Source organism: Chiloscyllium plagiosum, unplaced genomic scaffold (assembly GCF_037043375.1).
Source record: "Chiloscyllium plagiosum isolate Xiang-an unplaced genomic scaffold, Cpla_swu_hap1 HiC_scaffold_39, whole genome shotgun sequence".
Lineage (NCBI taxonomy): Eukaryota > Metazoa > Chordata > Chondrichthyes > Orectolobiformes > Hemiscylliidae > Chiloscyllium > Chiloscyllium plagiosum.
The window spans coordinates 92026137-92314494 of NW_028270177.1; the positions used below are offsets into that span (position 1 = coordinate 92026137).

At 42.7% G+C, this 288358-nt stretch overlaps 1 protein-coding gene and 1 non-coding gene across 2 annotated transcripts; one reads left to right on the forward strand and one right to left on the reverse strand.

Annotated features, from left to right (window-relative positions):
• Positions 1-84142: 84142 nt before the first annotated feature.
• LOC148138812 (putative G protein-coupled receptor 139) lies at positions 84143-86726 on the reverse strand. Its single transcript, XM_087981374.1, has 2 exons — positions 86666-86726; positions 84143-85044 (listed from the first exon to the last, which is right to left on the reverse strand). Exons 1-2 carry the CDS (start codon positions 86718-86720, stop codon positions 84143-84145), a joined length of 957 nt encoding a protein of 318 aa, XP_087837500.1. The 5' UTR covers positions 86721-86726.
• Positions 86727-134822: 48096 nt separating this feature from the next.
• On the forward strand, positions 134823-134896 carry trnat-agu (transfer RNA threonine (anticodon AGU)). The gene has a single exon. It is a non-coding gene; the product is annotated as a tRNA-Thr (tRNA).
• The last annotated feature ends 153462 nt before the right edge of the window (positions 134897-288358 follow it).

Sequence of the window (288358 nt, forward strand, 5' to 3'; positions counted from 1 at the left end):
AGGATCGGTGCTGGGTTCTCTACTTTTTGTCATTTACATAAATGATTTGGATACGAGCATTAGAGGTACAGTTAGTAAGTTTGCAGATGACACAATAATTAGCAGTGTAGTGGACAGCGAAAAATGTTCCCTCAGATTACAACAGGATCAGGACCAGATGGGCCAATGGGCTGAAAAGTGGCAGATGGAGTTTAATTCAGATAAGTACGCGGTGCTGCATTTTGGGAAATCACATCTTAGCAGGACTTATACACTTAATGGTAAGGGACAAGGGAGTGTTGCTGTACAAAGAGACATTGGGGCGCAGGTCCATAGTTCCTTGAAAATGGAGTCGCAGGTAGATAGGATAGTGAAGAAGGCGTTTGGTATGCTTTCCTTTATTGGTCAGAGTATTGAGTACAGGAGTTGGGAGGTCATGTTGCGGCTGTACACAATATTGGTTCGGGCACTGCTGGAACATTGCGTGCAATTCTGGTCTCCTTCCTATCAGAAAGATCTTGTAAAACTTCATATATTCTAATCTAATCTAAATGAAGCGAACTGCAATACAGTTAAACGTGGTTTATCGAAATAATAACTGGACAGTGAGACTTACCAGGGACACCAACTATAGCCAGAATAGGATAATAAAAATACTGAATAATCAAAAGTGAAATTCTGATCCTTGATGTTACTGGCCATTGATGATAATATGTTGAAAGATACCACACAGCCTCATATACACCCTTGTCCAATGTTGTAACATTCCAGTCGATTGTTCTGAGATTCTGATCCATTGTTATATCTTTCCAGTCAAGTGCTGTCAGCTTCTGATCTATCCTCCACGTCTCTCTGGAGCTATTGTTCCCTGTTAGTGCTGTATGAAATGCTCCGCTCTTATCATGTGATACAACATTGAACAGAAATCATTTATAAATAAAAGTTGGAACCCTCCACTTGGATAATTAAAATCCATGGAGACTGACGGTAATCACAAGCTCCGAAAAATCAGGTTCAATTAACTCCTTCCTTACATGGCTGTTCATATCAGAATAAAAGGGAATACTTACTTCGTTTGGAGGGATTGGATGAAAATTTCTGAGAATTGAAACAGAAACCTTTCAAACTTTTTAATTTTTCATTCTCGTATGTGGGATTACAGAGACAACAATGCAAAGTTGTATATGTCCCATTCTGCAAAATGAGACTGACTACATAAAATGGCTAGAAGTAAAATTTCTAAGCAAAAAAGTTCACAATATTTGACCCTCGTTGACTTTGTGTAATGCTGTTCCTATTTTAAGTGCTGCATTATTAAATCTTTTCTCAGCTTTGAAACATCCTTCAGAGCATTGAGGCTTTTACTCCGGAACATGAGGAAACATTCTATACTTATATGCCTGCTATAGAGTGGTGCGAGGAGGCCATTCAGCCCACTACTGCCAATTGGGACTTAAAAAGGCAGAAAGTTGGCATGTTGTCACATTTTGGAAAGGGAGCCATTCAACACATAAAGAAGTGTTCCCAAAGCTCTACGAGGACTCACTGTGAGGCCACCTACAATACATTTTGCTGTTTGCGTTTTTGTATCTGGGAAGGAAGGGGTCTCCATCTGATACAATTTAATGGCGGTTCATAATACACGGGTTTCCGCTTCATTTTCTGTCTCATGACTGTTTCAGTTCGTCAGGAGCAGGGCATTCAGCATCTGTAGTCAGTTGCACAGTAAAATAAATAGACCATTCAGCGTCGCAAGACTGTTACAGAGGGACAAGAGGACACAATTCAGTGTCTCGAGTATGTCACAGTGGGATAGGATGAGACCATTCAGACTCTCGAATTTGTAAATGGGACATGAGGAGGCAAGTCAGTCTTTGCAGACTGTAACAGAGGAACAGGATGACGTCATTCAGCCTCTGAACCCCGTTACAAAGGGACAGGAAAATGTTATCCAGCTTATTAAATCTGTGAAACAAGTTTATTTACTTGTGCAATAATGAGAAAAAAACTCTAATGCATCAATCTAATTTTGATGATGTATAAAAACCAGAGAAAGGCAATAAAGGCTATAGGTAATGTGACGAGCAATACAGTCCCTCAGTACCATTCCTGATGAGAATCACGAGACGATACAGCTATTCGATGCTGTTGCTCAGGAGCAAAAGGAGGACATTCAGTTCATTAACCTGGTACACAGGAACAGGAGGGCGTCAGTTAAATGTTCCAGCGCGGTGACCACGAATATCTGGAGACCCGTGAGCCTCCAGGAACATAATACCCTCGAACTCGGAGAGAAATCATATTCCCAATGAATGTGACGCACTGGGAGACAACGAGACTTCGTTTGTTGCAAACAGAAGAAAACGAATAGGTTTAAAGAACACGTTATTCAGTCTTGTTACAGCATTGATGAAAAATCATATCTCTCCTCATTCCGTTTAACAGTGGTTTCACTCTCTGCAGCCACTGCTCCATTTGTTGGTCATATCACAGACACGGATGTTGTAACTATTATCACCTGAAACCCCAAACTCCAGGAAACCATCCCCAGTATCTCTACAAACTTTCAAATATCAGAATTAAGTCAAACACCACTCGACTACAGGATCTAATCCTCACCTAAATAAACAATCATCGAGTGATGCCTCACGTGACAGAGCACATGATCAGCAGAGCAAGTGTCGTCAACAGAATTTCTGTGGACAGGATTGGAACACGGTACAAAGATGTACCTCAAAGCTTCTGAAACCAGCTATTTAACATTCACCACCGCACACGACGCTGGGAAGCGAGAGAAAGCGTGAGCCATGCATTTAGACAACATCTGAGATTCTTAAAAGTGGAACCCGATGTTCCAGAGTGAGCCATACCTAGGTCAAGAGAAAAATACAGAATGTTAAAACTGAACAATTACTTAATGGAAAACAAGTAGCTGGAATTTGGGATAGATACTGGAATTGTACGACGTGGAGAAGGCAATGTTTGGAGTTCCAATTGTGAGAATGAGAATGTGAAAAAAAGACATTACCACATCAGCTGATGTGGTTAGATATGTCACATTCGCCAACCACCTCTCATAAACAGCAGAAGGAGATGGCTGCAGATGCTGGAGAACCAGAATTGGGAAATGGCGCTAGAAAAGCACACACGGTCAGGCAACGTCCAATGTGCAGGAAAGTCAACGTTTTGGGAATACGTCATTCATCAGAAATATCGTGGGGGCGGGGTGAGGTTGAATGGTAGGTTGGCGGGGAGGATGGACCGGATAGATAGGAAGGAGCATGGGCAGGTCAGAAAGCTCAAGAATGCAGTGCCAAGTTGGGGGACTGGATCTGTGACGAGGTGGGGAAAGGGAAGATGAAGAAAGTGGTGAACCGACGTTGATGCCGTGTTGTTGGAGTGTCACAAGATGGAAGATGAGGCGTGCTTCCTCCAGGCGTAGCGTGGTGAAGGCCCAGGAGTTGCATGCCCTTATTGAAGTGAGAGGGTGAATTGAAGTGGCTGGCCGTACAGCAATGTAATTGTTTGCTGTGTGTCTCAAAGATTGGCTCTCAGACATTCCCAGGTAGTTTCCTGTTTCCCTAAAGTACAGCAAACCGCATTGAGCACAATGGACACAGTCGAAGAGATGTGTGCAAATCAACATGCCCTCCAGTTGAGCTGCTCCAATTTCTGCACCTCTTCACTTGAACAACACCACGCCAATCAAATAATGGGCTGAAGTGTTCTCCGATTGGCAGAGAATACCCCTGCCTGGCGAATGTCTCATCTTCTCCGTTGCCATCGCGGCTCCTCGATCTTGCCTTAGAGCATCCTTGCCTTCAGTATCCTGGATAGACAAACGTTGTCCGAGTCAAATGAGTATCTGCTGGATCCATGATGGGTGGCGCCCCACGTATAATGTTCGGATCCATCTCGACACTCCTACACGTCTTTCATTGGCTGCTATGGCAGCGTTGTGTGTCCGACTTTGTCTTGAATGTTGGGGAATTACAGACAATCGTATGGTGAAAGTTTAGCTGTTGTTTAAAGGTGATGGGTGAAGGCGTAGGAAAGTGTTGACGAGGTGCTCATGCTCATGGATAATGTGTTGCAGGCTGCAAAGAACTAGAGCTGTTCACTCCCAGTTGGTGAACACTTCAACAATTATGGACATTCGGCCTCTGTTCTTCGGGAGATCATCCTCAAAGGCGGACTTCGAGACAGGCAACAATGCAGATTCACCAAGCAGAGGCTGATAGATAGGTTCAGTAGGCATGAGATCGGCTTCAATCGGGACCTTGTGTTCATGTCTCACTACAGGTGACCCCACTGCACTGTACATTCTCCTTCAAATATACACATTCACACAAGCACCCGGAAACACACTGTCTTACATGCACACACACACTCCACTCCCACATGGATGTGTGCATTGTCGCACACCAACACAAACACACATGCACACACACACACACTTTCACACAAACTCATGCGCTCACTCTTTTGCCATACTTCACACGCAAACGTACACAAGCACACGCACACAGATGCACACAGACACACACACACACACACACACACACACACACACACACACACACACACACACACACACACACACACACACACACACATACACATGTCCAGGGGTAAGTTTGCATTTGCAGAACTGCATTGCAGGTTCTTTCGATTTTGTTCATGAAACACACAATCTGTAGGCAACGAAATAATTTTGGTAATCTAAGCAACATTTTGTAAATTCCTTGCTTGTAATCAGAACCAGACTGGCTAAAGTCTGGAATACCTACAGACTCTAACATCAAACCTTTAATGCGTTGTCTGAGCTAAAATGTCACCTTTTCACGCTAAACCTTAAGTTAACTCTGGAATGTGAGTTTAATGAATATTTGGAAATTACATATTAATAAATTGAAACCTGCAAAACATTTTGAAAGGTGAAAGATGTAACAACAGTGTAGGTTGTTTCAATATGTTGCATCCGTGAATGACATTAAGATATTTTCCTATAAATTCTGTGTTTAATGATTCGACTCCACTTGAAGCAGCGCTCTGAAAGCTTGTACTTGCAATTCAATCAGTTGGACTATAACATTGTGTCATGTGATTTTTAACTTTGCCTCTTCACAGGGGAGACAGGATTCCAGCTCGCAGAACAGTTCAGGGAACATCTCTGAGACACTCGCATGAAAGAATCCAGCCACCCTGTGGCCGACCACTTCAACACCCCCTCCGCCAAGGTCATGCCATTCCTGGGCTTCCTGCACCGACAAATCCAAGCCTAAACCGGGACCTTGAGTTCATGTCGCATACAAGTGGCCAGACCACACTATATTCTCTCTCATACACACACTCACGGAAGCACACATAAACTTACTGTCTTACATACACGATCACACACAGACATACAGACGCTCTTTCCTACCCGCACTCTCTCTCATGCAAAGACACAGTCAGCCCCAAGGGTCGCACCCATGTGCACACCTCCACATAGGCCAGTACTCCATCGTGCACACAAACACTCTCTATCAAGCACGCACGCACAATCACAGACACACACACGTACCCACGTTCTCAATCTCTCTATATGCCTCACATGCATGTTGAATGAAGTAGGCCTCATCTTACACCATGGTAGCCTACAACAACGTCCAACGTCGAATTTGCTCTCCCCCGAGCTCAACCCAGATCCAATCCTACAACTCGGCAGTGTCCTCTTGAAATGTCATATCTGTCTATTTTAATACCAACTATCTGCACAATGATGCCCTCTGACCTATCACCATCTCCCTGCGCTAGCATCTACTACTGACTTCGCAGCTCCCTTTCCCCAGAACCACACCCAAACTCCTATTCATCTTTGTATTTCAAGCACAATCATTCCCCCACAACACATATTCCTGATGAAGGGATAATATTCGAAATATTGATTCGTCTCGTCCTTGGATGCTGCCTGACCCGCTGTGCTTTTCTGGCGCCACACTTTTCAAACTCACAGAAACAGCCCAGTTTTCAGAAACAAGGTGAGATAGTTGTTGAGCAACGAGCGCTGAATAGAAGCTAGTATACCGTCCAAATGATTTTCGCAATCCGTACATGATTAATAATTGTAGAGATTTGTGCAGACCACACCTTCGCGTCAATCTCTATACTCGAACTGGAACTGTTATCGCATTTGAGAATTTGTGCTGATCACTGCCATGCATGGATGTCTAAATCAGCGGTTCTAATATGTCTCCAGCATAGGAAAGGTTGCAGAACACAGCAGCATGTCCAGACAGCTCTCCCGATTCTGTAAGCACCTGCTGTCCCGATACAGATCCCCATCTCTGCAAACCCCATGTACATAATCCTTCCCAATATGCGGAAACATTTCCAGCAATCCCTAACTTTGTAATCTCTTCCAGGTATCTCGAACATTCATGTGCCCCTTCAAATCTCCCAGTCTCTGAAACCTCCAGCAGCTGCTTCAACCCTCTGTTAGATTCTGCAAGAAAAGTCACATCCTTTTCAGCAGAACCTCCTCCTATTAATTTCCTGCAGCACCATTGTAAGCTTTCCTTTCTGTTTTTTGCAAGGACTCCGTCTCAACATCCTCCACCCAGACGTGCTTTGCTAGCTCTAACCGCTTCCAAAAAAACAATCTGCCCGTACACCTGTGAGATTCTCCCACAGGATCAAGGGGTATTTGAAACGGGCGCTCTGCAGGTTTGGAGGATGCTGTAAATGCATGAATGTTTGTAGAGGTTATCGAATGTACAGAGGAAGAAAGAGTTATCGAACATAAAAACATGTTATAGAGATTGGCAATTTGAAGGCACAGAGGGAAGAATCTGAAATTCACCTTTTGGCTGTCAGTTTCAAGAAAAAAGCTAAAGAGCTGCAAATGCGAAGGCACATTGTTGAGCCTTGAATCCGTCTGTTCGGACTGTAGAACTACGTACTGGAATATGTACCAGGGGCTGATTCTGCACAGGCTGATGAGAGAGTGTTTCGTCTTCATGATCGAACTTTGGAGCTCAGTTCCAATATAGGTGAGATCAGCTGACCACATTCAGACAAGAGACGGAATTTGGCAACATTCTGATCTCATTGTGAGACACGCTTTCCAGAATGGGTGTGGGTAAGTATAAATACCCTTAAGCGCTATGGCTTGTTCAGTTCTGAATGTAGTTTCCTATTCTGTAATTAGGTTTCGATGTGATTCTGAACTGAAAAAATTACAACAGAACTTGCTCACCACAACAAAAACTCCCAAAAGTCATTACTTGACCAACGGTCAACTCAACAGAGTGGCAGATCAGAATAAGTGATCACTTCCTGAGATGTTACAACTGAAAATACAAAGAAATAGTCGTATCAGCTGCTAAGAATGGAAGGCACAACATTGACCATAAGCTGTGCAGATGAATAATTCGCTTCCCTTTTCATAGTGTCGGTTAAATTTATCGGCCTCATGTACATGATTGTCATGCCCCTTTCTAGTGGAGACAAGCAAACAGCTAAGTCATGTCATAAATTGTCCAAGTATAATTTTCGTCAGATTTCATGGAGGATTTCTCTCCACAATCCTCGTGTACGCAAAAATATTGATTTGGCTGGTCCAGTTCCGTTTTTACTTCAAACAAAAACTATAACTATCCTTGTATTTATAATCTCTGACAGCCCCTAGAACAATATATGTCCCTGGAAGACCCAGCCTTCACACACCTTCCTATCTCTGTAACGTCTTTTGTACCCTACAGCCATCCTGGTCTCCAGCTGCCATCCCTGAATTCCTTTCTAACTTTTCAAAAAGGCAAACGAAATGACAACTTTAAATATTACGAAGCAGTTTAGATGTAGCTGTTATTCTGGAGATGTCCATGCATTGTGACCAATTCTGAGAACTGGGGATTCAAGAGTTTTCAACATTTATACAGGAAAGGTAAATAAGCCAACACGCTAAAGTAGCATTGTGTATAAAAGTATGGGATAAGTGTTATTGTGTTACGAATAACTTTACAAATGGGTCCTTTATGCCTTCTCCCCTCACCCCTGCATATTGATGGCATCAGGTATTGGTAACTTTTGAAAATTTCATAAAATAACACAACGTAAATGAGATCACTGCACTTTGTCTGCATTGACAAAAAAAAGTTACTTTTTTTGCAAAGCCGTTGTTCTGAAATCCCGGAGACGATAGGACTTCAGGTACAGATCTCAGTACTCTTTTTAAAAACAAAATTTTGAGAGTTTCTGCCTCTACTCCGCTTCCATGTGTGACTTCCAAATACCTACCACACCCTGGATGAAATAACATCTTTCCTCAAAACCTCTCTCGTATTTCAACCAATTACATTTAAATATCAACTGCTGGTAACTGCTCTCTGCAAAGGACCAAGATGTTCTATGACTCTCTACACAGGTCACTGACAATATGTGCACCTGAATCAAGTCTGCTCTCAGCACTCTCCGTTCCAATCTTTCCTCAGAAATGAACTTTCACATTCACAGTGTAACGACTCTCGTCTGCACACTCTGCAGTCCAATTCTATCTTTCCATATGATGGGGTCGACAGAACTGCACACCGTACACAAGTTGTTACTGAACTCATTATTTATCCGTCCCAGCATACGTTCCATTTCTCATAATGTCATTATGTCATGGACATGAACAGCACGAAAGGGGACTCTTTAGTCGAACTCCTCCACGCCGACCACATGTCTCAGCCTAATCTCGTCCCGCATGTCAGCATTGGATCAATAACCCTCCAAAACTTTCCTATTCACATTGCGATCTGGATGTTGAAATTGTGTTATTGTACCAGTCTACACCACTTACCCTGGCAACTTAATCCACACACGCATCACCTCTGTGTGAAAAAAGATGCCCTTTGTCTCTTTACCCCATCTATGCCCCTCATGATTTTAAAAACCTCTATAACGTCACCCCTCTGTCTCCGACGATCCACGGAACACATGCGCAGCCTATTCAACCTTCCTTAAGCCACGAATATTCCAACTCTCTAAACTATCTTGCATATCTTTTCTGAACCCTTTCAATTTTAACAACATCACTTTGGTAGGAAGCAGGCCAGAATCGTATGTTTGGCTGATCGAGGAAATAATACCATTTGCTGCCTTAACGAGATTATTGATGTCTCCAACAATTTTCAGGGATCTGCCGACACTGATTGCACTCTCATTTATTGTAGATTCCTCTTTATTGTTGATGTCGTGAAATGTCTTGTCTTGCACTTCTCTGGGCTGTTGCCCCCTTGACCTGGACCCGATCATTTCTCATTTTTCACAAGCTGCCATGTGATCTTTTGCCACATCCAAGTACGACACATCGAGTGACGTGTCTACTGTGAACTGACAGAGTCAGATTAATTACGCACGATCTTCCTTGAACAAATCCAGGTCGACTATTCTGGAGTCCCTGGAACTTCCTCAGTGACAGTTTTTCCTGCGCCTCAGAGTTCCAGGCTCGAACTATTCAGTCAGTCCCATGCTCCACATTAAATAACGTCACGGTGTTAACCATTCCTCAGTCCTCGGGTACCATTCCTGTATCCAGGAAGGATTGGATAATGATAGCCAGTATAAGGCAAAGGAAATTTCTCTGGCATCTTTTAACAGCCTGGAAAATTGTGTTAGCATCTATTAAAGATGTCAATCTCCTTTGTAACTCCCTACTCCATAAGTTTGTAACTCCCAATATTTCACATCTCCCTGTGTTTTTTTCTGTAATTGAACGCTGGGTCAGTGGCGTGCCAGCCTCTTGAGTGAATGCCCAGTAGTGCCGAATGGCAGTCCATGACCTTCTCCACTCCACCAGGGTAAGTGCCACCATCTGCAATTTGTGACCTCGCCTTCAATCTATCTCCCAAACTGCAACCACCTGCCACCAAGGCTCATGTTCTTCCACTTGTCTCTAAATGAAGCAGCTCCTCAGTATCCCTCTAACCTCTTCTCTTCCCTCTCCCCAACTCCTACTGGTGTGTGTGCTGCCTATTCCCTCATTTAGGACACCTCGTCACCTTTCCTTCCACTGTACCAGCACTAATAGCTGTATCAACAACTTCCATCTCCCTAATACTCCTGGTAATTCTCACATTACTGAAGGAGCCACCCAACATTTAGCTCCTCACCCCCGAACAGGGGAAGGATCCTTACCCAAACAACTACGAAACTCCGTCTGACTGTTTCCAATCTCCTGGACTGGTATCTCTGACTCCCCCTCACTCACTGTGTACCTTGATAGACTGGAGAATGATATCAAGTACCCTGTTTTCTTTTCTGTCTGTACTAAACAACAAGAAAATATGGCAGTAGTGTCCAACTGGTTGGCAGGCTGAGGGTAAACACAGCTAAAAGTGAGCATGTGTGAACACACAGGGAGCAGCCAGAGTGCAGTCCACGTGCTGGATGTGTGACCCACAGCACAGTGTCCTTGCAGCAGCATTGCTGTGAGACTTGTCAGTGCAGCACTGATGTCCAGAAGCATGCTCTCAGTGATTTGGATATGTGCTGCGATGTCATGGTGAGATTATTATGTGACACATACTCGCTTTGTTTGGTGTGGAGTGCATGCAGCCTCTGTCTTTGTGGTGTTCCCAGAGACGTTTGTTTCCAACATAGAAGTCTGCAAGAGTGGGCAAGGAGATAGAGTCACCAGTTATCAGCTCTGGCTTCCATATCAATTGTCCAAACTGAGTAAACCCCATAGTGGGAAGGAGGAGAGATCTAAAGCAATGTGGCTGTCGATCACTTGTAATCAATCAGTCAGCAATTGGCCTTCATCATGCTGATATCTTGCCTTAAAGAACAGTACAGCGCAGGAACAGGCCCTTCAGCCCAGCAAGCCCGCACTGACACATGCTGCCTTTCGAAAGGTATAACATTTCCGATATCATTTTATTCCCTGCCTACTCATATATCTGTAAAGATATTTCTGAAACGTTGTTTTTGTTTCTTCTTCTATGATCGCATTCAAGGCACTTTCATGTTCTGGAACAGAAAATAAAATCGTGCTTCTCAAATTCCATTCAGACTTTCCTCCTTTTATGTAAAACCTATGACACCGAGTAATTAATGTATCCACCTTGGGAGAAATTCTCCAACTATCCATGCCTTTAATAATTTACTGTAATGAAAAGAAACTGCTAAATATCGCTTGATATCTCTGGTCAGTATACTTTCACAAATACTGTTGCCTTCATAATTTATTTTCGGATCTCACCCCTCCTCACACCACTGACAGCCATTCGCGCATATTTTGTGCCTGAATGATTGTAGACTTTGAGGAATGTCTGGATTTTGCAACCTGACACTTTTGCCTTGAAGGGACACGCTTTCTCAGAGCCACATTAATCTCCGATCAGAATACCTGCCACAGCTCTGATTTTGATTTATCTAATTGTTATTGTTTCCTTTTCAGCTGGATGACGTTTGTTCTCAGCTTAGTAAAATGAGACTGGGTCATACTAATACTCCAGCTCTTAGTCTGGCTTTGTCCCTTCAATATTTAGGTGAGAATCAACTGAAATATGATCTCATTTCCCAAAATGCTGCGCTTTTCTTTCCAGATGGAAGTGACAATGAATGGCAGATACTGTTGAAAGCGTACCATGGTATTCACAGCAGATTCTGAGTGTGGATGGTGGACAGAGGGAGTGATTGTGGATTGTAGCCGATCAACGGGGCTGCTAATTCTCAGACTGTGTCAAGCTGTTGGATTATTACTGGAGCTGCCCTCATTCAGGTAAATGGAAAGCCTTCTATCATATTCCTGACTTGAGACTCAGAGATAGTGGACAGGCTTTCCTAAGACAGAAGAAAAGTTACTCACTGCAGGCTTCCTAACTTCCGATCTGCTTTTCTAACCAGATCAGCTGTGTGATCTTGGATTAACCTGAGAATGTTCATGCTAATCGATTCAGCGAAGTGACTGTGGTTGGATGTCAAATGGCGATGGTGACATTATTTAGAATACTTATTATCTAATATTTGTTTTGCTCAAATGTTACTTCCAATTTGCCACACCAAGCCTGGCGTTTGGCCAAGTCTTGTTGCACCTGGAGTGATTTCGTAATCTGAGGATATAGAAATAGTTACATCATGAGCCAACTTCATCACATCTGACCCTAAGAAAGAGGGAGCATGCAGAAGGGTGATTTTCCCTTGGACCTGCTGCCTTTGTCCTTGTAGACCGAGGGTTTATATGGTGCTGTCTAATAAGCCTAAGTACAGTTCATCTTAAAGTCACTGTAGTATTTGAAGTACTGAGCATCAGTGGTGGAGGGAATGGATGTTTGTGGAAGTGAAAGCAATCGAATGGACAGGTTTTGTCCTGTGTTATTCCTGGGATGTAATCCTCATCGGCTTTGAGGACAGACTTTCGGGTATCAGCAGGTGAGTTACACATTGCAGAATTCAGAGCCTCTGACACGCTCTTGAAAGAAACGTCAGTGATATAACCCAGGATGCTAATAAGCACCAAATTGAATATCAAGGAAGGATAGTTTGATTCGTTATTTATGAATTTATCTCTTAATTGTATTCTCTGAATACTATTTGTCATCTATGAGATTAAAGGTGGATATTTTCCAGGTCTTGTGACACATGGACAATTTCAGTATCAGTGGAATGGTGTAATCAATGAACATTCCCACTTCTGACTTTTGGATGGAGAGAGGGTCATTGCAGCTGCTGAACATGTTTGAGACTCGAACAGCCTCTTTCCTGAGGATTGGCTGCAGAGCTGTCCTGGAGTTTGAATTAGAGACACTGACAACATTACTTTTTTGCTGGTAATAAATACAAACAGGGGACGACTTCCCCCATTTCCAACTAAGTGTAATTTTCCTCAGACTGATATTGTCACACACTGGCATATGATGTCACGATGTTACGGGTAGCGTTCACTGCCCCTTTGGAATTTCATCCTTTTGAACTAATGTTTAAATAGGGTCAGGGTTTGAGTGAGCCTAATGGAGCACTAACGGAATGCCACTGAACACGTTATTGCTGATTTATCACATTATTGCTGGCACCTTTCTTCACATTTACATGGTAGACCGTACACCCATGGCTCAGTGGCTGGCTGCAATGCAATTGCTCTGCTTTTTGTTTACAGGACAAACTTGGGCCATTTATCACATTGTTTGGAGATGCCAGTTTTCTGCCTGGAATGGAACAGCCTGGTTGAAGATTTTTGAATCTCTGGAGTTAAATCACGGCTTCCAGTGTCTCCAGTCCTTTTTTTTTTTGAAATTGTGTGGAGTGAATCTCATTGTCTGAAAATTGGGATATCTGCTGCTGGGGTCGACAGGAAGAGGCCGGAATGAATCATCTGCTTAGCCCTTCTGGATAAAGATTGTTACAAATGCAGCAGTTCTGTTTCTTTTTTTTCCCATGATGTGCTGCACTCTCGCATAACTTGGGACTTCATTGTTGGAGAGGAGCCTCTACCTCCAACAGTCTCTTTCATTGTCCACTATCAGTTATGTCTACATGCAGCAGAACTACAGAGTTCGATCTCAAACATTGTTTGAACGATCACTGAGCCCTGTTCATCACTTATTGCTGATGCTGTTTCGCATGCAATTTGTTTTGTTTTAAAGCTGAAGACAATAAGAGCTCCTCCAATTTGTCCACTCCCGTAAAGATCTGGATGGTGCGAGTCCCACCATGTACTTCTGCACCCTTCATTGATTCAGGGTGGATCCCTAGCTTGATGGTTACTATGGTGTGGGAGGTATGCCGCGCCGATAGCTTGTAGACTGTTTGAGTTGTTCTGAGTATGAATCTGCAGGGGGCGATGGCCCTCTGCACCATATGGTCCCCTCTTCATTTGTTAGTCGATCTGCTCACAGTCTGTCCCATTCAGCACACGGGTTTCTACATAAGATGGTGGTGGGTCTTGGACCTTCCTCCCCATAAGGACTGTGCAGTGACCACACTTGCCAATATATTAAATGGAAAGGTGTAGCTGCAGCTGGCAGATTGCTGACGATGTGGTCAATTATATATTTCCCTTCTATTTATTCCCTGATACCCTGATGCAGAGCTGTCTCGCAGCCACCAGATCCAGCATCAATGCTGAGCACTATAGTGACTATGTACTATTAGATATTAGTTGCCTCCCTCTGCTTAGCTTTGCCATGTTAGTGGGACAAAACCTAACAGCATGGATTGCGATGTTGCCAGGACAAGTACATGTTCACAGAAGTCTGATTTGTCTGTGGGAAATATACGGCACGTCACTTTTACATTTTGTACAATGAAGAGATAATATTTTACTTCTTGCATATTTTAAAACAAGCCAAGCAGCATTGTTGTTCAGTTGAAAGCAATTCAAGTGAACAATAACTCAATTACCCGAGTACACAACTAAATCTTGCATAATCCAGTGACTGCAGTAAATAGCTGATTCATATTCAGACGATCTTGCAGTCAGCAAAGCTGTTGAAACCGACTTTGAGAAAAAAGACTGAGTTCAGACTCAGTGCTACTTGGCCTCATCACTACCTCCAAAAAACCGGTCGGCCCCAAAATCTGTCCACAGACCTTCCAAACGGGAACTGACCAGTTATTCACACAATCCTTCATAACAGACCAGTTGCAGATATACATGAACAACTGGGAATGTATGGGGCAGAGTGGTCAATGCCGAGCACAGAGCTCCGTGTTTATCCAAACGCAGTTCAACATGTGGCAAAATCACCCGTCTTTAGGAACGTCATCCAAGTTTCTCTCTTCTGGTGTGTCACCTAAACTTTGTAATTCTGTACCTTGGACCCGATCCCGAATTACGGTGTTTTGAAGGTGATGGACTCCTGCAACACATGGCGCCTTACATCGGAACCCTCATCTCCCATATCCAGTTCATGTCAGCTCCACAACGTCAGTATCAAACAAAATTGTACAGCGACATTGATTTCCAGCACGATCCCGACCCAACGTCCTTGTGTGTAAATCCAGCTGGAAATTTCGACGGAAATTTCGTCTCTTTACTGAAGGTCCGACATCCTTTGATAATACCCATATTTTGATTGTCCAATAAGCATAAAATCCACCCATTTATTCAGTTCATATTTACAAAGACAATACGATGAAAGTAGGGCTCAAATCACAGTAAGGAGAATTGAAATGATAAATCTCCTTACCCCATCCAAGGACAAGTTATTATTAATTGCAAGGTCTTTGAAAATATACAATTCTTTTTACATGTAGTAATATTGCGTGTTAATAACCGATTCTTCTGCTCGTCAGATTCTGCCTGACCGGCTCTGCTTTTTCAGCACCAGCAGTTTTAACTCTGATATCCAGAATTTGCAACCCTCACTTTCTCCCTGCGAATATTCACACCTAATAATTTTCATGACATCAATATTGCTGTGTGTGTAAGCATGTCGGATTTAGTTATGAGTACAATTTCAATTGCTTTTGGCTATCTCCAGCTCAGTAAAGTGGTAGTGTGAATGTCAGTGTCGGTGTGATGCTCGGTATGTAGACCGTGACTCTGAAAGACTGTTTCCAACAGTATATTCCATCAGCTGTTGACAACGAACAAGCTACGGACAAGATCCAGCCTGCTTGCCCTCACAAAACCCAAAACTCAGCGTTTTGTGTTGGGCATGATCAGATCTTGTTGTTCATTCTAATTGATGAACGAATCTGATTGACCCAGTTCATATTCTTTATAACTTATTGCCCTTGAGAATGTTTTGTTGAGCTGCCTTATTTAACTACTCCAGTCCATGTGCTGCAGGTGGACGTAAAATGCCATTAGGGAGGGAACTTGAAAAAGTGTCATTGTAGGAATATCAATATATTTCCAAATCAGGAAGAAAGGTGGCTTGGAACGGAATGTCAACATGGTGATATTCCCATGTATTTGTGGCACTTGTCCTTCTTAAAGTCCAAGTTTTAGTAGTCCTTCGTAACGAGCCTTGGTAAATTTGACACAGCTGAGTGTCAGTGGATTTTTTTTTGTTGCAGACAGGTTCAAAATGCATCTTATAGATGGTGGACAGACATTCAGAATTCATGAGATTAGTTATTTCTGCAGGATTCCCAGTCCCTGAAATACTTTTGTCTCCAATGAATTTGTATGGGTTGAAAGATGTGGCATTCAAAAAACACCGCATGTCTGGCAGCATCCGAGGCACAGGAAAGTCGACGTTTCAGACATCAGCCATTCACAGGAATGGGTAATGAATCTGTATCGGCAGTCCAGTTCTGTTTGACTGTAATCCCTAGGTTATTGGTAGTTTGTGAGTTGGGTGGTGATCATGGCATTGAATGCTGTCGATTTTGGTCCAACTATGTATTGTTAGAGGTGATCCTTGTCAGGTATTTGCGTCATGAAAGTGTTACCTGTAACTTTGAAGCACACGTATGCATAGTGTGCATATCTCAGTAATCACGAATGGTGTTGAACATTGTCCCATCATTGGCAAAGTTCAGCAATTGTGACTTTACGGTGTAGACACCAGTTATATCTTCAACAAGTGCAGAGGATTACCTGATTTCCATTTGCTCCAGTTTTGCTATTAATCTTTGATACAGTACTTGGTCAAATGCAGTCATGATGATGTTAAGTACAGTCACTCTCGATCACCACTCGAGTTCAGTTGTGTGTTTTCTTGTTGTCCATCATTAAACCAAGGTGGCTCTGGCAGAGCCCAAACTGATCTTCACTGAGCAGGTTGGTGCTGAGGAAGTGCTGCTTTATCCCGCTGTAGATATCATTGTTCATAACTTTATTAATGATAGGAATGAGACCAATGTGGCAGCCATTGATTACCTGATGTTTTGTCTGTGTGTGTACAGGACACACCCGGACAGTTTCCCACATTGTCAAGTAGATGCTGGTGCTGTAGCCCAGTAGGAACAGCTTGAATAGAATGTTATCAAGGCCCACGCCCTCGCATTCTCCAGCTGCTTTTGGATATCATACAACATGAAGCGTAATAGCTGAAGACTGCCATATTGAGGAGACTAAAACAGAACATTGCATTGACACTTCTGTCTGAACATTGCTGTGAATGTTTCAGCCTTATATTTTCCATTGTGTTCCTGGGCTCTTCTATCATTGAGGAATGTGATATTTGAGGTCCATCCTACTCCAGTGAGTTGTTTGATAATCTACTACTACTCACTCAGACTGTATGTGACAGAATTTCAGAAAGTCAGTCGGATTCATTGGTTAGCTGTGTCAATTACTTGCAGCTTATGGTGTTCGGTGAGTAAGTGATCCTGTTTGGTAACTTCACCTCATTTTGAGGTGTACCTGGTTCTGCTCTTAACAGGTCTTCCTGCATTCCCTGTTTACCCCTGGCTTGATGGTCAGGGTAAGGTGGAGCCTTAGGCAGGCAGTGGTAATGACAATTCTGTTGGACTACAATTTTGCTGCCGTTGGAAATGCCTGGCTCAGGTCTACTGTCCAGTGCTGAGTTACCAGATCTATTCGAATTCTGTCCCATTCAACACAGTGATCGCCTCTCTCTCTCTCTCTCACACACACACACACACACACACACACACACACACACACACACACACACACACACACACACACACACACACACACATATAGAGGGTACTGACAAAGGAAAAGTGGACATTTGTCTCGAAAAATACTGTATGCGTTATTCACTGTTGACAATATAGTCACAGATCAATGTGTCTGCAGCCGGTAGATGTATGAAGATGAGATCAGTAATGTTTCTCTTTTAGTTGTTCCCTCCCCACCTGGTGCAGATCCAGTCTCGCAGCTATGTCCTTTTGTACCCGGCCATCTCGATCGGCAATGCTGCTACTGACCCCTTTTTACTGGTCGTTTTGAATTGATGCATCCAATAGAAATTCTCCAGTTTTGCCTTTCATTACTCCCTCCAAGCGTTGTTCAATGCGGAGGGTCAGTGATCTATCAGCTGAGGGGGGGAGTCAGCAGGAGGGGTCCGTGTCAATATTTCATCTGACATCATGAGGCTGAGTAAGAGGAGTTCGCAGGATGTTTCCGTTTCGGTGTTTGATCTGATGCAATGAGGTTGAGGGAGGGGAGTCTGCACGAGGTTTCTATGTTAGGGATTCATATGACAACATGAAGAAGAGGGAGGGGAACAGCAGGAGGCTCCCGTATCAGTGTTTGATCTGACGCCATGGGTCTGAAGGGGTGGAGACAGCAAGCGGTTTCTTTTTCAGTGTTTCATCTGACACGATGAGGATTCATTGTGTCACATTGTTGCTTGAGTAGGCTGTATAACTGCCAACACTGACCACAGCTCCCAGATGTTAGGGAGGAGCAGTTTTCAGGGCCCACGGAGCTGTTTAAAAAAAATGTTACTGTCAATCGAAGGGTGTCTGTTGTGCTGTATGACACTGACACGATGGTTCTTGCAATTGAACACTACACAGTGTCACGATTTTCTGTTCCTGCCAATGCTGGACTGCAGAAAAAAATGTCGAAGTCCGTATTCCAGAGAAATGGACATTTTTCTCTTCACGATGTCACCATACAATTCCGTTTTGAAGCTGTCCACCTGTCCATCTATATCTTTCCATGTCATTATCTCAAGCCGCGAGGCCCATCTATATCTAAGTGACGCTCCACATCTCCAAAAACTTCATCAACATAATGACGAATGTAATTTGCTCCAGTATCTACACTCACCATTCTCTGAAATCTCCTCCAGCTTCTACACTTCTCCCGATCGTTGCAGCCTCCTCCAGCCCCTACACCCTGCTCTATCTCCGTAACGTTCTCCAGCTGCTACACTTCTCTCCATCTCAAACCTCCTTCAGCTGCTCTACCCCTCGCTGTCTCTGTAACCACCTCCAGCTAAGTCACCCCTTCCTATCTCTGTAGGCTCCTCTAGCTGCTACACTGTTCCCTATCTTTGTATCCTGCACCAGTCTCTGTAATATAGTGCGGAAAATACTTCCTTCCAGATCTGTCTCCTCCTCAATAAGCGACACACTTTCATATCTCAGTAGCCACCTCCAGACACTGCTCCCTTCCTCATCTCTGTAATACCCTCCAGCATCTGCAATCTATACTATTCCTGAAACGCTTCCTGCGCCGACAGCCTTCACGAACTTCGTAGCATCCTCCATCCCAGGCACACTTCCCTATTTCTGTGACACTCTGAAGCCCTATCCTACTCCTTAACACTGTAACCTCCATCACCTATTACAGCTCTTCCTTTCATTGTAACCACCAACAGCATATATATCCCACATGCTCTCTGTGACCGTCAGCTCCTACACTACTACCGATCTCCATAACCTCCACGATGCTATACATAACTTCTGATCTCTGTATTCTTCTTCAGCCCCCGGCAAACATTGTCCTCTGTGCAATCTCATCAAGCAGGTACATACCTTTATGTTCATATAAGCTCATGCAGCCTCCACACAAGTCTCAATTTCTACACTTCTTCCTGTTTCTTTAACCTCGTCCAAAACTGGCATCCCTCTCTATCTCTGGAACTTGCTGGCGACCCGAAAACATTCCTTCTCACTGGAACCTCTACCAGTTATTGTATTTCTCCCTATCGCTAGAACCTTGTGCGGAATGTATCGCTCAATAACTCCGTTATCTCCTCCAGATCCTACGTTCCTCCTGATCTCTGTATGGAGGAATCACCCTCCCATTCTGTGTACACTTCTCTGAAGGTATAATCCTGTCGCTGAAGCATCCTCCAGCCCCTTTACTCCTCTTTATCTTTGCAACTCCTCTTTATCTTTGCAATAATGAGAGCCGTTCCTATTTAATAACCTGCACCAGCAATTACATAATTCCCTATCTCGCACAACCCACAAACGCCAACTCCCTTCTTTATCTCTGTAACTTCCACCATCTACTTAGTAGACTCCTCCTTATCACTGTAATCCCCTCTCGCACATACGGCCCTCCTACCTCTGTAGATTTCTCCAGCATCTTCACACATGCCTTTTGTTTTAGCCTCTGCCAGCACTTTAATTCTCCATATCTCTGTAAGCAGATCTAATACCTACACCCCTCCCTATCGTTATAAACCTCTCAAGCTACTACATCCCTCCTGATCTCGGTAAATATTTTCATTCCTAACTCTGTAATGTCTACCAGCTCTACACCGTCCCATATTTTTGTTCTGCAGTCGCTGCACAACTTCCTATTTATTTATACTTCTCCAGTTTTGACACTGCTCACTACATCAATCATCGCCTCCAGCGTATTTCCATCCCTATCACAGTTGCCTCCTCCAGCATCTGTATGACTCATATTCATGTATTCTCCTCCAGAACCTGCAATATTCGATATCCTTGTATTGTCTACCAGCACCTGCACTCTTCTCTATTGCTGAGACCTCCTCCAGCATGTATATGCCACTACCCCAAAACATTTACCTGGTGACTCAGCAGACTCTACTTCACCAGCGAGAGTGGGGCAGCGTGAGCCGCGGGGCAGCCGCAAGATAAATTAGAATATAATATACTGACCTGGTGAGTCAGCAGGGCGAACGCTGAACAGGAACGGACACAGTCACATGGACTGCTGGGAAAGTTATCTCGTATATTAGTGAAGATGAAAAATCCAAAACATGACACGTGTAATGTCTCCCACCCATCTTTTTTCCTCCTCGAACACGAAAAAAGGTGTGGTTGTTCATAAGGTAAGGATTTTCTAAATTCTGGATCAGTGGTGCTGGAAGAGCACAGCAATTCAGGCAGCATCCGAAGACAGGCAAAATCGACGTTTCGGGCAAAAGCCGTTCATCAGGAAGGGCTTTTGCCCGAAACGTCGATTTTGCCTGTCTTCGGATGCTGCCTGAATTGCTGTGCTCTTCCAGCACCACTGATCCAGAATCTGGTTTCCAGCATCTGCAGTCATTGTTTTTACCTGAGGATTTTCTAAAGTTTCCTTTGGCAATTTAGGGCAGAGCGGATGTAGACTCGGTCAGTTCCATGCTGCTCTTGCAGGATGTGGATAGTAAGGTTCACCACTAGTGTCCCTGTGGACTTCACCTGGGAGAAGTGCACTCAACTCCAGCTGCTCACAGACTGCGTTAGGGAACTGGAGCTGGATGAAGATCACATCATTCGGGAAGCTGAGGGGATGATAGACAGTGGCTATCGGGTGACAATCACTCTTACGTAACAGGATAAAGGCAAGTGGGTGACGTCATGGGAGGGAAAGGGAAAAGACAGACCGTGCAGGGATCACCCTGGCCGTTCCGTTAATAATAAGTATACTTTCGGCACTGTTAGGCTGGATTAACGACTGGGGAAAGCCACAGTGGCCAGTTCTTTGACAGTGGGCCTAGCTCTGCAGCTCAACAGAGAATGGGGCAGAATAGAAGAACGATAGTGGTCGGACTCTCAATGGTAAGAGGAACAGACAGGAGATTCTGTTGTAACAAGCGAGACACTCGGAGGATATGTTTCCCCCCGGGTGCCAGGGTCAGGGATGACTCAGATCGAGTCTTCATGGGAGGATGGGGAGCAGCCAGAGTTCCGAGCACACCTTGGTAATGACATCAGTAATAACATGATTCTCTTCTGCAGGCAGCACATTACACATGCGTAACACCATCTGTGAATAAAGAGGAAATGACTCTCTTGTTCCCTTTTAGTCTGTCCCCTCTGATCTGAAAAAGATGCCCTCGAGTCCTCGCTTACCAAACTGTGGGAAAAGGACTGAGTGGTTTCACCATATTCATTCCTCCCCTGATCTTGTACACTTCTATAAGACTCTCCCCCACCCCCAACCAGTCTCCTAAATTCTAAAGAAATATATGCTCTCGCTTGTCCAACCTCTACCGATAACTCAGACATTTGAGTGCAGGCAACATTCTTGTAAATTTCTTCTGCACTCTTTCCAGTTTAACAACATCGTTCCTAGAGAATGGATGGGAATCAGTTTAGCTCAGTTGGTTGGATCATTGTTTTACAGAATAGTGTGATGCCAACAGTGTGAGTTCTAATTCCCATCACCTGGTTGAGGTGAACATGAAGGAATTTCCTTCTCGTCCTCGTCCCTCGCCTGGCGTTTGGTGGCCCTTAGGTTGAATCGCAAAAAAATGTCGCTTCTCTCTAATGAGTGTAACCCCTATGGTCTGGTACGACTATGGCGGTGCTTTCTGTCCATTAGTTGTGCATTCATAACTTTCTTGATTTCGTCGATCATTCCAAACTGTGTCTCAGTCCAAAGGGAGAGTTTGATGTCCCAGTGAATATGGGGTTATTGCATAAAATTAGCATAAGACAAAGACATAGGAGCAAAAATATGCCCATCAGCTCACTGAGTCTGCTTTTCCTTTCAATTCAGTTATTTTTATCTGATAATCTTCCATTCCAATATCCTGCATTTTCCCCCATTACTCTTGTTTAATAATCTGTCTCGCTCAAAGTTGAAGATATGTAATGATACAGCCTTATCAGCCTTCAGAACTTTCTGCAATGTTTCCCTCCCACTAATGTGAGACTTGGTGGTCTTTAATCCTATGTGGTCTTTTTTGGAACTCTGTGTGAAGTTGAAACTATATTAGATGTTGCCCTGTCCTTGCACACCTCTCTGTGGGCAGAGGGAAAAAAAAAGAAAAAAAAAATCAGAGCCTGTCATCTCTTCCCTCATCTCCAACATCAGCCTAACATACAGTTCATCCAGATCGTGGCGATTGCCCACTCTTTATCCCACACAAAATTCCAATTCTTCCTCAGATCTGCATCACTATGCTCATGGTTCATACGGTCACTCTCCCTGAATCCAGTAACTGCTTCTCCAGACTTAAGGCCGATATGTAGTATGTGTTCAACATATTCTCTGGCTCCGTGTACAGGCTGCCTCCTTAGTCTCTCAGACTCCCCATTCTTTCCAAAGTTATCCTCTTGCCCTTAATAAACCGATAGAATATCTTTGGATTCCTGTTATCCTAATCTGTTAATGTTTGAACACGCCCCTGTTTGGTCTTCTTATCACTTTCTTCGGTGTAGCCCCGCAATTTCTACACTCTTCCAGCACCTCCACTGACCTGCTCAATTTATACCTGCAAGCTTCTCTTGCCCCTTTTATTCCGTTATGAATATTTGTAGACATCCAAGTGTCTCTGGACTTGTTTCCGAAATTTCATCTTCGGTGTAACATGTTTGGCCAACAATCTCATCACTTCCATTTTGATCATGTAATAACGCTCCATGCCGTTCTGCTGCAGCTTTACCTAGAAGTAACTGTATTTTGTTCAGATCCTGTCTTAATTTTGATTTTAAAAAAGTCTGTCTCCACAATGCAAAACCTTATAATTCTCACACTTTTATTTTGGCTGAACAAACTTAGAATGTTTAAGTCAAGGTCACTGGTCCTATAATGCTCTCATAACGTGCCTGGAACTCCTGACTGGCTTCCTTCTCCAAAACGTGGTCCCATCATTCCACTGTCCATTGTTCTGTCGTCTACATGTTAATATAAGAAACTCTCTGGTATAAATTTCAGACCCCTCCTCAAAATTCATCACTGTTCCAATAAACGTTGGTAATTGAAATGCCTGAATATAGCAATGATATTACTGTTTCTACACACCTCAGTGAATTGATTATATATGTATTCCTGTATTTTCTTCTGTCTGGGTGTTCATAATATGTCACCAGAAGTACGTCTGTCATCGTTTTGATCTTAAACAGAATCACACTGCCTCATTTGAAGATCCTTCCAAGATATCGCCCCACCTTACTGCATTAACTTACTCCATAACTAATAATGCAACACCACCTCCTCCTTTACACCCTCTCCAGCTCTGTCTATAGCTAACGTACCACAGAATACTGACTTGCCCATCCTGACCTCCCTCACCCACGTCTCTGTGATGGCAAATGTGTCATACCTGCACATGTTACCTCGTTCCCTTATTACCTCTGCCTGTCCGATAATCCGCCCAGCATTATGTTAAGCGCATCCAGCCTGGAATATAACACCTGGAATCATCTGTTCCTCGGAGTTCTTCCTTCATTCACTTTTTTTTTTATCAGGCTGCCAAAACCATGAACCAAAACTTTCACTCTGGGACTGAATATTTTTTGAATTTCAGTATCTTTTTTTTTCAAAAATGTACTTATCAAATGCACCTTCCTAGAAATGAGCAGTCACCTCCACATGCCATGAGTTTGTGGTGATTATTTCCTCGCTCAGGTTGCAGAGACGACAGCCATCAGTCATGTAAAAAGTGAGAACTGCGGATGCTGCAGAGTCAGAGTCGAAAAGTGTGGCGCTGGAAAAGCACAGCAGATCATACAGCATTCGAAGAGCAGGAGAGTCCATGTTTCAGCCATAAGCTCTTCATCAGGAATACATGGCGCCTTCCCCATGTTTTCTATTCCATGATGCTGAGGATATTGGGAATTGTACTCGTTTTGGAAGGACGCACCGTATATAGTTTCTAATTGGAAAGCAGTCAGTCAGTCAGTTGGAAAGGACATTATATTGTGGACAAATTGATTTGAAAATCACAGACTGTTTCGCTCAGCTTGTGGATTCGCATCAATTGGTGAATGTGTGAGGGAGTAGCGTTTGTGAGGTCAGGAAGTTGGGAGGGTCGTTCAGCCATGGCTTCCAGTTATGGTGTACATGGTAATATTCAGTTGTGTGTCAGTACAATGCGTGTGTGGTGGCATATACCAGGCAATATCCACCAAGTTCAGTTTTTAAGTGATTCTTCGCTTGGCATTTGCTGCTGTTTTCTTCAGACTCACTCTGTTGGATGACCCATTTATTAATCTCTGGCCATGAACACAGATATCACGTTTTATTTTGATACTGGAGAATGTGAAAGTGACATTTATTGGATATGGTTTCAGAGGATTTACTGTGGGACGCAAGATGCTACAGAAGACTGTCAAACTGTTAACGTCTTCATAGAGTTTCTGGTCGAGGCAGCAGATGGATGGAGTCCCTGAGGCAGGCCAGATGTCATTAACACAAGTAAACTATACAGTGTGATTCCCGCAGTCCATTTCCATACATCTGCTCCCTCTGACTGAAGACAGTTTCTGGGCTGTCACTGCTATCTAATTTGGACGGCATTAGCATCTACACTGAAAACAGTAATAGCCTGCTCACTATGTCCATCCACCCCGCCTGGCCAAGATTGACTCCAAATGATTTCTAGTGAAGGAATGTTTGAGTGCCAGTCCTGACCCAGTTTGGACACTCACGTTGGAAACTTGCGACTTTTTCAATGAGTGTTATTTAATGTGAAATGCGGTAAGTGAAAGAAAAGATACACTTTTTTAGTGTGCGTGAAAACTCTGTATTTAAAAAGCGTGTTGTTAAAACACTGAAATATTTGCTTTGGTCATTGGGATAAAACTTTTGAAATATTTATGATCTGTGTACAAATTAGACTTCATCATTAACCTGAACTGTAATTCTTGCATTTTACATGGTTTTACTGCGCCAAGTATGTTCAGCTGTTTGCTCGCATTTACATTGGGAAATACTTGGATACTGGCTTTTATTAGCATCTGCACAAGATAGCGTCCAGCACTTTAAATTACAGAAGGAGACTGTTTGGTCACTGTGTCTGAATCAGTTCTCGAAATGTCTCTCTAACTCCTCTCATTTGCCAGCTCTAACTCTGTCCGCCAGAATATTCGTAACTTCCAAATATTTGTCCAGATTGTTTCTCATTTTTCATCCACAACTCTTCCAGGCAGCCCATGACTCGTTTTTTTAAAGAAAGGCTTCATTCCTCCTGCCAGCAAACCGTGTTAAAGTAACGCAAATGTACTATGAATAATGAAGCCATATGGAACAATGTGGAACAGTTTACCTGTGCAGCCTCTGCTGCATTTGTGAGTGAGCATCTCTGAGACCTTCCTGCTTGTGTATTCGTGACTTGACAAGCTGCATTCGTCATCCAGTTTCTTTGTAAGTGATTCCAGGTGTGAAATGGTTTCTTTCTTAGCCCATGTAAGTGAAGCGTGGGAGTGACCAGATTCCGTGCCTCCTTGTGTAATTAGCAGGGGGTCTAAATGGGCGGTCCCCCTCCTTGTCCGACAGTTTTGTTGGGATTAATGAATTACCGATATTATTGTGAACCCAGATTAAGATCCTGAATGAGCTTCACAGTTTATGGTGGAAATGTGGTGTCTGGATGAGCTGTTACATGAGTATTACTCAAATATGAACAACATGATAGTGAATGTTGGCCAGGTCTTGTTGCACATGGACACAGACTGCTTCAGGAGCTGAGGGGCGACAAACTGCTCGGAACATTGCAGAAACTTAAATTAGTATACTCACTTCTGCTCAGTGTGGACTCAATGTGCTGAATGGCCTCCTTCCATGCACTGTCAGAATTCTATAATGATCATCGAGAGGTGTCTGGGCTCAGGAAGCAACGCTGAGGATCTCCTTCAGAGATGTCCCACGGCAGGTAGATAGGATAGTGAAGAAGGCATTTCGTATGCTTTCTTTTATTGATCAGAGTATTGAGTACAGCTTTTGGGAGGTTATGTTGCGGCTGTGTAGGACATTAATGAGGCTACTGTTGGAATATTGCGTGCAATTCTGGATTTTTTTCTATCGGAACGGTGTTGTGAAACTTGAAAGAGTTCAGAAAACATTTGCAAGAATGTTGCCAGGTTTGGAGGCTTTGAGGTACAGGGAGAGACTGAATAGGCTGCGGCTGTTTTCCCTGGAGTGTCGGAGGCTAAGGGGTGATCTTATAGAGGATTACAAAATTATGAAGGGCATGGATAGGGTAAATAGGCAAAGTCTTTTCCCTGTAGTGGGGAATTCCAGTACTAGAGGGCAAAAGTGTAGGGTGGGCAGGGAACTATATAAAGCAGACATAAGGGGCAACATTTTAACACAGAGGGTGTTACGGATATGGAGTGAGTTGCCAGCGGAAGTGGTGGAGGCTGGTACAATTGCAACATTTAAGAGGCATTTGGATGGGTATATGAATAGGAAGGGTTTGGAGGGATATGGACCGTGTGCTGGCAGGTGGGACTAGATTGGGTTGGGATATCTCGTCGGCATGGACGGGTTGAACCGAAGGGTCTGTTTCCATGCTGTCCTCTCTATATGACTCTATGGCTTAGATGATTGTTGTCCACTGATAATAAACATCTTCCCTTGAGCTGTAAATGACTGCAAATAGTCGAGGGATCACAATCGATTATCCTTCAAAGCAATGTTTATCAGAATTTCTTGATGTCATCCTCAGTCACATTTACAATAGGGCCAATGCTTCTGACCTGAAACCCTGTGTTACCTAACTTTTTCAGGTTATGAGGTAATGCTTTAGGAACAGGGAATGCTTTCTTCAAGCAGATGGTAGGGAATGACAGAAATTCTGTTTTCCAGAGAACCAGGGAGCAAGATCACTGAAAGTATTTATAGAGGAGACATACGGATTTTTGCACATTAAAGATGATTTGAGAACTAGAGAAGATCTGCCATGATCTTATTGAAAGTCAATGCATGCTTGGAGGGTGAACGAAATGTCCAGGCTCTGATGATCTCGCATTCTGTTAATGGAAATGTAGTGGATGCAATTTTCCTGGAAGTTCTGTTATTGATTGTTGCAGTCAGTGAGACAATGGACTTTGTGAGCCATCTCTGGGGGATGTATGGGAGCTGTATTCACAATGAATCTGGATCTACAGCATCAAAACAAATGAAGCACATGTTACAAAGAGGAAGACCTATAAAGAGAGATGAGGGGGTTCTTTTAACAATTATATTTTTCAAACTACACAAAGTCTATACGACTGTCTTGAGGGGCTGAATGTGTCTTCTCTTTTTCCAGTCACCAGATTATAGCGGAAAGTGGCCTCCAGCTGTTCCTGACGACGTTAGGTTTTGGGTTCCTGATGTAGGGTTTTTGCCCGAAACGTCGATTTTTCCTGCTCCTTGGATTCTGCCTGACCTACTGTGTTTTTCCAGAACCACTCTAATCCAGACTCCAGCTGCTACTGTCGAGCAGGTTTGAGGGACTGAATGGAGCCCAGGAACATGGGACTGAGGAACAGGAGTGGGGCATAAGACATTTAGCCGAGGCACTAGGATTGTGGCTGATATGGTCTTTTTCTCAGCCCCACCCTCCTGTCTGTATCAGATTAACCGTGACTGACGTCTCTGTCAAATGTTTAACTAACTCAGTTTTGAAAAACATGTAAACAGAAAGGCAGCACAAACTTCCAATGAGGATAATCACTATTCAAAAGACCATTTTAGAATGTTTCCTCATCCCTTTCACAAATTAAAACGGCATGGAAAGAGACCCTTTAGTTCCACTTATCCAGGCCGACCAGAAATCCTAATCATTTCCAGTCCCATTTGCAAGTTTCTGGCACACAAACCTCACACCCTTCCTATTCATATCCCAATCAAGATGTCTTTTCAATGGATGTAGGTTTGCTCGCAATGACGGATGGTTCATTTTCAGACGTTTTGTCACCGTACGAGGTAACAACTTCAGTGAGAGTGAGGACTAAGCACTGCTGATGTTTCATGTTTGGGTTTCTTTGGGTTGGTGATATAATTTCCTGTGGTGATATCATTTCCTATGGTGATGTCATTTCCTATGGTGATGTCATTTCTGTTTTTTTCTCAGGGGTGTCAAACGGGGTCCAAGTCAATGTGTTTGGTTGTAGTTTTCCGGTTGGAATGCCATGCTTCTAGGATTTCTCGTGCGTGTCTCTTTTTGGCTTGTCCTAGGATAGACATATTGTCCCAGATGAAGTGGTGTCCTTCCTTCTCTGTATGTCAGGATACCAGTGAGAGAGGTCATGTCGTTTTGTGACTCGTCGATGTTCATGCATTCTGGTGGCAAGTTTTCTGCCGAGTTGTCTCATGTAGTGTTTGTATTTCACGGTGTCAAATACGCTAAAACCGACTCTAAAATGGGAAACAAATGCCGTCTGGCAGAGTTCAAACCACGAACAGCTGTTCTTCGTGCATGAATGACTAAAAGAAAACAGGTACCACCGAAATGTCTTAAAAACAAACCTCCTCTTAACACCCCGCTAGCCAAAAGAATAGCAGAGCACAATGGCCGCAGAATGCTTAGAGAAATGATTAACGATGCCCACAACAGATCTACAAATAAAACCGGAAACTTTGCATCAGAAATCTTTACTCACTCATGGAACAGACCATGAATGGACAGACACAGTACAACAATCCACAGATATTAGACTGCGACAAACACAGAAAATGACTAAACTGGACCTGCAGAAAACACGAGACAAACTTATACAAAATAACAACACTGACAATACAGAAGCATGGTTAAAAAAATCGTATTTGATCGAACCTTAACTGACACTAAGAAAGCCGTCTAAGTAAAAGGATTAAATTGCAACTTCCAGGAAGTGCACAAGAAAGTTTTTTTTAGCAGCATCAGGAACAGCACTGAAACACAACCAAATAACAGAAGAAACCCCCCACACGAGCAGACAGGTAGTCACACCAACATTAAGCAGGAGAAAGGAAGGAATCACACTGAATACACAAGAAAGGAAAGCACTAGAAATACTAAGAAAAGATGAAAACATTTGCATTCTACCAGCAGACAAATGACGCTTCACAGTCATTTTAAATCAAAGAGACTACTTTGAAAAAGTGAACACACTACTTGCAGATACCATCACTTACCAACAAGTGGCGGGAGACCCGACCCCACAAATAGAGAACCGAATCACAGCTCTACACAATAAACTTCAGAAATCTGGAGAAATAAATAAGACCGACTTCAAAAAAGTGAGACCAGACAGATTCAACACACCACGCATCTATGGATTACACAAAAATCACAAATCAGCAGCGCCCCTCAGTCCCATAGTCTCGTTACCTGGCACACCTACTTACACATTGGCCAAGGAGCTACACCAAAGACTAAAACGCTTAATAGAAGACTCAATCCATTCCATCCACTGAAATTCGTTCCTGACGATGATCAAAGAAATAAAGATAGAAGAGGTTGAAATAATGATCTCTTTTGATGTATCAGCCCTGTTCACATCAATCAACATCAACATGGAGACGGAAACACTGACGACACTATTAGTAGTCCCAAAGACACATACACCAGACACCACCAACTTCTACAGGAAAGACAGTATCGTCAAGCAAGTGGACCTATTCCTTACGACCCACTTCACCTTCAGCAACAAAACTCACAGACAAGCTAATGCAACAACCATGCAATCTCCGATATCAGGGTTATTAGCAGAGATAGTAATACAGAGACTCGAACAAACAGCTCTGCCAATCATCCAACCAAAACATTTGGTCTGCTACGTGGATGACACCTTTGTCGTGACTAAACGAAAAAACGGAGGAAACCTTGAAGACAATCAAAAATATACTTACTGGCATAAACTTCACCAAAAAAAGAGGAAAACAACAACAAACTTCCATTCCTAGATATCACAGTACAGCGAATAGCCAATTTGTAACTTCAAACCAGCGTCTACAGGAAAGCAATACACATGGACCAAATATTGAACTACAGAAGCAATCACCCCAACATCCACAAACGAAGCTGCATCAGAACATAATTTTAACGAGCCACCGCCCACTGCAACACAGAGGAACTACGCAGAGCAGAGGAAAGTCATTGATACAGTGTGTTCAAAAAGAATGGGATCCCAATGAAACCAGTTCGCCAATTTCTCAGCAAAATCCTAAACAAGCTGACTGCCAGACTACTCAGACCACTTGGCATCATAGTAGCCACATAGCACCAACACACTAAAACAGCAGCTAACGAACTTGAAAGACCGTATACAGACAACAAGTAAAACTAATGTAATGAAAAAATTAATGTGCAGGAACTGTAACACACACTACATTGGACAAACAGGGAGAAACCTAGCCAGCAAGATACATGAACATCAACTAGCCACAAAACTACATGACCCTTTCTCACTGGTATCCTCATATACAGAAAAGGAAGGGCGCCGATTGGACTGGGACAACACATCTATCCTCGGACAAGCCAAACAGAGACATGCAGTAAAATTCCTCGAAGCATGACATTCCAACTGGAACTCTATCAACAAATATTGATTAGACCACGTTTACCAACCCTGAGAAAAAGAACAGGAAATGACATCACCATAGGAAATGACATCATTACAGGAAATGTCATCACGAGCCCAAAGAAACCCAAACATATAAATACAAAGCAGGGAACATTAGAATTGATTCTTCCGGAGGCTCAATGAAGATGTTATATAGTATGGTGACGAAATGTCTGAAAATGGACCTTCCACCTCAGCGAGCATACCTACATACCGAAACTCATCCTGAGCTACAAATCTTTGGAAAAAAAAACAGATAATGCCTTTTAATGCAATTGTATCATCCCCCACTACTTCCTCTGGTAGCCAGCTCCAGAAACGAACCACCCCCTGCGTGAACAAGGCGTCTGTAGCTGTAAAATCTTTCAACACTCACCATAACATATTTCCCACTGTTTGTGACTCCCCTACTCTGAGATAAGGACGTTGAATATTAATACTATCCATGCACTTATTGATTATTATCAACCTCTATAATGTTATCGCTCAGACTCCGACGGTCCAGGGTAAAAATGCCTCAGTCTGTCCAGCCTCTCCCTTTATTTCAAACCTTCCAGTCCCAGCAACAATCTTGTAAATCTTTTCTGCAGCATCTCACGTTTAACAGCATTCTTCCTATTGCAGCGTGAACCGAGTTAAACACAGTATTCTAAATGTGACCTCACCAACCTGTCCAACCGCAACACGACCCCCCAACTTCAATACTCAATGCTCTCACCAAAAAGGCGAGCACAACAAACGGCTTCTTCACCATCCTGTCTACGTGCAATTCTACCTTTAAGGAACGACGAGCCAACAGCTTTTTTTCAACAACACTTTTCAGGGCTTCACCATTAATTTTATAAGTCATGCCCTGCTTCACCTCACAAAAATTACATAACCTCATGTTTATCTAAATCAAATTTCGTCTGCAACTACTTGGCCTTTTGGCCCACCTTATCGATGTCCCATTGAACTCTGAGATAATAGAACATAGAACAGTACAGTACAGCACAGGCCATTCAGCCCTCCATAGCGTGATAGTCTTTTATCCTACTCGGAGATCAAATTATCCTATTTCCCCTCCAATTTACTATCATCCATGTGCCTATCTAAGAATCGCTTGTGTCCCTCTCATATTTATGACTCTATGACCACTGCTGGCAGCGGTTTCGACGCACTCACCACTCTCTGAGTAAAGAATCTGCCTCTGTGTTTGACATCTCGCCATGGGGTAAAAGTCTGTCTCGACACATTTCACGTATTCTTCCTAAGATCTTGTGCACCTTTATCAAGTCACATCTCATTTTTCTTCTCTCCAGTGCGAACAGTCAGAAATCCCTCAAACTTTCTTCATAAGGCGTGTTTTCCAATCGAGACAGCATCCTGGTAAATCTCCTCTTCTCCCTCTTGAAACCTTCCATATCCTTCCTATGATGAGGCAAACAGAATTGAACATAAAATTCCAAGTGTGATCTTCTTCACTGTCCACGACATTACTTATTTTGTTGATAAGCAAACATGATAATCATGGAAATATTCACATCCAAATCATTTTCGTACATGATGAAAATCAGCAGAGTCAACACTAATCATTGCTGCAAACTGCTGGTCACAGGCCTCCTGTTAAAAAGAAATCCTCGACCCACACACTCTGTCTCCTATCTATAATCCAATTTTGTGATCAATTGGCGAGCTCATCTTGGATCTATGCATGACCTAACCGTACCAACTTATCTGCCGTCCACAATCTCGTTGAATGCCTTGTTTTAGTCAATATGAATAACGTCTACCACACTGACTTGATGAAGCTTCTTCATTACATCTTGAAAATAACTGAATCAAGCTAGCAAGGCTCGATTTTCCATGTGTAATACCAGATCTATAATCAGTCATTGCATTTCGAAGTAAATGTACATCCTATCCCTCAGAATCCCCATCAACATCATGCCCACCATTGATATCAGGCACACCGGTCCATCGTTACCTGGCTTTCAGTCACGATTTCCTTTTCTCGTCCGTCTCCACAAGAGGGCACAGCAAATGCTAAATGTAAGCAAGTTCGTTGTGTGACAAATAATACAGGGCTCCCACTGAATCAGCTTCAGTGTTAGGAATAAATCAAGCAGATATTTTAATCTGCTAAAATTAAGCATATGGCCAAAACATCAATCCCCCATTCAAGATTAACTACCCATTAGGTATTCACTAGTTTGTATGTCAGTAAGAACATCTCTCGTTCTCAGTGCTAAACTTTTAACTATTCATAACATAATGCTTTCATTTCAAGTGCGATCAAAGAGAAACATTGTTTAATTGTTTTGAAAACAATTATCTTTTTCAGTTTAGGGATACATAACTACACAGTGCATCGGATCTGATCTCAACAATGTCCAGTTGAATGACATCCCTGACATCGTCCCCAATGCCCAGAGCAAGAAACAGCAGAATTCCTTTTTCCTTCCAAATGACTTGATGCATCTTCAGACCTGCTTCATGTGATTCATATAGCAGGACACATAAATCCCACTGTACCGCCATGTTCTGCTTTATTTCTTTATTTGAATAATTTACAGATGCTTTTTTTTCCCCCAAAACACAAAGTTCCCATCGCCCAGATTGCACTGTTCTTTTCTTGCCGATGGCATTGTTAGTCCCCTCCCCTGTCTGTACAACACTGCAGCTGCTCTGATTCCAATTTAAATCTTATCGAATGGTTATGCTGGTGTATGAGCAAACGGAGCTTCATTCCATTCAACTCCTTCATCAAAACGATTAATCGATATTGTAAATTGCTTCTGGCCTCACATTGATCCCTGAGGAATTCCAGTAGGTACGGCTTGCCAACATGAAAATAAGTAATTATCTCTGTTGTTTACATTCCACTAGCTAAATTGGGGTCCTCTGCTCCTGTGTAACAGCTTGGACAGGCTGCATGACCTCCTCCTATGCTGTGTAGCTGACCGTCACGATGTTTTTGAGCACAACAATACTCCATTAGGACATTTGTTGTCAGATCACCAGGTAGAAGTCGTAATATCAGTGATACGAATCCCTGATAGTTTAAAAGATAAGCACATAATGTAGCATAACATTTGATTTGAATGCTGCACGGTCAAAACGCTGTCTTTAAGCTGCAGCAATCAATCTAGTTTGCTTTCTCAGTCAGGTGTTCAATTTACCCCGGACATATATTGAGGAGCAGAGGAAATATCACATTAAAGTCAATAGAGTGGTGCTGGAAAACGACAGCAGGTCAGGGAGCATCCGAGGAGCAGGAGAATTGAAATTTCTTGCGTAAACCGTCAATCAGGAATGAGGCTTCCAGTCCGGAGGGATGAGATAAAAATGGGAGTGGTGTTGGTTCAGGGGAAGGTAATTGGGAATCCGATAGATAGGTGAAGGTGGGGCAGAAGGTGATAGTCGGATAGGAAAATGGAATGGATCGACGGGAAAGGTGTTGGACAGGTCAAGAAGGCAATGCCGATTTGGGATATGTCTGGGAGACCTGCACCAACCAGCCCCACAGTTATGTAGCTGAACACTTCAACTGCCCGCACACTCCACCAACGACATGCATATCCTGGGCCTCCTTCTTCGCCAAACCCTTCCAATCCAACGCCTGGAGCAAGAACGCCTCATGTGTACTCCTTCTGAAGAGATTTCCCGCTCGCCTGATTAACATGCGTCCCTTTAACAACGCAACCAATACAGATAATTTTCATCATTAATTCCAGTTAGGGCCGTGTCTACTGTGTGGAAAGCTTCCCGCGGTCACTGAACATTAAAATTTAAAAAAAAATGTCACTGTGGGGTTACCTTATACAGGTTTAGAAAATCATGAGTGACATTGGTAGAGTGAACGGGCAAGGTCTTTTTTTTTCCTTTTGGTAGGTTGTGCAGAACTAAAGGGCATATGTTTAGGGTGAGACGGCCAGGATTAAAAAAGTTTCTAACCAGCTACTTTTTCATTCAGAGCGTGGAGCATGTATGGAGTGAGCTGCCAGAGGAAATATTGCAGGCTAGTAAAATTACAGTATTTAAAAGGCATTTGAGTGGATAAATGAAACGGAAGGGTTTTGGATGGATATGAATCAAATGCTGGCAAGTGGGACGAGATTTGTTTAGGATGTCTGCTTGGCATGGCCGAGGTGGACTGAAGGATCAGTTTTACTGCTGTATAATTCCTTGACACTGTGACAGAATATTTAATTCCATTTCTATGTAAACCCTTACAGAGGACTAATGGTCTCCACCGTCTCATTGTCACGACCCTGACTGGCTGAATGGGATCCTCATCTCCCTCTGTAATAGCCTCGAGTGGTGCAGTGAGAGAACACCGCATGGAGTAGATGCTGCAGTTGCCGTTCGGCCCCACGAGAAACTGATCAATTTAGAAAGACCATGGCTGGTCTGTTTGTGAATGAACACCCATTTGCTGTTTATACCCAATAAATATTGACTCTCCTGTCCATAAATGGTCAGTCATGGTCAGACTTGAATATCTTCAATGACCCATTGTTGTCTGTGCCCTGGGATGAAAACACCACAGACAACACCACATGAAGGAGACGGACACAACGTTGTCTCCATCGTAAATGGGGACTCTCTTAATTTTAAAGTGGATCAACTGCACAGCAAGTCACCTCCTCTTGTGAGAAATAAGTGTACAACAATTACGAACAGACATCAACCATTTAGGTCATCAAACCTATCCCACATTCCTATTGATTGTTCAGTAAACTAGTTGTCAAACTCTATGTTCAGTGCATTCTTGGGTAGACATTTCCATTACCGTAAAATATACAGCGTACGAAAGTGGAGCAGAACTAGGCCATTTGACACATCGAGTCGAATCTAAGATCAAAGAAGAAAGAACAAAGAAAATGTATAGCCCTCGAACAGCCCCGTCCACCATAAAAGCCTGAGCCGATCATAATCCATTGTATAAAACAGTCGCCCAATTCCTAACCATCTGTATCCCTCTGCTCCCCATCTACTCATGCATCTGGCTAGATGCATATTAAATGAATCTACTATGCGTGCCTCTACTACCTCTGCTGGCGACGCTTTCCAGTCACCTCCCAACCTCAGTGTAAAGCACCGACTGCGTGTATCCCCTTTAAACATTTCACCTCTCAGCTGGAATGCGTGACCTCTCGTTATTGAAACCTTCACCATGTGCAAAAGTTTATCTCTATATACCCTTCATGATTTTGTGGACCTCAATCAGGTTCCTCCCTTAATCTCCTATAATCGAATGAAAACAATCCTCACCTACTCAAGGTGTCTTCATTGTCAGCATCTTCCATACCAGGCAACATCCTCGTAAATCTTGTCTGCACCCTCTCGAAAGCATCAACATCTTTTTGGTAATGTGGCGACCACAACATTACACAGTATTCTAAATCCGGCCGAACGAAACCTTTTCCACTTTTATCAAGACCTGCTAGCTATTTTATTAATACCCCGTCCGATGAAGGCAAGCATATTACATGACTTCTTGACTATTCTATCCACCTGTGCAGCAACCTTCAGTGCACGAGCACCCGAGCTACAAATCTTCCTCCAAACTTTGAACACCCTTATAGGCTTAATCCTTTAAAATCCAGACAGGTCCAGAAAGAGGTGGAGTCCATGCGTGACAAGGATTTCATCGAACCGAGCCAGAGCGAGTGGAGTTCACTGATCATCTTAATTCCCAAACTGGATGGTGCTCAACGATTTTGCGTGTACTATCGGAAGATCAACGCCATTATAAAATCGGACTCATATCCAATTCCGAGGACTGTATCAATACATTTCATAAACCAGTTACATCACCAAGGTTGAATTACTATGTGGTTAAAGGCAGGTATCCTTTGTGGAGACGGCGCAATGAAAATCCGTGTTTGTCACCCCAAATGGGCTATGTCACTTTAAAGTATTGCCCTTTGGAATGAAGGACGCACCCGCCATATTTCAAAATCACAGGAACACAGGTGTGGCGGGGTTAATCGACTGTACACTCTGTTTGGACGATGGCGTGATCATTACTAAACCCTGGAAACAACACATGGTATTACAGGCAGAGCTGTGTGAACTACTCTGTAGAAGAAAACACGTAATAAACTTAAACAAAACTGAAATCACAAAAAGAGAGGTGTCTTTCATCGGCCAAAGGATGGGTCTTGGAATGTTGATCCAATGGAAAGCAACGACAAAAACCGTCGAAGGATTTGCACAACTAAACTCGATGGACAAGGAGCTTCGATTCTTAGGACTAAACGGATTCGATTGGAAGATTTTCTTCCCAAAACTCATCAGTGAAGTGGCATGGTTAATAGAATTTCTGAAGAAGAACACAATGCTTGGGAGGACAGAACAATGTCAGAAGGCATTCGAACATTTGAAAGCAACATGAATAAATGGACCAGTTTGAGCGACATCAAACATTTCAAAACGTTATCAAGTTGACATCGATGTTCGTGACAAAGGAGTTGGAGCTGTACTTCCACAGGAAGACGATGATGTGTTTGTACTGGCAGTTGGTTTATTTTCGAAGAAACTTAACATCCACGAAATACTCCACGAACGAAAATGAAATATTGAGTGATGGTACTGGCCTGACGAGATTTTAATGTGTATCTTACGAACAACTCATCAGAGTTGGTTTTCTACACGGAGTACACTGCTCTTACGTTCTGGAACTCTATAAACACAAAAATATGTGACCATATTCCAGAATCTCAAGTTACAGACTATTAATTTACATATCGTTTATGTTGGGGTCTTGTGAATGTAATTGCAGATACGTTATCCAGGATTTAACTGATAAACCATAGATAATATTGATATCTATCCATTATTGTACTTAAGTAGGAAGACGATAATATGGCGTTAAATGTCATGATATTGTGTTTAAGGAATAGAGAAATAAAGAAGCCATACTTTCATTATGATGGATTACTTTCCCTTAAAGTGGGAGGTGTTATAAAGGTGTAGAAATACTACGCTATTAAGAGGATTGAAAAGCTAGCAGAACTGACACCACACGAAGTTTTAGAAGGTAACAATGAACCTTTGGTCGAAAATGTAGCAGTTGCTGAGCTGCTATGAGACAAAATCAAATTCAAATTTGGCCAATCAGTTTAAATTGTGCCCAAGGTACCAAACTACAATCAATTGAATGTAGTATTTTGATAATATTAAACCAATAAAATGATCCGACGTTCTGGAGTACAAAACTAGACAATTTTGAACAGTTGAGAAAGAACTGCGAAAACTCCAACAAGTACATGCTGCCTGCAGAACAGGTCTCCGCGCAGTATCTGTTAATAGTTTTCTGCAGCAGAATATTGAGCCCAACCTGGAGAGAAGATCTACAAAAAAATTTGGCAAACTTGACTGGTTTCCAAATGTGATCGTTTTTCTGTGAAGCGGTAATCGAGATATTTTTTATTGTACTCGTATTGTCGAGTGCGACGTAGAAGATAGTTCTAAGAGAAAGGAATTGTAAATTGTCATTGTTTAATATGCTCTGTTAGACATAAAGAATAAAGTTGTTAATTTTACTTCAAATAGTGACTTTTGGGATAGTTCTTTGCCTGTCGAATTTTAACACATTAAACCTTGAGGTGAATCGTCTTTATGATGTTTGTTGAATTAGCAGAGGAATTATATAACACAATATAACAATGAGTTCCACAGAAGCACCACCCTCTGGCTGAAGAAATTCATCTTCATCTTAGTTCACAATCATTATCCCTTTCCCCTGAGGTTGTGCCAATGTGTTCAAGTACCTCATATCAGTTGAAACATTTTCTTCAAATGAACTGTATCCAAGCTTATCAGTATTCTGTAAATTTCAATCATAGAGTCATCGAGTCAGACAACAATGAAACAGATTGTTTTTCCCAACAAGTCCGTGCTGAGCAAGTTGAAAACCTAATATAGTTCTGCCTCCATGAACTTGGCCCATATCCCTCTAAACATTTCTTATTCATGCACTTATCCAAATGTCTTATATATATTGCAACTGTATCGTCATTCATTACTTCCTGTGGACTCTCTGTGTAAAAAAAGATCGTCATCTTTTTTTTTTTAATCTTCCTCCTCTCACCTTAAGAATAGGCCCACAGGTTTTAAATTCCCCACCCGAGGGCAAGGACAGATGTCGTTAACTATATCTGTACCCCAGCGAGTTTTGAGAAGATTTGTAGTTCAGGTTGAATTTCAGCATGTAGGTTTGTTCGCTGAGCTGGAAGGTTCATTTGCAGATGATTCGTGACCATACTGTGCAACATCTTAAGCTAGTTGATGTTCATATATCGTCACAAAACAACATAAACCTTTCTCACTAATATCCTGACATACTAATGAGGAAGGACACCATTTTGACTGGGACAACTCATCCATCCTAAGACAATCAGAGACATGCACCAGAATTCCTAGAAGTATGGCATTCCAACCGGAACTCTGTCAACAAGTACATTGACTTGGTCCCGATTTACGACCCTCTGAGAAAAGTAACAGGAAATGACTTCACCGCAGGAAATGATATTGCCACAGTAAATGACATCACCAACCCAAAGAATCCCAAACACATAATGAGAAAGCAGGAATCACCAGCAATTCTTCGTCCAAAGGTCACTGAAAATGTTATAGTATAGAGACGAAACGTCTGAAAACTTATATCCAGATACCTATACCCCGCGGGATTGTATAGACATCTTTTGGGTAAACCTCAATGCCTATTGTTCTGGCATCATCAATCCTCTCTTCTGAATTCTCTCCAGCTGAATAATAGTTTTCCCATAACAGGGTAACCAGAACTGGACAGAGTACATGAGAAGATGCCTCACCAATATCCTGTACGATCTCACCATGACGTTCCAACTCCTACACATAACGGTTTGAGCAATGAAGGTAAGCGCAGTAACAGCATCATTAATCACCCTATCTACATGAAACACAACTTCAAAGAACTAAGTCACAGAACCTTTAATCTATGTATTTTGCAGCACTCTTCAAGGCAGTAATTTTAATTGTACAAGTCCTGCATCCCTTGATTTTAACAAAGTAAAATACCTTACATTTATCCAACACTATCTGCCACTCCTCAGCCCATAGACCCAACTGATCAATGTATCATTTAAACTTAGGTAACCTTCTTTCCTCTCTGCGATGCCACCATGGAGAGTCATAGACGTTTACAGCACAGGCAGAGGCCCTTTTATCGAAATTGGTTCATTTCGGTCAAAATACTTGTCATTTTTATCCGATTTCCCAGCTACTGCCCCATATCCTGCTAATCATTTTCTACCCATCCATTTCCCCAAATGCCTTTTAAATGTTGTTGATGTACACACATCAACACTTCCAGTGGCGTCTCATTCCATATACATACTGCCAGTGTTGGTGCTGTCTGCTAAATGATTGTCCCTACCTTCGCTATTCTTTAACAAATCACTTACTGCATATAAATGACAAACAAAATAGCCAGCACTGATCAGTTTGGAGCACCGCTCGTCACAGGCTTCCAGATCATAAATAACCCCATCAGCACTATACCCTTTCTCTTGTTATTAAGTGAATTTTGTGTCCAATTAGCAGAACTCATTCTGAACACGATGGGATTGAACTTTACACATTTGTCTACCATTCAGAAAGTTTTCAAAGGCTTTACTTAAGACTAGATGAGCAATGCCTATTGTTCTGGCATCATCAATCCTCTTGATTACTTGATCAAACACTCGAACAAATTTGTAAGACACAGATGCCATATCACAAAACCATGCTGACGATTCCGATTCGTTCCTTTCCTCTGTAAATTCTATCTTTCAGAATCACCTCCACCAACCTTCCCATCACGGAAGTCACACTCACAGTTCTATAGTTGCCAGTCTTCTCCCTGCATTCCTTTCTTCACCAAAGGTATAATATAGGCACTGTCCGTCATTTGGAACCTCACACATATTTATAGATTACGCAATTATTTCTGCATGGTTCCTCCCTGACTTCCCACCATATTTGGGATACAGTCGGTCAGGGTCTGTAGATTTATCCACCATTTCTGTTTTCTCTGACCGAGAGCACTTCGACTCCTGAAATTGGAACGATTTTCAAAACAAGTAATATTTATTTCCCTGAGTTCTGTCACCTCCTTCAGTCCAACTAGTCTATGCGAAACCAATTTTCGAAACTGAACTGTTCCACCTTGCATGCAACTTGTGTCTCTCTAAATCCTTCATGCGCCTGTCCAAATGGCTGACAAATCTTGTAACAGTACCTGTATGTACCACTTGCTCTGGCAGTGTATTTATTATGCAACCCATCCTCTGTGAAAAGGTTGCCCTTTATTTCCCGTTACATCTTACCAGTCTTGGACACTCCTATCCAAGTTAAAAGATCGTTGTTGTTCATTTTATCTGTAACTCTTATAATTTTATAAACCTCTGTGAAGTCATCCCTCGACCTTCTATGCTGCAATCAGAGAGGTGCCAGGCTATGCACTCTCTCCTCGTAACTTAAAATCCTCCACTACTGAGAACATGTAGACTCTTTGTTGCATGAAGCGACACAGAGTAGAAAGCAATCTAGCTGCATTAAACTTCCCCTACTCTCCATTTGTTGACCTTTGATCAAATAGTTTAGCAACAGAAACTGCCCAGCTTCATATATGGAATGTGAACATTTGGGCTAGTTTTTTTTATGTTCAGTACTTTGGAAGATCAAACAAGTTTTGCTTTTTGCAAATGTCCTCAATCCTCGCACACTGTTGAACTGTGAAGAAAGAAAAGATTCATTTCGATTTTCCACAGTTAACTTTCTGAATAAGACAGTTTTACTATTGACGATGAAATAATACCTCCAGAACCAATGGTCAACGAGTGCTTAATTATCAATTTTGAAATTATTCAGGCCTATCTGCGCATTGCCTTTCTCCTGGCAAATGAGAAAACTTGAAAAGTATTGTTCTTTGTTCTCGGATTGCTTGTGATGATAGATCTCTCGCGACATACCTCGAGGATCACAAGTTTGGACACCACTCAATAGCCAATTGAAAGGAATATTGAACGGAAGAGAAGGAACCCATTTTGCTATTAAACTCAACTCTCTCACTGCACTGGGAAGTGATGATGTCCAGGTAATGTCACAGTGCTAATCTTACAGAAACGTTTTGGAACAAAGGAAAACCGTATTCAATGAACGTAATAGAACTAATGTAGATTCAGGCCAGAAAAATAGCCCGCCAACTTCTTGCTGTACCGTGGTAGGAGAGTCAGTCGTCCTCATCTTCCCTTACGTATCAGGCATTTGATGTAGGACTCACGCAAATGTGTTTCGCCGTGAACAAACCTGTGGACAATTTCGTCTTGCTTGTGAATCTTGGCTACGTTCTAGTGCAATAATCGTTTGCCTTTTCGAAAAAGAGCATTCGAAGCCTCTTGTCAATGACTGACCACCTTAGTGCCAAAATGCATGTACAAAGGCTCTGGTTCATCAAGCCAGTTATCACTCCAGGGTAGGATTTATTCTGTGTTCATCAGAGTTCGAAAGAGAATATCAATGAGGGCCGACACCTGCACGCAAGGGCACGAACAGAGAGAGACATCATATACAACCATTTCTTTGTCGTCGAACTGTGCTTCGGAAATGTAACATCTATGGAAGACATATCTGAACTGGCCATTGTAAAGGTGATGAATATCGTGACTACTCCTCGAAATATTCACGTTCGTAGATCTTCAACAAGCATGTTTATGAAAAGGGAATATGTGACACGAACAAACATGTCTCCTCGTATACATGCATAGTTAGAGCCCCCCACACAGGCAGCAGAATAATAATTTATATTTTACCGTTGTCAGAGGCATTCAAACCTAAAAAGATAGCGCCGAGTCAATATGTTTTATGAAAGGTGTAATCGATAAAATCTTTTGGGATTTAGTTTGTTCCATCGTCTGCATTCAAGTGACAAATTCATTCAAGATGTACGATTTCCACCTACGAGCCAGAGCCTCATCATGTATGTTTAAAGGTTGGTGGTTCAGCATATCGTTTTCCAATGAAACCAGCAAAGATCATCAGACAATATTTTGAGTATACTCACCAAAAAAACTGCCCAAAATATGTCCACAGTTTCGACGCATGTCAAAGTGCTACTTGCCACTTGGTCAGCCACTCGGATAAACTCGTTCAGAACAAGGGAGTGCTTGTATTCCTCTTGCAAAGAATCTGTAGGAAATATCTAATTGCCTTCGGAGAATGTTTCTCTGTGGATGACGATCATGGTAGCAATAGGATTCATGGACCTAACGTCGAAGACAACGTGCTGCATCCAGTGACACACTTTAAAGTTCGGCCCTGGTTATTCCGAGAAATACATCACGACTTCAATATGGAAATCAGGTAGTCGTAGGCGATTAGCTTATGTCACCTCGCCCCATCTGAATGGTTGGCTAGCCAAAAGTACTTGTAACGGTATTCTCACCATCAATATTAATGCCAAGTGTCGAAGTGATATTTTATTGTTTGTGTATGGGGAGGGGGTGCAAGCATGCATACTGTCAGCGAAAATATTGAAAGTAACGCAATGATAAATTGTTGATGACAGAGATAAATTTAACATAATGGGCAAAAAAACACTGATTATCTTAAGGCGTTAAACGCCATGTTTAAAACAATGTTCAAGATCCAAACAGCGAATTCAAAACGAGTTTAGAACATATAATTAAATGAATGTGCTCTGTTAGAAATTCGCTGTTGTCTTTCGACACTCTTGTGTATTCTGGAATGTGTTGACTCCAGTAATATGAGACAAATGGAATAACCAGGAACAATAATTGCAAATGATGTTCATCACGATCAAGTACATATATTTTTGCATGGTTATTGAGAAAACCTAAAGAGTGCTTGATGTTATTTGGAGATTTCATTCTTCAACTCGAGTTAAAAGAGATGCTGTTGTCAATAAATGCCCGTGTGTTGTCTGGTCATTTATGAGGACCCATGGTATTGGATGATAGAAAGTTTATCAAGCACCACACACGAAAAAAAAATCACTCTACATTTACTTCACCAATTTCATTTAATATGTAATGTACCTCATTACATATTACTCAATGTACTTTCGCTCATTGTCCAGAACTCTCAGAACTATTGATCCAGCCTGCTCATGGTCTCCTCATAAGACAATCATTGCCTTGATAACCAATAAAGTGATCATATTTTGAATTGTCTCCAATGGAGCTGCATTATATCATTCCTCAAGAAAGGGGAAGTGAAACTCTACGCATTAATCCTGATATGGTCTCACCAATGACTTAAAGAATTGCATCAACTCTCCATGGTCTGGATTCAGTTCGGTCATTTCGCTGGATGTCTAATTTACAATGCAGACAGATGCACATAGCGTGATTTTAATTCCTGCTTCGGCTGCGGTTACTATGACCCACTATTCTTTTCAGGCTGTTTCCACACCGGAGGCGTGGTGACTCTAAGGTTAAACTACCAAACTATTTTCTTTATCATGAGAGGGCAGCTTGTGAACTGAAAGGACACGAGCAACTTTGAGTTTAGTCTTTACTTCAGCACAAAAATCTCCTCCTTATGTCCTTATCTTTACACAAAAGATGTTCGTGCTGCAACCTCTCTAAGAAATTTGCTTTTGTGCCCTGCAATAACTGACCAATATCCCAAAGTGCGTTTCTGCTTTCCAATGGAAATGCCAGTGTTATCGAAATTGGATTGCCTAAATTGGAAACGACGGGCAATTAAGGAGGAGAGAGTGAGATTGAACCCTGTGTATCCGAACGTGAACTTTTCCACAGCTGCAAACAACATAGACCTTTCTCGGAACGGATCTTGACCTGATTCCATCAGGTTAACATTTCCATTAGTTTCTTGAGTGTTCGTGATGTTCACCAAATTTGTCAATTATGTTACGTACAAATCTTAATAAGGCTCGTTGAAATTTTAACAATGCAATCACTAAGTCCTGTTAATATGGTCTTCGATGCTGCTCAGCAAGAACTTCGACACACTGAATTATGCAAAGCATAAAAGTTAAAGGGACAATCATGACAATGAGAGTGCTCTCACCAAAGTTGTTTTCAATTCTGAAACACATTACATCAAAGATCACAACCCTTTTTATTGTTGCTCACAAAGAAACGGTTAAAGATGGTTACAGAACGGGAAAACGTAGGATGGGACAGTCTGAACGAGGGAGTGGGAGAACACACGGTTGATTGACAGAGATAAATACAATGCAGAGCGAGAACAGAAAACACAACCAATCTTGATGGTCTGCCATCGGCTGAGCCATCAGTTCAGACAATAACTGACAATATTGTAGTTCCTAACAGAATATATTGAACTGTTCAGTTACACAGAGCTTTCAGTAAATACAGGAAGAGAATGTTAAATATTAAGTCCGTTTTGTGAAAAAAGTAACATTTGATTGCGATTCAAAATTTATGAACCAATTGCCATTTTATCAGTTTGACGACTTGTGAATCACAATCAAATTAAAGTTAAAGATTGAGGTGGTCAGTGAATCAACATTAAGAAGATAACTTATTAAACCTCATTGCTTCTCGTTTGTAATGTTTGGAATTTCTTATTTTTGAAACTATTTTATGATCCATGGGGGTGACATCGTAATTTAGCAATAGTAACAGAAGGTGATCTTTGTATTTTATTTATTCATTGTATTCTTACTTTCGCTGATACCACATTTGCAAACATGTAAACTGACTGCAGGTTGGTTCACAGTGAGTGGAGAGAAACGTTGGAGTAAAACACATCTGTTTACATCAGAGTGTATAAGAACAACATGTTATCAATATCCACGATGGTGGAGAAAAATGAATTTCCTCAGAAATAGTTGACATTGGTATTCAATTACAGATAAGAGTTCAGAGTTTTTATTTTTCACAGAAACTAAAACTTAAGACGTTTGTGTCCTCAACAACATACAGTCAGCTCCAGGAAATGGGCTGGAAAGCAAGTGGGAGCAAGTTGCAAAATTGTGATGTAGATATCTACAACTTTCTTAATACATTACACAACTTGCAGAGTGCTACTGTTTCCAAACAAACCACTATAGATGTTAACTTTGAGGTCATGAATGAATCCAGTAGGAGTATGAAGTAATAAGAACATAATATAGATATAATGAGTTTCTACACTGAAATCAGCGACTGCTTAATTTCCGAATCATAGGGAACCGATGCAATATTCCGCTCTTTCACAACTCTCTCAACCGACTGTGTTCCCGCATCAATGAATGTATTAACGCACGAACACCGAAACTGAAGCATGCGTTGTATTTTCTTCAAAAGTAAATGTTGAGTCACTGAAACCGGTGAAATGAGCAACATTTGCAATCTGGATGTAAACTACGGTCATAGAATATAACGTGCCTAATACTGTGAAACAAAGGATTTTCTGCGTTTGTCCATCTCTGCGTCGCACCGAATGTCTCAATTTCTCTGATTTCGGAGGCTTCTGCGAGCTCGAATACCCACTATAATATGACTGACGGTAAGTGCAGTGAGCAGTAAAATCACCACAAATGGCAGGCAAGAAGTAAAAATTACGAGAACTAAGCGATATGCAGCCCATGCTGGTGGCTTGTAAAATATTAATGTGACAAAGTAGAATCAGGAAACATCGTCAATTATGGACAGAGACTCAAATATGAAATACGAGAAGATATGCCTTGGAGAGCTCAGTGGGGAGACTATTCCGATGATCCGTGGAGCTGTTTCATCGGTGCCATAAATAAATTTCAAATTTTTGCATCCAATGGACACAAATCGATCAAAGCTGAAAGCAATTGTTAACCAGACAAAGCAGTCTATGATCCACATATTAAAGCAGCCCGCAGACTGCAGATAGGTGTGAACGCCATGCAACTGAACTCTAATGAATACCAGTGATTCGGTTGTGTATTTCATCAGTGATGATGACCAGGAGATCCGTCACTGACATGGACACCAATCAGCCAGTGATACAGCTGGAGTGACCAAATGTTCCTCGAGAAATTATTATAATAACTACAATGTTCGGTGCAAAAGAGATAATCAGATTGAAATGGGGACGCTGAGCCAGATGGTTAAAAAGTGATGTGGGAGGTGATTTGTGTGCACGGGTGTATGACAGCGACATACAATGACTGACGAAGAGAGTGAGTATATCAAAAGAAGCTTTGCTGGCTTTCAGCAAATTGACCAGGGTTGTAGGAACTGATTAAGGTTTACAGCTTTGTGACAACACATGCATGCCTGTTACCATTGCTATATTCGTGAGAAAATAGGAGTGTGAATACAGTTACTGCACCAATAACAAATGTAGAATCTATTCAAAAAGAGGTCAATTGACAAAACAACGATATCCTAATCGAGACAAACATTTAGTTTTCTTTAGAAACGCGCGTGTAAATGTCTTGCATGCAAGCGAAGTGAACTGAAACTTTTTGTTTTGCACTTTCTGGAGAGGATTTTGGCTAACGGATTATATAGCTGTCAGGTCATTTGAGTGCAAATGGAAGGATTTGGGAACATGGAAGTCGGAAAAAAGGATGGATTTTAACTCTCTGATTCTTATTCTCAGTCAGAGAAATTACCCATCGAGGTCCTGCCATATAATACCCCCTCAATGATAGTAGGCGTTGTTTCCTTCAATAAAAATAAAATGTCATAGCCATTCTCATATTCCAGATACTGAAAGTACGCTAAATAGAGTCACGATGATATCACACTGTGACTTTTAAAAACAGCGAAGACAAGAAATGGTTCTTTTGTTGGACAGAACTGGAATATTGCTGAAAAAAAACTTCCCAGTTCTAATTAATTGGCCAGGCAAGCGAATTGTCTTGTCATGCAGTAAAATACATACAACTTATGTTATTATTTCTTGCTAATTGCCCTGATAATGAAAATTCAAAACAAAGGACTTTGGTGATCTGTGTCCTTATCAGATAAAAAAAGGGTAAAGAATAAGGGGCGAGTGCAGAACATTCTCGGAGAGTAGAAGGAGGATGAACAAAATTGCACAGCAAACGTTACTGCAGAGGAACCTCAGTCAAGTGTCGTGGAGGAAGGGTACAGAGGAGACCTCCCATTCGGGGGGAAACAGAAAGTATTCAAGAACAGATCTGATTATTGTGCTTATTGCTGTGGTTCTGTTCGCCGAGGTGGAAGTTTTTGATGCAAATGTTTCGTCCCCTGTCTCGGTGACATCCTCAGTGCTTGGGAGCCTTCTGTGAAGCGCTTCTGTGGTGTTTCCTCCGGCATTTATAGTGGCCTGTCCCTGCCACTTCCGGTTGTCAGTTTCAGCTGTCTGCTGTAGTGGCTGGTATCTTGGGTCCAGGTCGATGTGTTTGTTGCTGGAGTTGGTGGATGAGTGTCATGCTTCTAGGAATTCCCTGGTTGTTCTTTGTTTGGCTTGCCCTATAATGGTAGTGTTGTCCCAGTCAAATTCATGTTGCTTGTCGTCTGCGTGTGTGGCGACTAGGGAGAGCTTTTCGTGTCGTTTCGTGGCTAGTTGATGTTCGTGGATGCGGATCGACCTGGACCCAATATACCGGCCACTACAGCGAAGAGCTTAAACTGACAACCGGAAGCGGCAGGGACAGGCCACTATAAATGCCGGAGGAAATATATAGTCTGCAAACATTAATCGGCTATGATAAAAGTGTTGAGCTTAATCTGCAGAAAAAACATAAAAAACTTAAACGCCGTTACCATGTGAGTTTAGTTCAATAATTTCTTTCGAAGGAAACGTGCAAACGACGCAGTTGACTAGGATATGTAGATTGGTGGGTGCTGATCCAGATGTATATGTTCAGCAAAATAAAAAGAATGTAAGAAAGTAAGGAATTGTTTTGAAAAGGTCAGCAGTTCTTGCAGCACAGAACAGGCAACACAGAACAGTAGAGTATAGCATAGGCCCTTCAGAACACGATGTTGTACCGAGCATTTCCCTTAATTCAATATCAAGGTAACATACACACCCCTCAATTTACTGCCGTCCATGTGCTTGCCCAGATGCTGCTTAATTGTCCCTAATCTCACTTACTCTACTGCCACCGCTTGCAGATCATTCTAGCACCCAGGACTCTCTGCTCAAAGAACCCATCTCTGACATCTCCCCACACCATCCTCCAGCCACCTTAAAATTATGACCCTCGTGAGAGCCATTTCTGCCATGGGGAAAGGTTTCTGGCTATCTACTTTATCCATGTCTCTCACTATCTTGCACACATCTATCAAATCAGTTCCTTTCTTCCTTCGCTCCAGTGTGAAAAGCCTGAGGTCACTCAACCTCGCTTCATAAGGCAGCCCCTCCATAACTGGCAGAATCCGGTTAAATGTCCTCTGCCACATCCATAAGCAACCCCCATCCATCCTTATAACAAAGCGACCAGATTGCATACTTTATCCCAATTGTTGTCGAACCAACACTTTCTAGAGTTGCAACAATACATCGTGGCTCATGATATTAATCTCCCGTTAATGAGAGCTAAAACACCGTACATATTCTTAACAATGCTATCAACTTGTGTAGCAACGTTGACGGATCAATGTACGTGGATCACAATATCCAGTTGTTCCTCCACATTGCGACGAATTCTGTCTTATATCTTTATTCAGTCTTCAAATTCCAGATTCCAAAATGAATCGCTTGTCACTTCTCCAGGGTGAACTCCATCTGTCACTTCTCATCACAGCTCTGCAGCCTATCAATGATTTGTTGTTGCTTGCAGCAGCTCTCGACACGATGTGCAACACCGCCAACCTTCGTGTTATCAGCATATTTGCTCAACCACCCTTCCACTTCTTCATCCAAGTCTTTTCTCTAATCAAACCACAGAGATCAGAGGCTTAATAACCGTTCCATGCGGCGCTCAAATGGCCACCCAACCAAAGGAGGAAGGGTTTCCATCTACGACCAAACGTTGCCTTGTTGTGGCCAGCAAATTCTTCACTCAGACAGCCAAATTTCCCTGTATCCCATACTTCATAACATTCTGAATAAGCCTACTGCAGTGAACCTTTTCAAGTGCCTTACTGATAACTATATACAGAATTCCCTCTGCTCGCCCTTCATCAACTTGACAAGTCACGTTCTCAAAAAACTCAATAGTGCTTGTGAGACTTGTCCTTCCCATGGAAAAGCCATGTTGACCAAATTATCCAATTATGTAATTCCAAAATACATCTACGATATTTCGCAGAATCCTTTCCAGTAACTTGTTTACCACAGACATGAAACTGACTGTTCTGTAATTCGCCGGGAGCTACCTATTTAATTTCTTGAACAGCGGAGCAACATTCACCTCCCTCCACTCAGCAGGAACTAGTCTCGTCGAGAGTGAGGATGCAAAGGTCATGGTTAGAGGGGTAGCAATCTCATTCCTCGCATTCTGCAGTAACCTTGGGCATATCTGTTCTCGCCCTGGCGACATATCTATTGTGACGGTTCCCAGAATGTACAGCACTTGAATTTTGGAAATATCTTTGTCCATGGTGCTTTCACTATCAATAATATCCCTCTCTCTCGTGAATACTGAAGCAAAAACCACATTTCCAGCCTTCCCTACCTCTTCAGACTCCAGCACAAGTTCACTTCACTATCCATGATCGTTCCAACCGTCTGTCTGGGTAATCTCTTATTCCTCACGTACGTGCAGAACGCCTTTGAGCTTCCCCTAATCCTTCCAGCCAATACTTTTTCATGTCATCGACAACTGTCCTCAGTTCATCTTCGAGTACTTTCTTCGCTAAAATGTTATCCTCTGAGGCAGTTCCACATCCTTGTTTTCCCAAACTTAAGTAAACTTCCCTCTTCCTTTCGATGAGAAGCTCCTCGACTCTTGTCGTCCAACGTTCAATCACCTTACCATTCCTTGCCTGCCACAGTGGGGAAAAGATATTCAGCACTGGCAGCAAGTATTCCACAAAAGCCTCCAAATTTATTTTGTACATTTCCTGTAGAACAATTGTTCTCGAGTTATAATCTACAAGTGGCTATAAGTATCAGCATCTGTCTAATAGCCGTCTAGTTTGCACTCCTCCAAGTAAGTACTTTCCAATACTCCCTGCTCCTATCCCCCTCCATGTTTTATGGTAAATGTGAGACAGTTGTTACTGTCACTGAAATATTCTTCCATCGAGATGTCTGACACCTAGCCTGACGCGTTGCCTAGCAGCAAGTCTAATATGCACCCACACACCCCTACCCCCAGTCGGCCGATTTACATACTGAGTCAGCAATCCTTCCGGGACACATGTCACACAAACGGCTCCATCCAGACAATTTGCACCAAGGAGTTTCTAATCAATATTGGGGAATTGGACTCAACCAAAACAATAACTCTGTTACAGATGCACCTTTGGAAGATCTACTGCTCAATCTATACTTTCATGTTTCTGCTGCAGTGTGGGGCGGTGGGGGAGTTGGGGGTTGGGGGGGCGTTTATAGAAAACGTCCAATAAATTGACTGCTACTTTCCTGTTACTGAGTTCTAACCTTATTGGCTCAGTAGACAAACACTCCTTTACAAACTCATTTTCTGCGTTTGTGATGCACTCTCCAATTAGCAATGTATTCCCCTATTCCTTTACAACCCTACCCTTCTTAGACCTAAACCCTGTAAACCTCAGCAACCATCGCTGCCCCCGTGAAATCCATAACTCCGTTACCGACCCAGCTTCGGAACGTCTGTGGAGTGAAAGCAGAGTTAACGCTTTGTGTCCGGTGACCATTCTTCAGAATGAAAAGAATGTTAACGGCATGAAAACGTTCGTTAACTGTGCAGAAGAAGTACATAATTCGGACAGAGTGAAGAATCAAAGATGTTGTAAAGCAGTAATGGAACTTTTAGTAGATTGAATCTGTGTCAAATTTTGTTTGTGGAAGTGAGAACAAAAATTCTTGAATTCGAAAATAAATGCTGTTCAACGAGAATAAGATTCGTCTTTCCAGCAAGACGTTCTGAAAATGGAGACAAGAAATAATACACTGCAGTGAACCACAAGATTAAATGCCGTTTACTTAAAATCCCTATGGTAACTTTTAACACTGATATATATCACAATTATTCCCTTCAGCAAAACTGAATGGTACACCTGGATTCCAGATCACCGCAATGACAGGGCAATAAATGGCAAACAGCAACAGTGACTTGCTCATTTTTCATCAGGAACTCTTTTTCCATTCTGATACGTAAATTTATGAGTCATAATTATGCATAATGGCAGTGTCCCGGAGATATTTAGCTCATTTTTTTAAATTCTAAAAATAAAATGCAGGCCTTGATGCAAACAGGATAATTGTAGCAAAATGTTGCTTTTCTTTTCAATTAATATAATTTTTTTCACGGGACCAAATTCATATCTGAACTGAAATTCGAGAAATGAGATCTACTTCTGTAATGCAAAGGAATATAAGATCAACATTTTCAATGCTGAAAGTGGCCACTGTACGAGAATTATTGTCGGGGATAATAGTCATTTTGGCACATCCTATTGTTGACGAGAAATGAGCAGTCCGGGCAGCAACTGCATTGATGACTTGTCAAGTTGTCAACATCACTCATCTTCAACCATGTGATCACAGCTCACGAGGAAGTTGGTTCCACATTGCAGTGAAAGTGTGCATTAACTTTTGTACGATTGTTTGTATTTAGTGTGGCAATTCCAGCTGAACACAAATGCTTTCTTTATCATTGAAACAACTTTACTTCTTTCTCATTGAATTCCAGCACTGATTGAAAGAGGTCATTGATATCTAAATATGTATGAAGATTTATTTAATATTGTCACTTGCACGTTGGTATACTGAAAGCTGCAAAATGTCGCCATGCTGTGGCGCTATTTTAGATTCCAGAAACAAAATAAATTTCAATTGCATAAATTGAAACATTTGGAATTAATTGATAAAAAATACTATTTTACTGGAAGAGCAATACAATGTTTATTTCAGCACTACAGTAATGATGTGTTGGTTTTGAGGAAGTACAGTTGTCGCCTGATTTATTCGTCGTGATCAGGCTGTGTACCTTCTGTTTGGATTACTATGAGCATGTCACATCATCATCATTACCTTCCAATGTCCTGTTTCAAATCCATACTTGCATAAGCTCTTATAAGTTTGCACTTTTATCATTTGTGTTGATCTTTTCTCGTTTATCACAGTGTAAATTAGTCACAGTCCTAAGATAACCCAGAGAGTGGTGGGTGCATGGAATGCACTGCCTTGGGAGTGGTAGAGTCAGAATCTTTGGTGACCTTTAAGCGGCAATTGGATAGGTACATGGATGGGTGCGAAAGCTCGGACAAATGTTCGGCACAACATCGTGGGCCGAAGGGCCTGTTCTGTGCTGTATTGTTCTATGTTCTATGTTCTATGTTTTATGTTCTATAAGTGCAGAAGATGTTGTGAAACTTCAGAGAAGATTTTCAAGCGTTTTTCCTGTGTCCAAGGATTTGAGATATCGGAAGAGGTTGAATAAGCTGGAACTGTTTTCGGAGGCTGAGGGCTGACCTTATAGTAATTCATAAAATCATGGGCGACGTGGGTAGGATAAGTTGACAAAGTCTCTTCTTTGGGGTGGGCGAGTACAAAACTAGAGGGCATAGGTTTAGATTCAGACTGGAAAGATTTAAAAGAGACATAATGGGCAAGATGTTTACACAGGCGGTGGTGCGTGTATGGAATAAACTGCCAGAGAAAGTGGTTGAAGCTAGTACAATTGTAAAATTTAGTAGCAATCTGGATGGGTATATGAATAGGAAGGGTTTGGAGAGATATGGGCCAGTGCTGGCAATGGGATTGCATTGTTTTGGGGCATCTGTTCAGCGTGGACAATTTGGACCAAACGGCCTATTTCCGTGCTGTGCGTCTCTATGATTCTACAATGCTATGGCCAGGCAATTTCCTTATGAATGTGGAATATGGGTTGCTGAACCTGCCTATAGTCCTCATAATTCGTTGTCTCATAATGATTTCATTTCCCAATTACCTCCCTTTTCATAAATGAAATTCTACATCTCAGTCAATGATACACTTTAACTTTCCAGACAAATTTCCTCTGTACACGTTTCAGTAAAATCTAAACCCTCCTATTATGTGGATTCCAGAACGGCATACAATAGTTGATTTGTGAATTGAAAAACTGTCACTCAACAAAATCAAAGAGGAAGTCTTCTCAACGGTGGTAGCCTTTCAGGTGGCTTGTTCAAGGAGCAGTGAGAAAGTAACATTGGATTTATTGAGGGCGATATTTGCGACTGACAAATGTTTGAAAAGACGTTTATCAGACATCTCATGATTTTATCCAAGTCGGGAGCAGGATCAAGACACCAATCGATCTAACCCGACTTCCAATTCCATCTCTCCGTTAGCCTGCAATATTTCCAATTCTGAAAGCAAGTTTGCCTTCTGATAGACTGCATGTGTTTTTTGAAACGGATGCTACTTTATGTCCTCGGTGTTCCTATATTCTACATTATAATTTCTAATCTGATGTGTATCATTGAGCAGTGGGAATTCTCAATAAACGAAACAGGACAGGAAATAGGGTTGATGACCGGAAAATACCATACAAGGAAATCTGCCTCCAGGAGCCCGTTCTGTCATTAAATATGATCATGATCAAACCGACATTCACCGTGTCTGCTTTCTTATCTTTCCTGGAACCCATGATTCCCCGACTGATCAAAACATTTTCTCTCTTAGTCTTAAATATTTCCAAGTAATCTGTCCCCACAGCTCTCAGTGCCCAGCAGTTGACGACTCTCTGAGAAAAAAAAAATCCTCTTGATCCATAGTCTGGAATTGGTGCCCTGTCAATCTGAGACGAACTTTTCTGATCTTAGATTCTGTACTGATGGGAGATGTCCTCATAGTGTTTACCCGAATGCTTATTCAGAATTGCATCGATTCATATGAAATCATCTGTTATTCGTTGAAACTCCACTGACTACTCTCCCAATCTGTTTAACTTTTTACAATTGGATAAGTCCTCTGTAGCTTGGATCATCCTGGTAAACCGTCTCTGAACTAGAATGAACGGATACATCTCTTTATTCCAAGGTTAACAAACGTTGTCGCGTTCTGCAAGTGATTAGATTAAGCTTTAGGCTCAACACACTTGAGTCTAACATAGTAGTTGTGAAACAAAACAAGGAAATTGGCATAATTGGAAACCTATTTCAATATTATAGAAAATAATTCATATTTGATCTACTACTACAATACAGCAGCAGGTACCTACGCAAAGCCAAATTCAGAATAACCGAATTGTTTGAAAGGAATAGCCGGAAGAATGAATTTTTCAGTGGAAAAAGACTTCGAGGTTGTTATATCTGCTGAGAGTGAGAGCAGGAGAGAGAAAGGTGGATGCACAACGCCAACTTTAATAATCGAACCACGGGAAGTAAAAATCAAAATATGCATCTACGTTAGCCTGAACCTAGTCACTCATGCTTCACTCAAGATCTTCAACCTCAACGTCAAACAACCAAAACAAAATCCATAAACCTATTTTGAACACACCACTACTATGTTGTAATCTGCACCTACATGGATCCTTCATGCATACAATTTTAGGCCCCCATCCCCTGCTTCATACAGCGAAGGCAATTCGAGATTAACATTCCAATTTACTCTCGATGCTGGATGCTCTCATTTGAGCCAACTTGATCAGTTTCCTAATCGAGACAATAGTTTGGTATAAATTTCATTTCACTTGTGGAATATTCTAAACGTAAATTGGAGGGTAAAGTCCTTTGTTCAAACAGAGGAGTTTAGAACTATAGGACCACGCTGTTCAGCCATTGCATGAGATAATGACATTATACACGTCAGAAATGTAATAACTGTTCGTAGGCTGATTCAACACAAGATGAATGTTGACACACAGTGATACATCTGTCTGGAATAAACTGTTAAGAAACAAAGGCAAGTTGTTACTTAACGACTCAAGGAGGTACCCATGCGTTTTTGAGATTATATAAACAAACCTACTCTGACTTTTGCTTGATAAACTGGATGTCTTAACGCCACAGGACAATTCATTTCACTGCAGAAGATTTTACGGAATTAACAACAGGTAATCTATGTCTTTCGACTCTATTGTAAACACGAAATCTTAACAAGATGGAGAACGTTTGATCGGAAGACAAACTGCAGACTTGCAATAATTTGGCTGAAAGGACCTTAAACAATAATCATCAACCTTGAATACCTTGGAAAATAATGACAAGTTTGGCAATCATCAACGTATCCCTTCAGAGGCTGAAGGACAATATAGTTATAATAACGTAAAAGTGAGCAGTAAACTTTCGAAGAATAATCCTGTAGAATGACCGAACACTGGAACTATCCGAAACAACACCACTGTAGGTTGAAGTCCTGGTCAGATTGTGTCCATTAATAGGGTGAAAGTAAATTGTTTCCCTTCTTTATAAATGGCGACCCGAGGGACTTAACATTTTGTTCCTTACTTGGTCATACCGTGTACATCCATCTTACCTTAAGAAAGTACTCTGATCTATTATCTTTCAATCCAAACTTCATAAACTCTCACTTGCTTTCATTAATATCTATATCAAATATCTAGATCGCTTGTGCCCATTCACTATGTTTACTCCTGTGTTAAGTGTATGAATTCTTTTAAACTGCCCATGGGGTTGTGTAACTTTCTGTCATCGATAAATTTAGATATGAACCTGTCTTCTTCATTGTACATGCCATTATTAACCGATTGGCGCAAATGAGCCCAGATTGCAGATCTGTGCCAGACATTATTGGTCACCGCCTGCTAACTTGAGGCTTGCTCATTAGCCTGAAACAATCATTTATCGATGTCTATTGGAAATGTATCTTTACTTCTGTGAGTTTCTACCTTAGTTAAAAATCTCTGTATGTTAATTTATTGAATCTGTACTGAAAGTGCTTATAAGCTACATCCATAAACATTCTACACCTCAATTTTCCCACTGGTTCCAAGGGGTCTTCCTGCAAGAAATCGATGAAATTCAGCACTTCCGCTATCTCCGTCCCTGATCATCACGTGCAACGAGTGGGAATGAATTAGAATTAGAATCCTGACGTGTGGAAACAGGCCCTTTGGCCCAACAAGTCCACACCGATCCTCCGAAGAGTATCCCACCCAGACCCATTCCCCTACATTTACCCCTGACTCATGCACCTAACCTATACATTCCTGAACATTATGGGCAATTTAGCACAGCGAATTCACCTAACCTGCACATCTTTGGATTGGGGGAGGATACCGGAGCACCCAGAGGAAACCTACGTAGACACGGGGAGAATGTGCAAACTCCACACAGATAGTTGCCAGAGGCTGGAATCGGACCCGGGTCCCTGGTGTTGTGAGGCAGCAGTGCTAACCACTGAGTCATCTTGCTGCCCCTTAGCCCTGAAAAATTTAATTGACCCAACATCTGTACCCATTTGGAGAAGGAACCTTCAGGTTTTCACTAAATTTGAATGGAAAACCTATTTCCTAATTTCACTTGTCAATAGCTTAGCTGGAACTTCAAACCTTTGAAATTGCATTCAAGCCCCGAAACAGAGAAAATTATTTGTCTTTAACTACCTACCGAAATCTCTTTATAAATTAACCCGAAACGCATTAACCCAATAGAATACAATCGAAGTTTTTGTATCTCACCCTCAACTTTAGCCCTTTAAATTCATTTACCATTCTGGCATATTTATGCATAGTCCCTCCCCAAGGTCTTTCACTAGTTTGTGCTCACAAACAAATGTTGCACTCTATATGAAAGAGTTCAAGCAAGTTTCTATGCAACTGACACAATCTCATCTCTTTCCTTTTGAGATTAAAGCCAACATTCTACTTGCCTTATTGTTACATTTTGTACCACAGCATTAACATTTGGTAAACACTGCATATGAACACTCAATCTTTTTGCCCCTTAATTGTTACTATACATGGACCAAAGAAGAAAATATTGTGGATTTATCTTGCTTCAATCCAAACTGGATGGCACCTCATGAACAAATGCCACAGAATTGGCGAAACAATGCTTTCCTCTCTAAAATTTCTCATAATTCTTAACCTCATGTCACCTGCAAATCTGATACAGGATTTCCTGTGCCCTCATCTAAGGCACAAAAATGAGGTCTCAGGGTAGATCATTATGAAACATTACATCACACCATGCCATAAATAAACCATTCTAATTTCTGTGAATCATATCAATCAGCTAATTCATAATCAATGTCACAAGGTGAATACCAATCATTGTACTCTCACTGTTAGTACTAATTTTGTAATTAACCGTACCAAATTCTTTCTGTATGCCCATGTAAGCAATATTCATGAAATGATCCTTTTCACCATATTAATGGCTTAAAAAAATCAGCAAGATTAGTTGGTCATGCCTTATTTGGCGAAAAACTCATAACCTAATTGCCCTGAAGCAGAATTGCCCCAAGATATGTCCAGAAATCACAAGGTTAAGAATGCAACATGTTTGTACAACTGTCTTAAGTGATTTCAATACAGTATTTTAAGTTGAAATATTTACTAACATTTTTTTCATTTCTATTAATCAATATCAACTGACATCTGATATATTTGTGGCAAATACAAGTGCCCTATTAAAAAAAAATCACAAACAAATAGAATCACTGACATTACTGATGTCCTTTTTTTCTGATGAATCCTGAGCAACTTCTTTGAAGAGTTAAAAATTTTGAAGATCTGTACAAGTGGTCAGATAATGTCTGGTAGCAAAGCCTTTCCACCGATGAAAAAGATCAAGGTGACATAACAGCTTACCTACAACAGTTTTTTTTTAAATTAAGTAATGCAGAGCTATTATATCCATGCACAGGATATATTGGAATCAAGAGATGTAACTTGGACCTAATTGGTAACAAAATGTCAGTGAAAGCTGCTCTTTATTTGAAAATCCACCAAATTTTCTCCTAACATACATTTTTTTCATTTAAACAAAATATATTCTGCAAAGACAATGCAGCAAAATTTTGCAAAGTTTGTGTACCGAATTGCCTTAAGCTCAAGCTATCCTTCACACCAGTAATATGAACAGAGTTCATGTTATATACAGTGAGCACCGATCAACAGTGCGTTGTGTTACATTTTATCTTGCTTTACTTTTAAAAAATTTCTACACAGAAACTATTCCCTCATATCCAACTTTGTGTAAACAAGTCTTCTCAGAACCAACCAAATGAAGACACCATGTGTGGACATTTAAACAAATATTTGAAGTGTTCTGAGATCTGCATATGATTTGGAGTCCTATGGAGGTAGAGGATCTTTGTGAACTGAAGGCAATTCTTTACATTCTAGTCAGGAAAGGCAGCATTAAACTCGGATGTAAAATAATGACATGCTGAGCATAGAAAGGCCTTCCCATTTAAGCTAATGCCAAAATACAAAAGTAGTAGTTTGCAAGTCAATAACTGTTCCATTGCAAAATCCTAGGCACAGAATTAACTACATTGATTAATACATTATTCATCCTAAATCCCATACAAATGCAAGATTGTGAATCTGCTTACAAATAATTGTACAAGGGATAAGTAAACTTGAGTTGTAGAATATTTAGTGCTCCATCTTTCAATTAACTGCATTTTCCATTCAAACCCATGTTTTCATCTAACTGATGAAGCATGCACATTCACATTAATCCTTACAGAAAGCATCTGATGCAATATTGTTACTTAATCTGACAGTCATAAATAAATACAAACATAGTACACAAGGAATGTCTACTGCAAACTTGAATAAAAAGTAAAATTCTGAATTAATAATTTTAGCATGATTATTCTGTGAAGGTGAAAGAAAAATTGATACTTGGTGTACATACAAAAGTTACATAATTTACTGCTGCTTTTCAAAGAATACCTCACCAAATCCTGATAATTTACAATCCAGCAGCTCTTAGCCACAAATCTTATTGTTTTTTTCAAGCTGTCAATTCTGAATCAATAGAAGTTTCACTCAGCATGAGAACATATTACTTGATGTACAGGGTATTGTACGGCATTATTGGTTGGAACAATTTAATATCATGATTGAATCAGTCATCAGCCAAACAAAATAAGCCTTTCCACTTGCTGCTGAAGTTGATACATCAACATTGGCTTTCCAATGAACCTTTCATCTTGGTCATTCTGCAATCTTGTTTATTATCCATATTGAGAACATCCTTATGGAAGATAGTTTCACAAACAGCGAATATTTCGCAAGAATAAAAGTTGCTGCTTAGCACTTATCTTCTTGGAATGGTTCCGTTTGATGCCATTACATAAAGTGTATCTGTGCTCCAGGTACAGAACTGAAAGGGTTTGATGGTCTCATGGCTGGTTGTGTGTACATCATTGTTTGTTGCGTCATCATAGGCATAGTTCCCATTGCAGGGGGCATGCCATATCCCATCACTGCTGTTGGTGTTGTCGCTGGGTAAGCCATTATGGGGGGAGCCATTGTAGCAGGATTCCAGGTGGTAGTAGGAGCAAGCTTTGGCTGCCAGTTGGTTCCTCCAGTCAACTTCCTTTCCCCAGGCTGGTTCCAATGAAGATCATTTTTTGTGGATCCATTTCCAATCTCCAGCCAACATTTCAACCATCCATGCAATCCATCTCGACAATGCCTCCAGCGTCTAATACATGGGGAGATTCCTTCTGTGGTCCTCCAGCCTATTCTAATGCTTCCCAGTTTAGAACTGAGCCCCCTGCTGTAGCTGGTCTATTTGCAGGGTTCAATCCCTCACCAGCTACTCAGGCACCATCATCAACCAGCCTTAATGTTGACTTTGAGTCCGTGTTTGGGACTAAATCAGCCTCCATAGCCAACAGCATCATTGATTCTGGTGGTGGACTCTTGAAACCAACAATAGCTTTGCAGAATCAGTCTCAACCACTTGCAAAGCAGCAACCAGGCAAGCTTGTAGGAGAAGATTTGGATTCATCGTTGGCTAACCTTGTAGGCAACTTGGGAATTGGAAATGGATCCACAAAACATTCATTGGAATGTTTACGAGGATTCTTGCAAAATGGTGGAAGGCCAACGGGTTTGGAGGTATGAGCTGTGATTAGGTCAGTGTTTCAACTCCTGTCATTGTCTTCTTTACCTCCCTGTGAAAGGGCAGATGCCAAGGTGAACATTCGGATATAAAATTGGAGATGCATTAAAACAATCAGTTCGAGTTTTGGTAACTTTCTGCAGTGTTGATTTATGAAGGCTATTTCTCTGAAATGTTTGGTATAATTTTGGTCAGAAATGGACAACTCATTACAATTCATTTTACAAATAGTATATTTCACTTGCATAATGAGCAAGCCTTATCGTTGTTTTCATCGTGTTCTCCAATATATTATCAAAATAGCAGAGACAGCTAATTTTTAAGTCGTTATCTGCTTTGTCTAATGGTCGAGACTGCCTTTGCAGTTGAAACAAGTGGCATGATTCTCTTCACATTTGGACACGGTTGGATGATAATCTGAAATACCGAATTGTTGAATTGGATAATGTGCTTGGATAACATTGCATCTTCAAAGACTGAACGTACTATATAACTATGTTGTTGTAGCGGAGTGGTTAAGCTCAGAGACATCAATAGCTGAAAAGCCTCCTCAGGATTATATTATACTTTGACTTTACGATTGAATATTCCATACGAAGGTTCGTTCCAAACGTGCTGAGAGGGCGGCACGGTGGCACAGTGGTTAGCACTGCTGCCTCACAGCGCCAGAGACCCGGGTTCAATTCCTGCCTCAGGCGACTGACTGTGTGGAGTTTGCACGTTCTCCCCGTGTCTGTGTGGGTTTCCTTCGGGTGCTCCGGTTTCCTCCCACAGTCCAAAGATGTGCAGGTCAGGTGAATTGGCCATGCTAAATTGTCCGTAGTGTTAGGTATGGGGTAAATGTAGGGGTATGGGTGGGTTGCGCTTCGGCGGGTCGGTGTGGACTTGTTGGGCCGAAGGGCCTGTTTCCACACAGTAATCTAATCTAATCTAAATCTAATCTAATCTAAAAACGTCGAAGTAACTAATCACAGTTGTTAATTGCCTCGCCTGGCTAAAAGGAACACATACTGGGATCCATTTGATTTTCACAGTAAACATTTATTGCATGTTGTTTCCTCCCTTGGTACGTCACTTTTATTTCTGTCTCGGTTGTACGTTTGAACACGGACTCGCATTTCACGTAGAAAACACCACCGAGTCAGTTATCATGGATGTAGCACTGCTGCCTCACAGCGCCAGAGACCCGGGTTCAATTCCTGCCTCAGGGTGTAGCATTCAATATTTGTCTTCAGCTCCAGCTACTTAATCTCTCCGCCCAGTCAACGTCAGAATTATTTTCTCCTCAAGTTTAAATCCAGCTTCCCTAATTTTCTAAAATGCCCTGGTCCTGGACCAGCATTATGAATTTCGACGAAATGCACATTGAACAAATGAGAACAGCTGTTAGCGGTGTAGGCCGTTGAGCCTGCTCTCCCATTCCCTACGATTTTGGCCGAAATGGCATACCTCAGTTTCACGTCCTTGCCTTTCACCATGATCGAACAATCCCCTCCTGATTAACAATTTACAAAGCAGCCTCCAATATACGAAATGGGACAGACCCCACAACTGTCTATAGCAAGGTGTTGCAAAAAGGCACAACACGCAATAACTCTGTTTTCTTGCCCTGATTTCCAAAGTTGTAACTTTGAATATTCGTACTTTTTCTGCGATAAAACAGTGCTACGTTTTCTTAGCAAAGATGCTTCTTCAAATCTACAGATTGCATTCGGTCGTGGCAGTTTTATGATGGCTATTTATCGGATGTATGGAATATTCAATCGTAAAGTCAAAGTATAATATAATCCTGAGGAGGCTTTTCAGCTATTGAGTCTGTACTGCGAACAATGCGATAAGGCATAACCTAATCCACAATTACGACATTTCAAGACTTATGTATGTGTGTGTGTGAGCGCACACACACACTTGTATATGTTATTTATATATGTATATATATACACACAGGAGAAAGTGAGGTCTGCAGATGCTGGAGATCAAAGTTGAAACTTTATTGCTGGAACAGCACAGCAGGTCAGGCAGCATCCAGGGAACAGGAGATTCGACGTTTCGGGCACAGGCCCTTCTTCAGGAATGAGCAGAGAGTGTTCAGCAGGAGAAGATAAAAGGTAGGGAGGAGGGACTTGGAGGAGGGGAGTTGGAAATGTGATAGGTGGAAAGAGGTCAAGGTGAGGGTGATAGGTCGGAGTAGGGTGGAGGCGGAGAGGTCAAGAAGAAGACTGCAGGTCAGGAAGGCGGTGCCGGGCTGGAAGGATCCGGCTGAGACAAGGTGGGGGGAGGGGGGATGAAGAAACTGGTGAAGTCCAAGTTCATCCCCTGCGGTTGGAGGGTTCCCAGTCGGAAGATAAGACGCTCCTCCTCCGACCGTCGGGTTGTTGTGGTTTGGCGGTGGATGAGTCCAATGACCTGCATATCCTCGGTGGAGTGGGAGGGGGAGTGCCACAGATTCACCTGCACCTCCACCCACATCATCTACTGCATCCGCTGCAGCCGGTGTGGCCTCCTCTATATTGGGGAGACAGGCCGCCTACTTGCGGAGCGATTCAGGGAGCACCTCTGGGCCACCCGGACGAACCAACCCAACCAACCTGTGGCACAGCATTTCAACTCCCCCTCCCACTCCACCGAGGATATGCAGGTCATTGGACTCATCCACCGCCAAACCACAACAACCCGACGGTCGGAGGAGGAGCGTCTTATCTTCCGACTGGGAACCCTCCAACCGCAGGGGATGAACTTGGACTTCACCAGTTTCTTCATCCCCCCTCCCCCCACCTTGTCTCAGCCGGATCCTTCCAGCCCGGCACCGCCTTCCTGACCTGCAGTCTTCTTCTTGACCTCTCCGCCTCCACCCTACTCCGACCTATCACCCTCACCTTGACCTCTTTCCACCTATCACATTTCCAACTCCCCTCCTCCAAGTCCCTCCTCCCTACCTTTTATCTTCTCCTGCTGAACACTCTCTGCTCATTCCTGAAGAAGGGCCTGTGCCCGAAACGTCGAATCTCCTGTTCCCTGGATGCTGCCTGACCTGCTGTGCTGTTCCAGCAATAAAGTTTCAACTATATATACACACACACACACATAAAGACACAGTTCTTCCAATCCAATCCAATGCATTTTAAAATTAGATATATACATATATATATATATATATTGATTATTCGACTAAATGCAGGAGGATTGTAAATTGCTTTCTATAAATTTTGCACACTCCTGTCAAGATCTAATGCAACCGAATAAGATATTCCCTCAACATTCTCTGCTCCAAATAAATAGCCAAACTTCCTTTCAGTGCTGAACATGCTCTAACTTCGGCAACGTCATGGTGAGTGTCCTTGGCAACCCATGAAGTGCAATCACATCTGTCCCGAAGGCCTTAAGATATAGGGACAGGAACTATATTGTTTGGTCCATCGAGTGTTCTCCACCATTAAATCCAGGCTGAAAGATATTTCAAACCCATTTTCTGGCTACTCCCTAGAACCATTGATCCATTTGGCAATCACGAAATCTGTTTTTGCTTTCATTTTTCTTAATGACCTGGACTCCACAGACTTCTGTCGCTTTGAACTCGATTGATTCACGAGTTTATGGCGACAGATGTTTCTTCTTATCACTGTTCAAAAGGGCATTCCTTTACTCTTAGCCTGTGCTCTCGTGTCCTTATTTCTGTGTCAATGGGAACATCTTCCCAATGTCAACTCTGACCACATCGTTCAGTATTCTGTAAGTTTCAATCAGGTTCCCCCTCATCCTTCTAAGACCACCAACATCAATAGCAGAGTCCTCAAATGTTCCTCATATATTAAGCCTTTAACTCCTGACATCATTCTAGTGAAGCTCGTCTGGATCAGATCGGGAACAAATCCATCTATCCTGAGTGTAGGGCTCAAGGTTATTCACAATATCTAAATGTGGATCGTCCATTGCCTTGGAGAAAGTGAGGACTGCAGATGCTTGAGGTCAGAGCTGAAAAATGTGTTGCTGGAAAAGCGCAGCAGGTCAGGCAGCATTAAAAGAGCAGGAGAATCGACGTTTCGAACATAAGCCCTTCTTCAGGAATGAAGAGGGTGTGCCAAGTAGGCTAAGATAAAAGGTAGGGAGGAGGGACTTGGGGAGGGGCGTTGGGAATGGGATAGGTGGAAGGAGGTTAAGGTGAGAGTGATAGGCCGGAGAGGGGGTGGGGGCGGAGAGGTCAGGAAGAAGATTGCAGGTCAAGAAGGCAGTGCTGAGTCCGAGGGTTGGAACTGAGACTAGGTGGGGGGAGGGGAAATGAGAAAGCTTGAGAAATCTGCATTGCCTTGTAAAGTCTGAGCAACATATCTTTTTTTTCCATCTTTTCGAGACAAATGGCAACATGGTATTTGCCCTCCTAACTATCGACTCCAACTTCAAGTTCAATTTAAGAGCAACCTGGACAAGGTTCCAATCCCATTTGCACGCCAGATTTCTGAATTATTTTCCCCATTTAGAAATAGTATATGTCTCTATTCTTCCCACCAAAGTGCATAACATCACATTTCGAAACATTGCATTTCATCTGTGAATGACTTGCATACTCTCCTAACCTATCTATATCTTTCTGCAGTCTTTCTCCAAATCAACACAATCTTTCCCTCCACCTCCCTTTGCTTCAGCTGCTAACATGGCTAGGATACTCTCAGTTTCTTCATCTAGATCATGACTGGATGAAGCGACAAATTTTGGATACAAAACTGTTTCTTCTTTAACACTACTAATCACCACTTCCATCCTGAGAAGGACACTTTTTAACCCCCTTCTGCCTTCTGCAGATAGCCAATCTTCTATCCATATCAGTACGTTGTTCCTTTCACCATGGGCCTTGATCCATCTCCGCAGCCTCTCGCACCACCCCTTATCAAAGGCCTACTGGAAGTCGAGACTGATAACGTCCGTTGACTATCCTTGCTCTAAGCTGCTCGTTAACGTCTCAAAGAACTCTAACAGTTTTGTCAGGCATGATTTCCATTTGATTAAACGATGATAACTTTGTCTCATTGTACCACATATTTCCAAATATTCGGATATCTAATCTTTCCAAATAGAATGCAAAATTCGACCACCAATTTAGGTCAGGATAATCGGCATGTAAATTTCCATTCCCCCCTCCCTTGTTTCCTACTTAAACCTGGGGATACCTTCGCGATTCTACAGTCTTCTGCGACGCTGCCTCACTCTAGTGATACCTGAAAAATCACAAGCCGCATCATTACTAGAATGGCAAACTCAAATTGGCTCTATAATACTTTCTATGTTGAAGATAATTCCTATGCGTGCAATGTGTTCAAATCAGCCCGACGACGGGAAACCAATGTCATATGACTGAGCTCTACCTGCTAAAACATTACTTCCCACACGAATGCCTCAGGAAAAAGGAATAACCACGATGTTTCAAAAACACACCAGCTGTCAACACCAAACCAGCCAGAAACACAGCAGAACAGAATTGCCGCAGGATGCTCGGAGAAATAATGAATAATGCCAACAACCCACTCTAAAACTATGAAGAAGAACGGTCTGGGCAAGAAAGTGTTCGTGACAGAACACCAGCGCTTCATCACAGGCTAACTGGTAATTTAACTTCGCATGGTGCTGATACGTCTGAGAATAGATCTACCAGGTCAGCTAAGAAACTTACAGCCGGACTCTACATATACCCCTGGTAAAATCAATGACTGCAGATGCTGGAAACCACATTCTGGATTCATGGTGCTGGAAAAGCACAGCAGTTCAGGCAGCATCCGAGGAGCAGGAAAATCGACGTTTCGGGCAAAAACCCTTCATCAGGAATGCAGGCAGAGTGTCTGAAGCCTGGACAGATAAGTGAGAGGAGCGTGGGGGTGGGGAGAAAGTAGCATAGAGTACGAAGGGTGAGTGGGGAGGGGATGAAGGTGATAGGTCGGGGAGGGAGGGTGGAGTGGATAGGTGGAAAAGAAGATATGCAGGTAGGGCCAGTCAGGACATGTCATGGGGACAGTGCTGAGCTGGAAGTTTGGAACAAGGGTGAGGTGGGGGAAGGGGAAATGAGGAAACTGTAGAAATCCACATTCATGCCCTAGGGTTCGAGTTTGTTTCAGGACATGGTTGAAGAGCTTCAGGGGCAGAGGAAATGACCTGGCAGTTGCAGTGGGAGAGGGACTCCCTGAGATTCTAGTAGAGAGAGGAGGAAAACTTCTTCAAGGCAGGCATCTTTGCAAGAGTATTCGCAGTAGGGTTAACATCAACTGGGTAAAAACAATGACTGCAGACCCTGGAAACCAGATTCTTGATTAGTGGTGCTGGAAAAGCACAGCAGTTCAGGCAGCATCCCAGGAGCAGGAAAATCGACGTTTCGGACAAAAGCCCTTCATCAGGAATACAGGCAGAGATCCTGAAGGTGGAGAGATAAGTGAGAGGAGGGTGGGGGTGGGGTGACAGTGAAAAGATTGAAACGGAACCAGCAGACAATGCTGGGATCCCCTGTGTCCGTTCCCTCATTAACAAGCATATGATCTTGGACAGTGTTGAGGGTTTCGACCGAGCGGAGGCAAGTTAGAGTGGTGTGTTCACTGGCACTGAGCCTTACTGTGCGTTTCAGGAAGAAGGGATGAAGTAGGGTAGGACAGCGATCGTGACTGGAAATTCTGTGGTCCTGAAGGAAACTCTCAATGGTATGTTGCCTCCTCGGTGCTCGGGTCAGGAATGTCTCAGATCAAGTCTACAGGAATCTCAAAGCGTAGGGTGAGCAGGCAGAAGTCGTGGTACAATGATGTAGGTAGAAAAAAAGCATGAGGATCTGAAGTGAAAATTGTGGCAGTCAGGTTGTAAGGTCGGAATTAGAACGAGCAGAAAAGCGATCCCAGGATTGCGACCGGTGCCAAGAGCTACTGACACAAGGAACAGAGAGTGGGTGCAGCTGAACACGTGGCTACAGAGATGGTGTAGGAGGGACAACTTTTGATATGTTTCGATATCATTGGGATATATAGGGGGAAGGTGGGATCTGTAAAAGGAAGACACATTTCAACTCAACTGGAACGGTAACAATATCCTTGGCGGGGGATTTGCCAGCGGCCTTGCCAAGGGGTCAAATACTTTGGCAGGGGCATGGGAGCCGGAGCAATCACGCAGATGATGAGTTAGCTGGTGGACAGGCAGATACAGAGTGCAGCGAGTCCGACAGAAAAGACAGATAGTTGAGACGTTAAAGTTGCAGTCAGTGTGATAGGTTGAATTGTGCAAAAAAACTGCCAGAAATAAGGGTGAAGAACTTCGAGTACGGATCAGTAGTGAGAACTGTAACGTTGTGGCCATTCCAGAGATTTGGATATCACAAGGGCAGGATGGTTGTTGGATATGCTGGGGTTTAGCTATTTCAAAAGGAATAGAGAGAAAGATGAAAGAGGTGAGAGAGTGGCTTTGCTAAATCAGTATAACATCACAGCAACATAAAGAGAGTTCATCGAGGAGGGTTTGTCGACTGAGTCAGTATGTTTGGAAGTCAGACACGGGAAAGGAGCAGTCATGAGATTCAGGGTTTTCTATAGAACAGCACGCCCACCCCCGCCCGCTCTCAATAACAACAGAGACTCGGAGGAGCAGATTGGGAGGCAGAGCTTGAAAAGGTGCTGAAATGTAAAGATTGTTGTCGTGGGTGACGTCAACTTCCCTCATAATCATTACAACCTCCTTCGTGCAACTATTTTGAATTTAAATGACTTTGTTCAGTGCATCAGGAAAGATACTTGACTCCTAATGTAGTTATGCCATCGGGAGGGATGTCTTATTTGAATTGGTGCTTGGAAACGAGCAGGTCAGGGGTTAGATCTCTGATTGAGTCGTATTTCAGCGATAATGAACAAACTCTCTGATCTTTACTATAGTCATGGAGACTGATTGGTGCAGACAATGAGAGAATTACTTTTAATTTGGGGAGGGTGGTTACAATGCTATGAGATAGGAACTGTCAAGCACAAAATGAGAACAGACATTTTAATAGAAAGGCACGATCGAAATGTAGAGGTTGTTTATGGACTGTTGGCTACGAGTGTTGGATAGGTTTGTTAAGTGAGTTAAGGAAGAAATGGTAGTGTTAAGGAACCATGAATGACAAGAGATCTGCAACATGCAGTGAAGAGGAAAAAGGAAGTTTACTTAAGATTTTGGAAGCAACGACCAGGGAGGTCTCGAGAGGGTTACAAGATATCCAGGAAGGAACTGAAGAATGGACTGAAGAAAGCAAGATGGAGACATGAAAAATAAACCTTGCATGGTAAGATTAAGGAATACTGCAAGGAGTTCCAGGTTTGTCAGAAAAAGAGAAGTATGTTCTGAGGGGGAATCGTGTCTATCAGTGACAGTGCACAACAAAGATTAACGAAAAATGAACAAAGAAAATTGCAGCACAGGAACGAGTCATTTGGCCCTCCATGCTTGTGGCGATCCAAATTATTGATAAATTATTACTTATCGAAGTATGTTGCCTATTCTGCAAGACAATGTGTCCCTTCGCTTTGCCCACTCATATATCTGTCTTGTTACGTCTTAAATGACGATATCTTGGCCGCCTGTACCATCTCTGCTGCTAAAACATTCCAGACACCCACCGTTCTCTGCTTAAAAAAAGTTTCCCGGCATATTTCCCTCAAATATTTTCCCCTCGCCTTGAACTCTTGACCTATAGTAATTGATTCCCCAAGTCTTGGAAAGAAAGCTTCATACTTTCCACCCTGTCTATACGACTCATGTTTATGGCAACTCAAACCAATTCTCCTCCACCTCCGCCTTCCTAATTGAAAACAGTTCTAATCTACTCAATCTCTTTCATGGCTAGCGCCCTCCATATCAGGCAACATCCTGGTGAACCTCCTCTGCACCCTTGCCAAAGCATTGACATCTTTACTGTAATGGAAATGTGTTGCTGGAAAAGCGCAGCAGGTCAGGCAGCATCTAGGGAACAGGAGAATCGACGTTTCGGGCATGAGCCCTTCTTCAGGAATGAGGGAAGTTGGTCCAGCAGGCTAAGATAAAAGATAGGGAGGAGGGACTTGCGGGAGGGGCGTCGGAAATGTGATAGGTGGAAAGAGGTCAAGGTGAGGGTGATAGGTCAGACTGGGGTGGGGGCGGAGAGGTCGGGAAGAAGATTGCAGGTTAGGAAGGCGGTGCTGAATTTGATGGATTTGACTGAGACAGGCTGGGCGGAGGGGAAATGAGGAAACTCGTGAAATCCGAGTTCATCCCTTGTGGTTGGAGGGTTCCTAGCCGGAAGATGAGGCGTTCTTCCTCCAACCGTCGTTTCGCTGTGGTCTGACGATGGAGGAGTCCAAAGACCTGCATATCCTTGGTGGAGTGGGAGGGGGAATTGAAATGTTGAGCTACAGGGTGGTTGGGTTGGTTGGTCCGGGTGTCCCAGAGGTGTTCTCTGAAACGCCCCGCAAGTAGGCGGCCTGTCTCCCCAATATAGAGGAGGCTACATCGGGTGCAAAGGATGCAATAGATGATATGTGTGGAGGTACAGGTGAATCTGTGGCGGATATGGAAGTTTCCTTTGGGGCCTTGGAGGGAGGTGAGGGGGGAGGTGTGGGTGCAAGTCTTGCACCTCCTGCGGTTGCAGGGGAAGGTGCCGGGAGTGGAGGTTGGGTTGGTGGGGGGTGTGGATCTGACGAGGGAGTCACGGAGGGAGTGGTCTTTACGGAATGCTGATAGGGGAGGGGAGGGAAATATATCCTTGGTAGTGGGGTCCGTTTGGAGGTGGCGGAAATGGCGGCGGATGATGCGTTGTACATGGAGGTTAGTGGGGTGGTAGGTGAGGACCAGTGGGGTTCTGTCCTGGTGGCGGTTGGAGGGGCGGGGTTCAAGGGCGGAGGATCGGGAAGTGGAAGAGATGCGGTGGAGGGCATCGTCGACCACGTCGGGGGGGAAAATCCTTACTGTAATGTCGTGTCCAGAACTGTGAACTGTATTCTAAGTTTGGCCAATTTGGAATACGCAGTATTTCAAAGTTCTCTAGAACTGTAACATGACCGGTCATATCGTGTACGCAATACCCCGTCTGATGAAGGAACGCACGCTGTCTGCCTCTTTGAATACTCTTAAACCTGCGTAGCAACCTTTAGGGTACAATGCACTTAAACAACCAAATCTCGATGTGTTCATCAATTTAATCTAGGAATTTCCCATTTACTCTATTGTTAGCGCTAAAATTTGGTCTTCTAAAATGCATCACCCCCTATTTGGTCGGATTGAACTCCATCTGCCTGTTCTCTGCCCAACTCTCCAATATATCTATGATCTGCTGCATTCTCTGGCTGTCCACTTCACGATCTGCTCATATACCAATCTTACTGTCATCTACACACTTGCTAATCAGACTACCTACTCCTCCCTCTAGATAATCTATGCATATCACAAACAACAGTGGTCCCAGAACTGATCCCTGTCGAATACCACTAGTCACCATCCTCCATTTTGCAAAACTCCGTTCCACAACTATTCTCTGTTTACTGTTGCATTGCCTGTCCTCTATTCATCTAGCTAGTCCACACTGAACCCGACGCAAGGTGACTCTCTCCACGAGCCTACCACGGGAAACATTTTCAAAGACCTTCCCAATATCCATGTATATGACAACTACAGCACGTCCCTTGCCAATCAACCTTTTCACTTCCTCAAAGAATCCAATAAAGTTATTAAGAAGTAACCTTCCCTGCACAAAACCTGCTGCCTAACACTGATAAGCCGACTTTCTTGGCAAACGCATATAGATTCTACCCCGAGTTCCTTCTTCACCAGCTTCGTTTTCATTCACATTAGATTCTCGTCTTTATAATTAACTGAATCAATTATTATTCATTTTACCATTATTGAAGAAGGATGCAACATTAACAAAACTTCTGTCTGCCGGAAACTCACCCGTCTTCAAGGATTCTGCAAAGGCATTAGTTGAAGGCCCAAGTATTTCCTCACTGGTTTCCCTCGGCATCCCATGCTGACTTGGAGACTTTTGAAAATAGGCAACACTTCCTCCCTACTTATATCATCTTGAATATGAGTAATCAACCATCAATTCCGAACTCAACAGATGTCATGTCCCTCTCGTTTGTGAAGAGCGACTCAAAGTATTTATTAAGTGTCGCACCCTTTTTCTCTCACTCCACACTTATCTTCCCTCCTTTGTCGTTGAGAGGTCAACCCCTTTCTCTATTATTTTCCATTACTCTCTATTACTCTCTTCATTCCCATATACGAATAAAAAACTTCATGATTTCCCTTAATTCTGTTTACTAAAGAAATTTCATAACTCATTACTGATCCTTCAACTGATCTTTTCTGATTGGTCCTATTTTCCCAATATTCTTCCAAATCTGCATGTGTCGCCTTAACCATATGAATGCTTCCTTTTTCCTGTTAGATGGTCTCACAATTTCAACTGTTATTCATCGTTCGCTAATGTCGCCTTTTGTATCCCTAATTTTCGCTGGGGCATGTCTTTCCCGCGCTCTAATCAACATCTCTTTAAAAGCCACCCCACATATGAAATGCGGATTTAACTTCAAAGAGCTGCTTCAAATCCAAATGCTCAAGCTCCTGCTGAATCATTTGGATATTTGGCCTTCCCCCAATTTAGCATTCTTCATTTCTGACCATTGCTGTCTGTTTCGATGAGAATTATGATACTTAGGGAATTGTGATTACTATTGCCAAAGTATTCGGCTACTGAATCTTCAACAGCCTGCCGGGTTCATTCCACAAAATCGGGTGCATAATGTCCCCTTCACGACTATGACGTCGTATACATGGCTCTATCAAACCCTCCTGGATGCTCCTTACAAATTCTGCTTCATTGAGATCTCGACCACTATATGAATCCCAGTCAATGTTGGGAAAAGTATGAAAGTCCCATCACCATCACCCTATTGCCCCTACATCTTTCCATTATCTGTCAACATTTGTGTTCCCACATTTCATGCTCGCTGTTACGAGGCATATGCAACCCTAACATTCTGTCTTCACCATTCCTATTTCGCGGCTCTACCCATATTCCCTCACTGCTCTAGTCATCCACAATGCTGTCCTTCAGCACAGCTGTGATATTTTCTCGAACCAGTAATGCAACTCGCCAAATCCTTTTTCCCACCTCTGTCTCTCTGCATGGAAATCTGTGCCTTTAGTTGCAGGAGATAGGCGAAGATCTCAATCCATATTTTCCGTCTGTATTCACTAGTGAGGTGCTTCTTGTCGTTTGTGAGGATAGTGGAAAATAGACCGATAAGCTACAACAGGTTCAGACCGACGAGAATCGAGAGTGCAGTGCTGGAAAAGCACAGCAGGTCAGTCGGTATCAGAGGAGCAGGAGAATCGACACTTAGGGTATGATCCCTTCATCATGAATGATGCTCGTGCACTGAGTGGAGCTGCGAGATAAATGGATGGGGTAACACTGGAAGGATGGTAGCTCAATAGATGAGTGAAGGTGGGGAGAATGCGATGGACAGGCGAGGATCGTGCAGTGGATAGATGGGAAGGACAAGGACAGGCCGCGTGGGTGTGACCCAATTGTAGGCTTGAGACCGGGATAAGTTGGGGGAGGGGAACTGAGCAAACTGGTGAGATTCTTAATTCCGTGTGGTTGCAGGGTCCCAAAGTTGAAGATGATGTGTTCTCCTCCTGGCGCTGAGAGTGAAGGATTAGGCGATGGAGGTGCTCCCAGGCCTCCTTGTCCTGGGTCGAGTGGGAGGGAGAGTTGAAGTGTTCACCCTGGAAGTCAGGGGACCAAAGTGGCACGTCCCACTGTTGCTGACCGCTCTGAAGTGCTGTGTTTAAATTCTATGCTTTTTGAGAAGTAGTTTTGAGTCCAAACACTACAACACTAGTAGATGTAATATGTTACTTAACTTTCTTGACTCTAATCTCAAGCATTTACAGTCCTCATTTTCGCTACCCTGATGTCCAACATCGGCAGTCTCATTTTCTAGACTCTGATCTCCAGCAATTTGCAATCATGACTTTCTCCTACACAATTCTTTTACGTTTGCTTTAGCACCGGAAAGGGGTTAGTAGATACGCAGGACAAGAGTTACAGCGAGAGGAAAGGTAATTATGGGTGTGACTTCGAATGCACAGACTGGATAAGGCAACTTCTAGGGATGGGCATAATTGAAATGTGTGGGTTGTTCATGGAACAGCTTCTGCGTGCCCTTGATAATTATGTACATGTCAGGCAGGGAGGAGGTGATCGCCTGATGGAGACGTGTTTTATGAAATAAGTTGAATCTCTTGTCAAAAGGATGAATGGAGCTTACGTAAAGAGGACATGTGAAGGCTCACTGAGTGCAGTTGAGAATTACATGTTCGCCAACAAAGACGTAAAGAGAGAGCTAGGAAGGGCCAGAAGGGTCCATGGAAAGTCTTTGATAAGTAGGAGCAAAGAAAAAACCTAAAGTATGTCAGAACTAAGAGAATGACAAGATAAAATTTAGGGTTAGTCAAGGACAGTAGTGGGAAGTTGTGTGTGGAGTCTGCGGAAGTAGAAAAGACACTGACTGAATGTGCATCGTCAGTTTTGCCACTGGAAAAATCTTATGTTGTGGAGGAGAATATTGAGATTTAGGCTATTACACAAGACGGGATTGAGCTTGACAAGGAGGTGATGTCAGCAATTGTGGAACGTGTAAGGATAGATACATCCGCTGAGCTGGATGGGATTTAACCTGCTACTCTATGGGCAGCTAGGGTGGAGATTACGGAAAGTTTGGTGTTGCTTTTTATTCCGTCATTGTCTAGAGGAGTAATACCAGATGACTGGAGAGAGGAAATGCTGTCACCTTGTTCAATAAGGTGAAATGAGACAACCCAGTTAACTTTTGACCAGCGACCCTTACTTCAGTTGTGGCTGAAGTGTTGAAAAGGATCGTAAGAAACAAGACTTATAATAATCTCTGAACAGGTAATTGGATTGGGGACAGTCAACAATGTTTTGTGAAAGTTAGGTCGTTTCACCAAATCTTCTTCAGTTCTTTCAGAAGGTGATTAAAGCGGTTGTTGTGGTGCATTTGGATTTTCGTAAACACTTCGCTAAGGTTCCCATGGAACTCTATTGCAGAAAGTACGGTGGCGTGGGACTGAGGGTAATGTAGCGGTTTGGATCAGTGATTGGTTGAAAGAAGACAGAGGGTGGTGGTTGATGGGAAATGTTCATCGTGGAGATCAGTTTCTGGTGGCGTACCACAAGGCTCTGTTTTGCGGCCTCTGACGTTTGACATCCTTATAAAAGATCTGGATGAGGGCATGAAAGGATGGACGAGTAAATTTGTGGATGACATTAAGGTCCGTTGAGTTGTGGATAGTGCTGAAGGATATAATAGAGTTACAGAAACACATAGATAAGCTGCAGATTTGGGCAAAGAATGCAGATGCAGTTTAATGCGGAAAATTGCGAGGTGATTCACTTCAGAAGGAGTTACAGGAAGACAGGGACCTCTGCTTATAGTAAGTTTCAGGGTCGTGTGGTTGAGCAGTGAGGTTTAGGTGTCCATGTACGTAGATACCTGAAAGTTGCCATGCAGCGTGATAGGTATATTACGAAGGCATAAGATTTGTAACTTTAATTGGTCGATAGATTGAGTATTGAACCATAAGGTCATGTTTCAGCTATACAAAGCTCTGACGCTGTCGTACGTAAATGTTGCGTCCAGTTCTGCTCACTGCATTATAGGATGGACGTGGAAACATTGAAAAGTGTGCCGAGGAAATTTACCAGGTAACGTCTTATGAGCAAAGTCTACGGGATTAAAGGCTGTTTTCGTTACAGAGAAGAAGTTTAAAGGTGACTTAATAGAGACATACCAGATGATCAGAACATTAGATAAGGTAGACAGTAGACAGCCATTTTTCCTCGGTTGGTGATGTCTAGCACGAAGGGACAAAGCTTAAAAATGAGAGGGACAGAGGCATGATAGATGTCAGAGGTATTTCCTTTACGCAGAGATTTAACTGAATGCAACACTCTGCCTGTAACAGCAAGAGAATCATTAAATTTACAAGCATTTAAATGATGATTGGATAAACACAGGATGACAAGAAAATAGTGTCGATTCGATGAGCTTCGCATTTGTATCTCAGGTCGGCGGAACATCGAGTGCCGAAGGGCGTTATGACGTTATATGTTTTGCCTTTTATGATTCATTTGTGAACGACCACTTTTGTTCCCAAAACCACAGCAGTTTGACTTCACTGAGTTTGATGCGAATCCCTCTGAAAATTTCCCTTTCCTTTACTTATCCAATGTGAGTAAACGTTATAAATGTACCTGGACTCACTCCTTCCTCTAGTAGGTCAGTCCACGTCCATGTGTTTGTGAAATAAAATTGCCTCTGTTTTCATTAAAAATTACTCCTTGGAATTTTTAGGTCATCCACACGTAGGAAAATGTTCTTGTTATTCACCTGGTCTTTGCCAAGAATCCTATCACAATTCTCCACGGGTGGTCTCCCTCGCACTTTGCATTCTAATTATCCAACCAGTTTCGTATAAGAATCAATATTCGTTTCGCCTTACTGATTGCTTGCTTAACACGTGTTAGTTTTCATTGTTTCATGCGCGAGTGACCCGACGTCCAGATGTGTTGCAAATTCCTGCAGTATTTCCACAATTAAATCATTATGATTTTGCACCTTTTATTTTTCCACCATGGACAACATTTTTTCAAAGTATAGTCCCTTTGTCAACTTTATGCAATTTACATAACCAATCGAAATCACTGTGCAAACTTTATTACCTTGCAACTTAATTTTACAACTATTTTTTTCAATCTGAAAATTTGACTACGGTGCATTTACTTAATTATTCCAATTGAATTAATACATATTGCAAATAGTTTAGATCACGGAACTGTGTGGAATTCCACTGACTAAACGTTGACAATCCGAAAAAGAATGCCTCTTGTTCAGTTCCGGTTTCCCGCATGTCAATGAATTGTCCAACCAGACTGAGATACTTCCTTCAACATTTCCAAACCTGATCTTAAGAATTCACCATGTGGGAACATGCTTTTAATCTGCTGTCACCCGTAATACTGCACGTCATTGCTTTCAAAGATTTGTTCAATTGCTTCTTCAGAGTTTCTGTTGACTCGTACATTATTTCAGATCCAAGATTTCCCTGTGCAAAACACTGACAACGTGAAATTCCGCCTTATTCAAATGTCATCACGTATCAATATTTATTTACATCTTTGCCCCATGAATTTTCTTCCTAAAACTGTCACAAGATGCATTATGTGGAGCGTAGGAACTTGACAGGTGATGTTATTAACGCTTATAAAATAATGATATGCATAGATAATGTGATTATCAATAGTTTTTATATTCCCTCAGGCGGGGCAACTCGAAAGTATTCCGATTTTTTTAATGGAGAGGAGAAAGAATTAAAACTGAAACAAAGCCTTTTTTGCAGAGAGTAGTTAGTATGTGGATTGAACTTTCAGATGAAGTGATGGATATGGTAGAGTTACAATGTTTAAAGTATGTTAGATAAAGACACCAATAAGAAACGTGTGGAGGTGTGAGGGCCAACCACAGTCAGTGGCATCTAACTGAGATTGGAATTATGGTTGGGCATGGAAGGGCTGGATCAAACACTATGTATCTGTGCAGTATGACTCGATGATTCGATAATCATTTCAGGTTTCGTGAACAATCTCTACATTTTTTGCACTCCTCTCACAGTTCTGAATATTTCAGTTCGATCTCTCCTGTGACCCTTCTATTTTTCAAGGAGACAACTTGAGATTTCCCCATCTATTGCAGAAGTTCGAATTGTATAAACCTTGCTTCATTTTCTGTAAACGCTTCTTAACCATGTCCAATACTTACTAATTCTTAATTCTGGATACCAGGAAGTGATACAGTAATGAAGTATTGAGGAAATTTTGATGTAGGTACAGAATGATATGGATTACATTGGCACGTGTGATTCTGATCAAATAACTGGGGAAAGTAGGAAGTAATGTTTCTCTTCAATGCTCATGTCCTGAAATTCCTGCCAAGTTGATCTGATAATCATGATAATCTGGCCATGGAGTGCTCAGTTATATTTCTTTCTTCAAATGCAAAACAATCATGGAAGGCAATCTCATCTGCATCACTGATTATTTCCATTTAATGAGCAACTGCATGAGAGAAACTGAGGAGTAGGTGATTGAATTCAAGTTACTTCATTTGATTGATCCAAGATTTCACATTCTCGAAGTTGAATTCCATGATCCTCCTGTAGAACTGTCTATTGTTTAAAGTCACAAACTGTTTATGCAATTTTAGAGATGCTTGTGTGGGACTGGATTGTACAAAGTTAAAGATCACATGACATCAGGTTTTTTGTTCAACGTGTCTTTTTGGAAGTACAAAGGAAGCGCTGCTCCTTCGTCATGTAGCTATTGCAGTCGGATTATAGGATACAGAATTTTCGCAAAATATCAATAGTATCATACACTGATGCAATATCTTGAACTAACCTGGATTGCTCTTCAGTCTTTCATATTTTCGAATGGACTGCAGGTTTCAATTAATCCATATATGAATCCCAGAACCTCTTTCAAGCCATATGCCTGAGATTACTTAAAGGTTCATAAAAGGAAGACCATATCTTCGATCAGAAAATTTAGTTAAGGTGTGTGGCCAGAGTGTGCATATATTCCAATCCTGACCAGTTAAATGGAATTTAAAAGAAGCAAACAACGCAATGCCTTTATAAAGGCATTGAAAATCGACCAAGTATTTGTCGCTTTTAGGCACTTATTTTGAAGCAGTTAAAAAAATCAGTTTTTGAAGCAATTAAAACTCTTGTGAAGAGCAGACAATTAAGGCTATAAGATTTGCAGTTGAACTGGAATATGATAAGGAGCTGTATAATAAATAGATTTGGTGTTCCAGCACCAATTTTGGGGAATATAAATTGGTGAAAAGAGAAATCCTCAGGTCTTAAAGGAAAAGCCGATCTCATTGCAGACAAGCTGAAAATTGGGTAAAAGAAAACTATGAGACCCAATGGGTGGTAAGATATCTCGACTGTTTTCACTGTAATAACGTAGCCACATGAAATTGAAGCACTGATTATTTCGAAGAAAACCAGGTGAGAGTCCGACAGGTTTATGCGAAAACATTACCTTTCGGTGTTGTGTGGTTTCTAACCTTGTCCGACACAGCCCAACACCGGTTCTTCCGCATCATAGAAAAATACACTGGGAAGACAAATGCTGGAAAACAGGATTAATTGCAGAGTTTTATTGAATTCGCAAAGAACAGTACATTGAAAGTTAAAAAGCCGCTGGATAATATGCGAACTTATCAGGAAACTGGTGAGAAGAAAGTGACAGATCTCTTTCAAGATTTCACTTCCGTACGAAATGCTTACTCACGGGCATCAAATAAACAAGCATTTTTTAAAAAGTGCTATTACAATCAATCTTTGAAAGTGTGAGATAAGGAGACATGTAATTCGGAGGATATTTTGCTAAAATAATGTTGAACTTTATGGAATTCATGGCATGGAATGGAGTTCAAAGATATTCGTTTTAAAGTAAAAATGCGTCAGCTACATTTCAAACATGACCAATATTGTCATTTCAGGATTAAACAGTTGTGTGTTGTGGTGTGCATTAACGATCTGGCAATTTTCAGTCACACGTGTAATAAGTAACTGGATTAGATTAGATTAGATTATTTTACTTACAGTGTGGAAACAGGCCCTTCGGCCCAACAAGTCCACACCGACCCGCCGAAGCGTAACCCACCCATTCCCGTATATTTACCCCTTTACCTAGCACTACAGGCAATTTAGCATGGCCAAATCACCTGCCCTGCACATCTTTGGACTGTGGGAGGAAACCGGAGCACCCGGAGGAAACCCACGCAGACACGGGGAGAATGTGCAAACTCCACACAGTCAGTCGCCTGAGTCGGGAATTGAACCCGGGTCTCAGGCGCTGTGAGGCAGCAGTGCTAACCACAATAAGATTTGGTACATTGATTTTGGGAGGTGTGTCTGGTTATAAAGATGCTGAGGAATGAGTCAGAACAAGTCCAGGTTACCTCCCTGGACGATATAGTTGGACATCGATATTTGACACCACGGGATGTGAGAAGAGACATAACTGGAGAGTTTCCAGGATCATTGATGAAGCGGAAAACACCACGATTTCTGGGAATGACTGATTTAATATCCGAAGTTTGGACTGAAGGTTAGATGTCTGGTTGTTCTACCGACCGACGGTTTGAAGAAGTGAGGAATATGATAATGCATTCAAAGCTGTGAAAGCTACAGTTAACATTGACCCAATGTTGGCCATACTTAATTGAGCAAATCCATTCAAATTTGCTATTCACATGAGTGATATTGGTGTCATGGCGATACCTCGAATGAGGATGATGAGAAGCTAGACCTACTGGATATTTTTTGAGGAAAAATAAATCATCATTAAGAGAAATATTCTACAATTGAGAGGGACATCTTGACTTTTGTGTAGATGTTTCAACATTTCAAAATTTACTTCGCCAGTATTGTGTGGGAGACAATTACTGATTTATGACTGATTCTATCCCTTAACGTTTTGGTGAAAGAAAAGGTAAACATACAAGGATATAAACTCGGAGCTTACAATTGTAAACATACAATTTGAAAATTATACAAACGGCAGGTTTAGAGAACAAAATTGACAACGCATTGTCGTAATGTTGATGAACATCGACGATGATATTCAGGGGTGTTCAATACAATGGATTGACATGGACTGTAGTAGGTAAAATTCGCATGTCTACCGTCAATATAATGTGCATGTATTGTCAGGTTCTAAAAATGGCAGACCGATTTTGCTTAGAAAGTGAAGCAATCTTTGTTTTCAACGAAGGAAGCATGAATGTACTATGGCTTTAAGCGCTGTATGTTTCTTAATAAAGCGTAGTTGAAAACATCGAGCACTCTGCTTCAAGTCAATTAATTCAGCAACTTGTGAGTGTTTGGTTCTTTATCCTTTTCAAAACTGGAACAACTAAAGTAAGCTGAATGCATTCGACCATGCTTCGCGATCTTCAGGATTTTTAGGTTAGCTTCCAGTCGCAGCACTGGGCACTTGACGCTGGAAGTGGAAGCTCTGTTTCGACCAGCTAAAAGCTGGGGTTCTCATAATGTTGCTAGAGATATATTTGATGCGATCTCTTTTACTGACTGTGCCATTGCAGAGGAATGTTAGTATACTGGAGCAGATATTTAACAGCTGTTTAGTATTTTGCAAAATATTTCAGTAGATAATCCAATCCTTTTTGTTTCCTTTGGTTTTGTCTTTGCGTTAAAGGTAGGACATGAATAGCGCGTATTTTCCTTCATGCTTGATTGTTTTGCACAATCAAATTTCATGTCAACGCAACGCCTGGTACTTGACTTCAAGATTAGAAAACTAACTGTCTAAGGTATTCATTTGACATATTTTGAGTGGGGCTGTTCTCGTCTATTACATTGTAATTACATTGTTGATTCCAGTACCTCCTGTAAGGTGTGCAAAGATATCAATGCCATTTTCGGTTTAATGTCATTTACAGTTTTTATTATTTAGTTTGGTAATGTGCACTGATGCTCTGAAACGAGAGTCAGGCGACATCTCTTGCAGTGTCAGTTAAATTCCATCAAATCGAAATACCTTCATCCATAAAGGTCCGTCTTTCCTCAGCATCACTGGTCAGTCAGCATGAAGAATCTCTTTCAATGTTGGATGGTGTGCTTGGGCAGGACTAAATGACCAGGGAATACATCCTGACCGATCGGACCATGGCTCGCACGAAAGAGCCGACAGACTCTGATATGAATGCATATAATTTTCTTAATGTATCAGGTAAGAAGACATATGGAGGCCTATCCTTTAATAGATAGTTTAAGAGCCGAGAGGCAATTCCGCGAATGTAGAAAATGTTAGTTAGGCCATAATTAGAATATTATGTGCAGTCCCAGAATCTATGTTGCAGGATGTATGTGAGTGCACTGGAGACGACGTAGAGGATATTTTGAAACATTATACTCGGGATGGATAGTTCCAGTTGTGAAGTGAAAATGGAAACACTGTTTTTGGTTCACACCAGAACAGGCAACAATGAAAGGGGGCACTATTGTGGTGAGAACATTTGGAGATGTAAAGATAGCGTGGAGATGACGAAATATGTCCACCAGAGGATTAATGACAGAGGTGCATAAATTTAACGAAAACTGTTGCAAGTTCATAGAAGATTTGAGGAAATAAAATTTCATTTGAAGGGTGGTGGGCAACTAAAATAATGCTAGTATGGCTGCTGGGGGCAGAAAACCTCGCAACTTTGAAGAAGTATTTAGAGCGTTATTTGCAGTACCAAGGGGCTGAGAATTGCATTCGAGTCGTGTCATAATTGCATTCCATCAATGCAGACCTAATTGTCCATTTTTTTTTACAGTGTTGAAGGTCTTTGGCCTCGACATCCAGATAAAGAAATATATTCGTTCATGATGCGTTGCTTTCTGCAGATTCTTAAGAAGTTGACAGCTGTAAGTGATTTGAAGGTTATTCCCTGCTTCATTTTTCTCTATCTCCCCCACCATGTGGTCAGGATGAGAAGCATTCAAAGTGCTGTTTCTGTGTTTTGTGGATTCGTGATTCGCTGATACTTTTCGGAAGGAACTTCTTCGGTACCTGAGCTCACATGTCCACCAATTGTGAATATATTAAGCATTAAAGGACTCAAAAAATAACGGTGTCGAGTTAACTCAGGAACATTAAGGATCCGGCAAAGTTGAAAGAAATGTGATGTTGAAGGGATGAGTTATATCAAAGATAGAAGGTGGGTTGCATTGTCGGCGGAGATTAAAAAGAGGAGGAAGGTTGGAGAAACTTAGGAGACGATTATATTGAATGGGAACATTGTTGTGTCCATGTAAGGTTTCATATGGAATGAGGATGGGCACTGTTTTAGAAGATGAAAAAAAGGAAGGTTGGTTGATTGCAATGTATGACACAGAGAGACTCAGGGTTGCAGAGCCGTAAAATATGACAGTCAGCAAACTGAGTGTAGCGACTGGAGCATGCAACAAACAAACAGCGAGTGTTTTCGAGGCACAATGAGCTTTCAGAAATGTAGAGAGATACAGAGAAATCTATCGTGGTTTTACAGAAATGGAGGCGAAAGTGAGCTGGAAGAGATGAGATTGATTGGAAAGGATACAGGTTCTGAAAGAGTAAGACAGATAGTGAAGGATATTGACAGTCGATGAGACGACAGAATTTGTGGGCCACCACAAGGTCTAGAGATGATAACGAAGCCTGGAGAATCTGCAGATAGTGGCAATATTTTATCTGGTGTTAGAGTCTGTGTGTGTCCTTTGATGTTGCAATGTCCCTGAAAGCCATTTTTTGCAGGAATTTCTCATTGTTACTGCGACATATATTGTTAAGAGATGGACACGGCTAAGAAACTGAAATATTTGCATTACTTGAAGATGTTAAATGAAACAGGAAACTGTCGGGGATATTGGAGGGGAGATTGTCAGTGCTGGAGGACATAAATGTGGATTCCATTTTCGAAATGTCAGCTATACAGAGATGGAGAGTTTTGCAAGATCTGAAATGTCGGATGATGGCTGGCAATATTTCACTTTTTAAAAATATTGCAAGACTTTGAGCGTTGCAAAGATTTGGTGTAGTAACAAAAGCTTTCAAGTCGACGATATCAGAGCACAGGGAGGAGAAAGTGTGAAACAGACTGAAGGTAAAAGAATTATATTCTTCAGTCCCCTGAGGCTGTTGCAAGTGCAAAGGAAGGGCAACATATACGAAAAACCTCGACGGCGTTGCTGAGTGTTGAGGATAGACATATTGTTCACACTCAAGTGTATAAGTTTAGGATGTAGAAATCTCGTCACTCATACCTTTCCACCATTCAACTTTCTACGGTATTGCTGTACTACGAAGCACGTCGTAATTATGAACCACGTTTCCACTAATTTCAATTGTGCTGTTTAGTGAGAAATTGAATTATTATTGTATACAGATACTTCACTGCAATCTTGAGCTGTTCCCTGAACTTAGCCTGGGTCACTCCATAAATTACTGTATTTGTGCAGCAACTTAAATTTCTCAGCATCAATCCAATTTCTCCAAAGACATACGATGACCTGTTGTAATTCAAGGGATCAGTTCCTGTAATTCTGTAGCATATGAAATATATAACACGGTTTAGCCATAGAAGTATAAAGCTTCCCGATATAGTAAACAGTAAAATTGCAGATTTCTTTCGGCTTTCCATTTCGATGTCTCTTCCCTTGCTGTGATCCTTCAAACACTTGCGCACTCGACTAGACATTAAAATGTATCGGACTGTCAGAGGGTTAAGCAGGAGAATTAAATTGAACGGGAGCAATGGCGTTAAAACTGTATCGAGCCAGTCAAATCCCAACCATGCAGGATCAGAGTAATAGCTTGGTTTCGTGTGACAATACCATGGTACGTTGTCAATGATCATTCCAGGTTCATATGCAAAGTAGAATGAAACGTTTTTGGAACAAAGCAGAAGGCTGGTTGTAGCTAAAACCAAGCCAGCAGTTTTGCTGGTGCAATATTTTGTTTTCAGATTCTGGCAACAAATGAGAACAAATCGATCAAACGTAAAAGTCACAGTATACCAGACGGAACAATCGGCAGTTGCACGAGCCAAGAAATAGGTCACGCTGCACACTGGAGTGATGTCGAGAAAACATAATGGGAAATAATAATACCTGAATTGCCTCAGCACTACTTCTGCAATGATGACCATTAGATCAGCTGCTGCTATGGCTACCAAGTAGCGAGTGGTGCAGGCTGAGAGGCCGCACCTTCCCCGGGATAGGTTAGCAATTGCCACCAGGTTTACTGCAAAAAAAAAAATGAATTGGTATTGAAATGGTCTGTTTCTAAACTGTATGCATTCAATTCATACATTGCATGGAGATTTTGCCGAAAGAGGCAGTGAAGAAATGTGAGGGGATTTCTATGATAGGCGAAAAGGAGATAGATACTCTGTGCATGCAGGTCTGAATTCATATTCTTAAATTGTAAAACCGAATATTGAGTACTCAAGGCTGTAATATAGATAGATGGAAGATGAGGGAGGAGGTTGATAGGCAAGCACTGCAACTTATGTGGGAAAAATCCACTTTGGGGCGCTGGATTGGTTTGAGGGTGTGAAGTCATGCTAGGTTAGGAGAAGTAGCACACACTCTCCTTCGATTAGTTCTGAGACAGTGTTACTGAATAAGAAACATTAACTGTGATTTGTCTGTACAGATTCTGCAAGACGAGCCGTATTTTTCTGACGTTTTATGTTTTGCGTGGTTTTGTTGCATCTACTTCATGTTGATTTCCCATGTCCACAACATTATGTCTGCTTTTCAATGGCTTTTTTCTTTTGGCAGCACAGTGGGCTATTTTCAAATGTTTACATATATTTGCTCGTGGTCTCTTGGCTAATGGCAAGAAAATGGAATTAGAGGAGTGAGAAAGTTGTTGCTGGGTGGCACTGATATGATGGGACAAATAACCTTTTTATATGCGCTAGGTCTCTGTGACTGTACGTCTGATTCTCGGCTCACGAATAAACCATTTTATTCCCGCTCCTCTTATCAGTAATGCTTCTCTTTCTCTCTTTTTTCACTTTTCTATTTAATTCTTTCAAATTCCCAAACCTGCACCAAGTAATCAGCATAAATCCAATTTCCACTTTGATTTAGTTGCTTAAACATGATTAACCTTAATACAGATGCAGCCAGACCTGTTCAGTGTGTCCATGAGATTATTTTATGTTGGTGTTGCTGGTGTCCTTTTGTTTTGACATCAAATTTCCATTGGGCATCGCCCCTGTTTGTGCTCTAGGTTATTGCACGTTGATTTATGAAGGGATAAGCTTAGCTGAGCAGAAGTCTAAACGGACGAACAGAGAGTAGACCATTCTGCAAAATGATCCACCATTCATAACATGAAACAGAATTAACCAATTGGTGAGATTATAAATACCCGAAATCGGAAAGTGTAGACATTTTCTACGAATTACTCGACGGCCTGATCTGCAAATACATGTCTAACTATTGATCACCCAATGGAATGAATACTCAGAAGCCAATCAAGTCTTCTGAATTACAGAAATTGCATTTGAAATTAAAGTTTTAAATAATAATTCATAACCGGAGAAACATGTCAAATACCGTGGTGAAAGAGTGAAATCTGCATGGAGATCCCTCACACGTAAGTAATGAACATCACCAAAATCTCAAAAGACCTTACGCCATTGCATTCAAAGATCACAAGTGGTTGCTTCAGCCGAATAGTACCAAACTTCAGTCAAGGGGAGAACTTGAGAATAAGGACCAACATGGCAAGTTTCATGGAACTGAACATTCGCTGTTGGCATGAATGTGTACTGTAAACCAATTGTACAACTAACTGGGAGAAAAGAACCCTCAGATCTATAACATTGGAAAAGTTTACAGTCACTTACTTGGAACACCAATGATAGCCAATATGGTGTAGTATATTTTTCTTATGTTGTCCATTGACTGATGCACTTTCTGAGTGAAGTCGCCTGCACCCTCGTGACAATCTCTCTGTATTGAACTGACGGAAAAATATGCTGGAGTCCGCAAATCATTACTATCAAGTTTAGGAAGAGGAAGCATATCCAAAGCAAAACAGTAATTCCCTTTCCCACCCAAATGCAATTTCAGAACTGCTCGGTATTTCCAATGCTTTCTGGTTTGAATTGCGTCCTCCAACACTCTGAAGAATGACAGTCACGAGCATTTAATTAGCAGACAAACATGACCGCTGGGACACTTGGTGTCTCAAAAGATTCCAAATGCTATTTTTATAACTATTATTGTTATACTGAACAATGTAAGCAAACATATGACGAAAGTACAGTGAAATCCCTTTTTCTATAACGTTTGCAAAGTTTGAGAAATTCAATTGAGAAGCATATATTTAGATGGACACTTGGAATGCAAAGATGTGCAAGGTTGCAGAGTTGGTTTGGTGTATGTTTTCCCATCCTGACATTGTGGATCATGAGGCCTTTTTGGCTGTTGTATGGATTGTTTCGATTTTTTCATCTATATGTTTCCCATCAACTCTATTTTAGCTCTCTGGTGTTGAATGCAAGCAATCTTATTGAACATGGCCACACCCACTTCATGGTGTACATTTCTGCACCCCCACGCAATGCCCATTTTCTACAGGGTAATTTCTGAGATAGGCACTTTACTTTTCATTCTACATTTATTGCATATATATTCACAACCCTGGCTTGTTTGATTTGTTATTATAAACAAAATGTTAACTCGTTGAACCTTCAACCTTCACATGAAAATATATAAAGCACTGAGCATTGGCGAATAAAAGTTCTGATTGTTTCGTTTTAATAATGCATTTTCTGAGATGTCTCCTCCCAACTGTAATGATTCACTGAACATGTCCATCAAGTCAATCTCTAGATGGCACACAGAGTCGCTAATGTCTGTGGTCGAACTTAAAAGGGTAGACAATAGTAATGGTCTTTAGCCCCACAATGTTGTGGCCAGCTTTAATCCTCGTCTGAGTTTAGACTAAATTAGTATGTTTCATTGTACTATCTTCTATGTACCTATCCAAGAGTTGCTTAAATGCCCTAAATGTATCTAATCCTACTACCACTGCTGACAGTGCATTCCACGCAGCCACCACTCTCTGTGAAACAAAAAGTTGACCTCCGACATCTCCCATAAATCTTCCTCCAATCACCTTAAATTTATATCCCCTTTCAGTAGATATTTCCACCATAGTCAGGTCTCTGTCTATCCCCTCTGTCAATGTGTCTCATCATCTTGTATACCTCTATGAAGACATTACATATCCTTCTTCATTCCAATGAAAACAGCCCTAGATCCTTTAACTTTCTCCAGAAGACCTGTCCTCCAGTCCCAGAACAAACTCTCTGACTTTCTGACTCAAGTTTCCACATTTTACCTGTATTAAGGCGGACAGAATTGAAAACAATAGTCCAAGCATAGTCTCACCGGGGCACCATAGATCTGCAGCATTAACTCGCAGCTCTTCAACACAAGCCCACCGCTCATAAAAGCCAAAACATCATATGCCTTCTCAACAATAATGTTGACTTGAGTGGTAATTTAAGGCATGTGTGGGCTCAGGCCCTAAGATCCCTCTGCCCCTCCTCACCGCAAGCATTCTGTTTTTAATCCTGTCTTTGCATTCAAATTGGAACATCCAAAGTGAAACACTTCGCAATTTTTCAGGTTGAAAATCTTCTGCCTGTTATCAGCATTCTGCTAATGACCCGCTGCAACCGAGAGTAAAACTTCACACTGTACACAACTTCACACAACTCCACAAAACTTCGTGTCAACAGGAAATTTACTAACCCACCCTTCAACTTCCTTATCCAAATGTTTCCTAAAAATCACAAAGAGCAGAAGTTCCAGAATTTCTCTCTGCGGAACACCGCTGGTCACCGAGTCTTAGTCTGAACGTATTCCATCCACACCAACCTCTGCCGTCTTTGGGTGAGCCAATCTGTATCCATGCTGCCTGACTTCAGTGAAGCTCATGCCTCATTACTGTCTAAATAAGCATACCATGTGGAAACTTCTCAAATGACTTGCTAAAATTCATGTTCGCCACATCCACAGTTCCACCATAATCGATTTTTTTTACATTATCAAAGTATCAGTCAGGCTTTTGAGGCATGACGTGCACCTCCCAAATTCAAATTGGCGATCTCGAACCAAATATGGTTTTCCAAGTAATCATAAATCCTCTCAAAATCGTCTCCAATACTTTGCCGAGCAGAGAGGTTATTAACCATAATGAATTATTTACCTTCATACACCCAGCTCGTGTATTCCTTCATTTGTTTGCTTTGTCTTACCTCCAAATTGCTTTGCAAATCGGTAAAAAGAAGTATGATAATGATTCTTAAAAGTTGCAGCTGTGAACGTAATGCAGACACAGAATGGAATAGGGACTCATCCCATGGCAGGTGCTGGAATTTTATAGTTTGTGAAAAATATTGCGAGTCTTTTAAAACTAATACGTGTTCAGAAAGTAGTAGAGACGCAGAAAATGATTAAACCCATGAAATTAAGACAGATCCAGAACAAATATATGCCAAGATCCAATGCAAAATCATGAACCTAACACAGACCCTGTAACTCGCACAGGTCTGGGACTCATGAAAGCCCTGAAACGAATAATAAACGTTAAAGTGATGCTTGCATTGATTCTGATAAAGGCCCTGATTCTAACAGAATATTGAAGACCAACAGACCCAACTTGCCTGTGTCAACCATGCCGCCATTGTAATAAAATCTAGTCTTTAATCATATGATCAACATTCCCCTATTTCCTGCCTCTTCAGGTTTGTATCCAGTTCTCACTTAACTGTTGTTACCTCATTTGATTCTCTCAAGCACTCTGGTCGTGCATTTGAGGCAGCTAACATCTGCGTGAAAAATACACTACCTCACGCATCTCCTTTGGCATCTTCACCCTGGGCCTTTACCTCAAATCTATGACCCTTACCGTTTGATACTTCCATCCTGGGGAACGGTTTGGACTACCCATTCGATCAATGTCTTGCATAATATTACGTACTTCTCTCAGATTGGCCCTCAACTTCCAATGCTCTAGCGAAAACAATCTCGGATTGTCCCAAATCTCCTGAAATGTGATAGAGTTCAATCCAACAGAATCCCTGAAACCACCTTAGTAAACTTTCCATATCCTTCCTCGTACCCGGACTAGAAGCCCGCAAGACAAATGTAGCCGAACGGAAGTTTCATCCGGCTGCCAGCTTTCCAATATTTATACTCTATACAACTACCAATGAAGGCAAACATGTTTCCTTTACCACCTTACCAGTTGCGTTACCACTCTGAAGTGGTAACTTCTGGACCCCAACATCCTTCTGTATTTCAATACTTCTAATGGTTCTGTGCTTAATTTATACACACTTCTTCTAGTCCACTTCAAGATCCATCATTTAATATATTAACAGATTAACCACCATTTGACAGAGTTCCATCCAATATATATATATTTCGCTAGAGCATTTGGTAGGGTTCGCCATTATGCAAAAATCCACCAATATTCTTATCTTTCTTCGACGATTAAGTTAATTTTGTTTTAATCATACAAACGTTCCATGGATCCCGTGTGGCTTAACATTCTCGACCGCCCAATCATGACAAACAGCGTTGCAAATTTTAGGAAAGTTTATATGGATAACATCTGTAGCTGTATACTTACCAAACACTTGTGTCTCTTCCGCATAAGCTGAACCAAATGTTTAAGACACCAGATTCCCTGCACAAAGCCATACTGACATAAGTTCCTTCTTTTCGAAGTGTAATTAAATGCAATCACTGAATCTAATTCAGAATGTAATTCTCAAACGGACCGTTAAACGAATAAAGCCCGGGGAAATCTGATGCAGAGTCCAAAAATAATTGAAATCAATAAAACACTGACGCTAAGACAGACCCTGAAACTGATAGAAATTTTGTTACTTGCATAAACCTTTACAGTGATCCAGATTCTGAAACCAGGGTCCAACACTAATTTAATAGAAAAACTGAAAATGATACAGATCCTAACAAAAACACTGACCCTTGAAATGATACAGAATTCACACACACCCTGAAGCAAATTCAGATTTGACTGTTATAAGCATCATGATTTCAATCTAGATTCTGAATTTCTGAGAATTGACAGTCAATTTTGGAAAATCTGGACACGAAATTCTGATTCAAATTTTACAACGTGTGTAACTGGAGTTAGAGTTGAAAAGTATATATTTTGTAGCACTCTAGAATCACATTTGGGCTCATTGCTATGTCACAAATTACATCTATGACTATGTTTCCGCTCGCCCTGGAAGTAATTTCACACAAAGAAATGATCATACACTTAATTCATGGACACTCTGACTTCGGAAACTTCGGACGTCAACACCAAAATTTTTCACAAAAGATATGGTCTCACAAGTTTGTTAAAATGGCAGTACCGAGGCCACCATGCGGAATTCCAAACACTCCAGCTCGCCTCATGGCTAAAATTTTATTTCTAAGAGCATACCTGTGGAATATATTAAATGGAGCTTTTCCTCCAATTGGAAGTCGTTTCATGCCTGCTGTTCTGCTAACACTTTCAATGATATCAACAAATACAGAACAGAGGGATCTCTGAGGTTGGCAGGACAACCTTTTTGTTCAAAAAGGGGAGTAGGGATAGCCCTAATAACTATAGGCCGGTGAGTCTCACTTCTGTTGTGGGCAAAGTCTTAGAGAGAATTGTAAGGGATAGGATTTATGCACATCTGGATAGGAATAATGTGATCAAGGATAGTCAGCATGGTTTTGTGAAGGGCAGGTCGTGCCTCACAAACCTTATTGAATTCTTTGAAAAGGTGACGAAGGAGGTTGATGAGGGGAAAGCGGTAGATGTGGTATATATGGATTTTAGTAAGGCGTTTGATAAGGTTCCCCATGGTAGGCTACTGCAGAAAATACGGAGATATGGCATTGAGGGTGAGTTGGAGGTTTGGATTAGGAATTGGCTGGATGGAAGAAGACAGAGGGTAGTAGTTGATGGCAAAGTTTCTTCATGGAGTGCCGTCACTAGCGGTGTTCCGCAAGGATCTGTTTTGGGACCATTGCTGTTTGTCATTTTTATAAATGACCTGGAAGAGGGGTTAGAAGGTTGGGTGAGCAAGTTTGCGGATGATACGAAAGTCGGAGGAGTTGTTGACAGTGAGGAAGCATGTGGCAGGTTACAGCAGGATATAGAGAAGCTGCAGAGCTGGGCAGAAAGGTGGCAGATGGAATTCAATGTAGCTAAGTGCGAGGTGATTCACTTTGGGAAGAATAACAAAAAGATGGGGTACTGGGCTAATGGTCGGATACTTGGTAGTGTGGATGAGCAGAGGGATCTTGGTGTCCATGTACACAGATCTCTGAAAGTTGCCACCCAGGTAAATAGTGCGGTGAGGAAGGCATATGGCGTACTGGCTTTTATTGGTAGAGGAATTGAGTTCCGGAGTCCTGAGGTCATGATGCAGTTGTATAAGACTCTGGTACGGCCGCATCTGGAATATTGTGTGCAGTTTTGGTCGCCATACTATAGGAAGGATGTGGAGGCATTGGAACGGGTGCAGAGGAGGTTTACCAGGATGTTGCCTGGTATGGAAGGAAAATCGTATGAGGAAAGACTGAGGCACTTGGGGCTGTTTTCACTAGAGAAAAGAAGGTTTAGGGGTGACTTGATTGAGGTGTACAAGATGATTAGGGGGTTAGATAGGGTCGACAGTATGAACCTTTTCCCGCGTATTGAGTCGGGTATTACAAGGGGGCATAGCTTTAAATTAAGGGGGGGTAGATATAGGACAGATGTTAGGGGTAGGTTCTTCACTCAGCGAGTCGTTAGTTCATGGAATGCCCTGCCAGTAACAGTGGTGGACTCTCCCTCTTTATGGGCATTTAAGAGGGCATTGGATAGGTATATGGAGGATAGTGGGTTAGTGTAGTTTAGGTGGGCTTGGATCGGCGCAACATCGAGGGCCCAAGGGCCTGTACTGCGCTGTATTCTTCTATGTTCTATGTTCTATGTTCTATGACAAATCAACAAGTTATTTTATAAGGTAACCAGGATGCGGGCCTTCATCAGTTGTGAAATAGGTTGGCAGAACATGACAGAGCTTCATAGAACATGACGTGGTTGTACTAGTAAGGGTGTAATGCAGATTCAACAGGCTGTTACCGGGATGGGATGCTTTAGCCATGAAGAGAGGCTGCGTAATCATACGTGGTTCTCTTTAATTCTGAACATTTGAGGGGCTTCGTGACGGAAGTCCAAACGATTCCGAGGGAGATAGTCTTGATGGATAGAAAGTAAATGTTGCCGTTTGTTGAAGGATCAAGTCAGGTTTAATAACCCAGGAGATTATTAGAAGATTTGAACAAAAAAAAGATCCTACCACCCGAGTGCTGGACGTCTGGGATGCACTGTCTGGAAGGACAGCTATGGCGTTATTGAATCACAGAGTCATACAGCTTGGAAACAGACAGTTTTGTGCAACTAGTGCTTGCCGAAAATAATTGTAAACTAAACTCGTCCGACTTGCCTGTCCCAAACCGGATTCCCACAAAACATTCCTATTCATGCACATATCTAAGTGTTTTTGTAAACGTAATGTCGTAGAGAATTGTTGAGAACTACCAGGGGATGAACAAGGTTCTTCAAGAAGATAATATTTTATTTGCAAACAAAAGCTGTGACAACCAACAAGCGAACGCTATATTGTCCACGAACCTCGGGGTCTGTTGATCTTTATACATTTTTGTTATCTTGTTTCCTTCCAGCTTATCAGCGTGTCCAACGGTGTTAGTTAGGGTTATCTCAGTAGACATATACAGGCTTAGTTCCTGTTATTTCTTTTTAGAGTATAAAATTAGATTAGATTATTTACAGTGTGGAAACAGGCCCTTCAGCCCAACAAGTCCACACCGACCCGCAACACATCCAGACCCATTCCCCTAACCCGTCACGCAACACTACGGACAATTTAGCATGGCCAATTCACCTCACCCACATATTTTTGAAATGTGAGAGGAAACAGGAGCACCCGGAAGAAAACCAAGCAGACAGGGGGAGAATGTGCAAACGCCACTCAGTCGTTTGTGGTGAGAAGTGAACCCGGGTTTCTAGCACTATGGGACAGCAGTGCTAACCACTGTGACACCATGCCGCCCACTTCTCTACGTCTGCCACTATAAACTTTACTACATTAAACTTAATCTTATTCTAATCTGTCATGATAGATATTTGCTCTCACATTTACCAAAATTGTCTTTAATCTCAGGCTAACCCTGCTAGCTACGAATTCAGTAACTGCTGTCACATTTTGCCATAATGGTCTCCAGCAACCTGACATGCTGACCCTGCTAACTGCTGATTAAATATTTGCAATTACGTCCGTCCAACGTTAATCTTCAGCAGGCGAGTCTCCCTTCACTGATTGTTGCTATCTGATCCTGTCTCAATTATCTTTTAGATTCAGCCTGACTCCGCTAATTGGTGTCATTCCACAGTCCCTTTGATACATCATCATGATTAGTGTAACATTTCACCGACCCCTTGCAATAGTTCACTAATGGTCTTTATGGTTTAGCCATTCCGATGCTTTTATACTCGTTATTTCCCATAGGACTGGTATAGCCGCAAATATCTCATCTCTCGGATGTTCCTTTAACATTGAAACCACCCTCTGTTGAAACTATTGCCTCACATTTTCTTATATCATCAGCCTTTCACGACAAAACGTGTCCCGAGTCTTGAAAGTCAATGCAAACAACACAACATTAATTCTATCCACACATCTCTTGATTTTATAAGTCTCTATAAGCTCATATGTCCAGTTCTTATATTTCAGTGAGAAATATCCCATTCTATCAAGCTTTTAAATGTAACTCAAACCTTCCATAGAGCAGCATCTTTGTCAATCTCATCTGAACTTTCTCGACTTCAATAACAGGGCGAGCAGAACTGAAGACAGTATTGCAGAAGATGTCTCAGCGATACTCTGTTCAATATTAACGTGACATCCTAACTCCTACTCTCAAAGAATTGTGAGGTGGGAAACCTCAGAGAATTTCCAGAGTACTACATTGGCTATGGAAAGTGTTGTATCATTCTGAGCTGCAGGGCTCCTACAGAAGAGGTGGGCTTCCTTTTGGTTGCCTTATATATGCGGCAGAGAAGATAAAAATAGACTTCTTATGCTGGAATCAAAAACAGACAATCAGCCATGCAGCATCACAATGTGGAGAAGTCGATTTTCCAGGCCTAACGCATCTTCAGGACTACGAGTAGGTACAGGGGAGCTGCAGACAATGGGATTGCAGGGATACCGTAGTGAAGTGGGGATAGGTAAAGCCATGTGGAGGGTACGAACTGTTTTGTCAAGGGGAGGAGTGAATCTGGTTGGTGGCAGGGAGGAGTGGATGGGAGGCGGCGCTGGGAAGGGAGTCCACATATGGGAAAGGTGGTTATTTGAGATTGGATAATTCGATGTTGTCTGCTCCGAGAAGTTGGCTGCCCAATCGGAAGATGAGGATTGGTTCCTTCAATTTGCGGTGTGGTTCATTGGCAGGCCAAGAATGAAGATGTCAGAATTCTACGAATTCCTCCACCTCCACTGCATTTGCTTTGACGAGGATGCATTACATTCGCGAGCATCCCAGATGTCCACCTATTTCGACCTGTAATGGAAAATTAACAAAATTAACATTTACTCTGATATCCAGTTACTGTAACATTTGAAAAACAATGCTTTACTAAATTTAAAACATTCTGACACTTCGCAGAAGTCTGCAGTCGAGGGATACCTTGTCTCTGCGGAACTTTGTAAACATTCAACAAGGGAAAAATATAATAAAGGTATGTCCACATCAAGGGAATGAAAAGAATAACAACTAAAATCTTCACAGTCTTTGTCCTTGAGAGGGTGATAAGAAACAGTGTAAGACGAGTATATGAATTATGCTCAGGGCCATTTAACAAGGCATTTTTGTCAAGTGCATGTGGTCCCTCTGCAATGCAGAGGTTAAAATTATTAAAGCTCATTTTGGTTGCTCTTGTGAAGAGTTGAGTCGAGTCAATTTAACTTCAACAACAGTAAACTTGGGGTTCGCCCAGCGCCCCATCACGGGTTAAGATTCTGAAGATTCCCAGGATGTGCAGGCGGCAGCGCCTTGAAGGTCTATTACTTCATCTCGAACGCTAAATTGGCCCCACTGCGTGAGAGGTCAGGGAATCTGTGGATCGCCCCGGCGCCGGGGTCTGGACTGAATCGGGTCGGGGTAAGAGTCGTGGCTTTAGTAATCCTATATAGAGACACATTCTAAGCGAATAAATGAATCAGGAAAACGGTTCAGTAAACTCTCACGCGGTATTCGAGCAAAACTAAAGAGAAAGGATTGCCGTCTCTAGAGTGTTTGAGAGACAGCAAGTTTAAGGGTGGTTTTCGAACTGGAACTAACACTGACTGAGTTGGAGTCTCCAAAAACGTACCAGGTACGTGGTTTCGTTGTTTATGAATACCAAGGAGTTGAGGCGGACCCGCCCAATGCGAGAGGAGACCATCGGATGTAAAAAGCAAGTCAAAGGGAAAAAGATAACGGTACCGTAAGTGAAATAGAGAGAGCTGAACGCTTTTTCAGGAACACTAAAAATGGGCTCCGGCAAGAGCAAACAAAAAGAGGGTTCACAGAGGAATTTGAATGGCCAACCAAACGTTTATTACGTGATAAATAATTATGGCCCAGAGTCTCTAAAGCAGTTAGAATTAATGATCAAGGAATGTGGTTTTCCGGATGGGGGATATTTTAGTAAAAGGCAGTTGGAAATTGAGTTCGAGGTTGGAGGAGAGAGAATTGGGCGGCACGGTGGCACAGTGGTTAGCACTGCTGCCTCACAGCGCCTGAGACCCGGGTTCAATTCCCGCCTCAGGCGACTGACTGTGTGGAGTTTGCACGTTCTCCCCGTGTCTGCGTGGGTTTCCTCCGGGTGCTCAGGTTTCCTCCCATAGTCCAAAGATGTGCAGGGTCAGGTGAATTGGCCATGGTAAATTGCCCGTAGTGTTAGGTAAGGGGTAAATGTAGGGGTATGGGTGGGTTTCGCTTCGGCGGGTCGGTGTGGACTTGTTGGGCCGAAGGGCCTGTTTCCACACTGTAATGTAATCTAATCTAATCTAATCTAAGGAGAAAGGGAAGGGAAAAATAGCATCTGTGATTTTGAGTGCTTATAACATGTAGAAGGCTGTGGCTAATATCAGGGAAAGGAAGCCTCAAGTAAAAGATAGATCAAATACGTGTACAGACACTCCTGTACACGCAGATATGCCCAGGAATAACCTAAAGATGCTGTACAGTCTCTTAGGTCTGTTCAAGATCCTGACCTTGATGACTGCCCTCCAAGACCTGCAGCCCCCTACGAGAACCACCTGGCGATGATTCCAGCCAGCAGACTCCACCTCAGGGTCTGCGAAACCATTGATAGCAAATCGTACCTGCAACCAACTGAAGCAAGAAGCCTCAAATGACAACGGCCACTCTAAGAGAGAAAGTCATTCAGGGCCTGCTCGCAATGTCCCCAGGATGGATGATGAGTCAGACGATGAGCGGTTTCGCGTATGATCATCTTACCAGGTCGTTCTGCAAGCCCAAACGGTTGAAGTTGCAGCCCAGAAGGGTGCACAGTTCTTTTCCACTGACCATGGACCATGAAGGATTTGGAAAGTGCCAATGGGCAGTTGCCTGACCCACGCGAGGTTGGAGGTAATAAGTTCGCTGAAGAAGTGACAAAGGTCTGTACCGAGTTCTGTCTCACGTCACGTGAGACGAGACGACTCCTGGGACGAAAACTGGGCGTTGATGTCACCAAAGTCAAGGATACATGGCCAGCCGTAAACGTCCATACCAGATCAACGGACCCACAAGCGGGAGAGAATGGACACTTTAATGCTTTTGCTGCAGCGCTGGCAACCGCCTGTAGGGAGGCATTCCCAGTGCAAATGGAAATGACCGAAATAAAAATGTGTAAACAACGAGTAAGTGAGACAGTGTCCCAGTACCTTATTGGCCTCACTGAAGTCCATAACGCCATCGTGGACTGAGACCACTGAAGACATAACGGCTGCAGAAGTCACGCTGTATGAAGCACACCTGCGGAACAGCTTCTTCAAAGGAATAAAGGGCGAAAGAGCGAAAAAGGATTAAGACACATGTACTACCTGGGAAACGGGAAAGCTGAATTTGATAGCACAACACGTGTTACATGCTGAACAATTGCTCTTCCAAGAGAAGGATAAGTGGAAACTAAAGATTGAACAGCAAACACATAAAGCTCCGCTTATTATGATGCCGATGGTCGCCCAGCCGTTGGAGGGAGGTGCTGCAGAAAAAGAGTGCAGATGAGGCGCTGGCAGAGGTAGATCTGGCGGGTGCTTTGTTTCTGGAGCAATGGCCACTGGGCGTGACAGTGCCCACGCAGACAGCCTCAATTGGCCCTGGAGGCTGGATAGCAGGGTGTCTGACGTGGAAGGCTGATGTGGAGGTGGGCAGTCCACAAGGTAAAAGTAAGCCTCTTTCGCTTATGCTTGGAAATGAAGACTCGCTAATGTTAATCTCTTCTACTAACCTTACAAGCACTAAGACATACCCCAGCCCCATATTGAGCAGTGAGATTTGAGAGCGTGGACCATATGTTCGGTACAATAATGATACGTATACGTCAATGCCTACCTCTATATTATATGTGGAAGGTACCCCAGTTATCGTTTTTGGTAGATACAGGGGCATCCCTCAAAGGCTTAGTAGTGACATTGGGACACCAATTGTCAATAATACTTTACATCAAGATCAGTGATTATTTGGGAATAAACATGAGACAACACTGTGTCTAACACCCAGCGAGCGGTGGGGCAGTGGAAAAAGAAAATGCTACCTTAAAAAATAAATTGACAAAATGTGAGGAACTCGGGGTGGCATGGACAAAAACACTTCCAATTGTGCTGATGGATGTGAGATCTAGGAGGAGAGGAAGAGCTAATCTTACGCCTTTTGAAATTTTGATCGGTAGGACGCTTAACACAGGAATTGGCCCAAGACCAAAGGTAAGACAGATAACAGGCCACTGTGAGGATGAGATGTTGTTTTACTGTATGAACCTCTCTACACTTTTGTTCGAAATGCAGAATCAAGTGAAAGCAGCACTAACCGAACCAACAGAAGGGAAGCTGCACGTTCTAGAACCTGGAGACTGTATAGTGGTGAAAGACTTCAGGAGGAAAAACTAGAAAGCGAAGAGTTTCATGTGGCGTCTAAAATGCTCCTTACAATACAGACAGCTGTTAAGATTGCTGACTTTTAGCTATCTGGCTTTGTAGATTTTTTTTAATCTGGCTCTATGTTTTGTTGTCCTGGTTGCAATAAAATGACAAGAAGGGGGAAAATGTCATAGAAAATTAACCAAATGAACAATTACTCTGAAATCCAGTTCTGCTCAAATTTGAAAGACAATGCTTTACGAAATTTAAAACTTTCAGACACTTTGCTGAAGTCTCAGTCGAAGGATAGCTTGTCTCTGCAGAAGTTTGTAAACATTAAACAAGAGAAGAATATAAGAACAGTATGTCCACAACAAGGGAATGAAAAGAACACCAACTAAAGTCTTCACGGTCTTTGTCTTTGAGAGCGTGTTAAGAAACAGTATAAGACGAGTACATGAATTATGCTCAGGGCTCTTGCGCAAGGCATTTTTGTCAAGTGCATGTGGTCCCTCTGCAATGCAGAGGTTAAAATTATTAAAGCTCATTTTTGTTGCTCTTGTTAATAGCTGAGCCGACTCAATTTAATTTCCCTGACAGACCAATGTAATTCAGATAGCGCTCCACCGCTTCATTTGTTTTCCCGTTCCACTGCTCTAACGCCCCCTTCCAAATGCAATAAATCAGTTCCCCCCTTGCCCTCATATCCCATTCTATCAGTCTCCGCATCGAACGCATCATCATGGAACACTCCCGCCAACCCCAGCTAGACCTCATCACGAAGAACATCTTTACCTCCACACGCCTCTTTTGCCTTCTGCGTGGACTGTTCCCTTCAACAGTTCTTGGTTTGCACCATTCTTCAAACCAACCCTCGTGAACCCCAACAAACCTTTCCCTGCAACCGGAAAAGATGCAAAATCTGTTCGTACACCACTCCTCTCACCTCCGTCCAGGACCCGCAAAAAGTATTTCCAGGTGAGACAGAGATTCCCCTGCCTTTCTTCCAACCTCGTTTACTGCGTCAGGTGCATTTCTACATCGGGGAAACTTAAGGTAACATAGGGATCGTTTGAGTGAGAATTGTATCCAGGACCACAAATGTCTACAGAACCTCCTAGACACCGTCCATTTTAATTCCCCTTACTGTTCCGTTTCCCACATGACCATCCTTGGCCTGCTCCATTGCCTCAACGTGACCACCTTAAGTTGGAGGAACGACATCTTCCGCCTGGGTAGCTTACACCCTGGAGGGTCCAAAATTAAGATATCCAATTTAAGATAGCCTTTTTCCCATCCCCCGATTCCCTCCACCTTCGCCATCCCTTCCATTTTTTTTCCTGACACCAAACGGATTCATTCCTCCCATTGACCAACAAGGTTGTACCCTCTACTTGTCTTCACATGTCCCCATTTCAAAACGCTGGCCCCTCCACCTCCATGATCTGCAGCTTCCCCACACTCGCAGACTTGAAGGTTCACACCCGAAACGTCGAATTCTGCACGCCCTGATCCTACCTGGCTTGTTGTGTTCTTCCAGCCTCCTGACTGTGTATTATATATTTGGCTGAACAGACTTGATGGGCAGGAGTTCTTCTCTCCTGTGCGATTTTACTATTCTATTTAATCACATTTTATCATAATGCTAAAATACATTATAACCAACATGCCATTATGAGCTGGGATGGTTCTGTAAGAAAGAATGCTCCCTTCACTTATTGAGAATTTCCCAAGATGATTTAATTCGTGATTTTCTTGCTTCAGTTGTAAGGGCAAAATGCAAGTTTTGTGTTCGAGCATCAGTGTAAGAACAGTAGTTGCCTCATTTTCAGCTCAGACGCAACTCATGACAATGTAATATTAGGAGCACAAAATTCCAGTACAATTAAAATTCTAATCTATGGTATCTTTTCAGATGGAAATGACCTTGGGACTTTCAACTTTAACGGTTGATCGCATGAAAGCCAATAATTCTATCACATAAAACGCAACACAAAATTGAGGTGTTTTACAAGGCTGACATTTCAAAGTGATATTAAGATTGTACAACATCGTCAATTGAACTGTCCAATGAAAGCAAAATTGAGACAGCGTCTTGTGAGAGTCGCTCTGCAAGCAGCTGTTTTTCCAAGGTACAATAATTACAAGACAACTAACAGCCCTTAGAACTCAATATCGAGTTCACCAAAGTCTGAGTGTGAATACATTTTTGCCAGCCTATTACTTAGCATTACATAGCCAGAACATTTCCGCAGGTAGCTTGCCTTCAGTAAATAAACCACATTTTCAATTCTTCATTTCTTTTTCACATTACCGCATATCGAGCTGTTTTTGTTTTATGGCTCACTCGAAATAGGCCCTTTGGCTGCCTGCCATTTTCTCTCCCTCCTTCTGGGCTCCATCCCCACGCAGTAGATTAATCATTCCAACCAAACCACTCAAAAAGGTCTTCAGAACAACTGTCACGTTTGCTTAGCAATTGCCAGTTATGGAAACCTTACCTCGCCTCAAAGTATTCTCTTTATTTGTGTACACAGATACTGTTATACCTGCTGATTTTCTCCAGCAATTTTGCATTTTTTGCTTCAGTTAGTTATTCTTGAAGATTCTTTGTTTTAGAGCCCCCGACTAAACATGTGAGTGCATTTGCATCAAAAGAGGTGCTTTTAAGAAGACAGCTCAGTGGATCTCCTCAGATCACATTTAAGAACAACCACGATATTCTGCAGTAGTACATGACTTTGGTTAGGTTGCAGCTGGAGTACTAGAACACATCCCTCTCTGCATCAAATATGCTGAAGTGGAGATGGTCGACAGCGTCAGGTTTGAGGCAGGGATAATGAACAGCAAACTGTCCTAGTCCATCCACTTTAACGTTACAGTCAATAAAGAAAAGCAACACTTCTCCTTCTTCAGTAGCCAAAGGAAATTCGGCATGTCCATACAGCTTCCATTCAATGTTTTATAAAGATAGCACAGAAAACATCCGATTGGGATGCATCACAGTGTGGCAACGCAACTGCTTTTCCCAAGATAAAAGAAACTCCAGAGAATTGTGAATCTACACCATTTCATACTGCAAATCAACCTTCCATTCATTGACTCCATCTACGCTTCTCACTGCCTCCAGAAAGCAACCGATATTATCAACGACACTGCCCACCTCTTTTCGTCCTCTCTACCATCCTCTTCCATCGGACAGAATATGAATACGTTTGCATACATGGAAGAACAGATTCAAGAACAATTTCTTCTCTGCTGTTACTAGACTTTTGAACTGACCTCTTTATCGTTCATGCTGATCGCTCTCTGCAACGTATCGCCAGCTGTAACATGTATGGTGAACTCTGTTCGAAGATGTTGGTGCACTTATATAGTATGAACAGCCTGAAGAGCTCATAAGACAATATATTTTCAAAGTATCTCAGTGTAAGAGATAATAGACATAAAAGTAACAATATCACACCATTTAAGTTAGTCATTTTAAGCAATGCACATGACGATGTGTGATTACCTCTGCTTTCTGTCCACTGATGCAGCTAAACCTACTTTCGCCATATAATTTCTGAAACACCTCCATTGTACATATGTATATTTCAAGGCAATCTTTTGATCTTCTGCCATAGAATATACACACATAGAGGTCTACAGCTCAGAAACAAAAAAAAATACTTCCGTAGATGCTGTCTGCACTACTAATTATAGAAGAAAACCCGACCCGTTCTGATTCTATTTTACGGGAATTCACGCATCGCCATGCATATCTTGGCATTATGGTTACACATATAATTCAATTTTACGTCTTCTGAGGGTCTCTGATTAAAAACCGCAACAAGCAGTGAATTTCAGAATTGTCTCATTCGTTGCTCGTTTGTTTTTATTCTGATTCCCTCTGAACCTCTACATCCTCATTTACCTAACTAATATATGTACCTCTCCGTCTCCACAGCGTTGTACATCCCATATTTCCCTCAGGTTCAACTAAATCATTCAATTCTCTCTCATGACAGAAACGCACTGTTGTCTAGTTGAACGATGATGACTTCATATTTTTCCTGTTCACAGTATACACCCCAACGGCAAATCTTCTAATCTCTTGTTCAAATCAAAGGTTACATTCACATATGCACGAGAGAGACACCCTGTTCCATTTGCAATTTAGTTACTGAATATTTACATATAGGTGATGGACACTGAAAAAAAAAACAAGTTGAGCAAGAAAATGTTTGTTTCCCAAACAAAGTTATTAAAAGTTAGTTATAAAGACAGTTATGCGTATTTATTCCCAAAGTTAACAGTGGGTTGGCTGAGTGGTTCGCGGTGCTGCCTTTCACTGTCAGGGATTTGAGCCCTCTTTGAACTTTGGAAGTTTCTGTGGAGTTTGCAATTACTCTGGTCTGTGTCGTTCTACTTGGCACTCTGGGTTCTTCCCAGAGGCAAAAGAGTTACTGTATAGTCATCATAAATAGAAAGTTTTGGGAATTGAATGAGAGGAATGGATATGGGTGAAATGCTCTTCGGAGAGTCATTACAGACTGAATTACTCAAATGGCCTCGATCTGCACTGTCAGGATTCTATGAGTTCATTTAAATACCGGAAAGGACTCGAGAGGAAGAAAACCATACTCCTGTTCACATATTGCTAATGGCACATTTTATGCTTGTGTGGGCATGATTATTCCTTGCAAAACGCACCTTCTCATTTTTTTTCCATAATAATTATTATGGTAACTGAACCGTTAATCTCAGTGGCGAATATGATTTATCAGTTTCGTGATTTTACCTCTTGAAGTTACTTGCATCTTCATTATCAAATATTAAGATTGAGTTTTTGTATCCCCAAGGAGATTTCACAGGATGTCAATGAAATATTTCCAACTTTGATGCAGACACATTCAATAAATGAGGGGTCAGAAGATAGTAATAGTGAAAATGCATCTTCGAATTCAACATGTTTTGAAGATATATTACATGAATCTTGCTTCTAGTAGACTTGCTGCTAAGTGATTGCAACCATTAATTAGATATGGAATTGTTAAGGAACCGCCCTCTTGGTTGAGACTGTGATGTTTCACAAATACTTGTCCAACGTAGAATTCATCATTTCACTTATTTTTAGTATTTTCTGCAGTCACTCGATTGACACTGAACGTCAAAACGCCCCTGAATTATCAAGATTATAGATTTAGAAGACTATTATGTGAACAGGCCACAGAGAAGAGGACAGTAACTCACAGAATGGACTCATGAAAGGTAGCTCGAGGTAATCCACGTTAACAATTTGCTACTTCGCAGAGTCAAATTCTCCCGTTCATCTGTCAGTGAAGTGTGAGGATTCAGAATTTAACTTATTCGGTCATTGCCTTTTATTAATGGTCTTCCAAAAAACACAACTATCATTAATAATCAAAATGGACATTTTCTGCTCGTCATCCGTCATTTCCTAACAATCATTACCACCGTTCTGTGCTGTTGGTGTACCCCATATTTTGGTTACTCCTACACCTGGCCTGATGTAAACAACAGGAATAGTTGGAATTTAACTTTTTTTTTGAGCAGCACCAAATGTTTGTTTTTAAGGAAAATTTGTCTGCAATGAGCTCAATGTGTTTTATCTTACCACGTTTAATTTTGTTTCGTTTGATTTTCAGTGCAATAGATTGAAAATGCATTTCCTTTCTGAATTGAAATGTTCAACCGTGACTTTGTGAAGTGAAATATATTGGTGTTTCTCTAATTTTGCTCAATACAAATAGACATGCACTAATTCATAGAATCTTTACTTTGTGGAAACAGGCCAATTGGCCCAAAATGATCATACTGACCTTCCATCAAATAATACACCCAGATCCATTCTCCTACTCTGTGGGAGGAAAGCAGAGAAGCCAAAGGAAACCAACGCAGACATGGGGAGAATCTGCAATCTCCACATAGATAGTCAACCGAGGCTGGAAGCGAACTCGGTGTGATGCAGAGCCGTTAACTACTAAGCGAACATGCTCAGCGCTGACAATGCATATAGCGCAGTAGGCCAGGTGCTGGCAAATGAAATTGAGATAGTTAATCAGTAGTTGTTCACCCACAGACAAAGTGGGCCAAGGACCGTTAATAGTAGGCAGTTCATTTACTTGGCTGGATCGGTTGCTTTGCAATGTAAGACACATTGACTGATTTTTCCATGAAATTATTTACTCGCGAAATTTGCCCTTCATCTGACATATATTGATCATCTGGATAAAGTCAGCAGTCTTCATCTGTTTCTCGCTGTGGAAAGAGCCGTTATCGTTCTGTTGTTAATTTAACAACTTCAATTTAGTGTTAATTACTCAAACTGAGTTCACTATTTCATGGCTTATTTCCTTCCTTCGGGGGTAAGTTTCAGTGACAAAGAGAGATTGAATCGACTGAGCTGGTTTTCCTCAAAAGAGATAGATTGAGGGAAATACTGCATTTTATCATCCATTATTGGAGGGATCAATGATCAGCCAGATTAAACTCAACGTAAGGGACAGCATGTTTAGAGCAGATGTGAGCAAAACATATTTTCTCCAATTGGGTGGCAACAAAATAACGTAATCACCTGTAAGGGTGACAAGGCGAGAAGTGTCGTAACATTTTAAAAGTACTTAACAGTGCACTGAGAATACTGAGATACGGGCTATTAGACGAGAGAGCGTCGAGGTTAGTAAGTATGAGGCATTATCGATTGTAGAAGCTGTGAAAGGACATAGGTCCCCTGGCCAGATGGGATTTATGCAAGGATTGCTGTGGTTCTGTTCGCCGAGCTGGAAGTTTTTGTTGCAAACGTTTCGTGCCCTGTCTAGGTGACATCCTCAGTGGTTGGGAGCCTCCTGTGAAGCGCTTCTGTGGTGTTTCCTCCGGCATTTATAGTGGCCTGTCCCTACCGCTTCCGGTTGTCAGTTTCAGCTGTGCACAGAAGCGCTTCACAGGAGGCTCCCAAGCACTGAGGATGTCACGTAGACAGGGGACGAAACGTTTGCAACAAAATCTTCCAGCTCGGCGAACAGAACAGCAACGAGCACCCGAGCTACAAATCTTCTCACAAACTTTATACAAGGATCATCCGGCAAACGAGGGAGAAGATGGTGGAAACGTTGGCTTTGAGTTTTGAGTCGTAATTGTCTGAAGGTTTAGTAACAGAGGACTGGAGGTTTGCAAAAGCTGTGCCCTTGTGTAAGAAGGGCATTCCAGGTTACCCAGGTAATTATAGACCAATGAGCTTTACGTCGGTTGGAAGAAAAGGTTTGAAAAGGATTATAAGTGATAGGATTTATAATCATCGAGCAAGTAACAATTTGATTGGAGATCGTCAACATGATTTTGTCACGGGCAGACAGCACTGAATGTTTTGAGGAAGTGACCAAGCATGTGGATGAGGGTAGGGAACTTGGCGTGGTGGACATGGACATCAGTAAAGCCTTTGAAAAGGTTCCACAACCTAAGCTTTTGAAGAACACGCAGAGGTATGGTTTTGAGAGTGATTTAGCAATTTAGATTCGAAATTCGCTTTCTATAACAAGAAATAAAGTGGTGGTTAATGGAAAATATTCAACCTGAAGTCCAGTTACTTGTGGTGTGTCACAACCAAGTGTTTTGGGACAATACCGTTTGTCATTTGTACAAATGACTTGGACGCCAGCGTATGTGAATGGCTTAGTAAGTTTGTAGATGATGCTAAAGTCGAATGAGTAATGGACAGTGTGGAAGAATTTTGTAGGTTGCAGGGAAATTTGGATAAATAGCAGAACTGGGCGAGAGTTGGCAAGTGGAGTTCAATGCAGATAAATGTGAGGTGATATACTTTGGGAAGAATAACAGGAAGGCCGAATACGTGGTGTATGAAAAGGCTCTTGGTAGTGTGGACGTGCAGGGGGAACTTGGTATCCATGTGCATCGATCCCTGAAAGTTGCCACACAGATCGATAGTGCTGTTAAGAGGGCATATGGTTTGTTAGTTTGTATTGGAAGTGGAATTGAATTCCGTAGCCATGATGTCATGCTGCAAATGTGCAAAACACTAGTCCGACCTCACATGGGATATTTCGTGTAGTTCTGGTCGCCCAATTACAGGAAGGATGTGGAAGCACTGGAAATGGTGAAGAGGAGATTTACGACTATTTTGCCTGGTCTGGAGCGAAGGTCTTATGAGGAAAAGCTGAGGGACATTGGTTTGTTCTCGTTGGAGAGCACGTGCCTAAGAGGAGACGTACAAGAAGATCAGAGGATTAGATAAGGTGGACAATGAGAGTCTTTTTCATGGGATGATGACGTCGTCTTGTAAGAGCGGTCCCAGCTGCAATTTGATTGGTGACAGATTTAAGATAGATGTCAGAGGCAGGTTCCTTATTCAGAGAGTGGTAAAGGCGTGGAATTCCCTGCCTGCCAATGTAGTTAACTCAGCCACATTGGGAGCAGTTAAGCAGTCCTTGGATGAGAATAAACATTATGATGAGATAGTATAGGAGAGGGGTTTACATTAGTTCGCATTAGAATTATTCTCTTATGCCTTTTCTTTCTGATGTCCCGATTCACTCATTTTTTTAATTGTTTTTTTGTTCAGTTCACATTCACTTATGTTCTTATTCATAATATTCTTATTCTCGTATGTTCTTATTACCTTGTGTCCATTTTTGTCTCATGTTGTGACCTCTTATGCATTTTTGTCTTGTGTTCTTATTCTATTTTTTCTTAAGTTCTTCACCTCACATGTTGTTGGTCTCCATTGTTCTTATGTACTTATTCTCCTATGTTCTTACTCTGTTCTGTTATTTTACTCTTATGTTTTTATTCTCTTATCGATCACTGGTGTCATGATGGTCTTAATATCTTCTGTTCTTAAACTGTGATAGTATAATTTTGTTGTGCTCCTATTCTCGTGTCGAATGTTCGTATTTTATTATTTTCTCATAATCTTACAATTTTATTTTCTCATGCTCTGATTAATCTCCCTTCACATTCTCTTTGGTTGTTATCTTTGGTTGGTTATCTTTGACGTACTCATTCGTTTATTCTAATCTGTTGTTATCTTATGTTCTTATTCTCTTTAAATGGTCATTCTTTTCTGCTCTTATTTTCTTATATCCACAAACTCCTGTTCATTTCCATTCTCTTATTTTCTTAGTCTCTTATGATCTCATTTTCTTATACGGTTGCGTTGTTGTACTCTTACGTTCTTGTTCTCTTATTCTCTTCTCGTTTAATTAATAGTTTATTAGTTTCATAGATTCATAGTAATAGACCAAGAGTGAGCCTTTTAGTCCGTCAAGCCTGCTCCGACATTCGTTAAGATCATGGCTGATTTATCCATCGTCTGTGCTCCTCATACCTATAATTACCCAACCATGAATATTTTTAGTGAAGGTGCCTCTGCCACCTCATGGAAGCAGACGATTCCTTAGGTTCGTACCTCTCTGAGGAAAGCGGTTCCTCCTCATCTCTGTCCTAAAACTGCTCCTGCTAATCTTGAGGACATCTTAGTCGGAGTCTCATCCATTGACGGAAATAAATTGACTTCCTTTACGTTATCTATGTATTTCATATGTTTATGTGAAATTGTGAAGGGCTTATGACCGAAACGTCGACTGTCCTACTTCTCAGATGCAGCCTGACATGCCGCACCACACTCTCGACATGATTGACGGCCTTCTGGAAATCCAAGTACATATCATCCACCTGTTCCCCTCCATCCATCGTGCTTGCTTCATCCTCAATGAATTCCAGAAAATATAACAAACACAAGGCTCTCTTCCTGAATCTATACTGCGTCTGTCTGAATGGAACCCTTTACACTAGATGTCTCACTCTTTCTTCATTCATGATTTCCTCCAGCATTTCCCCGACTACAGATATTAAGCTAACTGGCCTGTAGTTACTTCTTTTTCGCCTTCACCCTTTTTACAGACATTGGCGTGAAATTCGCCGTCTTCCAGTATGACATGTCCTGCCCGCAGTCCAGTGAATTCTGGTAAATTATCATTAACGCATCGAATGTAACTTTTACCATTTCTTTGAGCACCCTGGGATGTATTCCATCAGAATCAGGCGACGTAACTACATTTAGAATCTCTAGCTTGTTCAAGAATAAAACCTTTAATGAGAAAAATTGAATTAAGGTCCTCACGGTCTATCGTGTCCTCAAAGTTATTCCTTGGCAAGTTAGGCATATCTTCCACTGTGAAGACGGACATAAAGTAGTTATTCAGCGCCTCAGCCGTTTCATCATGAACCAGTATTATTTCACCTTTCTCATCCTGCAAGGCATTTACATTCACTTCAGTAACTATTTTCCGGTTCAAATATTTATAAAAATCACAGTTTTCCTGCATCTGTTTGTATTCTGTGTTTGGTTTACATTTAAAATCTAGCTTTCCTTTCTTTGTTGCTTGCTTAATGTTATTTTTTTTTTAAATTCGCAATCTTCCTGTTTCCCAGAAATATTGGCTTCTTTGTAAACCTGGGCATTTCATTGGATCCCTTCCATTATTTCCTTGATTGGCCAAGGCTGGCTCTTCGTACCGCTGTTATCTTTCTTTTAGACCAGAATGTGCTATCGATGAACATTGTAAAATATCCCTTTTAAAGTCCTCCAGTGTTCCTCAGATATTTCGCCATACAACTTGTTTTCGTCGTCTAATTTCGCCAGCTCCTTCTTCATTCCATAGCTTCCCGTGATTTAGCATAATACACTGATTTTACATGACATCACTTCACCCTCCATTGCTGTCTGAAAATCGATGTTGCTGCTATCTCTCTTTCCGAGAGGCTCTTCAACGATGGTAATTTCGATTATGTTTGACTTCTGTTATATTATTATTCTCTTAGAGTCTTATGTTCTTCTCTTGCTATTATTCTGTATTGTTTAGATTAGATTACTTTCAGTGTGGAAACAGGCCCTTTGGCCCAACAAGTCCACACCGACCCGCCGAAGCGCAACCCACCCATACCCCTACATTTACCCTTTTAACCTAACATTACGGGCAATTTAGCATTGCCAATTCACCTGGCCCGCACATCTCTGTGACTGTGGGAGGAAACCGGAGCACCCGGAGGAAACCCACGCAGACACGGGGAGAATGTGCAAACTCCACACAGTCAGTCGCCTTAGTCGGGAATTGAACCCGGGTCTCTGGCGCTGTGAGGCAGCAGTGCTAACCACTGCACCACCGTGCCATTCTTCTTATTCTCTTACTCTCCTTTTCCTAATTACTTATCTTCTTCAGTTCTTATTCCCTCCAATTATTTTCCCTTATCTTCTTATTCTACAATGCATTTCTCTTCTTATCCTTTTTTTTATTATGCTCTTATCCTTTGACATTCTTTTTCGCTTATTCATTACTGTTCATTCATGAATGTTCTTATTACTTTATTACATGTTAGTGTTCGTTTCGGATTCCCTTATATTCTTACTTTCTTATGCTGTTATTTTATTGTGGTCCTATTTTCTAATTCTGTTATGTACTTACATAATTATTCTGTTTGTTGGGTATAGGTTTGCTCGCTGATCTGGAAGGTTCGTTATCAGACTTTTCATCATCATACCAGGTTACGACTTCAGTGAATCTTCAAAATAATTACTGGTGGCGTAGCCCATTTTCTTTTTCGATGTTTGAGTTTCCTCGAATTGGTAATGGAATTTTCTGAAGTGACGTCAGTTCCTACGGTGAAATCATTTCTTGTTTTTTTTCACTGGGCGTGGTAAATGGGATCCAAGTCTATGTGATTGTTGACAGAGTTCCGGTTGGAAAGGCATGCTTCCAGTAATTCCCATGCATGCCTATGTTTGGCTTGTACTGGACGTATGTGTTGTCCCAGACGAAGTGGTGTCCTTCCTCATCCGTGTGTAAGAATGTTTGTGAGAGTGGATAATTTAGTTTTGTGGTGAGTTGATGTTCATGTTTCCTGGTGGCTAGATTTCTGCCTGCTTGTCCAATGTAGCTTGGGGCAACACAGTAGCTCAGTGGTTAGTATTGCTGCCTCATATTACCAGAGTCCCAGGTTCGATTCTCACTCCGGGCGACTGTCTTGTGGAGTTTGCATCTTCTCTCCATTTCTGCCTGCGTTTCCTTCCGGTCCTCCCGTTTCCTCCCACAGTCCGAAGATGTGCAGGTCAGGTGAATTGGCAATGCTAAAATTGTGCATAGGTTAGATGCGTTAGTCAGAGGGAAATGAGTGGGTAAGTTAATCTTCAGAGGATCGGTGTGGACTTGTTGGGCCGAAGGGCCTGTTTCCACAATGTATGGCATCTAATCTAATGTTAATTACAGTTCTTGCAAGGCATTTTGTAAAATATATTGGTTTTACTTGTTGTCTGTATCTCGTCTCTCAATTTCATGCTCCCATGTCCTTGTTCAGTTCTGTCCTTACAACCTTATGCTCATATAATCTGCCACAGTTACGTTCTTATTCACCTCAGTTGATTTCCCTTACGTATTATGATTTCATTCTCTTACGTTCATCTTTCAAATCATGAATGTCCTTAGTTACCTATTCACTTAAGTTCTTATTCTTTCATTCTCTAATTCTCATATTTAAACCTTTTATTCTAAGTTGCTCTTAAGTTGTTTTTCTCGCATGTTCTTTCTCTCTTATAATCCTGTGGCCATGCTCTCTTTATGGTCGTTTTCACTTGCATTGGAAACTATTCATTTCTTATGACCTTATTTTATGTGTTTATTTCCTTATTCGTAAATGTGCTTATTATTTAACATCTTGATCCTTTGTGTTTTTATTCGCATATTCACTTTGTTCTGCTTCTCATTCGCTCTTGTTTTCGTATTCTGTTATGTACTTATGACCTGACTATCTTATGTTTTTATTCTGTGCTCTTTTTATTTTCTTATATTCGCATGTTCTTATTCTCTGTTGTTCCTATTGTCTCATTCCTTTATGTTATTTCGCACTCATATTCTTATTGTAACATTATCTAATGTATTTATTCTCTGAGGTTCTCATTATCTTATTCTCTTTTTCTCTCATGATATGATCATATTAATGTCTTACATTCTTATTATCGTATTCTCTTCTGTACTTAACATTGGCTGGTCTTACTTCGAGTAATCTTATGTTCTTACTCCCGAATTTTCTTTTTGTCTTATTCTATTATAAGACAATCAACATTGGATCATGTTGTATTCTCATTTACTCTTATTCATGTTGTATTCTCAGTAACTGATTTCTTATTTTTTAGATTATCAGTGCCTTATGTTCTTATGATACATATTTCTCATGTTCTTATTCTCTCGTTCTCTTTGGCTTGCACTCTTATTCTCTTCATTTTTATTTACTTATGTTTTTATTATTTTGTTCTTTAATTTTATTATTCGTGTTCTCATTCTTTAGTGCTCTTATCTTCCTGATCCAATATGTTCTTATTCTCTTGTGTTCTTAGTCACTTACGTTCCTATGTTCTTACCCGTTCTGTTCTTATTAACTTGTGCTGTTTTTCTCTTTGAATCTTATGTTTCACTCTGCTGTGTTCTTTTTTTCAGATCCATAAATGCTTCTATCTTCTTATTCCCCTATTCTCATATGTTCGTATGCTTTTATGATGTTATTATTTCAGGTTCGTATTATCTTACCAACCTATTCTCGTACCTTCTTGTTCACCTGATCACTTGTGCTCAAATTCTCTTACCTTTTTATGAACCTTGCCTTCCAATTCTATTATAGTCTCATTCACAACGTTCTGAATCTCCTAAGTTTCTATTAACATATATTTGCATTTTCTAATTTTCTCATTCGCACATTCATATATACGTTCTGATTCACTTGTGTTGTGATGTTCTCATTCGCATTTGTTTCCTGTCCTCACGCTCTTGTGTTCTTAATCAATGATGTTTTATGACCGTATTTTCTTTGTACTTGTTCTGTCACCTTGTCGGTATCGTTTGTTTTTATTCTGTTCTGTCCTTACATTCGTATGTTCTCCTTTTCTTCCTTTCTTATATTCTCAAATTCTCTTCGTCCATTATGGCCTTGTTCCTTTATGCTATTGCTCACTTGTGTTCTAATTATTTTGTTCTTGAATTCTTTTATTCATGTTTATTTTTACTCTCTGAAGCTCTTATTTTCTTGTTCTATGTTCTTATTCTCTTTTGTTCCTGTTCTATTATATTAATTTGTTCCGACGATCTTTCAGTCATATCCACTTAAGTTGTTTTTTACTTATTCTTTTATTTTCTAATCTTGTGTTCTGATGTTAATATTCATCAAACATCTTATATCTTAACTATCTTATTCTCATCTGTTATTACGGTTTTATTGTGTTAGTCTCTTATGTCCTTATTATATCATCTTTGCTTTCACTATGTCCTCAATCGCATATTCACTTTTATGTTTTTGTTGTCTTACCGTCGTGTTCTGTAATGGTCTGAATCACTTCTGTGCCTACGCTCTTATGTTTCCATGATGTTACATTCTTAATCTGTTCTGTTCATATTCTTTGACTGTTATTACAATCCTAACTCCTTTGTCATCATGTTCCCAATCCCTTATGTTCTTACTCAGTTATCCTATTCACTTATGTACACATTCCCTAATATTGCCATTGTCTTATTCTGTTACTGTCTTCGAGCCTTGTTCTCTTAATCTCGCACATTCGTAGACTATAATGATTGTATTTTCTTATCTTAGATTCTTAGTTGTGTCTTGTTCTATTATGTTTTTATGATCTTCATTTCTCATGGTCTAATTCTCTTATTCTCCAATGTTCTTATTTTCGTCTATTCTTGTTCTCTTATATTCTCTGTGTTTTATTCATTTCTTCCACTGTTCATGTACTCGCACTCTCTTCTGTTCTGATCCTCTTCCGTTCTTAGGTTTTTAGTCTAAAAGATAAATTGTGGTTTTCAAGCTCTTATTATCTTATGTTCTTACTACCTTCTGTTTCTATAATCCGCTTCACATATATTCTTTATCACCTTTGTTCATGTATCTGCAGTGTTTTGATTCTGTTTCCTTATTATTGTGATTCTGTTCGCCGAGCTGGGGATTTGTGTTGCAGATGTTTCGTCCCCTGTCTAGGTGACATCCTCAGTGCTTGGGAGCCTCCTTTGAAGCGCTTCTGTGATGTTTCGTCCGGCATGTATAGCGATGACAACACAGAAGCGCTTCACAGGAGGCTCCCAAGCACTGAGGATGTCACCTAGACGGGGGACGAAACGTCTGCAACACAAATCCCCAGCTCGGCGAACAGAACCACAACAACGAGCACCCGAGCTACAAATCATCTCCCAAACTCTGTTTCCTTATATTCTTCTTTTCATGATCATAAATCGTCTTATGGTCTTCTCAACTTATGTTCTTATTATCTTGTTCGCTCGAACTCATATTTAAAGCTTTGTTCTCTTATGATATTATGTTGTTTTTGTCTTATTATTTTTCTTTGTATTCTTTATGAGGATGTGAGCATCGCTGGTGAGGCAGCATTTATTGCCCATCCCTAATAGCCCAGCAAGTAGCTGAATGTCAGCCACTTTGTTACTGAGCTGGAGTCACATGTAGGCCAGACCAGTTAAGTATTGACAGGTTCCCTCACTAAAGGGCATTAGTGTGACAGATGGAGCTTTTATTTCGAGCAGAGGCAATGTATATAGATCAAGCATTAGATTTTTAATTCCAAATATTTGTTGAAATCAACTTCCAAATTTTGTCATGTTTCGCTGGATTTGCAGACACTGATTATACAATTAAGCCATCACATCCCCATCACATTTTATGAGCATGCTCTCTTATGTTATTCTGTTTCTCCTCACATACGTCGTTCTTCATTAATGTTGATTTCCCTTTAATTCTTATGATTTTAATTTCTGCATTTATTTTGTTATTCATAAATGCTCTGACGTCTCAAGTATCTGAAGGTTTAATCCTATTACTCTCCTATGCTATTCTCCTCCTACATTTTAAACTCGAATGTGTTTCTAATTTTAAATTCATGTACCCTTGTGTTATTATTCGCATCTTCACTTACGTTCTACTTCCTTTATGTTCTTATTTTCTCATTCACCTATGTGCTTTTTCTCTGGAGTGCGCATTATCTTAAGAGTTTATCCTTTTCTATTTTTATTCTCGTATTTTACTTAATCTCTTTTGCATTTATGTTCTCACTTTCTTCCGCTCTTATATTCTTATTAAATTATTACCAGATGCCCTTATTATCTGATGTTCTCAATCTCTTATTTGGTCATTGTGCATTCTGTTCTTACGCTTTCTTACGCTTTAATATTCTCTTGTTCATAATCTCGAACATTCTTTTCTCTTATTCGCTTGCTTCTGTATGTGCGTGTTCTATTATTTTCACAATTGGTCAAGTTAAAATTAGACAACACCAGTTTGGAGGTGAACATATTTCCCTGGAAGCATTATCTTTCGAAGCGCTGCTTCGTCATCAGGTGGTTGTGGACCAGAATCATAGGACACAGAATTTAAAGCAACAAGATTGAATTGTCATGGAATTAAATGTTAAACAAAGTTAGCTTTAGTCTTTTATCATTAGGAATAATCATGTTATTTTCAGTTCCTTCATATGTAAATCCCAGATTTTTAAAAAAGTTATATGATCAACATAGTTTTAAAAATAGGAGCCGTTTCAGATCAGATAATGCATTGAAGGTGTAAGGTTAAAGTCTGTGTCCCAATGTTCGTTCAGACTGATTGCATTTCTAAAATGGAATTTTCAGAATCTTTAATGAATTATGCAGTTTTAGCGCAAAATAACATGTTGTGCAGCAAGTACAAATTCATACAAAAAACTTTATATATGTGTGAGTGCAGGGTAGACCAAGTGAGTGTGTGCATGTGGGTGTGTATGTGGGCACGTGAGTGTCCATGAGAGCGTGTGTGTATGTGTGTGCAATGGGGTATATGTTATTGAAAGGGTGCGTGCGTGGGTTTGAGTGTGGGGATATATGTATGCGCGCATGAGGGAGAGCTTTTGTGTGAGAGCAAGTTTGTGTGAGTGTCCAGGTCTATGGCTGTATTTGTGTGTGTGCGAACGTGCTTATGTGTTTACGTGCACGCGTGTGCTCGTGCTTGCACTTGTGTGCATGTTTGTGAGAGAAATCTCAGTGCAGTGAGGTCACCTGTAGTGTGACATGAACTTAAGTTTACGCTTGACGCCATCCCCATGGGTACCAAACTTGGCTGGCAGTCTCTCCACGGCCACTTTGCATTTTTGTCTAGCTCACAGTCAGCCTTGGAGATGGAAAACCGAAGATTCAAGGCCGAATGTCCTGGACCACTGAAGAGCTCCCCGACTGCGAGAGAACACTCCTGGTTGGTGATTGTTTCCGGTTTCGACTCAGCCTTTGTTGTTGCCTCTGCTCTTTATCACCAAAAACACGTATATCAGTGCACCACGGTTTATGTTGCATTCTCATGGACTCCTGTTCTATTATTGTCTTTTTCATTTTTCATTCTGTTAGTTTATTATGTCTTATATTGTTATGATATTCAGTTCTCATGTTTTTATTGTCTCGTTCTCTTACTGCTAACCTTTCCTCTGTTTTGGTTTTATTCTCTCATGTTCTCATGCATTTAATCTTATGCTCTGATTGCATTATTTGCTTATGTCCTAACTGTCATGATCTTATTCATTCATGTGTCTATGTTCTGATTCTGTTATTCACGGTCTTCTTCTCCAATGTTCTTATTCTCTTATGTTCCTATGTTTCTACTCGGTTATATTCTTATTCACTTATAGATTTTTCACTTCAGTTCTAAAATGTTTATATCTTATGCGTTTAAGTTTATGATCATAAATGTTATTATGTTTTTATTCCCTTATTCTCGTATGTTTTTAACCCGTCATTCACTTTGGTTATTATTTAGTCACAATGCTATTCTCTTATGTTCTAATTCACATATTGATGTTTGTTCGAATTCACCTATATTCTTATTATCTAACTTTCACATTCCCTTATGTCTGTATTTGGATTTTCACTTATGTTGTTCCTATTCAACTATTTTCTTGTTTTCTGTTTAACTTATGTTCACATTATATTATATTCTTATTCAGTCCTATTCTTATTCTCTTATGTTTTTATGTTGTTTATCTCTTATTTTCCCCTTCATTCTTCCCCATGATTTTACGGACGTATTTTACCAATCACTTATGTTCTTATTCCTTTGCTCTTGAAATATTTTAGAGATGTTCTTGTTCTTTTATGCTCGTCTGTTCTTGTCTTTGCGTGTTTTTATTCTCTTGTGTTTTATTCTATTCTGTTCATATGTTCCTACTGTCCTATGTCCGCTCTAACGTCTCTATTTTTTCTATTCTTGTCTTGTTCTCATTTTAGTGTTCGCAAATGCTATGTAGGTGTTATTTTCTTATTTCCGTATGATCTTATGCTCTGACCTTGCTAATCACTAATGTTTGCACTGTCTTATCTTCATGTTCTCTTTTTGTTCTTATTCACCGAGACACTTATTTTCTAAGTCGCTATTGTACGTATTCCATTATATTCTCATTATATTATGTTCTTATTCTGTTATGTTCTTCCTCTCTGATATTCTGTTTTCTGTTCTACCCTTATATCCTTATTGTATTATTTTATCATTCAGTGTTATTCTTATTGTTTTGGTCTTGAATTTGAGTATTCATGTTCTAAATGGCTTGTGCTGTGATGTTCTTGTTCTCCTGTGCGCTTATCCTCTTGTGTTCCTTTTTCTAAAATGTTCATGTATTCCTGATATGTTATGTTGGTCTTTAGATATGCTGTTTTTCTCTTTTTTGTGAATTTTCATTCTCTTACGTTCTTACCTGAATATTTATACATGTTCTTATGGTCTTATTCTCTTGTGTTATAGTTCACCTATGATATTATTATTGTACCTTCCATTTCCCTTATGTTTTATTTGCATATTTACTTATGTTCTGATTTGCTTCTGTACTTATTCTCTTTCTTTATTAACTTACGTTTTTATTTTTTTGTATTCTTATTCTCCAATGTTAATGTACTTATTCTCTTTTGTTGTCGTTTTTCCATTCCCTTATTTTCTTCCTAATTTATTGTCTTATTAATTTACTCTCATGTACTGTCATTCTCTTTTGTCCTCATTCTCTTCTTCTGTTATTCATTTGGAGTGTTATCGTCTTCATCTCTAAATTTCTTATTCACTTACGTTTTTATGCTGTTATTTATTATTGCCTTATGTTGTATTCTCACGTATTCCTATTCTCGTCAATTCGTTTTCTCCTACGTTAAAATTCTTTTATTCTCTTTTTCTAATATTCATATTCTATACGAATCTTTTGTTTTCATTCTTTTATGTTCATATGCCACTAAACATATTCTTAATTTGTCTGTTTCAAATTCTTACATTCTTATGACTATCCGTGTTATTCTCTCTTATGTTCTTACTGCTTGACGTTCCTATGTTCTGCTTACTTATGTTCTTAGTCAATTACTTTGAACTCAATTTTAATCTCCCAATTTTAGTCTCTCATGTTCTTCTTTTCCTAATCAGAAATAATCTTATTTACTTTTTCACTTACATTCTTATTCTACTTTTCTTTAATTCTGATATTCTTTATTTATTCTCAAATGATCTTGTGTGTTATTCTTATGTTCTTTTTCTTTTATTTTCGCATGTTGCTGCTCTCTTATGTTCTTGTTCACATCGATTGATTTCTTTTTCGTTCTTATTATTTTATCTTATGTACTCCTTTTCTTGTTCATAAAAGCACTTTGCTTTTGTTTTCTGAAGGTCTTATTCTCGTACCATCGTACGTTCTTATACTCTTACATTTTAAACTCTACTGTACTTTGTATGTCCTAGTATATTTATGTTCCTATTCACTTAGTTTCGTATTTTCCATTTATGTAATTCTCTGGTTCATGTGCTTATTCTCTAATGCTCTTCTGTTTCTGTTCTCCTGTTTAATTATTCCACTTTGATCCTATACTGTTATGGTCCTATTTTTATACTCACTTATGTTCTTACTCACTTAGATTGTTTTTTTTCGATTTAGATCTCATGTTTTTTATTCTATGTTCATATTTGCATATTCATAAATGTTCTTATTTTCTTATTCTCTTATACTCGTATATTGTCATTCTTTTATCTTTTATTCGCATAGGTTCTTCTTATTTTATCACCTTCTTCCCTTTTGTTCTTATTCGCATATATAACTGCTCAAATTTTCTAACATTATCATTGTCTTGCCTTCCCATTCTCTTATGTTCTTATTCATATATGGATTTATAGTCTGATGCTTTTGTTCCCTCATGTTTTTGTTCACTGTTGTTCTCACAGTCCCACGCTCTTATTTGCTTACTCACTTGTGTTTTGTTTTGGTATTTGCATCTGTACATATTCCCTTTTGCTGTTCGTATCTTATGTTTTCATTTCGTTCTGGTATTATTTCCTTATGTTCTCCATCTCTTACATTCTCATATTCTCTTCTTCTGTTATATCCCTCTTCACATATTTATTACTCACTTATGTTCTTATTCTTTTGATCTCGAATTCTGTCACTCCTTTTTTATATGTACGTCTTTTCTTGTTCTCTCGTGTTCATGAGCCCGTGTGTTCTTGTTCTGTTAAATTCATATATTTCTCCTCTTATTTTCGTATTCACTTATGTTGGTTTTCTCGTTTGTTTTGTGTTTATATTCTCTTCTGTTCTGAGTTTAATATTCATAAAATGTCTTGCGTACTTATTCTACTCCTTCTGTGTGTCATATGCTCTTATCATGTTGTCTCTGACACTCTTATTATCTTAGTTTCCTGTTCTGTAATGTTCTTATTTTCATGTTCACTTATGTTCTGATGCGCATAATACTTAATGTTGTCATTATCTTACTACGTTAATCTGTCCTGTTCTAATTCACTTTTGTTCTTCTATTCTTTATCATAGTTTTATTCAGTTCTCATTCCCTAATGTCTTATTCGTTCATATGTCATTATCTCATTGTCTTTTGGGCTCATTCTCCTTTGTGCTCATGCTCTTATTCTGTTATTCCTTCAGAGAAATATTCTCTTAATCTCTGATTTTCTTATTAGAACTCAGAACATAGAACATCACAGCACAGTATAGACCCTTCGAAATTCGATGTTGCGCTTCTCATGTCGTCCATGTCTGAGGTCCATCTATCGTACACTTTTTATTTTCATCCCCATGTCAAACGAAAGACCATTTAAATGCCCTTAAATTTGAGGAGTCTAAATCTACTGCAGAGAGTGCGTTCCACGCTCCCCCCTACTACCTTCTGAGTAATGGAACTACCTCTCACATCTGTCGTACATCTACCACCCCTCAATTTAAACCTATGTCCTCTCGTGTTAGTCATCAGCATCAGAGCAAAAAAGGCTCTCACTGTCTAAACGATGTAATCCTCGGATTATCTTGTATGTCTCTATTAAGTCGCCTAAAACGTTCTTCTCTCGAACGAAACTGCCTCAAGTCCCTCAGCCTTTCCTCATGAGATCTTCACGCCACACAAGTCAAAATGCCTCCGTATTTTGTGCAATCGCCGACCGTCTGGAACCTTATAAAATGCCTTAATGAAATCAATATACACCACATCAATCGTTTCAGTCTCATCCACGTGTGTGGTCACCATCTCAAGAACTCAATAAGGTTTGTGGCGCATGGCGTACACTTTAAATACTGTATTGATAATACTGTATTCATAATACTGAATCAACTTATTCCTCTGCAGATGGTAATAAATCCTGTCTCTTCTATCCTTTTCCAAGACTTTACCCATAAGCCAAGAAATGTGCACTAGTCAATATTTACCAGGGTTACCTCTACTCCACTTATTGAACAATGGAATAACATTTGCAACCCTCCAGTCGTCTCGCACGATTCATTTGACAAAGACCAAAATTAAGGCTCTGTATTCTCCTCGCTGGCTCCCAGGGAACCCTCTGGCACAGGGGTTTCATCTATTTTCACACTTTGCACAACTGCTAACACTTCCTAGTTACAAACGTCAATTCCATTTAGTCTAGTTGCATTTGTCTCAGTGTGTTCCTCGAAATTATCTTATATTCCTTAGATTTTGATTTCTCTTGTTTTATTCTCTTATTCTATTGTGCTCGAATTCTCTTCAGTTCTTTTTCTCATACCTTCTGATGATCTTACTGTCTTATCGAATTACTCCTTTACACTTATTTTCTTAAGATTTTTCATCTTCTGTGTCTTTTGTTTGGGATCGTTATCTCCATTTTTCTTTTCTAAGTTCTTATTCTCTTTTGATGTTACGTTCTTGATTTCATATATTCTTACTCCCTTCTGTTCCTGTATTATGCCTCACGTATATTCTTATTTACCAATGTTGATTTCTCTTTTGGTCTCATGATTTTATTCCGGTATGTTATCTTAAATGTAATAGTGGCTTGAAGTAACTTTAATTAGGGCATTATTTGCATCAGTATATTATTTTGGGTTTCAAGGCAGGAAATTTTAAGAGAATGTGGTTTAGAATTAAAATTGTTTGTTGTCTAATGATGAATTTTAGAGTTAAGAGACAAATTGTTTTTTTACAGTGGAAATTAGGAGTTTTCTGTCACTCCGACTTTACCAGATTATGAAGTGAGATGGGATTTTTTTGGGTGATTCCTTCATATAGCAGAAGTGCTCACCGCCGTGTCGAAACAGTTTGGGGCTCGAGTCCATGGTTTCGACGGTTTTAGACAAATCCAATCTGGATTTGGAGAGATTTGAGTTGATTTTTGGTTGGAAAGGTCCAAACAAAATGTAAACACATGGCAATTAGTGAATCACATCTTTAAAAAAAAAGTGAAGGTGAGATTTTAATTTCGGTTACTTGTGTTCGGTTAAATGGAAAGTGAGATAATTAGCTTTAATATTGCAAACATCGCTCTGGGATTTGAAGACTATTCCCAAATATGTTGGTAAAGTTCAGAAAAACAGAAATACGACACAAGTTTTAAATTAGCAAAGAGGTTAGAATGTGGTTTAACAAAGGACAAATGTAATACTGAATATGCTAGGGAGTTAATCAAGCAGGTAGGTCTGTCAGAGAAACAAACAAGTGCAACAGAGTTAGAAAAAACACTTATATTACATGTTCGGCAAATGGAGTTAGAAGATAAAGAAAAGGAAAGAGAGACACAAAGAGAGAGAGAGATACGAGATAGAAAGAAGTGAGAAGAGACAGAAAGAGTAAGAGAAGGAAAAAATAGAGTGAAAAGAAGTAAAGAGAAGGTGCTGAGTTGAACAAGGAGACATCGAAGACGGGAAAAAAAGAAGAGCGAGAAAATAAAGAGAAAAGGAGAGAGAAGTTAATCTTCAGAATTTGCACCATATCCAGGAAAGTCAAGTTAACCTCGTGGATATGAATAGAGAAGATTGTGATACACACAAATATGTTAAAGCGCATCCACATTTTGATGAGAATTATTTAGAAGCCTTCTTTATTTCATTTTAACAATTGACTCGGCATTTGGAGTGTTTGAATTGTGGGAAATGTTCGTTCAAACGAGGTTGATAGGCAGAGCGAATGAGGTATTTATAGTGCTGTCAGTTGAGTGGTCAAGTGATTATGAAGATGGGGAGAAAGTGAGGTCTGCAGATGCTGGAGATCAGAGCTGAAAATGTGTTGCTGGAAAAGCGCAGCAGGTCAGGCAGCATCCAGGGAACAGGAGAATCGACGTTTCGGGCATAAGCCCTTCATCAGGAATTCCTGAAGAAGGGCTTATGCCCGAAACGTCGATTCTCCTGTTCCCTGGATGCTGCCTGACCTGATTATGAAGATGTCAAGCAGTCTGGTTTTGATTACTTATGAATTCGAACCAGAGGCGTATCGACAGCGGTTGAGAAAAGCAAGGAAGGAACAAGGTCAGACCTATGTTGAGTTCGATAGAATTAAAAATCGTAATTTTGATATTTGGTTGCCATAGTTACAATAGCCAAGATCGACGTGGCTATCAGAGAGATTAATCTTCTGGAGGAGTTTTGAAGAACTCACTCTCAGAGATGACAAGAATTTGTGTGGATGAACAATAACCAATAAGCAAGAATAGCAGCAGAGATGACAGATGAATACGCACTGTTGCATAAGGCAACGTTCAGCTTTTGACAAGAACTCCACCCTGTGAGGGACAGAAATTTGGAGAAGTACTGATCTCAATCTACAAAACACAATTAAGAGCACGTTGGCACTAGTCTCCAACAGGTTAACAAAGAAGCCCAAGAGGAGGAAAAGGAAGTGTTTCCACTGTGGTAAAGGAGGACACATGAAGTCACTGTACTGGTCATTAAATTAAGCCACTGTGGGAAAAGATGTGATGAAAGACGCTAAGCCATTGGCATTCGTGAATGTAGAAAGAGAAGCCCCCAAGTAAAATCGAGGAGCTACTGGATAGTGCACAGCTTATATATGGGCTGCTTATAGAGTGAGTCCCTGATCTGGAAAATAATTCATCTCTCTGGGTAAAGTTTACTCAGAAAGAACACAGAGATAAGGGAAATGTGTTACTATTTTCAGAGATACAGGATCGAGAGGTGAATGTTTTTACACACGTTCTGATATGTTACCCGAGAGAACAGTGATTTGGGGGATAGTTGCACAGGAATTTAGCGTACATTGTAAGATCAGTTTGGAAAGCAAACTAAAGACAAGTTGGAGTAGTGATCGAGTGTGAGTTCCAGGAATACAGTTTTTTCTTGGGATCTATTGTTCAGTATCCAGGGTGGGAGTGCCACCAGTGTTGTGGAGACACCAACGGAGACCAGGGAATTGAAGAGTTAAAAGGTAAATAACCTGGCATGTTTTCAGACAGTGTAGTAAAACGATCCCGCTATCATAGGTCACTGCACGAAGCAGAATGTGAAGAGAAAGACGAAGAAATTGAGCTTCAATTCGCGGGCACACTGTTTGATGCAATGGTTCAGGAAAACTGGGCCTGACAGGGGGTCAGGCAGAAGTGACTAAATGGAAGGCTAATGGACTTACAAATGAAAGACGAGACAATAACAGATATATATATATGTCGACGAATACTCAGAAAATAAGTCAGAGTTTATTCCTGATGGTTATTTTTTTAAAATGGACACTATGCAGAAGAGCGTAGGGGAGAACTGGGCTGAAATGCACAAGCTTGTGTTGCAAATAGCAATAAAGGAAGTATTCTGGGTAATACATGAACTACAAGTACGAGGTCAATTGTGTGGACATACGATTCAGGCTGAGGTACGAAATCATTTATATTGGCCTCAAATGCAATTAGGATGTAAATAACGTTTGCCATACATGTCATATTTTTCAATAGCTACGTAAGCCACAGCAGTAATAAAAGCAACAACCTTATTGTCAATTAACACATTGGAAGAAGCTTTCATGCAGGTGATAACTAACTCTGCACATCCCCTCCCCAAATTAGAAGCGAGAAGCAGTGCTTGTTAACCATAATGGAAATGGCAAACAGATTTGTGGAGGCAATTCCATTACGGAGGAAGAAGAAAAAAATAATGGTCGTGGAATCAATAGCTTTCTTCACATGGTTTAGGCCACCCAGGAATATTCAATCAAACTAAGGCCAAATTTTACTACTCGGCTATCTGACGAAATGGTGGATGGCTTAGGAATGCAGCACTTGAAAACAAGTGCGTTCCATCCTGAATCCGAGGGAGCTTTGGAAAGGAGGCATCAGATCCTGAATACCGTGTTAAGAGAGTACTGCCAGGGTTGCCCGAATGGTTGAGATAAAAGTATCTTATTTGCATTGTTTGTCATTCGGCATGCCCCAAAACAAATTTCCTAAGTTTATGCCCTTTGACATAATATTCGGACATGGAGTGAGAGGCCTTTTGAAAATAATTACGGAGAAATTCATAGGGCCAAAGTAGGAGACCGCGCACTTGGATTATGTATCGGAAGTGATGCAGAGATAAAATTGGGTCAGTGAGTTAGTTAAACAACATCTGAAGTAGCACAGCGTAGAAAGGCACGGGGTCAGATAAAACCTCTGAAATTCGGACGTTTTCCGGTGGGGATGACGTATAACCAGTTGCAACATTCAAAAGCCAGCTATAGTGATCCTTATCAAATTGAGAAGAAAAGTTGAGTCAGGAAAAACTGTCTCATAAAGATGCTAGATTCAGTATTGGGGTCCCAGCTTCACTTTGTACATAAATGATCTGGAATAAAAGGCTGGTGGCACACTGGCGATGTTCGTCGATGATACAAAGTTAGGTGGACAGGCAGGGAGTTCTGAGGGGTTGGGGAGGCTACAGAAAGGCATGGACAGTTTAGGAGTAAGGTACAAGACATAGCTGATGGAATTTAATGTGAGAGAATGCGAGGTCTTGCACTTTGGAAAAAAACAACACAGGCAAGGACTACTTTATGAACGTTGAGAAAATTCATAAAGCCAAGGCACAATGGGATCTGGGAGTGCTAGTACACTGCGGAATGATTTGCAGGTTGAGTACGTGGTTTAGGAAACAAATGCATTCTTGTCATTTCTCTCTAGAGGGTTGGAATGTAAAAGCAGTGAGTTGCTACGAAGACGTTATAAAGCTCTGGTTAAGCCCCATTTAGTATACTGAGTCCTGTTGTGGACCAAACCTCAGGAATGACATAATGGCAGGAGAGCTTCTCCAGCGTAGATTCACACAAATGATCGCTGGAATGGTATGTCTAACAAACGATGAATCGTTGAGGATCCTAGGATTGTATTCGTTCGAGTTCAGAAGGATGAGGGGAGATCTAATAGTAACATACAAGATGGCTTGGAAAAAGTGGACGCTAGGAAATTGTTTCTATCTCGTGAGGATACTAGGACTCGTGGTCCCAGCGTTAGACTTAGAGGGTGTCAACTTAAAAAGGAAATCAGGAGACATTTCATCAGCCAGAGAATGGCGGACCTGTGGAATTCACTACCTCGGAGCACAGTGGTGGCGGGGGCATTAAATGTCTTCAGTGAAGAGATTGATAAATTCTCAATCTGACAAGGAATTAAGGGATACGAGTAGTTGGCGTTGAAATGCCCACCAGCCATAACTGAATGGTGGAGAGGACTCGATTGTCCAAATGGCCTTACTTCCACTCCTATTTCTTATGGTCTAATGGTCTTATGCGGATAGAAAAAAACTGTGACGGGCATGTAATATGAACACGTTGAAACCTTGTTACAACAGAGAGAGGGCACTGAAAAAAAAACAGAGTTAATTACTGCCCCACAGAACGGGGAAAACAAATTCAGATGATGGGGATTTTGATGGACCGCAAATTAAACAATGAGGAAGTCCCTGAGTACTGTGATGCGTCAGTGAGCTAACTATCTCGGAAAAAAAACGCAGTTGAAAGACAGCAGCAGTATGACGACAGTGGCAAAAATAACATGGGGAGGACTAATGCCATTGTGCATGGGGTAGAAGTAGGGAATGCTGTTCTGATAAAACAACACCCCTATAGGATTAATCTTTCAAAGCCACGCAAGTGTGGAAGAAAGTGGATGGGAGCTCATCGAAAATATCACCGAACCGACTCAGACTGTACCGAGAAATTTGAATAAGCTAGTAACATTAGGTAGTGGGAACTACAGCGTAGTGATGGGCAGATACCTTTATCAGAGAAATACAAAGAGGTTTGAGCGTTCGTACCTTCAAATAGGTTCCATCAATTCGAAGTGATGCACTTTGGAATGAAAAATGCACCAGCCACATTCCAAAGGCTCACGACCTTATGGCTTATGGCTGCGTTAGGAAACAGAACAGTCCATCCAGATGATGTAGTGATCATTAGTGAGTCATGGGGAGATCACATGCTGCAATTGGCAGAGCTCTTTGAACGATTAAGAGAAGCAAAACTAGTAATAAACTGAAAGAAATCAACATTCACGAAAGCAGAGGAGAGGTTCTTGTTACATAACATCGGTCATGCAATTTGGACACCAACAACATACGTGTTGGAGCTGTACTGCTGTTCGAAGATCATGATGGAATTGAACGCCAGTTGTTTACTGCACACTAAACTCCACACCCACCAGAGAAAATACTCCACCACCGAAAAAAAGAATTATTGAGTTTCGTACTGGCCTTCCAACAGTTTAATGTTTATGTGACAGATTGAAACCTTTTACATTCTTGGAACGAATAAAAGACAAGAATGTGAGTTTTATGCGTTGGAGTCTTTTGTTGCAAACTCTTAATTTAGACATTGTACATGTTATGGCTCATAATAATTTGGTTATAGGTGCGTTATTGCTTATTTAACAGAAAAACTGTAGATAAGATTGAACGGATAACAATATTTTATATATATATATATATATATGTGTGTGTGTGTGTGTGCGCGCGCGCGCGCGCGCGCAGGAATTAATATGAAGTAACATTAAGGCCCAACGCATTTCCTTGCAATGGTGGATAAAACCTGAAAAAAAAACATATCTTCACTGCAATGGTTCATATCGTTTTCGTAAGTGGGGAGATGTTATAAATTTACGGGTGTCAAATGTACATTAAAAAAGAGAAGGAAGGCTGTTTCGCAATGAAAGCTTGCAGGTACCAATCATGTGACTGACTAGCAGTATCAGAGTGTACTGGAAATTTGAAAATATACCATATTTCATTGTAAAACAAATACCCGAATATCGGTTGTTGTTTTTGCAATGATTCAAATTGATAAAAAAAACATCAGTTTAAATAAGGCCCAGAAAATTAAAAACTGATTATTTTGAATTTATTGCTTTGCAAATATCATACCACTGATATAATCCAATGCTTGGGCAGTAAAGAATCAGACATCTTGACAGTTAGACAGAGTGAGACTTAATGTCATCGATAGAGTAAACTGCCCACAAATTATTCCCGATCGAAGTTCCTTTTTCATACGAAACATCCTTGAACGAAAATATCGAAGATGACCCAGGGAGACCTATAGCCAGAGGGAGATGGAAACTGTCACTGAAAGCAGTTGTGTGGTTTTGAAATTAAGTTCATGTAATTTTAATACATGGTTATTGGAAAAGTATGTTGCTGTACAGTTGAAGGCCAATAACAATTAGTTAAGAGAATCTGGGTTTAAAGTTGTAAATGGTTTTGCTAAATGTTCACTTTTAGAGTTAAGGAACACATTTAGTTTTTAAAATGTACTGGAATTCAGGAGTTCTTTGTCACTCATACTGCGACAAATTCTGAGGCGAGGCCAGTTTCCTGGGTGTTTGGTTTGTTCAGCAGGAGGGTTTTCCACGTTGTCGAAGCAGTGTCAAGCAAAACAAAGTTGACACAACCAATTACCGCAGAGTATTCTGAAAAGCTAACAGAATAATCTCAGTGATTCCTATGGGCAGGGACTACTGAACTGCCTTCCCATGCTTCATGTGCAACAACGACACCATGTTTTTTTTCTCTGTGACTGCCTTTGGGAGTTTGTGGTGGAAGTTGTACGAGAGGATTAAGGTTGTCAGCATTCCATTGATATGTTATCGTTAGTTATTGTTTATCTGCAGTTGATTGACTATCTACTGATAAATGTACATTCTTGTTTAATATAGAAATGAAATCCCTGCATTCTGTACGTATTTCTGTGTTTGAAAAAATATATATATATACACACACACACATACATCCAGATCTGATTGCCATTGCAGTAATTACTGAGGCTAATTGGATTTGTGTTAGCCATGTGAATTGGAAAATATGTCAGCTCGGGAACAGGCAACTGCAATTTGGTGACGACAATAAAACAATTACTATCTGAAAGTTCAGAATGTTTGACGACGAGCAGAAGTGCATTGGCATAGTCGGGTCTGGGCACAACATAGAGTAATAGGGTCATAGAGATGTACAGCATGGAAACAGACCCTTCATTCCAACCTGTCCATGACGACCAGATATCCCAACCCAATATAGTCTTACCTGCCAGCACCCGGCCCATATCCCTCCAAATTCTTCCTATTCATATACCCATCCAAATATCTCGTAAATGTTGCAATTGTACCAGCCTCTACCACATCCTCTGGCAGCTCATTCCATAGACGTATCACCCTCTGCGTGAAAGCCTTGCCCCTTAGGTCGCTTTTATATCTTTCCCCTCTCACTCTAAACTTATGCGCTCTAGTTCTGGACTCCACGACCTCAGGAAAAAAACTTTGTCTATTTATCCTACCCATGCCCCTCATAATTTTGTAAACCACTATGAGGTCACCCCTCAGCGTCCGACGCTCCAGGGAAAACAGCCCCAGCCTGTTCAGCCTCTCCCTGTAGCTCAAATCCTCCAACTCTGGCAACATTCTTGTAAATCTTTTCAGAACCTTTTCAAGTTTCACGACATCTTTCGGATAGGAAGGAGACCAGAATTGCCCGCACGTAATATTCCAACAGTGGCCTAACCAATGTCTTTGTACAGCCACAACATAACCTCCCGACTCCTGTACTCAATGCTCTGACCAATAAAGGAAAGGAGACCAAACTCCTTCTTCACTATCTTATCTACCTGCGACTCCACTTTAAAGGAGCTATGACGCGGCACTCCAAGGTCTCTTTGATCAGCAACACCCCCTAGGACCTTACCAATAAGTGCATAAGTCTGCTAAGATTTGCTTTCCCAAAATATAGGACCACGCATTTATCTGAAATAAACTCCATCTGCCACTTCTCAGCCCATTGGTACATCTGGTCAGATCCTGCTATAATCTGAGGTAACCCTCTTCTCTGTCCACTCCACCTCCAATTTTGGTGTCACCTGCAAACTTAATAACTGTATCTCTTATGTTCGCATTCAAATCATTTATATCAATGACAAATGGTTGAGGACCCAGCACTGATCCTTGTGGCACTCCACTGGTCACAGGCCTCCAGTCTGAAAAGCAACCCTCCACCACCACCCTCTGTCTTCTACCTTCGAGCTGGTTCTGAATCCAAACGGTTGGATCACCTCACTTTGCTAACCAGTCTCCCATGTGGAATATTGTCGACCTCCCTGAAAGAAGTCCACAGAGACCCCGGAAACGAGTCTGCCCTCATCAATCCTCTTTGTTAATTATTCAAAAAAGAACTCATTCAATTTAAGGAGACATAATTTCCCACGCATCACACCATTGCTGATCATCCATAATCAGTCTTGCATTTCCAAATACATTAAATCCTGTCTCTCAGGATTCCCTCCGCAATTTACCTACCGCCGACGTCAGACTCACAGGTCTGTCGTTGCCTGGCTTTTCCTTACCTCCTTTCTTAATTAGTGGTGTCATATTATCCAGCCTAGTTTTATGGCACCTCACCTGTGATGATCGATGACACAATTTTCAGCAAGTGATCCATAAATCACTTGTCTCACTTTTCACAGAGTTCTGTGGTGTGACCTGATCACGTCACAGGGATTTATTAACTTTTAGCCGGTCCAATACATCCGGCGCTTCCTCTTCTGTAACAGTCCTTTTACTGCAGATAACAACATCCATTTCCCCACAGACTACATCTTTCATGCCACAGGTGAAACGTTATCGTTGGGGCAAGGGCAATTATAATGCGATTAGGCAAACTTAAGATGCATAGAATAGGGTAGAAAAATGCGAGGGATGCAGACAATGGAAATGTGGAGCTGGTTTAAGGAACAGATATTGCGTTTCCTTGATAGGCATATCTTGGTCAGGCAGGGAAGTATTGAAAAGGTAAGGGAACCATGGAATACTACAGAAATTGCATCTCTTGTTAATAAGAAGACTGAAGCTCAGGTGTTGAGAGACAAGGTGGTTCAGATGATGCGATGGAGTGTTACCGATTAGCTAGGAAGGATTTAAAGAGATTTTTCAGAAGACGAGCAGTCTTCAGCAAATAGAATAAAGGAGAAACATAAAGCCTTCTCTAGGAATGTGAGGATTAAAATGATGACTGGGGTAGGAATAGGGCCAGTCAAAGACAGAAGTGGGATGTTGATTGGGGACCCTGTGGAGTTGGGAGAAGTACTAAACGAACATTTCCCATCGGTTTCCACTCAGGTAAAGGAGAATAATGTCGGGGAGAAGAATGAGATAAGAAATATTAGAATAGAAAGGATCGATGTTAGTTATGAAGAGGTGCTATCAATTCCAGAAGGAGTGAAAGTAGACTAGTCCCCTGTGCTGGTTGTGATTTGTCCGAGGATTCTCTGGGAACCTATGGAGGAGATAGCAGAGCATTTGGCTTTTATATTAGAGTCGTCATTGTCTACAGGTTTCGTATTAGAGGACTAGAGGATCGCAAACGTTGTGTCTTTGTTCCAGAAGGACAACAGAGATGACCAAGGTAATTATATATCAGTGACCCATATTTCTGATGTAGGAAAGGTTTTGGAAAGGATTATAAAAGGTAAGATGTATAATCATCTGGAAAGCAATAATTTGATTTCAGATAGTCAACATGGTTTCGCCAAGTGTAGGCAGTGTCTCACAAACCTCATTGAGTTTTTTTTTGATCATGTGACCAAGCATGTAGATGAGGGTAGAGCAGTTGACGTGGTACACATGGATTTCAGACAATCCTCTGTTAAGGTTCCATGTGATAGGCTGTTTGAGAAAATGCAGAGGCATGGGATTGAGGGTGATTTAGCCATATGGATTAGAAACTGGCTTCCTGAAAGATGGCAGCGAGTGGTAATTCATGGAAAATATACAACCTGGAGTCCAGTTACTGGTGGTGTGTCACAAGGATCTGTTCTGGTGCCACTGCTGTTTGTTATTTCTATAAATAACTTAGACGCATCATAGGTGTATATATGAGTCAATTTGCAGATGACACTGAAGTCGATGGAGTCGGAGACAGTTTGGAAATATGTTACAGGTTGCAGGGCGACTTGGATGGGCTGCAGAATTGGCTTGAGAGGTGGCAAATGGCGTTCAATGCAGCTCAATGTGAGGTGATGCACTTTGGGAAGAATAACAGCAAGGCAGAATATTGGGTCAATGGAAAGATTATTGGTATTGTGGATGTGAAGAGGGATATTGCAGTCCATGTGCATAGATCCTTGAAAGTTGCCACCCAGGTTGAGAGTGCTGTTAAGAAGGCATGCAGTGTGTTAGGTTTCATTTGTAGAGGGATTGAGTTCCGGAACCGCAATATCATGCTGCAAATACACAATACGCTAGTGCGGATGTATGTCGGGAAGAATGTGAAAGCATTGGACAAAAAGTGCAGAGGAGATTTCGATTAGATTCCCGACGGTGTGGAAATAGACCCTTATGCCCAACAAGTCCACATCGACCCTCCCAACATAAACCCACCCAGACCCATTCTCCTATATTTACCCCAGCTAATACACCTGGCAATACGGGCAATTGAGCATTGCCAATTCACCTGAATTGCATAATTTGGGACTGTAGGAGGAAACCGGAGCAAACCCACGCAGACACAGGGAGAATATGCAAACTCCACACAGACAGTTGCCCGAGTCTGGAATTGTAACCGGGTCCCTGGCACAATGAGGCATCAGTGCTAACCAGTGAGCCAGCATGATGCCTGGTCTGGAGGGCAGGCCTAATGAGTAAAGGCTGAGAAATTTGGGTCTGTTCTCATCGGAAAGAAAAAGACTCAGAGGGGATTTGATAGAGACATAAAAGATGATCAGAGAATTAGATAAGTAGACATGAAAGTCATTTTCCTAGGATGATGACGTCAGTTTGTATGAAGGTACATAACTACAAATTGAGATGTGATAGATTTGAGACAGATGTCAGAGGCAGGTTCTTTACTGAGACAGTGGTAAGGGCGCGGGATACCCTGCCTGTCAGTGCAGTTAACTCAGCCACATTAGGGAGATCTAAACAATCCTTGGAGAAGTACATGGGTGATGATAGTTTCTTGTAAGGGGATGAGCTGAGAATAGTTCAAAAGTCGGCGCAACAGTGAGGGTCGAAGGGTCTGTTCAGCGCTGTATTTTTCTATGTTCTGTGTTCTATGTCCTTCCCCACAGTAAGCATACATACAAAGCACAGATTTCATATCTCCCCCATCCAGAGCCGCACCAAACAGAGACGGGCCGATTGATTTTTATGATGACCTGGAACTCTTCACAGACTCCTCTTTGCCCGTAATGAATTTATAAAACCAGTTATGACTGACTTCAACAAAGCAGCATGCTGCACTTGAGCTACGTAGAACTCAAAACTACAATAGACCGATTCAAATTCAGACGTGTTATCCATTAAACCACAGAGCCGACCCACCGTCGACTTCCTTTCATCTTTTCCATATGTAATGGAGACATTTATATCGGGGGGATACAAGATTACCAAGGTGAAGAACCAGCAAAGACAATTAGCATCACTGCTTTAATTCAATACGTCACACTTTGTGAATCAGTGCCTAAAACTGGCAACTTGAACACATTCGTCTTCACGTGCGTCCTTCAGTGTTGCCTGCATGTCAGGTGGACGTTTCCATTGCTGTATTCACAGTCACTACGCGATTACATGATCCACTCCAGTGAAATGTACTTTCATAATCTGAGTCATGGCCTCTTCCTTTCAAGACCCTAAACAAGTTCAGCGAGAAAACTCTGGTCATTTCTAGCCCAGGATCTGGAATCAGACAAGTATCACGACACCCTTATTGGTGCTGCCAGCTCACCGGATACCAGCGCATCAAAATGAGGCCCTGTGACCAGCAGCCTGTTCTGTGCCTTCCCGGAGTACATCTGCTGAACAACATCATATTATCACAGCTCTTCTTTCTTCATATTGAAATCCAGTGCGATAATATGAACTTTTTCGAAACTTGGAGTGAGCAACTTTGCAGCTGAAGTTTGTTATGGAGTCAACGACAGACACAAGAGTGTCTCCAAGTCAGGTTTTAATTTTACAGTCATCATCACAGGAGGTCCTTGTTTCGGAGTCCGAGTTTGCATCGCACAGACCTGGATATAATTCCCACTCAGGTAATGAAGATTTATTTCTCTTTTTGTGAATTATTAGAATGAAAACAAATATTGCTTGCATACAGAGCGCACATCCAGATCCGGCCAGAATCGGTCAGTAATTGTTTCCATCGGTATATAACAACAGAGGCAGCAGATGCACGGGAAACGACCACCGCAAATGCCCCTCCAATCATATCATCTTTCCGAGTTGGATGTATCTCGCTGATCCTTCAGTGTCGCTGAGTGTAAATCCTGGAAATTCCCCACGAGCGGTATCATGGCTGCACGTCTGTGCTGAGGCGTTGAAAGCTTCAGGAAAGTAATTCATCCTCTCCATCACTGTGATAATTCTGGATATGCAGTGAGTCCTTGCCCATTGAGTGACGACTATACTCCAGGAATCCGTTTCGATAATTTAAAGGTTCCTATCAGACATCTGCAATCATTTGAAATAAGTGAGACGTGGACGAAGACAGTGAAATAAAGTGATAGACAATGATGCCTGGGAGGCATAAGGCACGAAGTGAGCGCGGAACTGATGGTGCAAAACTCAATCTCGGTGCCATTGGGTCATCTTTTACTGCCCAATGTTTATGCTTACTTACACATTACAGCTAGTCAATTCACCGCAATGACCTTGTTCCTCTTGATGTGAGGTCCCGTCTGTGTGTGTGAACGTGGTTCATGGGCCACGATAGAACGAACACATCCTCTTTCGCCTGTCACTTTAACCAGGTGAAAATACCAGTTTTAAATGAATGCAAGAAGAGATTATGTTTTTCTGTGCCTTTTCAGTGGAAAATTTTCAGCTAGAAACTGTTTGTATTTGAAAATTCGAGGATTGAACACAATTCTCTGAGAGCAATATTGATCCGAAAACACATGTCCAAGGACTGTGAGGAAGTGGTTAAGCAACTCCACATATGGATGAGTAAGAGCAATCCTGCTGTGGCGCCGTGGCTTAGTTGGTTAAAGCGCTTGTCTAGTAAACAAGAGATCCTGGGTTCAACTCCCAGCGGTGCCTACTTGTCGAGTTCATACTTGGGCTTAGTGTTTCAAGTATTTGTGAAAATAACTAAGCCCCTTTTTGGACTTTCACCCTGTTATGATTTGGTGATCCGGGTTAAGTTCCAACAGTGAATGCCATGTTTTTTTTATATTCCGAACTATTACTTATGTCTGTGGTTTCTTTCCATTATTCCACAAGCACTTCTGCTTCTCCTCCTCTTTTATTATCCCTCCTTCATTCCTAGTTGGGTCGGAATAACGAGATGAGGCAGGAGACGCTGCAGATTTGCCGGGGAATTTTGCGGTAATGGCAGAGATACCACCAATTGATCACTCTCATTCTCTGATGCCACCGATCATACATTTAAACCAACAATATATACATCAATGTGCTTCTTTATTTGTAGTGTAATTGCATTTTTTTTCTTGTGGATTAGGAATCCTATTTTGAATTCGAAACAGTCATAATTGTTTGAGGAAGAAGTGTCGCCTTGCCTGGTTTTAAGTGACAGACACATTATCCGGAGAATGTGAGCCCAGTTCAACGCACTCCAGTCAGTGGGCAAAAAGCCTCTCAGCAGCTGCACACTCAAATTGTCTCGAAATGTCAGACTTTTCACAGAGCCGAAATAGGTAAAGAGCTGTGTGGACAGACAGAGTGTCGGAGAATGTGTAACAGGAAGAGGATCAGGTGGATGCACAGAGACAAAGAGAGACATATGGTGACACATGCTGAGTTAGACACTAAAATGACCAATTCTCTATTCGACATTGTTGCAAACTGAGAGAAAGGAAACGAAAGAAGGCAATCATTTAAACACAGCCTTTCACCAACTGAGAGCAACGGAAACAGCATTACAGTCAATAAAGTCCTTCTGAATTTGTAAAGGTGACGGTTGTCTGTCATTGAGATATTTTGGTAAAAATCCTGATTCAAAAGGTAAGACTGATAATTTTCCCAGCATTATTATATAGAAATGTATAAGTAACGTGTTTCTGTCGATCTGAAACTTTAACTCAGTTTCTCTCCACAGATGCTGTCAGGTCTGTTGAGTTTCTCCAACAATTCATATTTTTGCTTCAGATTTACATTATCAAAGTAAAATGAAAATCAACATTCTGTTGATCGCTTCATTTTTAAAACCCATCAGAAAATAAAACTGGTTACACTCTCAGACACAAATATACACTACAACGACTATGCACATGCAAACCCACTTTCAAATTTAGGCCATGGCAGACGTATTCGATTCTAAACAACGCGTTGGAAATTCACGTTTTCGCGACCTGCCAAATGCACAACTGTCAAATTGACTGACTGTAACAAGCTCCATCGAAACAGCCTGTACTTGGCAGAGTGGGATCGGGAGAATAATATTGATTCACGGATAAGTTTTCAACTACAAATTCTCTCTGTCATCACGACCACGTTATTACATCTCAGGAACAGTACCTGACTGTACCGCACCTCAGCAGAAAGTGATAACTTTAGATGCTGGAGATCAAAGCCAATAAGTGTAGCACTTGGAAATCACAGCCTGTTAGGCAACATCTGAGGAGCAGGGAATCGACGATTCAAGCATTCCTGATGAACATCTTGTACGCGAAACATCGAATTTCCTGCTCCCCGGATGCTGCTTGACCAGCACCACACTTTTTGACTCTATTCCCACCTCAGCTGATCTGCTTCGGAAAATTGATGATGAACTTGCCAGCATTCAGTTTGAATCTTCTGTCACATGTTTGACAGCTTGCAACATTCCATTCCTCATAAAACTCAGATCATCCAAATTACTAAATAAAAATAAACTGTGGATGCAAGAAATCTGAAACACAAGCATAATTGCTGGAGAAACTCTGCATTCTCTGATATCAACTGAATAGTTGAACATTAAACTGTGAACAGGAAAAGAAAAAGCTGCAATTTGATAACTGCAACACTTCGTTTCTCCAAAAAAAGACATCATGAAATGCAGTGTTTCGACCAGGCTCTCATCGTCTCAAATACTGATTGGAGTGGCGAAATAAATGTTGGCCCAGTCATTGCTGAACAAATGAATTAAAAGACTTATTGTGTTCCTAATCAGTTGCTACCACGGCAGACCATGTTAATGTGATACACAAAGCAGGACAGCCAGGTCCTTCTGTATTTCAGAGATCTGCAATATCTAATTTAAATAAAAGGTTCATTATTGAATGTTCCTGCGAACATCTCATTCTCCACTTCATACTGCATTGGTCAATATTTTACTCACAAACTTCCTCATCCCGACATCACTCAATTTTTATATCCTTAACGTTCTCTTCATGGTTTAGCTTTCAAACTATTTTCCCAAGTACATGCCCATTTTTATTAAGTCGAAGACTAAGCTGAGATGATGTCTGTTGTAAATCCAAATATCGCTCTATCACACTTTGTCCCTTGTTTAGTGTGTCCGTGTAAAACACGTTAAACCTGTGCCCTCTCGTTTTGAATTCCACCATCCTGGATAAAAAGAAGCCCTAGGCCAGTCACCGATCCAACCTCATTCATGATTTTATAAACGTCTAGAAGTTTATACACCAGCCTGGAACACTGCCGGGAAAAGCCCCTGCTCAAGCACACTCTACTTACAACTCAAGCCCTCTCGACACTGTAACATCCTTGTAAATCTATTCTGTACTCTTTCAAGTTTTACAATATCTTTCCTGTTGAAGGTGATCGGAATTGTCAGCAGTATTCTAAATGTGGCTCCACTAATGTTCTGTACATCCAGAACATGACGTGAACTTCAATAATCAATGTTCTGACTCATGAAGGCAAGCGTGCCAAATGCTTTCTTCACGAACTTTTCTACATGTGACACCGATTTTCGTGCTCTCGTAATCTTTGCCTTGACTTATAAAGTCGTGCCTGTCTTTTCAACTATTATATTCTGCTGCCTTCACAAATCTGTGGACCCACATGCAAAGTCACTCTTGGGTTTCCCAGTGCCCTACCATTCTTTGAGTACTCCCATGACGTGTTACTTACAAAGTGGATCACCTGATGATTTTATTGTTATTTTCAGCTCCCCCTATCTGCCCATTGGACAAATCCACCTCTGAAATCCTGGAACCTAAGATCTTCTTCCTCACTGTTCACCACTATGCCAATCTTCATATCATCCTCAAATTTTCTTATCATTTCCCCAACATTATTTCTGTATTGTTTATGTGCAATCACAAACATTAAGGGACACAACATTGATCCTTGTGGGACACCACTGAATACCAGTTCCACGTCTCAGAAACAGCACCTTCCTTTGTCTCCAACCACCCAAATAAGTTTGGGACAAACTTACCACGTGACCCTGTATCCCTTTGAGATTAACCCTGGTACCAGTCTCTGTTGTGGGAACTTGTCTCAGGCTTTCTAAAATCCTCATAAACTAATTCAAGTTCACTATCCTTGTTTACACATCTGATCACTTCCTAAAGCAAATGTAATCTGATCTATCAGGCATGAATTCCTCTGACAAAAGCATGCTGACTCTCGCTGGTCAAACTTTCTCCGAAGAAGTTGCAATTAATTCTCTCCTTAAGAAGCTTTTCCAAAAGTTTCCCTACATGTGATGTTCCAATCACTGCTCTGTAATTTGCTGCATTATCTCCGCCAGCCTTATTGAAAACTGGAACCACGTTAGTAGTCCTGAAATCCTGTAACCACTCCCAGGTGACTAAAAAGGAATGTGAAACATTGGTCAGAACATGCGTAATTTTCTCTCTACTCTCACAAAGCAACGTGAGACGCAACCCCATCCCGATCTGGGCATTTGCCCAATTTTAGCCTGTCAAAACCTCCAGTGCCATCTCAGTCACCATGTGAAACGGCTCAAAAAACTCTCAGTCCCTCGTCCCTGCATTCTGTACCCATATATTACCACATAAGGACTGTTCCCCGGCTGCATATGTAAGCTGATTCACTCAGTTATCCCATTTACTGACACAACTGTACTATCATACTGGAGGGAGACCATTCAGGTATTATAAGTAGGAAAAAATACTGTTTCAGCCTATGCACCTATAAATGCTTCAGCTTCGATAACTAATGGCACATTGTCACAGTGAGAAAGGGTTTTAGTGTTATCTATCTGAAGAAAAAGTCACTAAGTTCCACCTCCTGCAGAAACTCCAGTCTGTTCAGATTTGGCATGAGTTTTTTTTCTCTCTCTCTGATGTTGATCGCATTCAAAATAGAACTGCGGTACAAATCCCATACACATGATTGCTGTATTAATAGACCTAAGAAGTTGATGCCTATGGCTCACATTGCAATAGTAAGAATCGACAAGAGAAGTTTTCAAAAGGAACAGAGTACTGTCTTCGGTGCAGAGAATCATTGAGCACGGTCGATCTCAGGCTACCAAAAGGGCACACGCACGACATTTATTCCTTGATCATTCACAGTGTCAGATGGCCTGAGATAGAGATGTGTGCCAAGGAACATGTTCAAAAGCAGTAGGTGCTGGAACAGCTAAGCAGGTTTGGCAGCATCTGAGAAGAGAAATAAGAGTTAGCAGTTCCGGTCCAGTGACTCTTCCTCAGAACTGATGGTACCTATGAAATGTTGCTGAAAATCTGCAGTCCTCACTTTCTCCTAAGAAATGTTGACCTCTCTGCAGAAGATAGGGTGGTGGGGTTGGGATAAGAAGTAAACGGTAATTGGTGTGGAACTCAAACAGAGAGAAGAAGAATTGGGCAAACTAATGGATAATGATCAAGCTGAGAGGGTGACTAGCTTTTTATGGAGACTGTTAGTGACTAAACACAGATAGCGTGTAATGGTTGCATATGTGATGACAAGGAGTGGTGTGTGAGGTGGAGGGCAAGGAGATGGATGAGATCAGTGCCTAAAAGTATTGAAATTGATGGAGTCCGGAGGGCTGCAGCATCCCAAAATGGAAAATGTGATGTTGTTCTTCACGCATAGACTGAACTTCTCCGGAACACTGCAGTAAGCCTGAGACAGAGATGTTGGCCAAGGAACGGGCTGGTCCGCTAATGTGGCGGGGAAGTGGTAGTTTAGGGTCTTTCTTGAAGATGGAACTTGGATTTTCTGAAAAGCAATCACTCAGTCCACACTTCATTTCCCAAGATAGTGGAGACGACATTGCGAGCAGATAATGGAGTAGACTGGGTTGTGCGAATTGCAAGCAAAGTGGTTCTTCACCTGGAAGATGTGTTTGGGCCCTTGGATACTGAGGAGGGTGGACGTAAATGGACAGTTGAGGAGAAACAAGATGTATAAAGGAAGGATTATTTAGGAGATGTTATGAGAGATGTTGGAAATCATGAGGCTAAGAAAGCTGTCATGAAGACAGTTTACCAAATGATTGTAGCAACTGGAACAAGGTTGACGAGGTAATGACACAAATCATTACGAATTAATATGTTTTAGTAGCCATTACGGAGACATGGTTACAGGGTGGTCATGACTGGGAGTTAAATATTCGGGCTTTTCAGACTTTTCTGAAGGACGGACAGGAGAGTCTGATATTCAACTACAGCTTCAACGCGGTACTATGAGGTGGTATAGGTTCGATCGAGAATGAGTTTGAATCCATGTTGTTGGAAATTAGAAATTCTAAGACGAAACTTGCACTGAAAGGCGTAGTCTGTAGACCACCAAGTAAACGATTACATTAGGGAGGTGAATACACAACGAAATAAGTAATGCTGGTCAAAATGGGCCGGATATTAACGTTGGAGATTTTAATCGACCTTTTGATTGGTCGAACTAGCTCAGTCTCTGTTGCCTTGAGGAGGACAATGTTGGATTTAATCGTGATGGTTTTCCTGAACAGTATTTCAAAGAAACGGCGAGGTAGCAAGCTATTGTCGATCTGGTCCTGTGTAGTGAGACAGGAATAATCAAATACCTCATCGTTAAGGATCCGCTTGGAAGGAGTGATCACAGTATGGTCGAATTGAGAATGCAGATGGAGAGTGTGAAGTTAAAAAACAATGCCAGATTCCTGTGTCTGTACAAGGGGCTCTACAATAGAACGGGGAGAGCCTGGCTAAAGTAGACTCAAAACAAAAATAAATATGGTGGGTCAGCCGATGAGCAGAGCTTTCAATTAGATTTTTCAAAGTGATGATCAAAATTATATTCCAATGTAAAGGAAGGACAGTAAGAAAAACTATAATCTAGCATCGTTGTCTCAAGAAATAAGGGAGACTATCAAATTGAAGGAGAAGGCATACAAAGCGGTTAAAATCAGCATGAAACTGGAAGATTCGGAAAGCTTTCTCGGTCCACAGAATGCCACAACAGTGCTGAAAATAACCGCAAGAAAGAATATGGGAAAAAAGAAACTCGCACAGATTATAGGGATGTTTCGCAGAGGTTTCAACAAAAAAAACGAAAAAGCGTGGTTAAAGTGAACGTTGGTCCTTTAGGCGTTTAGTTATGGGATGTGATGAAATGGCTGAGGCATTGAACAGTTATTTTGTATCGTTCTTCACAGTGAAAGACACTAATACATGCCAGTAATTGAAAAGAGATGGATGTCGGTGAGGATCTGGAAACAATCCTTATTTCCTAAAAGCTAGTGTTGGGCAAACCAATGCAGCTAAAGATAGACAGTCCCCTATCCCTGATGGAATGCATCCCAAGGTGCTAAAACAGTTGGTGGGGGAAATAACAGGTATACTGGCGTTAATCTTGAAAATTCGCGGGACTCTGGGTCAATTCGAGCAGATTGGGAAACAGTAAATCTGGCGCCACTGTGTTTGAAAAAAAATGGAAGGAAGACAAGAGAGGGGGTTATAGACCCACTAGCTTAACTTCTGTAGTAGAGAAGGTGCTTGAATCTACTATCAAGTAAGGAATAAGAGATCACTGCGATAGAGATTGAAAAGACACAGGATTCATGTAGGGCAGGTCATGCTTTACAAATATATTGGTATTCTATGAAGACATGACGAGTATGGTGAACAACGGAGACTCAGCGAATGTGGTGCACCTAGATTTCCAAAAGATCTTCGACAAGGTGTACACAAGAGGCGGATGCATAAGGTAAGGATGCATGGTGTTAGTGGGCTAGTCTTACCATGGATAGAAGAATAGTTAACTAACAGGAAGCAAAAAGTGACGATAAATGTGTACTATTCTGGCTGGCACACAGTGAGTAGTAGTGAGCCTCAGTGATGGGTTTTGGAACTGCAATTATTTACAATTTATATAGATAATTTGTAGTTGGGGACAATGTGTAGCACGTCCAACTTTAAAGATGACACGAAAATGAATGGCAGAGGACAGTGTGCAGAGGAATGTGAAACTTTGTAAAGGAAAATAGTTACATTGACTAAATGGGCAAAGGTTTGGCTGAAGAAACGTGAAGTCATCCATTTTGTTAGAAGTTACATGAGACAGGGTTATTACTTGTCGAATAAAATGTTGAAGCACGCTGTTGTACAGGGGGAATTGGGTGTCCTTGTGCATGAATCACAAAGGTCGGGTCTGCAGGTACAACAAGTAATTAGGTAGCCAAATGGAATGTTGTCTTTCATTACTAAAGGGGGTGAGGTTAAAAGAAGAGAGGTTCTGTTGCCGCTGTACACGGTGCTAGTGAGGACATTCTTAGAGTACTGTGAGCAGGTTTGGTCTCATTACTTGAGAAAGGACGGACTGGCACTGGAAGGGGTGCAGAAGGGGTACACCGGGATAATGCTGGAGTTGAGGGGATAGGGTTATGAGGAGAGACTGAGTAGATTGTGATTATATTCATTGGAATTCAGAAGAATTAGGAGAGGCCTTATAGAAATATGTACAATTTTGAAGGGAATATGTAAGATAGAAGTAGAAAAGATGGTTCCACTGGCGGGTGAAATTTGGAAAAGAGGACACAGCCTCAAGATTAGACGGAGCAGCTTCAGCACAGAATTGATAAGGAGCTTTTTAACCAAAGGATTGTTACTCTTTGGAATCCTCGATTCCTGATGAAGGATTTTTGCATGAAAGATCAATTTTCCTGCTCATCAGATGCTTTCTCACCTGCTACGCGATTTGCAGCATCACACTCTTACCTCTAATCTCCAACATGTGTAGTCTTCACTTTCAAAATAAGAATACTTTGCCCAGTGAAGAACTTGACACCACTTCAGTAAACATTTTTTTATGGCCATGATCTTATTTTTGAACAATAAAGGAAGTAAGGGATACAGTGAGAGGACGGGTAAATGGATCTGAGCGCACGAAATGGTCGGCCATGAACGTATTGAATGGCGGAGCAGACTCGAAGGGCTGGAGGGCTTACACCTGCTCCTATTTCTGATATTTCATGACTGCATGTTTAACATCTTCAGCAATTGCAGGGGAAGATTCCACAGTGCCAAGTTGGGCGGTGTTGGGAGTGAAGGCAGAATGCACCAGTGTGTCCCAGATGGAAGGTTACATCCGGAAGGCAGAGAAGGGAGGTGAGAGGAATATGTGTGTGGTGATGGCATTTTGCTGGAGCTGGTGGAATTTCAAAAAGCAATCGATGATCACTTGAAGCACCACAGCGCATAAAGCTACAGAACAAGTTCTGGAAAATAGGATGACAGTGGATAGGCGCTTGATGCCTGACATTGGCAAGAAGGGCCAAAAGGCCTCTCTATTTGCTGTAAAAGTCCCAGTCTCTATGAGAAATTAATTGAACCAGCCTTTTGTGGCCACAAGATCAATCAGAATCCGGGACTTCTTCAGCAAGTAATGCAATTCTTTATTCCTTGAAGCCTATCTATCAGATTGCCTGCCATTACACACCACCGACGAATAGCAACTAAAAATCTCCATTAACCGGTTTTCTCTCTCCTAGCCAGATCGTTATCCACTCCATTGTCCAACTGTTCTTCTCCTTCTTTGGGTTCTTTCCCCACCTTTCGTTTATTCCTTTACAAGCCAGAAATAAGAAACAAAGCTGAATACTCCTTATTTGCCTGAATAAGTGCAGTATTGAAAAGCATGTTGCAGGAGAAGCACAGCAGATAAGGCAGCATCCAAGTCGGAAGATACATTTCAGTCAGAGCCTTCTTGAGGACTGCTCAGTGCTGTTCCAACAGTAATGCATCGCCCAACACCACCCAGAACAGAACAGCCAAATTGATCAGCACCGCATGAAAGATACAACATCGACACAGATCCACTTCCTCCATCGCCAAACACTCAGACATGCAGGTTGTACCATCCACAAGATTAAGTGCAAAAATTCACCACGCCTCCTTAAACCGTACCTTTCACGTTCACAATCACGTCCATCTCAAAGGTAAAGGACGACAGGTGGGTAGGACAACCCAAAAACCAGTTATCATACTGAGCTGGAAATATTTTGCCATTCCTCCCCTGTCACTTCGTCAACATTCTAGAATTCCTTCCCTTATAATGTGGACGTACTGATAGCCCATGGACAACAAGGGTTCCAGAAGGCTGCTCATCATCACCTTGTCTAGTCAAATTATGAATGAGCAATGCATGCTGACCCTGTCTTGAATATACACATCCGAAAGAAGAATGACAATTAAATGCTTTGGTGTTTTTTTTATAAAAAGCGAGCTCTTACTAAGCTATTTCTGTTTTAATTTCAGAATTATTAAAGATGAGGATTATCATTGGAAACTGAAATGACACATCACATCGGTGTCTGAAGGAGTTGCTCAGTTTAAAGTAGCCCGAACTCGTTGGCCTTTGAAAATGAAGGAGGAAACAACATTGCGGGTCGAGTGAAGCCATTCACGTGTGCTGTCTATGGGCGGGGCTTCAGCTAATCATCTGGACTGGCAAGATATAAATGGAGGGACGCTGAAGAGAACCTTTGGAAATGTGCTGACTGTGGAAAGTATTCAATTATTCGCCTACCATGACAATTCATCCGGCTATACTGGGGAAAAGCATTTCACCTGTTCTGAGTGTGGGAAGCGATTTGTGCAGTTATCTAACATGCTGCTACAAACATGCATTCACACTGAGGAGAGACAGTTTAATTTTTCAGAATGTGGGAAATGCTTCCAAAAAAAGTTCTCCAAAACTGAAGTATCACCAATGTGTTCATATCGATGAGAAATCATTCAAGTATGCTCACAGTGGAAATGGGGTCAGCCCGTCATCTGATCTCACTTTTCATCTGGGAACTCACTGAATAGAGACCGTACACCTGCTCTAAGTGTGGGGAAGGATTCAGTCGAGCATTCGGTCAGCTGAGACACCAACAGTTTCACACAGAGAAGAAACCATTTGTCTGTTGTGCCGGGGAAGAAATTACTTGATTTCAGCAACCTGCTGAAATACAAGCGTGTTCACACTCCATTAACACACTTGCGGTGACACCAGCGAATTAACATTGGCAAGGGAGCATTTAAATGTAGCATTTCTGGGAAAGGGTGCACTTAAATCTTCCATTCTGCTAATACACCAATGGGTTACAAGTGAAAAGAAACCGTTTAAATGTCCAGAGAATGGGAAGGGTTTTATGTTCCCAGGAACTGAACTCCCATCAACGTGTTCACATTGATGAGAAACCATTCACGTGCTCTCACTGTGAGACTGACTTCCCACTGTGTAGCGACACAATTTACCTGCTGCATCTCCTCAAGCAGTGATTACACTTCTCAAGGACTTCCATTGCAGTGAAACACAGTCAATAATTCTGAATGTATCAAATAAATTTTTAATACACATTAAGCTTGAACAACGAAGAAAATGCCAAAGGACAGAGTGCAAATGCATATCCACCAGATTCCTCTCACTGGAGAGAAATTAGGGAAAACTGTATATTTGATGTGACTGATACTTGAGCAATGAAAACCCAGTTCAATTAAAGAGGCTATTCACATCCAATGAAGTAAACTCCAGCTGATAGAATGAACACAGTTCATTTCTGGATGCAATAACAGCAACATACAATCACATTTGACCTCACTGGAATGGGTGTGCCACCGTCGATATGCAGACCATAGGAGCTGCTCTCTGCATTAGAGACAGAAGTGACTGGTGGTGATTTAACCAGTAGGCTCCAAGACTCCAGCAACGGAAGAGGTTGAGAGAACAGTTGCTTATGGTATTCTCAACCCGTTGATGGGAACGGGACCCATGCTGTCCGCATCTGATAGCTTTACAAACAAGCAACCTAGCCAACTGAGCTAAACGAATACCTCCTTACTGGTGTGTCACATGTGCGGATGAATTATTGAATCCATTGCTACACATAGTGTAGGTGAACGGCCTCTACCCACAAAGCGTTTACTGTTGTATCATCAAAGCATTGTTACTCCTGAAGCTCTTCTCACAGTCAGAGCATTTACTTTTTTCTCGCAATGGTATGAAAAAGCCCATATCTGTTGAGACTGGAGAACCAAGTGAATGCCTTTCCACACAAGAGGCAAGTGTTTGTCACTAATGTGAATAATCTGTGCTCACTGAGTACAGATGATCACGTGAATCTCTTCCAACACGCTGTTGAGGTGTATGGTCTCCATCCAGTGTTTATCAAGTTTGTGCGTCTGAAACTTTACTGATTTAATGCACCTCTTCTCAAGCACAGAGCAGAAGGATGTACACGCTCCAGTTTCTATTCGACTGGTTGACATTAGAGTGGATTGTGGAGGTTATCACTGCCCAAACGGAGCGGAAAAGCTTCTCTCCCAGTGACGAAGACATATGTGCGACATTAGGCTGTATCCCCTAGCGAAAATTTGCCCACTCATGGAACAGCTGAACGAGTTATCGCCCATGGAAATAACGTGATGTTGAATACAGACCTCTGAATTTCAGATCTGAGAAAATCTTAAAGATTTTTACCCACAACCAGAGGAAATGTCTCTTGTCAGTTTAAACCCACAGATGTCACGTGAGGCTGAATGACAGAGCAAATCCCTTTCCACACATGGAGCACGTCAACAGTCTATCCTCAGAATGTCTGTGTCACGGAGCTTCCAACTGCTCTGAGCGGTTTAATACTTCCCACAATACATAAATTTCCATGTTGCTGATCTCCTTATGTATCTCCAAGTCCGATGATCTGTTGAATCCTTGCCCTTAAACACAACAAAGGTATGGCTTCTCTTCAGATCTTTTAAAGAATGTTAATTGGATTATGTGAAATAATGTCTGCAGTCATTGCACTGAAACACTCACAATGTACAGTGTGTGAGTGTGTGTGTGTTTGCATGTGTGCGTTTGCATGTATGTGTCTGTATTTGCATGTGTGTGTGTGTGTGTGTGTGTTGGCGTTTTACAATCACACTGTCATTTGAAATCTTTTCCCACAGACAGACCAGATAAATATATAGCCTTCATGGCCTGCTGAATTTAGTGATCAGTTGGTTCGTGGATCAGTATATCATGCTTGATTTGACTCACTCAACTTCATTTCTTTCAATCTCAGTATTTGCCGAGAGGTGCGAGGGAGGAGCGAAGGACTTCTGCGAAGGTGAGTTTAACGGTTAAAATTCCTTAGATCAGGCGTCGGGGCCTCCATTTGACCAGAGGTGTGAGGCAGGAGTGAAGGACTGCTGGGACGGTGAGCCTGATCTTTTAGAAACCTTAGTTCAGGCATTGGGACCTCAATTTGCCGAGAGGTGCGAGGGAGGAGCGAAAGACTTCTGTGAAGGTGAGTCGAAAGGTTTAAAAACTTTAGTTCGGGCGTCGGGTCTCCATTTGCCGAGAGGTTCGAGGGAGGAGTGAAGGAATTTTGGGAAGGTGAGTTTAACCGGTTAAAAACCTTAGATCAGGCGTCGGGACCTCCAATTGCCGAGAGTTGCAAGGTCGAAGCGAAGGACTTTGGGAAGCTGAGTCTAACATTTTAACAACCTGAGTTCAGGCAACGGGGCCTCAATTTGCCGAGAGGTGTGAGGGAGGAGCGAAGGAATTCTGGGGAGAATTTAAGTGTGTGACATCTAACCCGAGGTCTTTCACCGTCAGGCCGCCCTCCTACCTACCTCCTCGAACCTTACGAAGATTCTGTAAACTAGGTAAGTTTTCAGGTTTCTGTTTTTTTTTTCTTCTTCTCTTCCTTTATTTAGATCTGTGCAGATTTTCATACTCGCGGGATATGGATGTCAGGGGAGTTGCATGTTCCTCCTGCAGAATGTGGCAGGTGAGAGACCCTCCACATGTTCCCGTCGACTACATCTGCGGGAGGTGCAGCCAACTTTCGCTCCTTGAAAACCGAATTAGGGAACTGCAGCTGGAGGTGGATGAACTACGGATCATCCGGAAGACTGAGGGGGGAATTGAGAAGATGTACAGGGAGGTGGTCACTCCCCAGACACAGGATAAGGACAGCTGGGTTACTGTCCGGGGGAGTAAATGGAACCGACGGACAAAGCAGGGATCACCTGTGCTCAATCCCCTCAGAAATAAGTACATCGTTTTGTATACTGCTGGTGGGAACAGCCTACCAGAGGAAAGCCATAGTTGTCAGGTCTCTGGCATTGTGGCTCAGAAGGGAAGCGGGGGAATAGAAAAGCGCTGGAGGTAGGGAATTCAATAGTTTGGCGGATTGACAGGAGATATTGTGGTCAGGAAAGGGAATCCTGGAAGGTATGTTCCCTCCCTGGTGCCACGGTCCGGGATGTCACCAATCGAGTTTGCAAGATTCTGAAGTTGGAGGGTGAGCATCCAGAAATCATAGTACATATTGGCACCAATGATATCGACAGGAAAGGGACTGAGGATCTAAAAAGTGACGACAGAGAGTTAGGTTGGAAGCCAAAGAGCAGGAGGAGGAGAGTAGTGTCCTTAGGTTTCCTACTCCTGCCACGAGATTGTGAGATGAGGAACAGTCAGCGAATGGAACTTAACACGTGGCTACGAGGCTGGTGCAGGAGGGACGGCTTCAGATACCTGGACCATTGGGATATCTTCTGGGGAATGTGGGACTTATACATGAAGGACGGGTTGCACCTGAACTGTAGGGGTACAAATCTCATGGGTGGGAGATTTGCTCGTGCGATTCGGATGGGTTTAAACTGGTTTGGCAGTGGGGTGGGAGTCGGAACCACATGTCTGAGAGGGGTTGAGCTGCAGACAGGACCACGACAGGATATATCGAATCTATCTGGAAGGTTTCTATTCAATAGTACACCCCAGAATGTTGTTCATGGAGGATTCAAGAATAAATTTGGTGTTGAATGTCAAAACGGGAAACTCAGATTGCATCTTGATGAAGATGGGCATTGCCAGGCATATAGGTGATATGACTGTTACTTGCCACTTGTGCAGAGTTTGTATGATATCGAGGTGTTGTTACGAATTAGTAAACGATTTTTGGGAAGTTTTTTTAGCGCATGTTGAGATTCTGGCTGAAAAGTTGTTCTCAATTAGAACACATCTACCAGCTCAGCTAACAAACGTACAACCTGAACATATGCATATGAGCGACTTCAGTATCTGAGCAGTTGAAAATGATGCTGAATGTTGTCAAGCCGTCAACCAACATTCCCACCTCTGAAGGGAAAGTCAGTTACAAACCCGTACTCGGACGTCACCGTTCCGACCACCCATGCGTCCAGAACCTGAGCCAGAATGGCAGCTGTTTACCTTGGAACTGCAAAATATTTACCACTATTTATTTTTCAAGCTGCTCGATTTTCGCTGGAAGCGTTTTTAAACGCTCTCGGCCTGAATCCCTCTCTCCAGGCTCTACAGCCTTAACGTCTGGAAAAGTGCATCTCTCCCTTTTACCACGGAGGTGAAGCCAGCATGCGACTGCCCCTTCCTCTCCTGTGATGAGTACAGTCTCAAGGCGTGGAATGCCGGGTAGTTATCCAGCCATTGAATCCAATTGTTACAGAATGTGGATTATATTCATTCCTAATTTTCTCTTCCTGCATTTCAAGCTTCTGCTTCCAAATGATCTTTGGAAAACAAAATTGGCTGGTGAAAAGACATCTTAAATTGCATGCATCTATCAAATCTCTTAAACCCTCTCGCCAACATAACCTTATCATTAAAATACTTGACTCCTCAAACCATTTTGTAAATTCCCATCCTGAACTGACAGTGCTGGATTTTGGAAGGTTTTTTAACATTTGGATGGTTGAAATTCAAGCGAAGAGATGTATATGTTTCTTCTGAATGTCTCTCAACACATTTATTTTATCATCTCATTTTACAGAAAAGTGGAAGGCACGAAAACCGAAGTGTTTCTCTGATCCCATTACTGTGTTATATTTTCAGGTACAGTAGATGTTAATCCATGATCATCCATAGCTCTGCTCGCGATCTTTGTCATTGTCCAGACTGTCGTATGTTAAATAATGAATATTTTAACTCTGTGTGTTACTTTGTTGTTATTTCTTCCAGTCATGTTTAAGTGAGGGTTTCACCACTGCAGGTCCCTCAGCTATGTGCTGCTAATTTATTCCTCTCGTATACGTGGCCTCTTTCACAAGCATCACTCGGACTCTCCTCAGCTCCTGCTTTCTCCGGCTTGGGTTTTGGGGATGAGGCTATGGGGACACACAGAAGGATAGGAATTCAAGGGTAGCAAGGAAGATAGTTGTCCTCTTGACAGAGTGAGGGGATTCGGCAGGAACACTATCCCACAATGGACATTCACCAGAGAAACAGAGAAACCAATTATATTTTTATGGGTGACGAGTGGGGTTTCGGGATGAAGGCGGTAGCAACAGACATTTGCTTGAAACGTCTTGGTTCCTCTCGACGGGGAAACGGAAAACTGTGTGGGAAAGACAGTCGTGAACCAATTATAAGGGGAGGAGAATGAGTTTCATAACTTTCCTACCACAGTGCGAAAAGGATGTGCGGTTTTCTCGTTGTTTGATGAAAGGATCTCTCAGAGTGGTTGCATGTTATTCTGACAGATTGAGGGGTGAGCGGAGGGCGAATATTCAATAGTCGTCGGGCACATTGGCACTAACACGGTGTGCAAAATAGGTCTGAGGACGTGGGGGCAGATAGCAGCGTGTTGTGAAGCAAACGTTGTGTTGTGATCTCAAATGGGGTGATCTTAGAATGATGTGCAGTGCCACCTGCCCATTAGTGTAGAAACAGAAAGGTATATCGGGCAAAGGTATGGCCAAAGAGATGACGCTAGAGGCAGAAGGAGTGGAGTGGACGAGGTTCTGATCATGGACACCATTTCTTGCAGTGGAGGAATCAATCCACACTGGAGGCATCACAACTGGGCAGGGACTGAGATCATTGGGGTCGTGGGGCGGTGTGTTGTTTATTCACCCAGGCATATACAAGGACTGTTTAGCTAGAATGGCAGTGTGCACCATTGAAGCAAACCTGGTAAGAATGGGCCGCGGGAAAGCAAAAAGACAGGATTACATAGGAAACTGGACATTTTGCTTTATAAAACGCTGGAAGCAGCTCTGAAGAGTTCCAATTTATAATCCTCTGGTTTAATGAGGACTGTGTGTAACAGTGCCTATTTATAATCTGAGCTTAGCAGTTCACTGCTGTTTAGTAAGAGTCTGTCCGAATATCTGGAGAAATCGAGGCCATTACCTTTGTTCTCAGTCTAGCTGGAGCTGAAACGACGAGAATCGTTGCGTGCAAATCTGTTTCTGAGTGAGCTGTTTGCTGGAGCAGTGCAGCTGGCGTTAGCTGCGGTGGTTTGGGTCCACCTGTGGACATGAGCAACAGCGCTCAACATGAATGACCCAGTAAGGCACTTCAGGAATAAACCTCTCACACAGCGTTAAGTCAGTCGCATGAGGAATAGAAAATTGAGCAAAGTGTCGAACAGAATTGCTAATAGATGTTTCTATGACCCCTACCCATGTGCAATGTCGTCTGTTTGCAAAAGTTTATTCAGCAAGTGTATTAAGTTTCTAACCAGTAATGAGATCGAGAGGACAAGGCGAAAATTTTCATGGGAGATGTTACTGCGTGAATTTACATTCACAACGATCACATCAAATGCGTTCAGATCTCCCCCACCCCCACAGCCGCTCATTCTGTTGGAAAAGCAGCCATTGTGTTTCCCATGTGGAATGGACAAACTTGTATTCATCTTAAAATGTGTTACTGTTTGACAATGTATCTCTGAGAGCCATTGAGAGCAGATATAGAAAGGTAAGATTTAAAATGACAGAGCGTCTTCCAAACTCAGGATGACTTTGAAACTAGCAAAACTGTGCCAGAAACACGAACCTATTTTTAGACATGCTTGGCCAATTTTTAAACTTTTGGACCTAATGTGTTCAGTTTTCCAAATATTGGCTGGATGCCTGAAATGTTTAATCCAACTCAAGGTGTACAGTTGCTTGTCAATGGTTCAATCACACTTCTTTTTCTCTTTTCCGCACACTGAAATTACTCCATAGAGGATAGCATCCTATTACTCAGACAATCCTCATGATAAGTGCGCAACACTTGACATAAGTTCGTCTTCCTCAGAGCCAGCTCTCAGAGAGGAAAGAATCTCGACACTTTAATTGGACCTGCCAGCCAATAATCTCTGTATGAATCATATTAAATCATCCTCTAAGAAGTTCACATGGCTGACCTTGTTTTAATCCCTACAAAACAATTACCATTAGCTATTCAAACATAGAAATTCGTCATAAGCCTCACACGTGGAAAAAAAGTTAATTCAGTTGCATTGATTGCCTCACTTGCAATTGCAGCAGCAGGAAGAGGAATTCAACTTTTAAGTGGAACAAACAGTAAGACAGAGAGAGATATGGGTGGGGGGAGAGACAGACAGAGGGAGAGAGAGAGTGAAAGGGAGAAAGAGAGAGAGATTTGTCGCTTGCACAACCACAACAGCTACAGAAATCTGGAACCAAAACTGTGATTTTGTGGGATACGTCACAAATCTGGCTTCTTCTATCGCATCAAAATAAATACAAGGCTTCATAAACGTTTTGATTTTGTAGGTTTCTGGTCGTGATCTCACCAATTCTGTCTCAACTTCCACTTCTTTCAGAAAAAAGACAGCATAAAATGCACCTGTCAAAACCATAGCATCGCCCCATTCAGTGATGGTTATGGATCTGATTTGTTTCGAAATGTGATTGATGTAAGGCTTAGTGCGGATCCTGATGATAATGTTCTGGAGTATCTACTGTCGTTGCTCTTGTAGACAATAGAATATGAGTTTGGAAGGCGCTGTCTGAACAATATTGATTATTCTCTAACTTATACACGGCTGCGACTTGTGCGCTGGCGTTCGAGGAAGGGGAATTCTAAGTTTTGCCAAAGACGACAGCTACTTTGCCAGGGATGCCATCAGACTTCTTGCGCATTATTGAGGAAACATTCCAACTAGTACGTTTTGTTGATTATGCTTTGCTGATAGTTGGATTCCATCCTCGGGCAACTATCTTTGTGGAGATAGCACATTCTCTCCGTCTCTGCTGGGGTTTCCCTGAGTATTTCAGTTCCTCCGACAATCCAAAGATGTGGTGGTCAGCTGAGTTGGCCTTGCTAAATTGATCACCGTGTTAGGTGTGTTAGTCAGGTGTAATTGTATGGTACAGGAATGGTTCTGTGTGGGTTATTATTTGGAAGATTGGTGTGGACTAGTTGGACCGAAGGTCCTGTTTCCATGCGGTCGGGGATCTAATCTAATCAGTATGTACTGGTTCTCTTGCGAAAATTATTTTGTCAAAATGTTGTTGCAATGTCTGCTTCAGAAACAGTGGCTAAACAGCATTGAGCTCCTGGAATTGTTGTGTTTTGTTGAATTAAGCAAAAACAGCACATGTGGGTGGACTCAGGCTCACCGGGACACAGGTTTTTAGTTGTCCCAGCAGTTTAAGTTAGTGGGGGGGAGGTATTGGTGAAAGATTGAAGCAGATAGACACAGATCTGTCCGATTTGCTGAAAAAAACCGGCGTACTCTCTCTGCTGTTGTAGAGTTTTTCTTTTTTTGCATCTTTTCCTTTCTCCATGACTGAAGATAACCGGTTAAAAAGAAGAATCTGTGCTTATGGGAACAAAAGCAACAAATGCTGGAAAACACAGCAGGTTTGGCAGCATCTCCGTAGAGTAAACAGAGTTAAAGTTGCGTGTCCAGTTACACTTCATCAGAATTCATGGTTTTTGGTGATGCTGCTGCATTTTAACAGTTGAGGATTTGTAGTTGAAGAAAATATACGTTTGGTCAACCTTTTAATGGATTGTTAGTGATGCCAATTTTACATTCTTTGTTATATGTTAACTTTTTTTAAAGAATAATGTGTATTTTGCTTAAAGCCAAGTAGCTTGAAGAAAACATGCACATCTGAAACACGACACTTTTTGCATGCCTTTAAATCAATACAGGTCAGGATCTAGGGTATCTTCTTGATAAGTTTTGATCGGGGCTTGTCCAGTTCGTTATACTTCCCACACCTATCACTGGACTAGATTCTAAAGTTTCAATTTAATCAAATATGCATCAGAGGAAAGGTTGAAAATCAGAATGAGAAAATACAGGAAGACAATGGAATCGGTCTCACTCTGTGAGTGACTTCTCTACATCTGGCAACTACAACAGTAACATTGTTAAAAGAAGTACAAAAGATGTGTACTGTCTGTAAAATATAAAAAATTAAACAAAATCTGTTAGAGAAACTCGGCAATTCTGGCACCATCTGTGGAGACAAAGCAGAGGCAACGTATCGAGTCCAGTGACTCTTCATCAGAAACGTCATTGAGATAAGTTGGTACCATGAAGTTACTCAACATTGTTGAGGGATCACTCCTTAACGAACTCCGCTATGTGTGTTTTGGTCGGGAAGTTTTGTTATCAATTTGTGTTTTTATTTCTTGAGCAGTTATAACATGTTTTTGAAAACAGTATCATTGCAGCTGATGTAATGTTTTTGGTCAAGTATGTGCAGCGAATATCACTGATGAGATGCACAGCCATGTTAGTGAGGATGGATTTCAATAGCATTCCAAGGCCCACTTGAATTGATCAGTTTAGATGATCTTGCTAAACTATCACTTCTAGTCTAATTAAAACAGCTGCTTATCCAAGAAATAGAACATGCAATAATTGGTGAGTTAGAACGCACTCACTATTCTAATATGGCAGCTGTTCGGGTCCACGGTATGCTCCTTTTTAATTGCTGATCTTGAACATCGCTGTGAGCTTTGTATGTTCTTGTCCGCAGTTCTAATTGATTTATTTCACAACTCCTTGTTGTCCATAACAATTGAGCAAAGTGAGTTACTCTGTTCACAATGTTACATTGCTTTAGATTGCGTTGTATCAGCAACGAGTTTGCTTTGTTAATTTCTAGCATTCAGTCCTAGTTTAACAAAAGGGACATACTTCTTTCAAAAATGTGCTCGTTCTTGTTCTCTCGGGGGTGGTTGTGAGTCTTCAGAATTCTGGGCATCAAATAATAAATTATTCTTTTTCTGAGAAGAAATCATGAAGGCAGAGCTAGTTTCTTGATGACTAATTAAGTGAAAGAAAAGCATAGATATTCAGAAATAATCAGGAAGGTCGAGATGAGGATAAACGTGTGTGAGTTATGAAATTAACGAATAGCAAAGGAGGCTCTAAGGGAAAAATGATCAACTTATGTATTTTTGGTTGTATCTTCACAGGGTTAACGAAATGTGATTTTTCATGAGTGTTTGTGTTTAGAAATGGCTTCTGGTCAAGTGTCAGGGAGCGGGGAGTCATCAATTCTTTCTACTTTTTACGTGTGAGCCTGGTGATCAGAATAAGAATGATCAAATACCTTTCGTGTGGAAGCAGGCCATTCGGTCCACAGAATCCACACCAATCCTTCAAAAATATCCAACCTCGCTACCCAAAATCTGTAACACAGATTGCACATGGCTGACACTGCACATCCCTGGATATTATGGGCGATTGACCAAGTGTAACCCACGTTCTGTGCACATCCTTGCACTGTGAGAGGAAATCGGAGCTCACAAAGGAAATCCATGCAGACACAGGGAGAATGCACCAACTTCGCGTGGTCGCCTGAGGATGAAATTAAACAGACGTGCCTGGCACAGTGAAGCTGCTGTGTTAACCACTGAGACACTGTGACAAGAAAAATCGTTTAATATATATACTTCCAGGAAGAAATCTGTGTTTTCCCGTCCCAAAGTTACGCAGAGGAAGCTGGAAATGGTCTCACCCTAATCAGAGGCTTATGTGTATTAGGGTTTAACAATATTGGCTATCTGTCTGATGTTGTATAATATTGTGCATAACTAAGCCTAAAACAGATTGACGCAAGATTTCCAGTAAGATGAAAAAACGATGAGAGATTAATGTAAGTTAGAAAGAAAATAACGTCGAGCACATGCAGGCACTGAAATTGATCAGGAAGACGTCAGTACAGGTATGGATCTGGGTGGAGCGAGCCATGATCTTTAACAGATTAGGAGAGAGCAAAGGATAAAGAGATCACACAGACAGAGTGAAGAAAGACATAGGAGGAAGCAACTGCTGGTTTGAGAGGAGACTGCTTTGCAGAGTTGAGATGCAGGCGCAAAATGGCAATTGGGAGTGTTTGACAGAGAGTGACAGCGAGGGATGGAGAGTAAATTAGAGGGATAGAAAGAGATGAAAAGGTATTGAGATTGATGGAAGAAGCTGTGAAACTAACAGACCATGCACAGTAATTCATGGGAGAAGCTGTTTTTTTTTGTTTGTTTCTTGACAGAATCCTGTCTTATTGAGTGATATTGCAAATTGGCCTTATTTTCTACAACTATGTTCCTTTCAGTATGACAGTCTCTTCCATAAACCTGCTACCATTCCAACATCTAAACCGCATTTGTGTCCAATGTCGGATCAATTTTTCATAACACAGGATTTGAAACTGAACATAAAAAGGCCTTTCCCAAAGAAACCGGAAACAGCCCAAGTCTGATAGGCTGGAAAGCACTTTAATTCTATAAAAGTCCGCCGTGTCGAATTAATAAACGTGGTTTGCAACCTTCGCTTACCTGTCACTAACATCAAAGGCCATAAGGATTAATGATTTTTACGGCTCTTGAATCATTTACTGTTAGTTTAGTTAAAGAAGCATTGCTGCACTTTAATGCTCCACAGATTGCCGACAGTGTGGAAACAGGCCATTTAGCCAAAACGTCCACACCGACCCTCCGAAGAGTAACCAGTTCCCTAGTCTATTACTCTAGCTTTACTCCTGTCTTTTGAACTAACCTACATACCCTTAAACTATGAGCAATTTATCATTTCCAATTCACCTTTCCAGCATATCGTTGGATTAAGGAGAAAACGGAAATCCCAGAGGAAACCCGCACACACAGGGAGAATTCTTCTTTTTCTTATTTTTTTAAATGGATCCCTACAGTGTGGAAACAAGTCCACATTGATCCTTCGAAGAGTATCCCATTCAGATCTAACCACCGGCCCGATTAATCTGCATTTCACCTCAGGAATGCACCTGAATTACACATCCCTGAACACTATGGACAATTGCGCTTGGCCAATTCACCTGACGTGTACGTCTTCGGAATGTGGGAGGAAAAACACTCACACGTAGGAAGAACGTGCAAACTCCAGACAGGCTGTCGCCCGAGGCTGCAACTGAACGTGGTGTTCTGGTATTGTGAGGTAGCAGTGCTCCCAGCTTAGCCATCAGGCCACTGAGCTTTGATTTCTTTGAAATATAAGCAAATGTGGTGGAATTGTGGGAGCACCACAGATATCGTAATCTCAGCGTCTCTGTAGGGACACCGATTCTAATCCATTCGTAATAGATACATTTGAATTTAATGATTAAATAAACTCGATAATTGGCAAATTTTCTCCCCTGTTTCATTTCGTGGAGGAAATCTGTTGGCCTAAGTGCGACATCAGAAGAGACAAACAAACTGCAGATGCTGAAATCCAAGGCAGACAAGCAGGAGGCTTGGAAAACAAAGGAAGTCAGGTAGCATCAGGAGGTGAAGATATCAACGTTTCGGGTGTCACCTTCCTTCAGTCGTTGGGCTGGGTGTAAATGGATCCGCAGATTAAGCGGGGTAGTGGTTGAGGATGGCAGTGTGTTGTGTTCAGGACAGGTGAAATAAAATAGAGGGCACGGCCTGGTTGGTTGATTGGAACAATACATTTGTTTATTTCTGGAGGAAATGCTTGATTAGAGGAATGGAAGGTAGGGACGGGGAAGGGCTGAGAATGGTGCCGGGGGATAGGAAAGGAAGCTATTTGAAGTTCAAGAATTCAATGCTGCGTGTCCGGGCTACATTGTCTACAAGCAGAGGGCGAGGTGCCATTTCCCACAACCTGCAGTCAGATTCGCTGTGGCAAAGAAAGAGGCTAAGGATGGTCATGTTGGAAAATGAGTAGGAAGGGGAGTTACAACAGACAACGACTAGGAGGTCAGGTCGGCTCCAGCAGGCCAGGCTGAGATGCTGAGTGAAACGTGGACTCGATTGACACTTGCTCTCATTGATGACGAGTAGACGTCATCGGGACCACTGGATACAGTAAACTAGTTCGCAGAAGGGGCAGGTGAACATCAGTTTCACCTGGAAAGGTTGTTTGTGGCCAGGGATGGAGGTGACTGAGTGGTGGTGCAGCATTACGTTTTGCATACCTTTCAGTCGTATGGGAACGTATCTTTGGGTTCAGGAGTATTTATAGGGCAATTTCCCCAAACATTTGAAGAATGGAACGATACTTGACGTACTCAGGAAAGGTGACGAGAGCAAGGTGTTCTTGGTGTTGTGGTCTAATTAGAGTTGTCAGAAGGGTTTAAGGATGATCGGTTGAATATAGAGACTGGTCAGCTGTTCGGTGAGCACAAGGTTGAAATTATCTTTACTGTGTGCAAACGGGCTTTGAGAGCAGTGCAATGGGGAATGCAGGAGGTGCGCTCGAGTGCTCTCTGGATGACAGGGCAAAACAACATGTTTACCAAAATGGGTGGACATCTATGATGCTTGAGAGTGGAATGTATCCTCATCCACGCAGATGCGGTATAGGCTGAAGAATTGCGTGAATGGTGTGGACTGCTTGACGGTTATTGGCAGGGAAAATTTGTCAGTTATGTAGCGATGAGAGTCTGTGGGTTTTCTTATACTCATCCGCCTGGCGATTGCACCCGAGATAGAAACGGATATGTTAAGGCAGGCGAGGGTGATGTTCAGGATGGACCAAGTGTGACTCCTGCAATGTGCCTCATTGTTAACTGACCTGATGCAGTTGTGGGCGAGTGATAAAATACTACATATTATACTATTCAATGCATGTACTATTAATAGAATATTTCCATTTTTGCTTCAAGTATTTCGAACTACCTAACTCAGTCAAGCTGTCTTCACTTGCGTTTCATTACCGTTGCTCTCTCGAGAAACCCAATGTTTGTTTCAAAGTTAAAAATCTCACCAATCCGAACTTGTACCATTCGATAATCTGATTGACAAAACATTTTGCCAGTTGCATACTTCACTGCATTTTACTTCAGCAATTCAATTAAATTACAGCACTGAGTAAATAAATGATAGTTTTTTTTATCAAAGCAAATTGGACAGAAATAGAAAGAAAAATATCATCGTCCTTAATAGGAATGGCGAAGAACGATTTTCAAAAGTCATTCTAGAAATGTTATTTGCGACTTTGACTCTGCTTACGATCCAAGTATATTTTCTCTCGTTCGATTAACCTCAGTTTAATCCTTTTCCTGTCCCGCTTAAAGTGTGCTTTGATACTGTTGATACTATTGATTTATAAAACATTTAATCTCTTCCTGACTTCACTGCACCTGACTTCGGCTATTCAAATACATCTCGTGCTATTCTTCCTCATTTCCGGTATTAAGTAAATCAGTGAGAAGTGCTTTCCCATTTCCATCAAAGGAAATTGAACCGAAATACAGAAAAAAGTTTTACTTTCCTCATTGAAGGTGCAGAATTTCGTCTAGACATGTTAATTGCGTTGTTGTCTTTGTATCTGATAAGAAAGCTCTGAGATTATTTTTCAGTCTCCTTCAGTTCACTACATTTCAGTTGTCTTCCTTTCCCCGCAGCAACTGTTCTTTCTTCAAAATCATCCTTTACAATCGCCTGGTCGTTCTCACGGGAGTTATATTGTGGTGGATAGCTGCAATTTATTTCCGAGATTCATCCCTGCTCATCACACCTGTTTGTTCTCTCATGGCCACTTTGTTTGCAGCCACCGTTGTTTCACTGGCTCACTGTGGTTTGCCCCTCTGATTTAATTTTTCTGGCCATTTGCTGTGAAAAGCTTAAAACAAAGCTCTGCACTGAAAAAAAGTAAGAACTGATTTTGGTTCTAACAACAGTGAGTGTAATGGGTTGTTTGGAACCTCTTCCCCGAAGCTTTACACAAGAAGCTCGATTTATGATTGGTATTATTCCCTGGAAATGCAGGTTGAAACACAAACTTGTTGGTTACACATCATGGACCGCATTTATCATGTTTCATTGCTCCCGTCCGCTCTTGTTCTGCTGCTCACTACATTCGCAACGTAGTAACTGCTACAGAATGACATGGGCACCAGGACTGCACCACTGGAGAAAATGACAAAGACCGAGAAATGGTAAAGGGAAGGAGATACCTTATTTTACTCTTTAGTATATCTGAATCTTTCATGCTTTCATTGGCTACTCGGCTTGTTTATGATATGTATGTGCGAATTGAAAGCATTGAGTTTTATCCCTCTGATTCAGATCACCGAATGATAACAGAACGTGTATCTGCCATGATACAGTTCATCAGCATATGTGCCAACATTTTCCATTGCACTGTAACACAGCAACAATTCGGAAATGAGCTCAATTATACTCTGAAGTATCTATGCAAATGCATTGTAAAATTAGTAATAGCTTCTGACCGTTTACAGCGAGTGTGGACTTGCCCCTGGCTCAAATATGCTGACTACAACACTGGAACAATGTCGAAGACAGAGTAATCCTCAATGTGCAAGCAAGTTTACATATCACCGCAGTCATCAGCTGGGGTATTGTCTTATTGAGTGACAAGTATGAGGCGGTGGATTCCTTGAATGGACAAGTTATGAGTTGAAACCTGCGGTGTGAATGCGGCATTTAGTGTGTCGTACATTCGGCTCTGCGTTGTTTCCTTCATTCTTTTTGTTGTTTTTGTAGTTAAAAATATGCATACATAAGCAATGCGTTAAATATTTATCTCGATACACAATTAGCCTGTTCTCTTCAGTCACTTTCGACTTGTTTTTTTTATTCATATCCCCGAATGTAGACACAATTACATGAGGCAGAACTGCATTTGCGGATTCGAGAATACCGGGATTCTGTCTGAAGAGGTATGCAAGGGACTGATAATATCGAACGGTCGATGTAGGAAAAGAAGGTAACACTGCATGTTTTGTTGGCATGATGACAGAAATTCCAATGGAAGATAGAAAGCGGAATCATGGGTAGATTGGGGAGAAAGTCCCAGATCTGTTTTAAAAAAAAAACAAACAGACGTAAAACTCATTCACATAGGTCAGGAGTAGCAGGCAAAGAAGTTATGATATGAGGCGATAGAAGATCATCTCAGTCTGCAACGCTGGAGGATGACAGGATTTGTATTCCTGAAAAAGTATTGATGGAAAAGCTATTGGTAACAGGAATTCATGGTGAGAGTACAAGTGCTCAGTTACGTAAAGTGAGGCTACAATGTCAAGAGAAGAATGTAGAATTTATGGTAGGGGTCCTTGACAAACTCTCAGCTCGAGGAATACAGTTTCGCCTCGCGAATGATATATTAGATTCACCGGTAGTTGTGCTGCCAGCTGGAGTTGAAATGGCAGCGGAGGTGCAAGCAACTGAAGAAATTCAGAACATTTATTCAGGAGTATTCCCTCATTGTGTAGTAACAGGATCGCAGAATCACAAGCTGAAGTAGGAGAAATCAAAAGGCACAGATAAGTAAGCTGAATCAGCTTTCTCAGAGACTTTGTTTGATTAGGCAAGTGCGACAGAACAGGAGAAAATAAGTAAAAATGCAAGTTCCTTTACCTCTGCTGAGTCTATTGAGTTGCAGCAGGAAGATGAGATCGGAAAGCGCTTATAACAAAAGCATTTGAACAAGGAGTATATTTGCTTCCCTGGGTCTGTTATTACGTAACAAGTCGTGTCTTAATGAGGAAATGGAAACCGTCACATATTGGAACAGATGAGAATGGGCACAGGAACATCAAATTGGTTTGCCAGTAGGCATAGAACGGATGTGCTAGGAGTAACACATGTGCTACTACTTGGAGGTAATTGACAAGTGAGGAAAACACAGACCATAATACAAGGACATTTTTACTGTCCTGGACTAAGCAAGAATTTAGTTGGATTTTGCCTGACATGCAATACATGTCAGCTAATCGGATGTTAGTTTGTAACAGGTGAACATTGAAAAGCAAGTTTTCGTGACGCTTCTCAAATAGAGAGGAAATTGAGTGAGGTGAATTACTTGATAGGGATTCTAGACAGAGAGAACTGTCACAAAGTGTGTCATGACTACATGCTCAAAAGCATTTTGACAGGGAAGGAAAGAACCATGTTCAGAGTATTCTGTATTGGACATTAGTCAAATCAATTTGGACAACGGAGAAGTTGTCAAATTTGAGATAAATTATTAAGTTACGTTCAGCAAGAAAATCGAAACGACCTGAAAACTTTATGACCGTCACATGTGGAGACATGCAGAAATAAACTGGGGGTTAGATATCTAGTTGTGTATGATGTAAATATAAGCGATTACACTGATGTATTTCGACTTCTGTGGCTGGTCACCTGTGTCGAGAAATTGGGCCAATAATGCATTTCTGAGTTGGACTTGGTTAGAGGCTATTAGCAATTATCTCTGATGGAGAATGCAAAACAGTTTCGGATTTCATTACACCTATTGAACTGTACTGTTCAAAGCCAGGCGATTTGGTATGACAAACGCACCAACCATATTGCAGAGACTGACTAATAAGGTGACTGCCAACTGTGTGGTCCTTATTGTTGACCTGGTAATTTTTAATCATTCATGGAAGGAACATTCACAACATTCATCAGTCTTGTTTGATCAATTTTGGAGAGCAGGTTGGTGCTAAATCTAGCTAAGAGTCAGCTTCCCGGGCCATGTTATCCGAAACAGAAAAAAATGGCCCCAAGAAATGCGAAAGAGAAAGTAGCTAGGGAATTTCCCACACCGTCGACGAAGTGAACGGTACTAAGGTTCCTGGGATTGAGTGCAATTTACTAAAGGTTGACGCAGGAGTTTAGCAGTGTAGCTGAACGACTAAACCAACTCTTATGAAAGAAAGGCAAGGAGTTTCATTGAACAGGGAGCTGTTAAAAGGCATTTGTTAGCCCAGAACTGTGTTAACTACTGCCCCGGTATTAGTCACAGCAAATAGTCAAATTCTTTCAAATTGTATATCAATACCAATGATGTCTGTGTTGGTGCAGTGATCCTGCAAGAGGATGGCTAGCGTAGAAAGAAACATCAGGTATTTTTCAAGGCAGTTGCATGTTCATCAACAGAAATATTCTACAGTGGCGAAAGTGATTGTGAGCTTGGACTTCATATTGAATCATTTCAGTGTTTAAATTATTAGCAAAGTATCCCAGACAATTGTATACACTGGTCATAACCACTGACACTTGTGGAGAAATTTAAAAACAAAAACGCCAGACTGTTTAGATGGAGATTGTTGTTGCAGCTATTCAATGTGATAATTGTGTATGAGGTAAGTTGCGAACACGTGATTGCTGATGCATCGCCAAGACACCAATGAGATACAGAGGCGTTCAGTGGCGAGTGTGCCACGGCCTGAAATTGAATGTGTTTGCGCGTTTCCATGTGAGTCAATAATGTACTGTACATTCGTGTTTTAGATTAATAAACCATTGTTTTTGAGGCGTTTTAAAATCAGCCATCTTTGGACATTGATGGTTCATTTTTTAAGGGGAGAGGTATCAGTAAGCTGGTCTTTTTTTCTGAAAGCTGTCCATTTCCTCAAGGATACTGTATCCTGTTTTCTTTTTGTTCAGAGAAGCTGTTAAACACTCCCAACTCAGAATCGGCTGTGTACAGAGAGAAAAGTGCATCAAGGGGCCATTTTCTTTATACGTAAACACGAGACTTTAGGCCAAAGCTTATGTTTTAGAAGTGACCTGGATAATGAAAGTGGAGTGGTCAGTCCAAAAAGCTGAACTCTTGGTTGAGTCAGTGGTACAGCGGGCTGTGTGCAAACTAGCTGCGAGACTCTCTCTCCTTCTGTCCTTCTAACTTCGAAATATAAACCTTTGAATCATTTTTGCTCAGTGTGTAAGGGGTTGTGTATGTTCGGAACAGCATAATTATGTCTAGTTTCGAGATATTCTGAGTGCTGTGTGTATCCTATATTCTGTTCTTTGTGTTTCATTCCGCAATTCTGTAAATAACATTTTTTTTGTCTGTTTTCCAACCTGATAGTCAACCTAACTAGTTTACCCCAGTTGTTTTCACTGTGCATTACCAATACGCATTGCAAATACACAGTCTGGGCTGTCAGCTTAAGAATGCTTTGGGTGGTCAGGCCCAGTTAATAAAATAGTCTCTCTTTCATTTACTGGTCCTGCTACTTCATTGGTCATGAATAATTTTAAATGTTACCAGGTTAGTGATATGGCCAATGATATAGGTCTCAGGGTAGGTCAGATCCTTTGTTCGGGACAATTCAGATATATATCTTAAATTTGCAAAAATAACTCATCTTTAACCAAAACAACGTAACTCAAGCTATGAATCAATGATACATGAGAAGCAATTTGGGCAAATATGTGCATCAATTCTTCTATTTCAATGCATGCAGAGATGCACTTCGTTCGCACACACAGACATACACATACACCGGCACACACCGTGACATACACAGAGTCACGCACACAGGTGTACACAAACACATACATACACATACCTGAAGACAAACAGAAAAGAAAAACCTGCAGAATATTAACTCGAAAGTGTTTGTCCATGCAACAGTTAAATTCCAGAAAAGAGGCGAAATTAGATTGCCCCAAATGCTATTCTCCCTGTCTGTTTATTCTGCTCAACCAAGCTGTGGGGAATGGGATTACTTCCTGGAAAAGTTGTATTTTGCTTCAGGCAGTGGAAAGGTTCCAATGAATCACCAACAGGAATCTTTCACTTTTGTTAAAGATGAATGGCATATTTTCACCTCTCACATTTTACTGTGAGAAGGAACAAGGAAAGAGAGTGAGCAATAAGCCGTGTCTTTTCCAATAGATTACGTTTTGACAGTCTCTGACTGAAATTGACAATAATGTTATCTGACCACCAAACTGGACTACGTGAGGCCTCATTGAAAATTATCTGGAATGTATGACTCCATCCTTGTTCCCTGCTCCATGTCGAAGCAACTTTTAATTTATAATTATACTCTCTTGGTGGCTAAACAAATTTGAAGATATGTTCAAATGTGTTCTCATGTTTTTTGTCCAATAAATTCATGTTGTCATAGTAACTGTGTTAAAATGTATACATTATTTTCTTAAATTTGAATCCTTAGCTCTAGTGTACCATACCAGGGGAAATGTCCATCAGCTACGCACCTCTCATTCTCGACTCTGAAGTGTTTTGGCCTTCTAAATGTGTATTAAACCAAGACGGGCATAGAAATGGTAAATCACCAACGTCATTATCCTACTTAGGCGGACTCCAAAACTGGAGCACATAGGTCTAAGTTGAGAGGTGAAATATTGAAAAGGACAAAAGTGGTAACCGTTTCATGTAGTGCATGGAATTAATTGCCATAAGTTCTGTTGGAAACTGCGACCATAACAGCATCTAACAGCCATTTGGATAAATACATTAATAGGAAAGGTTTAGACGGAAATGGGCCAAATGCTGCCAAATGAGACTTGATTAATTCAGGACATCTGGTCAGCATGGGCAAGTTCGACGGAAGGGTATGTTTCCGTGATTTATGACAGAACATGGTCTTCTTCCATGAGCAAGTAAAGTGAAATATATTTGCAAAGCTTCGAAAACAATTGGGTATATATTTATTTTCAGTTTAGGGAATCATAATTACATACAATACATCAGATGCGGCCTCAGAAATGCTCTGTACAGATGCAGTAAATCATTCTGATAGCATTTGTATGAAGTACAATCATTCCATGTACGGTCCTAATCACTTGGTGCATCTGCATACTAACCTTGTGTGATTTATGTACCAGGCCGCACAAATGCTTTCTCCCACTAAAGTTTGTGATCTCTCTCCATTTAAGTGGTTTACTGTTGTCTTACACTCTGTCACAGCACGAATTTCGTTATCCCAGTCTATACTGTTTCTGCTGAAGGTTTGCACATAACCCAACTGTCTCTAGCCCCTTACAGACTCTCTACCACCAATTGACATCTGATTAAATTACTATTTTGTTTGCTGAGCTAATTGAGCTCAATCCAATCAGTACACACATCTAAAACATTGACAGATTCTAAATAGTTGCTAATCTTACAGTGTGGAAACAGGCCCTTCGGCCCAACAAGTCCACACCGACCCGCCAAAGCGCAACCCACCCATACCCCTACATTTACCCCTTACCTAACACAACGGGCAATTTAGCATGGCCAATTCACCTGACCTGCACATCTTTGGACTGTGGGAGGAAACCGCAGCACCTGGAGGAAACCCACGCGGACACAGGGAGAACGTGCAAACTCCACACAGTCAGTCGCCTGAGGCGGACATTGAACCCGGGTCTCTGGCGCTGTGAGGCAGCAGTGCTAACCACTGTGCCACCGTGCCGCCCTAAATAATTAACTCTGTGCCACTCCACCAATGTAAATCTTTCCAACCTAAAAAGAAACATCTAACCCTAATGTCGATTGTCTGACAGTATCCAGTGCTCCCCTGTTCCTGTGCAGCAGGCTAGAAATGTTCAATGACCTCCTCCTGTTCTGTGTAATGTACTCATAAGGCTGAATGAATCACCCTAACCCTTTGTAAAAAAAATAGGGGAACAGAATGTTATCCTCCTGTCTTATTGCATCGATGCTGACTGGCTGAATGGGAACTTCCTTTCCTTCAGTAACAGCATCGAGAGGCGAAAGTGAATGCTGCAGATGATGGAGATTAGAATCAAGTGTGTGGCACCCGAAAGGCACAACAAGTCAGACAGCATTCGAGAAGCAGGAAAATCAATGTTTCGAGCAAAAGCCCTTAATAAGAAAATAATGCTTATGATTAAGGGCTTTTGCCCAAAACGACGAATTTCCTGCGGTGCATTAACGGCGCAACACTCTTGACAGCATCAAGGGATTGAGTGAGAGTACACCACATGGATTGCGAGCAGCAGTTGGTCATTTCGCCCCTCGAGCCCTCTGCACCATTTTGAATATGCAATGTTGATGTGAATATTGCTGCATAACATTTTCCTGTTTGTTTCCAGTTGGCATGGATTCTTTTGATCATCAAAGATCTATGGACCTGAACCTTGATTGTTTTCAGTAACCCATTCTTCACTGCTCTTTGGGGATGAGAACTCCACAGCTCACACAACACGAAAGAGAAACGAACATCCCTTCTTCAGTCTGAAGTGTGAATGCCCTTATTCTCAAATGTGTTTCTCTCTCGACAATCTCCTGTGTTTTCAGACACAGGGATGCAACAACGAGGAACAGATATTGACCATTCAGCCCTTGATAACTGTCCACAAGTCCATTAAATCTCTTCAATGAAATACACACCAAATTCTGCCTCCACTGAGTTTAGCGGAATTCCAGATAGCATAAGCTCACAAGAATATAAGAAATTGTAACATAGAACATAAAAGAGTACAGTACAGTACAGCGCTTCAGCCCTCAATGCTGCGCCGACCTTTTATCCTACTCTAAAATTAAACTACACTACATACCTTCATTTTACGATCATCCATGTGACTATCCAAGAGTTGCGTAAATGTCCCTAATGTATTGATTCCACGACACCTGCTGGCACCTCATTACAAACACCTCGGATCTCTCCCTTCAACCTTCCTCCAATCACCCTAATATTCTGGTCCCTTTGTGATCGATATTCCCACCTTGGGAAATACATTTCTGGCTTTGCACCCTATCTATGCATCTCGTCATCGTGCACACCGCTGTCAAGTCATCTCTCATCATTCATCACTCGAATGAAAAAAAAAGCCCTAGATCCCACAAACTTTCTTCAACAGTCATGCCCCTCCCCCTCCCAGTACAGGCAGCATCCTGGTAAATCACGACTGCAATCACACTGAAGCTTGCATATTCTTTCTATAATCGGGCGACCAGAACTGGACACAATATTCTAAGTGTGATTGAACCAGGGCTCAATAGAGCAGCAACGTCCTGTTAATGAAAGCTAACACACCATATGCGTTCGGAACAATGTTCAAATTGGGTAGCAACTTTGAAGGGTCTATGGACATTGACTTCAAGATCCCTTTGTTTTTCAACATTGCCAAGAATCCTGCCTTTGAACCTACAATCTGCATTTAAATTCGTCCTTCGAAAATGACTCACTTCAGGAAACAGTAATTTTAGCAGAATTGGGGCATTTCACCCAGTGGATCTGCTGTGCCAATTGATCACGTTTGAAATGCTTCTCAGCCGTATTTTTGTGCCTTCTCCAACTGACCATCGTTTACCGTATGAATGGAAAACCTATTTCTGTCCTAAAGAAATTTCAATGTGTTTGCATGTAAGTTAGCATATCCACATGTGTATGTGGCAGCTGTTTAATATGTGCAGTTATATTTGTGTGCATCTCTGTCTGTATCTCTGTGAAATGCTGTCTCTGTGGTTTTTCCAATAAATCAATTGGAATTGGCATCAACTCCCGCCGCCCCCACGTCATCTGCCTGTCCCTGTGAATTTTATACACATACAATGACTTCTCCAAGCAACCACAAAAGTGGCAGATATGTTTTTTTCTTACTCTGAGATGACATCAAATACTGTGAAACTCTCACGATGCACGGCTGTTTAGTTTTTTTTTCAAATACTGTCTTTGGAAGCACAGAACAGTTTTGGCTGATACGGAGTAATGTTGTTCTTGAAATTTTGTCATCACCAATGGGCCAGTTTCAGAGCTTTTAAATCCATTCTCACTTATAGTTTGTAGGATTGCATTACAAATTATTTAAAATTAAAGAACATACAATAAATTCATCACATAACCTTACAAATGGTTCTGTCGGAGATGCTTGGATACGATTCCAATGGAAATACACTTTAATGTGCACATTCTGTTACGAAAAATCTTCAAACATAAATTGCTTCGACATTACAGAGCAAACACATACATTACTCTACATGATCATATAGCACTCTGAGGGGCCTCAGTACAATAAATATTCCTGCCTCTTTCAGCGTGTGTCAGTGCTCGTGGTGAAGGTGCCATGCACAGCGATACACACAGAGACACACAGAGACGAATACAGTCACAAAGATGCACACAAAGATGAATATTATAGAGTCACACAGATACTAATGCAGCCATACAAAGACAAATACTGATACACCGATGCACATACGCACAAAGATACACAGTCATCAATACACACACAGTACACACACTGACACACTGACCAAAATACAGACATAGGAAATCTGGCAGTACTTACTTTTCTGCGTGATGACTTTCTCAATATTTTAGTCGCTCTGTGTGGTCTGTGTCAGTATCTCTGCTGTCCTCTGCACCCTCGCGAGAGCTTCACACATTTCGTGTAATAAGTCGACCAGAATTGAACACAATATTTCAAGTGTGGTGTTATGACACGTCAATGAAGCCTTCTGCTAATTAAAGTTCGCAAGCTTTAACTGCCTTGTCAGCTATTAATATACAAGTGAAAGAGTATTAACGAAATCAACTATTTTAAAAAACAAAAGAAAATAATTTATTCCTTTGTCTAAAAGTGATCATTAAACAGCAACTGTTCATAGCTCATGCCCACCATTATCTAAACTGTTTGTGAACCGCTTCCAACTTTATAACAACGTAGTATTCCAACCAAAACTTATATTAAGAATACATAAACTTAATGTCTGAACCAGACAGCGGTTGCCGTCTTCAATGCCCTACTTCTTCGGCTGAGCATCTCCCTTGGTTGTCTCCGGGAAAAATGCTTCATTCAAAAAAAGTACCCTTGATAGAGAGTGTTTTAAATGTCAGTCTCTCTCGATGGCCGTTTACCCTCTGTGTAACATTCAAACTGACTGCCACTTTATCATCCCAATATCGATCCTCCAATTTGTTCAATTTTGGCAAACAATGAATACAAAATCGATTGAATTTTAGTATCCTGTGACATAATTTAAACTGCTTGGTTAAATTCGAATTATTGTCAAAATAGCAACCAAAACCTAGCTATCTATTTCATAGCGAGATGTTACATATTTTTCGTTTTTCTGGAAACTCTGAGACTGCGAGATAGTCATAACAAAGGTGCTTGTGAACACTCTGTACAGAATACCATTCGGTCTCTCTTTAAGCTACAGGGCACACATCCAAATTCATAGCAATGTCTTAATGCGGGCTTTGTACAGCTGCATCACAACCTCGCGGCTCATAAAGTCAGGTCCCTGGCTAATGCAAGCCAGCGCACCATGTGCCTTCTTAACAAGTCTAACAAACTGGGTGGCAACTTTAATGTATATTGACATAGACCCCAAATTACACTGTTCTTTCACATTACCAAAAATTGTGCCTTTAACCCTGTATGTTGTATTCAAATTCATATTTGAACTCCCGAAGTGTATTATTCACACTTTTCCAGATTGCACTTCATCTGCCAATTATCAGCTCTGTTCTGCGTCCTGTCAATGTCTCGGTGAAACCTACAATAAGACTACACACTGTCCACAACTCGAACAATCTTCGTGTGATCAGCAACATTCCTAATCCACTCTTCCAATTACACATCGAAGTCATTCATAAATATCACAAAGAGCAGATATCCCAGAACTGATCTCTGCTGAACACCACTGCTCACTGAGCTCCAGGGTGAATACTTTTCATCTTCTGTGTTCTATGGGGCTGCCAATTATGGATCGAGATATCCAGATCAACCTGCATTCCATGTCTCCTTACTTTCTGAATAAACCAACCATGCGGAAAATTATCAAGGCCTTGGAAAAATCCATTTACAACACATCCAATGTTCTACCTTCAACAACGTGTTTTGTCACATCGTCAATTATTTCAAATCGGCTTGTGAGGCATGAACCGCCCCACAAAAAGCCATGCTGAGTCTACCTAACCAAACAATGGTAATAATGAGTCCTGCATCTTGGAATCCTCTCCAATAAGTTGCTAACCACTGGTCTGTAATTACCAGGATCAACCCTATTCCCTTTCTTGAACAAGGAGTAACATTTCCACCCTCAAATCACAAAGCACTACTCCAGTGGACAGTGAATGCGAAAAGATCAATACCAAAGCAATCTCTTTCCTAGCCTCTCATACTAACCTTGAGTCCGACCCAAAAGATTTATCTATCTGTGCGTTTTTCAAAATTTTCGGAAAATTCTCCTTCCTCACATCAACCTGTTCCAGAATATCAGTCTGTTTCACGCTGTCCTCAGAAACATCAAGGGTTCTCTCAGTACAGAATACCGAAGCAAAGTATTCATTAAAGACTTACTCTCGCTCCTCCAATACCAGGTGAAAGTACCCTCCACCGACCCTGATCAGCCTTACCCTCACTCTGGCCACCCTCTTGTTCCCCACATTAGTATAGAATGCGCTCTGATTTTGCTTAGTCCTACATATTTTCACGCCTCTTTCCAGCTCCCGCTTAGTCCATTATTCAGTTCCTTCCTGACTTCCTTGAAACCCTTTAAAGCCGTGTCTGATCCTTGCCCCCTCAAACATACGTTAGTTCTCTTCTTTCTCTTGACGAGATGTTCCATGTCCCATGGCTCAATTGAGATATGGAGCTCCGAATGAATGGGAACTGCACATCCTGTCATTTCCAGCAAGGGCTGCACGATTCCATCTGTTCGACAGTGATCGAACACAGTGTTAGCAAGCAATGCACAGGGGCGTTGCACACAGCTGTACTTTCCAGGAGGGCAACAGCTCCTGTTTTACAGATCAATCCACTGCTATTCGCTGCAAGGATCCCCATGCTGGGCAGGCAGCTAATGGACTAGTGTGTTCTGCACGGTCTGCACAGATTGTTGCGGTGCATTGAGCAGGACATTCGACTGGTCTGCACATTGCTCCATACTGCACTGACATCTCATTTGGTTTGTGGTATCTGATTCGCTGAGGTAGATTGATTATCTGATATCACTGTCCATTTCAGTTGATTTGTCGCCACATTTATTTTATGTTCTCATCCCTGATATTGGACTAATCAAAATCTGATTCCTCAATCCAGTCCTATTTCTTTAAGACGACCCACATTTCTGCAACTTGGTAAAAACAATGACTGCAGACGCTGATTTCTGCAACTTGCCGATCAAGTACTAATCCAATGATAATATAAATGTCTGTCCTTCTGTACCTTTACCCGACTTTCTTGCTCATATCCCTGGATTCCAGGGTACAACATCATGAAGCTCAGAACCAATGTGCAAAATGTATACCTCACGCTCTCCTGTACAACCCGGGTGTGGGTCACATTTAGCTCCCTAGTGTATGGAGTGCTGGAATTATGAAACTCAGAAACACTGAATCACTGGGTTTGTCGGGCTGGCGTTCACTTCTGGTGTGTCCCATGTGGTTCTCCATGTTGGACTGGGGAGGTTCAGCAGCTTTTTCTCACATCTTTGAAATCTGGCCAGTGCCTGTCCATCGAGCATCTATGTTTGTCCTTCTCAGATGATCGTGTGGTCAGTTACATGAGGAAGCCCCTCACGTATTTTTGGAAAGGCAGGAATCTAACTTGTCACTGAGAGGCTTCTGACTGACGCATGTCCTTGAAATTTAAGTTAAGGTGCAGAGGTTGGTTTGCTGCAGGCTGTGCTGTGAGCTGCCTCAGATATCCCGGGAGTGATGAGGATTAGTGACCCAACTCTGAATGAAGCATGGGGACTGTAGTTCTAGCAACTGGGTGCATAGCATTACCAACAAAAGAGCAGAGGCTCCAGTGTGGAGTTGATCTGAAACCACGGAGTGAGTGCGTTTGGGGAAAGGAGTTTGGCCGTATCCACCCATTGTTCTCCAAGAAGAGTTTCTCAAGCTGCACTTAACCCAGGAGTTGAGTGTGAGGGGGCACTGATGTAACAATGAATCCGTCACAGTGCAGTGTCACCTCCTTCAAAACGACTTGCAGCTTCACACCAGGAGGTGGACCGTGCTTCCACGGGTTGTTAGGGTCACATTTCCATTCAACTTCTTTGAGCCGGACTTTCCAGGCAGGAGGGCGGTGACATGTCGATCATCTCCTCGTATGTCGACATCAGTGTCACCATTTGATGACGGATGAAGTATATCGTTTATCAGACCAATAGGGCACTTGGAATATCAGGGAGCAAACTATTAAGGAGGTGGAGCACCACGTCCGATTTCTGAATGGTTCGGAGTGAAACCTCCAGTGCGCGCTGTATCACTAAGTCCAGTATTGTCTCTACATTTCAGTAACATATTGCCTGCCAGTCTCACTGAAATCAAAATGACATGTTATATATTACGTTAAATTCAACTACTAAACTATTACAGACTGACTTCACTTATCGATATCCATTTCCATAATCTCCAAATTCCCTTGATAATTTAATTTCCTGTTTATCTTAGTTTAATCGCCAAACTTAGTTACAGTACACCTGTTCCATCCTCCTGATTGTTGATGCAGATTGTAAATGACTGAAGACCGAGCACCGGTCACTACACGGCTCCAATGGTTATGGTCTGTCAAACAGATTAAATCTGATTTATCCTGGGTGCCTGCTGCCTATTTGATAACCAATCCACCCCCATTCTTGTGTAAAACATTCGAAGGGCTGAGTAAGAATGCCGAGCATTAGACAGCAACTCAGCTTTTCGAACCTGCCTCGCCATTTAACACAATCATGGTTCTGTCATCTCGGCCTCAAATGCACTTTCCTGCCGACTCTCCATTCACTTCACCTACACACGATCCAGCATTCCCTGCACTCTGGGGAATAAAATCGTACAGATTTACAACGAATTGAGAGAAGTAAGATCTCCTCAACCCTGTTCAAAGTCTGTTCCACCTTATCCTAAAACTGTCATCTCCTGTTCTAGGTTAGTCAACATGAGGAAATATCCACTCCACATCTACACTGTCAATCACCTTTAGCAACCGACATACGTCAATGAGATCTCCTCTCATTCTTCTAACTTCCAGAGAGTGTAGGACTGAAATACACAATATCTCTTCAGAGGACAAACTCCACAACTCTGGAATCAATTTGGTGAACCTCTTCTGAACTGTCTCAAATGCAAATACATCCTTCCAGCAGTCAGGACTGCACACAATACTCAATTTGATCTCACAAATACATTGCGTTTTTGCAGCAACATCTCCTTCTCTTTACAATCGATTGTTTTAGAAATAAATGCTAAAATGACACTGACCTTTCTCATTACCTGCTGCGCCTGCATCTGAACTTTCCGTGATATGTGTGAGGACACCCAATAATTCTGCATCTCAGTATCCTGAAGTCTCTCTCTGTTTGGATAAGACGTTCTCTTTCTGTTACACTGACCAAAATAGATACACTCATACTTTTCGTTGTTCATTTTCTACTGCCAAATGTTGGCCCATTCTCTTCATATCCATTTACAAATTTATTACATCTTCATTTAAATTTCACACATGAGTTTGTGTCATCTGATAATTTGGTTATAGAATGTCTATCCCCTCAAATAAGTAACAGTTTAGATTGCAAACAGTTGGGGCATGGGGACGGAGCCCTATTGTACTCGAGAAGTTGCATTTTTCCAAAATGGAAATGATACATTTATTTCATCTCACTGCATTTTGTTTATTCTCCAATTCGGTTTCCAAGCTAATAACTTACTTATAATCATATGCAATCGTATTTTACAGAGAAAAACTTTTGTGCATAATTTATTCAATGCCTTGTGGAAGTCGAAATATTACATCTGAAGGATCCCCATTATCCAGCTTACATTTCACATCTTCAAAGAGATTTACAGAATAATTGAAATACGATTAATTCTTTGTCAAATCATGTTGATTCTGATGGATCGTGGTTTGTCATTTGAAATTGCCAGTGACCAATTACTGAATAATTGATTTTAACAATCTTTCTTAAATTTTAACAGTTTTCTCGCTAGTTTATATTCTTTAATTCAAATTTCTTGTCTTTCTATAATCTCACCATTCCTTGCAATGCTATATAATATGCACAACGCGTGAAGTCGCCTGCTCTCGCTGCTGTTCATGAGACGGTAGTGGGTAAATGGACTCATTCGCATCCTCGTGTACAAAACCGGTTGCAAATTGTTTTTCTGGTATTTCCACATAATCGTCGTAATGGTTCTCCTCTTGTTGATGCCGAAGACTCTGAAGGGCTTATGGAATCTTCCTGTTGATATATAATAGTTTGAGCGACTGAAGACCGTCCTCATATTTCTACATAACAAGCTGGAGACAGTGAATCGACTTCCCTGCATCTCTGAAATAGGACTGAGGGAGTATTTGGCTTCATCCTGTTCCCATACAACAGACACGTGAGGTGAACGTCTTCCTTCTTTCACAGAAGGAGTCTCATATAATTTGCATCATTTTTCCAATTCCAGTGCAACAAGCTTGATGCAACTCAATGGCCTCATGTTAACCCTATGTGTTACCCTCCAGTCACCCTGTGACATCTTCCACTTTCTGCTTTACAGATTTAAGGAGGCTGAATGGACTGATCCTCTTGCTGTGTATCATGATACTGGTGTTGCATGGCCGACTCTGGATCCTGTGTTACAGGTTCGAGAGACTGATTGGTCTCATCAGGACAGCATTCTCCTGTACTGGTTGAACAGGGTCGAAGGCCTCAACATCCTTCTGTTGTTCATATGTAACCGGTTGGAGAAGTGTAATGGATTCCTTCATTTACTGTGCAATTCGCGTCTGTCTCTGATACCTTCCAGTGTTCAATGTAAAAATAAGATCATTTTTCAATCTTGTAAACTCCAATGGGCTTGGGATCAACCTGATCATCTTTTCCGGATAAATTAATAACTTCACTGTAGGAATCAGTTGAGAGCGCCAACACAGCTACCAAAGTCTGACGTGCCCTTTTCAGTGTGGAAACTAAATCTGTACACACGAATCTAGATGTGATCTCACGAAGATACTTTATGGCAGCAGCAATACTTTCCCAGCCTGCTAGAAAGTTCTCACTCAGTGTAGAGCAGTTTTAGTTGTATGGCGGAATACACAGCATTGCTAAAATATCATTGTCCTTCTGTACTCCAAAAAAAAGGAGATCTGGTGTAAATATCATAATGACAGTTGAGAGGAACATTAGAAAATGCAGAGGGGTGATCTTAAAAGAAGTCAAAATAGGTCTGGTTAAATCCACCGTGCATCACCCCAGAACCCACGTCGCCCAAACTCGACTGAAACTGGTAAAATAGAGCTTAGAAAATTCAAGAACAGACTAGCATTGATAGAAGTTATATATCAAAGTGAAAAGTATGATAGAAATGTCGGGCATAATCGAAAACAGGAAATTGGATATAGAAGTTTATGAGTACTGCAGTAGCAATATAAGTTACAGGAAAACTCTGGACACATCTAAACTGGCACAATCCAAATGAATGCTAATGCTCAGAAAAATGGATTTCATGAGTGTGTATGAGATGCCTTGGTTTATTAGTGAGTTGACCATAAAGCGAGAGATCAAGCTTTATTGGAGTTGATATTGTGTGATTAGAAGTCGTCATTGAAAACCTTGTGGTGAAGGAGTTTTTGGGAAGTTTGATCATACATTTTTTTTTCACAATAATATTTGAATACAAGACGGTTGATGATTTCTGTATTGGAAATTTTGTCCAATAACCTGAATCATGCATGTCAAGAAGATGTGAGGGCAAGTTGACTTCAGTGAATTGGAAAAGTGAATTGGAAGACAGACACTATCTGATACGTAAAGAAACACTTTCAAGTGTGCAATTCACATTTATCCCTTCAAGATGAAAACATCAAAAGGGAAAGGAGACTCAATAATGATCAACAAAAAGTAAGATGACATTAGATCAGAGTAAACAGCTGCGATAAATTGAAAATATTGTGAGACGCCATTGATTCAGGGAAAATGAGGACCCAACCATGGAGAACCAAGAAGCTAGTAAGGCAATAAGAAAGAGAACAGGAGTGTAAAGTAACTGGAATCATAAATATTGGCGAAAACCTTCGACCGATAATTAAAAGAAAAAGCAAGCAAGGTCGATTGTGGAATGGTGAGAGTGCAAACAGGATTTTATTTGTCGGAGAGAATCGAGAACCTAATCCGTTCCTTTGTGCCTACCGTTATGGAGGAACAGCCAGGAAACCTCCCAGAAATACTGTCTCACCATCATATCTTTGTTAATAAAGTTCTTCAAATTAATGACGAGATTGTAATGCAAACATGTCTGATTGAACATTGGTATATATGACGAACCAGAAGTACGTCATATTAGCATTCCAGATAAGATGGTAATACGCATAATGATTGCATTGGGGAATCAAAGTAATTTCTTCCTGTAGAGAAGAGGATGCAAGTACAGTATTCGAGAAAATAGACTGGGAAGATCCTGAGAAGATTGACAGAAGATGCTAAGCTTTTCACGGAGAGTGTATTGGGGGTCTGGAATATGCTTACTGAGAGAGGAGTTTCACAGGTACCCATACGAACGTTAAAACGTACTTGGACGAGCCCTTGAAGTGTCAGAAAATTCCCAGCGACGGACCACGTGTAAGAAGGTGGGATTTAGGTAGACCGTGCTGTATTTCTGTTTGGTACAGAGTCTATGGTGCTGTGATTGGATGGTTGTGAAATGCCAATCATTGAACAACTTTAGACAGGGCTTCCAGGGTTACTGAAAAGTATATTAACAAGGTTATTTTGACTGAACTGTTATAGCTTCTAAAAGTATTCCAGTGCGAAAGCTAAAGGTAAACAAGAGCAGTCTCCTTATGGTCTAAAACTAGAGAATGGAGAACCGAGAAATGGCAGAACTTCGACGTAATGATTTCAGTTCTATTTTCACAGCAGAAAACACTATTTAAAGAAAATTTTCTCAAGTAATAATAGGAATGTTAAGTCTGGTGAGAAAAAATAATAGAATGAAATTTATAAAGAGATGGTTTTGAAGAAATTATTGGGAGTGAAAGCAATATAGATTTATGAAATAGGAATCATGCTTGAAAAACTGACTGGAAGATAAAGTATGAAGAATGAATCGATACAACGCATTTGGGTTTTCTGAAAGAATATCAGTAAAGTGTCAATCTGAGTGCACAAAATCAAATCTTATGGAATTGAGCCTACTAACTGTAGATTCTTTTAGGATGGGACAACTGACAGGAAAGAGTGAGTGGGAAGGAAGCAATGTTTTTCTTTTAGTGGAAGGCACGTGGGGTGTCACAAGAATCTGTACTTGTACCCCAGCTATTCCCAATACATATCAAGCATTTGGATGAGGGAATCAAATGCAATATTTCCAACACGGCAGAGGGCACTAAACAATGGCTGATTTTGAGTGGGTGAGGAGAAGGTGATAAATCTCCAAGGTGATTGAGACAAGTGAAATGAATGTGCAAGCACGTGGCAGATGAAGACCGATGTGAGTAGATTTGACGTTCTGCACGTTGTTGGGAGTATAGAATAGCAACCTACAATTTTAAAAGTGAATAGACAAAAGCGTTACTCGAAAAGGGGGCTTTTTGTTGTTTCCTTCTGCGCAGTCCTCCGAGGTCCATGGAGGGCGGCGAAATCTGAAGCCAGGAGTCAATAATAGGAATGGCAATAGCATGCTGATTCCTCTACAGGCACCCAACAACTGGATAGCTGTTACACTGAAAAGGATCTTGATCTCCCTGAACACCAGTCACTGAAAGCAATATTTCAGGAGCAGAAAGCAGTTAGGAAGATAAACGGTGCGTTGACTTGCATATCAAGGGATTTGTGTAGAGGAATAATGGTGTCTTACTATCGCTGCACAGACCTTGGTAAGACCCCATCTCGAGCATTTTGCAGCATTATGTGCAGTTGTGTTCTCCTGACCGAATAAAGGACAAACCTGACATTGAGGATGTATAGTAAATGATGGCAACACTAATCTCTGCGATGACAGGCTTGATGTGGAAGCAGAGTTTGGGCCTGTATTGCATGGAGACAGGTCGAGAAAGATTTGAAGCAGGGATGATAATTCCTGTGGCTGGGACGTCTTAAACAAGGGGTCACAGAATAAGATACCAACAGATCCACCTGCATTGAGTTAAGAATAAATGCCAGCGCTGAGAGACTGGTGACACTGTGGAATTCTCTGCAGCACAAGGTTGTGGAAGCCAAGGCATTTTGAGACTCTAAATGGATAGGGAGAGAGCAGGTGTTCACTATGGAGATATCGGATCAGACATACTTATAATGGGTTGGGTCCAAAACCTGACAGACATAAGAGATTAGTGTTGTTCCTATTTTATATTTCCCAAGGTCAATCACATTAAGAAATGTGTACAGCCTGTGCGAAAGTGGATTGAGGAGACGTTCGGTAATGAACTAGAATGGGGAAGGTTCATTGTATTGGATGATCTACTCCATTTATGATGTTTATGCGCAGTCTACAGGAAATCTCTGGAAATGTTTTCACAAGCTCTCAGATGTTTGGAAGGACGTTTCCGCAGGGTCGACAAGACTCTGGTGCCCACTCCTTTTTTTTTAAACGGAGGCTGGTGCCGAGTGTTCTGTCCAGATTTATCCTTTAAAACCATGGAGCCGTTCGATACAATTGAGAGACTTGCTTGACCGTTTCAGAGACCATTGAAGATTCTTTTCACGTGTTTGGTGGGTCTGGAGTCACCTTTAGGCCAGACCAGGAACGAACGGGTGATTTCCTCAGTGAAAGTACGTTGGGGAAATAATATGGTGATTACAAATCGACGTTGGCTTTAACGTCACTGTTATTGATTTTAGATTGCAATGTTTTATTAATTGTTTTAAACGTCCACCAGTTGCCAGTGCATTAGCCTGATCTGTCTTAGTCACCCATTGATACTTCCACAACAATATCACCTCCTCATGGAGACCTGTCGGAAATTACCCTGAGCATGTTATTTCTGTGCTGCTTGACAGCTCTGTCAAAAAGAATACCCACAAATTTGACTGTGGTGATGAGACTGAGGGGGATGTAATTAATCAGGTTGTATTCATCCTTATAGGGGACGGGACATAGTTGAGTCGTTTTCCACATTGTTGGAGAGATGTTCGAGTTGAGGCGAGAGTAAAATTGACACGTGCAGACACAACTTGTTGCGCAGACAAGTCTTCATTCTTATTGCAGGAATGATGTCGGGCCCAATTGCTTTGACGTATCTATTGTGTCAAACTGTTTCTTCGTCTCACGTGCAGCGAATCGATTGGTTGAAGGCTGGCATCTGTGATTCTGTGGGCATCATGACGAGGGTGAAGTTGATCATCGACTGAACACTACTGGCTGAGGATGGTGCAGTTGCTACATCCTTGTCTATTGTACTGATATATTGGGATTTTCCTTTATTTAGCATGGGAGTATTTGTGGGGCATTTCTCCTGTGAGTTGTTCAACCGTCCATCACCATTTATGACTGGATGTGACAGGACTCTTTGTCTGTGAGTATTGGGATCCTTAAGACCTCAAATGAGAAGTTAGTTCTGCTGTTTGGAATGTAACTAGTCAAGTGTGATAGCATTCTGGATCAATGGTGCTGGAAGAGCACAGCAGTTCAGGCAGCATCCAAGGAGCTTGAGCAAAATCGACGTTTCGGGCAAAAGCCCTTCATCAGGAATAAAGGCAGAGAGCCTGAAGCGTGGAGAGATAAGCTAGGGGAGGGTGGGGGTGGGGAGAGAGTAGCATAGAGTACAATGAGTGAGTGGGGGAGGATATGAAGGTGATAGGTCAGGGAGGAGAGGGTGGAGTGGATAGGTGGAAAAGGAGCTAGGCAGGTCGGACAAGTCCGGACAAGTCAAGGGGACTGGAAGTTTGAAACTAGGATGAGATGGGGGAAGGGGAACTGAGGAAGCAAATTTATTGATGAAAGAGGAGTTATACAGTCAAAGACTCACAGCATCATGCAATATGCAAATAGACCCTCTAGCTCAAACCATCCATGCTCACCGGGTTTGCCAAACTGAACTAGTTCTATTTTTCTTCTTTTCGCAAATAACCCTCCTGACCATTCCTTTGCATGTCCCAATCCAATTGTCATTTAAATGTCGTAATTGTAGTCCAAATACGACATCCTTTGACAGCTCACTACATATACACACCAAACTCTGTGTGGAACAGCTGCCCCTTACATCTCTTTTGAATTTCTTCCCTCTCACCTTAAACCTATCCTCTCTGGGTTTGGACACCCCCACCCTGGGGAAAAGCCCTTAGCTACTCATCCTATCAATGCCCCTCATGATTTCATAACACTTGGCAAGATCATCCTTCAGTATCTGAAGCAATGCGGACAAAATTACAGCCCATCAATATACGTAAAAACCTCCAGTCCACATCAAGTGACTGAAGAAGAGCCCAAAGTTTTGTTGGACATGGCAATGTCTGGAGATATCCAAGTATTTGAAAACCAAACTACAGCAAACTTCACAAAAACTTTTATAGATGCTAGTGACAAAAGAGCAGAAGTTATACTGCTATAGTAAGATGAGTATGGCGTTGAAATGTCATTGGGTTACGTTTCGAAGAAACTTAACAACCACCAGCGGAACTATTACGAAGAAGTTCAGGTGAATTAGATTGAAGTAATCTGCATGTCATGGCAATATGTTTGAAAAATAGACAAAAATGTGAAGCCGCATTTTCATTATGATTGCTCCTTTTGTTTTTTTTTTCGGGGTGTGTGTTGTGAAGTTCTAAATGAGTTGAAGGACTTAGCAAACACACCGAGTACGAGAAAATTTACAACGTAACATTTCGCCATACAGTTGGCAGTGCCTAGGAAGCTGAGACAAAAAACATCAAATCAGTCAATCCGTTTAAATTGTACCCTCAAGATACAAAACTCCAATCAAGTTTGAAGTTAGCATTTTGACAATATTAACACCCCTGAAACGATCCGATAGCTTGGGGTATGTAATCGAAGAACAATGAACAGTTGAGGAGAGAACTGCCAAGCCACAAGCATGTGCAGACGGCCCGTAAAATGGTTGTCTTGAAGGTACCTCTTTCTGTCAATGACTTGTAAACCTGAAGACAGAGGAAGCTGTAAAGTGAAGATTCGACAGCTGACTGGTTTTGAAATCTGAAGTTTTTGGTAAATTTTAATTTGAGTTTTGTGGGGCGATGTAGACGGGGAAAGGAAGAAAAAGGAACAGTAAATAGTTATTACTCAATTACTCTGCAAGATTTTCTTTTAAATGTCAATTTTTACTTTAAATAGTGATTTGGGGGAATAGCTCCTTGTTTCTCGAGTTTTCCAAGATTACCAAACGGGTTAAATCGTTTCTGGGTTGGACTTCCAATTAGCAACTGGCTGGGGATTAATCCGATTCATAACAGTGGTTTCCCCGATCAAAACCAACACCACCCCTCTCTTTCTTTCCATTCTATCCCTCATGAAGCATCTGTACCTTGGAATAATGAACTGAAAGTCCTGCCTCTCCCTCAGTTGTGTTTCTGTAATACCTGTGAAGTCCCAGTCCCATGTTCCCATCCATACCCTGGGTTCATCTGCCTTAGCTGTCAGGTCCCGTGCAGGTAAACGAAATCAGTTTAATTCATCAGTTTTCCCTCGTTGCTTGCTTTATATTTGTCTGCATTGTTCATTGAAATTACTCACTTCAACGTCTGCAACAGCTTCAACCTTCTTACTGTCCTTACAACTGTTCAGGTTCCAACATCTCTGCCAGATTAGTTTAAATCCTCGCGGGTAGTTCCAGAATTTCCCCAGCTGGAGATGAAATCACTTCCCGCTTCCGGTTCAGGTGCCTTCCCCACCCTGTCTAACGGTGCTGACAACTTCAGGGATCTATGGACTTGTTCATTGAAGTCCGTGTGTTCCTCAATACTCCCTAAGGATCCATCGTTCATCAGGTATGTGCTCTGTTTATCATACCTCCCAAAAGGTATTAAATCATACTGAGCAGGAGCATACTACATTTTCCATTACTCTGCACTGTTTTTCAACGGATCAACATCAGACTGTATACAGAAACTATCCACCTCACTGTGGACAGTACCCTGACATTTCATGTCATCTGCAAACCTGCTACTGATACCTCCTAGTTTGACATCCAAACTATTAATGTAGATAACAAACTGATGTTGTACCGCCGCATGTCACCGTCAAATACCACTGGGCAAATTCTTCTAATCACAAAAGGAACCGTCCAATTGGATCCAAATTGCCAATTTATCTTGGATTCCATAGGCTCTTCCCTTTTGGAGCAGCCTTCATTTGGAGCACTTCACCTGTGTGCAGCAAAGTATTAAATACATACGCCAGTGCTCCTGCAATCTCCTCGCTTCCCTCCCATAGCAGCCTGGAATACATTCTCTTGGGCACTAGGATTTCTTCACCTTTATGCCCACGAAACATTTAATACCACAACCTTATTCATCTTAACATGTTCTGGAACCTCAACGTTCGAACTGAAATCTCTGGCTACAATGTCTTTCTCCGGTGTGAATACTGATGAGAAATATTATTTTAAGACCTCACCTCCTTCATCCGGCTGCATGCACAGATTATCGCTTTGGTTTCTAAAAGGCCCCGTTCTTTCCCTGGTAATCATATTACTCTAACTATCTTGTAAAAAACCTTTTGTCTTTTCCTTAACAGAACCTGCCAAGGATAGTTCATGGCCATTGTCTGCTCATCATTTTTAAGAACGCCCCTGTCGTCTCCTTCAGCTGTTTTTATTGTACTGTAATTTATTTATCAAACTCACCAGTAATGATCAGTATTGACTGGAATTACTGCCTTTGTCATTCACTTTTGATGAACAAACTGTCCCTGAATTCCCACTGTATTACTTTACATTACTACCTCTTCCCGATTTTTGACTCAACTGCAAATAGTTCTTCCCAGACTATATTTGTCACATCCTGTCGAAAGACGGTTAGAATGTCTCGTGATACCTAATGATAATTGGCCTTACCTAAATTTAGACAATTATCTTCTGCACAATCCTTATCTCTCTCCGTAATGACTTCGAAACTGACAAGACCATGCTCACTATACCCAATAAACTACCAAATCCTTAACTCGGTCATCTTGCCAAGTACCTTCAGCCCAAATTATCTCTGTAACATGCCCCAGCCATTAGCAATTTCCCCGATCTGAGCACAATCCTCCTGACTCTACAGTCCATGATATTCCTGTGAACTTCTCCTTTCCCTGAGGCATTCCCCTATCCTGTCAGATTGCATCTCACTCCCTTTAAACTTCTACTATACTTGTAAATCTCCGTGGCTGATTAAATCCCTCCAGCTCCTACAGCATTTCAAGTCAATACTCCCTTTATGTGAAATTATAAAACCAGTTGAACCTTCCCTTGACCTGTAAACTCGCCCAATCTTTGAAATCTTCTCTGTCTCTGTGACAGCCTACCATTATTACCAGCCTTCCTAAGGCTGTCACCTCCTGCAGTCACTGAAACCATCAGTGAATAGGTAATATCCAATTGATTACTGTCAACTCTTGTAGTGCGGACAGATCTCTCTCCTTGTATCCTTGGCCAGTCCGAACAGTCCTTTCAAATTCTGCATCCCTCAGTATTTCTAACTTCATCCAGTCTTCACAACCGTCCTTATCTCTGTAACCGACTACATCATCCACCACTCTCACAACTGCTGTAATCACCTCCAATCCATTGAATACACACTGTCGATATAACCTCCTCTCGTCCCTATAGCATACCCTGAATTAATCCTCCTCCTGTTCCTATAATCCTTGTGAACTTTGTGAACTGTGCCAATCTTTGCAACTCTCTGTATCATCGCATCTTCCCGCAGCCGACCATCCTTATCTTTAGAAACTTGCCTGGATACCACTATTCTCCTTAAATCTGTAGAGTCTGTTGTACACGCGTTGCCTATGTAAGCTTCTGCAGTCATCACAAAGTACCAAATGATTGTCATATTTTTTCCTGTCGTTAGAATTCTTCTTGCTACTGAAACTTTCGAATAAATGAATCAATGAATTAGCTTTATTTCCACATGTACCCAAATGTATTCGACACTTGCAGCATCATCTGATTTGCACTCTTCAGTTACAGTATCAGGCACAATGCAACAATATCATCAACACACAGTTTCATCTGAGATACAGAGTACGTCGGCACAATCCGTACAAACGGAATAGAGAAATGAAAAAAAAGTTACATTGCATTCCGAATTTCTGGTACTGCCTGCAACTCATAGAACATTTCACATGTCTGTGTAAACTGATCGAGATAGAAGAAACATTCGTTTGGACTGTCACTTCCTCGGTCACCATCGCTAGCACTATATTACTGTAACTTCCACCCATCCTGACACTGACCGTCCTCGTAACGTTTCCCAACTCTACAGACCTCCCTCGGGTTGTAATCTCCTCCAATTCCTATAATCCTTAGTTTGTAATCTCCTCTAATCTATAGAATCCTCGCTATCTTGTCAGATTCTCTGATTCCTAACACTGTCTATGTCAGTGGAAACTTCTTCAGTCACTACACCCTTCCCACTCCATGCATACTCCCGATAGCAGTCCCTATCACTGGAAGATCCTCTGACCAAAACAACTGGCCATGTCTGTGTGTTTGCCCCAATTCCCCATGGTTCGTTATCTTTGTAATCTTATGCGTTAAACATGAACCAACATTGAGCGTTGTGAAAGACTCAGGCTAAGGTACAAAACATATTTGTTGGCCAGGAATGCACAACGATGTGGTAAACCTAAACCATAGGTGTCATGCATGCCAAATAATAGGTAAGCCACAGGCGGTAATGAAACCAGCAGCTCTATTGCCAATGACCACATTTGAAGAATCTCTCACGTGGGTGAGAATTTATTGTGTAAGTCCCCTCCAAATAAGTAAAACTGGGAACTAGTCCTTGTTAACTGTAATGGGTGTGACTACCAGATTTCCGGAAGCAATTCCATTACAGAGTTTTATGTGCAAAATCGGTAGTAGAAGAGTTAGCAGCTTTCATCACACGGTATCGGCTGCCCAGGGAGATTCAGACGAACCAAGGGTCAAATTTTAATATGAGGCTGTTTAAGGAGGCCGTGGATAGCTTAGGTATACAGCACTTTAAATCCAGTGTTATCATGTCAAGAGGATATGGTCAGGATTAGTCGAATGATTGGGATAAAAGCATCCAATTCGTATTGTTTGCCATTCTAGATGTCACAAACGAATCTACTCAGTTCACTCCGTTTGAGTTAATATTCGATTAAAAAGTGAGAGATCCTTTGAAATGAAAGAATAATCGGTCGGACCAAAGTCAGAGATCTCAGAAACCGATTATGTTTCGGACGGGATGGAGAGATTAAATCGAGTAGTAGAGTTAGTTGTACAGCAGCTAAAGAGGGCACGGTGTTGATTGAAGCAGGTGGACGATTAAAACGTCTGAGACTTGGACGTTTCCTCAGGGGATAAATTGATAGTACTGTTTCTAATGATAGCAGATATCTTCAAAGCCACGTTTAGTGGCCCCTATCAAATTGAGAAAAAGTTGAGTCACGTGAATTATTTGGTAAAGATGCTATCAATGAAAAGGAGCTATCAAGTATGTCATGTGAAGACGTTGAAAACTTATAGCAGAGAAACAGAACTGGAGAAACAGGTGCTAGTTACTGCCCGCAAAATGAGGAATCAAATCCAGATGATATGGATTTTGAAGTACCTCAGAATAGATTGAAAATGAGGAAGTCCTTGAAGAGTGGGATAGATTACGAAGTTACCTGTCTCAGGAGCGTAGAGCAGTGTTGAAAGACTTCGAACATAAGGAACGAAGTAAAAATCAGATGAAGAGGACTAATGCTATTGCACATGAAGTAGATGAAGGGAAAACTGTTCCTATTAAATTATACCCATATCGACTTAATGTTTTGAAAGCCAGGCAGGTACAAATAAAGGTGGAGGCCATGGTCGATGAGAACACCATTGAAGCAAGCCAGAGACGGTGGAGTTTGCCGATCGTCTTAGTGCCCAAAACCGACGAGACACAACGATACTATATGGATTGTCGGAAGGTCAACGCCATTACAAAATCGGACTCATATCCAATTCCGAGGTTGGAGGTCTGTATCGAGAATTTCGGACAAGCTGGGGTTACACTACCAAAATTGGACTTAATGCGTGGTTACTCGCATGTACCTGTAGTAGAGACGGCAAAATAAATTTCTCCCATAGTAACACCAAATTTGCTACATTAGTTTAAAGTGATGCCCTTCGGAATGAAGAACGCTGCTGCCACATTCCAAAGACTCATGACAAGCTCTTCGGTTAGTTTAACAAGCTGTGCAGTCTATTTGGACAATGTCGTGATCTTTAATGAGTTCTGGAAAGATCACTTGGTACAGTTGGCAGAGCTCATTGAATGACTACGAGAAGCAAAATTGGAGATAAAGCAAATAAAATGGAATTTATGAAAACGGAGGTGATGATCATGGACATAACATCCGTCATGGAAGGATCACCTCCTTCTCTCGGAACACATAACGATGGCTGTCGATACATTTCCTTGACCAACCTCAAAGAAAGAGGTGCTTTGAATATTTAGGACTCAGTGAATTCTGTCGGAAGTTTGTTACAAACTTTAACAGTGTACTGGCAGCGTTAACAGATGTTCTGAAGAAGACCACAACGTTTCGGTGGACAGAACCATGCCAGAAGGCATTCAACCATTTGAAATCGATATTCACGACCAAACAAGTTTTAGCAACACCGAACGTTTCAAAAATATTAAAGTCGCCATCGATGCAATTGATATTGGAGTTGGAGCTGTACTCCTACAGGAAGGTGAAGATGGAATTGAACTGCCAGCTGGTTACTTTTCGAAAAAAGATAAACATCTTGCAGTGGAAATGTTCCACAATCAAAAATGGACCATTGAATTTGGTACTGACCTGACAACATTTAAATGTGCATTTCATGAACAATATTTCTGAGACGATTGGTACGCGGAACACAATCCGCTTATATTCTTAGAATGTTTTAAAGTTGAGAATATGAGACTATTTCGTTGGAGTCTTATGTTAAAGACGTTTAATTATAAAAAAAACATACATGTCCAGATTATTCTGCTGGAGGAGTTTAAAACCTCACTTCCAGAGATGATAATAATTCACGTGGAGAAAAAGAAAGTTCAGAAATTGAGAAGGGCAGGAGAATTAGCAGATGAATACATGTTGCTGCATAAGACAATTTTCCAGCCAGAATGTCGTCCTGTGAGGGATAGAATTTGGGAGAAGGGGAAATGCTACACTATAAAAGATAGAGTAGAACATATGAGCTTACCACAGATTAATGAAGCTGCCCATGAGGGTGGAAAGGAGATGAAAGGCCTCAGGTGCTTTCACTGTAATGGAGTGGGACACAGAAAATTACAGTGCCGGTGGTTTCAGAAGGGCACTGGGAAACGGTGTTTTCACTGCCATAAGGAGGGATATGTATGGTCACAGTGCTGATTGTTAAGAAAGGGACTGTGGGAAAAGATGTGGTAAAAGAAGCTGAGCCAGTGGCATCAGTGAAAGTTTTAAAGGAAACCCCAACAAGAACCGAAGAGCTGCAGGAAAGTGCACAGCCTCGGCAGGGGCTGGGTATGGGGTTAGTACCAGATCTCTATCAAGAATTCGCCTCTGTGAGTAAAGTTGACTCAGAAATAACAGTGGTAGAAAGGCAAGAAGTTATAATTTTGAGAGGTACATGAACTAACCAGTCGGTAATAGTAAGAGATGAATGAATTTGTAGTCTTTCTGATCAGTTACCCCAGAATGTATTAATTTATGGGAAAGACGGAAGCAACTTAGGAATCTCTAAAGCCAACCTCGAAGAAAAAGGTGCTTCGCTCCTTCGGAGTCAGCGGATTCTATCGGAAGTCTGTTCCAAACTTCAGCAGTGTAGTGGCACCATTATCCGACTTACTGAAGAAGAGCACAAAGTTTTGGTTGACAGAACAATGCCAGGAGGCATTCGACCATTAAAAAGAAATATTGACCGCCAAACCAGTTTCAGCGACACCAAATGCTTTAAAACCTTTCAAAGTTGCCGTCGACGTGAGTGACATAGGAGTTCAAGCTGCACTGCTACAGGACAATGAGATGGGATCGTACTTTTCAAAGAAACTCAACATCCACCTGAGAAAATATTCCACGATTGAGAAAGAACTATTGAGTTTGGTACTAGCCTTATAACATTTTAATGTGTATTCACAAACAGCGTGTTGGAGACGGTTGTGTATACGGAGCCCAATCTGCTTACATTCTTGAACGCTTTATGGACTATTTCATTGGAGTATTATGTTACAGATTTTTAATTTAAAAATCGTACATGCAGCTTGTAGTAAGAATGTAATCGCAGATGCGTTCTCACCGATTTAATTGATAAAGTTTAGATGAGATTTGTATTTATCCAATGTTAAATATAGGTAAATGGGTAGGAGTTAAGGTGAACTTAGATTTCAGTTTTCTGTATGTTATGGTAATGTTTGAAGAATAGAAAAACAAATGAGACGTGTTTTCATTATGATGGTTCTTTTTTGAGAGAGAAGGTGCTATGAACGTGTGAAGAGTACTGTACCTTTAAGAGAGTTGAAGGATTTACAAGCACAGTGAGTTCTGGAAAATTTACAAAGTAACATTTGGTTCAGCAGCTGGCAGTACCTGGGTTGCTATGAGACAAAAAATAAAATCAAATTTGATCAATCCGTTTAAATTATGTCCAAGAAGCTAAACTACAATCGAGTTTAAATTTGGCATTTGACAATACATAAAAAAAAATACCCAATGCTTTGGGGTAGAAAGCTGAAAAAACATTTGACCAGTTAGCGGAGAACTGCGACGCCACCAACATCTGCAGACTGCCCAGAGAATAGCTCTCCGAGATGAACCTTTATTTATCAATGACCTGTGAAGCAGAAACTCTAAGGAGAAGAAGCGAAGACAGAGGAAAATACACAGAGATGATTCGACAGCTGGCTGGTTCTGAAATTTGAATGTTTTAGTATATCTTAATTGGGCCGGGGGGGGGGGGGGGGGTGGGCGTGGGAAGGTGATAGGACCAGTATTGTAGAAGGGAAAGTAAAAGATAGGTCACAGAAAGGAGTTGCAAATAGTTGTTAATTAATTATTCTCTGTCAGCCTTTAAAAAAAAGTTGTCAATTTTTACTTTAAATAGTGACCTTTGGGATGGTTATTGACCTTCCGAATTTTTACAGATTACAGCACGGGTTAAAACTTTTCTGTGTTGCAAGTTTAAATTAGCCCGGGGTGGTTGTGGTGTGTGGTGGGGGGGAGGGGGCGCGTAGGGCGTGGGTTCCGTTGTGTTGTAACATATTAACTCGGATTTCTCTGCACAGATGCTGCCAGACCTGCAAAGCTTTTCCAGCATATTTCTGTCTTAGTTTCTGGTTTACGAAATATGCATTTCTCTTGACTTTCTTATGTGTATCATTCACAGCCACGATTGAGGTCCTGGGGGGCAGGAAGGCAACTAATGTTGTTACATTATTTGTAATTTGGCTGCAAAGAAAACCCAGGGAACTACAGACCAGTGAGTTTGATGTCAAGGGTGGCTACGTATTTGTAGGAGATTCTGCGAGGCAAGATTTACATGCATTTGGAAAGGCAAGGACTGATTACGGATATTCAGCACAGCTTTATGTCTAGGAATCCATATCTCACAAACAAGATTGCAGCTTGTGAAGAGGTGATTGGGAAGATAGATGAAGGTAAAGCAGCATACGTTGTTTACGTGCACCTGAGTGAGGCCCAACAAGGTTCCACATAGTAGCCTGGTTAATAAGGATAGATCACATTAGATCAGGGAGAGCTATCCAATTAGATGCAAAACTGGCTTGACTGTAGGAGAAAGGGGGAGTTGGGAGAGATTTGCTGTTCCAATTGGAGGCCTGAGTCCAGCGTTGTGCCACAATGACCAGGCTGTTGCTCATTGTTTTTGTAAATGATTTGGATGAGAATATTGGAACCATGGATATTAATTTGGAGAAGAAATCCCCACAATTGGAGTTACGGTGGACAGTGAAGAAGGCTGTCTTAGAGAATAAAGATATATTGATCTACTTGGAAAGTGAGTTGAGGATTGGCTGATGGAGCTTCATGCAGATAAATGTGAGATATTGCACTTTGTTAGGCAAACGAGTGTAGTATTTATTTTACTAAATGTTAGCATGATAGGGAGTGTTGCCAAATAGAGATCCAAGGACCAGGTATACAGTTCTGTGAAAGTGGAGTCGCGTGTTGATAGGGCAGAGAATAAGGCAGAAGGCAAGCTGACTTCCATCGGTCAGAGCATTGATTGCAGGAATTGGAGCATCATGTCGTGGTTCTACAAGAGAATAGTAAGGCCACATTTGGTGAACTGAATACAAATCTTGTCGCCCTGCTATAGGAAGGATGTTATAAACTGGGACGGGGGCAAAAGTATTTAAAATGGTGTGATGGAGACCGGAGGTTTTGAGATACAAGGCTGGGATTTTGTTCCTTTTGCATTGGAGGCTGAGAGGTGATCTTTATTTCCTCATGAGAGGCATGGATAGGATGAATAGACAAGATCAGTGCAGGGCAGTGAGTTCTGAAGGCAGAAGTCAATACTGGGAATGGCATTGGCACGCTGACCAGTGTACACAGACCCAAGTGGGGAAGTGTAATTTTGAAAAGGATCTAGATCTCCTTGCAAAACAGCCACTGATAGCAATATTGCAGGAGCAGAAAGCAGGCAGGAAGATAAATGGTGTGTTAACCTTCATTTCTAGGGGCTTGATTTACAGGAGTAAGGGTGTCTTACTGCAGCTGTACAGGGCCTTGGTGAGAACCATCTTGAACATTGTGCACTATTGTGTGTAGTTTTACTCTCCTAACCTAATAAAGGACAAACCTGACATTGAGGGAGAGCAGTGAATGATGACCCGACTGATCTCTGGAATGACAGGCTTGTTGTGAGAGCAGCGTTTGGGGCGACTGGGACTGTATTCCATGGGATTTAGAAAAATGAATGGAGATCTCAGTGAAACATATAAAACTCTGACAGGGTGAAACTGATTGGAAGCATGGTTGATAATTCCCCTGGCTTGGACATCTAAAACAAGGCGCCACACTATTAGGTTAGGCAGGCCACTCTGCATTGAGATGAGAATAAATGTCTGCAGTCAGTGACTGGTGGCTCTGGGGATTTCTCTCCCACATAAGCTGTGGAACACAAGGCACTGAATATAAATAAGGATTTGTCGTCACTAAACCGATCAGGAGGCGACTGGCATACAGCTGTCACAAGCTCTAGATGTTAGGGAGGAGGTCTCTGCAGGGTCAACAAGACTGTGTTTCCAGTTCCATTTTCTGATACCGAGGCTGGTGCTGGGTGTTCTGTCAGTTTTATCCTTCCAAACCTCGGATCAGTTTGATACAATTTAGTGTCTTGCTTTACCGTTTTAGAGACTATTAAAAGTTGTTGTGGTTCTGTTCGCCGAGCTGGAAGTTTTTGTTGCAGAAGTTTCGTCCCCTGGCGAGGCGACATCATCAGTGCTTGGGAGCCTCCTGCGAAGCGCTTCTTTGATGTTTCCTTCGGTGTTTATAGTGGTCTGTCCCTTCCGCTTCCGGTTGTCAGTTTCAGCTGTCCGCTGTAGTGGTTGGTATATTGGGTCCAGGTCGATGTGTTTGTTGATGGAGTTTGTGGATGAATGCCATGCCTCTAGGAATTCCCTGGCTGTTCTCTGTCTGGCTTGCCCTATGATAGTAGTGTTGTCCTAGTCGAATTCATGTTGCTTGTTGTCTGTGTGTGTGGCGACTAAGGATAGCTGGTCGTGTCGTTTCGTGGCTAGTTTATGTTCATGTATGCGGATTGTTAGCTGTCTTCCTGTTTGTCCTATATAGTGTCCTATAGGCACACAAACCAACAGCCACGCTCAGACAACAACTCACCAGAACGAAGGACCCGATACCCAACATGAGCAAGACGAATGTAGTGTACAAAATACCATGCAAGGACTGCACTAAACACTTTATAGGACAAACAGGAAGACAGCTAACAATCTGCATACATGAACATCAACTAGCCACGAAACGACACGACCAGCTATCCTTAGTAGCCACACACACAGACAACAAGCAACATGAATTCGACTGGGACAACACTACTTTCATAGGGCAAGCCAGACAGAGAACAGCCAGGGAATTCCTAGAGGCATGGCATTCATCCACAAACTCCATCAACAAACACATCGACCTGGACCCAATATACCAACCACTACAGTGGACAGCTGAAACTGACCACCAGAAGCGGCAGGGACAGACCACTATAAACACCGGAGGAAACATCAAAGAAGCGCTTCGCAGGAGGATCCCAAGCACTGATGATGTCGCCTCGCCAGGGGACGAAACGTTTGAACAAAAACTTCCAGCTCGGCAAACAGAACCACAACAACGAGCACCCGAGCCACAAATCATCGCACAAACTTTGAACTATTAAAAATTTATCACGTGTGTGTGTCTAGAGTCACGTTTAGGCCAGACCAGGAATGCATGGAATTCACCAGACCAGAATTCACTTCTTGAAAGTACATTGGTGAAGCAAATTGGAGTTTGCAATTGACATTGATTTCAGCGTCATGGTTACTGACACCAGATTTTAGATCTCGATATTTTATTAATTGTTTTTAACTTCCATCAGCTACCAGAGCATTAGTCTCGTCTCGACTGGTAATCCAGTGACATTTCCACAACACAGTACCATCTCCACATGGGTCGCTATCTGGAACCACACTTGTCTCAGTCACCTTGTAGCTTTTTATATCCTCCTCACCCACTAACAATCCAACATCGTTTAATGCTGTCAGCAGACTGAGAAATATTGCATTTGATTCCCTCAACTAAATGCTTGACATGATCCTTCCACTTCAAAGCTGTTCAGTGCTTTGTGTCAATTCTCCTCATCTAAAACCATGTTCATATTTTAGTCCGAATCCTGTAACATTTGAGTTTGCTCACTAGGTCATAGTTTTTTTTATCAACATCTTTCAGGAAATCTTAATGCATGGCATCCATTTTTTCTCTGTATGTATTGACCAGTCAATTTCTCAAATATGATTCCCATTTCATGTTTATGCATTACAGAAGAACATCCAAACTAGGAGCAGGAGTTGGCCATCTGGCCCTTCAAGCCTCCGCCACCATTCAATAAGATAATGGCTGATCATTTCATGGCCTCAGCTCCACTTAACCGCCTAATCATAATCCTTAATTCCTTTACTGTTCAAAAATTATCTGAGTTCAAACATATTCGTTGACAAATCCTCAACTATTTCACTGGGCGAAGAATTCCACAGATTCACAATCTTCTTGGTCAAGAAGTTCCTTCTCAATCAGTCCTAAATCTGCTCCATCTAATGTTGAGGCGTTGCCCTGTTGTCCTTGTTACACTTGCTTCTGGAAACTTCCTTTATATTTCTATCTTATCTACTCCCTTCGCAAATATATATGTTTCTATTCTTTCCTCCCTCATTCTTTCAAATTCCAATCAATGTATAATTCCAATCTATTCAGTCTCTTCTCATAACCATCCCCCTCACCTCTGGAACCAACCTAGCGAGCCTCCTCTGCATCCATTGTAGTGTCAGGTTTTCCTTTCTCAAGTAGGGAGACCAAAACTACATGTACTACAGGTATGGTCTCCCCAGCACCCTGTACAGCTGCAACATAATCTCCTTGCTTTTACACTCAATCCCTTTCGCAATGAAGGACAAAATTCAATTTGCCTTGTTAATGTCCTGTTGCCCCAGCAGACCAACTTCTGTAATTCATGCACAAGGACGCCCAGGTCCATTTGCACAAAAGCATGCTGCTTTTTTAAAAACAATTCAAGTAAGAGTTCTCTTTCCTATTTTTCCTACCAAAATGGACGATTTCACATTTATTATAATGGAGCTCCATCCACCAGATCTTGGCCCACTAACTTCAACTACTTATGTCCCTTTGTAAAGTTTAACACTCCTCTGCACACTTTACTCTGCCACTCATTTTAGTATCATCTGTAATCTTTGAGACACTACACGTGCCCTGCTATTCCAAATCATTTATGCAAGCTGCGAAGAATTGCGGTCCCAGCACCGATCCCTGAGGCACTCCACTATTCACTGATCAGCAACCAGAAAAACAATCATGTATTACCACTCATTGCTTCATGTTAGTTAACCAAGACTCTATCCATGCTAATACATTACTCGTAATGCCACACCTTACGCAGCAGCCTTTTTGGCGTCACTGTATCGAATGTCTTTTGGAAATCTCAGTACACCACACCTACTGGGTCCCTGCAGTTGTAATATCTTCATAGAATTCCAGTAGGTTAGTTACACGTGGCCTGCCTTTCATGAACCATCACTGTGTCTGCCCAACGGGACAATTTCTATCAAGATGCATTGCCATTTATTCCTTGATTACAGATTGAAATATATTCACCTACAGCTGTTATGCTAACGGGTCTATGATTCCCCACTTTTTGTCTACCTCCTTTTTTAAACAATGGTGTGTGAACTCCTGTTTTCCAATTTGCTGGAATTGCATCAGAGTCCAGTGAATTCAGAAAAACGTCCACAAGTGCAGTTGCTATTTCTCTCATCACCTCTGTTAGTACCTTGGGATACATTCTATCAGGGCCAGGAGTCTTATCTACCTTTGGCTCCATTAGCTTGCCCAACACTATCTCTGTTTTGGGAATGGTTGTTTCCAGGTACTCACTTACCATCCGCTCTGACAATTGCTGATATGTTATTAGTGTCCTTCATTATGTAGACGGACTAAATAACTCTTCAACTCCTCATCCATTTCCTCATATCCCTTTACTGGATACCCCTTCTCTAAAGGACCATTGCTTACCTTAGCAATTCATTTCGTTTTGTATATTTATAGAATATCTTGCCATCTGTCTTTATATTCTGGGGTAGTTTACTCCCATAACCTATCTGATGGGTCTTGATACCATTTTTTGTTGCTTTATTTTGACATTTAAAGTTTTCCCAATCTTCTATTTTCCCACTGGACCTTGCCATTATTTATGCCATTTATTTTAATTTGATAGCCTCCCTTATTTCTTGAGACATTCCCGGCAGATTACACTTTTCCTACAGTCCTTCAATTTCACTCTTATATGCTGTTGCTGAGAACGTTGAAAGATTGCTTTGAAAGCCTTCCACTGTTCATTAACAGTTCGACCATAAAGTCTTCACTTCCAGCCATCTTTACCCAACTCCTCTCTCATCCTATTGCCATCTGCAACCTCGATATAGGATTTTACCTTCTCACCTTTTACCTGTATTCTAAATTAAACCATACTTTCAATCCAATAATTTCTCCCAAAACATTTTTTATTAATTTCATTCTTTTTTTCTGACGAGAGTTAGTCTTCCCAGTCTTGCTGGGAAGATTTAATTTGTTTCATTTGTTTCCTTCTGTGAAGACAGAACAGAAGTAGTTGCTTAATAGTTCTGCCATTTCCCTGCTCTCATTCTCTATTCTCTGGGTTCAGAGTGTAACGAAGCTGCATTGTTTTCTCTTATCTTTTCCATTGATAGTTCACCTTATAACTCTTATTAATGTTGTCTTCAGAAACACAGCAATTCATGTCCACACCATATAATCACAGGAGCATAGCCTCTGCACCGTCAGAAATACAGCACAATCTACATTAGTTCCACTCTCCTACACCAGGCCTGTAGCCGGGAATGTTATGACACTTTATGAGCTCTCCTAAGTAGGTTTTTAGCAGTTATGAAGTTACCACGATAACTCCCCTCTCAGGAAGTACATTCCAGACGCCAACACGTTCTGGGTGAAAAGCAATCAGCAAATCCTCTCTACATCTCAAACCCTTCGCTTTAAAAGTGTGCTCCCTTGTTCTTGGCCCACTGACGAAAAGGAACAGCTACTGTCTATCCACCCGGTCCATGCTCCTCATAATCGTATCCTTCTGAATCACATTCCGCTCAGAATTCTCTGCTCCAATTTAAATAACCCGAGCTTACCCAGCCTCTCTCCAAAGCTGATATGCTCCATCCCAGAGAACATCCTGGTGAATCTCCTCTGCATCCCCTCCAGTACAGTCACATCGTTCCTGTAATGTGGCTCCCAGAACACCACACAGTATTACATCTTGGCCTAACCAATGTCCTGTATTAGTATTGAAATCCATGTCTCGATGTGTAAAGGTTATATTTACTATTCCAAACGCCTTGTTAACTCCACTATTACCCTGTCCAGTCCCATTTAGGGATGTGTGGATAAGCACGCTCTGAACTGCCTAGTGTGCTGCCATTCATTGAGTACTCCCCTATCTAGTTCATTCTTCCAAATTGCACCACCTCATATTTATCTGGGTTACATTCCATCTGCCATTGATCTGCTTATCTGGCCATTCCATCTGTATTTTTCTGTAACATAAGACCTACCCGCTCACTGCCAACCACCCGTGCAATCTTTGTGATAAATGCAAACTCACGTACCACACTTCCCCACGCCCTCCACTTTTATATCTACATTATTTATGAGTGTCACAAATAATAAGGGTCACACCATTGACACGTATACTACACCACTGGACACTGATGTCGATTCACACAGTTTCCAGAATCACCCTCTTTGTCCTGTCATAAAGACATTCTGAATGCCACTTACCAAGTTACCCTTGATACCATGAGATTTTCCTTTCTTTATCAGTCTCCCATGTGGGGCTTTGTCAAAGGCCTTGCTGAAAAAAAAAACATACGATCAACCTTCTCGAAAAAAGATCAATAAAATTCGTTCGGCATGATTCCCCTCTGATGACTATCCCTCTCGAAATGAAGATCCATTTTCTCCCACCCTATTTGCCCCAATAGTTTTACTGACACTGATCTGATACCCACTGATCTATAGTTCCCTGGTCTACCTGCACCAACCGTTCCTGTAAAAGGTGTTCTGCGTTCCTCTGGCCCCTGCCCTGTGACCAGAATTTACTTAAACATTCGGGTCAGGGCCTTGCTCCGACAGCAGTTTGTGATACAACACAGCCAGACCTGTGGACTTGTCCAATTTTATACCAGCCACAACTATCAATCCTTGCTCGTATTTCATATCAATCTGCCCACGGGTTTCCCAGTCGATCTTCTTGAACTATGCCTCCTCCTTCTCCTGCGTAAAACAGATGTGAATCTCTTATGTCACAATCTATCAATGTTCTCCAGTTTCGCACACTGATTATCCTCTTGGTTTCTAATGGCCTCTAATTATTCCCTGGTTATTCTCTCCTACTTGAAGTCCTTGTGGAATACCCCTGTGTGTGAAGTTTTTTAAAGCTACATTTCGATCACGTCTCAGTCTCTGAAAATCTACAGAATACAGGCGGAGTTCCCTCATCGGACAATCTTGCCGTCCGAGGGGTTAATCTCGAGAATGTACATTCAGTATATGGGATCAGTATGTTTTACTTAGATCAGAAAATCAAAACTGTACACAATACTCCAGGTACAGTCTCACAAACACGATGTGTCACTGGTGCAGAACTTCACTTCGACTCGGAGCGAATTACTACAGAAGCTGGGATCCGAACTGAAACCAATGCTACAGATCACAGCGAGTTAGCCAGCATGAGTGGAGAGAGCGGACAGAGCTCTTCATCGTCTATATTCTGATTCCCTTCAAACAAAATGAAACTCAAATTTTACCTTCCCCCGTTTGCATATGTTCTTTCCAATACAATTTGGCTTTATTGTTTTAAGGCTAACATATCGTATGTTTTTTTTTTAAATCCTCCTGATATCCAACTATACTCTATCAACGTGTTCTCCATTGTTTATATCGACAAGGAACATCTTCAAGCAAAAACTTGTTAAATGTTGCCTTCCCTTTCAAAAATCTAACATAATTCTCTAGACGTTTGCTATAACATTCCAAGTGCCCAATATCACATTCTTTATAATAAATTCCGACAGATTCTCCACTGTGAACAATAAGTTAACTGGTCTGTAGTTCACCATTCGCCCAATTCGGTACTTTGTAAATCCTTGGAATGCATTTGTAACCTTCCAAGCTGAATACGGGAAACATACAGTGATTCACAATGCAACTATTATGTCTATTCCTGCTTTCTCTGAAATTCTGGTATGAGTTTTGGGCTGTTAGACGTATCAATACAGTTATGTTTTCAAAAGCTACCTCGTCACTGATATGAATTATTTTAGTCTTCAGTTACACAAGTTCCATGGCCACTAGGTATTTCTGGGAGATTTTCTGGAGCTTTCTCCTTGAAGTCAGGCATAAAGTAACTGTTTAGTTTCCTTATCATTTTTTTTCTGTTCTCCACAATAAATTATCCTGTCCATACATTCACTGTCCCACATTTGACCTTGCTCTTATTTTCCTTTCAAATATTGATGGCAGTTTTTCATCAGTCTTTTTGTTTCTGGTTAGTTTGCATTCTTGTTCTCTGTCTAATTTACTTATAAGTTTATCAGTCTTCCTTCGTCGCGTCCAAAATTTCAATGAATCCACAATATATGACTCTTTTCTCAGGCACATTCATCGATCTAATGAAATTTTTAACTTCTTTTATTCACCATCATTGTGTCCCGTTTTAAAGATTACAGATTACATTACAGTGTGGAAACAGGCCCTTCGGCCCAACAAGTCCACACCGACCCGCCGAAGCGAAACCCACCCATACCCCTACATTTACCCCTTACCGAACACTACGGCCAATTTAGCATGGCCAATTCACCTGACCCTGCATATCTTTGGACTGTGGGAGGAAACCGGAGCACCCGGAGGAAACCCACGCAGACACGGGGAGAACATGCAAACTCCACACAGTCAGTCGCCTGAGGCGGGAATTGAACTCGGGTCTCAGGCGCTATGAGGCAGCAGTGCTAACCACTGTGCCACCGTGCCGCCCAGCTTTTGCGAATTATACCTTGGAGGGATATATATATACAGTAGACCTTACAGTGTTTCTGTAAATAACAGACATTGCCTGTCTTTCATTAATTCATTTAACATACTTTTCAGATTCACCAAATTTCTTCGCATATCTTAATGGCTTGCCATGATTCAGGTATATACCCGAAATATAAGAAAAAAAGTGTTTGTATTCAGACATCAAATAAAATTCAATATATTAAGATCACTATTCCCAAAGGCTCCTTTACAGCAAAGTCTTCGATTTGCTCTTCTGATCACACAACACCAACTCTAAAATTGCCTGATCAACAGCTCGTTGCTCAACATACTACTAAAGCAACCCAGCTCAGACACACTCAACATTAACATTCACTTGATTAAACACTGATTAGATATAATTTCAAGCTATCCATTATTACTGCAGTATCCACAAACCCGAATGTCTAATTCCTGTTTTATGACATATTTACATTTCTATTGCAGCTTTCACTTTGATACATAACTCCCATGAACGTTGCTTCCCCTTGCTGTTCCTAAGATCCACCTCACCAGATTCTGTGGAATCTGAGTGACGTGGGTTTTGGGGAGGTTAATGGTAGATTCAGGCGAGATGTTTAAGAAGCATATCTTATTATTTAAATTATCTCACCACATCTTACCTGTTCCTCTCAAGTGTCATTGTGAGATTTTCTCCAGCTCTCCCATTATGCTGGTGAAGAGACAGCTGAGCCTGCTCTAACCTGGGTGGGAACCTTACAGCAGGCTGGTAGAGTGTTGCTGCTGCTGTAACGGATCTTGGTGAGATCACATCTGGAGTACTGTGCACAGGTTTAATCTCCTTCCTGAGGAAAGGATATTGGAATTAACTGAGATTATTCCCTCAACTGGTTTCTGCAATAAAGGTGTTAATAATAAAATCTCTGCAGTGTGAAACCAAGCCATTTTGACCCATCGACTCCACACTGATCCTCCGAAGACCATCCCATCCAATTCCACCACCCACCCCATCCAATCTTGTAACCTGGCATTTTCCATATCTAATACACATGGCCTCCATATCCCCGAACATTATGGGTAATTTAACGTGGCCAAACCACCTAACATGCACATCTTGGGACTGTGGGAGGAATCTGGAGACTGAAATTGAATCTGATTCTCTGATGCTGTGAGGCAGCAATGCTAACCACTATGCTACCAAATGTGGTCAACACAACTGGTCTGCACAGTTCAGTCTTTGAAAAGTGACATTTGGGCAGGGAGATTTCATAACTCCCCAAATCTGTCATTGAGCAACAGGAGGAGGACATTGAGGTCTTGAGCGGCTTGGTCAGAAACAGGTGCAGGACATTCAGGCCTTCAGGACTAATGTCACAACACCAGGAGGACTTTCAGCCCATCGTGTGTGTAAAGCCAGAACACAATGATTCCATTTAGTCACTCATGCCTCTTATACAGCAACTGCAACAGATGTTTTACAGCCTTTTGCTTGTTACAAAGGAATTGTGAAAGGGAACGTAGAGGTTATAGAAAGGGGAGGATTCCGAATAACCAGCTTCACTGGGAAATGAAAAGTAGTGAAAAAACTATTGGGAATGAAGACAAAATGTTAAAATACATTATGGAGGAATTAATAACTGGAGATTTCCAAAGACAAGCCACAATCCAGCACAGTCGACATAGTTTTATGAAGGATAAATCATGTTTGAATGATTAGACTAACTTTCTTTAAAGAAAGGGTAACAAGCAAGATGGATAATGGGGATCCTATAGATGGATTATATCTGGACTTCCAGACATGAGTGCGTAACGTGCATCTTAAAAGATTAATATGCAAGCATGAGATTAGGAACAATTTACTTGCTTGAGAGAGGATTGGCTAACCAGTAAGACATAATATGGTGCCGCTGGTTTTGGACTGGGTTGGGCAAGGTCAAAAATCAAATGACACCAGGTTAGAGTCCAATGGGTTTATTTGTAAACACAAGGTTTCATTGCGCTGCTCCTTCATCAGGTGTAAGAGAGAGGAAGATATTAAACACAAAGTTATAAGGGAAAGATCAAAGAGTTGCACAACTCATGTAACTGAATTGTCCACAAACCTAAGATGGCTCTTAAGTACTTAATCATTTAGAATGGAGGTGCGAGTTTGATTGATTAATATGCAAATCGCAGAATTTATTTCAAGTCACTGCCTGGAGATACCTTCAGGTACTATCAATGTAAATGAAGTAACACTTGCGGTCAGACAATGTATTCTAAGCGTGAGGCCTTGTTTGGAATCTGTCTGTGTCTTGACCTGGAGTCAGACTGGTTTGATTTACAAAGTAGGAGTAGCACGTATGCATATGAGTGAGTGAGGCGTGTGTCTGTTTGAAGGGAAAAGAGAGACACTGTGTGTACATGAGAGAGAGTGAGGTGGAGTGTTCGTCTGAGCGCGGGAGGGAGAAAGAGAGGCTGTGTGTGCATGCGTGTGTGACAGAGTGGAATGCGTGTGTGGAACGTGAGAGCGGGGAGTGTGAATGTGTGTGAGGGGCTGATAGGGAGAGTGTGCATCATTGTATGTAACGGTGAGAGTGAGAGTATGCGCTTGTCCAGGCTACGATACAGACAGATACGGCTGATCCCTTTCCGCACACATACTCACTCCGTGGTTTCAGTGCTTCCCCTCTCTGTAGCCATTGCTCCATTTGTTGTTCATGTTACAGACCCAGATGCTGTAACTACAGTCCCCGTGCTACATCCAGATTTGGGTCACCAAATCCTCGGGTCTCCCTGAATGTCTGAGGCAGCTCACATCACAACCTCCAGCAAACCATCCCCAGCAGCTCCACTCACCTTTCAATAACTGGAGTCAGCCACAAGCCTCTCAGCTACAATTTAGATGCCTGGTCCTTTACAATTATACTCAAGGGTCTTCCTCGTGTTACTGACCGCACGATCAACTGAGAGAGACAAACAGAGGCGTTCCGCGAGCAGGCGTATACCAAATTTCAAACACGTGACTCAAAGCTCCTGGAACACCTGTCCATGGAGTACCACATGGGACATATCGAGAAGTGAACAACAGCCTGACACACACCATTTCTATGTTTCTGAGCTTCACCATGCCAGCAATCGATACAGGAGGGAGTCAAAAGCCAAAGCCAGGGAAAGATACAGAAAAAAAAACTAATAATTAATTCACTGATAACTTGGTGAAAATGTGGATAAGGAGATGGGGCGATTGGAATAACTGGATAAGTGAGACAACAGTCGGCCCAATCTTAAGAATGCACACATTGAATGCGGACATTGCCAGATCAGCTGCAATGGTCCATTGCTTCAAAGTTTGAATCTTCTTCACAGAACCAGCCCAGATATCATAAACTGGGGTAAGGTGACTGCAAAGATTGAGAGCTATGCAGACCGTGCTGGTGGACTACTCCATAAACTGGACTATCTGCTCAGCATGGGGAGCATTGCAAACGTTTCCAGGATATTGCAACCCTCTACCACCACCCTCGGTCTCCAGCCTTTGAGCCAATTTTGTATCCAAATGGCTAGTTCTCCATGTATTTCATATGAACCAACCTTGTTATACAGATGACCATGTACAATGTTGTTCAACACCTTACTGATGTCCCTATCGACAATGTACACTTCTCTACCTCAATTCATCTTCTTAGTCGCTTCTTCAAAAAATCTCAGTCAAGTCAGTGAGTCACAATATTGCTTGCACAAAGCCATGTTGACTATCCCTAATCAGTCGTTACCTTTCAAAATGCGTGAAAATCCAATGCCTTGTAATCCCCTCCAACAACGTACCCACCACTAACGTCAGGCTCACTGGATTTTCCTTATTACCATTCTTAAATCATTTAACTAATGGCACCACGTTAGCCAACCTCCAGTCTTCCGGCGCTTTTCCTGTGGCTATTGATGATAGCAAGGGGCCCATCAATCATTTCCCTAGCTTCCCACAGAGTATAGCTAACATCTAATAAAAACCAAGGCATTTTTCTTCCTTTGCATGATTTAAGATCCCCAGCAGCTCCTCTGTAATACAGACGGTTTCCTCGATTTCAATACCTATTCCTCAAGTTCCCTCGCTTCCATATCCTCCTGCACAGTAAATACTGATGCAAAATATTCGTTCAGTACCCCCCCCCATTTCCTGTGGTTCTGCACATGGGCAGCCTTGCTGATCTTTAAGGCTGTCCTATTCTCTCCATAATTACTCTTCGTCCTTGATGTATTTGTAGAATTCCTTTGGATTCTTCTTAACTTTATTTGCCAAAGCTATCACATGTCCCCTTTTTATGCTCCCAGTTTCCTTCTTCAGTATTTTCTTGTTGCCTTCAGTCTCTTCTAGTGATTCACTTTAAATCATGAATGAAGAGGCTAATGATGACCATTCCGATTGTTGGAAAATCCATCTGGTTCACGGAAACCCTTTAAGGAAACGAACTGCCATCCTTACCTGGTCTGGCCAACATGTGACTCCAGATCCACAACAATGTGGTTGACTGTTAATTGCCCTCTGGGTAATAGATGCTTGCCTAGCCAGGGACGCATTCATCCCATGAATGAATTAAGAAAGAAAATCTCAATTCCTGCTGTCTATACCTGACATATCTTTCCCTCTTATCTGTGACCAGAACCTCAATAACTTCAATCCTTCAGCATTTCTTATGTGTACCAGCCTTACCCTTCATCCTAACAGGAAAATAATGTCTCTGTACTCCTGACATTTTATTTTCGAAGGCTTCCCACTTCTCAACTGGCCCCCTTCTCTGCGAGTATCTGCCCCAATCGACTTTGGAAAATTCTTGATTAATATCACCAAAAATGAATTTTCAACAATTTAGAACTTTATGTTTGAGACCTGTTTCATCTTTTTCCATCTCTATTTTGCAACTAATAGAATTATGATGACTTGCCGTAATGTGCTCTTCCACTGACACCTCAACCACCCCCTCCTCACTGCCTTATTTCCCAAGCATAAGTGACGTTTAGCTCCTTCCGTGCGATGGAGACCATTGGTCAAGCAGCTGCAGCCTTGTCACTGGGATTGGGGTCTGCAGAGTCTTCAACTCATTGGGTTGAACTAAATAATAATTTATCTCAGTGACATTTTCATTGAGGGATCGTCTGCACGAGGCTGAGCTAGTTTCCTGGTGCTATCTTATCGAACTCAAATCATTAACTACCCACCCACCTCACATTCAATTCCAGCCCGATTCTCTCATCCATCATGGCTGGAGGTACTCACCATCGCCCGGATGCCCTTGGATATTCCGTGATCCCTGAAAATGGTGCCACCATTAAAGGGCCAATGGGCACATGGTTGAACTTTCTCAGTTAGGAGCTGCCTTGCACAGTTAACCCCGAGCATGGCAGATAAGGGGCAATTTCACCACGGTTTGTCAACGAGGCACGGAGGTCCTGGTGGATGTGCTAGTACAGAGGGGGACCATTCTCTTCCCGGGGGGTGGAGGGGGGCACACCACCAGACCCACTGAGCACTGTCTGAGATCATCACCCAGCTCAGTGCAGTATCTGCGGTCTGAAGAAATGTTCAGCAATACAGGACCAGCATCAATAACCTTCCCCGCTTTGTCAGGATAAGTGTTATCGTATTCTCTCTGCTCCCTCACACTCACTGTATATCTGTTATACCACCAACACACGAACAAGGCTAATGCTCCACCATTCTCACTGCTGCAAGCAGCACCTTCCTTCTCTCTCTCTTTCCACTCCACTCTGTCTCCCTCATTCGTAACAATGCTTGCATACAACACTATGGACTGACTCCCTCTGGACACACTTCAACATCTCCCCCCCCCCCAACCCACAACAGCACGTACAGCAGGGACCCCCACTCCCACCTTCAAACCGTCCCTTCATTTCTTGCATTCCAAGAGAAACAGCCTGGAATAGGACGGAAAGGGACAAGCCAGGTGGTGGAGTGCCCGATGTCCATCTCTCCCCACCACCACCCGTACCTGTGTGTCTGTATTTGACTCTGTGAGTATCTATATGTATGTGCAGGTCTGACCGTCTCTGTAGTGCTGAAAATGAAACAATCTCTCCCTCAGCTGGCCTCCCCACCCTACTACAGTAACAGCGGCAGAGAGTCAAAACCCTCGAGTATTCAGTCCGGGAGGGAGAGAGAGAGAGAGAGCTCATTGCACGATCCAAACTGATAGCACCATCAACACACACACACGAGCAGGCTCGCACACGCAAAGGTGGTAGATGGAATGTTGCAAATATACTTGGGCCTTTCAGAATGGAACTGCTCATCTCTGAGTGAACCATTTTGTCAGGAGATGGCATGAATTGATTTCTCATTCTGTGATTTGAAATGCTTAAAACTTGTGTGTGAAAATATTGAGAAGTCCCGAAAAAGGCCCAGTAGTGTCGCCAATGACACAGGAACAACATTGCTCAGTATCGAGCAAAACTACTCTATGCTTCCAAAGATATTATTGGAAAAATCAAACGCCCGTGCAATTTGAGAGATTCACAGTGAATGATTTGTTATCTTCCGAGCGTGCAAAAAAAAATCGGCCGTTGATGCAGTGGTGTGGGGAGGCCAGCAGAGGGTAGTATTGTATGAATCTAATCACAAATCTCAGAGGCGAGCACTGCTGCCTCACAGCGCCAGGCACCCGGGCTCGATTCGACCCTCAGGCGATTGTCTGTGTGGAGTTTCACATTCGCTCCGTGTCTGCGAGGGTTTCCACCAGATTGTCCTGTTTCCACCCGCAGTCCAAAGGTGCGGATGTTAGGTGAACTAGCCATGCTAAATTGTCCTTAGTGCACAGGGATGTGGAGGTTAGGGGCATTCGTCATGAGTAAACGTAGGATAGCATTTGAACTGGTCTGGGTCGGTTACTCTTCGAAGTGTCAGTGTGGATGTGGTGGGTCGAAGGGCCTGTTTCCACACTGTAGAAACTCTATGAACTCTGCGAACTCGAGGAACAGACAGAGAGAGAGGAGGAGCGAGACTTCGATTCCAATTTCAATCTATTTACTTCAAAAACAACTTTGCACAGAGATGCAGACAGAGGTACACACAAACTGAGATACTGATACTAACACATAACAGAGATATGCACACAGATATGGACGTTTATACACAAACACACGAACATAACCCCACATACAGGCACAAACTGTCTTTAATACAGAGATATATACGTTTTTATTAAGCAGTTATCAATGATCAATCTTAGAAAGCAGGAGAATGGGGTTGAGAAATATTTTAGCAGCGATCAAATGTCATGGCAGACAAGATGGGCTGAATGGCCTAATTCTATTTCCAGGGTTCATTGCTCATGTGATCTTGTGGTGCCTGGAATTGTCTTTCGACGAGGTCAGTGCAGGCTGAATTTGGTAAATATTTGATTTAGGAGCGTTAATGAGAATGTGGACAGGCTTTATGGGCTGAATGGTCGATATATGTTCCTAATTGTCCACTCCTTATATATCAAAGGAGTGGTGATTCATTTGAGGGGAACACATTTTGAGAATAAGGACCTTCCCATTTCTGACAGAGACAGGGATGTTCCTTTCTCTTTAGGTTTGTATGATCTGTGCTGTTCTCATGCCGAAGTAGCAAGGTTCAGTTCCATAGATCTTTGGTGAACAAGAGAATCCATGTTTATTGGGAACTGGCAGGAAGGTGATGTTTCGTTACAATCACATCAACAATGCACATTCTGAATGGTGCAGTAGGCGCGAGGGGCTGAATGGCCAGCTGCTGACCCTAACCCATATGTTGTTCTCTGAACCACTCAGTAATGCTACAGAGATAAAGAAAGATCCCATTCAGCCAGTCAGCATCGTTATAATGAGACAGACGGAGACCATTCTGCCCTCTAAGGGGAAACCTGGTAAACTATCAGGGAATAAACATTCAGGATAAATGTTTATATTCAGGTTGTAAAGTTGTAACTTGGTGGAGTGCCTCAGGGGTCCGTGTGACGTTATCAACAATGTATAATCTATACCAATGACTTAGATGAGAGGACTGATTGAATTGGAGCTCAATTAGTTCATTTACCAAGATAGACATTTAACAGCATATGGAGACTCCGCAATGGGATACCAACAGGGGAAGTTAGTGAGCAAACTTTGGCAGTGCTCAGCACAGATAAAATAATAGGAACCTACTTAAATGAAGGGAACATCACAGAACACATTGGTACGGAGTGATGTGTGTGTCTCAGTCCATGAGTCATATAAACCCAGTCAGCAGATTAGGGAAGTGTATTGAATGATGCTGTTTCATGCAAAGGCAATCGGGTATACTCATCGGGATGTTTTGCTGCATCTGTACATGACAATGCTGAGACTACATCGAATGTATTGTATGTAGTAAAGAACCCTGAAATTGAAAGAGAAAAAAAATGCAAAAGTTTTGGAAATTTTTCACAGATGCTTCGCTTTACTCCTTGCGACAATGAAGGCCTGATAGAATCATAGTGTCATACAGCACGGAAACAGACCCTTCATTGCAGCTCATTTGCACCGACCAGATATTCCAATCTGATCTAAAACCATTTGCCAAAATTAACCCATGACTCGCTAAACCCTTCTTATTTATATACCCATCCATTGCCTCTTAAATGTTGTAATTGTACCAGCCTCCACCACTTTCGCTGCCAGCTCGCTCCACACACGCACTACCCTCTGTGTGAAAAAGTTACCACTCAGGAATCTGTTTAATTTTCCCCTCTCACTTTAAATCGTTGCCCTCTGGTTTGGACGCCTCCAGCCTCGGAAATTAACCTTGGCTGATCCCGCATCCATGCCCCTCATAGCCTCTACAAGGTCAGAGTACTTCAGACCTGAGAATGAGAGCTGATCATATTGAACCATATAAGACCCTGAGGAGAGTGTATTGAGGCGGAGCTGAGGGATGAGAGAATAAAACTAAGGATTTAATTTTAGAAAACAACACAATCATTTTAACACAGGTACGAGGAAGACATGAATTTATTGTACAAAAATTATGCAGACACATATAAATATACCTTCAAATTATAAATTACAAATCATTTATAAATGGAGCAATTAATAGGGATGGAGTAATTCAATCAGGAGAATGTTCAACCAGACCTTACCGAGTCCATGTTGGGGTTTGGCTCACATTATTGCATGTTTCAGATCAGAGAGGGAGCAAATGCAAACTGTCGTAGAAGCAATGGCCATTGCTCCATCTCTACTTGTATTTCTCTACAGCAAAATAAGAGAGCTGAAAATCAGTCAGCCACCTTTAGCACACTTTGAGGGTTCCTGTTGAGGATTCATTGGAATCTCTCCGCTGCATGCAGCAAAGGGAATTCAGCCAAATCTAACTGTTCCAGGACGAAACCCCAATGCTAGCAGCATCTGTGAGGCAGAATAACTTCAGAGGCAGAATAACAATTGAAACTCTCTCAATCTTGCTTTTATTCTGAAATTAACTGTTATTTGGACAAAGCTCTTTCGAATTAATATTCTGCACAGTTCCATTTTTTTCGGTTTGCCTTCAGACATGCGTGTGCGTGTGTCTACGTATGCATGTTTCTGTGTCTCCGATTTATAGAAAAATAAATGTTGATGTATATATTGTCGATGTTCAAACTGTATATCATTTATGTATCCATCGTAATTCGACTAACTTTGCTTTGGATTTAGATTAGTTATTTTTACAAATTTAAGAAACCTGTCTGACTTGCTCCTAACACTGAACATGACCCAGTCTGAGACTGATATCATTTACCATATCACACACTTAATAACACTGATAATTTGCCGTAACGTCTGGAGGAGTGGGACTAGAAAAAGAAGCAATGATTCTCTAACGTCGGTAGGAACAGGGTAAAGGAGAATATCTCAAAAGGCCACTTGAGTGGGAATTTCTCCTACCAACAGGTTTGTGGTACCTGTGTGTTTGCATTTATTCAAAGGTGTGTTAGTTAAATATTTGACGGGAAAGTGACTCAAGGATAATGAACTGCCGATAGGAACGTGGGGCTGAGACCACAATCTGATCAGCCACAACCTTAGTGCCTGGTGGGGCAGGGACCCACACCTGTTCCTCAGTCCTAATTCGCCCCATCCATTCAGCCCCTCAATGTGCTACGAACGAGCAGTTGGAGACCACTTACTCCTAGTACATGGTGCACAGAAACCGAGGAGACAATTCCGCCCCTGAATACAGTCAAACATGATTTGGTGCTGATCGGAAAACGTTCTTGGGAAAAAGAGTTGGTGTTACTCTCTTTACAGAAGTTCCATTGTCTCCATTTATTTGTCATGTTGTTGATGCAGATTCATAGTGAATAATGACCACATACTGTACCCAGAAATAGCTCACAAAATCCTCTGGTCTCTTTGACTACAACATTCCTTCACAGGACAGCCAGGGAAATAACAACGATGAACCTTCCATTAACAGAATGCAAGAACATGAGAAGCAGGAGTAGGCAATGGGATCATGGCTGATCTGCTCTAAGCCCCAACTCCTGGAGTGCCTGCCGTGTCAAACATCCATCTATCCCTGTCTTCCAACTACCTCATTGATCTATCTCCCCGTCCTCTGTGGAATAGTGACGTCCAGACGGTCACTCCCCTCTGTGAGAAGGAAACACACCGCAACTATACACCGTGACCTATTGACATCAACAAAATATATAAAAACCAGGTGACTGGCCCTGACAACAAGGCAGTATTTAACTGAGGATGGTATCAAATAACCTGAAGAAAATTGAACATAATGGAAATGAAGCGTAACCTCCCCACAGGTTGAAGTGATTCAGCACAAAGGAGCTGTTTGTAGTTCTTCGACATGTCCCACCTCAGTCTCGGGACATCTCTGCGGGAGATGCACAGCACAAGGATCCTCATTTGCGCCACGGTGTCTTCCCTCCAACAGAATCTCTGAAGTGGAGTTATTGACTGAAAATCATGCAATGTTTAGAATAATGTTACCCCCTCAGCTCCGGAAGCAGCATGTGTCCATGTGCAGGAAGACCCAGACTGCATTCAGCCTTGTGCATTTGAACTGTCGGTAACATTCATGTAACAGTCCTGCTGGACACTGTGCGTTACCAGAGTAAAGAGAGGTGCTCATTCAGCACCTCAAGCTCACTTCACAGGAATATGAGGAGGCAATTCTGCCCATCAATGTTATTGGATAAGAATAGGGATAGCCCATTCATTCTCTCCTGACTATTACACAGGAAGATAAGGAGCCCAGTCAAACACATGAGCTGTTAAACAGGAAACACGGTTTGCCCAGTCAGGTTCTTGAGCGTCTCCCATGACATCAGGAGGTGGCAATTCAGCCACTCAAGCCCATTGTACAGAAATAAGAGGATGTTATCTATGACCAAACGAGACAAACCAATGAAACAGAGGCTGCACGGATAGACTGCTCTATGTCGTTCCTCCTGGCTCCATTGGTAATGGTACACAATAGATACATTAATATGGTTCGTTGACGGGGAGGAGGGTGAACATCTCCGAGAAGGCAGACCGGTATTCCCAGTGGAGGTCGGAAGCTGTTGGGAACAGTAAACATTTTAGGCATTTCAGCTGCTGACTGATTTGTGAACAATGTGACTTTCAGTGCAGTGTCACACACCAACTGCACATTGAGGCAATGAGAGTCCATAGAGTCCATTCAGAGCCTGGAGCTCTCTCCCAACTAACTTGGGAGCTTCACAGAGGTACACAAACTAAAATGAAGCATGCATCATGGGCAAAATGCAATTTCTCATGCCATCAATGTCTTTCTCTGGATGTAATGTGTGTTCGTCCATAATCTTCAAGATTCAATGCAGTCAACTCTTATTCTCTCACAGTACTGCAAATTAAACATCAATTTCCTGCACACTCTCTTCATGTTACCATCATCCCAGAGATTATTCTGATAAAACAGCTTTGCACTGCCTCTGTGACAAGGAGATCACCGCGTTATAAAGGTCAGAAAGTCTGTCCACAATAGCCCAAATACTGCCTCAACAACACTCCACTACTACATATGACTCATTTTGTAATGAAGGCTGGCATTTCATTTCCTGTCCTGATTAATGGATGCAATGCATGAATTCTGTTTGTGACGCGTGACCAAGGAGATTCCGATCCTTTTTGCCAAAAGCACTTCCCAACCTCGCACCTTCTAATAAATACAACATGAAAAGGAAAGTATATGTTAATAAAAAGAACAAAGAATATGTACAGCCCAGGAACAGGCCCTTCGGCCCTCCAAGCCTGAGCCTATCCAAATGTACCTGTCAGTCAATTCCTAAGCATTTGTAACTCCCTGCTCCCCACCTACTCATGCATCTGTCCAGACGCATCTTAAATTAATCTACCGTGCCTGCCTGTACCACCTTTGCTGGCAACGCGATCCCAACGCCCACCACCCCTCTGTGTGAAGTACTTGCCGTGTGTATCCCCCTTAAACTTTCCATCTCACACCTTGGAAGCGTGACCTCTCGTTATTGAATCCTTCACCCTTGGAAAAAGCTTGTCTCTATCCACCCTGTCTATTCCCTTCATGATTTTGTAAACCTCATCCAGATTTCCCCTCAATCTCCTTTTTCCAAATGAAAATAAACCTAACCTACTCAAACTTTCTTCATAGCTAGCACCTTCCATACCAGGCAACATCGTCGCAAACCTTCTCTGCACCCTCTAAAAAGTCTCCCTATCCTTTTGGTAATGTGACGACCAGAATTGTACACAGTATTCTAAATGCGGCTGAACCAATGTCTTGTACAATGTTAACATGACTTGCCAGCTCGTGTATTTAGTACCCCATCCAATGAAGGCAAGCAAACCATATGCCTTCTTGACTACTCTATCCATCTGTGCAGCAACATTCAGAGTACAATGGACCTACACTCCCAGATCTCTCTGCCCAGCAATTTTTCCCACGGCTCTTCCGTTCATTGCGTAATTCGCTCTAGAATTAGTCTTGCCTACTTGCATCACCTCACATTTTTCTGGATTGAAATCCATCTGCCACTTTTCCGCCCAACTCTCCAGTCTATTTATATCCTCCAGTATTCTGTGACAGTCCCTTATGCTTTCTACTACTCCACTAATCTTCGTGTGATCTGCAAACTTGCTGATCATACCAACAGTGCCCTCTTTCAGATCATTTATATGTATTACAAACAACAGTGGCTCCAACAGTGGCCCCTGTGGAACACCACTGGTCACCTTTCTCCATTTCGAGAAACTCCCTTCAACTACTATTCTCTGTCTCCTATTTCTCATACAGTTCTTTAGCTACCTCGAGGGAACACCCTGCACACCATATGACTTCAATTTCTCCATTAGTTGACCATGGTGAACCTTATCAAACGCCTTACTAAAGTCCATGTATATGACATCAACAGCCCTTCCTTCATTTATCAACTAGCTCACTTCCTCGAAGAACTCAATTAAGTTGGTCAGGTATGATCTCCCCCGCACAAAGCCATGTTGCCTATCACTGATAAACCCATTCTTTTCTAAATATAAGTAGATCCTATCCCTCAGTACATTCTCCAGCAACTTTCCCAACACTGACGTCAGGCTCACTGGTCTTTGATTACCCGGAATATCCCTACTACCCTTCCTGTACAGGGGGACAACATAAGCTACCCTCCAGTCCTCCGGCACCTCACCTGTATTCAAGGATTGCAAAAAGATATCTGTCAGGGCCCCAGCTATTTCCTCTCTCACCTCAGGTCAGGCAGCATCCAAGGAACAGGAGATTCGACGTTTCGGGCACAGGCCCTTCTTCAGGAATTCCCTCCCCTCCCTCCCCTGGTGAGCCATCTCCGCCAACAGTATCCAAAACAGTATACCTGTTTTGAGGGAGATGACCGCAGGGGACACCTGCACAGCCTTCCTACTCTTTTTCTGTCTTTTGGTCACCCATTCACTGTCACCCTCAGAAACGCTAACTGCGGTGTGACCAGTTCACTAAATATGCTATCCACGACCTCCTCAGCACTGCGGATGCTCCACAGTGAGTCCAGCCTCAGCTCCAGATTCGTCATGCGGTCAAACAACAGCTGCAACTGGACACACTTCTTGCCAGTGTAAGAGTCAGGAATGTGAGCCACGTTCCTAAGCTCTCACATCAAGCAAGACGCACAGGTCGGAGTCAAACATTGTAGTTTGGCTAAAAGGTTGTCATAGTACAGTGGAAGTTTATAGTATTCATTTACCTTACAGACATCTTACATTTCAAGATGTTCCCTTATCCATGGTGTGTGTGTGTGTGCAGAGAGAGAGAGAGGCTGACGGGAATGCCATTGTTATTTTGGTATCATCTAATTAGATTCAGGGGCTCAGCCTTTTTTACATGAATGTTCGCATTTAATTCAGTGTTTGTTTGGAATTGAGAATTAGCTGGAGTTCAGAATGGTTAGGATAATATAACTTGAGCAGCCATTTGAATCGAGTCTGTATCTGCTCAAATATTCCAAGTATTGACTCACAGTCCATGACTTATGAAGGAATGAATATAAAGCTGACATGACAAAGGAAGGTTAAAAAATAACCTCAGAGGACATTGGGGTGCTATAGAGAAATATAGGTTAAGTGAACAGTCAAAGACCTGACAAATAGAACTTTACGTGGATAAATTTGAAGTTGTCCATTTTGACTGGAAGAAAAGCATTTTTTTAAATAGAGGAGATTCCTTGGTTCTGAGCTGCAGTAGGGTCAGAGTGTAATATTACCTAAATCACAAAGTGCTAGCATACAGATACAATCATAATTAGGAAAGCGAATAAATGTTTTCCTTTTATCGTGGGGGAATTTTAATACAAAAGTAGAGAGCACTTACAGAAGAGACGAGAATGAAGGATTACTGTCTAAATGTCAGTGGTTGTCCATTTAAAACACATCGAGATGATTTGTTTTATCTCAAAATGTGGAAACTCTGACACATTATTAAGAGCTATGGAATATTTTAAAGGGAAAGATAAATAGTTTATTGTTGAGAGAGGGGTGGTTAAAGGTTTTCAGGGTAGGCAGGATTGCGGATTTAAAGTTACAGTTAATGAGACATACTCATGTTGAATATCTAACTCATCCCTATTTGTATGGGATGTGGCAGGTTGATTAAACTGATAAATTGGAGTTTCAATGTAAAGATCCAACAAACAAGTTTATAATGCTGAAATCCTCCATCTTCAGAGCTTTTTCAATGGTTGAATTTTTCAAGTGTTTGTTTAAAATCAATTAATTTGTGCTGTAACACCACTTGCAGATATGGAAACTGTGATACTTCCAAGTCAGAAGAGATTCCAGTAATGAATGCAGTGATCACAAAGAAAATGTTAGTCCAATGTGTGACTTAACGAAGTTTCATCGATAACACAACAATGTGAAAGAAAATTAGTACAAGTTCCTGGAAGTTCTATGGAGGGGCTTCTCTCTCAGTTCATGCCACAGCAATGCAAAAAACACCAGCCAACAGCAGTCACATTAACAAAGTTGCTTTAATATGTCTATAGTGTTTGCATTTTTCTGAGAGTTTCGAGATTTTGTTTGCTTAAAAAAAGTGGCATCAATACAAAACCTTCAAAAGTGCTCAGTGGAATATTGCTTGCTCATTCAATATTCAGATCTCAATTTGTAGTCGAATACTTAGATAGCTGAACTCTGAAGAAAGGATAAATATATTGAACAATTAGGGTTCCTATTGTTAGAAACAAAACTCACTTTTTAACCAGCCAGAGACAAAGCCATGGAAACAAGGACAACATTTGTGCGAAGATTTATAGCTCTGGTGCTCGTTGTTGTGGTTCTGTTCGCCGAGCTGGAAGTTTTTGTTGCAAACGTTTCGTCCCCTGGCGAGGCGACATCATCAGTGATTGGGAGCCTCCTGTGAAGCGCTTCTTTGATGTTTCCTCCGGTGTTTATAGTGGTCTGTCCCTGCCGCTTCCGGTTGTCAGTTTCAGCTGTCCGCTGTAATGGTTGGTATATTGGGTCCAGGTCGATGTGTTTGTTGATGGAGTTTGTGGATGAATGCCATGCCTCTAGGAATTCCCTGGCTGTTCTCTGTCTGGCTTGCCCTATGAGAGTCGTGTTGTACCAGTCGAATTCATGTTGCTTGTTGTCTGCGTGTGTGGCTACTAAGGATAGCTGGTCGTGTCGTTTCGTGGCTAGTTGATGTTCATGTATGCGGATTGTTAGCTGTCTTCCTGTTTGTCCTATATAGTGTTTAGTGCAGTCCTTGCATGGTATTTTGTACACGACATTCGTCTTGCTCATGTTGGGTATCGGGTCCTTCGTTCTGGTGAGTTGTTGTCTGAGCGTGGCTGTTGGTTTGTGTGCCGTTAAGAGTCCAAGGGGTCGCAGTATTCTGGCAGTCAGTTCCGAGATGCTCCTGATGTATGGTAGTGTGGCTAGTCCTTTTGGTTGTGGTATGTCCTCGTTCCGTGGACTTTCTCTTAGGCATCTGCTGATGAAGTTGCGCGGGTATCCGTTTTTGGCGAATACCTTGTATAGGTGTTCCTCTTCTTCTTTTTGCAGTCCTGGTGTACTGCAGTTTGTTGTGGCCCTTTTGAATAGTGTCCTGATGCAGCTTCGTTTGTGTGTGTTGAGGCGGTTACTTTCATAGTTTAGGACTTGGCCTGTGTGTGTGGCTTTCCTGTATACTCTTGTAGTGAATTCTCCGTCTCTGTCCATCAACAAACACATCGACCTGGACCCAATATACCAACCATTACAGCGGACAGCTGAAACTGACAACCGGAAGCGGCAGGGACAGACCACTATAAACACCGGAGGAAACATCAAAGAAGCGCTTCGCAGGAGGCTCCCAAGCACTGATGATGTCGCCGAGCCAGGGGACGAAACGTTTGCCACAAAAACTTCCAGCTCGGCGAACAGAACCACAACAACGAGCACCCGAGCTACAAATCTTCGCACAAACTTTGAACTCTTACGGGCGAGAGATGCTGAGACAAGCCAGGAAATGGGAATCCTGCACTAACCGACTAAGCGCCACATACGAACAACTCCGGTTCCTGCATGAATGCCGAAAAAATCGAATCCTTCCACAATGTGTCAGATACAGACCGCCAGTCAACAATCCACAAGCCAGGGAAACAGCCCAGCAGAACGGATTCAGGATGATCCAGGTAATGATCACAGACGCGCACAACCGACTTCACAGATACAGACATGAAATTGCGCGCCAAAAGTCGTTAATTTCAAAAACCACGAATCAGGAATGGACCCAGACCATAGAACAGGCTGTCACCATCGGACTGAACAGGACCACACACCGCAAAAAAATGCACTAAAAGAAAAAATGGCCAAACTAACACACAACAAAGAGGACACTACAACACACACCTGGGTTAAAAACCTCTCCCACAGACAGCTCACAGACACGGAAAGAACAATACTGGCCAAGGGGCTCAACTACAACCACAGGGACGCAAAGACAGCAGACTTCCTAGCAGCACTAGAATGCACACTCAGGAACAATGGACTGACAGAAGAGACACAACAAACAGTGAGACAAACTGTCGTACCTATGATAATAAGGAAAAGACAAACACATAACCTCAACACCAAGGAGAGGGAAGCACTGAAATCACTAAGAATCGATAAGAACATAATCATACTACCAGCAGATAAAGGCAGAATGACGGTCATCCTAGATAAATCTGATTACATCCAAAAAGCACAACTACTTGAAGATACCAACACCTACCAAAAGAGGGAGTTTGTCCCCACCCCACAGCTCACCAATAGGATAAAAAACACACTAAGGAATCTACAAAAGAACGGACAGATAACCAGAGCTGACCTACAAAGAATGAAACCGGAAAGCAACAACACCCCCAGATTCTATGGATTACCTAAAGTACACAAACCAGACATCCCACTCAGAACCATAGTATCACTACCAGGGACACCATCATACAAACTGGCCAAAGAACTACAACAGAAACTAAAACACCTGGTCAGCGGATCCAAACACTCTATACAATCAACACAGGAATTCTTGGACATCATCAGAAATATACACATAGACAAAGAAGAAACCATGATATCATTCGACGTGACGGCACTGTTCACTTCGATTGACAAAACCCTAGCCAGAGAAACAATAGCCAACCTACTGGACATACAGAACAGAAAACAGGACGCTGAACCTATCAACAAAGACGGCATACTTAAACTACTGGACTTGTGCCTCACAACACACTTCACATTCAACAACCAGATATACGAACAAATCAACGGAACACCCATGGGATCACCAATCTCGGGACTCATAGCAGAGGCAGTTGTGCAAAGGTTAGAACAAACAGGCCTACCACAAATTCAACCCAAACTCTGGTTCAGATATGTCCATGACACATTTGTAATCATTAAGAACACGGAAATAGAAAAAACACACCGGATCATCATCGCCACACTCACAGGAATCCGATTCACGAGAGAAGAAGAAAAGGATAGCCAACTCCCATTCCTAGACGTGATGGTACAGAGAACACCAGACGGAGAATTCACTACAAGAGTATACAGGAAAGCCACACACACAGACCAAGTCCTAAACTATGAAAGTAACCACCTCATCACACACAAACGAAGCTGCATCAGGACACTATTCAAAAGGGCCACAACACACTGCAGTACACCAGGACTGCAAAAAGAAGAAGAGGAACACCTATACAAGATATTCGCCAAAAACGGATACCCGCGCAACTTCAACAGCAGATGCCTAAGAGAAAGACCACGGAACGAGGACATAGCACAACCAAAAGGACTAGCCACACTACCACACATCAGGAGCATCTCGGAACTGACTGCCAGACTACTGCGACTCCTTGGACTCTTAACGGCACACAAACCAACAGCCACGCTCAGACAACAACTCACCAGAACGAAGGACCCGATACCCAACATGAGCAAGACGAATGTAGTGTACAAAATACCATGCAAGGACTGCACTAAACACTATATAGGACAAACAGGAAGACAGCTAACAATCCGCATACATGAACATCAACTAGCCACGAAACGACACGACCAGCTATCCTTCGTAGCCACACACGCAGACAACAAGCAACATGAATTCGACTGGGACAACACGACTCTCATAGGGCAAGTCAGACAGAGAACAGCCAGGGAATTCCTAGAGGCATGGCATTCATCCACAAACTCCATCAACAAACACATCGACCTGGACCCAGTATACCAACCATTACAGCAGACAGCTGAAACTGACAACCGGAAGCGGCAGGGACAGACCACTATAAACACTGGAGGAAACATCAAAGAAGCACTTCGCAGGAGGCTCCCAAGCACTGATGATGTCGCCTCGCCAGGGGACGAAACGTTTGCAACAAAAACTTCCAGCTCGGCGAACAGTACCACAACAAACAAGGACACTTTATTACAAACTTGCAAGTCCGTGCACCCCTCTAGCCTGGCAAAGAGTTTAAATATATCAGTTATACAATCATTTTTGTACAGTTTGTGTGTTGCAGGCTCACGACTCCCTTTGCCCATTCGTCCTATCACAAGTCAGTTTCCTCACTTGTTTTTCAATTCCCTTATCTCTGTACCAAGCCGTTCCTGGATGTCTGCGTTCTTTGTCTTGTTACTTCAGCTTTATTGTGAAAATACCCTTACTTCTTCTTTTGTGGTCAGCTACAACACTCCATAGTTATTTCCTAGCTTAAACTATTTTCTTCAAAACTACTTCTTTAAAAGACCCCCTATATTCATTAAAGTCTTAGTCTTAAGTATACTACCTGCTACAATAATTCCATGATCGTTTGTATAATGGCTCACCCCTCACCCATCTACAGAAATTATACTCCACTAGCACTTACAACAATTATATTTCTCTATCGCCTGCAGAAAGCTACATTTCTTATGTCCCACAATTCCCCCTTTTTTTAAAAAATCTAGTTTCTGCACTTACTAAGTCTTCTTTAATCCATTTTCTTATTTTCTGCCCTCTTCCGCCTTTTGGCGATGAGGTTCACAATCTTACATTTTACATCTGTGCTGTTCGTCCCTCGAACGCTGGAAGCATTCTTTGACTTTCTCTTTGTTGCATATCACCTGCTGATTGTAAAAGCATCTGATGATTTACTTAGGTTCCTTCTCCAAGGGATATCATCAGTCGGCTCATTACCCATTTTAGGACATTGAACCCTACCACCAGACCCACTAATATCAATAATCCATAGATAGCTAGATAGACTAACCACCTTCCCCATCCACAGAAATTACACTCCACTAGCACTTACAACAATTACATTTCTATATCGCCTGCAGAAAGTTACATTTCTTATTTCCCAAACTATCTCCTCGCCTCCCCTCATTTTGCCTGTGGTGTCTTTCAAATCCCCTATGAAAGTTTTAAAGAAAAAACCTACTGTTTTCCATTGTCCCACTATCTTTGGAAGTTGATCTACTTAATAAGTACAGTTGATCAAAGAATATAATACTGAATCCATGAGTAGCCAGCAATTTTATACCAGCCATCAGCCAATTGTGCATACAAGACCTAGCTTAAAATGTCTTCTTTCATGACTAATTTTAGCTGCGTATATTGTGAAGAACCGGGAAATCTAATTTCTCCAGGCTCAGTTGCAAAAAATAAGCTTGCTCCAGTTTGTGTGTAAATGATCCTTGATTCAGAATTCAAAGACGTGAAAAGATATTGCTGGAGAGCTGTTGTTTAGATTGTTCAGGGGCTGCCTCTTGAAAGCATGTGACAGCAGTGCAACAAACACCTTTGCAGACAAGACGACAGCAATCGCACTAGATTTGCATTTCTAATGCTTGCTTTTGTTCCTACAGATTGAAGCTCTTATTTAACTACAACAACAGAACGCATCCAAATAAAACCCGAAAGAACTGCGAATGCTGTAAATCAGAAAGAAAAACAGAGTTGCTGGAAAAGCCATTGCTTTAAAACATCCAAATCTTTTCAGTCAAATGTTACCCCTTCATCAGCCAGTTCCTGTACGTTTTACCTCCCATTGACCTCTCTGGTCTATACTGCAAAGAAAAATCCCTTCTCCCGGACATTCTCTGCCTCGCCCCCTACCTGTGCTCTGCCTTCTTGCAAACTAGTTTCGTAAATTTGCCAAAAAATCAGCAACTCATACAGTCATCCTTCTGCAGTATGAACAGTTTTTCTTTTTTTAAAAGCTGCTTAAGAGCTGCAATACAGAATCCCGATTTTTCAGCCATTCCAGCAGCTGGCACACACTTGTAGATGGAGGCGAATGCTGATTTCAGTGACTAAACCTTTTCTTGTCTGATCAATTGTAGACCTGGTAAACTTGACAACCTAAACTGTGATGAAGATGGAAAACCGTGCCCTTCCAAATCGAAGCCGGTCACGAAAAGTATGTTTGATACGATGTGTGACCATGATTTTGCTTCATTCAGAGTACACGAAAGTGAAAGTAAATTGTTCGTGGGCTGGCAGTTACAGTAAGATACCGAGGGACTCCTCATGAAAACACCACACAGCAGTGCAGAGAATACCATTCCAGACCATAGCAGTCACATACTGCCTTTCTTTTATCTGCATTATTCTTCGGGGCGGAGAGTTTTTTTTTTCAAAACAGACAGTTTTAGGAGAGGACATCAAGGAAGCTTGAATTCAAAATTGTTTAAAAATTTGGTCTACTTACCCCTGATCATTTTAGTCTCTTAAAATGAATAGATTCAAGAAATACGTATCCCATCACTCTATCACCCGTATCACCAGCTATAGTATCCGTCAAACCTGTGAAAGGGGTTGAAGAATAAAATCAGAATTGATTGCAGCATCCGTTTGCATTATAAGAAGGTTAACAAAAGCAGCTAAACTCAAGCTGCAGTACTGAATCCAGAGTCTTCAGCCATTCAAGCAGCTGGCACTCAATAGTAGCTGGAGGCAAATGCTAACGTAAGGACTTAATTTATCTCGCCTGACCAGTTACAGGCATGGCAAGGTTGGCTATCCAAATTGCATGGGATATGGAAAATATAGTTCTCCAGGATTGTTTGCAATAACTAGAACATATGTTTGGTCTTTTGTGTAATTTGTACTTCATTTGATATTATATTCTCCAATGCAATTACTGGAGAACAAGCAGTTCCTGTGAAGTTATGTAGATATTTCGTTCTGCATGCAGGAACCATGCAGCAGGCCCTAGTTACCACAGTAAGCTTAACCCACAAAATATGTATTACATCCAGAAGTTGGAAGATGGTGTTCTGTCTTACACAAGACTTTTGCCGTCATAATTTTATGAATTCTGATGAAGCCCTGCTGGTTTAACTGAGAGCTGGATTATAACGCGATGGTTGGCAGTGCCAAGGATGGCATGGTACTGACAGTAGCTAATACAGAAGTTGCTGCCTGGTCACAAATCATCATGATCCCAGGAGCTAACAGCAATAACAGAGAGAAGGCAGATCAGTGACCTTTCCTTTGCTGCCATTAGTGGTGGGTATTGCTGAGCCTGTACTAAAGAGATTTGCAAGCCAAAGCCCACTGTGGGAGTTGAGGAGCTCTATTGTTCACAACACAGACAGACATGAGTGGCTCACAATTGGTGCCTTCATTTGACCACCACTGACAAGATAATATAATGGTGCAGAAGGGAGTTGGGCTTTGCTCCTGAACTCCCCTCCACTTGGCCTGATTCATGAGAATCTTGGCAAATGCCAGTTGACATGGAAAATTCAGCCCTGTTTGTCGAGACAGTACCAAAGGTCTTCATTGGAGATATTGGAAAATTGGCTGACTAGTCTCCATTTGGGCCTGGAGCTCTTTAGTTGAGATATTTTGAGACGTTGCAACAAGTATAAAGTATTGAAGAAATGAATTTGTTGCATCGTGTCTCCCTTTCTTTGCTACCACACTCCAGTCTCATTATCTTGTCTTGCAAACAGTCCGTGAGGGTTTTGGGGTAATAAATCACCATCTACTGAAATTGTGTCTTGAACTAGTTTTACAAAACTAGCTGTCCATGGCTTGAAATGCTTACTCAATTTTTCAGGTTAATAATGATGATTTTATTGTGGACGTAGATGTATGCTTAAAATGACTGAACAGCACTTTTCTGACTATTTGCAGATCACCTAGCAGCCCAAAGCACAAGGTCGATGGAAAACTATACACTCCAACATCTATCATGTAAAGTAAGTTTGAAAACAAGATGTGATTAATGTTTTGCTTCATTCAGAGTACGCATAATAGAAAGGAAATTACTTTCTAGGTACTTTTCAGGAAACATCACCCAGCAGCGCAGGGAACACCACTCCGGGCAAGAGCATTTGCATTACTGTCTCTCTGTTATCATCTTTAGAATTAGGGCTGCAGAATTTTGGTTCAAAAATATTGTATTAGAAGAGGACATCAAAGACACTTCATTGTAAGTTTGCTCACATTTTGTTATTGAAGGTTCTAAACTCTGAATATGAATACATTCAAGAACTTGATATCCCCTTTCTGTCTCTAATCGTTATCAGCAGCAACAAGGGTTTTGAAGATTATATTCACCATCTATTGCAGTCACCCATCTGGAGTATGAACAGTTTCACTCAAACGGCTGAATGCAAGCTGCAGTCCTGAATCCAGAATCTTCAATCATTCAAACAGCTGGCACACAATTGTGGGATGGAGGCAAATGCTCATTTAAATAACTTCATTTATCTTTTATGACCAATTGCAGGCAAAGTAAGTGTGACAATCCAAACTGAGACGGAAATGAAACCTATAGTCCGTCAGGAACAACTGAAGAAATTAACGTGTCAGTTTGATTCAAAGTGTAATTTAATTCCTGATTAGTATTTGGACTAAAGGTTATTGCTGGACAACCAGCAATTCCTGTGAAGTTATGTAGGTACTTCCTTCTGCATACATGCGAGAACAATGTCAAATATGCTATTCCAGGCCATAGTTAGCATATTACGGAAACTGCTGGTCTCTGCCTCCCAAGTGTGTATTTTTCCTGGAAGTTAGATTGCGGTGTTTTTTTTTTAAACAAGACATTTGCAATAATAATGTTGTGAATTGTGGTGGAGCCCTGCTGCTTGGACTGAGAGCTGGAGCCAGCGCTGCTGTGAATGATGGTACCACTAATGTTGGCATGCTGCTGATGTGGACTGACCAATAAGCTGTTGATGGGTTACTATTCCAAGAATGAAATGGCCCAATCTAATGAGTTGATGGTTTAATTGGAACAAAAGCAGACTGGCAAACCTTTCTATGCCACCATTAACGTTTGCAATTGCTGAGCCAATACCCATTGCTGAGGAAATGTCAATCCTGATCGTAGAGTCCTTACATTTCTTAAATGGAGAAATTGGACACTTTGTTGCCCTTCTATAATTACCCGAAGCTCTTTATTTGAGCCTTTTCTAGACTGTGCAACACGTGTAAAGTATTGAAGAAATGGGTTTGTCACATCCTTCATTTCCATGTTCCAGCCTGACTGTCAGTGGCTTGAAATCCTGACACTCCTATTCAAGTTTCTCAAAAATGTTTTTATTCTGATCGTAAATGTTTGCTAAAATTGGCTTAATGGCACTTGATGACGATTTGCAGCTCTGAAAACATCAACTGCCGAAAGTGCAAGGGAGCTGGTGATTCTGGTTCTCCAGAAACTAAGAAGGTCATTGAAAAGTAAGCTGAATACAATGTGTGACTGTCTACTAACAGCAAGCAGATCTGGCTGCATCTGTGGAGTGAAAGCAGAGTTAATGTTTTTAGTTGAATGACTCATGTTCACAACTTCAGATCCCTCTGAAGAAGGGTCACTTGACACAAGGTGAACTCTGCTTTCTCTCCACAGATGCTACTAAATATGTTGAGTTTCTCCAGCAACTTCTGTATTTCTTTCAGATTGTCAACTTCCATAGTTTGTTATTTTGCACTGAAGAAATTATTGACTGGCATATAATCTTTGCTCTATCGTTCGTCTGGTAAAAAGACATTTTAGGTGGAAGCTTGCAGTGAATGCTGCAGACCTGATGCTGGGACTGAAACCTGGAGGTTTTTGCGTATGCTAAGGATGGTATATTGCCAGCAGTGACCAATGAAGAGATTCTCCATTGATGAAGGGCTTTTGCCCGAAACGGCGATTTTCCTGCTCCTCAGATGCTGCCTGACCTGCTGTGCTTTTCCAGCTCCATTCTAATCTAAAATGAAGAGATTCTTGCCAGGGTTACTCATCAGTTGACAGTGCAGCTTAGTTTCAAGAGTTGTTACTCCAGTAAGATGGAAGACAGATCAACACATTTCTGAGCCCTCCTGTTCATACTGATCATTGCTGTGGATGCAAAGGTGGGCAGAATCAGGGAAATGAGGGAGGCAGGCCTGAGAGATCATGAAGAGTCAAGATGTCAAAGAGAACTGGTCTATGTCAGCATGGCTAAGCAATAAGAAAGTGCCAGACTCCCTACCTGTCATTTCCAAATCCTACCATCTCCCAGTTAAAAGCCAGTGAATAATTGAGAATGCATTAACAAAATTCTTTCAATAATCATTTCCAGCTCTTCAATGTTCAGGCCTCCAGTTGTTCACCTTAAAGCACTGGACTGTGCAATGAGGCTAACCATATTGAAAACACATTGACGACCTAACTCTCTGCTTCCCAATGCTATTATATCGGCCACTTCCCCTCACCCCATCTCTTCAAAAAGAACAGACCATGGTGTCCTGCAAACCTCTGTGAAAGTTGAAAACAATCAACATATATTGCAGTCATAGCTTTTGAAAGTGGCCTTTTTTAACAGAATCTAATGTGAAAAGGAATTTCTGGACAGCAGGAATTTCTGTAAGATTTCTGAAGGAACTTCCTCTTGACAACATCTCCCAGTGCTGTAGCAAACACCACCATTCCATACCACAGCCCCTCCCAATATTTGCATTACTCATGATGATTAGAGTGATTCCTCTTTTTTTTAAAATTCTCTATCAGCTCAATAGGGCCTTCTGATCTTCAGGTTTTATTTTCAAATGTTTGCAAGTCATTTATAGGTGTAAGTCCTTTGTTTAATTTGTATTTCACGATGACTTGTGGCTGGGGACCTTTTGACAGACCAGATTGTCAGGAGGATGGGAATCAAAGTTTGCCAGACATGTGGAAGCAAGTTTGATTTGATCTGATTTTGATGTGGTTTAATTATGCTTTATTTGGAATTCAACAATGTGAAAAGTGAATGCTGAAGAACCATTGATTCCTTTGAAATGTTTTGTGCAATGCGACGAATGCCAGTTCAGACAACAGCAGCTACATTAAGAAGGCTGCTAGACTGCCTCCCATGGAATTTAATATTAATGACAGAGTTGTCTGAAACAGTAGTACCACCACCCTAAATGCTGAGACGGGAAATTGCTTGCTGATCGATATTGAGATTCTATTTCTGGACATTGAAGCTATAGTGTAAATACGGAAGAATTCGGTTCCTCTCCTTCACCCCACCTCATCGCTTCTCTTTGTTTCTCTTTCCTGCTCATCCTCACTCCCCCACCTCCCATTCCACACTCCCTCCAAAATCATCGCCATGGTCTCCAGAGTTTGGTGACATTAGATGAAATATAGCTACATATTTGAAGAAATATGGCTATGGTTGGGAACCAGCTCCTGGTCTCCTCACCTTGGTCTATATCCCATACCATTTCGCCATTGAATGCTTCGCACTTTTTATAATTTAAGTTGGCCAGAGGCCTTGTGTATCCACAGAGTCAGGTACTTTCCCTAGTAATAGTTATTTGTTTGAATCAAGCTTATAAAGTGCTTTCATGGTGAATTCAACACAGGCAGCATCACATCCACACCGTTTCACTGATGTCATCAATGAATAGAAGCCTAAATACTGAGGTGATTACACTGCTCTGGGTCAGAGACCTGTAATTACTCTTGGGTTTCTTATGGTCAGATCTTTCAGTAAACTCCGAACGGATGAAGGAGAAGGAAAGGAAAAGGAATAAACTTCTTTTTTTCAACAAAACAGCCAATACTGACTAATATGACATGAACCACAGTGAATTTGAATAATGAGAAATTACTATATTCGGATTCTGAATCAAACATTGAGTTACAAATTGTGCTTGTAAGGGTTAAATTAGCAATAGTGTATAATGACCTTGAGTTTCTTTTTCAGAGATAAGGAAGTTAAACTTGAATCCTTGCATTTGGGATGTTTTCCCTCTACCCCAGTGCAGACAAGTCTTTATTTGACCTCTTTACTCCACACCCACCAGCTCCTGCCCTCACAGCCAAAACTCTCGATGTTGATAAGAAGTGCCAAATATTAATTTTGTGATCATGCACATATTTAAAATGATTAAACTGGTACTTTATGACCAGTTGCAGCTTTGAAAATGTTGACACCTCACACTGTGAATTAGGCAGAAACCTAAGGTTTTCAGAAACTAAAGGAAACAGATAGAAAAGTAAGTTTGATCTAATGTCAGATTTAAATCTGCTATGTTAGGGATCCAATAATGTGAAAAGGAAGTGTTGGCAGTTGTTGTAAGATTATGCCAGGGTTGCCTCACGAAGTCATCCCGTGGCAGTGTGGTGAACACTAACACAGATGAGAACAATCACAGAAAACAACTGCTTGACTGGTTCAGAAATTGTTGGCTTATTTTGTGAGACCAATCTTGAATCAGCATAAAACATCCAAAGTTTTTCATGGTCGGTTGAATTTTGCTTGTCTTTCAGTATGAAGGTCTTGCATAGCCAGAAATGGCTATAAACAATTGTGACATACTAAATAAATGGTTTTCTCTTCTTTTCACCCTGTACTGTCTCTTCCAAACCCCAACCCCAGCATTCCCTCATTGTGGTGTACTGTAGAGATTTTGTGGAATTCAAACGAACCCCATATCATCACGACCACGATGGTTCATGATGCATCTTGAAAACAAATAAAGCCCCAGCAACATTTTCCAGATCATAGGACAGCATTGTCAATACACTCCAGGGGAATGGGTGGTAAAGGCATCAATAACTAATAACATTAGCAAGATTACAAGACTGAGATTCAAGGTATACTGCTTTGTCATTACCCCCCATTAACTTCACCATTACAAGGCCAAACTCGGGAGCATTGGAATCTTCACAGCTCACCTGGTGATTGGTTTAATTGCAACAATAGTCAAGAAGCTTAATATGATCAAAGAGAGAGCAGTTTGATTGACTGGCAAAAGAACTAACGTACCTAATTTCCACTCTCTTTGTACCATCACTGAGCTACGATGTGAGGCTACCTCGCATTTCCACTCAACGGAATGGACTACAGCAACTCATTAGACTTGCACTGAAAGGACCTTTCCTGTCTATAATCTCTATTTCTGAGGAGGACAACGATCAGCTAAAGATCTGTTACACCGGATTCTCACTTTGCATGGATATCTGTGTTCTTTTAATATCACTATGGTAAAATAATGCGATTTATTAAAATTGCGCAGTCATTGACCAACTTAAGAAAACTAGTCGACCAAGCTGTGGTTTTTTTTATTATTTTTTTTTGTTAAATTGCTTTGGACTGAATTCTGGATAAGTTTACTGACGTTAAATGACTTAATTTGTGCTCTTTGATGAATTGCAGTTCTGGAAACATTATCAGTGCAAACAGTGAGGGAAATGGGAATGCAGGTTCTCCTGGATCAAGTGAAGTAATTGCAAAGTATGTTTAGTTGCATGAATGACTAAGGCGTTATTTCAGAATATGACAAACCATGCGTAAATAACAGGTGAGCTGCTAGTTTGTGCAATGTCATACAACGATAAACGGTAACAACTCGGAGGCAATGATTTGATCAGCTCTCAAAGAGGAACTTGCATTTGTTCACTCCGAAACTCTTTTACTATGTGATACTGCAAAACCTCTCCTTATGAAAATTGTAGATTCCTTTTGAAGACCTCAGTTGAAGTTGACTCCACCACTACACTATTAGCCAGAACTTTCCAGTTTCCTAACTATGCTGTTTTTAAAATAAAGTAATCCTTGTAACAGTTGTTCTATTTTGTTGATCATCTTAAATCAGTGTCCTTTTCTTCTCAAGCCTTTTTTAAAATAGAATCCGCACAGTATGGAAGCAGGCCACGTGGCCCAACAAGTCCACACCAACTCTCCAAAGAGTAACCAATCCAGATGCATTTTCCTACCCTTTTACTCTACTCTATCTAAATTCCTCATGATTTTGAACACTTGTAAAATGTCCTCTTCATCTCCTGTCCTCCATAAAGAGCAGCCAAGCTTCTTCAAACTATCCACATAGTTGTCCAATTGTTCATCTCTGGGACCATGTTTGTGTACCTTTTGTTCACCTTCTCAAATCCCTTCCTGAAGCGTGCTGCATAAATACTAGACATGAGGGAAAAGCAGGACGGTTTCTAATTATTTGCCATAATTTCTTTATTTTGCATGCCACGGTCCTATTTATAATGTTCAGAATCCTAATGATATCTTCAATCTGCACGGCTACCTTCATAATTTGTGTGCATACACACAATATGTATAAAATGCATTAAATATTAAATTGGGATCATTTAAGGAAGCATTGATCATTGTATCGAAAGGTTTTAGCATGTGTATAATATGAACAAAGATCAATCCAGAATAATTCTGAGATGGAGGAGGGCTGAGTTCAATGGGGCAAGAAGGCATTTGAGCAAGGACATTTGAGCACTAATCTGGGTTTATAATTCTGAATCTTCAGTTTTCTTGGGTATTTAAGCCGGTTTAGAAACGTAGAAAATACGAGCAGGAGGAGGCCATGCAATCTTTCAAGCCTGCCCTGCCATTCATCACGATCATGGCTGATTGGAGGATGACCTTGTTTCAATAAATTAGCTGATCAAGGCTTGAAATACAGCATTGAGAGACTTCTGTTTTTTTAATGTCTGGCAATAAATTATAGATCCAGACACCATTTTAGTTTGCTTTTCATTTTGTAGTTATTGATAAATTGCACTTTAACAGACAGAGCATAAAAAAAAGATAATCTCAATTCTACAGAAATGAAAGCAGTGACGAAAAAGTAAGTTTGATTTGTCATGTGGCTAAATTGCATTTTTAATTTGGAATCTAACAACATGAGAGAAATTGCTGGAGAGTCAGGATGTCCTGTAAAATAATGTCGAGACTATCTCATGAAGACATGCCCCGAAAACCAGTTTACAATGTTTGTCCTTAAATTTCTGCAAAAAAAACTTTAATGGATTATGATCAATATGTATGGTTGTCTCAGATACATGACTGGCAAATGTTATAACGCCAATACCAAACTCAAGGTCTCTTTGTCAACTGTGAAATATTCCTGTTAATGAATGTTTAGCTTCCTGATAAACAATTGATAAGTCTTTTTATCTTCTTGTTGTTTTCTTGTAAGAGTACAGCACGGACACTTTTATCACTCGCATCGATAACTACCTTGAATAGCTTTGGGTTATTAGTTGTCGTTAATATTGGGGCAGTAGTTAACACAACTTTCAAGCTGACAAATGCCTTCTGACAATTTTCCATCCATTGAAACCTCCTGCATTTCTACAATTCAGTGGGTGAAGCAGCCACACTGCTAAGATTCTGAACAACTTTCTGATAAAACCCACTCGTAGTACTACCAAATGCAGAACAACCTCTGTTATCCGAACGTCAATTATCCAAATTTCAGATTATCAGAACAAGATCACAAGGTCGTTTGTTTGCAATCATATCAGTTATCCGAGCAATGAGTTATCTGAACAATCAGTAATCCAAACAATTAGTTATCCCCACCCGTCTTGGATAATCAAGATTGTTTTGTAGTCGAACAGCTCTTTTGGTCGATGGGGCCACCTGTCCATGTTCAATAACATGGTCCAGGAAAGTGATTTGTGTTTTTCTTGAATTCCCTGTTGGCCAGGTTTATCACCAAGCCTGCCTCCAAAAGTCGAATGAATAATTTTGAGACATTCTGAAAGTTTTCCTTCCACGTGTGACTATAAACTAGTTCATCAATGTGTACCACGCAATTGGGTAACGAAGAAATTAGTTCATTGTTTAGTCTTTGAAATGTACATGACATGACTGTAAACTGGTACAGTGAATTTTGCTGTCACGACAGCCGAAATTGTCTTCACCTTTTTGAATAAAAGTAGCTGTCACTATCCTTTGAGTAAGTCGTACTGAGAAATATACGTTTCTTGTCCCATCTTCTCAATAAGGTCTTCCAAACTTGATTTAGGGCATGTATCAGATTTAGTAAAAGCATGGATTTTGACTAGTTCCACACATAATCACCACTGACGTAGGTGAGCTCTATTCACTACGACGGATTTTGATTATGTTGTCTTTCAGCGTGTGCTCAGTCTCTTTGTGAACCTGTGCCAACCTTCAAAGGTTAAGTCTGTAGGATGTTGTTTGATTGGAACAACATTTCCTCAATCAATATTATGTGTAGTGAGATTAGTAATTCCCAGGTTATTCTCACATATCTCCCCATGTGATTATGCTAACTCTTTCAGGTCATTTCGATTTTCAACTGCAAGGTAACTCAGCAGTTTATCCCACTTTTCCAGAACTTCCTCATTGCTCAATTTAGTTTGAGGAGACCAATTCACAATCATCTGAAATTGTTTCGTCACTCTGTGTTATAACCAATAACACATTCTCTTTTGTTTTCCTATCAAAACAACCTTTGAACGAAACACATCTCTTCAAGCCACAGAATGGTCACAGAAATAGGCGGAGCAGCAAACCATTCAGCACCTTAAGCATGCGCTGCTGTTCAAAATGATGATGGTTGATTATCCAACTCAGTACCCTGCTCCATTATTCTTTCTGTAAGCTGGTTCTGGACTCCCCAGCCATGGAGAACATCCTTCCTGGTTATCTAATTCTGGACATAAACACTGACTTGTGCTGCATTTTGTAATCTTAGCCTGGGTCAATATGGGGAGGGTTGTTCTCTGTATTGCCACGCTTTGACAGTGCAAGTTAATCTCTTGCTGACAGCAGGCTGGAAGTAAGGTAGCCATTTGTTGCTTAAAAAGAGATAGGACTGAGTGTTCACTGCCCATATTCAAAAGGGAAGAACGATCCATTTAGTAGAGATATTAGAGAACGTTGTGTAGCTGCAACTGTGGACACTGATGGAAATTACTGACTCCCATAGAACACATAGGGAATCAGCAAAGGTGACCCAACGTGCTGATTCCTAATTACACATGTTGCACTTTCCAAATGACAACAGCCCATTGGTTAAAGAGATTTTCCTTTTTTAAAAAAAATAAAATGTTCAGCGATGTATGACACACCTCTGGAGTAGGTGGGAGATGAATTTAAGCCTATTAAGTATAATCTAGGAATTTAAGCCGACTGATCTAGGGGTAGGGAGACTATCATTCTACCATAAGAGGCCTGTTTTGTATTTCATATAGAATCGATGCAATTGCCCTGAATGGCTTCATTAATCCCTGAGGATGTAAATAATAAGCCAGTTGTCAGAGAATTGTGTGTTGCTCAGGTGTCACTGAGTCGGAGGGGTCGAGATCTACCATCGGATTTAGAATGCACTAATTGATACTGCCACAGCAGTGCAGTCCTGAGATAATCCTGCACATCAGATGAATATGGGACATTAAACCAAAGCCACTCTGCCCTCTAAAGGGACCCTTATTACTTTGAATTAAAGTGAGGAGATTATACCTGGAGTCCCGGCCAATATTTATCGCTCAATCCCGATGAGCTGATGATCTGGTCATCATCGCCTTCCTGCTTTTCTCATGGTACACAAATTGGATATCACATTTCTGACATGTGACTACATGATCAAAAGTACTTCGGTTATTGTATAGAACATCTCTGATTGAAAATTGACTTTGTCAGAACCTGCATGTATTATTACTCAACTTGGTTGTTCATTTTTCACTCTCTTCTGTAAGAAAACACTCCTTTCCAACTTCCATCAAATGAGAATGAGACAAAGCTCGTTGATGTAATATTTCACTTTGTATTAACATCTGGGACAAACTAAAATACCATTCAATGCAAATATAAAATAAATTGAACCAGTTTTAAAGGATTAAAGCAAATTATATTTTGCACCAAAGGAATGCATTGAAATATTTCAACAGTTCTCTTTGTGTCAAGTACAAGCAAACAGTGGAGTCTGTTCCAATCCATTTTATCTTGTCTAAAGAATAGGCTGAGGAATAGAAGAGTGCGTTATGGGCTCCTTCAATTCATGAATGAGGAGAGGAGTACAGTGTGAATCAGTGATTAACAGCAGGAGAATTATTCACCAGATTAGAATAGATGTGTAGTGGAATATACTAAACTGATAGCATAAGAAAAGCTAAAATGGGATATTGTCAGCTGAATGTTTTGTAAGCTTGTTAAAATCGGGTCAGTCAGGATCTTATTGAATGGTGGAACAGGCTCGAAGGGCCAAGTGACCTATTCTCATTTCCTGTTCATACCTCGAAACAATTTTGCTAGTTACTCGAGCGGAGGTGTTAAACACATATTTTAAACTGTTACATGGACACATGCTGATATTTCCATGTTTGATTCCCTGGGTTTGATAGCATGTAGTTTCCAGCGGCCCCAGGGGTTCTGCACATGTTTCAGAGTCCTGGAAAGAGATATTTAGGATGCTGTGAGATTGCATTAAGATGTTATATAAATGCACAACTTTTCTACTTGCCTTCCTGCTAGGGTAGAGGGCGTTTTGCTCTTAATCAAATCTGTGCATCATTTGACTTCAATCTGCTTTTCTTTGTTGCATTCTTGTATGGCGTTTATTCTCTTAAGTCAATAGCCTGGGTTTTGCCCAAAGTTTACTAAGTTTTTACTCACATTGGTGAGTTTCTGCATTCCATGACGTAGATTCATTGCAGTCAGTAATGGAAAATATAGCATATCAAATATAATGTTGTTAGTTGTTATTAGGTCATTAAACAGAGATAGCATGTACTGTTCTATGAGCCTCAGGATTTAAAAGCCTTTTCAGTGGAGCCAATGCTGATTTACCCAACACGCTATACTGGTGAACTCACTGATACTGAAACCTCTATAATCTGGGACAATGATGAAATAGAAACTGACTGGAAATGCAACTTATCAGAAAAACTAGGGAACAGCGAGAGGTTGGGGCTGAAGCTCAGAACACAGAGGCACTGCAAACCCAAACACCCATTGACACAGCTTCTGGAGATGAGTTTTGATGTGGTTCTGTACTATTTGGTTCTGACCTCTGATCAGAACCAATGCTTCTCTGTCAAACCTGTGTGGTTTGTGGAAAAAAAATAATGTCTGCTAGAAGGCAACTACAAAGCTCTCTTGCAATAATGTGACACGGAATCAAGTGAAATTTGGAGTATCACCTTTTGGGGCTTCTTGCATCCTTTCAAGTAGCAGCTGGATTTGGTGATCAGGTATCAGTTACTATAGAATTGGATGAAATCTTGACAGTGGTTCCTTTATTTACATTTCTCTATCTCTGAAGTTTGCCCCATTTCTTTATTAAAGAGTCAATTGGTGTGAGATTACTTTAGTGCTGTCCATAGGTTAGCCGTGCTCCTGCCACTGTCCAACTCGTACTGATATCTGCCATTAAAAACAATCTGAATCTATGGTCACATAATAGTGTAGGAACTGAGCGGGGCTCATAACAGAATGAAAATGTGTTGCTGGAAAAGCGCAGCAGGTCAGGCAGCATCCAACGAACAGGAGAATCCACGTTTCGGGCATAAGCCCTTCTTCAGATATCTCTATCTCTCCCTTCCCACTCTCTCTCCCTCACATCTCTCACGCCCCTTTCTCTCTCTCCCTTAGTTTCTTCCTCCCCTCTCCCCCACTCCCCTCTCTCACCCTCCCCACTCTCTCGCGCTCCCGTCCCTCTCGCCCTCCCCTCTCTCTTGCCCTCCACTATCTTGCACTCCTCTCTCTCTGTCTTGCGCTGCCCTCTTCTCTCCCTCCCCTCTCTCTCCCTCCCCTCCCTCTTGCCCTACCCTCCCTCTCCTTCCAATCTCTCTCCTCTTACCCACTCTCTTGCCCTCCCCTCTCTCGCCCTCCCCACTCTCGCTATCCCCATCTCTTGCCCTCCCCTATCTCTCGCCCAAACGTAACTCTCGCACTCCTCTATATCTTGTACTCCCCTCTCTCGCCCCGCTCGCCCTCCCCTCTAGCGCCCCCCTCGCCCTCCCCTGTCGCGCCCTCCCCTCTCTCTCACCCTCCCTCTCTCTCGCCCTCCCTCTCTCTCGCCCTCCCCTCTCTCGCCCTCCAGTCTCTCTCGCCGTCCACTCTCTCTCGCAATCCCTTTTAACTCGCACTCACCCTCTCTCGCTCTCCCCCTCTGTCCCTCCACTCTCTCGCTCTGCCCTCTCTCCCCCTCCCCTCTCTCTTGCCCTCCCCTTGCTCCCTCCCCTTCTCTCGACCTCCCCATCTTTCGCTCTTCCATCTCTCGCCCTCCCCTCTCTCGCGCTCCTCTCTCTCTCACTCCGCTCACTCTCCCTCCCCTCCTTCGCTCTCCCCTCTCTCTCGCCCTCCCCCTCTCTGTCGCCCTCCCGTCTCACTCTCCCCTCTCTCTCCCCACTTTCTCACTCCCCCTTTCTCACTTCCTCCCCTCTCTATCCGTCCCCTCTCACCGCCTCTCCTCTCTCGGCCTCCCCACTCTCTCATCCTCCCCTCTTTCTCGCTGTCCCCTCTCTCTTGCCCTCACCTCTCTCGCACTCATCTCTCTCTCTCGCCCTCGCACTCACTCCCTCCCCTCTCTCTCCGCTTTCCCTCTCTCTTGCTCTCCCCTCTCTCGCCCTCCCCTCTCTCGCCCTCCCCACTCTCTCCCCCTCCCTGATCTCTGGCCCTCCCCAATCTCTCGCCCTCCCCTATCACTCGCCCTTCCCTATCTCTCGCACACCCCATCTCTTGCCCACGCCTATTTCCGCCCTCCCCTCTCTCACGCTCCCCTCTCTCTCACTCCCCTCTCTCGCCCTCCCCTCTCTCGCCCTCCCCTCTCTTCGCCTCCTCTCTCTCGCCCTCCCCTCTCTCGCCCTCCCCTCTCTTCGCCTCCTCTCTCTCGCCCTCCCTTCTCTCGCCCTCCCCTCTCTCGCCCTCCCCTCTCTTCGCCTCCTCTCTCTCGCCCTCCCCTCTCTCGCCCTCCCCTCTCTTCGCCTCCTCTCTCTCGCCCTCCCTTCTCTCGCCCTCCCTTCTCTCGCACACCCCTCTCTCGCATTCCCCTCTCTCTCAGTCCCCTTTACCTCCCACCCCTCTCTCGTCCTCCCTTCACTCGCCCTCCCCTCTCTCGCACTCCTCTCTCTCACACTCCCCTCTCTCACACTCCTCTCTCTCGCCATTGCCAATCTCGCCCTCCGCGCTCTCGCCCTCCGCTCTCTCACCCTCCACTCTCACGCCATTCCCATCTCGCCCTCCCCTCTCTGGCCCACCGCTCGCTCTCACACCACTCTCTCGGCCTCCCCTCTCTCACCCTCCCCCTGTCTCACCCTCCCCCTTTCGCCGTCCACTCTATCTCGCCCTCCCCTCCCTCGCACTCCCCTCTCTCTATCCCTCACCTCTCTCTCACTCTCCCCTCTCTCGCCCTCCACTCTCTCGCCCTGCCCTCCCATCGACATCCCCTCTCTCTCGCCCTCCCCCTCTCTCTCTCCCCTTCTCTCGCCCTCCGCATCTCTCACCCTTCCTTCTCTCACCCTTCCCTGTCTCGCCATCACCTCTCTCGCCCACCCTTCTCTCGTGCTCCACCTCTCTCTCTTCCTCCCCTCTCTCTCCCTCAATCTCTCTCTCCCTCCTCTCACTCTCCCTCACCGCCTTTGCCCTCACATCTCTCTCGCCCTCCGCTCTCTGTCGCCCTCCCCCTCTCTTGCCCTCCTCCCTCTCTCACCCTCACCTCTCTCTCGCCCTCGCCTCTCTCGCCCTCCCCTCCCTCTCGCGCTCCCCTACCTCCCCTCTCTCTCCGCTTAACCTCTCTCTTGCCCTCTCCTCTCTCGCCCTCCCCTCTCTCGCTATCCCCTATCTCTGGCTCTCCCCCATCTCTCTCCCATCCCTATCTCTCGCCAATCCCTATCTCTCGCACTCCCCTATATCTCGCCCTCCCCTCTGTCACCCCCACCCTCCCCTCTCTCACACTCCCCTCTTTCACTCGCCCTCTCCCTCTCTCGCCCTAGCCTCGCTCTCGCCCTCTCTCTTTCACTCTCCCCCACCTTTTCTGTAGCCCTCGCTCTCGACCCTGCCCCGTTATCTCTTTATCTAATAATCCTCTCGCTCTCTCGAAAATCTCTCTCTCTCTTGCTCGCTTTCTCGCTCTCTCTCACTATCTCTTGTATCTGCCCCCTCTCTCGCTCATTCTTGCACCTCTCTCTCTCCTTCATCTTTCTCTCGCTGTATCTCTCTCGCGCGCTCTCTCTCTCTCTTGCTCGCCCCCTTTGTTCATCTCTATGCGTCTCTTGCTCTCAGTTTGGCTCTCTATCTCTCTCGCAGTTACCCTCCCTCGCCCTCCGCTCTCTCGCCCACCCCTCTTTCCTCTTCATCTCTCTCCCACTCGTCTCTCTCGCCCTCACCTCCCTCACCCTCCCCTGTCTCGCCCTCCCCCTCACTCCCTTCACTCTCTCTCGCCCTCCCCTCTCTCTCACCCGCCCCTCTCTCTCGTATTCCCCTCTTACTCACCCTCCCTTCACACACGCCCTCCCCTCTCTCTCGCACTCCCTGCTTACTCACCATCCCTTCACACACGCCTTTCCCTCTCTCTCACCCTCCCCTGTCTCTGTCCCCCTTTCTCCCTCCCCTTCTCTCGCCCTCCCCCCTCTCGACCATCCCAATCTCGCCTTTCCGTCTCTCGCCCTACCCTCTCTCGCTCTCCCCTCTCTCACGCTCCCCCTATCTCTCCCTCACCACTCTCTCTCCCTCACCTGTCACTCGCACTCCCCTCTCTTTCGCTCTCCCCTCTCTCGCCCTCCCAACTCTCTCGCCATCCCCCTCTCTCGCCCCTTTCTCTCTCCCCTTTCTCTCACCACCCTCTCTCTCTCCATCATCTCTCTCTCCACCCTCTCTGTCTGGTCCCCTCTCTCTACCCCACTATCTCTCCCCTCTCTCTCCCACCTCCTTCTCTCTCCCCTTTCTCTCACCCCCTCTTTCCTTTCACCCTCTCTCTCCACCCTCTCTCTCTCCACCCTCTCTCTCCCCTCCCTCTCTCTCCACCCTCTCTCTCTCCCCTCTCTCCACCCTCTCTCTCCGCCCTCTCACTCCACCCGCTCTCTCCCTTCTCTCTCTCTCCCCTCTCTCTCTATCTCCCGCTGTCCCCTATCTCTCTCCCATCTCCCTCCCCTCTCTCTCACCCCCACTCTCTCCCCCTCTCTCAACCCCTCTCACTCTCTACCACTTCTCTCTGTCCTCTCTCGCCCCTCTATCTGTCTCTCTCGCTCCACTCTCTCTCTCTCTCTCCCACTCCCTCGTCGCCTCTCTCTCATCCCCTCTCTCTCGCCGCCTCTCTCTACACGCTCTCTCCCCCTCTCTCCACCCTCCTATGTGCGATTTTATCAAACGCTTTCTGAAAGTCCAGGTACACTACATCTACTGGATCTCCCTTGTCCATCTTCAGAGTTACATCCTCAAAAAATTCCAGAAAATTATGCATGCATGATTTCCCCTTCATAAATCCATGCTGACTCTGACCTATCCTGTTCCTATTATCCAGATGTGTCGTAATTTTATCCTTTATAATAGACTCCAGCATCTTTCCCACCACTGAGATCAGACTAACCGGCCTATAATTTCCTGCTTTCTCTCTCCCAACTTTCTTCAAAATTGGTAATATTAGCAACCCTCTAATCCGCAGGAACTGAACCCGATTCTATTTAATTCTGGAAAATAATCACCAACGCATCCATTATTTCTCGAGCCACCTCCTTCAGTACCCTGGGTTGTAGACCATCAGGCCCTGGTGAATTATCAACCTTCTCACCTAACAGTCTCTCCAACACCAATTGCTGGCAAATATAAATTCCCTTAAGGTCAGGTCCTTCAGCCACTGTTACCTCAGGAAGATTGCTTGTGTCTTCCCAGTCAACACAGATCTGAAGTACCCATTTAATTCCTCTGCCATTTCTTTGTTCCCAGTAATATATTCCCCTGTTTCTGTCTTCAAGGGCCCAATTTTAGTCTGAACCATTTTTTTCCCTTTCACATACCTAAAAAAACTTGCACTATCCTCCTTTATATGATTGGCCAGTTTACCTTCATACCTCATTTTTTCTCTCCATATTTCCTTCTTAGTAATCCTCTGTTGTTCTTTAAAAGCTCCCCAGTCCTCCGTATTCCCACTTATCTTTGCTATGTTATATTTTTTCTCTTTTAACTTTATATGTTTCTTAACTTCCCTCGTCAGCCACGGACACCCATGCCTTCTCCTAGGATCTTTCTTCCTTTTTGGAATGAACTGATCCTGCAACTTCTGCATTATACATAGAAATATCCGCCATTGTTCCTCCACTGTCATCCCTGCTAAGGTAATGTACCATTGAACTTTGACCAGCTCTTCCCTCATAGCTCCATAGTTCCCTTTATTCAACAGAAATATTTTCACTTCCGATTGTACCCTCTCCCTCTCAAATTGCAGATATGAAACTTATTGTATTATAGTCACTACTTCCCAATGGCTCTTTCACTTCGAGGTCCCTGACCAATTCTGGTTCGTTGCACAATACCAGATCCAGAATTGCCTTCTCCCTGGTCGGCTCCAGCACCAGCTGTTCTAAGAATCCATCTCTGAGGCACTCCACAAAGTCTCTTTCTTGATGTCCAATACCATCCTGATTCTCCCAGTCTACTTGCATGTTAAAATACCCCATATCAACTGTACTAAAATCTTTGTGACAGGCCAATTTCAGCTCCTGATTTAACTTACACCCGATATCCAGACTACTGTTTGGGGGCCTGTAGATAACTCCCAAGAGGGTCCTTTTACACTTAGTATTTCTCAGCTCTATCCACACTGACTCTACATCCCCTGATTCTAGGTCCCCCTGCACAAGAGACTGAATATCATCCCTTACCAACATGGCCACCCCACCCCCTCTGCCCATCAGTCTGTCCTTACGATAGCACGTGTAGCGTTGAATATTCATTTTCCAGGTCCTGTCCCCTTGAAGCCACGTCTCAGTTATCCCCACAAAATCGTTTCTGCAAATTTCCAAAAGAGCCTCAAGCTCATCCATCTTATTTCTAATGCTTCGTGCATTCATGTATAGTATTTTAAATTTGTTACTGCCCTCACCCTTCCCATCAACTCCTATTTCACTCAACCTTACAGCATGATCCCTTTCTGAGTTTTCTGCCACATTGATACAGTTGTCTTTCTTGACTTCCCTTATTCTAACTTTCCCTCCAATTTCCTTCTTAAACATCCAGTTTGTCCCCTTCCCCCCGCTACTTAGTTTAAGCGTAGCTGTGTTGCAATAGCGAACCTGCCAGCCAGAATGCTGGCCCCTCACCTATTAAGGTGCAAACCGTCTCTCTTGTAGATTTTATGCTTACCACAAAACATACCCCAGTGATCCAAGAACTTAAATCCTTGCTTCCTGCACCAATTCCCCAGCCACACGTTCAAGTCCATTATCTTCCTTTTTCAGGGACACACCCACTCAAATAACAATCACTTACCTTCCCTACCGGCTTTGCGCTCTGCCTTCACTTTCGCCCAGCTCCCTCTCTCTGTCCCCCTCGCTCTCTCCCCTCTCTGTCCACCTCTCTCTCTTCCCTCTCTCTCATCCCCCCGCTCTCGTCCCCTCTCACTCATCCGCTCTCTCTCCCCCTCTCTCCCCGTCTTTTTCCCCTCTCACTGTCCCCCTTTCTCTCCCCTCTGTCTAATCCCCTCTCTCATCCCCTCTCTTTCGTCCACTCTCACTCCACCCTCTCTCCCCCCACTCTCTCGCCCCTCTCTCTCTCTTTCTCTCTTTCTTTCCCCTCTCTCTTCCCTCTCTCTCCCCCTTGCTCTGCTCCCCTCTCTCACGCCCCTCCCTCTCCACCCTCTCTCTCTCCGCCCTCTCTCTCTCGTCCCCTCTCTCTCCCACTCTCTCTCCCTCTCTCTCTCACCCCTCTCTCTCTTTCCCCCTTCCTCTCTCCATCCCCTCTCTCCCTCCCTCTCTCTCCCGCACTCTCCACTCTCTCTCCACCCTCTCCCTCCACAGTCTCTCTCTCCACCCTCTCCCTCTCCATCCTTTCTCTCTTGTCCCCTCTTTATCCTCCCCTCTCTCTTGTCCCCTCTCTCTCTATCCCTCTCTCTGTCCCCCTCTCTCTGGCCCCTCTCTCTCATCCCCTCTTACTCATCCCCTCTCTCTCCCCTTCTCTCCCCCCTCTTTCTCCCCCTCTCACTGTCCTCCTCTCTCTCCCCTCTCTCTGGTCTCCGGTCTCTCATCCCCTCTCTCTCGGCCACTCTCTCTCCACCCTCTCTCTCGTCCAACTCTCTCGCCCCTCTCTCTTCCCCTCTCTCTCCCCCTTGCTATGCTCCCTCTCTCACACCCCTCCCTCTCCACTCTCTCTCCACCCTCTCTCTCTCTCCACACTCCCTCTCTCGTCCCCTCTCACTCGTCCCCCTCTCTCCCCCTCTCTTTCCCTTCTCTCTCTCCCCTCTCTCTTTCCCTCTCTCTCTTGCCCAATCTCTCGCTCTCGTCCACTCTCACTCGTCCCATCTCTCTCATCCCCTCGCTCGTCCCCTCTCTCTGCCCCCTTTCTCTGTTCCCCCTCTCTCTCCACCCTCTCTCTCCCGTCACCTCTCTCTCGCCTCCTCTCTCTCTCCCTTTCTCTCCCCCATCGCTCTCCACACTCTCTCTATCAAACTTATCACTCCCAACACTCTCTGTTTCCACCCATATCTCTCTCCCCCTCTCTCCCTTGTCCACATTCTCTCGTCCCCTCTCACGTCCCCATTCTCTCGTCCCTTCTCTCTCCCCCGCTCTCTGTCCACACTCTCTGTCCCCCTCTCTCTGTCTCCCCTTTCTCTTCCCCTCTCTCTCTCTCAATCTCTCTTTCCCAATCTCTCTTCCCCTCTCTCTCCCTCTCCCTCTCCCCCTCTATCCCCCTCTCTATCTCCCTCACTCTCTCTCTCCCTTCTCTCTTTCTCCACCACCTCGCTCTCTCCCCTTCTGTCTCTCCCCTTCTCTCTTTCCCCCTCTCTCCCCTCTCTCCTTCCCCTTCTCTGTCTCCCCATCTCTGTCCACTTACTCGCGCCCTCTGTCCACCCCTCTCTCGCGTCCACTCTCTCTCACGCCCTCTCTCTCCCCCTCTCTCCCTTGTCCACATTCTCTCGTCCCCTCTCACGTCCCCATTCTCTCGTCCCTTCTCTCTCCCCCGCTCTCTGTCCACACTCTCTGTCCCCCTCTCTCTGTCTCCCCTTTCTCTTCCCCTCTCTCTCTCTCAATCTCTCTTTCCCAATCTCTCTTCCCCTCTCTCTCCCTCTCCCTCTCCCCCTCTATCCCCCTCTCTATCTCCCTCACTCTCTCTCTCCCTTCTCTCTTTCTCCACCACCTCGCTCTCTCCCCTTCTGTCTCTCCCCTTCTCTCTTTCCCCCTCTCTCCCCTCTCTCCTTCCCCTTCTCTGTCTCCCCATCTCTGTCCACTTACTCGCGCCCTCTGTCCACCCCTCTCTCGCGTCCACTCTCTCTCACGCCCTCTCTTTCCCCCTCTCTCCCCTCCTCTCTCTCCCCTCCTCTCTCTCCTCTCTTTCTCCTCCTCTCTCTCCACCCTCTCTCTCCACACACTCTCTCCCCAACCTCTCTCTCTCGTCCCCTCTCTCTCGCCCCATCTGTATCGTCCACTGTTTCGTCCCCTCTCTCTCGTCCCCTTTCTCCCCTCTATCTCCATCCCCTCCCTCTCCCTCCCCTCTCTCTCGCTCCCCACTCTCGGCCTCCCCTTCTTGCCCTCCCCTCTCTCCCACAAACCCCTTTCTATCCCTCCCCTCTCTCTCCCTCCCCTCTCTCTTCCTCCCCTCTCTCACCCTCCCCTCTCGCCCACCTCCCCTCTCTCCCCTCCGCTCTCTCACGCCCTCCCCTCTTTCGCTCTCATCTCTCTCGCCCTCCCCTCTCCCGCCCACCCCTCCTCCGTCCTCCCTCTCTCACACTTCCTCCTTTCTCCCTCCCCTTTCTAACCCTCCCCTCCCACCCACCTCCCCTCTCTCCCGTACCCTCTCCCTCGCCCTCCCCTTCTCGTCCTCCCACCTCTCGTCCTCCCCTCTCTCGCCTACCCCTCTTGCGCCCTCCCCTCTCTCGCCCTTCCTTCTCTAACCTTCCCCTCTATCACTCTCTCCTCCCTCGCCATCCTATCACTCACCCTCCCCTCACTCGCCCTCCCCTCTCTCTCCCACCCCCTCTCTCTCCCACCCCACCCTCTCGCCATCCCATCTCTCGCCCTCCCCTCTCTCGTCCTCCTTCTCTCCTCTCCGCTCTCTTGCCCTACCTTTTCTCCCTGTCCCCTCTCTCTCACCCTCCCCTCTCTCGCCTCCCATCTCTCACCCTCCAACCTCTATCGCTCTCCCCTCTCTCACCACGCCTCTCTCTCCCTTACACACTCTCTCCCCTACCCCTCTAACCCCATCTCTCCCCTCCCCTCACAGTCGCCCTTCCCCTCTCTCACCGTCCACTCTCTCTCTCCCTCCCCTCTCTCTCGCCCACCCTCTCTCGCCCTCGCCTCTCTCACCCCACTCTCTCTCCCCCTCTCTCACCCTCCCCTCTCTCCCCCTCCACTCTCTCTCGCCCACTCGTCTCTCTCTCGCCCTCCTCTCTCTCCCACTCTCTCGCCCTTCCCACTCTCGCCCTCCCTCTTTCTCGCCCTCCTCTCTCTCCTTCCCCTCTATCTCCCATCCCTCTCCCTCCCTCTCTCGCCCTCCCATCTCTCTCTTCCTCCCCTCGGGCTCACTTCTCTCTCGCCCTCCCCTCTCTCCCCCTCCCCTCTCTCTGGCACTCTCCTCTCTCTCGCCCTCCCCTCTCTCTCCCTCCCCTCTCTCGCCCTCCACTCTCTCTCGCCCTCACCTCTCTCGCCCTCCACTCTCTCGCCCTCCCCTCTCTCGCCCCGTTTCGCCCTCCCCTCTCTCACCATCTCTCTCTCTCGCGCGCGCTCCCCACTTCTCTCTCTCACCCCTTTTCTCCTACCCTCCCTCTCGCTCTGTCTCTTTCACTCTCTCTTTTTCTGTCTCGACCTCTCACGCTCCCTTGCGTTCGCTCTCGATCTCACATCTCTCTCCCACCCCATCGCCACCCTCTCACACACTCCTGTCTCCTTTGTGCCCTTCCTGTCTCTCACCATCTCTCTCTCTCTCAACCCTCTGTCTCTTCCCACCTCTATCTCACTCTCTACCCTCTTCTCTCTCTCTAGCCATCCCGCTTTCTCTTGCCCCCATCTCTCATCCCCTGTCTCTCTCTCGCCCCCTCGCTCACTCGTCCCCTCATTCTCTCTCTCTGCCCTCTCTCCTTTTCTCTCTGTCTCCACCTCAGCTCTCTTGACTCTTTCTTTCTCTCCTCACCCCTCTCTCTGTCTCTTTCTCTCTTGCCCCCTCATTCGCCCCTCTCTTAGTCTCACTCTTTCTCTCGCCCACTCTCTCTCTCGCCTCTCTCTCTTATTATTTCCTCCCGTATCTCTGTCTCGCTCTCCCCTTCTCTCTCTCCCTGCTCCTTCACTCTCTCTCCACCTTCTCTCACTCTCGACCCCCCTTCCTCAGTTTCTCTTTCTCCCCACCTCCTTCTGTTTCTCTTTGACTGAATCTCTCTCCATCCTGTCCCTCCCTCCCTCTCTGACACACTCTGTCTCCCTGACGCGTCCCTCTCCCTCTGACCCAGAGATTGGGGGGATTTTGGGGTGAGGCTGCGTGTGGGGGGTGGGGGTGACAAGTGGGAGGAAGTGAAAATGGGGTAGTTGGAATTGCGGGAGAGAGACAGAGACGACATGAGAGAGGGGGGAGAGGAAAGAGTGAAGGCAGGTGGAGATACCGGGGTTGGCGGTGTGTGGGAGAGAGAGGAGGATAGAATTGAGGAGAAAGAGTGGCGGAGAGGAAATAGGGAGGCCAGGTTTGAGTGGGGGGACAGAGGGAGTTACACCCAGCTGCTGAGCTCAGGGCCCGGTCCCCTTCCCTTCCCTGAGGCCCAGCACTTGGGGCTGAGTCTGTCTCTCTCCAGCTCAGCTTCTCCAACACAAAGACACACAACAACATTGGTCACTCTTCTGCTCGGCACTCGTTAATCAACATTTTTATTGTTTACAAATGGAAATGATGGATACAGTCAGGGGATGGTGCCTTTTCTCACTGGCCCCTGAGTCGTGAGAAACATTGAAATGTTTCCCTGTTACCCCCCTGTGGGATCAGGATGGACAAACCGGCGCTACCTCAGTCTGTTACCATAGCAACAGGCTGCTCCATCGCTGAAACACTGAACTGAAATGAGAAAATCCCGGATGGATTGATTAATGAGGGAATTTGTTTGATTGATGGATTTGGGTGAAGTGATATTTCAGCACATTCTTCAGCTGCTGCCTGAACTTAGTCTGGGTCACGGCATAAATCGCGGTGTTTGTGCAGCAACTGAGGAGCTGCAGCATGAAGCCCAATTCCTGCACAAAGTCATGGAGAAACACAGACTGATACCCAATATACAACATCCTGTACCATATAGAATACACCATTAACGTTGACCATAACAGGATAAAATTGGCCGAGATCACAAACAGTAAAATGATGGATTTTTTTCGGTTTATCATTTCTGTGTCAGACTGAGCGTCCCCATTGGTGTGAGCGCGGAGTCTCCTGCGGGCTCTGCTGGTCACTAAAATGTGTCTGACGGTGAGGACATTGAGCAGCAGAATCAGGAGAAATGGGACACACGGGGTTAGAATGTGGTGGAGGAACTCGATTGTGACCCATACACTGGAGGATAGAACAGCGTCTGTTACATCACAAAACCAGGGCTCGTTCATCAGCCAATACCGAGCCGTGAGCATAAAATACCAGAAAATGTTCTTTAAACAGCTCAGCACAGTCACTGCTCCCAGAACCACAGCCGCCGTTTTATCACTGCAATATTTACTTTTCAGTTTCTGGCAACAAATGGCCACAAACCGATCAAAGGTGAAAGTGACGGTGAACCAGACAGAGCAGTCAGTGGCTGCATAAAGCAGGACGGCGTGGATATTACACACGGGGACGGAGTCCCTCAGGAAATAAAACAGTTCCCGATAAACAATGGGAATGTGTCTCAGGATCAAGTCCAGGATAATGACCAGGAGATCCGCCGCTGCCATGGCCCCCAGGTATCGTCTGACACATGGAGACAATCCACAATCTTTATAAAGCAGGACGTAGATGGTCACGACGATAACTGTGAGGAAGATAAACAAACACATTATCCATCAGCCTGGAGGCAAAGGGACCCGTTTGTTCGGGGACCCAGTGAGATTTTCAAATATGTTCTTGTATTCAGGCATTTATTAAAATAATTGGAGCTGGAATAACAAATGGGAAGGTCTGACTTATTGAAAAAATGTGACATAAACCACAAGAAACCCTCCCTCCCCAAACACACAGAGACACATCCATAAAGATGGTTTCGGAACATTCCCATACACTCGATCACTCGACAGCAGACACAGGTGCCTGCTTCCCAGTTCCTAATACGGAGGGTGGAAACGTTGTTATCCTGAAGGATTCTCTCCCAGTTTCCTGAAGACAAACGGATTTTGGAAATTCCTGTAATTTGGTCTAAATTGTGGTCAATCCTGTGTCGTGAAGAAAAGTAAATGGAGGGAAAATGTATTTTCCCCTTTAACTGCCCGACGGACCTTCGGAACAGTGTCTCCTTCTCCCTGGAACGGGATCTCTTCCCTCGGGATCTTATCTTTTGTTTTATTCACTGACGTCCGGCCGTTCACAAACAATGTCAGGGACAGAACGTTCCAGGGAATGTCAGTTATAGAATGTCGGGGACAGAACGTTCCGGGGAATGTCAGTTATAGAATGTCGGGGACGGAACGTTCCGGGGAACTCCTTGACCTGCCCATCACTTTTTCCCCCTACCCACCTCACCAACATGATGTACTGTGCCTGGGCACACTGTAACATTAATGGGTTGAGAGACGGTGCGTCCAATCACAGGAATGGGAACTAAGGCATTGCCAGATCAGCTGAAAGGGTAAGATATACCACATTCTCAATCTACCTCACAGAACCAACCCAGGCACCATAAACCCAGAGGAGAAATCTGTTCACCGTGGAATACTGTGCAGATCAGGCCAGTGTACTGCTCAGTACAACCCAAAAATCTGTCCAGAGTGGAACACTGTGCAGATTCATCCATTGAACTTGTCAATACAATGGGCAATCTGTCCAGAGTGAAACACTGCACAGATCCTGTCAGAACACACCAATCCAGGCAGCATCAGGAGGTGGAGAAGTAGTCGCTTCGGGTGTAAAACTTGTGCAAGAGTCCTGAAGGGGGGCTAAACCCGAAACGTCAACTTCTACACCTCCTGATGCTGCCTGGATTGCTGTATTCCTCCAGCAAGTATTCAGCAGGGAAAGCAGAGCAGACAACACCATTGCACTGATTTATAAAGCCGGACTAGACATCTGTCCAAAACTGGGATCTGTGCACATCAGAGCAGTGTATCGATCTCTAAAACCGGACTAGATATCTATCCAGCACGGGAGCTCGGCAGATAACAGCAGTGCATTCATATCCAAACCCAGACGAGATATCTGTCCAGCACGTGGAACTGCGCAGACCGCAGCAGTTCATTGATCTATAAACCCGGACTAGATATCGATCCAGCACGGGGATCTATGCAGAACGCAGCAGTGCACTGATATATAAACCCGGACTGGATATCTTTCCAGCACCGCAAGCTATGCAGAACACAACAGTGCATTGATGTATAAACCTGGACTAGATATCTGTCCAGCACCGGGAACTATGCAGACGACAGCAGTGCATTGATCTATGAAACTGAATGAGATATATGTCAAGCACCGGGTGCTTTGCGGACAACAGCAGTGCATTGATCTATAAAGCCGGATTAGATATCTGTCCAGCATGGGGAGCTGTGCAGACCACAGCAGAGCATTGATCTATAAACCCGGACATGATATCTGTCCAGCGCGGGGAGCTATGCAGAAAATAGCTGTGTACTGATCTATAACCTCGAATTAGATATTTGTCCAGCAGCGGGAGCTGTGCAGACCACAGCAGTGCATTGACCTAAATCCCGGTCTAGATATCTGTCCAACACGGGGAACTACACAGAACACAGCAGTGCATTGATCTATAAACATGGAATAGATGTCTGTCCAGCACCTGTAACTGTGCAGATCACAGCAGTGCATTGATCTATAAACCCCGATTAGAATTCTGTAGAGCACGGGGAGCGACACAGAACACAGGAGTGCATTGATATATAAACCCAGACGAGATATCTGTCCAGCACCGGAAGCTATGCAGACGACAGCAGGGTATTGACCTATAATCCAGGACTAGGCATCTGTCCAGCACGGGGAGCTTTGCAGATAACAGCAGTGCATTGATGCATAAACGTGGACTAGATATCTATAGACCTGGACAAGATATCTGTTCAGCACCGGGACGACAGCAGTTCATTGATCTATAAACCCAGTTTAGATATCTGTCCAGCAGCGGGATCTATCCAGACCAAAGCAGCGCATTGATCTATCAACCCGGACGAGATATCCATCCAGCACGGGGAGCTGTGCAGACCAAAGCAGCGCATTGATCTACTAACCAAGACGAGATATCCGTCCAGCACCGTGAGCTGTGCAGATCACAGCATTGCATTGATCTCTTAATGCAGACTAGATATCTGGCCCGCAGCGGGAGCTGTGCAGATCACAGCAGTGCATAGGTTTATAGATCAGACTAGATATCTGTCAAGCACGCAGAGCTGTGCAGACCGCAGTAGTTAATTGATCTATTAACCCGGACTAGCTATCTGTCCAGCACCGGGAACTGTGCAGAACACATCAGAGCATTGACTTATAAACGCATACTCGATATCTGTTCAGCACGGGGAGCTATGCAGAACACAGGAGTGCATTGATCTATAAACCTGGACTGGATATCTGTGCAGCACGGGGAGCTATGCAGAACAGAGCAGTGCATTGTTCTATAAAGCCGGACGATATATCTGTTCAACACTGGGAGCTATGCAGACGACAGCAGTGTACTGATCTATAAACCCGCACTAGATATCTGTCCAGCACGGGGAACTGTGTAGACCACTGCAGTGCATTGATATATAAACCTGGACTCGACATCTGTGCAGCACCGGGAGCTATGCAGACGACAACAGTGTACTGATCTATAAACCCGGATTAGATATCTGTCCAACAGGTGGTGCTATGCAGAACACAGCAGTTCATTGATCTATAAACCCGGACTAGATATCTGTCCAGTTCCGGGAGCTATGCAGGCCGCAGCAGTACACTGATCTATAAACCCGGACGAGATATCTGCCCAGCACTGGGATGTATGCAGACCACAGCAGTGCTGTGATATATAAACCCGGACTTCATATCTGTCCAGCACGGGGTGCTATGCAGATCACAGCAGGGCACTGATGTATAAACCCGGATTAGATATCTATCCAGCATCGGGAGCTATGCAGCCTACAGCAGTGCATTCATATATAAACCTGGACTAGATATCTGTCCAGCGCCTGGAGGTACACAGAAGAGAGCATGGCATTTGTGTATAAACCCGGATCAGGTATCTGTCTCGCAACGGGCGCTGTGCAGATCACAGCAGTGCATTGATCCAAAAACCCGGATTAGATATCGGTCCAGCACGGGGAGCTTTGCAGACCACAGCAGTGCAGTGATCTATAAACCCGGACTAGGTATCTGTCCAGAACGGGGAGCTGTGAAATATACAGCAGTTCATTGATCGATAAACCCGGACAAGATATCTGTCCAGCACGGGGAGCTGTGCAGGTCACAACTGTGCATTGATCTATAAACCCGGATTAGATATCTGCCAATACGTGTAACTATGCAGAACACAACAGTTCATTTATCTAAAAATCCGTACTAGATATCTGTTCTGTACCGGGAGCTACGCAGACCACAGCAGTGCATTGACCTATTAACCCGGACTAGATATCTGTCCAGCACCATGAGCTATGCAGACCACAGCAGTGCATTGATCTATTAACCCGTACTAGATGTCTGTCCAGCACGAGGAGCTGTGCAGATCACAGCAGTGCATTGATCCAAAAACCCGGATTAGATATCGGCCCAGCACGGGGAGCTTTGCAGACCACAGCAGTGCATTGATCTATAAACCCTGGTGAGATATCTGTCCGCCACCCGGAGCTGTGCAGATCACAGCAGTGCTGAAATCTATAAACCCGGACTACATATCTATCCAGCACCGGGAGCTGTGCAGACCGCAGCAGTCCTTTGATCTATAAACCCGGATTAGATATCTATCCAGAACGGGGAGATATGCAGACCACAGCAGTGCATTGATCTATAAACCCAGACTAGATATCTCTCCTGCATTGGCCTTTTAAATTAGACGAGATATCTGTCCAGCACCGGGAGATGTTCAGACTACAGCAGTGCATTTATCTAAAAATCCCGGACTAGTTATCTGTCCAGCACCGGGAGCTATGCAGAACACAGCAGTGCATTGAGCTATAAATCCGGATTAGATATCTGTCCAACAGCTGGAACTCTATACACCATAGCAGTGAATACATTTGTAAACCGGGATTAGATATCTGTCCAGTACTGGGAGCTATGCAGAATACAGCAATGCATTGATGTATAAACCAGGATTAGATACATGTAAAGCACTGGGAGCTGTGCAGACCACAGCAGTGCATTGATGTATAAATCCAGATTTGATATCTGTTCAGCACGGGAAGCTGTGCAGACCACAGCAGTGCATTGATCTATAAACCTGGACTAGATATCTGTCCAGCGCCGGGAGCTATGCAGACCACAGCAGTGCACGGATTTATAAAGCACGACGAGATATCATTCCAGCACCGGGAACTCTACAGACCACAGCAGTGCATTGATGAATAAACTCAGATTATATATCTGTCCAGCACCGGGAGCTTTGCAGATCACAGCAGTACATTGGCCTTTTAACTCAGACGAGATATCTGTCCAGCACCAGGAGCTGTTCAGACTACAGCAGTGCATTGATTTATAAATCTAGATTTGATATCTGTTAGCACGAGAAGCTGTGCAGACCACAGCAGTGCATTGATCGATAAACCCGGACTAGATATCTGTCCAGCGCCGGGAGCTATGCAGAACACAGCAGTGCATTGAGCTATAAATCCGGATTAGATATCTGTCCAACAGCTGGAACTCTATACATCAGAGCATTGACTTATAAACGCAGACTCGATATCTGTTCAGCACGGGGAGCTATGCAGAACACAGGAGTGCATTGATCTATAAACCTGGACTGGATATCTGTGCAGCACGGGGAGCTATGCAGAACAGAGCAGTGCATTGATCTATAAAGCCGGACGAGATATCTGTTTAGCACGGGGAGCTGTGTAGACCACTGCAGTGCATTTTTATATGAACCTGGACTCGATATCTGTGCAGCACGGAGAACTATGCAGACGACAACAGTGTACTGATCTATAAACTCGGATTAGATATCTGTCCAACAAGTGGAGCTATGCAGAACACAGCAGTGCATTGATCTGTAAACCCGGACTAGATATCTGTCCAGCTCCAGGAGCTATGTTGGCCACAGCAGTGCAATGATCTATAAACCCGGACGAGATATCTGCCCAGCACTGGGAGGTATGCAGACCACAGTAGTGTTGTGATATATAAACCAGGACTAGATATTTGTCCAGCATGGTGAGCTGTGCAGACCACAGCAGTGCATTGACCTCTTAACCCGGACTTCATATCTGTCCAACACGGGGTGCTATGCAGATCACAGCAGGGCACTGATGTATAACCCCGGATTAGATATCTGTCCAGCATCGGGAGCTATGCAGCCCACAGCAGTGCATTCATATATAAACCTGGACTAGATATCTGTCCAGTGTCTGGAGGTACACAGAACACAGCAGGGCATTGGTGTATAAGCTCGGATGAGATATCTGTCTCGCAACGGGCGCTGTGCAAATCACAGCAGTGCATTGATCTAAAACTCGGATTATCTATTTGTCCAGCACGGAGAATTTTGCAGACCACAGCAGTGCAGTGATCTACAAACCCGGACTAGGTATCTGTCCAGAACGGGGAGCTGTGGAATATACAGCAGTTCATTGATCGATAAACCCGGACAAGATATCTGTCCAGCACGGGGAGTTGTGCAGGTCACAACTGTGCATTGATCTATAAACGCGGACTAGATATCTGTACAGCACAACAGTTCATTTATCTAAAAATCCGAACTAGATATCTGTTCTGCACCGGGAGGTACGCAGACCACAGCAGTGCATTGATCTATTAATCCGGACGAGATATCTGTCCAGCATCGTGAGCTATGCAGACCACAGCAGTGCATTGATCTATAAACCCGGATTGGATGTCTGACCAGCACGAGGAGCTGTGCAGACCACAGCAGTGCATTGATCTACAAAACCGGATTAGATATCTGTCCAGCACCGGGAGTTATGCAAACCACAGCAGTGCATTGATCTGTAAACCCGGACTGAATACCTGTTCAGCGCGGGGAGCCATGTATACCACAGATGTGCATTGATTTATAAACCCTGGCCAGATATCTGTCCGCCACCCGGAGCTGTGCAGATCACAGCAGTGTTGAAATCAATAAACCCAGACTAGATATCTATCCAGCACCGGGAGCTTTGCAGATCACAGCAGTGCATTGGCCTTTTAATACAGACGAGATATCTGTCCAGCACCGGGAGCTGTTCAGACGACAGCAGTGCATTGATCTAAAAATCCTGGATTAGATATCTGTTCAGCACGGCAAATTGTGCAGACCTCAGCAGTCCATTGATTTATAAATCCAGATTAGATATCCGTTCAGCACGGGAAGCTGTGCAGACCACAGCAGTGCATTGATCGATAAACCCGGATTAGATATCTGTCCAGCACTGGGAGCTATGCAGACCACAGCAGTTCATTGTTGAAAAAACCCGGACTTGATATCAGTCCAGCACTGGGAGCTTTGCAGATCACAGCAATGCATTGATGTATAACGTGGACTAGATACCTGTACAGCACAGTGAGCTATGACGACCATAGCAGTGCGTTGATCTGTAAACGCGGACTAGATATCTGTCCAGCACGGGAGGCTGTGCCGACCACAGCAATGCATTGATCGATAAACCCAGACGAGATATCTGTCCAGCACCGGGAGCTCTGCCGAAGACACCAGAGCAGTGATCTATAAACCCGTCCTAGAGATCTGTCCAGCACGGGGAGCTATGCAGACCACAGCATAGCATTGATCCTTTAACCCGGACTCGATAACTGTCCAGCACCTGGAGCAATGCAGACCACAGCAGTTCATTGATCTATAAACCCGGATTAGATATCTGTCCAGCAGCTGGAACTCTGCACACCACAGCAGTGCATAGATCTGTAAACCCGGATTCTATATCTATCCAGCACACGGAGCGACGTAGAACACAGCAGTACATTGATGAAAAATTCCGGACTAGATATCTGTCCTGCACTGAGAGCTGTGCAGATCACAGCAATGCATTGATGTATAAACCTGGACTAGATACCTGTACAGCACAGAGAGCTATGCAGACCATAGCAGTGCGTTAATCTGTAAAGGCGGACTAGATATCTGTCCAGCACCGGGAGCTGTGCAGAACACAGCCGTGCATTGAACAATAAACCCAGACTAAATATCTGTCTGGCACTGGGAGTTGTGCAGACCGCAGCAATGCATTGATCTATAAACCCGGTTTAGATATCTGTCCAGCACGGGGAGTTGTGCAGACCACAGCAGACCAGTGATTTACAATCTCGGACTAGATGTCTGTCCAGAAGGGGGAACTCTGCATAATACAGCAGTGCATTGATCTGTTAAACCAGACTAGATATCTGTAAAGAAAATCGGCAGCTCTGCAGAACGCAGCAGCGCATTGATCAAAAACACGGATTAGATATCTGTCCAGCACGTGGAAGAATGCAGACCACAGCAGTGCATTGATCTATACTCCCGGACTAGCGAACTGTCCACCACGGGGAGCTATGCAGAAAACAGCAGACCAGTGATCTACAATCCCGGACTAGGTGTCTGTCCAGAAGGGGGAACTATGCATAAAACAGCAGTGCATTGATCTGTTAAACCAGAATGGATATCTGTCCAGCATCGGCAGCTCTGCAGAACGCAGCAGCGCATTGATCAAAAACACGGATTAGATATCTGTCCAGCACGTGGAAGAATGCAGAACACAGCAGTGCATTGATCAATAAACCCGGACTAGATATCTGTCCAGCAGCGGGAACGATGCAGAACACAGCAGAGCATTGATTTGTAAACCCAGATTAAATATCTGTCCAGCATGGGGAGCGATGAAGAACACAGCAGTTCATTGATGTATAAACGAGGACTAGATATCTGTCCAGCACGGGGAGCTGTGCAGACCACAGCAGTGCATTGATTTATCATGACAGACATAATATCTGGCCAGCACGTGGAGCTTTGCAGACCACAGCAGTGCATTGATCTATAAACGGGAACTATAAATCAGTCCAGCACTGGGAGCAATGCAGACAAAGGCAGTGCATTGATCTATAAATCCGGTCTAGATATCTGTCCAGCACGGGGAGCTGTGTAGACCACTGCAATGCATTGATCTATAAACCTGGACTAGATATCTGTGCAGCACCTGGAGCTATGCAGACGACAGCAGTGTACTGATCTATAAACCCGGACTAGATATCTGTCCAGCTCCGGGAGCTATGCAGGCCACAGTAGTGCACTGATCTATAAACCCGGACGAGATATCTGCCCAGCACTGGGAAGTATGCAGACCACAGTAGTGCTGTGATATATAAGCCAGGACTAGATATTTGTCCAGCACGTTGAGTTGTGCAGACCACAGCAGTGCATTGATCTATAAACCCGGACTTCATATCTGTCCAACACGGGGTACTATGCAGATCGCAGCAGGGCACTGATGTATAAACCCGGATTAGATATGTGTCCAGCATTGGGAGCTATGCAGCCCACAGCAGTGCATTCATATATAAACCTGGACTAGATATCTGTCCAGTGTCTGGAGGTACACAGAACACAGCAGGGCATTGATGTATAAACCCGGGTCAGACATCTGTCTCGCACCGGGCGCTGTGCAGATCACAGCAGTGCATTGATCTATAAACCCGGATTAGATATCTGTCCAGCACGGGGAGCTCTGCAGACTACAGCAGTGCAGTGATCTATTAACCCGGACTAGGTGTCTGTCCAGAACGGGGAGCTGTGAAATATACAGAAGTGCATTGATCTATAAACCCGGACAAGATATCTGTCCAGCACCGGGAGTTATGCAAACCACAGCAGTGCATTGATCTGTAAACCCGGACTGAAGACCTGTTCAGCGCGGGGAGTTATGTATACCACAACTGTGCATTGATTTATAAACCCTGGCCAGATATCAGTCCGCCACCCGGAGCTGTGCAGATCACAGCAGTGCTGAAATCTATAAACCCGGACTAGATATCTATCCAGCAGCGGGGGCTATGCAGACCGCAGCAGTCCTTTGATCTATAAACCCGGATTAGATATCTGTACAGCACGGGGAGCTGTGCGCATCACAGCAGTGCATTGATTTATAATCCCAGACTTGATAGCAGTTCAGCACGGTGTGCTATGCAGACCACAGCAGTGCATTGATCTATATCCCCGGACTAGATATGTGTCCAGCACGGGGAGTTGTGCAGACCACAGCAGTGCATTGATCGATAAATCCGGATTAGATATCTGTCCAGCACGGGGAGCTATACAGACAACTACACTGCATTGATCTACAAACCCGGATTATATATCTGTCCAGCAGCGGGAGCTATGCAGACCAGAGCAGTGCAGTGATCTATAAACCCGGACTAGATATCTGTACAGCACCAGGAGCAATGCAGATCACAGCAGATCATTGATACATAAACCCGGACTAGACATCTGTCCAGCACCGGGAGCTGTGCAGACCACAGCAGAGCATTGATCTATAAACCCAGACTAGATATCTGTCCAGCACGGGGAGCTGTGAAGACTACAGCAGTGCATTGATCTATAAACCCGTATTACATACCTGTCCAGCACGGGGTGCTATGCTGAATAGAAAAGTTCATTGATCTATAAACCCAGAATAGAAAATTGTCTAGCACGGGGAGCTGTGCCGACCAGAGCTTTGCATTGATCGATAAACGCAGACTGGATATCTGGCCAGCACGTTTAACTATGCAGAAACCAGCAGTGCATTGATCTATGAACCCGGTCTAGATATCTGCCCAGCACGGGGAGCTATGCAGAAAACAGCAATTCATTGATTTATAAACCGGAACTAGATATCTGTCCAGCACGTAGAACTATGCAGAACACAGCAGTGCATTGATCCATAAACCTGGACGAGATATCTGTCCAGCATCGGAAACAATGCAGACCACAGCAGTGCATTGATATATAAACGTAGGCTAGATATCTGTCCAGCACAGACAGCTATGCAGAAAATAGCAGTACATTGATCCATAAACCCAGACTAGATATCTGTGCAGTGCCGGGAGCTATGCAGACCACAGCAAAGCATTGATCTATAACCCCTGACTAGATATATGTCCATCACTGGGAGCTGTGCGGACCACAGCAGTGCATTGATCGATAAACCTGGACTAGATATCTGTCCATCACTGGGAGCTGTGTAGACCACAGCAGTGCATTGATCTATAAAACCGGTCTAGATATCTGTCCGGCACCGGGAGATATATAGAACACAGCAGTGAATTGATCTATAAACCTGGACTAGATATCGGTCCAGCACGGCGAGCTACGCAGTCCACAGCAGTGCATTGACCTATAAACCCAGACTAGCTATCTGTCCAGCACGGGGAGCTATGCAGACCCCAGTAGTGCATTGATGTATAAACCCGGACTAGACAGCTGTGCAACGCTGGGAGCTATGCACAACACAGCATTGCATTGTTATATAAACCTCGACGAGATATCTGTCCAGCTCCGGGAGCTATGCAGAACACAGCAGTGCATTGATCTCTAAACCCGGATTAGATATCTGTCCATCACCAGGAGCTATGCAGAACACAGCAGTGCATTGATTTATGAAACGCGGAATAGATATCTGTCCAGCACTGGGAGCTACGTTGACCACATTAGAGCACTAATGTGTGAACCTGATACAAATATCCATCTAGCTTTCGGAGATTTTTGACCACATCATTGCATTATCTCTAAACCTCAACCAGATAGTCTGGCTAGCACCAGCGACCTATGAAGTGATCACCCATGAACCAATTTGTAAACCAGGAGCAGTTAGCCTCCCAGCATGTAGGACTGTGGACAACGCTCCAGTGCATTGATCTGTAAACCAGGAGCAGTTACCCTGCCAGCGTGTCCAGCTCTGTACAACGCCCATTGCATTGATCTTTAAACTAGGAGCAGTTACCTTCCCAGCATGTAGGACAGTGTACACCACCCCAGTGCATTGATCTGTAAACCAGGAGCTGTTACCCTCCCACAATGTAGGAGTGTGTACACCAGCCCAGTTCATTGCTCAGTAACATTATGTTAGATCACTGCCCAGCGCGGGGAAACTTGCAGCCCATGCTGGAAGTGACAGGCTATTCAGCTCCCATCCATTTACAGCTCCATTTCTCCAAGGTGCCATGACAAGGGGGTACTGTGAGTGTGACACACAATGCCGGAGAATGATAGCGGGGGAATCAGTTTAAGTATCACCACATGGGAGGGGTTTGGGGTATAGACAGAGAGGGGGAGATTGAGAGACAGTGTCCAGGTTTATAGATCAATGCACTGCTGTGGTCCGCACAGCTCCCAGTGATGGACAGATAACTAGTCAGGGGTTATAGATCAATGCTTTGCTGTGGTCTGCATAGCTCCCGGCACTGCACAGATATCTAGTCTGGGTTTATAGATCAATGTCCTGCTATTTTCTGCATAGCTGTCTGTGCTGGACAGATATCTAGCCTACGTTTATATATCAATGCACTGCTGTGGTCTGCATTGTTTCAGAGTGCTGAAATTAAGAGAGTTCAATAGCATCCTGTCACATTCATTGAGTGTTGCCAAAGGATTGTCTGCACGAAGCTGAGCTAGTGCTATCTTTTTGAACTCAACTCATTAACTTTCCACCCCACCCCATGGTGTCCCTCTCATTCAACACCATCCAGATTCTCCAACCCATCATGCCTGGAGGTACTCACGATCGCCCGGGTGCCCCTGGATATTCCGTGATCCCTGGCACTGGGTCCATCTTTAAACGGCCAATGGGCATGCGGTTGAGCTTTCTCAGTGTGGAGCTGTCCTGCACAATTTACCGTGAGCATAGCTGAGAAAGGGCAATTCTACCACGCTTTGTCGACAGGGGCACGGAGGTCCTGGTGGATAGGCTCGTATAGAGGAGGGCAATTCCCTTCCCCGGGGAGGGGTCACACCACCAGACCCACCGAACATGGTCGGAGCTCGCCACCCAGCGTCTGCGGTCTGAAGAAATATCCAGGAACACAGGACAAGCATCAATAACCTTCCCCGCTCTGTCAGGATAAGGTCACTGTATTCTCTCTGCTCCCTCACACTCACTGTATATCTATTGTTGCACCTACACACGAACAAAGCTCATGCTTCACCACTCTCACTGCAGCGCCTTCCCTCCCTCTCTCTCTGTCTCTCCACTATTCTGCCCGCGCCTCACACTAATAACACTGCATGGATACAACACTGTGGACTGACTTCCTCCGCACCCCTCACCATATCTCCCACCACCCCCACCTACATCAACACCAGCAGCAGGGCTACCCACTCCCACCCTCACTCCTTCTCTCCCCTCCTCCCATTCCGGGAGAAACAGCCTGGAATAGGAGAGAAAGGCCTGAGCCGGGTGGTGGAGTGCCCGATATCCGTTCCCTCACACCCGCCCCCTGCCATGTGGGGAGGGCCCTGGTACGTGCCAGAGAGGACCAGGACACCTCGTGTGGAGATTCTGAACTATCTACCTCCCACCAACCGAGTAAGGAGCAATGTTCACTGAAGGGCAATTCTCACTTTAAACCCACTGGCAGCTCCGTTTCCCCCCTCCCCACCCCCCACCCCCCAGCACAACTTAGAAGCCATGGCCCTGATGCCATCTCCCTTTTTTGTCGAGCTGGTACAAATGGCATCCCCACGGTCTCGTTGGGCAGGAGAGTGGGCTCAGAGCGCATCACTCCCCCACATCCTAGGAAGGGAGCACGGAGGCTCCCTCCTACACCTCCTCCTGTAAACAGCCGAGATCCTGAAACTAATCTGAAATATTTACTGCTCTCCCCACTTGCCCTGACATTTTCAATAATCTGTGCTCATACACAGCCAGGGCCTTCTGCTCCTGCACCCGCTTTATAACGGTACGGCCTATTTTATAATGTATTTCAATGTCCTTCCTTCAAAAGTACATCATCTCACACTATTCTGCATTGATTCCCATCTCCCATAAACCTGAACACTACACCAACAGGTCATGGCCTGTTAGAGTTCCACACTGTCCTCCAGAAACTTTGTAATGCATCGCGTTTTGGTGCCATCTATAAACATTGAGTTGAAGCTGTGTTGGAATGGGGTATACTTAGTTAAAAACCTTGTATTGTGCGATTGTTAACTTTGTACACACGTTGAGATTGTCGCAGAGACACAGGCCCACGGAACAACTGAAATCCTGCCACACTTACTCGTGTGAGCAAGTTAATACTTACACCATCGCACAGAATGAGTCAAATAATGACATTCTGTCAACGGAGTAACAGAACGTCTTGCGCACACCAGACAGAGTGAATGACGTTTTGACGTAGCGCAGACCAAGAGGAATCCTGGTAGGCTCCCTTTATCTGCATATCATCAGGGTATTTGTGTGAAATTGTGAGTCTGTGTTGGGTAGTTCCAACAGTCTGTGATGTTTAAACTGATTCAATATCACCCTCTGCTGGCCGCCCCACGCCACTGCATAAGCATTGGCAGAGGGGGAAAACCAAAAGGGATTCATTCAGGGGTGGGAGGAGGCAGCAGCTCACAGCACTATCCAAATTGATGTACTGGTCAAAATGTCTCTTAAACTTTGTAACAATGCCCGCTCCCATCACTTCCACAGGAAGTTCATTCCACACACAAACTACCCTCAGTGTAAAAAAAGGTGCTTTTCTTGTCTTTTTAACACATTTCTCCTCTCATTATAGAATATCCCCATCCTATTTAAAAGAGAACAGCCAATCAACTTATCTACATCTCTCATGATTTTATAAACCTCTATGACCCCTGAAGCTTCTTCTGTCCAGTGAAACACGTACCAGACTAACAAGTCTACTTTTAAAACTAAACTCCTCTGTTCCTGGCAATATCCTGGTAAAACTCTTCTGAACCCTCTACACCTCAACAATATGCTTCCTATAATAGGGTAAGCAGAACTGGACACAGTATTCCAGAAGAGTATCATTATTTAAGAAAGATGATAAGGACAAGCGAGGGGTACAAGAGACTGATGAGTCTGAAGTCAGTGGTGGGCAAATTGTTGGAGGCAATCCTGAGCGACAGGATATGCATGTATTTGGAAAGGCAAGGACTGATTAGGGATAGTCAACATGGCTTTGTGCCTGGGAAATCATATTTCTAGAACTTATTTGAGTTTTTTGAAGAAGTAAAAAAGAGAATTGATGAGGGCAGAGCAATGGACATGATCTGTATGGACTTCACTAAGGCGTTCGACGAGGCGAGCTGGGCGGAAGTGAAGTTGGAGCGCAGAACTGGTCGGGAAGGTAAGTGATTGATATTTAAGAACTTACCTCGACGCCCAACGGTCTTTTCACAGCAGTGAGTGGCGCGAGCTGGGCGGAAGTGAAGTTGGAGCGCAGAGCTGGGTCGGGAAGGTAAGTGATTGATATTTGAGTGGGTGTGTTCTGGACCCCAGGCCCGACAAAGTAGGGCCTCCTTCCCATCCTCCTCCTCTAACCTAACTTTAAAGTCCACAGGTAAGCTACTCAGTGTTCTTGTTTTGGAGACTAAGTGTAGAGTAATGGCAGCGCAGACAGTGGAATGTTCCTCCTGCAGGATGTTTGAGGTAGGGGTGACCACCGATGCTCCTGCCGACTTCACCTGCAGGAAATGCAGTCAGCTCCTGCTCCTCAAAGAACGCGTTAGGAAACTGGAACTGGAGTTGGAGGAACTGAGGATTATTCGAGAGGCTGTGAGGGTGATAGATAGAAGCTACATGGACATAGTTACACCAGAGAACAGAGGTAGCTTGGTAACAGTTAGAGGTGTGAAGGGGAGGAAGCAGACAGTGCAGGGATCACCTGTGGTCGTTCCCCTCAACAATAAGTATACCGCTTTGGATAGCCTAGCAAGGGGGAAAGCCTAGCAAGGGTAAGCTGCAGTGACCGGGTCTCTGGCACGAGGTCCGGCTCTGAGGCTCATAAGGGAAAGGGGGAGAGGAGGAGAGCGCTAGTGGAAGGAGACTCTATAGTTAGAGGGACAGACAGGCGGTTCTGCGGGCATGGGCGAAACTCTCGGATGGTTTGTTGCCTCCCGGGTGCCAGGGTCCGAGACGTCTGGGACCGTGTCTTCAGAATCCTTATGGGGGAGGGTGTGCAGCCAGAAGTCGTGGTGCACGTTGGCACCAACGACATAGGTAGGAAGGGGGTGGGGAGGTAATTCAGGAGCTCAGGGAGTTAGGCTGGAAGCTAAAAGCTAGGACGGACAGAGTCGTCATCTCTGGGTTGTTGCAGGTTTCTCGTGACAGTGAGGCAAGGAAGAGGGAGAGAGTGCAGTTGAACACGTGGCTGCAAGGATGGTGTAGGAGGGAGGGCTTCAGATATTTGGACAATTGGACTGCATTCTGGGGAAGGTGGGACCTGTACATGCAGGACGGGTTGCACCTGAACCACCAATATCCTGGGGGGTAGGTTTGCTAGCTCTCTTCGGGGGGATTTAAACTAATTTGGCAGGGGGATGGGATCCTGACTTGTAGTCCAGCAAGTAGGTTAGCTGTTTGTCAGGATGTCCAAGAATGTAGGGAGGCTGTGGAGAAGGTAACACTGACAGGGAATACTTGCGGACACAGAGATGGGTTCAAGTGTGTATACTTTAACGCAAGGAGCATCAGAAATAAGGTGGATGAACTTCAGGCGTGGATCGATACCTGGGACTACGGTATTGTGGCCATCACGGAAACGTGGATAGAAGAGGGACAGGAATGGTTGTTGGAGGTTCCTGGTTACAGATGTTTCAGTAAGGTGAGGGAGGGCGGTAAAAATAGGAGGGGGGGTGGCATTGCTAATTAGAAATGGTATAACGGCTGCAGAAAGGCAGTTCGAGGGGGATCTGCATTTGGAGGCAGTTTGGGCTGAAGTCAGAAATAGGAAAGGTGCAGTCACCTTGTTGGGTGTTTACTATAGGCCCCCCAAAAGCAGCAGAGGTGTGGAGAAACAGATTGGGAAACAGATTTTGGAAAGGTGCAGAAGCCACAGGGTAGTAGTCATGGGTGATTTCAACTTCCCAAATATTGATTGGAAGCTCTTTAGATCAAGTAGATTGGATGGGGAGGTATTTGTGCTGTGTGTCCAGGAAGCTTTTCTTACTCAGTATGTAGATTGTCCGACCAGAGGGGAGGCTATATTGGATTTCGTACTTGGTAACGAACCGGGACAAGTGATGGGCTTGTTAGTGGGTGAACATTTTGGTGATGGTGACCACAATTCTGTGACTTTCACCGTGGTTATGGAGAGAGATAGGTGCGTGCAACAGGGTAGGTTTTACAATTGGAGGAAGGGGAAATATGATGCTGTAAGACAGGATCTGAGGAGCACAAGTTGGGAGCATCGGCTGTCAGGGAAGGATGTCGGGGAAATGTGGAACTTTTTCAAGGAACACATACGACGTATCCTTGATATGTATGTACCTGTCAGGCACGAAAGAGATGGTCGTGTGAGGGAACCTTGGTTGACGAGAGAGGTTGAATGTCTTGTAAAGAGGAGGAAGGCGGCTTACATAAGGTTGAGGATACAAGGTTCAGACAGAGCATTGGAGGAATACAGGATAGCCAGAAGGGAGCTGAAGAAAGGGATTAGGAGAGCTAAGAGAGGGCATGAAAAATCTTTGGCGGATAGGATCAAAGATAACCTAAAGGCATTTTATGCGTATGTGAGAAACATGAGAATGACAAGAACGAGGGTAGGTCCGATCAAGGACAGTAGTGGGAGACTGTGTATTGAGTCGGAAGAGATAGGAGAGGTCTTGAATGAGTACTTTTCTTCAGTATTTACAAACGAGAGGGACCGTATTGTTGAAGACGAGAGTGTGAAACGGACTGTAAACTTGTAGAGATACTTGTTAGGAAGGAAGATGTGTTGGACATTTTGAACAACTTGAGGATAGACAAGTCCCCCGGGCCTGACGAGATATACCCTAGGATTATGTGGGAAGCAAGAGAGGAAATTGCAGAACCGTTGGCAATGATCTTTTCGTCTTCACTGTCAACGGGAATGGTACCAGAGGACTGGAGAGTGGCGAATGTTGTGCCCCTGTTCAAAAAAGGGAATGGGGATAACCCCGGGAATTACAGGCCAGTTAGTCTTTCTTCGGTGGCAGGCAAAGTAATGGAAAGGGTACTGAGGGATAGGATTTATGAGTATCTGAAAAGACACTGCTTGATTAGGGACAGGCAGTATGGATTTGTGAAGGGTAGGTCTTGCCTTACAAGTCTTATTGAATTCTTTGAGGAGGTGACCAAGCATGTGGATGAGGGTAGAGCAGTGGATGTAGTGTACATGGATTTTAGTAAGGCATTTGATAAGGTTCCCCATGGTAGGCTTATGCGGAAAGTCAGGAGGCATGGGATAGAGGGAAATTTGGCCAATTGGATAGAAAAATGGCTAACCGGTCGAAGTCAGAGAGTGGTGGTAGATGGTAAATATTCAGGCTGGAGCCCAGTTACAAGTGGAGTTCCGCAGGGATCAGTTCTGGGTCCTCTGCTGTTTGTAATTTTTATTAATGACTTGGATGAGGGAGTCGAAGGGTGGGTCAGTAAATGTGCAGATGATACGAAGATTGGGGGAGTTGTGGATAGTGAGGAGGGCTGTTGTCGGCTGCAAAGGGACTTAGATATGATGCAGAGCTGGGCTGAGGAGTAGCAGATGGAATTCAACCCTGTCAAGTGTGAGGTTGTCCATTTTGGAAGGACAAATAAGAATGCGGAATACAGGGTTAACGGTAGGGTTCTTAGTAAGGTGGAGGAGCAAGGGATCTTGGGGTCTATGTTCATAGATATTTGATTAGGCCACATTTGGAGTACTGTGTGCAGTTCTGGTCGCCTCACTTTAGGAAAGATGTGGAAGCTTTGGAGAGGGTGCAGAGAAGATGTACCAGGATGTTGCCTGGAATGGAGAATAGGTCGTACGAGGATAGGTTGAGAGTGCTCGGCCTTTTCTCATTGGAAAGGCGAAGGATGAGCGGTGACTTGTTAGAGGTTTATAAGATGATCAGACGAATAGATAGAGTAGACAGTCAGAAACTTTTCCCCCGGTACAACAGAGTGTTACAAGGGGGCATAAATTTAAGGTGAAGGATGGAAGGTATGGGGGGGATGTCAGTGGTACGTTCTTTACCCAGAGAGTGGTGGGGGCATGGAATGCGCTGCCTGTGGGAGTGGCAGAGTCAGAATCATTGGCCACCTTTAAGCGGCAATTGGATAGGTACAGGGATGGGTGCTTCAGCTAGGACAAATGTTCGGCACAACATCGTGGGCCGAAGGGCCTGTTTTGTGCTATATTGTTTTATGTTCTATGTTCTATGTTATATGTTCCACATGGGAGAGTGATTAGCAAGATTAGATCGCATAGAACAGAGGGAGAACTAGCCATTTGGATACAGAACTGGCACGAAGGTAAAAGACAGAGGGTGGTGGGGTAGGGTTGTTTTTCAGACTGGAGGCCTGTGACCAGTGGAGTGCCACAAGGATCGGTGCTGGGTCTGCTATTTTTAGTCATTTGTATAAATGATTTGGATATGAACATAGGAGGTATTGTTAGTACGTTTGCACATGACACCAAAATTGGATATGGAGTGAAAAGCGAAGAAGGTTACCTCAGATTACAACGGGATATTATTCAGATGGGCTGAGGAGTAGCAGATGGAGTTTAATTTAGATAAATGTGAGGTGCTAAAGTTTGGGAAAGCCAATTGCGACTGGACTTATGCACTAGGGAGTGTTGCTGAACAAAGCGACCTTGGAGTACAGGTTCATAGCTCCTTGAAAGTATAGTCGCAGGTAGATAGGATAGTTAAGGTGGCGTTTGGTATGTTTTCCTTTATTTTTCAGAATATTGAGTACAGGAGGTGGATGGTCATGTTGCGGCTGCACTGGACATTGGTTAAGCCACTTTTGGAATATTGCATGCAATTCTGGTCTCCTTCCTATCGGAAGGATGTTGTGAAACTTGAAAGGGTTCAGAAAGGATTTACAAGGATGTTGTCAGGGGTGGAGAATTTGAGGTGTGGGGATAGGCTGAACAGTCTGGAGGTGTTTTCCTTGAGCGTCGAAGGCTGAAGGGGTGAACCCATAGAGGTTTACGAAATTATGAGGGGCATGGATAGGGTAAAGAGACAAAGTCTATTTCTTGGAGTGGGAGAGCCAAGAACTAGTGGGCATTGGTTTAGGGTGAGAGGAAAAAGATATAAAGGCGAACTAAGGGGCAACGTTTTCACTCAAAGGGGGTACGTGTATGGAATGAGCTGCAGAGGAAGTGGTGGAGGCTGGTACAATTGCAACATTTGAAAGGCAACTAGAATACGAAATGCTTAGAGGGATATGGGCCAAGTGCTTGTAAATGGGACAAGATTAGGTTGGGATATCTCGTCGGCATGAACGAGTTGGATCAAATGGTCTGTTTCCCTGCTGTGCATCTCTGTAACTCGATGACTCTAAGAGATGTCGCCAACGTTCTGTACAACCTCAACATACCAACTTCTATTCCCAAAGCTCTCATCAATGAAGCTAAGTTTGGTAAATGCCTATATGGCCACCTTCTCTACATTTGATGCAAACTTGAGAAAAAATATACCTGAACGCCCGAGTCTCTTCGTTCCACGACACTATCAAATACTATATTTTTAATTCCATATATCCTCCACTTGTTCGTTGAAACAAAATGCAATTACTTTCATTTAACCAATTTATACTTCATCTGTCACTCCTGAGCCCAGTGAGTGATATTACAGCCCCCTTCACCGTCCCCGTTCTGCTTTAGAGACCCTCCCCCTCTTCGGGAGGCCTACAAACTTTGGCCTTGATTTTCACAAAGCCCCTGAGTTTTGTTTACCTTGTATAGGCATGAGGGCGAGGATGGAGTGCAGACACAGTCAGTGCGGAGGAGAGGCTGGAAAGTAACCAGCTGCCTCGTTTAATTTAATGGTTTTAGGATGAGGGCAGTCACACGTTAAAAATGGGAAATCGTGATTAGTGTTTTAGGGCCAAACATTATGCTCTTGCACCACTCTGGTGTTCAGTAACGATATATATTCGAGATCCTGCATTGTGCAGAGTGTGTCTGCAGCATTTCCTTCCCTAATATTGCAGATTACAGATAATAGTCATTTAAGATGGATATCATAGTCAATCAATTAAACATATTCACAATTTATCTCGATGGGAGAGCACATGCACGCATCATCCTCTAATTGAGGTAAAGACCTTGTATCTGTTTAACAATGTAATTCTATTAACTGTGTATTTCAGTAAACTGAAACAGATTTAATGAATCCATTCCAAGCTGAAAGCTGGCCCTTAAATTGTGACCTAAAATCTGGACATGGTTTCGGTTTTATGTAGTGGATAGAGTCCCTGCCTCTAAGCCCGAGCTGTGGATTCGATTCCAATTCCTGAAGTTGTGTGGAAGTGTCCCTAGCTCTGGACCAGAAGGTCTGGATTCATATCCTGCCTGTCACAGAGATGTGTCACAGTGTGTCAGAACAGGCTGATGAACAAAAACACAGGATAATCATGTTGCAGATTTAGGGGCTATTGCTGAGTGTCGGGAGTGTCCCTACTTCTGAGCTCAATGGTCTAGATTCAAACCCCACAGAGATGCTTCATTTTATGTCTGAATGCATTGATGGAATTGATTTCATAATGGTAACTGGATGGAGAAGGAAGAGGTGTCAGTATTGAATGTCAGAACTTCGTCCCAGGATGACTGAAAGCACAGCTATTCGTGATGATTGGAGTCACATTTGCACTTTCTAGACATTTATAAAAGCATGAGGGGCATGGACATGTTGAACAGTCAAAGTATTTTCCTCAGGGTAGGGGAGTCCAAAACTAAAAGGTACAGGTTTAGGGTGAGACAGGACAAGTTTGAAAAGAAACCTAAGGCACAATGTTTCAAACAGAGGGTGGTGACTGTATGGAATGAGCTGCCAAAGGAAGTATTGGAGGTTGGTACAATTACAACATTTAATAGTAATCTGGATTGAGATATTAATAGAAAGGCTTCAGAAGGTTATCGGCCAAATGTTGGCGAATGGAACTAAATGAATTGAGGACATCTGATTGGTACGAAGAGTTGGACCAGATTATATCTTTCCATGCTGTACATCTCTATGATTCTTTGATCCAATTGATCGAGATGTCTTTGTAAACTTATATAGCCTTCTTCACTCTCCACTGTACAACTAATCTTGGTGTCATCCATAAACTTGCTAACAATGCCTTCTATAATTCTTATCTACAATATTGATAAAAACGACAGCAAAAAGTGGATCCACCACCAGTCCCTTTGTAACATCCCTGATCACCGGGCTCCAGTCCAAAAGATAGCCCTCCTCGAATCCCCTCTGTCTCCAGCCATTAACCAGAAACACACATACATTCGGATGCAGGGTTCTGTCTTTAAGACAGAGCGATATATTTTGATAAATAAGAGGATCAAGGTTAAAGTGAGAAGGCAGGAGAATTGTGTTGAGAAAGCTGTCAGCCATGATCGAACAGTAGATCAGACTTGATGGGCCAAATGCCCTAGTTCTGCTCCAATTTTGCATGCTCTATGGTTGACAGTATCGGAAATGTCTACCCAAGAGTGCAGTGAAGGCTGAGTCTGATAAATATTTTGCTGAAAAGAGTCAATGGGAATGTGGGATAGGTTTGGAGACAAGATGGTGTATGTCTGCTCCTATTTGATGTGCCCTTATTTTTCAAAAGAGGAGGTGACTTGATGTGAGGTTAACATAATTTAAAATTCAGTCCCCCATTTAAGACTCAGTTAAGGGTGTTCCTTCTCATTAGTGTTGTGTTGATTGTGGTGTTCTCATCCCCAGTGAAAAGGGAAGACTGGGTCATTAAAGATATTCAATGCTGGACTTGACTGACCATTCATAAATAGGGGAATCAATGTTACAGGAAAGGGATGTTCATCCACAAACAGACTAGCCACGATGTTTCTACATTTAGCAGCCGGCTGGAGGGGCCGAATGGACAACTGATGCTTCCAACGCATTTGGTATTCTCTCAATTCACCCCTCGAGGCTGTTGCAGAAAAAAAGTAAGTTCCCATTCTGCCACTCAGAATTGCTGCAATGTGTCAGGAGAAGATTATTTCTGTCCCTCTAAGGAGTTACATTGGAATAGAGTGAAGTATTCAGTCACAGAGTCATACAGATATACAGCACAGGAGCAGACCCTTCGATCTAACTCATCCATGCCATCCAAAATCCTGAAAACATCCTAGTCTCTTTTGCCAGCATCTGCACCATGCCCCTTTCCTTCCCATATACTTATCCAGTTGCCTTTTAACTGCTGTAATTGTGTCAACCTCCACCAGTTCCTTGGGAGGCTCATTCCATACACGCACCACCCTCTGTGTGAAAATGTTGCCCCTTCGGTCCCTTTTAAATCTTTACCCTCTCACTGTAAACCTACACATTCTAGATTTGGTCTCTCCCACCCTGGGGAAAAGGCCTTGCCTATTTAACCTATCCATGCCACTCAGAATTTTATAAACCTCTATAAGGTCACCCCTCCAAGACAATTGTTTATTTTAACGTGTAGTAACTGTGGCAATTTTTCCACACAGCAGAAACAGCCAAAAATGAAATTAATGATGAAGAATATCTGTATTGGAGACGTTGTTAAAATGAGACATGTTAATTATTCCAGTAGGAAATCTGCCCTCCCCCTCAATACATATCTGGGGGAATTTGAGCATCTGATTGAGAGAGCAGACTAGATTTAATCGCTCCATCAGAAAGGTAGCATATTTGACCGTGTAGCATTTGACTCGAATGTTAATCTATATTTTGTGCTAATTTTTTAAACTCTCAGGGATCAGGATCATTGACAGTACGACCTCAACCTGCTGATCTGACAAACGAATGGCCATAATCGAGTATTGCTGAGCTCACAAACACCGTGACACCCGGCAATAATGCACAGGAGGAGGCCATGCAACCTTTCTGGGCTGTTTTACAGGAACAGGGGAGCCCTGATTAGATAAGTGGAACTATAGATTCGAACTAATTACTTATTTTAAGGCTGGAAAGCTGTAAGTATTGGAATTCCTCAGGAATCAGTGTGAGGTCATCAACAGATTACTATCTCGATTAATGATTTGGATGAAGGCGTTGAATGCATCTGAGCTCAGTTTGCTCATACACCAGGATAGTCATTCAATAAGATGACGAGAGGAGACAGAGTGTCTGCGATGTGATACAGACAAGGGAGTGGAGTGAGTAATACTTCAGCAAATAAGCAGTACAATGTGCGTGATGCGAAGTTTTTGTTTTGGGGAAAGATGAAACAAGAGTAAACTCGTTAAATAAAGAGAGAATGCATAACTCGGTGGTACAGACGAATTTGCATGTCCTGGTACATGACTCACATCAAGTCAGTCTGAAAGTGCAGCAAGTAATTTGGAAGGTGAATTAATATTTTTTTTTGCCAGGGGTATAACGTATGATTTTAAGGATATTTTACTGCATCTTCACGTATCATTGCAGAGACCACATCTGAAGGCATGATGTTATGAATGAGTGAGAAATTAGATCTGAGAATGAGAGATATGCTTATTGATCATTTAAGATCTTGAGGAGAGTGTAACTGATGAATATTTAATGGATATTTCATCTTATATGGGAGAATGGACGTGGGGAAGTAATGTAAGAATGAGATGCATTTGTTTTAAGACAGATATTGTGAAGATATTAAACATTTTATTTTAAAATTACATGGACAAATATAAACTTATCTTCAAATTAAGTGAGGACATCCGTTATGAAGGAAATGGTTCTGTGTCTGCCAGCAGTAATGATGCACCTCTATGGAGCAGGGCGTATGACACAATACAGTTCGGACAATGTGCAAGGAGACCTCACATGGTCCAGTTTGGGGTCTGATAACATTATTGTGTGATTCAACTCAAAGAGGAAGGAACTGCAATCTTCCTGAGAAGGAACGTTCTCTCTTTCCTTGTTTCCCATCACAACAATGTGTGAGAGCTAAAAACAACCACAGTCATCTGTACCACTCATGAAGGATTCATGATGAGGATACATTGGAATCTCCCTCTGTCTGCAGCAAAGCGAATTCAACGAAATCCTATCGGAAAGATGTTTCGAAACTTGGAAGGGCTCAGAAAAAAATTACAAGGATATTGTCAGGGTTGGAGGATTTGAGCTATAGGGAGAGGCTGAAACGGCTGGGTCTGTTTTCCCTGGAGCATCGGAGGCTGTGTGGTCACCTTATATAGATTTACAAAATTATGTGGGGCATGGGTAGGGGAAATAGGCAAAGTCGTTTCGCTGGGGTCTGGGAGCCTATAACTAGAGGGTATAGGTTTAGGATGAGAGGAGAAAGATATAAAAGAGACCTAAGGGACAATTGTTTCACACAGAGGATGGTACGTGTATGGAATGAGCTGCCAGAGGAAGTGGTGGAGGTTGGTACAATTGCAATATTTAAGAGGCATTTGGATGAGTATATGTATAGGAAGGCTTTGGAGGGATACGGGCCGGGTGCTGACAGGTAGGACTAGATTGGGTTGGGATATGTGGTCGGCATGGACGGGTTGAACCGAAGGGTTTGTTTCCATGCTGTACATCACTCTGACTCGATGACTCTAAATCCCATTAGATCCCATTGCCAACAGCTTGTTTGAGCAGGATAACTTCAACAACTGAATAATATTTAGAACAATTTATTTTTCTTTTCCCTTTTGTCGTGAACTCAACAAATATTTGGACAACATTCTTTAAAGTTTGCACTCTGCAGACAGTGTGTTTTTCAGTTTGTCATCAAACATGTGCAGGCGTGTTTTGTTTTGTGTGTGTGCGTGTACGCGCCAATATTTTGAGAAAGGGATATATTGATATCCCCATTTTCTATATCCAAGAATCCACCATAGTTTGAGTAACTTTGTTTCCGTCACAAACTTGTTATTTTAGGAACCTGCCTGACTTGTTCCGAACACTGATCTTTACCCAGTCTGTGACGTCTATGACCTCCAACCTCACTAACCTCATTACGTTTAGAATTTGCTGTGACCAGTGGAGGAGTGGAACTTGAACAACAAACCGTGGCCCAAAAAGCCAGAGAACTATAAACTCTATAAAACTATAAGCCGATGCCAATGATGGGTTTGTTATTGGAGGGATTTCTGAGGGATAGGATTTACATGTATTTGGCAAAGAAAGAACTGATTAGCGATTGTCAGCATTGCTTCGTGCATGGGAAACCGTGTCTCATTAACTTGAGTTTTTTGAAGAGGTGACAACGAAGATTTATGACAACATTGTGGTAGATATTGTCTATATAGACTTCAGCTAAGCCCTCAACAAGGTTCTGCATTGTAGACAAATTAGTATGGTTAGGTTATATGTGTTCCAGTGAAGCTAACCAATTGAATACAAATTAATTTGAAGGTAGAGAACAGGGTGGTGGCGAGAGGTTGCTTTTCAGACTAAGGGCTTGTGACCAGTGGTGTGCCACAGGATTAGGAACTCAGTCAGCATCTCAAGCTCACTTTACAAGAATATGAAAAAGCCATACTACTGCACAGAAAGAGGGATAGCCCATTCAGTCCCTGCAGCTTATCACACAGGAAGAGAAGGAATGCACTGTTATAGACCAGAGCAGAGCACTTCTAAACAATATCCTAGATCCAAACATTTTCTTATTCTAAAGGCAAATGTGACGTAACTGGTCCAGGTGCAATGTGACCAGTCAAACTACTCAATGTTATCCAAAACATTTAATTTAAACACTGCCATTAAAATACAATCAAAGAAAGAGAAATTTAAAATAACTTAACACGCTTGGAAAACTTAACCGAATAATAGATGCAGTACCTTTTGCTAACTAACTGTACCGATAGAGTAAGATCTCAGAAACACAACCAGTTGGCAAAAAGGCACATTCAGAGGCAGATTCTCACATACAGTGCTCCAGTGCAGGAGGTTTAAAAACCATCCAGAGAAAATTCAGAGAGAGTAGCAGCCAAGAGACATTTACTGAAGCTTCCAACTCTTTTGACACCCCAAGAGCGTCTGACGCTACTGCGAAACTAAAACACAGATATCCTAATCTGAGAGCTGGCCACACCCATTCAGGCTGCATTAATATAAACCCAAGGTCTCTCCAGCTGCTTACCCAAGTGGTCTTAACGAACCAGCTCACCATCTCGCAACAGAAACTCGGACAAAATGACCTCTTAAAGATACAGGGTTCATCACACGACGCAGCACTTCGAACTGATAAACAGGAACCACTTTTACCCAATCAGGCCCTTGGCACTAACCAATCATATGAGGAAAAAACCATTCATCCGCTCAAGTCATTTACCAAAGAGAAAGAAGGAGGCCATTCAACCCCTTGAGTCATTAAACACAGGAACAGGAGGAAGCCATTCAGCGCCTTGAGTCAATTACAGAGAAACAGGAGGAAAACATTCAGTCCCTTGAGTCAATTACACAATGACAGGAGGAGGCCATTCAGTCCCTTGAGTCACTTACACAGGATCAGGAGGAGGCCATTCAGTCCCTTGAGTCACTTACACAGGATCAGGAGGAGGCCATTCAGTCCCTTGAGTCACTTACACGGGAACAGGAGGAGGCCATTCAGTCCCTTGAGTCACTTACACAGGATCAGGAGGAGGCCATTCAGCCCCTGGAGTCACTTACACAGGAACAGGAGGAGGCCATTCAGTCCCTTGAGTCACTTACACAGGATCAGGAGGAGGCCATTCAGTCCCTTAAGTCTCTTACACGGGAACAGGAGGAGGCCATTCAGCCCCTGGAGTCATTACACAGGATCAGGAGGAGACCATTCAGTCCCTTGAGTCACTTACACAGGATCAGGAGGAGGCCATTCAGTCCCTTGAGTCACTTACACGGGAACAGGAGGAGGCCATTCAGTCCCTTGAGTCACTTACACGGGAACAGGAGGAGGCCATTCAGTCCCTTGAGTCTCTTACACAGGATCAGGAGGAGGCCATTCAGTCCCTTGAGACTCTTACACAGGATCAGGAGGAGGCCATTCAGTCCCTTGGGTCACTTACACGGGAACAGGAGGAGGCCATTCAGTCCCTTAAGTCTCTTACACAGGAACAGGAGGAGGCCATTCAGTCCCTTGGGTCACTTACACGGGAACAGGAGGAGGCCATTCAGTCCCTTGGGTCACTTACACGGGAACAGGAGGAGGCCATTCAGTCCCTTGAGTCACTTACACGGGAACAGGAGGAGGCCATTCAGTCCCTTGAGTCTCTTACACGGAAACAGGAGGAGGCCATTCAGTCCCTTAAGTCTCTTACACAGGAACAGGAGGAGGCCATTCAGTCCCTTGAGTCTCTTACACAGGAACAGGAGGAGGCCATTCAGTCCCTTGAGTCTCTTACACAGGAACAGGAGGAGGCCATTCAGTCCCTTGAGTCTCTTTCACAGGGACAGGAGGAGGCCATTCAGTCCCTTAAGTCTCTTACACGGGAACAGGAGGAGGCCATTCAGTTCCTTAAGTCTCTTACACAGGGACAGGGGTAGGCCATTCGGTCCCGGGAGTAACTACTCAGGAACAGGAGGAGGCTATGCAGCCCTTTAAATCACTCACTTAGGAACAGGAGGAGGCCATTCGGCCCCTTGAGTCACTTACACGGGATCAGGGGTCGGCCATTCAGTCCCTGGAGTAACTTACACAGGAACAGGGGGAGGCCATTCAGTCCCTTGAGTCACTGACACAGGAACAGGAGGAGGCCATTCAGCCCCTTGAGTCACTTACCCTGGAACAGGAGGAGGCCATTCTCCCCCTCAATTCACTTGTACAGGAACAGAATGATGTAATTCGTGTTCAAATGACAAACAAATGGACAAACGTTGTTGCTCGTGGCTCCATTGCACATGGTACACAGATGGGTCTTTAACGTGGTTTTCTCGCAGTGAAGATGGAAGATAAACATCTTCTTTGAAGTCTCACGGATGCATCTTCCAACTCCAAGAAGACAAACTCATGTTCTCTATGCAGGTCAGAACCTGTTTGGAAAGGCTGACTGTTTTAGAAGAAAGGTGTTGTGGCTGCTCTTGGGCTTTGTGAACATGACATTCAGAATTGGATCACACACCGACTGCACATTAACGCGGCGAGGGCTCATTCAGAGCCCGTGCCTCTCTCTCAGTCACTGCGGGGTTATACAGTGGCACATAACCGAGTAGAAAACCCCCATTAGTTTGATGAATGTACTCTCTGACTTCAAATATCGTTGATCTTGTTCACGTTGTTCTTGTCTGGGACACAAACTTTATGCCTTGCTGTATCCACGTTTTATCTCATCCTATGATCTGCATGTCACTGCTTACTGGGATCTGCCTGTACTGGTTGCAAACAAAGCTTTTCACTGTACTTTGGTGCACATTGCAAAAAATCATTCAACTCTGGATAAAGTATAGTATTTCTCAGGCTATCAGTGTTTCTTTTGGTATAAGCGATCATCGCCAACATTCAAGTTTCAGTGTAACCATCTCACAGCTTTACAGAATAAACATTTAGTTTCTTCAGTCTCTCCCCATGGTACCACCATCAGTGTCTGTGGTAATATGATAATTCCTTACAAATGAGTTCAAATCTGTACACAGTGCCGAAATATTCTCTCAGTAAGTCTCTATAATTGCAGGAAGCTGGTTTTACTTACGTATTTGAATCATCTTGCAATGAAGGGCAACATCACATTTAATACGCCCATTTCTTCAACTTAAGTATGTATTATTCTAATGAATCATGATAAAGGAAATGCAGGTCCTTTGAACTACAACACCACCCAATATCACACCACTTAGTCAATGCAAAATGAGATGTATGCCATTTGTTTCCCATATCCAATCATTTGTCTGCCTTGCAATTTGCTGTAATTCAAACACTGTTCCATGTGTTACCACATGAGTAACAGCCTTCAGTGCAGAAAAGAGTGCTGCTCTCCATATTGTCTCCACTAACAAATGATCAATCCACTTAATAATTGACTTTCACTCATCTGTCAATAACTATGTCAAAGTATTCTGCAAATCTAACACACCGCTCCCACCGGTTCTCGTTTGTTAATGCTTCAACTAACACAAACTCTACACGTTTCTAAAAGATGAATTCCCTTTCCTCAATCAAATCTGATTCTGCCAAGACACGTCATGATTCCTCAAGTGTCTAGTTATAACATTCCTTACAAAAGATTCAAAGGTTTTCCTCAGCTTTGACAAGTTGTCCAAACGTCCATAATTTGTTTTGTTATTCTTCCCCCTCCCATCTTAAATATTTAGGGCCACAGAAGCTACTTTCCAGTGAGCAGGAATTAGAATTTTTAGAGCACAATGAATTTTGAAGAATATTCAATCATCCTTTCTTGTAGTTACAAAAAGACGTGGAATAGGAAAGGTTCAGAGTGATATTGTTCAGGCGCAGGAAGGTGGGACTGGGTTAATTTGGAATTGTGGTCAGAAAGGACTCGTTGGACCAAAGAGTCTGTTTCCTTGCTGTCTGACTCTATAATTCTTTCACGAGGTCTATTGCCAGCTTCCTGAACACTCTGTGATGGGGCTCATCTGATGCAGCAACTTACCAACCTTCAATTCAATTAATTTTATAAGTAACTTCTCTTTATTAATTATAATCTCACACTTTCTCATTTTCACGAGTTCCCCGTCCCCTAACATTTCCGGACGATTTTCTGTATCTTTTTTGTTTCGTGGAGACAGGACGAGTGTATTCCCCTCCACGGGAGGACAGAGGTGGCCTCTGACACTGAGTGAACACATCAGTGCACTGCACTTGGGAGATGATGGACATTGCACCTACACCCGCTCAGAAAGTACTAGAATCAAAACAGTTCAATGAAACCGTCGTTTCATGGTCACTGAAAGCACAGTCCTCTTCCTGATGGAAGTTTACGAGTTATGTTGAAAGAGGTGAAATAAAGCTGTGACCGCTTCATTTTCGAATCAAACTGGCTTCACTCTTTCTACCTGTCATAGATCCAGGCAATGACAAGAATATGTTTTCAATAAAACTATTTCTAACTGGAAGAGAAGCCAGAAGAGAATTGCAATCAGAAATATATGGATGACGGCTTATTCAGAAACAGCATCGAGGCAGGACTGAAGACATGGGATATTATGGAGGTGGTAATTGTTGATTGAGGGAATATTACAATACGAATCAGCGGAAGATAAAATTGGCCACTGTGGTCATGAACAGATTATGAACAAAGAAGGGAAGTAAATTCATGGAATAGGAGTGGGATTTGTGATTGGAAGTGAATAAAATATTTATTTGCCAAATATAGATGACCGAAATAATGATGGCGTTCATAGTGGTTCTCAGAGAATACAGCAGAATATAATCAGATTGGAGAGTTGGGCAGAGAAATGGCAGACGCCGTTTAATCTGGGCAAATGCGAGGTGATGCATTTTGGAAGATCCAATTCAAAAGCGAACTATACAGTAAATGGTAAAGTACTAGGAAAAATTGATGTAGAGAGAGATCAGGGTGTTCAGGTTCATTGTTCCCTGAGGGTAGCAACACAGGTCAGTAGCATAGTCAAGAAGACATTCGACATGCTTTCCTTCATCGGAAGGGATATTGAGTACAAGAGTTGGCAGGTCATGTTACAGTTGTTTAAGACTTTGGTTTGGCCACATTTAGAATACTGCGTGCATTTCTGGTTGCCACATTACCAAAAGGATGTAGATGTTTTGGAGAGGTTGCTGAGGAGATTCAGTAGGGTGTTGCCAGGTGTGGAGGGCGCTAGCTATGGAAAGGGTTGAGTAGGATTACTTTGATTAGTAAGACGCAGGTTGAGGGTGAACCTGATGAATGTCTACAGAATCATGAGAGGTATACAAAGGGTGGGTATCGAGAGGCTTTTTTTTCCACAGTGGAGCACTAAATTGATAGGAGTCACTAGTTCAAAGTGAGAGGGCAAACTTTTAAGGGAGTTATGCGAGGAACGTTCTTCATGCAGAGTGTGATGGGTGCCTGGAACGCGTTACCAGCAGAGGAGGTAGAGGCGCACACAATAGCATCATTTAAGATGTATCTAGACAGATACGTGAATGTACAGGGAGCTAAGGGATATAAACCCTTAGAAAATACACGACAGGTTTCGGTCGAGGATTTGGATCAACGCAGGATTGGAGCGCGGAAAGGCCTGTTCCTGTGCTGTAATTTTCTTTGTTCTTTGTTATTTGTTCACATAAGTAGAGAGACGTAGACTTACCAGGGACACCAGAAATTGCGAGTAAGGGGTAGTAACCTGCCTGAATAATCATCAATACACATTGCATTTTCAATGTTAACAATATTCATTCCTTAGTAACCCAGTAAAGACCATCGGATAAATTCCTATCCATTGTTGGAACATTCCAGACTATTCGCAGATTCTGATCAATTGTTGTAACATTCCAGTCTAATGTTCTCAGATTCTGATCTCTCTTTCCACTCTCTCTGGAGCTGCTGATCCCAGTCGTGTTGAGGGTGATACTGTTACTGATACTATGGAATAAACATTGAAATAAGCCCCTTATTAATAAAAGAGAGAAACTCTCCAGTTACACAACAAGGATCGCATGGAGATTGACATCAATCACAGTCACAGAACAAACAACTCCAGTTACCCCCCCCCCCCCCCCCCCTCACTACAATACTTTTAATGAAACAACAATAGCTGCTCTGGGTGGGATGTTGACATTGCCTGCTATTAGTCTTATTGACCATCTTCAACGGATTGAATGTTCAGAGATCGAATGTATGTGTTACTGCTTAAAAACAAAAGAATAGGAGATAGCGAATGTGGAGACTCCCAGCCACCAACATTCTTTTTTATAAATAGACAGAAAAAAGTAAAACACAGGGAAAGAAACTGAATGCATCTGGAAGACTTAATGATGAGTTACAATGTCAACAAAACAGGATAATTTGAATTGGATTCAGAGAAATGACTTCATCTACACGGAGTAATCAATGTGTGCAGATGGATAAGAATGTTCATTTATGGACAAGACCCAAGAATTAACAACGAAGCTACAGTTACCATAGCAGTGAATGTGATTACAAGATGTGTCAAGCATTCTTCGATCCTCACCTGAGGTGTCCGTCCCCTTCTTTCAATGCTCCCAACCCGCACCCCCACCCACTCCAGTTTGTCAGTCTTATCAGTAAGAGTGCCATAAATGCCTGCTTCTGGTACCCAGACTTATTTTATTCACTTTCTAACAGGAAATAAATACATTGTTCTGCTGGATTCTGTCAACAGCTAGTGTCTGTTATATCATTTGAGATAAAAGTTCTGCCACCCGACCTCGAATGTGCACATATTATTCCGATTACATACACTGTACAAGGGACCCAGCACAAACGAATTGCCAAAAGAAATAAGAAAGTACATCTAATTCTTTCCTCATCCACATTCTCTCTCTTTGTCTTCATATTTTGTTAATAAACCTTCCAACAGTTCTCTGTGCCCATCTCTCAAACCTCCAACCTTTCTTTCAGTTGAGATCTACGGCTTACTTTTGAATGTGACTCGATTATAATGGATTAATGTCACTACAATGATATGAGGGAGGAGCTGGTTGGGAGGGGAACCAAGCACAGAAGACAACAGAAGCAGCAAAGAGAGGTGTTTCCAGGATAATTCGGAGGCAAAGCTGAAACCCATCCCAAGGGACAACAGCCATCCTCGGGGAGGACAACGCAACAGTACCTCCTGAGTGAAGTCAGTGGTAGCTTAAAAGCAAAGGAATAGGCATACAGGGCGGTGAAGTTTATTGGGAATCCAACGGATTATGAAGCATTTAAATGCCAGTGGAGGATGGCTCGGAAAAGCAATAAGGAGGAGATGTAGTATGACAGTTAGATTCTTAAAAATATAACGATTGCAGTAGGTTTTTTAGATACATAACAAGGAAGAGTGCAGGGCTTGGAGACCTTTGTCGTGGAGGATAGATGTGTACAGGGACTGGATGCCCATGGTGATGATAAGGCTTTGGGGAGTGGGGAACGGAAAGTGTTAGAGGCGGTGGCTGTGAGTGATGTCCCGAATGTATGTTGGGAGATCCTGGACCAAGGGGGACAATATGTATGAAGGACAAGACTAAGTTCAATAGGCAGGAGCAGGCAGAGATGACGGGTCAGTTTTTGAACTGTGGTTCGGAGGTAGAACCAGCCAGTGCAGGTTTCCAAGACTATGAGGTTGGAGGTTGTGAATGGGCGAGCCTTGAGGTGATGACGTCGTAAATGGCCTGGGAGATGATAGTTTGGTGATGGGAAGTGAGGTCGTTGAGTGGCCAGTATGAGGAGCTGTCCGCAAGTTGGTGCTTGTGTTCAGCGAAGTAATGTTGGTGAGCCAGACTACCACTGCAACCCTCCCGCTTGTCCACTGGTTTGATGTTGAGGTTGTGATTCGAGCGGAGGGAACGTAGAGCTACGCGTTGCAAGGTTGAGAGTTTGGAGTGTGTGAGAGTCAATGGGCAGAATTGAATGTCGTGACCACCACGAGCGAGAAGGTGCTGGGGAAGCTGAAAGGTCTGAAGATGAATAAATCTACCAGATCTGATTGACTGCGCCCTATTGTTCTCACGTGATAGTACAGGAGATTATGGAGGCATTGCTTTTGATCTTTCAGCAATCATTGGAGTCATGGAGAATCTTCACAATGCCAGCACTCGATACACTAGGGGGCCAAAAACCAAGGCCAGGGAAAGATGCAGAGAGACAGAGAGATTCACAGTAAAGATAGAAACAGACAGTTAATTAACTGAGAACATGTTGTGGAAATATGGAGGAAAAGATGGATAGTGGGACTAACTGGAGGATTGACCCCTGAGAGAGCAAAATTACAAGAATGAGAACATTGAATACAGGTATTTTCAGATCAGACCAACACGGAGAGCTGTGCAGACTATGTGCTAGTGCATTGCTCAGTCAACTGGATTATCTGCCCAACATGAGGTGTGTATGTGTGTGTGGTGGTGGGGAGGGTGGCGGGGGGGGCGGTGTTGGGGAGCGTGCATTTGTGTTGGGGTGGTTGAATGTGAAAATCAATGCTTGAGAGAAAATGCACTTAAAGAAAACCACGTTAAACATGAACAACGGGCCGAGATTTGGATAATCGACACAGAGAGACTGAGGTAAGTTTCATGGACAGATGAGTTAAAGTGCTTGAGAATATTAAAATAAAGACATTGCCAGACACAATAGCGATATAGATCAGCGTGCACAGGAATGGCAGATGGACGGGAGTTTGAGATGAGTTCGAATCAGATTTGCTTCAGCAGGTTTCGACCTGAGAGTGTCAGCAGCAGATTGTTGTCATCATTATGCCTGTATTTCACAGCTCCAGGTTCAAACAGCAGATGAGTTAAGCCAGTTAAGTAAATCTGGAGGGGTGAGTCGTTAAAGGTTGCAATGGTCAGGGCGTGGTGTCACGAATCAGCTCATGGCCAAATGGATAACCAATGTTGTGATTCGTCTGTTTTAACCACCACCAGCAAGTTCGCCTCAAGCCACTCATCACCCTGACTTGGAAATATGTCGGTATTCCTTAAGAGTCGTTGGGTCAAAATTTTGGAATTCTCTCCCTATCGGCATTATGTGTCAACCAACTGCAACGATTCAAGAAAGCAGCGCACTACCACTTTCTCAAGGCCACGTAGGGATGGATTTACAAAGCTGGCCAGCCAGAAATGTCCAAGTCCCACAAATGAATGAAAAATTAAATGGCCAGGGTTGAGATAGAGTCCCAGGAAGGAAAAGAAATTTGTAAACATAATAGAGGACAATGACCTCCACGCTCCCAATATTAAAATAACAAGGACAGGGAGACAATGGTTCACATCTGAAACTGAGTTGGTCAATATAGAGACCCATGAGTAACACTGCCAGAAGCAAGGAGGGATCAGTAATTGAACAAGTTACCGATGCAGTTAGTCGTGATCAGCAGACTGAATATCTGGATTCCGAGTCTCAACATGAACAATAATAGTGGCATGAAGTGAAGACTATATGAAAATACTGCAATGCAGTCACAACTAGTTTATAGAAAAAATATCTGGACAGTGTGACTTACCAGGAACACCAATGATAGACACGAGAGGATAATAAAAATATTGAATAATGCGAAGAGCGTAATAAATCCGTGAATATAATGGCAACGAACCATAATATGTAGAAATAATCCAAACATAATCGGATAAACCCCTGTCCATTGTTGGAGCATTCCAGTATAACGTTCTCAGATTCTGATCCATTGTTGGAACATTCCAGTATAACGTTCTCATATTATGATCCATTGCTGGAACATTTCAGTATAACGTTCTCAGATAATGATCTCTCTTCCCCCTCTCTCTGGAGCTGCTGATCCCTGTTAGTGCTGTCGGTGATGCTCCTACTAATACTATGGCATAACACATTGAATGGAGCCCATTTATCATTAGAAGATGGAAAAAATACCACTGGGATAATTAGAAACCATGGAGACTGACATTAATCGCAATCACTGAACAAACAGGACCAATTAACCCTTTCCTTACAGAACATTTCACATCACGATAAAATTTAATTAGTCTGGATGGAATGGATTAGGGTTACTGCCGGATGGACCATAAATATTTCAATTTTCAAAAATACTTTTATTGTATTTGGGAGTATTGCCAGAGCACTGTGGGGCTGTATATGTCCAACTCTGCTTATAAAGGAGACAGAGATAAAATAACAAACCAGCTACATAAGATGTCTGGTGAGAAAATTTCTGGATACATTAACTCAAGGGAGAAAGTGAGGATTGCAGATGCTGAAGATCAGAGTCGGGAAAGTGGTGCGGGAAAATCACAGCACATTAGGCAGCATCTGAGGAGCATCGACAATTCCTGTGTAAGACCTTCATCCGGAATGAGGCTTGTGGTCCAAGGGTACTGAGAGATAAATGGGAAGGCAATGCGGTTTGGGGAAAGTATCTGAAAATGTGACAGGTAGGTGAAGCTAGGGTTGGAGTTGGTACGTCGCAGAATCAGGTGGAGGGGATAGATAGGAAGGAAGATGGACAGGTAGGATAGGTCATGGGGTGGTGCTGAGTTGGAAGTTTGAATCTGGGGTAACGTGTGGGGAAGGAAAATTAGGAAACTGGTGAAATCCACACTGACCCCATGTGGCTGCAGGGTCCCAAGGCAGAAGATGACTCTTCCTTCCTCCAGACATCGGGTGATTAAGGGTTGGCGGTTGATGAGGCCCAGGACGTGAATGTCCATGACGGAGTGGGAGGGGGGGTTCAATTATCCCAGTGGTATTTTTTCCATCTTCTAATGATAAATAGGCTCCATTCAATGTGTTATGCCATAGTATTAGTAGGAGCATCACCGACAGTACTAACAGGGATCAGCAGCTCCAGAGAGAGGGGGAAGAGAGATCATTATCAGCCGTGGGATGGTGGGATTGGTTGTTGGGCTGTCCCAACGATGTTCTCTGATGTGTTTCATGCATTGGCATCCTCTCTCCCCAGTGTAGTGGAGAGAACATTGGGAGCAACGGATGCTGTAGGTGACTTGTGTAAGTGCAAGTAAAATTCTGATGGATGCGGAAGGATCATTTGTGGTCTCTGATGGAGGTGAGGAGGAGGTGAGGGTCCAGGATTTTCAATTCTTGCGGTGGCAGGGGAAGGTGCCAGGAGTGGACGGTGGGTTGGTAGGTGGCATGGACCTGACAAGGGATTCGCACCGGAAATGTTCTTTAAAGAATGCAAATTAGGATGGGGAGGGAAATATATTGCTGGTGGTGGAGTCTGGTTGTAGGTCGCGCAAATGGGAGAGGATAATGCGTTGTATCTGGAGGTTTGGTGGGTTGGAAAGTGAGGAAGAGGGGTGTTCTTTCCCTGTTGCATTTGGTGGGGTGGGATTCAAAGGTAGAGGTGCGGGAAGTGGATGAGATGCTCTGGATGGCATTGTTGACCACTTGGGAGGGGAAATTGCGGACTTTAAAGAAGTCAATCTGGGATACACACAGGGTTCAGAGTGTGGTGCTGGAAAAGCACAGCAGGATTCCTGAAGGGATTTTGCCCGAAACATCGATTCTCCTGCTCCTCAGATGTTGCCTGACCTGCTGTGCTTTTCCAGAACCGCACTCTTGACTCTAATCTCCAGCATCTGCAATACTCACTTTCGCCTACACACTAGATTCAGCGACTACTGTAATAGTGCCATTAATTCTGTTCTTACTGCTATAGGAAAGATGTTGTTATATTTGAAATGCTTCAGAAATGATTTACAAGTGTGTTGACGGTTTTGGGAGCCGGGACGGGTGATGTTGACCTACATCATGAATAAACTGGGGCTATATTCCCTGGAGCGTTGAGTCTGAGGAGTGAGGTTTATAGCAGTGAATCCCGATGTCACAGGGTGAGCAATGTCAAAGACCAGGGAAATAGACAGGACAGTTTTACTTACATTAGAACTGGATAATTACTCATGAACAGGATGTTACTGAACTATGCAGGTCGACTGAAAAATGGGACTGGCCGGAAAAGTCAGAATTTGGAGGGTCCAATCACATCATTGAGAATAAAAACAAAAGGCATTGCCATATCCAGTGAAATGACTAGTTATATCACATTCTGAATCCACCTCACAGAACCAGACCAGACATCATAAACACAGAGGAGATATCTGTTCAACGTGGAGCACTGTGCAGACTAGGCTCGTGTACTGCTAAGCACCACCATGCAATCAGTCCATAGTGGAACACTGTGCAAACTTCAGCAGTGCATTGATCTATAAACCTTAGATGAGATATGTGATCACGGTGTGGAAATGTGTCCATCACCCCAGTACATTGATCAGTAACACTGTGTTAGATCACTGCCCAGCGTGGCAAACTTGCAGCCCATGCTGGAAGAGACAGGACGTGCATCTCCCTTCCATTTACAGCTCCATATCTACACTGTGCCATGACACAGGGGTGCTGTGAGTGTGAAAATCATTGCCAGAGAGAGATCACCAGGGAATCAGTTTAAATATCCCTAAATGGGAGCGGTTTGGGGTATAGTCAGAAAGAGCGAGATTGAAAGACAATGTCATGGAAGGATGTGCTCACAGGTTCCAGAATGCTGAAATGTAGACATTCCACCAGTATCCTGCAACATAAGCCAGTGTTTCCAGGAATGATGCTTGAATGGGATATTGGCCTGAGGTCAGATGATGGAGAGTTTTGGATGAGTATTTGTTCTGCAGCTTAGTAACTGGGAGTAGGATCAGCAGAGTGCTCGACTAATTGAGCTGAATCTAACAATAATTTATCACAGTGACTTTTTCATTGAGTGCGACAGGAATCGTCTGAACGAGGCCGAACTAGTTTCCCGGTGTTATCTTATTGATCTCACCTCATCTCATGGTGTCTTTCTCATTTAATGCCAGCCCAATTCTCCCACACAATTATGACTGGCAGTCATCACCATCGACCGAATGCCCCTGGATATTCCGTGATCCCTACCACTGATGCCATGTTTAAAAGGGCAATGGGCGCAGAGTTGAGCTTTCTCAACTTGGAGCTGCCCCACACTGTTTACCCCGAGCATGGCAGATAAGGTGCAATTACACCACGGTTTCTCTACAAGGGCACGAAGGTCCTGGTAGATGGGCTCGTTCAGGGGGATCATTATTTTCACAGAGGGGCCACACCACCAGACCCACCGAGCATGGTCTGAGTTCATCACCCATCTCATTACAATATCTGCGGTCTGAAGATATGTCCAGCAATACAGCACAAGCATCAATAACCATCCCCGCTCTGTCAGGATGAGGGTCATTGTATTCTCTCTGCTCCCTCACACTCACTGTATATCTGTTCCAGCACCGACCCCCGAACAAGGCTCATGCTCTATCAGTCTCACTCCTGCATGCAGCATCTTATCTCTCTCTCTATCTCTCTCTCTCTCCCTCCATTACACCCCCTGCACGAATAACACTGCATGGATACAACACTGTGGACTAACTCCCTCCGGATACCTCACCATTCCACCCCCCCCTCCACCAACACCAGCACTAACAGCAGGGCTAGCAACTCCCACCGTCACTCCTGCTCTCCCTTTCTCCCTTTCCAGGAGAAACAGCCTGGAATCGGACAGAAACGGCCAGGACGGATGGGGTAGTGGCCGACATCTGTTCTATCCCCGCCTGCCTCCCTGCCATGTGGGGAGGACCCTGATACAAGCCGAAGCGGACCGGGACGCCTCTTGTGGAGATTCTGAAACATCCACATCCCACCAACCGAGTAAGGAGCAATGCTCAATGAAGGGCAATTCTCACTTTAAAACCACTGGCAGTTCCGTTTCCCCCGGCACAACTTAATAGCAGTGGCCCTGATGCCCATCTACCTTTTGTGTCGAGCTGGTACAAATTAAATCACCACGGTCTCGGTACGCAGGAGGGTGGCCTCACAACATATCGTCACCACCACCTCCCAGGAAGATAGCATGGAGGATCCCTCCTACATCTCCTCCTCCAAACAGCTCAGGTAAAGAAACTAATCTGTGATAGTTACTGCCCCCCACACTTGTCCTGACATCTTCAATAATCTATGTTCATATACACGCAGGACCCTCTGCTCCTGCACCCGAATTATAATGGTACAGTCTGTTTTATATTTCTTTAATTGTCTTTCCTACCAAAGTACATCACCTCACACTGCTCTGCACTAATCCCCATCTGCCATGAACCTCAACACCACAACAACGTGTGATTGTCCAGTTAGAGTTCCACACTGTCCTCCATAGACTTCAAAATTTGTCCAGATTTTGTGTATTTACAAAAATTGAGATTGTCATAGCATCACCGTCCCCATGAAACAACTGAAATTCTGCCACACTCACGAGTGTGAGCAAGTAAAATACTCCTACATTTCCACGGACAGAGTCGAATAATGAGATGCTGTCAACAGAGCAACAAAAGTCCTGATATACACAAGACCCGGAGTGAATGAAATATTGACAAACCACAGAGCAAGAGAAATCCGGATAGGCTCCACCTATCAGCGTATTCATGTTATGAAGTTGAAAGTGTGTACTGTACCTTTAAGAGAGAATGAATGCTCTTCTGAACTGAGAGCTTACAAGCACTCTTGTATATGAGAGGATAGCAGACCCAGAGTGTCAAGGACAACTGAAAATATTGGCTTTGAAATAGATCCCTGAGTTGGTTGCTGTTTTGACAATAATTCGAATTTTACAAATCAGTTTAAATTATACCCCATGATACGAAAACCAAATGAAGCTTGAATTTATTGTTTTTCGAAAATCGAATCTATGAGATGTTCCGAAGTTATAGATATTAAGAATGCAGGCATTTTGAAAATTGCAGACAGAAAAAATGCCATCAACAAAGATGCGAGAGATTAGGACACACTCTATGTCACTCTCTATCACTATTTCTACATGTTTCTCAAATGAAACATATCTGCAGTAAACAGAAAGAAGATGACCCAGGGCGATTTACAGACAGAAGAAGATACCGAAAACAACAGCTGCTGTGTGGCTTTCAAATTAAGTTTATGCAATTTTCTTAAGCGTCTTGTTGAAAGAATATATGGAATGGGGTAATAAGCTGTTAAGAGAAAGTGGCTCTTAGAGTTTTGAATAGTAGATGTAAAATGTTCACATTCAGTGTGTAAAAAATAAATTGATGTTTTTATTTAAACAGTGGAATTTGGGAGTTCTCTGTCACTCATATTTTAACAGTTTACAAGGTGAATTCAGCATTTCTTTATGTTTAGTTTAAATTACCAGAGGAGCTTCACGCCGTGTCCTAACAATTGCTGTGTGTGTATCGTGTGTCTCTGTGTGGGGCAGGCCTGGTTGTCTCTGTGGTGTTTTAAGTGATGTAATGCCACCCTCTGCTGGCCTCCATACGCCACTGCACAGGCATTGGCAGAGGGTGAACACCAACAGGGATCCATTGAAAGAGGGGGAAGGAGAGGGTAGCTGCTCACAGCACCATCCAAACTGATGTCTCATCCATGTACTGATCTAAATGACCTTTAAACTTTGCAATTGCCCCTGCTTTCACCACTTTCTCTTGAAATTCATTCCCACACACAAGCCAGCTTCTGGCTAAAATAATTACTTCTCATGTCTTCAGGGTGTAAAACTTTTTGCCTCGCATCTTAAAATATTTCTCGGATTTGAATCCCCAACTCTAGGGAAAAAGACATCAGCCCTACACCTTATCTGTACCCCTCATGATTGTATAAACCTCTGCAAAGTTACACCTAAATCTCATACTTTCCAGTGAAAAAAGTACCCCTTAATCTTATACTCTCCAGTGAAAAAAAAGTCCCAGCCTATTCAGCCTCTTCTTATAGCTTAATCCCTCCATTCCCAGCAACATCCAGGTTAATTTCTTCTGAACCGTCTCCAGTTTAATAATATCAAGGTCAATAATATCAAAAGGAATAGTCAAGATATTTTCTAAGGGGAGGGGAGTACAAAACTAGAGGGCATAGGTTTAAGGTGAGAGGTGAAACATTTAAAAGCGACAAAAGGGGCAGCGTTTTCACCCAGAGGGTGGTGTGCCTATGGAATGAGCGGGCA

What these genes read in the sequence shown, in the direction of transcription:
- LOC148138812 (XM_087981374.1), bottom strand. Translation starts at nt 86,720, where the DNA reads ATGGACAACATAAGAAAAATATACTACACCATATTGGCTATCATTGGT. An exon ending in GGCTATCATTGGTGTTCCAA is followed by an intron (nt 85,045 to 86,665) that starts GTAAGTGACTGT and finishes TTTTTTTTGCAG; the next exon opens with TAAACCTGGTGGCAATTGCT.